Source organism: Furipterus horrens, unplaced genomic scaffold (assembly GCF_987537825.1).
Source record: "Furipterus horrens unplaced genomic scaffold, mFurHor1.1.pri manual_scaffold_3, whole genome shotgun sequence".
In the NCBI taxonomy this organism is placed as follows: domain Eukaryota; kingdom Metazoa; phylum Chordata; class Mammalia; order Chiroptera; family Furipteridae; genus Furipterus; species Furipterus horrens.
The window spans coordinates 111200647-111489004 of record NW_028327173.1 but is presented as its reverse complement, the minus strand read 5'-3'; the positions used below and the strand labels follow the sequence as shown (position 1 = coordinate 111489004).

The window sequence follows — 288358 nt, the reverse complement described above, 5'->3', positions numbered from 1 at the left end:
CACTGCACAAATTGGAGCATTTCTGGGAGAGGGTAGAGAGAATGTGCTGTTGTTGTTATAAAGCATCCCTCTTTGAGGTAAAAATTGTCACTGGACTCAAGTTTGCATTTCTCCTTCACCTGGATTCCATTTATCCAGTGTTTATAAACAGACACCATGTGTTTCCAGCACCCACAGGAGGCACAGTTCCTGCCCTGGCCATCAGAGGAGGGTTGTTGCAATAAAATAAAAATAAAAGAATGGAGATAAAAGATCACCAAGAAAATAGGCTCACCAATCATATGTGTACATGTGTCTTGTTCCCATGTTATCTATTACAAGTGGGAAACTGCAGGGGCTGGCCTTCATTTCTACGATATTTTTACATGCTCACAGAGAATAAACAACCGAAGCAAACACTAGCACAGGCTAAGAGTGTTAAGATCAGTAATAAATCTGCACTGGCTGAGAATGAACCCTGATTCATCCTTGATTCATTTCTTATATACTTGTTGATACAAAATAGGAAAACACAAGCAGCTCAAACAAAATAAAGCAAAATAGTCCAGAGGACAGGAATGCAATGATGTCTTATACTGTGGAAGTCTTGTGGCTTATCAGGGTCTCATCTTTTACAGCCTCCCAGCACCCTTCATGTAACGCACTCTGAATCCTTCTTGTCTACCCTCTTTTGCACATTCTGTTCTCTTGATCTGAAATACTACCTTCTTACCCCTTCTTTTTTGCCTACTCGTCTTTCTGGCCTTTTTCTCCAGGAAGTTCTCTCTAACACTATAAAGTTAAGCTAGATGCTCATCCCATGCACCCATTTTCCTATATTAAATCTCCCAGTGTGCTCACCTATAGAATCCACAAGACTGCAAAAATCTTGAAGGTTGTTACTGTGTTTCATTGTCCTCCTGTCCCCAACATCTATAGCATACCTGGCACTAGTAAGTGCTCAACAAATACTAGTCAATGAATGGTATGGGCCACTCTCTTGGCCTAATTATCAACAGCTTACAATAGAGTCTGCCAAACCACTCCTGTTTCTTTGTCCAAGATAAAAATAAAATTAGCTGAAAAGCAAAACAACACTTTTGGCAAGAAGTTCTCTTCTCCTTGACTAATAGCACAGGTAAAGGGCCCAGAGTCACACCTGGCATAAACCAGACCCTTAAAAATGTCCTTCTTTCCCTTTTGCCCTTTCACTTCATCCTACTATACCCCCTTCCTCATATCCTTATTTATCAAGTGTAGACTTTAAGTATCTCTCATAGACCAGAGGTTGTTCAAAACATACAAAGCTCATTGAGAGAACCAAGGATAAAGATGGTATCATTCATAAAAATAATTTTGGTCAAAGCAATAAAAGTCCATCAGAGGAGAGGAAGACTGAACAGTATCATCAAAATATGTCCAGAATCTGACCATTTCTCACCAACCCTACTGCCCCCACTGATCCTTGGCCCCTGCATGACCATAGCAGCTTCCTAAGTGACCTCTTGCTTCTACCCTGCCCCATATCAAGGGAAGATCTCATTTCAAAACAGTTGTCACTTGGTCCTTCCAAAATAATATTGTCAGATCACTTCACTCTTCTGCTCAGACTCTCCCATGGACTTCCCAATTCACTCAGAGGGAAGACCAGTTCCTTACATTGACTAAAGACCTTATGATCTGCCTCCACCTGAACCCCATCACTCCATACTTCTGTCCATCTTCACTCAAATAGCACCTTCTCAGTGAAGCCATCCCTGGCCACCCTATCTAAAACAGAAACAATTTTTTAACATCCTTCTATATCCCCCTTTGCTGCTTTATTTTTAGCTTTAACACTCTCATTAACATCGTCTGTGTTTTCTAATTTTTCTTGTTTACTTTCTGTCCTCTTTAATTAAAATGTAAGCTCCACAAAAGCTCTCTTTTCTATTTGGACCTCTCCTGTATTTCCCACCCTTATCACCTGACACAGAATAGGTATGCAATAAATATTTATTAAATGAATGAACTAATTAACAAAAATAAAACTTGTTGCTGTAATACTTGGATATATAATGACTTAAATTTAACTAAATATCTGCCACCAAGTTGATATTTATATTAATCAGCAAATAATGCTAAAAGAGTCAACTCTGGTTTTTGCCAGCGTGTTACAAGTATCAGGAGAGAAAACATTCAAGTCATAGTGATATAGACAAATCTTTTCTGTTAATTGTAGTTGACAGAGGAGAAAAAACAGCCTAAACGTGATGGATTTCCAGTGGTTTCAGTTCTCAGCTGACACTCCATCTTACTGGCTAGGCCATTTATGAAAATCATGCCCATGTTCTATTCTTGATAGCCTGATATTCTAAATTCTTAACATATTCCTAAAGATTTCTACCCCAATCCTCATTTACAGAGAAGAGAAGCCATTGGTATCTTTCTTTTCCATTTTCAAATATATTGTAACAAAGAGGAAAAAGGGTCACAGTTGTTCATAGCTCCCTGTATCTACATCCCTTTGCAATATGAATTTCAAGCTGATCCCATCAAGAGGAACAGTCTATTTCTCTATCCCCATTAATCTGGGTTAATCTTGTGACTTTATTTGTTTACTTATTTAAATTGCAGCAGAAATAATGCAGTGCAAATTCTGCTTCTAGGCCTCAGTAAATAAAGCACACTTCTGCTCACTCTTTTGGCTAGCCTACTGGAGGTTTGGATATCACATGGAGCAGAGATAAGTCATCCTAGCCAAGGCCATCCTAGATCAGCCATTTCCCAGCCACCTGGAAGCAATGGCAGCTAAATAAGTGAGCCCAGCAAAGACCACGAGAAATCACCCATCTGAATCCAGCCCAAATTGGTGGCTTACAGAATTATGAGGATGGTGTGTTACATGGCAAAAGCTAAATAATAAACTTTTCTAAATGTTTTCCTATGTTTATTACCCACCTTTTTTTTCTCAAGTAGTGATGACTCAGGTTTTCCAGCCTTCCTTTGCCTGAGCACATTGTGTTCTTCCTCCTAGGATATGTTCCCAAACTGGTCTATCTGGGAAACTCATACCAAGACTGAGCTCATTACCACTCAATAATTTCTTCCACAAACTGCCACCCACCCTCCTCTTGGAGCTCATAGCATAGCATAGTATATACATATCTCCATAATAGCACTTATTTTTGTGTCTGTCTACCCCAGAAGACTACAAATTCCTCAGAGAGGTTGACATTAGGTTTTATTCATCTCTATAATCCAGTAGTCAACCTAGTAATATAGGAGATGCTAAATAAGTACTAGTTAAATATACATAAGTGGACACACAGGAGACTTCTGGCCAAGATGGAGGCCTAGACTGACACGCTCCATCTTCCTCCACAACTAAGAAGGAATACAACTACCACAAAACCAGAAATAACCAGAAGTTCCAGAAAATAAATGGAAGTCCAACATATGAGGTTGTAAAGCAGTGGTGCTCATCTGGATGGGTAGGAGGGGCGAAACCAGGGCGGAGAAGTCAAGCTGTGCTGGCAGCAGCAGCAGCAGTGGTGATGGTGGCAGGACAGTGGTAAGCACAGACACCCATATTTATGGGGAGGCGATAAGCACCTGGAGAGCACTCCCAGCTGCAGATAAGACTTGTCAACTTGCTATTCCAACACTGGGAAGGCAGACCCCCATTGTCTCGGGCTTTGAGGGCCAGAGGACATGGGGTCAGAGGAGGAGGTTCCTGGTCTCTCAGCAGAGAGTAAATGGCAGGAATTCACCATGGACCCCCACCCCCACAGAAAACACGACAGCATGGTGAGAAGGGTCACCCGGTAGTGATGAGTGCACAGGGGTCTGCCCCCTATAGTGTAGGAGGTGTGAAAGCCCTGCCCAGGAAGCAAAGGTAAACACAAAACTGTCAGGATGGCACAGATCATGATAGAGATCGTGGTGACACAGCTTACCAGCCAGCAAATATCTAATCTAATGAAGCAGCAGATAGGAAATCTTTCTGAGGCTCAGTTCAGAGCTTTGGTTATAAAAATGCTTACAGACCTAACAGCAGATCTTAAACAAGACGGGGAAGGAATGAAGGCTAGTCCTGCTGAAATGAACAAAAGCACATACGAAATTAGTGGTGAGGGCAAGAAAACCAGGTATCAAATCAACAAATCAGAACATAGGGAAGAAACAGACAGTCAACCAGTGCAGAAAGAGGAAATAAAAAGTCAGGAAAATGAGAAGAGGCTCAGAAATCTATGGGGCAACTATAAGCGGGCCAATATTCAAATCATAGGGTTGCCAGAAGGTGAAGAAGAAGAACTAGAAATTGAAAAAATTGTATGTATAAATAATGAAGCAGAACTTCCCTAACTTGGCGGAGGAAATAGATTTATAGGTCCAGGAAGCACAGAGAGTTCCAAATAAACTGGACCCAGGGAGAACCACACCAAGACACATTATAATCAAAATCTCAAAAATTAAGGATAAAGAGAGAATCTTAAAAGCAGCAAGATAGAAGAAGAGAATTACATACAAAGGTGTCCCAATAAGACTATCAGTGGATTTCTCTAAAGAAACTCTGTAGGCAAAAAGGGACTGGTAAGAAGTATTCAAAAGAATGAAAAGCAAAAACCTACAACCATGATTACTATATCCAGAGAAGCTGTCATTCAGAATAGAAGGGTAGAGAAAGTGCTTCCAGGACAAAGTAAAACTAAAGGAGTTAATCAGATCCAAACCACTGTTATATGAAATGTCAAAGGGACTTGTTTAGGAGAAAGAGGATCAAAACTATGAAAACTGTATCACAACAACCAACAACAGAAGCTAAGGAACCGAAACGAAGACAAACTAAGTAGGCAATGAGAATGGGAAAATAATTATAGGTATGGGGAACATTTGGAATGGAGGTCAGCAGGGAGGGGGAAGGGGGGAAGGGAGGGAGATGGTACAGGAACTAAGAAGCATAGTAGGAAGGAGTGAAGTAGACAGGAAGATGTTGAGAAGAACTATATGCACAACCAATGGGCGTGGACTAAGGGGGAAACAACTGGAGGGAGGGAGGTCACTGGGTGGAGGGGAACAAAGGGAAAAGAAATTGGGACAACTGTAACAGCATAATTAATAAAGCATATTAAAAATAAATAAATAAATATTCATAAGTGCTTTGACATCTCTTATTTCTGTCTCCTCTTCTTCATATCCTACTACCTCTGCCTTCATGACAGCTTTTATCAAAACTGACCTGGCTCATTAAACAGACACCTTCCTTGTTCCCCAGCCTCCAGTCTTGCCAAGTACTCCCATGGCACATTGTAAACACCTTCAATCATCATTTTTTATACAGTTCTTCCCTTGAGACTTTTAGCTTTTTTAAGGCAGAAACCATATGTCATCCTTCATTTTTGTATATCTAACACCCAGCCTAGTAACTTATTAATAATAGGTGGTTAATTGATGGTGAATCTAATTTTAACTGTAAAAAATACTCTGTTTTGGAAAAACTTTAATTCCACCAAGCTGACTTTCTAATAAGGTGTTGGTCATAGTCAATACAATCAAGAGTCCTATCTAGACTGAGTGATGGCCAGGAAGAGAAGGGAGCAACTCACCTTGTAAGGGGTTTTCTGGAGCAATGACTGCTGTCCTATATTGTCCCCCTCACAGCTCTAAGTGAAATCTCCTCTATCAACTCATCTACTGAAGCTTTCAATACACAAAAAATTCAGGGACATGCGTATGAGAGAAATCACTCCATTAACTGTCTTCAAGAGTTATCAATTAGTGAACTAATACCAAATCTGTTCAAAAATTTTGCCCTTGATATTTAATATCATATCAACAGCTAGTTAGAAGACACAGGAAGTAGGTTTATTAAATTCTTAGATGGCCCAAAGCTGGAATGAAGACCTACTACCTCAAATTCATTCATTCCTTCAGCAAGTATTTATTGCATATTTACCTACTATGTGCCAGGACACTATTTTAGGCATCAAGGTAGGGCAGAGAGCAAAATATACAAAATCTTTTCTTTCATAGAGTTTTCATTCTAAAGACAAGATAAACATTAAACAGATAAACCAGTACATATAATAAATAAGCAAAACTAGCATCTTGTCCTGCCACCGTTGTGACCAGCACACCATATACTACAGTCAGCATGGGGGCAAAGCACTTTATCATCCTGAGAAAAACTTTAAAAACAGGAATAGCCTGATTTTTCAGAGACTTCCAGCCAAGATGGAGGCCTAGACAGATATGCTGCATCTTCCTCCACAACTGAGAATGAATACAACTACCTTAAAACTAGAGACAACCAGAAGTTCCATAAAATTGAGCTGTATGGAAGTCCAACGAACAAAGATATAAAGAAGAAATATTCATCCAGACAGGTAGGAGGGGCGGAGCCAGGGCGGAGAGTATGCAGTGTGTTGGCAACAGCAGCGGTGGCAGTGGCAGGCTGGCAGAAAACGTGGTCATATATTTTAAAAAGTAGGGAGGAAAACCTGGGGAGCACTCCCAGCACCAGACCAGACTGCACAGCTCACTGTCCCACCACTGGGGAAAATCAAGCCTCATTGCTTCTGACTGTGCAAACAAGTGGGGGTTGGGGTAGAGGAAGAAACTGCCAGTCTCTCAGCAGAATCTGCTTGTTTGAAAGGCGTCCACAGTCCTAGAACATCCGCAGACCCATCCACTCTGGGAACAATGGCCAGTGCAACAGCTGGAGGGGCACCAGTCCCATACAGAAATGAGAGAGGTGCCTGGAAAAGGGGCAAGTGCTGAGGAGGTGGCATTGTTCCCTCTCGAACCTCTCCCGCACATACAGCGCCACAACATGGTGAAACGGGTCGCTCTAAACTGATGAATACCTTAGGCTCTGCCCCTTACGATGTAACAGATGCAACAGCTCTACCTAAGACACAGAGGCAAACAAACACAGGATCCTGTCAAGATGAGGAGACAGAGAAGTATGGCCCAAAAGAGGGAATGGATCAAGGTTCCAGTGGGAGAACAAAGCGACGAGGAGATAGCCAACCTAACAGATGTAGAGTTCAAAGCACTGGTGATAAAGATGTTCACAGGCTTGACTGATATGCTTAAGTGTGGCAAATGCATAAGGGAAGAAATGAAGACTATGCTAAATAAATGAAGGAAAGTCCACAAAGAATCAATGGTGAAGGGAAGGAAACTGGGGTTCAAATCAGTGGTTTGGAACACAAGGAAGAAATGAACAGTCAACCAGTACAGAATGAAGAAATAAGAACTGAGAAAAGTGAGGAGAGGCTTAAGAACCTCTGAGACAACTTTAAATATGCCAACATCCGGAAGAAGAGGAAGAGCAAGAAATTGAAAGCTTATCTTAAAAAATGAGGAAAAACTTCCCAAATTTGGCAAAGGAAATAGACATACAAGTCCAGAAAGCACAGAATCCAAACAAGCTAGACCCAAGGAAGGCCACACTAAGACACATCATAATTAAAATGCCAAAGTTTCAAGATAAAGAGAGAATCTTAAAAGCAGCAAGAGAAAAGCAGAGAGTTAACTACAAAGGGGTGCCTATAAGACTGTCAGCTGATTTCTCAAAATAAACTTTGCAGACAAAAATGGATGGGCAAGAAATATTCAATGTGATGAAAAGCAAGGACCTACAACCAAAATTATTCTATCCAGTAAAGCTATCATTTAGAATGGGAGGGCAGATGAAGTGCTTCCCAGACAAGGTAAAGCTAAAGGAGTTCATCATCACCAAGTCATCATTATATGTGATGTCAAAGGGACTTACTTAAGAAAAAGAAGATCAAAATTATGAACATTAAAATGACAACAAACATGCAACTATCAACAACTGAATCTAAAAAATAAAAACAAAATCCAACTAAGCATTGTGGGTTATGTTGCATAAATTAACATCTGTTTTCTTTTTTCAAAGGGCATAAGCCTATGATCTCATTACCTGAGTGATTGTCTGTATATATAGGCCTCATTTAATCCTGTCTGCATCACTGCCTCCTGAGACTCAATGGTTTGGCTGAACTAAGTGCCTTTGTTGGTGAAGAATGGGGTGGTCTGTGGGCTTCACTTTAAAACTGGTTTCTCTTTTCTGTCCTAATGACTTAGACAGAAAGGGCCCCGAGGTGTGAGAGGGGGGGAAACCTAAAATATTCCCCTCAGCCCAAACTAAGTATAGTGGGCAAAAGAGCCTTGGGCAAGTGTGACATGCCTTGTACACCTTCCTCAAAGAAGCCCTTTTTTTCCCTAATGTGGGACATCGAAAAATTAATTCCTGCCTTTTGTCATCTAGTGGTTATGGATTGAATGATGCCTTTTAACCCTGTTGCCAAATCTGTTGTTCCCAGAATACAAAAAGGATGCCAGCCTGTTAAATCAAGCATGCCATTGTCCGGGAACAGCCAACTGACCTGGAGTCTGTACAATCCTTCCCCATGTGGGAAGGCCACTCTCCCTTCCACACCGCCACTCTTTTAGGGACTTCTGGACCCAAGGGTAGGTAGGACGATGACCATGTCCAGCTTGAAGCAGCTAGAGGAGCTCTAGACCTTTGCCCATTGTCCTTTATAAGATTATAAAGGGTCTTAAGTCTGAGAGGCGGGGGATTTTTATTTTTTATTGTTAAAAAAATTAATGAATTAATTTTTTTAAAAGAATAATATAGGAAAGGGTGAAGCCAGAGAACTTGTATGTATGACCCATGGGCATGGACTGGGTGGGGGTGGGATTGCTGGGGGAGGCGTGGTGCTGGGCAGAGGGGAGCAAAGGGGAAAAAATTGGAACTATTGTAACAATATAATCAATAAAATATACTTTAAAAAAAAATCCAACTAAACAAATCAGAATAGGAACAGAATCATAGGTATGGGATTATTTGGAGGGTTATCAGCTGGGAGAGGGAAGGGGGAAAAATGGAGAAATGATGCAGGGATTAAGAAGCATAATTGGTAGAAACAAAATAGACAGGGGGAAGTTGAGAATAATATAGGAAAGGGTAAAGCCAAAGAACTTACATGCATGACCCATGGACATGAACTAAGGAGGCTGGGATTGCTGGAGGGAAGTGGGGTACTGGGCAGAGGGGAGCAAAGGGGAAAAAATTGGGACTACTTTAATACATAATCAATAAAATATACTTTAAAAAAAAAGGAATATCCTGGCTAATCTTAGTCTTCAGAATAAATGAAACCTTGAGCCCTTTCCCCAAAATTGCTAACTCAAGAGTGAATATGTGTATCCCTGATTTTTGCAATTCTAGCATCTGCAGGTATTTGATGATTGTACAAATGTAATAATTAAGTGAGAAAACTGCCATTTCTCCCATCATGAACTAATGGTAACCTTGATATCTCTGCCTTGATATCTCTGCCCGATGTGATATCCAATGGAGAGAGAGGGGGACAGAGAGAGGAAGGGAGAGAGAAAGAGAGTTTCAGAAGCAATGTAAACACAAGAGCAGTCAACCAAATCAAAAGACTTAAATTCTGAGTGAATCTCAGGCTTCAACTTTCCACACAACTTCAGGCAAGTGTCCTGCCCCGCATTTCAGTGTCCTAAGTTATAATGGAGCAAATAATGGCAGCCTCCTGCCTACTGAAAAGAGAGTCTCTCAAGACGAATGGGATGTCCTACAATCAGCAGCCACCTATGGAGCAGTAATGGAGCACAGACAGTATAATTAAGCCCTTAGGAGAAAAAATGTGCTCTGAGCTCTCCAGAGACAAAAAGGCAAGAGGAAAAGTAAATGAGAAAGTGAAAAAGGACACTGGGCAGGAACAAAAGTTCCTCCCTTGGAGCTAGTTTAAGAAGTGTATTTCTCCAGAAACCTCCATCTAAGGTACCTGAGCTTTTAAACACGCCAGCCGGTAATGGAGTGCAAGAGAGGTCACCGCCAAGAAGAATGCGGTATTCGTCCAAGAGTGAAACCTGTGGTTTGTGTGACAAGAACAGATGGCTCTGCCAGGGCAGTCTCTCCTATTCATCCCGCCACGTTAATGCTGCGTGTAACGTCATGGGACATAGATCAAAGGAAGACATGACAAGCTCTTGGGTAGCACATAAAAACCATTAGATCAGGAAAAAAAAATACATGAAGTGGCTTCAGGTAAATCAGTGTTAATTTTCAGTTATCCTGACTCCCATTATGGACCATTCCAAAGGACATACCACTGACTGAAAAACACTTTCTTTTATCTTTTTCCTTCAGCCTGTGGGCATTTAATTTCCACATAAGAAGAAAGAACCTTAATACATAAGAACCCAGAAAACTAAAACCACTGTTCCTTTTAAGCAATTTCAAGTTAGATCTAATAACACCTATTTGGTCCACTAGTTTTATACTGAAAGGTTTGGCTGCCTGAAAACTATACTATTTCACAATTAAAAGGAACACAAGAATTCAGAAATCGGGCAGAACATAAGGTCTCTACATTTCCATTTTAAAACAACATTACTTTTTCTTAAGATGGATATTTTATTTCTAAATGACTGGACATGGCCTTTACAAGTGTGTGGTTTCTGTCTACAACTAAAAAAAAAAAAATGCCATTTCTGCTTCTCATTATCTTGTTTCTATTAATTAACTTTTTCTCTTACAAAATACATAATCAATAGGGACGTGTCCATTACCCTTCTAGCTGATTTCTGCTATTCTTCATTACAGCCTTTGTTCAAATTCCCTGCTTCCCACTGGGTATTAAATATTTAGACAGTGAGTCTAAACTGTCCTATCCCTCCACTGTCAGGGTGGCTGTCCCATAGTTGTGTAATCAATTAGCCTGGCATCGGATCTCTGTTTCAAATGTCTTCTTGGAGGAAGTTTAATTATGATGAATATCTTTTCAGGACTTTGAAATTATATAAGCATAATTCCTGATTCAGTCATGCTTGTTAAAAAGCATAAGTTAATTGATTTTATTCCCTCTAGATGTGAGGAGACCTTTCTAATTCTGGCTGGATTTTAACAATGTAAAAAGTCCAGTAGCCATTTGATGAATATGCTTTTTTTCTTTCTCTGGGAAACACTTTTGGTAAGATATGCATGGATGGGAGACTTGGGGAGGTTTCAAAGCAAGCCATACAAATACAATTTGAAGAAAGCATTCCATAATTATAACTTAAAGAAAGATATCTTCACACAAGAAAAACATTTGGATTGCAAGCACACTACTTCATGCAAGAGATGTAGTTCTGGAAAACTGCAGTAAATCAAATTTTTATACATCAAATTTTAAATAAATTCAGAAGAGTGGTTATAATACAATCCTTTAAAAAGGTGGAAAATCCTTCTGTGAAGTACAGAAGTCATTTCTAATAAAAATATATACATTTCCATATAATGGTTTTAAATTTGGATTTTGGTGCTCAGTTTTCCAAGAGTGGGGAGCCCTTATATATGAGCTTTTGAAAGTACTTGGAATATCTGTTCTGTCTTATCAAGCACTTTTCATGATCCTCAACCTTCACCCTGCTACCTGCACACTTATTCCAATAGCAGACACCCATATCTATTCCTGTAGGACATACCCATTGTTAAGGAGACTTTTCCAAAACTTGGAAATAAGGCAAAAAAGTGACTTCCTGTCCTTTCACTCTCATAACTAAAGCAGCTGCCATCAACCTCTAAATTTCTTATGTGAGAATAACTTCGATTTGTTCAAGCCACTGTAAATCAGGTTTTCTTTTGCATTCAACCAAACATATTATTAGCTGATACAGTTCCTTAGCCTCTTCTGTGCTCCTCATTTTGTAAGGTAGCATGTTTTCAACCAGAAAAGCAAGTTCCACTCAGCCTAAAACTGGAACTACAAAAGAGCATACATTTCAAAGAGATCATGGAGAAGACTTACCAATGCTTTACAATAGTTTCTAAAAACAAATTGATATTGTCTCCATATGTGACGAAAATAAGTAATGAGCTGACTCAAACATTCACTCCTCACCCCACCCACCCACCCACCACCTCCCCACACCCCCTGCCAAACACCAAAGTTGTTGAATCATAAGCAAATGAGGCTGCTTCCTTCCAAGGTAATTTTTTCCTAAGGGTCTAAAAACTGGAGGAGTTTCATGGTACAAGGACAGAAAATAGGAGTGGCCCACAGTGGCCCCACAAGCCTGGGGCTCATTCCCTTCCATCCAAAGCCCCTCTCCAGCACTGACCTGGACTGAGACCTGCCCAGCCTCTTCCCTAGTTCATGTCAGTAGGCACTGAAGCCTGAGGGGAACACGAGCTAACAAGCAAAACTAACTCTAGTCATTTGGTACCCTGAGGAGTACTAAATGCATAACTAAACTCAACTCAAACCTGTTGACCTAATCTTTGCATTCCTCTTGCACTCAGATGCCTGAACAATTTTTTTTTTCCATAGCTGCTGGTTGTGTGCTCAAGGCTTATTCCTGGCTTCTCAACAAAAGAAGAGTGCCACCCTGGCTGGTGTGGCTCAGTGGATTGAGCACCAACCTGCAAACCAAAGGGTCGTTGGCTTAATTCCCAGCCAGGGCACATGCCTGGGTTGCAGGCCAGGTCCCCAGGTAGGAGTGTGCAAGAGGCCACCACACTTTGATGTTTCTCTCCCTCTGTTTCTCCTTCCCTTCACCTCTCTCTAAAAATAAAATCTTTTAAAAAAAAGATTGCCAATTCCTTTTCACGTATCTCTTTTTAATAAGGAACATTTGCTTTATATGTATTCAATAAAAAGTCTTAGTTGGCCTACAGATAGAAGATCTGAGCCAGTCTGCTCTCTGCCATGTGTCAAAGGAGGAAGAAAGAGAGAAAGAGAGAAAGGAAGAAAGAAAGAGAAAGGGGAGGAAGATAGAAAGCAAGCAGAATGAATTCCTAGGTTGGAAGAGGAAAGAAACACACATTCATACACCTATTTTCTTATTCTTTTAGTAACCTCATTCTTAAAAAAAGAAAAAGAAAAAATGCCAGCTCTTCTCAACATAAAAACTCCATATTTGGAAAAAGAAAATGACCTATAAAATCTGCCGATCTTTTCAGATTTCCCTGAAGATTCTGAGGACCTCAATAATCCCGAGACAGCTCCTGTGAAACTCTCAGGAGGCAACATAAGCCTCTCACATGAACTTCTAGCATTCCTTTATCTCTGAAAATGATTGTGATTGCATCTTCTTTCTTTTCTCTTTTCTTCCCTTTTTTTCTTTTTGACTCGAAGGTCTGTATGGTCACTGCCATTCTATTACACTTCCGGTACCCCATTCCCTCCACCCTTTTTTCTTAACTTTCTATCTTCCTACTCTTCCTATCAGATGTGTAGAAAATCTAAGTGAAAAAGAGTGGGTGGATGGGAGCAAGTGGGAAAAGAAAATGACATAAAACAGTAGAGAAGTGATAATGTAATAATATGGAAGTTGCCCAAGAAGAGCCTTCAGAGTCTTCAGGCAGTCAGATCATCTGTAACTTGAGAGAAGGTTCACTTGAAGTCTCGTCAGTGTGGCTTTGGAACCTGGACAGCCCAAGCTGGCCACCACAGCGACCCCGTGAGAAACGCGCCTCACAATGCTCTCATCTTTTCCAGTCAGGTTATTGCCCCAAACTGGGTCTCATAAGTCACATGGCCACTTTTTAATTGTCTTCTGAACTAACTAAACCCATGGATGGACTTAATGGGATCTTTTCTTAATTGATTGAGGAGAAAAGCTAAAAGTTACCTTTGCAACCAAAACAACCATTCTTTTGCTCCAGAAAAAAGCAAGAGCATAAAGGGCTGCAGCTTTTCTGATGAGGTCACTTCTCTGACAGTCATTCAGTTATTCCTCAGAATGGAAGCATGCAGTCAAGGAGCATCTGGTGCCTAGGAGAATTTGAGTCAAGTAGCCAGATTTCCTGCTCCTCCCAACATAGATCTTTAAAGGCTCCAACTTAAGGGGCACAAGAACATCAGACACGTTTTCTCAAAAGTGAAAACAGGGATTTACAATTCTCTTTTGTGAGTTTCTTCATTGTTCTTTTCTATATTTATGAGTTTTTTATAGGGATTTACCATTTTTACCTAAATAAAATATTTATTCTAAAAGTGACTACAAAATATCTCCCGGAGCTTAAAGGAACTGCAGCCTGGGTTTTCTGCCATTGTGACTGTTCATGCTTCTGAACCCTCCATCAGGCAGATAAATGAACTCAAGGCTACTTGTGACAGTGACCCTGACCCTGACCCTCTCAAGGCTTCTTATTCTTTTAGGAACATGTAGGGTTTTGAAAAAAATTGATTATGTTGAAGCAAAAAGCAAACCCCTCTTATGAGGATAATTATTTTGTCCAGCTCTCGTTTTGCACAAGTCTTTCTCAGAACTGACATTTCCCTGAGAGTGCCAAAGTCTTCAGCTCAATGTCAAGTGTGGCGAAGCCTTCTATTTTCCTTAAAGCAAAAAGGTTTCAAATGTATTTTATCATCCTGACAGCAGTGACAAATGGGACTTTAACTCAAATGAATTACAGATGGGCTTTCTGAACCACATAAAACTTCATGCAAATAGAGAACTATCAACCTTTTTTTTTTTATTTAAATGTCAGACATACTCACGGGGGGGGGGGGGTTACATGTTTTTCAAAAGCAAAAAACAATGGCCAGCTCCCCTTTCTTCATTACCTTTTCATTGACTAATGGGAAAAAACAAATTCAGGAAAACAAGAGGCTCCTTGACCAGATGGTGGAGCCAAAACTACAGAATGGTCAGCAAGCAAATGCCTCAGACTTGCTGCTAGGCTGAGGGGTGAATAAACAGTGGGCAGTAAACATTTTCTGCAAAGAGCCAGATGAAAAATATTTCAGGCTTTGTGGGCAATGGAGCCTCAGCTGCAAAGGCTCAATTCTGCCTTTGCGTTGTGAAGGCAACCATAACACTGTAAATGATGGGCGTGGCTCTGCCTGGTAAAACCCTTTTACAAAAATAGGGAGATGGCTGGATTTGCCCTACAGGCCCAATTTGCAAACGCCTGGATTATGACGTGACTGGCATTTGAAAAATAGTGCTTAGCAAGGCAAGGGTGGGGGTTCACAAAATGTCATTCCCCAGAAGCTTCTGTGGCAGTGCAGCTGCAGCAGGCTGGGAGGCCTCCTGTGGCACCAGGTATTAACACTTTCACTATTGGATGTAGGGAGAGGGAGCTTTCAGGGAAGGGGCTGGAAGGGTTATCAGGAGCTAAGGGAACGAACTAACTCCAACCAGTATAAAAAGTTTACCAACATTTTAACAGCTGACAGGGCCACGAAGGATGCTGGCAGGTAACAGCTAAGAACAGCCTGTGCACAGCCTGGATTCCCATGGTAAGGTACCACTCCAAGGAAAAGATTAAGAAAAAAATGTAGTCTTTCATAGGTGTGAGATTTTGTTTTACTTCCTCCAAAAGAGGTTCCAAACAAAAATAACTGATACATTTACAATCAAGAAAGATGAAAAGCCATAAGAAGACTATCAGCCCTGGCCAGGTGGCTCAGTTAGTTGGCGCATCATCCTGTAACCAAAAGGTTGTGGCTTCAATTTTCAGTCAGGGCACATACTTGGGTAGTGGGTTCAGTCCCCAGTCAGAGGCAACCAATCGATGTTTCTCTCTCTCAAATCAATAAACATATCCTTGGGTGATTATAAGAAGGAGAAGTGGGAGGAAAGGGGGAGAGGAAGAGGAGGAGGAGAAGGAGGAGAAACAATTAGTAAGTCCAGGGTCATTTTAGAGTAGGAAGAAAGAGTAAGTGCAGGGAAATGCTTCCATTTGATCTCTAATTACTTTGCTACTCAGCTCAATGAATTCAGGAAGATCACAATGACTAATGACCTTGGCAGGAGGGGATGCTGCAGAAAGAGTGCTCTGAGGAAAACCTCAACAGAGGAAGATAATTGTCTCCGAGCAACACCCTCTCCCAACCCAGATGCTCATCTTCTCCCACTCCCCCAACACACACACGTACACATACACACCAACCAACTTACAACTTTCCTCTCTCCCTGCAAGCCCTCATCTATGATTTAGAAAGTTATTAGCCCCACTAATTCAAGCTACAGTGTTAAAGAATAGCTGCATGTCATTCATTGGGTTGACCAAAAAGTCTGTTACATTTTTTCCATACAATGGCTCTAGTAGTGCTTAGTTGTCTTACCTTCATTCAAAACTATTTTGGTAGATTGTATTGCAACAGCTGTCATATCAGCATGCATTTGAAAACAATGTATCAAAATTGGTAAATTTTTGTGCAACATTTTCAGCATATTATGCTTTATAATTTCAAGAAAGGTAAAAACACAACTGAAACACACACAAAAAGATTTGTTCAGTGTATGGAGAAGGTGCTGTGACTGATCAAACACATCAAAAATGGTTTGTGAAGTTTCTTGGCACTATTGGCATTTTAGCTAAATAATTATTTGCTTTAGGGCTGCTTTATGCATTGGAAAATGTTTTAGCAGCACCCCTGGCCTATACCTACTAGAAGCCAATAGTGGGATATGGCCAACATACTCAAAATACCAAATCAATAAAGTTATTAGTGAAAATGAACAGTGTGTCTTTTATTTTATGGAAAAAATATATAATGGACTTTTTGGCCAACCTAATATTTCTCAAAGGTTTAAGAATTTTTAAGAAGAAGATCTGGAGTGAGCAATTCCTTTACCCAAATGAAAAATTCTATAATAGGGAAAAGGATAAGCAGATATACTTAGAAATTTTTAGTCAGGAAGTCTCCTTCTAAAAACATGCTACCTTGATGACTCCCAAACCTTTCCTTGAAAAAGGAGACCCTAACTATATATAGCACAGGATGACAGAAATTCTGAGTTTTTCACTGAAGGCCTTGTCCTAGTATCCAGATATCCAGAACATCAAGAAATTGAGAACAAATTATGTCCTGCCTGCAGGTCCTGAACGTCTACTTACTTTTTGGAAAGAACTGTATGTTAAGGTAATACAGGACTGTGTGGGGTGTAGGGTATGTGGAAACTTGTTACAGGACTGGGATTGTGCCACTTGGAGGCACAGAGGGAAAGAGAAAGCTTTCTCATTGTCCCTGGCCCGTTGGGGAGAGCCCTCAGGGAGCCCTGCTGGCCCTATGGGTCCCTATCATCTCTGGTACAGAGAGGATGCATCTCTGGATGTTAAGTTGCCGTTTGCAGAATTCAGCTTGAGCCAACAGACAACTAGGCAGTTTCTTTGCAACAACAGTGTCCGTAATCCAAAATTGAAAAAAAAAGCAACAACAAAAAAAGGACAAAGAAAAAAAAAGTCAAAGCCATTGCACATGGCCTATAAGTCACAAAGGCAAGATTGAGGCAGGATCTGTGCCTGCCAGTTCCCAGAACCACAGACACTATACTCTACCCTGCTCAGCCCATCCTTTAGACATACAAGCTGTATTTCCTAAAAATGTGTAGCCTTCAGCTGACCACATTTGTTCAGAAGAAGGAATTCCAAGCCCCTGACTCCACATACTTCAATAGCATGACCTCAGAGGCACCTGGAGAGGATGTGCTTCTGGGGCCCTATTTCCTGGTAAATACAATGAAAGTCTCAAAGTTTGGACTAATAAAATCCTCACTAAAAACTCTCTCTCTGACCTTACCTGAAGTGCTGTGGAGTGGTTTTAAAGCCTTGTGCAAAGGCTTTTCACAGAGCCATTAAGTTTAGCTGAAGGGGTGGAGGTGGGGAGAGGTGCTTTTCCATTTCAAACCGTGGGAAAACAGTAAGGAAGCTGCTGTCAGCAATGGGAATTAGATTTCTGGCTTCTCTGCCCAAGCACTGAAAATGTGGAGCAGACTGAGGTCAAGGCTGTGCCCCTTGATAAAGCATGATAATCACCACCATAGGCAAGAGGATCATTTTCTAATTAAACTCTCCTTTACCTTCTGAGAGAAGTCCTGCCCAGTCAAGAGCCCCAGGACCAAATGAGTCACACAGCTGTGGGAGATAGAATTGCAAAGAATTGCAAAGGAGCTTTTGCTCCTTGGAGGGAATCGAATGTGAAATGCCTCCAGGTGGAAAGCCCTCCCTGAGGCGCAGCAGGTCTGCTGTGAGAGAGGCGCCCACACCAGAGGGACCTCTGCAGGCCCAGTGGCGGCCTTGCCCAGCCTCCACTCTGTCGCAGCTTCCAAATGTGAGGTGGTGTACACAATGCATTTCAAAGTCCTAAAGAACTCTGCTATTGCTGGAATTCAAGGGAGGAAACAAAATGAGTCTGAGGTTCATGGGGAACATGAGCCTGGAAGGGAATCCCGAGGCCTGAGCTGTAGGCTGAGCAATTGAGTGGCCAGGCCCTGGCCAGAAGCGGGCCAGAGCATCTCTGAGACAGAACCAGGCAGCCTGTGCGGCAGAGAGGATTTGTTTTGACCCCAGTCCACCTCTCTGTCAGGGATTACTGTACCCTCTCCATGACTCAGGCCCTCTTTGTGCAGTTTTCTTCTGAGCCTGTCTTCTTCCTAAGCAAGATCTCAAGCCTAGAAGATGCTCCACTTCTCTGTCAGAACATAGTCTCTGAAGGTGTATTTCTTCCAGGACCTTATCTCTCTGTCAGCAAGTTTTTCTGATCAGCTAACCTGTTAACAGGTGAAAATGAGGATAACGTTCTCCTGTTCAATATTTGCATGCCCACAGGGCCTTCCAAAATCAATGCTTAAACCAAAAACTGTGGCTCCAGTGCTCAAACTGCCAGAACCTACTCAGACTGAGGAGAGAATGGGTACAGTTGCCTACTGGAACCAAAACATAGAGGTTAGGCATGAAACTGGGGCACATCTTTTGTCACATGAACATTACTGAGCCTCACTTTCTCTTAGTAGTTAAAGAACAGCAAAACTTCATGGAAGCTTGCAATTAAAATTTGGTGAGCTAAGCGTGGGTGGAGTCAGTGCATTTCAGAAGCAACGACCAGAAGCAAGGAAGCAACCCCATTTGCTGCAATCCCATCTTGTCTTCCAAGTCACACTTCTACTAAGAAAGCATGGAAACTCCCACAGCTTCAAATCTAGCACAGGATGACAGGAGAGAGGACGCGGGACAAGGTACTCTGGACCCCTTCTACCCTCCCCAACTAGAAAAGAGTAGAAATGTGGCCAATGAGTTCTGATGCTAATTTTACAAATTCTGAAATTATTCTTTACAATTCATGCATTTCTATATTTTTTCCTGCTTTATTTTATTTTAGTCCTGGAAAGGTGAGTCTTCTGTGTCTCTCGGTGGTTAACTTGGTGAGGACAGGACTACAGTACTTAGAAAGTAGACTACAGAGTTAAAATGAGAAAGTTAGGAATCCTGCTTGGATTCAAAACTACCTCACCTGGAGCAGTGATTACATAAGGTACTAAGACACATTTACGAACTGAGAGAAAGGAGCCAGGGTGAGGGAGATGGGTGGATACGTGGGTGGATGATGATGGATAGAAAACAAACACTGAGGGTAAAAAATAGACCCAGTATCCTCAACAGAGTACCTAGACTGTGGAGAGGGTGAGCAGATAAGGATAGAAAATGCCATCCAACACCAAGACAAATTCTTTCTTAATATCAAAATATCTACACCTAAACTACTACGTGAGACCTAATATAGCAACATTTTTTTTTTAAACTGAAAAGTAGTTTGATTACTTCGGTAAGATTTCCCCTTACCCTCACCTCTTTAGAATATGTAACAATTTTTCCATGGCCATTAATAAAAATCAAAAAAGCAAAAGTCTATCCCTTTACACTGCAGAAGACAGAGTCTGAGGTACCTCTGAGAGGCAGGCAGAAGAGTGAGAGGGAGGAGCAACCAGTGGGGAAGGAGCAATGGGAGGAAATTTGAAAGGACGTCTCTCTCTTCTGCGTGCAGGCACACGGGCAAGATCCCTGGGACACACAGCTCAGTGTGTGTGCTGGGGCAAGGACCAGGTCTGAGTACCAATGGGTACTCTTCAGTAGACAGCGATCAGTTATTCAGAAACTAGAAGGTGCTGATGAAGTGCGTGGAGGTGAAAATGAAGAGTCCCAAACTGCATTGCTAGGTGCTCTCTCTCCCACTGTTTCTTCATTTATCGCATCAAAACAGCATCAGTTGACTTTGGAAGCACAACTGAAAGCAAAAAAAGTAATTTATCTATGTACAAGGGCTTATCTTAAAGTATTCAAAATAGGATTGAGAACCACCTGCTCCCACCAACATACTTGATGATTTCTTGTTTTCTGGGCCCACTCCACAAAATAGGGAGCCCTATTAAGTCCTACATTCATAGAATTTTCAGATTGATCCTTGTAATGTCTCTTTTAGAGTATCTGAATAAATCATTTCTTCTCCATTTCTCGTGCTTAGCAGCTTGAATATCTTCCTGCTAAATGAGAGAATCAACTTAGAATGACTGCACTTTACCAGTAAAACCCAGACTTATTTTTAGTAGGGAAGCCTGAGTTTGCCTTACAAGAGTGTCGCCTAGTGTCTATCTGTTGAACTGCACCTAATTTTTCTTCAATAGCTTTAGGATATACAGTAATATTATTTGTTGGGGTATAGAAAAGCCTTTCTTGGAGATCCAAGATGGTGGAGGAGTAAATGGAAGCTACACTAACCTCCTCCCAGGAACAGTCTGGACTTACAACTTAATTGTGGAGAAATCATCTGGAATAACCAACCGAACAGTAGCTGGAGAGCAGTCTTATAACCACAGAGAGACGGAAAAGGCCGCTTCATCACAACATGACCAGTAGGAAGTGAGGAGATGTGAAAGGGCTGCCTGGGTTCCCACGGGTGGCAGTTGAAGGGACTGAGAAACAGCTCAGCAGCATGGAGTTCCCCCTGAGAAGGGCAGGGTCTAAACCCCCAGCTGGGTATCCCAGCCGATAGCCACAGAGCTGAAAGTAAAATAGTATCCAACTGGGAAAAGCAAAAAGCCGGAGGATTTCTTGCTGGCTTGAGAGAAACAGCTGGAGAAAAAGAGCTCTTAAGGGGATCACGTATGAAAATATTTTGGCACCCGCTTACCCTGGGCTCAAGTACAGGGAGGGCAGAGAGGACTAGAGATGCTTGGGGAGAATTTCGGGTGGTGGCTTTGAGGGGAGAACTGGGGGAGCAGCTGAACAGGTCCCAGGGCTGACTCATTTCCCATACTGCAGGCAAACCATTCCCCTCCAAGTGGCATCAGCCTGAAGGGAAGAAAAAGCCCCGCCTACAGGAATTAATCTGACCCTCCCTTGGTCCTTAAACCTGAAGGCTGATAACAGATTAAATAGATTAATAACTAAAGGAGACAAACAAAGGCAGTAGATCTCTGGTAGTCTCCGACAGGCTGCCTAGGCCCAGATTGGTACACAATCTGATGCCACCAGGGGCAGATTCAGGAAGTGCAGATCAATCTAAGAAGCAACAACAAATAAGAAGAGTCACAAAAATGGGGAGACAGAGAAACAACACCCCATCAAAAGGAAAGGAAGAATCCCCAGAAAGAGTGCTAAATGAAACAGAGGGAAGCAAAATATCAGACATGGAATTCAAATGATAGATGATAGGGACACTCAATGAGCTCAGCGAGCTCAAAGAAAACTACAAAGAACTCCAGAAAAACTACAAGAACTCCAGGGAAACTACAAGGAACTTACTGAGAATTACACCAGCATGAAAAAGGATATAGAAGCTATCAATAAGGGCCAGGAGGAAATGAAGAATACAACTTCTGAATTGAAGAACACAGTAGAAGAAATTAAAAGTAGGCTAGAGGAAGCAGAAGATCGGATCAGTGAGCTGGAGGACAACATAGAAAAAAATTTCCAGACAGTGCAACAAAATGAAAAAAGACTGAAAAAGAATGAAGAGCTTTTAAGAGAGCTGCAGAGCAACATGAAATGTAATACATAATATCCGAATCATAGGAATTCCAGAAGAGGAGCAAGGGATAGAAAACCTGTTTGAAAAACTAATAACGGAAAACTTCCTTAACTTGATGAGAGAAGGAGTCATGCAAGTACAAGAAGCACAGAGGGTCCCAATGAAGATGAATCCCAACAGGCCCACTTCAAGACATATCATAATTAAAATGGCAACATTCAAAGACAAAGAGAGGATCCTAAAAGCGGCAAGAGAGAAACAACTAATAACATACAAGGGAGCTCCAATAAGGCTATCATCAGATTTCTCAACAGAAACACTAGAAGCCAGAAGGGAATGGCGAAAAATATTCCAAGCAATGAAAAACAAAGGCCTACAACCAAGACTACTATACCCAGCAAGGCTCTCATTCAAAATGGAAGGTGAAATAAGGAGTTTCCAAGACAAAAGAAGGCTAAAAGAATACATCTCCACCAAACCAGCATTGCAAGAGATGCTAAAGGGTCTGCTTTAAGGAGATGAAGAAACAGAGAAAGACAGAAAGGAACACAAGTCCAAAGGGGGAAAATGAAAATGAATAAGTACCTATCAATAAAAACCTTAAATGTAAGTGGATTAAATGCACATATGGTAGCTGAAGGGATTAGAAACCATGACCCACATATATGCTGTCTATAAGAGACCCACCTCAGAATAAAAGATCTACAGAGACTGAAAGTGAAGGGATGAAAAAAAGTATTTCAAACAAATGGACATGAAAAAAGGCTGGGGTAGCAATACTCATATCAGACAAAACAGATTTCACAGCAAAGGCCATAAAAAGAGACAAAGGAAGACATTTCATAATACTTAAGGGAAAAATCCATCAAGAAGATATAATCCTTGTAAACATATATGCACCCAATATAGGAGCACCCATGTATGTAAGAAAATTTTTGAAAGACTTCAGGAAGAATATAGACAGCAACACACTCATAGTAGGGGACTTTAACATCCTATTGCCAACAATGGACAGATTTTCTAAGCAAAGAAATACCAAAGCTATTGAGGCATTGAAAACACAAATGAACCTAGTTGATATATATAGAACTTTTCATCCCAAAGAAGCAAAATATACATTCTTTTCAAGTGCACGTGGGACATTTTCAATAAAAGACCACATGGTAGGACACAAAACAAGCCTCAACAAATTCAAAAAATATTGAAATTATATCAAGCATCTTCTCAGATCACAATGGCTTAAAAATGGAAATCAACCTCAAGGAAAAAACTCAAAAACATTCAAACTCATGGAGAATGAATAACATGCTATTAAATAATGAATGGGTTAACAATGACATCAAGGAAGAAATCAAAAAGTTTCTGGAAACTAATGATAATGAACACACAACAACCCAAAACATATGGAATACAGCAAAAGCAGTCCTGAAAGGAAAGTTTGTAGCAATACAGGCCTACATAAAAAGGATAGAAGAATCTCTAATAAAAAATTTAACCCTACAGCTACAAGAACTAGAGGAACGACAACAAACAAAGTGCAGATCAAGTAGAAGGAAGGAAATCATCAAGATCCAAGCAGAATTAAATGACATAGAGACTAAACAAAAAATTCAAAAGATCAACAAAAGTAGGAGCTTGTTCTTTGAAAAGATAAACAAAATTGACAAGTCTTTAACCAGGCTCATCAAGAAAAAAAGAGAAGGCCTTGACTGCTGTGGCTCAGTGGATTGAGCATCGGACTGCAAGCCAACTGTCGCTGGTTCGATTCCCAGTCAGGGCACGTTACTAGGTTGCACGTCAGGTCCCCAGTTGGGGCATGAGTGAGAGGCAACCACACAGTGATGTTTCTCTCCCTCTCTTTCCCTTTCCCCTCTCTCTAAAAAATAAAATAAACAAACCAACTAATTAATTAATTAATTTTAAAAAAAGATAAAAAGAGAGACTTCTGGCCAAGATGGAGGCATAGGCAGACACGCTGCATCTCCCGCCACAACTAAGAAGGAATATAACTACCTCAAAACTAGAAACAACTAGAAGTTTCAGAAAATCAAACTACATGGAAGTCCAGCAAACAAAAATATAAAGAAGAAATACACATCCATATAGGTAGGAAAGGTGGGGCCGGGGTGGAGAGGACCTGGTGTGGTGGCAGCGGCAGCGGTGGCAGCAGTTGCAGGCCAGAAGAAAGTGCAGTCACACGTTTCTAAAAGGAGGGACACATGGAGAGCATTCCCAGTCCTTACCTGATATCGCAGCTCAATGTCCCAGCACCAATGAAAATCAGACCTCATTGCTTCTGATTGTGCAGACAAGTCGAAGGTGGGGTGGAGGCAGAAAATGCCAGTCTCAGCAGAGTCCACTTGTTTTAAGGGCCCCCACAGTCCTAGAACATCTGCAGACCCACCCACTCTGGGAACAACAGCCAGAGCAGCAGCTAGAGGGGCGCCAGTCTGGTGTGGAAGCGGGAGAGGTGCCTGGAAAAGGGGCGAGTGCCGGGCAGGTGGCATTGTTTCCTCTCGGACCCCTCCCCCACATACAGCACCACAACGCAGTGAAACAGGTTGCCCTGTACTGACGAATCCTTAAGGCTCCTCCCCTTACAACATAAGAGGAACAAGAGCTCTACCTGGAATGTGGAGACAAACAAACACAGGACCCTGTAAGAATGAGGAGACAGAGAAGTATGGCCCAAAAGGGGGAATGAATCAAGGTTCCAGTGGGAGAACTAAGCGACGAGGAGATAGCCAACCTAACAGATGAGGAAATACACAATGTAAGAGATGCAGAATTCAAAATACTGGTGATAAAGATGCTCACAGGCTTGACAGATATGCTTCAGTATGACAAACGCATAAGAGAAGAAGTGAAGGCTATGCTAAGTGAAACAAAAAAAAAAATACACATAAAACCAATGGTTAAGGAAAGGAAACCGGGGTTGAAATCAATGATTTGGAATATAAGGAAGGAAAAAACACTCAACCAGTGCAGAATGAGGAAGAAAGAATTGAAAGAAAATGAGGAAAACTTCCCAAATTTTGTGAAGGAGACGGACATACAGGTCCTGGAAGCACAGAGGGTCCCAGGTGAGCTGGACCCAGGGGGATCACACCAGGATGCACCATGATTGAGATGCCAAAGGTGAAAGATAAAGACAGAGCCCTGGGGGCAACAAGAGAGAGGTGGAGAGTTGCCTACAAGGGGGTGCCTATAGGACTATCAGCTGATTTCTCAGAGGACACTTTGCAGGCAGGGAGGGACTGACAAGCAGCATTCAATGTGATGAAAAGCAACCTACAACGAAGATTACTCTATCCAGCAAAGCTATCATTTGAAATGGAAGGGCAGATGAAGTGCTTCCCAGGCAAGGTAAAGTTAAAGGAGTCCATCATCACCAAGCTATTATTATATGAAATGTCAAAGGGATTTTCTTAAGAAAAAGAAGATCAAAACTACGAACACTAAAATGACAACAAACTCACAACTATCAACAACTGAATCTAAAAAATAAAAACAATATCCAATTAAGCAAACCAGAATAAGAACAGAATCATAGGTATAGGGATTATTTGGAGGGTTATCAGCTGGGATGGGGTACGGGGAGAAATGGGGAAATGGTGCAGAAATTAAGAAGCATAATCAGTTGGTACAAAATAGACAGGGGGAAGTTAAGAATAATATAGGAAAGGGTGAAGCCAAGGAATTTATATGCATGAGCCATGGACATGAACTAAGTGGGGTGAGATTGCTGGAGGGAAAGGTGGTAGTGGGCAGATGGGAGAAAAGGTGAAATAATTGGAACTACTGTAACAACAGAAGCAATAAAATATACTTTTTTTAAAAAGAAGAAAAGAGAGACGACCCAAATAAATTATAAATGAAAGAAGAGAAATCACAACCGATACCACAGAAATACAAAGGATTGTAAGAAATTATTACGAACAACTGTATCACAAGAAATCTGAGAACCTAGATGAAATGGACAAATTTCTGGAAACATATAATCTTCCAAAACTAAATCAAGAAGAAGCAGAAAGCCTGAACAGACCAATAACAACTAGTGAAATTGAAGCAGTAATCAAAAGACTCTCGAGAGATCCAAGATGACGGAGGAGTAAGTGGAAGCTACACTAACCTCCTCCCAGGAACAGTCTGGATTTACAACTTAATTTTGGAGAAATCATCTGGAATAACCAACCGAACACTAGCTGGAAAGAAGTCTTATAACCACGGGGAGACAGAAAAGGCCGCTACATCACAACTTGACTGGTAGGGAGTGAGGAGACGCAGAAGGGCTGGCTGGGCTCACGCGGGTGGCATCTGAAGGGACTGAGAAACAGCTCAGCAGCTGGGGATTCCCCCTGAGAAGGGCAGAGTCTAAACCCCCAGCTAGGCTTCCCAGCCTACAGCAACAGAGCGGAAAGTAAAATAGTATCAGCTGCGAAAAGTGAAAAGCCACAGGGTTTCTTGCTAGCCAGAGAAAAACAGGAGAAAAAGAGCTCTTAAGTGGATCACATACGAAAATATTTAGGCCACCACTTACCCAGGGCTCAAGCAGAGGAAAGGCAGAGAGGACTGGAGACACTTGGGGAGAGTTTGGCATGGTGGCTTTGAGGGGAGAACTGGAGGAGCAGCCAACCGGGTCTCAGTGCTGACTCATCCCCACTGCTGCAGGTAGGTCATTCCCCTCCAAGTGGTGTCAGCCTGAGGGGAAGCAAAAGCCCTAACTACAGGATTTAAGCTGCCACACCCACGGTCCTTAAGCCTGACAGCTAATCACAGATTGAATAGATTAACAATTAAAGAAGACAGACAATGGCAGTAGATCCCTGGAAGTCTCCAACAGGCTGCCTAGGGCCAGACTGGTACATGATTTGACGCCACCAGAGGCAGATCCAGGAAGTGCAGATCATTCTAAGAAGCACCAAAAAACAATAGGAGTCACAAAAATGGGGAGACAGAGAAACAACCTCCCATCAAAAGGAAAGGTAGAATCCCCTGAAAGAGTGCTAAATGAAACAGAGGGGAGCGAACTATCAGATATGAAATTCAAAACATGGATTATGGAGAAGCTGAATTAGCTCAGCGGAAACTACAAAGAAATCCAGGGAAACTACAAGGAACTCCAGAAAAACTACAAGGAACTCACAGAGAATTACACGAGCATGAAAAAGGACATAGAAGCTATCAATAAGAGCCAGGAGGAAGTGAAGAATACAATCTCTGAATTGAAGAACACAGTAGAAGGAATTAAAAGCAGGCTAGAGGAAGCAGAAGATCGGATCAGCGAGCTGGAGGAAAACGTACACAAAAACACCCAGACAATGCAACAAAATGAAAAAAGACTGAACAAGACTGAAAAGGTTCTAAGACAGCTGCAGGACAACATGAAACGTAATAATATCCATATCATAGGAATTCCAGAAGGAGAAGAAGAGGAGCAAGGGACAGAAAACCTCTTTGAGAAACTAATGACAGAAAACTTCCCTCACACGAGGAGAGAAAGAGTCACGCAAGTCAGGAAGCACAGAGGATCCCAATGAAGATGAACCCCAACAGGTCCACCTCAAGACACATCATAATTAAAATGGCAACATTCAAAGACAAAGAGAGGATCCTAAAAGCAGCAAGAGAGAAACAACTAATAACATACAAGGGAGCTCCAATAAGGCTATCATCAGATTTCTCAGCAGAAACACTACAAGCCAGAAGGAAATGGCAAAAAATATTCCAAGCAATGAAAAACAAAGGCCTACAACCTAGAATACTATACCCAGCAAAGCTCTCATTCAAAATGGAGGGTGAAATAAGGAGTTTCCAAGACAAAAGAAGGCTAAAAGAATACATCTCCACCAAACCAGCAATGCAAGAGATGCTAAAGGATCTGCTCTAAGAAGATAAAGAAACAGAGAGAGACAGAGAAGAACACGAGTACAAAGGGGAAAAATGACAATGAATAAGTACTTATCGGTAATAACCTTAAATGTAAATGAATTAAACGCTCCAATTAAAAGACATAGGGTAGCTGAGTGGATTAGAAAGAATGACCCACATATATGCTGTCTACAAGAGACTCACCTCAGAACAAAAGATCTACACAGACTGAAAGTAAAGGGATGGAAAAAAGTATTTCAAGCAAATGGACATTAAAAAAAAGCCGGGGTAGCAATACTTATATCAGACAAAACAGATTTCACAGCAAAGTCCATGAAAAGAGACAAAGAAGGGCATTTCATAATACTTAAGGGAAAAATCCATCAAGAAGATATAACCCTTATAAATATATATGCACCCAACTTAGGAGCACCCAAATATATAAAGAAAATTTTGAAAGACTCCAAGAAAGATATAGACAGCAACACACTCATAGTAGGGGACTTTAACACCCCATTGTCAACAATGGACAGATCTTCGAAGCAAAGAAACATCAAAGATATTGAGGCACTGAACAACACTCTAGATCAAATGGACTTAGTCGATATATATAGAAGTTTTCACCCCAAAGAAGCAAAATATACATACTTCTCAAGTGCACATGGAACATTTTCAAATATAGACCATATGGTAGGACACAAAACAAGCCTCAACAAATTCAAAAAAAAATTGAAATTATATCAAGCATCTTCTCAGGTCACAATGGCTTAAAATTGAAATCAAACTCAAGGAAAAAACTCAAAAACATTCAAACTCATGGAGAATGAATAACATGCTATTAAATAATGAATGGGTTAACAATGACATCAAGGAAGAAATCAAAAAGTTTCTGGAAACTAATGATAATGAACATACAACAACCCAAAACCTATGGGATACAGTGAAAGCAGTCCTGAGAGGAAAGTTCATAGCAATACAGGCCTACCTAAAAAAGCTAGAAGAATCTCTAATAAAAAATTTAACCCTACAGCTACAAGAACTAGAGGAAGAACAACAAGCAAAGCCCAGATCAAGTAGAAGGAAGGAAATCATCAAGATCAGAACACAATTAAATGACATAGAGTCTAAACTAACAATTCAAAAGATCAACAAAAGTAGGAGCTGGTTCTTTGAAAAGATAAACAAAATTGACAAGCCTTTAACCAGGCTCATCAAGAAAAAAAGAGAGAGAACCCAAATAAGTAAAATCAGAAATGAAAGAGGAGAAATCACAACTGATACCACAGAAATACAAAGGATTATAAGAAATTATTACGAACAACTGTATGGCAAGAGAATTGACAACCTAGAGGAAATGGACAAATTCCTGGAAACCTATAGTCTTCCCAAACTGAATCAAGAAGAAGTAGAAAGTCTGAATAGCCCAATAACAGCTAGTGAAATTGAAGCAGTAATAAAAAAACTCTAGCACACAAAAGCCCTGGACCAGATGGCTTCACAAGTGAATTCTACAAAACATTTAGGAAAGAACTAACTCCTATCCTCCTCAGACTATTCCAAAAGATGCAAGAAGAGGGAAGATTGCCAAACTCATTCTATGAAGCCAGTATAACCCTAATTCCAAAACCAGGTCAAGACACAACAAAGAAAGAAAACTACAGGCCAATCGCAGATGAAGATAGATGCTAAAATCCTCAACAAAATATTGGCAAACCGGATCCTGCAACACATTAGAAAGATCATACACCACGATCAAATGGGATTCATCCCAGGGATGCAAGGATGGTTTAATATTCTCAAATCAATAAACGTAATGCACCACATAAACAAAATGAAAGACAAAAACCACATGATCATATCAATAGATGCAAAAAAAGCATATGATAAAGTACAACACCCATTTATGATAAAAACTCTCAGTAAAATGGGAATAGAGGGAGCATACCTCAATATAATAAAGGCCATATATGAGAAACCTGAAGCCAACATCATACTCAATGGGCAAAAACTGAGAGCATTCCCCCTGAGATCAGGAACAAGACAAGGATGTCCGCTCTGTCCACTCCTATTCAACATAGTCTTGGAAGTTCTACCCACAGCAATCAGACAAGAAACAGAAATAAAAGACATCCAAATTGGAAAAGAGGAAGTAAAACTGTCATTATTTGCAGATGACATGATAGTGTACATAGAAAACCCTATAGACTCCACAAAAAACTACTCAACCTAATAAGTGAATTCAGCAAAATAGCAGGATACAAAGTCAATATTAAGAAATCAAAGCCATTTTTGTACACCAACAAAAAAACTCAGAGATAGAAACCGAAAGAAAAATTCAATTTACCATAGTAACAAGAAAAATAAAATATCTAGGAATGAACTTAACCAAGGAGGTAAAAGACCTGTACTCAGAAAACTACATAACACTGAAGAAAGAAATTAAAGATGATACAAATAAAGGGAAGCATATACCATGCTCATAGATGGGAAGATTCAACATCATTAAAATGTCCATACTACCCAAAGCAATTTATAGATTCAATGCAATCCCTATTAAAATACCAGCAACATATTTCACAGACCTAGAACAAATACTTCAAAAATTTATATGGAACCAAAAAAGAGCCCAAATAGCCACAGCAATTTTGAGGAAGAACACAGTAGGAGGAATCACAATACCTGATATCAAACTATCCTACAAGGCCACGGTAATCAAAACAGCCTGGTCCTGGCATAAGAACAGACATAGAGATTAATGGAACAGAGTAGAGAGCCCAGAAATAAACCCGGGTCTATATGGTCAACTAATATTTGACAAAGGGGGAAGAAACATTAAAAAGAGTGAAAAGAGCCTCTTCAACAAATGGTGTTGGGATAACTGGACTGGGACATGCAAAAAATGTAACTAGACCACCAATTTACACAATACACCAGAACAAACTCAAGATGGATCAAAGATTTAAATGTAAGCCATGGCAACATAAAAGTCCTAGAGGAAAACATAGGAAGGAAAATTTCATATATCCCACGTAGCAACATTTTCACTGATATATCTCCTAAGGTAAGGGAAATGAAGGAAAGAATAAACAAATGGGGCTACATCAAAATAAAGAGTTTCTGATCAGCAAAAGAAAACATCAGCAAAATGAAAAGGGAACCAACCATATGGGAAAATATATTTTCCAATGATACCTCAGACAAGGGATTGATCTCCAAAATGTATAAAGAACTTATATGACTCAACACCAAGAAGACAGACAACCCAATTTTAAAAATGGGCAAAGGACACGAACAAACACTTCTGCAAAGAGGACATACAGAGGGTCCATAGGCATATGAAAGAATGCTCAATATCACTAGCCATCAGAGATGCAAATAAAAACCATAATGAGATACCACCTCAAACCAGTAAGAATGGCCCTCATCAACAAATCAACAAACAACATGTGCTGCTGAGGATGTGAAGAAAAGAGAAGCCTGGTGAACTGCTGGTGGGAATGCAGACTGGTGCAGCTACTAGGGAAAACAGTATGCAATTTCCTCAAAAAACTAAAAATGGAATTGCCTTTGAACCAGCAATTCCATTGCTAGGATTATATCCGAAGAATCCTGAAACACCAATTCAAAAGAACCTATGCGCCCCTGTGTTCATATCAGCACTATTTACAATAGCCAAGTACTGGAAACAGCCTAAGTGCCCATCTGTAGATGAGTGGATCAAAAACTGTGGTACATTTGCACAATGAAGTACTATGTAGCAGAAGGAAAGAAGGAACTTCTACCATTTGCAACAACATAGATGGATCTAGAGAGAATTATGTTTAGCGAAATAAGCCAGGCAACAAAAGGAAAATACCTTATGCTATCATTTATTACAGGAGACTAATTAACAACACAAACAAACAAGCAAAATTGAACCAGAGGCAAGAAGAATGTCAAATGCCTTGCAACTGGATCTCTTTCCAGTAAAAGAGTCTCGCAGATATAGAGAATGAATACAACAAGGATGTCAGCCTGTTAAATCAAGCATCCCGTAGTCCGGGGACAGCCAACCGTCCTGGAGTCTGCACGATCCTTCCCCATGTGGGAAGGCCACCCTCCCCTCCACACCCCCACTCTTATTAGAGATTTCTGGACCCAAGTGTGGGTAGGACGACGACCATGTGCAGCTTGAAGCAGCTAAAGGATCACGAGACATTTGACCATTGTCCTTTATGAGATTATAAAGGGTCTTAAGTCTGAGAGGGGGGAATTGTTATTTTTTATTGTTATAAAAAATTAATTAATTAGTTTTTTTAAAAGAAGAATATAGGAGAGTGTTAAGCCAGAGAACTTGTATGCACGACCCATGGACATGAACTAAGGGAACTCGGATTGCTCGGGAAAGGGGGGTACTGGGTGGAGGGAAGCAAAGGGGGAAAAAATTGGAACTATTGTAACAACATAATCAATAAAATATACAAAAAAAAAGAAAAGAAAAGCCTTTCTTCATGCAATGCTGAAGTGTATACCGAGGCATGTTTTTGAAAGTCAAAATAAATTCCCATTGATTTATGTGTATTTCAAATATGTGTTCACCTTGAAATGGTCCCTGAAGCATTATAAAGATCACAGTCTAAATTACAGCAAATCTTTTAAAATTACACATTTACTAAGAAAAATAGTTCCCAACAAAACACTGACAGAACTTTCAATCATTAGCATACTTGCTTAAACTATCAGACACCGTAATGGTTGCTAAAGAATAGTCTCAATTCCATAGAGAAATATTTCTGGATTTTTGTAGGGAGAAAAAAAGTATTTCTAGACTTCTGGCCAAGATGGAGGCCTAGACCAACATGCTGCATCTCCCTCCACAACAAAGAAGGAATACAACTAGTTCAAAATTGGAGACAACCACAAGTTCCAGAAAATCGAGCTGCATGGAAGCCCAACAAGCAAAGATATAAAGAATAAATACTCTTCCAGACGGGTAGGAGAGGCGGAGCCCAGGCAGAGAGGACACGGTGTGGTGGCAGTGGCAGCAGTGGCTGTGGCCAGTTGGCATAAAGTGCAGTCACGCATTTTTTAAAAAATAGGAAGAGACACCTGGGGAGTCCTCTTAGCACCAGATCAGACCCAGCAGTTCATGGTTCCAGCACTGGGGGAAATAAAGCCTCATTGCTTCTGACTGTGAAAATCAGTGAGGATTGGGGTGGAGGAAGAAACTGCCAGTCTCTCAGCAGAATCTATTTGTTTAGATGGCCCCTCAATCCTAGAATGTCCACAGATCCATCCATTTGGGAACTGTAACCAGGGCAACAGCTAGAGAGGTGCCAGTCCCATATGAGAAGTGAGAGAAGTGCCTGAAAAAGGGGCGAGTGCTGAGCAAGTAGCATTGCTCCCTCTCAGACCTCTCCCCCACATACAGCACCACAACGTAGTGAAATGGGTTGCCCCATACCGATGAATACCTAAGGTTCTGTCCCTTACAACGTAACAGGTGCAATAGCTCTACCTAAGATGCAGAGGCAAACATAGGAGCCTGTCAAGTTAAGGATACAGAGAAGTATGGCCCAAAAGAGGGAATAGATCAAGGGTCCCGTAGGAGAACTAAGCAACGAGGAGACAGCCAACCTAACGTATGCAGAGTTCAGAACATTGGTGATAAAGATGCTCACAGACTTGACAGATATGCTTGAGTAGGACAAACACAGAAGAGATGAAGTGAAGGCTATGTTAAGTAAAACTAAGGAAAAATCCACACAAAATCAATGGTGAAGGGAAGGAAACCAGTGTTCAAATCAATGATATGGAACATAAGGAAGAAATAAACAGTCAACCAGTACAAAATCAAGAAGCAAGAATTTTTTTAAAAAAACAAGAAAACAAGGAGAGGCTTAGGAAGCTCTGGGATAACTTTAAACATGCCAACATCTGAATCACAGGGGTGCCAGAAGGAGAAGAGGAAGAGCAAGAAATTAAAAACTTATGTGAGAAAATAATGAAGAAAAACTTCCCTAACTTGTCAAAAAAAATAGACATACAAGTCCAGAAAGTAGAGAATCCCAAAAAAGCTAGACCCAAAGAGGGACACACCAAGACACATCATAATTAAAATGCCAAAGGTTTAAGATAAAGAGAAACCCTTAAAAGCAGTGAGAGAAAAGAAGAAAGTTACCTACAAGGGGTGTCTATAAGACTATCAGTTGATTTCTCAAAAGAAACTTTGCAGGCAAGAAGGGACTGGCAAGAAGTATTCAAAGTGATGAAAAGCAAGGACCTACAACTAAGATTATCCAGTAAAGCTATCATTTAGAATGCAAGGGTAGATAAAGTGCTTCCCAGACAAAGTAAAGCTAAAGGAGGGCATAATCACTAATCCATTATTATACGAAATGTTAAAGGGACTTATTTAAGACAAAGAGGATAAAAACTATGAAATTAAAATGACAACAAACTCACAACTATCAACAACAGAACCTAAAAAAATAAAACAACCAGAATAAGAACAGAATCATAGGTATGGGGATGATTTGGAGGATTATTAGCTGGGAGGGGGTGGGGCAGAATGAAGAAATGGTGCAGGGATTAAGAAGCATAATTAGTAGGTACAAAATAGACAGGGGGGTGTTAAGAATAACATATGCACGACCCATGGACATGAACTAAGGGGGTGGAATTGCTGGACAGAATGAGGGTACTAGGCAGAGGAGAGCAAAGGGAAAAGAAATTGGGACAACTGTAACAGCATAATCAATAAAGTATACTTTTTTTAAAAAATAAAAAGTATTTCTTATACATTACATATGAATAATAATAATGGCATACTAACTACATGCTTGACATTGTATTAAACACATTGCCTACATTATTCCCATTTAATTCACACTTAATATTTAAAAATTGCTTAGAGTAGCAACTGACATATAATAAATGATATGCAAGAGATGTTAAGTAACCCAAATTATCTTGAAGAGTAGGTGTTATTATCCATGTTTACATATAAGAAACCTGAATTTAGAGAGGTTAAGTAACTTGCTCACAATTTTACACTTGTAGATGGTGTACCTAGGACCCAGCCCAGGTACAGCAGACTCCAAAGGCTGTGCACCACACCAAATTGCCTCTCCTGTACACCTCTCTATATAGGGTCCCTGTGATAGTCTTCTAGGTCTGCTATAACAAAGTACCAGAGACTGGGTTGATTAACCAATAGAAATTTATTTTCTCATGATTCTGGAGGCTAGAGGTCTAAGATCCAGGTGTTGGAAGAATTTATGTCTTCTGCAGATTTGCAGATATGTTGGCAAATTACCATAACTATTCCTAGATATTGTTTGTCCTAAACCATAATTGTTGTTCTTCCCCATCTTCTCTTTGTCCCCCTCCCCAAAGCCATAGTTCACTGATAGCCAAAGACAGTCACTCCACCAACTGTACTGGCTTCCTGGCCCTGACACTTTATGCTGAGACCAAACACATCTGATTTATCTCTTATGCACGTATGTCTTCTCATTCATGATAGAGTTGTGTGCTTTTTTTTTTTTTAACAAACACGTAATCTTCAAAGTAGCCTGTTTATGTAGCTATATACTACTTCCAGCAATAGTATATGATGATTCACAAAACATTTTGAAAATTATTTTTTTAAAGAAAGAATTGTTTGTGGTTTTCTATATATACTGACAAAGAACCCTACAGCTTCTTATTTATTTACTTATTTATTTAAAGATTTTTATTTATTTATTTCTAGAGAGAGGGGAATGGAAGGAGAAGGAGAGGGAGAGAAACACGTGCCTGAGAAACATTGATCAGTTGCCTCTCACATACCCCCAGCTGGGGACCTGGCCCACAGCCCAGGCCTGTGCCCTGACCAGGAATAAAACCTACAATCTGGCAGTTTGCAGACCAGTGCTCAATCCACTGAACCACACCAGCCAGGGCAATTTTTTGGAGATTCTTTATTACAATTAACTTCAAGACTTATATTTTTTTTTGTCTATCCTAATTAATGAAAAATTATTTTCTTCAAAGAATTTGATGACTGGAAATAGCTAAATAAAATTCATAGATAAAGTTGCTAAATAATGTGGAGAATGTGCTTGTTACATCTACTTTTTCATCCAAAATGCCCAGAAAGCACTGAGAATGAATTTTTAAACGTATGTGGCTCATAATACTAGTTCTGAAGGCAGAATAAGAATTCCTATTATCTTTCAGGCAACATCAACACTAAAATAAATGTGTACCATTGATCCCATGAGGGTCACTTCAGAAGACAATTGCTTGGATTAACAATTTCTAGTGAATGCATCAGGGGTACAGGACATAACAGAGACTGGAGACTTCCAACTTGCTTCACAGCCCACATACAAATTAACATCCTGCAAACTCAGAAGGGGGCAAAACTTTTGGAATTGCAAGACCTATAATAGAATTGTCAGAACTATATGGAAACAACTCCATAAATTGTAAAATAATCTATAGAGTACTACAAGTTTTTATTTAACACAGAAAATTAAAACAGGTGCCATGAGCCTCTTGCCATCTTGAGGAAAAAAATACCATTCACAACCACTCCACAATTATTTTTTCCATCTATTCCTGAATAGAATATTTATGCAAAAAAATGGGCTTTATACTTTGTAGATATTTCATTCCTAAGATATTTGTAAAGTGCTTGGCATAAGGTAAGTTCTCATAAATGATAGCTGTTATTATTAAGCTTCCTATCACCTTCACTGAGCTGGGGTAAATTTTAATATTATCTTTGTTCTTAAGAGAGACTATGAGCCCTACCTGGTGTGGCTCAGTAGATTGAGTGTCAGCAGATGAATGAAAGGGTACTCTTTCTCCTAAACAAGTCCCTTTAACATTTCATATACCAGTGGTTTGGATTTGATGAACTCCTTCAGTTTTACTTTGTCCTGGAAGCACTTTCTCTGCCCTTCTATTCTCAATGACAGTTTCACTGGATAGGATAATCATGGTTGTAGGTTTTTGCTTTTCATTCCTTTGAATATTTCTTACCAGTCCCTTCTTGCCTGCAGAGTTTCTTTTGAGAAATCCGCTGATAGTCTTATTGGGACCACTTTGTACATAATTCTCTTCTCTCTTGCTGCTTTTAAGATTCTCTCTTTATCCTTAATTTTTGACATTTTGATTATAATGTGTCTTGGTGTGGTTCTCCCTGGGTCCAGTTTATTTGGAACTCTCTGTGTTTCCTGCACCTATAAGACTATTTCCTTCCCCAAGTTAGGGAAGTTCTGCTTCATTATTTTTTTACATAATTTTTCAATTTCTAGTTCTTCTTCACCTTCTGGAGGATCAAAACTATGAACATTAAAATGAAAACTGTATCACAACAACCAAAAACAAAAGCTAGGGAATCAAAACAAAGGCAAACTAAGTAGGCAACAAGAATGGAAAAAGAATTATAGGTATGGGGAACATATTGGGGGAGGTCAGCTGGGAGGGGAAATGGGGGAAAGGGAGGGAGATGGTACAGGAATTAAGAAGCATAGTAGGAGGGAATGGAGTATACAGGAAGATGTTGAGAAGAACTGTATGCACAACCAATGGGCATGGACTAAGGGGTTGGGGCCAACTGGAGGGAGGGAGGTCATTGGGTGGAGGGGAACAAAGGGAAATATATTGGGACATCGTCGTCGTCGTCGTCGGCAGCCGTCCGTCTCGAGAGACGATGGTGTAGCTTCTAAAGAGTCTATCTGCACCGCCGAGAATGGCTGTGCAGTCTGACTCGGGAGTGACACGGTATCTGTCTCCTCCCGTGTTGAATCGACATCTTGCGATGAAGCTACAGAGCCTGGGCAGGGTGATATGGAGGGTCTGCTGTTGCCCATGCAGCAGACCCCCCTCTCTTCGCAGCTGAAGGATCCAAGGGAAAGACAGAGTCAATACAGCTTGGCTTCAGGTGCGCCGCAGGAGTTGCCGGCGTTGACTACAACGTCAAACCGCCTTAGGGACTCCGGCTCCGGATTTTCTGTCGGGGTTTACTCCCTTAGCCTTTCCCCTGAAGAGGTATGCCGCAAGGCAGCGGAGGTTTTTTGGAATCAGAGTTTTCCTTCTCTGATTATTGGGACAACTGTAACAATATAATCAATAAAGCATATTTTAAAAAAAGAAATAAGAAAATAAAAATTGAGAAAAAATTTCAAAAGGAGGAAAAAGAAAAATGAGAAAAAGAAAGAGTAAAGACAAAAGAAAAAAGAAAAGTTAACTGTTTCAACTTTAACAGGGGACCACAGATAAGCTTCCTGAGCTATAAGAACAAAAACATCAGCCAGGACCACATATAGGAGATTTTTGTAATTCCATCATGATGGTACGTTATAAGATCAGAGCAAGATACAAATCAATCATGGCTGGCGATAAACCACAGTGGTTTCCTCAGTTTTTGTTGTCAAGACTCTTACTCTAAAAAAAGAAAAATAAAAGCCCCCAATGAGCTTTTTGTTTATGTGGGATATTAAAGATTGATATTTACTTTATTAGAAATTAAAATCTGGCCTTGGCCAGGTAACTTAATTGATTAGAGGGTCATTCAATAGGCCAACGTTGCAGGTTTGATCCCCAGTCAGGGCACATACAAGAATCAAGCAATGAATGCATAAATAAGTGGAACAACAAAATGTTGGTTCTCTTTCCCTCTTTCTCTCTTTCTCTCTCTTTCTTACCCTTCCCTCCCTCTCTAAAATCAATAAATAAAAAGTTATTTTAAAAACTTAAAATCTGTAGGATACTGAGTGACTTTTTTATTTATAATTTGAAAATCTGTAATAATTCTTCTCTTTTAAAGACGTTATAGTGTCTACACTTAAAATATTCAGTTCTTAGTATTACACACTGTACTTGATCATCCTCAATTATGTCACAAGAAGTAGGAGTAGTGCCACAAACTATAGTCTACAATTCTCGCTGTTTAGAGAGTGTTATTGACATACTGTGTATGCATATTAGCCACATGTACTATAATAAACCTTAAAATTGAAGTATTGGGATTGCTGTAAATATTTTAAAGAACTGGAATTGACTTTTACCTGTTTATTAGAAGATTTTGAATATGGTTAAATTGTTTCAGGAGCAATCTTTTAAATTTCTTTTGACATAAAGCTGAAAATTCAATAACAGGACAAATACTTTTTATTTATTTTTTTTAATTTTATTTTTTGGTTATTCAATTACAGTTGTCCCATTTTTCCCCCATTGCTCCCCCCTCCCAGCCCATCCCTTCTCCCACAATTATATCCCTCCCCGTTGTCCATGTCCATGAGTCATTCATATACGTTCCTTGACTAGACCCTTCCCTTACTTATCCCCCTTCTCTCCCTCCCCCCTCCCCTCTACTGACTACTATTCTAGTCTTTGCCTATTTAGTTCATTTGTTTGTGTTGCTCTTTAGTTTCCTGTATTGGCTGATATCATATGGTATTTTGCTTTCTTTGCCTGGCTTATTTCACTAAGCATAATTCTCTCTAGTTCCATCCATGTTGTTGCAAATGGCAGGAATTCCTTCTTACAAATACTTTTTAACTAGGCTGTCATTTAACTTAAATGTGTTCATCCTGGCTTTCACATGTATAAAATTTTATTATTTGAACTATAGCAATAAAACCTTCTGCTCCTAAGAATTCTTAAGATGATATTCTATATATTCTGTGTTGTTTTATTTTCTGTAAAATTTATAGGTAAATATGTGTATAAAATAAATACTATATATATATATATATTCAGTTCCTTTTCTTAACTTTGGTCTCAATATGATGCTACAACTTGACTGATACTACAATACTATAGGAAAATGTTCTGTTGCATAAAATAAGGTATATTATTAACATCTAGAAAACTGAGAGGAGGTAGCTTCCATCATATTTTTGCCAACAAGATCATGAGCAAATTTCTTATCATAAACCTTGGAGACCAGAGGCTATTGGATCAGCATATTCAAAGGATGAAGGGAAAAAAACTGTCAATCAAGAATTCTATATCTGGAAAAACTATTCAAAAATAAGGGAGACATTAAGACAGTCCCAGATAGACCAAAGCTAAGAGAGTTCTTTACTATAGACGTGCCTGGCATGAAAGGCTTTCTTCAGGTTGGAGTGAAAGGACTCTGGACAGTAACTCAAAGCCTTATGAAGAAATAAAGATATCTGCTAAAAGTAAATGCATGGACAATTATAAAAGCTAGTACCATTGTAACTTCGGTTTGTAGCTATACTTGTGCTCTACTTGATTTAAGAGACTAATGATTGAAGAAACTATTGTTAGTATATGTTTTGGAACACAATGCATAAAGATCTAATTTTGTGCCATCAATAACTAACTGGGTGGGGTTAGAGCCATGTAGGAGCAGAGTGTTTATATGTTCTTGAAGTTAAGCTGATACAAATTCACATGAGTGTTATAACTTCAAGATGTCAGGTATTCAAATAACTAAAACATATTTCTCACATATGAGATCTGTCTGGAAACAGTACAGCCATTGTTAATATAATGAGAACAGTTTGCAAACATTGATGTAACCTGGCAGCCAGGGATAGTTGACTGGAATGTGTATGTGTGAACAATGATGACTTCACTGTACAACTCAGTGGGGGGGGGGGGGCGTAGACAGTGTTAAGTGAGCATGTGTACTGTATGCCATCGCATTCAAAATGACTGAGTAGAGCAATGAATCTGCATCAGATTTTGCATGAAGCTTGAACATTCCTCCATGGAAACTATTCGGATGATTCAGAAAGCCACAGCTATGGGCAACTGTTGATTGGCAGCTTCATCACGACAGTGCGCCCACTCATGCATCACATCTTGTGCAGAGTTTTTTGGCTAAATATCCAATCATCCAGGTGACTCAGCCTCCCTACAGCCCAGATTTGGCAACCTGTGACTTCTGGCTTTTCCTGAAACTAAAAGGGAAGAGATTTCAGACCATCACTGAGATTCAGGAAAATATGACAGGGCAGCTGGTGGCACTTAGGAGAACTGTGTGAGGTCGTAAGGTGCCTACTTTGAAGGGGACTGAGGCATCATTGTCCTATGTACAATGTTTCTTGTATCTTCTTCAATAAATGTCTCTATTTTTCATATTACATGGCTGGATACCTTCTGGACAGACCTTGTGTATTTTGTCTTCATCTGTGGTTCCTGGCTCACAGCTCCTAAAACCCTTGAAATTTTCTGAGTAATAAGAACAGTGGGAGCATCTTTTGTTGTAATATTTGGTCTCTTGCCCTCAGTTCCTGAAATCATAACCATAAAGCTGACGTGAGTTTCTTGTTAGTCATAATAAGCCCCTTTCTACAACAACTGGGTTTATGTTAATAAGAGGACTTTTGGAAATCACCTAAGAATGAAAACAGCTGCTTGCCAGGGAACAAGTCATGAATAGAGGGTTGATACTTTCAGTCCACCCCCTGATTTTCAGAATGGGATAGGGTGAAGGAGATTGAATAAATTACCAATGGCCAATGAGTTAGTCAATCATGACTAATTAATGAGGCTTCCAAGAAACCCAGAAGAAGAGGGTTCAAGGAGCTTCCATGTAGGGAAACCAGAATGTTTCTATATGCAACAATGCCAGGTCCCAAACTCCACAGGGACAGGAGCTCTTTTGTTCGGGACCTCGCCCTGTGTACCTCTTCATCTGGCTATTGATCTGTATTCTTGAATATCCTAAATAATAAACTGGTACTCTAGTAAAAGATAAGATAGAGAAAGAAACTATGTCTAAGATTACCAAATGATAAAATTCTAGCAGTTTTCACAAATTCAGTTATAATATATTTATATTATATATTTCTATATTTTATAATATACTTATTTATATTATATATTATATAATAAATATGTTTATAATATGTTTATGTAATATATATTTTTTAATATAATATATATTTGTAATTTATATATTTGTTTAAAATATATAGCCATATATAATTTATTCTTACATAATATACTTATAATGCTTTATATAACAAATATGTATGTTATATAATATTTTAATATAAATATTATATTAAGATTATTTACAGCTTTCTACAAATGAAATTTACTTGATGCCAATCATTTCTCCTAGTAATTCTCAAAATGCTATGGTAGGAAAGGACTGGAAACCCTGGTGCTCTTTGCAAAACCTGTAAAGGACTAAGAAAAACATAATAAAGGCTCCTCAGTTTCTCCCATAACTTCTATTTCTGTCCCCTTTGCTTTCTATTTTTGGGTAACTAGCCCTTCCCTCCCCCCATACTTCAACTAGGCAAGAAACCATAAGGCTTACAAAAACAGTCTTCAGCCCTGGCTGGTGTGGCTCAGTGGATTGAGTGCCAGCCTGTGAACCAAAGGGTTGCTGGTTCGATTCCCAGTCAGGGCACATTCCTGGGATGCAAGCCATGTCCCTAGTTGGGGGCACACAAGAGGCAACCACACATTGATGTTTCTCTTTTCTCTTTCTCCCTCCCTTCCCCTCTCTCTAAAAATAAGTACTTAGCAACAACAACAACAACAATTAAAAATAAAAAGCTTCATATTATGATGTATTGTTGCAATGGTTATCTGGACCTCAAACAAGGGGCATCTAAACAAGAACAGCCCCCAAATTCTAATGTAATTAACAAAGAAAACCACAGGAACAAAGCTGCACTGACCCTGCCTGATCCAACCCTACCACTGCATAGAGGATCCTGCCTAAGCTCCCTGGTTCAGGTCAGCTGAAGAAAAGCTTCCAGCTCTATTTGACACCATGAAACAAATTTATTCCATCACACAACTTAGGAACATGTATATTAACAAAAAAAAAGAAAAAGTTTGCAATGTAGCAACATTATGAGTCCCTGGGTCCACAGGAAAAATAACTTAAGCCCAATCGGCAGTCTCCCCAGTAGCATTCATCTGCTCCTTGATCAGTCATTTTCTATGTGCTCAAGTGTTCCTGCAATAGAGAACGTCGATGATTTAAGAACTATTTGGGGAAGAACTTAAAACAGACACAATTCTATCCATTTGCTTAGGTATTTTGGCGGTTGTCCTTTGTCAGAGGAGAAGCACCACTGTTCCACAGCAGCATAGCCTGAGAGCAGCTGGTTTTCATACACCATTTCCAATGTCTTTACTGGTTACATTTCCCAAATGGAAACCAACTCCAGAAGGTAGTAAAGCAAAGACCCTAATTAACCCAAAAGGGGTACTCCTGGGTAGATGTAGCCAGCCTCAGAACACAATACATCTCTCCTCCGCCTAATGAATCAAAGGGCATTACCTACATTATAAACATAGCCTCGGGAAGAGATTAAGTGACTTTCCTGGAATTCAGAAGAGATGGAGAACCCCTTAGCTCAGAAAAATATATAAGATTAAGAACTAACACAAGATAAAAAGGGGAATGTATTTTACTACTAACTACAGTATACTTTTTTTGTTAATATACTGAAAATACTCCCTCCCAGTGGTTCCTGTTTGGAAAAGTTAAAGGACAAGAAAATTCCACACACAGAGTTAAGTTGATAAATTTTAATTTAAATGCTAATTGGATACAGGAAAGTTACCTAGGTCTTTAGCACACTCAAAGTTTGGACCTAACTACAGTTCTGACCCTCATTCTAAATGTAAAAACCTTGCCTTGCTTGGCGTCAGCAGTCTAATTAAAGAAACACCAGGGAAGTAAAACCAATAACCTTTGTTAAATTATACCATTTTCCCAAAACCTTATCAATAACAAACAGGATAGCCAAATTCTAAGGGTGGATTGGGGGAAAATACATCCCCAGGGGCTTACAGCAAGCTGTAAGGAGCCTCCCGGAAAGCTTCAAAGCCAAGCCAAACCTTCCTCCTTGCCCTACACAGATCAATACTGAACTAATAGTTACTCTGTGAGGTAGAGCAAGAATCCTGAGCAGTCCGTGTAGTAGTCTCCTCCCCCCTTGGCCTCTAGCAGCAGAACTCCAAGCCTAGCAAAACCTTGAGGAAAAAATGCTTCACTTGATTGTTAGGAAGTAGAAAGAACTTCACACTTATGATTTTTGTGAGGCTTTTTGCAAATAAATAGTGTTCTGCTCTTCCTGAGTCCAGAGCAAAAGCCAAGTCCCAAGACAAGAAAAATACTTCTTTTTATTTACAGGAAAACAGTAAACACGCACACAGCACCCTCAGTGCATGTCTATGGGCCCCGGCAGTTAACCCAGATTCCCAGGTCTGCCATTTCTTGCTAAGGCTACAGGCGGAGATCTCAGGCAATGGGAAAACCAGTGTCTTCAGTTCTCCCTACAAACACAGCAGTGGTCAGGCAGAGTGCTGAGGGACTTCATAGTAACAGAGAGGATCTACCAGCTGGGACAAAGTCCTCTCAAAAAGACAGGCAGCCCAGGACTTCCAGTCAAGATGTTAGTGTAGGCAGACATGGCTCAAAATTACATCTAAAATATAGAATAATCATCATGGGGAACCATCTGAAATCAAGTGGAATGAAAGTCTGACAACTACAGAATTAGAGAAAGCCCATCTATCACAACTGGTAGGAGGGGTACAGACATGAAAAAGGCTGGTCTCTAATCCATGTGTGATGGAAAAAAATTGGGAGAGAGCCCTGGCTGGTATAGCTCAGTGGACTGAGTGTCAGCTTGTGAGCCAAAGGGTCACTGGTTCAATTCCCACTCAGGGCATATGCCTGGGCTGCGGGCCAGATCCCCAGTTGGGGGCCCGTAAGAGACAACCACACATTGAAGTTTCTCTCCCTCTCTTTTCTCTCCCTTCTCCTCTCTCTAAAAATAAATAAATACTTTAAATCTTTTTTTAATTTTGGGAGGGATACCTCAAGAGCAAGGAGTCCCAGCATCACATGAGGACCCCAGCCCAGAGTTCCAATGCCAGGAAGATAAGTCCCCACAACTTCTGACTACAAAAATCAGTGGGGATTGAGGCAATGGAAGAAACTGCTGGAGCTCCAAGCAGTCGCCTACTCAGACTCACTCCCTCTAGGCTGCGGCACTAACCCTAACCCTATCCCTAAACCTAACCCTAACCCTAACCCTAACCCTAACCAGTGGCATACTGGGGGAGACTAAGGTGTCTGGCATTAAGGTGAGCAGAGGCCATGGTCCCTTTTCTAAACCCTCCCCCTACAGAGCCACAGAGCTACAAGCTGGTGCCATATCTGAGACTCCATCAACCTGGCTAACATTGTTTAACCCACCTTGGAGATCCCCAGAGACTCTGCCCCACCCAACTTACAAGCCCACTCAAGCTGATTTTCCATATGAATGGCTGGTCTTGGCTCATGCTTCACAACTTTCTAAACCCTCTCAAACAAGCAACAGCCAGACTCAGTGAGTGAGCCCCAGGCCCAGCACTACCAGCAGCCAGCTTAAATTCACAACTTGGCTTTGCCTGGGAATCTCCAATCTCAGCACAGTAGCAACAATTTCAGATTGTTTTATAGTTCAGGCTTGATGGCCCTGGGCAAAGCACAGGTGGGGGCTGACCTTGGTCACACCTCCTGGGAAACCCCAGGGTAGCTACAGACCATGTTGGAGCACCACCATCCTGTCCCCAGACAGCTGATCCTCCACAGAGGGCAGAGGTTGGTGGTCAGTGGTCACAGCCGGTCCTTGCAGTTGACTGTCTTGGGTAAACCGCACCCTTTAACCTGCCAACAGAAATCAAGGATCAGCTACAAGAGGATGGGGTACTCAGCCCACACTAAGGGCACACCTCAAGTACCCACCTTCGGTGATAGGGGAGGCTGTGCCACTGGACCCTACTACATTAGGCCATGATACCAAAACATGGAGTCAAAGCAGCCCTACTTAATACATAGAAATACACACAGGGAGGCTGCCAAAACAAGGAGGCAAAGAAACAGGGCCCAAATGAAAGAACAGATCAAAACTGCAGAAAAAGAACTAAACAAAATGGAGATAAGCAATCTATTATACTCATAGTTCAAAACAGTGGCTATAAGGATGCTCAAGGAACTTAGTGAGGACAGTAATAGCATTAAAAAGAACCAGTCAGAAATGAAGAAGACACTAATTGAAATAAAGAACAATTCACAGGGAAACAACAGTAGAGTGGATGAAGCCGAGAATCAAATCAATGATTTGGAACATAAGGAAGCAGAAACAACCACACAAAACAAGAAGAAAAAATAATTGAAAATAATGAGGATAGTGAAAGCAGCCTCTGGGACAATTTTAAGAAGTCCAACATTCACATCATATTGGTGCCAGAAGAAGAGAAAGAACAAGAAATTGAAAATCTATTTGAAAAAAATAATGAAAGAAAACTTCTCTAGTTTGATGAAGGAAATACACATGCAAGTCCAGGAAGCACAGAGAGTCCTAAACAAGATGGATGCAAAAAGGCCCACTCTGAGACACATCATAATTAAAATTCCAAAGGTTAAAGATAAAGAGAGAATCTTAAAAACAGCAAGAGTTCCCATAAGACTGTCAGCTGATGTCTCAAAAGTAACTTCGCAAGCTAAAAGGGATTGGCAAAAAATATTCAAAGTCATGAAAAGCAGGGACCTACAGCCAAGATGTTCTACCCAGCAAAGATATCATTTAGAATAAAAGGGCAGATAAAGAGCTTTCCAGATAAGAAAAAACTAAAGGAGTTCATCATCACCAAATCATTATTATATGAAATTTTAAAGGGACTTATTTAACAAAAAGAAGAAGATCAAAACTAGGAACAATAAAATGGCAAAAATACATATCAAAAATTGAATTTAAAAAACAAACTAAGCAAACAAGAACAGAGAATCATGGATGCGGAGAGTGTTTTGATAGTTGCCAGATGGAAAAGTGGTGTGGGGGAATGAGTGAAAAGGTGAGGAAATTAAGAAGTATGAATAGGTAGTTACAGAATAGCTATGGGAATATAAAAGTGCAGTATAGAAAATGGAATAGCCAGAGAACTTATATGGTCCTGGCTGGTGTGGCTCAGTGGATTGAGCATCGGCCTGTGAACCAAAGGGTCACTGGTTGGATTCCCAGTCAAGGCACATGCCTGGGTTGCAGTCCAGGTCCCCAGTTGGAGGTATGTGAGAGGCAACCACACATTGAAGTTTCTCTCCCTCTGTTTCTCCTTCCCTTCCCATCACTCTAAAAATAAATAAATAAAATATTTTTTAAAGATTTTCTTAAAGAAAGAACTTATAGGCATGACCCATGGAAGGAGTGCCTGAGGGGGTAAGGGGTGCTGGGTGGACGGAGGCAAAGGGGGAAAAATCAGGACAACTGTAATAGCATAAACAATAAAATATAATTTAAAAAATAAAAGCAGCCCAGGGTAGAGAGGTCCCCTACACCTGAATGTGGATACATGTCTGTCACACATACTACCTGTGTTGGGCTGAATGATGGCACCCAAAGATGTCACCTCCTAATCCCTGGAACCTGTAAATATCACCTAATAGAATTATAGAAGTAATCAAGTCAAAGTGAGGTCATCACAGAAGGGTGCTAATACAATATGACTGGTGGGTATTTGGATGCAGAGACTGATGCGCACACAGGAAAGATCATGTGAAGACACACAGACAGAACAGTTGTGAGGATGGAGGAGTGTAAGGACATACCTATAAGCCAAAAAACCCAAAGATTTCCAGCAAACTCCCAGAAGCCAGGAGGAGGCAAGGCAGAATGCCCTGAAGGTATCAGAGGAAGCAAGGCCCTGCTGACACCTTGATTTTGGACTTCTGGCCTCTAGAACTCTGAGACAGTAAATGTCTGTTGTTTTAAGCCACACAGTCTGTTGTTACAGCAGCCCTAAGGGACTTGCACAGCCTGCCTTTCCAAATGTATAATGTACACCAAACTTTCCCAGACACAGTCATTGTAACTTTTACACAGTGTTCCAGCAATTCCCACCCCATCTGGACACCCTCACGCCATCTCTCAATGACTCAAGAAAGTAATGGCTCCAGAGGATTAATCCCATTAATTCAAACCATCAAGAACTTCCAAACTTCTTTGTTAAAGAAAGCAAACTCATTCTGTCAATAAAGTGAAAAAGATGTTTCTCCCCCATACTTTTATTTTGATGAAATATTTCTTTTAAACAACATTCTGTTATTGCTGTTGGACAGGTCCCCTTTCAACAAACCTGGCACCAGGAGGAAATAATCGAGTCTATAGAGGTATGCTCTAAAGACAACAACCTGACAGTAGAGCTTGATATGACACTCTTCCTCCTGGACTGCTGGGGAAAAGGTGCCCCACATGGTAGGAATTTTAAATTCAGTTTCTCATAAGACAGACAGACTATGTCAAAGACAAAGAACAAAAGAAGATCTACTAAACAAGAACAAATTTTTATCATGATGCTCAAACATTAACTTTTTGCATAATAAAATAATAAATAATTACATTAAAAATAAGTATAAAAAACAATAAACAAGTATACTTTTCTAAGAATAAACACCTTAGTCCTTGATAAAAAACACAGTTTTGAAGGTTGAAGGTAGAAATCCTTTAGATGATTTGCTCACTCGGGTGGACTTATGTTTGTTCAGTAACTAGAAAAGACTCTGTTAGGGCTCTGGCTGCACACAGTAAAAATAGGAGAGATTCTGTACCAAAGCCTAGCACTGTTTGGAGGGAAAAACAAGATAAAGAATGTACAAGTTCTTTGAAAAAAATGGAAATCTGCATAGAGATATGTGTAAGATATCCTTTTTACTCCCTAAAACCTTCTAGAACTCATTTATTTATTTAACAAAACTTTTCTTTTTTAAGGGAGGCCACTGTTCCATGTGCTGCAGTAAGATACTAGCACCACTCTCAGGAAGGAACTAAGAGGCAACATCACAGGATATATGATGAAAAAATAACTAAAAGATCTATGTTCCTTTCTCTTCCATCTTCTGTGATGGAAATCAGGTGTATTAAGTAATTTTTTTAATCCTCACCCAAGGACATGTTTAAAGAGGGGAAGGGAGGGAGAGGGAGAGGAAGAGAAACATCAATGTGAGAGAGAAACATGTGCCCTGACTAAGGACCAAACCAGCAACCTAGGCATGTGCCCTGCCTGGGAATCGAACCCGTGACCCTTCGGTTTATGGGAACAAAGTTCCAACCAACTGAGCCACACCAGCCAGGGAAGCTGTATTAAGTGGGTTTTTTTATTTTTAATCTAGTTTAACCTGAGAGAGTGTCAATAAGACTACAAAAGGCTACCTACCATGTTACTAAGTCAAATTTAAAAATAAAAATAGGCATACAATCAAAAATCAGTCTAATGTTGTAAAATAAAATTAAGTAAAGTTTGTCTCTAATTACCATAAAGTGTTTAAAAAGAATAGCTTTGTGATGACTTGTTAACTCTGTCTCAAGTGTCATTTATTATTCTTGAGCTACCATCAGTTTCACACTCTCTAGGTGAGTGGTAGTGGATTAGACACCATCATTCTGTTTAAATTATTTTTTAATTATGTATTGATATGCTAATAAGGCAAAGTATGATCCAAAAACTATCAAACTATGAAGAAGTGATAGAGAAGGGGGTAAATCTTACTTTTTATTAGACATAATTTGTACATTATGATCTTTATGAGCATTTAAGTAAAACGACAATAAAGAAAAACATGAGTTGAAATCAAGATATGTATCTTAACCTAAACCTCTAAATCTCCACCTTATCTGAAAACATTTCTTTAGGCATATGGTCAAAATCTCTCTTCTAGCTAAGAAAAAATAAAAGCCTAAGGCAATATTTGGCTAAAGTTTTCTCCTAAAAGAGCTAGTCTCCCTGTCCTCCAGACTTCAGCTACTCAGTCCCGGAAATGGGAGTCAGCAGTGAGTGAAGCAGCACCCCCAAGCAGGGCTACAGAAGCATCATCTTGGCCTCCATCATTAGCCACCTTAATCTGACACGGACAAGCAGGATAGAAGGGTGCACAGGGTGCAGGCCCTTTAGTTGATAATAGTCATGGACTGTGGACAGGAGCAGAGAAAAGCCAAGCAGAAGAGAGGAGAGTAATGGCAGACCTTAGCTTGGCCTCCTGTGTTCACACACATGATCACTCCCACCACCTCCGCCAGCAACAACGAATGAAGAGATACATGGGGACTTGGTTGCCCTCCCAGCAGTCTCACAGTCGTCCCCCTGGAAGAGAAGCAGAATGAGTGGTTTAAAACCAAAGTGGAGGAGAATGGGGAAAAAATTGGATAGAACCCACATATCTCTCCACGCTGATTTATCCCCAGCCCTCCACCAGTGGGGCGTCCTGGGGAGCACAGGCCAGACCCATTTGTATCTGTTCTCAGCTGCCAACCCCATTTATGTTCCTGGCTGACTATAATCCAAATCTCCTAATTTATTTCTTCTTCCTCTTTATCTATTCCACATTCTTTTGATATTTTTTTCCCTTCATTTTTCTCCCATAATGTTATTGCACCTTGAAGAAGTGCTGAAGAAGAGAAAAAGGAAAGAATGATAGAGAAAGAGTAGTGAGGTTTACGGGTTCAAGCAAGCCTCTTCTTATTTTCCAATTTATTTTCCCATTGTGACAAACCTTACCTTGGAAGAGGTATCCCCTTAGCCCCCAAAATTTGAGGCTCATAAAATACAGTGGGTAAGGAGAGGACAGCTAGTTAGGACATCTAGAATTAGCCTTCCAAGCTACCTTCCTGGCAAGCATATGCCTTTTTGTTTCAGACTGGCTCACTCTGTCTTCCCAACATGTTCCCCAACTGCTTCAATAGGGGAGACCAATACAGGGCACTTTTAAGGCTGACACTGAATGGGTGCATATGTTTGGGAAGACAGGGTGCTGAGTGTAACCTGGACAACTGAAACTCCCACCTGATTCACAAGTAATACAATAGTGCTCATTAAGACAACAGCAACAAAGCAATTAGCACCTGCAGGATGAGAGGGAGCCCTGACAGTCCCTCCCAGCCTTGGGACTCAATTATCAAAATCATGGAACCATAAATGAGAGAGCCAAAGAGGGCCTAAAAGTCATCACCCAGCACTCCACCCTCCCCTGGCACCCCACTTCACTGGTGAGAACATGAAGGCTTCCCAACTAGGCCTCCAGACTTTCAGGTGCTCATCTTCCCTTAAGCCAGGTAAGTGCATAGTCGCATCCATCAGTCAGAGAACCAATGAGCCTTTATAGATACCATAAAATTTCCAAATCCAGTCCCTTGGAACCTTCAGTACAGTGAATAAAACTGTGAGGCTCTACATCACTTTGTTTATTGCTTTTTTCACAGCTCATACTGGCATCTGTTCAGCCCAGGATTATTTAAGGCCTAATGTTGATGACGCCGGAGTGTACAGTGAAATAAATGGGGTTTCAGCTAATTAAATGCTGGCACAAAGCTGAGGTGTTTGAAAAATCTCAAAATCCATCTATTTCCAGCCTGTCCCAGAGCCAAGAGCTGCTGCTGTTATATGACACAATAAAAGAGATGCTGTGTAAATTTAAAATATTTTATTGACCATAAATAATTAGAACACCTAACCACTTTCTAAGACAGAAAGATCTAGCAGCAAATGTGCAAAAAGCATTGCAGATGTTCACAAACTACAGAAATGTCAATTTGCTTTTAGGTTCCTTTTAAGCAATTTTTTTACTCTAAAGAAGTAAACATAACTGAATAAATTGTGGTTTGGGCAAATGTTTAGGAATATTCAATAAAGCATCCATATAAATATTCAGTTATGGATCTAATTTAATTTAAATAGATGGTACTTTCAATAAATAAACATTGTTCAACATGAATGAACATTTTAAACAACCAGCAAGCATCAAAACCAGCTGATGTTTCATGCAAATCTTTGGAAAACATTTTATTTAGCAGTTCTTATATCCACCACATATTGTCAGTGATTCTTTCACGCTCTTATTTTCAAAAACTTCTGAATGAAAGCAGCAGCTTTCCTTAAAAGAATTCATCCTTTTACAGCACCACCATTTCATTACTATCTTTTCTTCTTTGCAATCACCATGTGTCACACAGCTGGTGTGTTGTGTAGCATTGTGGTGTCCAAGGTTATGAGCATAACCACAGGAACCACACTGCCTGGACTCAAACTATCTCTGCCATTTACAACTCTGTAACCTTGAGCAGTTTCATCTTGTTTAGCCCCGCTATCTTCATTTTTGAAGTGGAAATCATCATGCCCTCCTCAGAGGGATAATGACTAAATAAGATCATATATGTAAAGTTCCCAGCAAATTCTACAAACTTAACTCCTGTTGCTTTACATGATTTTGTTTAAACTGAACATTCCAACTAAATCATTTAAAACAGATTTTTCACATCCATTGTTTTATCCTGTAACAACTTCTATACATTGTTGATGGGAATGTAAATTGGTGAAATGTTCTTGAAGAGCAATTTGGCAACAGTTATCAAAATTTGAAATACACATTTGCTTTGATCCAACAACTCTACTCCTGGGAATTCACTTATCACTAGCTAGTGAGCAAATATACATCCCAGATGTTCTAGATCTCTGACCCAAGATGCTTACTGCTGCATTTCTGTAAGAACAAAATAAGAGAATAACTGACATGTCCATCAATAATTAAGTAGATTATCATGACCCCCCCCCCACTTATAGGAGTAGTCACAATGGAAGTTTTACCTTTGTATATTTGATTATCATATTATTATTGTGTTTCTTCCCTGTGAGGAGAAAACACTTGTTCCTTCTTCTAAAGTTTCCTTCCATATGAGAGAGCCCCTGTGAGTGAAATACATACCTGACCTCTCTCTCTGTCCATTTATGCACTCAACCCAACTCATGTGATTAGTAAATTCAGGGAGAATAACTGGACATAACAGGGAACAGAAGCTCTATTTTGGTCCTCCTCATTGTTTTACCAGACAGTCGCCCCAAATCTGGATGCCTACTCCAGATCAGCCCTGCCCATGACTAGGTGGGTACAGCCACCCAATTCTGGATGTTGACATTAGGAAGTCCGTGGGGTTTGCACACTATCCTGTATCTTTCAACTTAGCATTTAAAAACAAAAGAGGTAAATAATCTTTGGTCAATCACTGTAAATGTCAATCTTTTATTTTATATTTCAATTTAATTAGAACTTGAGCAAGGAAAAGGGATGCTTTTGAAGAGCCTCATGAAGACCACCACATGCCCTACAAATATAAACTCCATGAAGATAAGAATTATATCTTTTTTGCTCCTCACTATAGCCCTAGAACAGAATCTAGGCCCCCAACAATGAATAAGTGAATAAATGAAAGAACCATACGAATAGTATTATAGTAGTCTCCCGTTTACCTGTGGTTTTGCTTTCCTGGTTTCAGTTACTCAGAGTCAGCTGTGGTACAGAAATATTAAGTGGAAAATTCTAGAAATAAACAATTCATAAGTTTTAAATTGTGTGCCATTCTGAGTTGCACAACCCACTCCATCCCCTCAGGACAGGGATCATCCCCTTATCCAGCATGTCCACACTGTATGTGATACCTGCCTGTTAGTCACTTAGTAACCGTCTAGGTTATCAAACGGACTGTCATGGCATCTCAGTGCCTGTGTTCAAGTCGCCCTCATTTTACTTAGTAACGGCGCCAAAGTACAAGAGTGGTGATGATGACAATTCAAATACTCCGAAAAGAAGCCATAAAATGCTTCCTTAAAGAGAAAAAATGAAAGTTGTCCACTTACTAGGAAAGAAAAAAATTAGATGCTGAGGTTGCTAAGATCTATGGTAAGAACAACTCTTCCATGTGTGAAATTACAAAGAAAAAATAAATGCGTGCTAGTTTTGGTGTCACACCTGAAAGTGCAAAAGTTACGGCCACAGTGCATGATAGTGCTTAGTTAAGATGAAAAAGGCATTAAATTTGTGGATGGAAGAAAGGAACAGAAAACACGTTCTGATTGACAGCGATGTGTTACGCCATAAAGCATTGGGCCTGTACAAGGACTTCAGCAAGGAGTCCCCTGAAATGAGTAACAGCAAGCCTTTCACTGCAAGTAAGGATGGTTACACAGATTCAGGAATACTTTTGGACTAAAAAATATAAAAATCACTAGAGAGGCTAAATCTGATGATGAAGAGGCTGCCTCATCCTGGTAGAGCTGAAGAAATTGATTAAGATTCAGTACTGCCCATGGATTCAGGCATCTGCTGGGGATCTTGAAACATATTCCCTGCAGATAAGGGAGGACTACTATATTTTAAAGTATATGATATGTCTGTGTGTTATGATATAAATGTGGTTTCCCTTAGAGAGAAACTAGGAGAAAAGGCAGCCTTTTCAGTGACTAACCAATGGTACTGTTTGGATTTTTCTAACCGTGTTTATGTATTAAGTATTCAGATAAAGGGGCAGGGTGGAAACTGGCTTCAAAAGGTGATTCGGAAATATAATTATGAACTGTTTTGTGTTCTTTTTATACATTTCTGTATTAAAACAAACAGGAGGAAAACTCATTAGGAAGGAAGGGAGGGAGTAAGGGAGGGAGAAATCTCATAGCAAGTCCTTTTATAGAATGAGAAATTGTCCCTCTACAAGTCATGGTCCTTGATTGAAAAAAAATAGAAACAAATTCTGGCTACATTAAACAGAACAGAAATCCATCTGAAGGCATCAAGTGACTAACAAAGTTGAGGGGAAGGCTGGGAAGCAAGCAGGAAGGATCCAAGGCAGCCCAGGGCACCAGCCTAATGGTACAACTGGAACTCATGATAATGTCCAAGTCACCTAGGATGCTGGCACAGATGAACCACCACCACTGGATGCTGTCTGCGCCACTGACACCTCAACTCTGCCACCACAGTGTCTCATATCTGATGCTCCTGCGCCTTCAGCTCACACCCTCGAGATTCAGGGCGGTAGCAGCCAATTAGCTCACAGGGAGGGTAAACTTCAGTAGGAACATGACACTCCCTCCCTCACTCTCCCTAACAAGATGGTGAACAGATAGCTAGGGTATAGATGCTGATAGGGAGGTGCGTTTGGAAGACAGAGATGAAGGACTTTTTGATGGCTTGCTTCTATTTTCTCAATGAATTATGGCAAAGGACTACCAGCTCAGAGAGAAGGGAGACAGCAGTTTTAAAGATCTAAGGGAGGAAAAGGTGTGAAATAGTGCCTTTGGAGGGTTATGTTCTGGTTATTGACTGCCACCTAATAAACCACCCCCAAACAGTGACTTATAGTAATAATAATCATTTATTTTGCTCATGAATCTGGGGATTGAGTGTACCTAGCCAAGCAGTTCTTGCTCAGGGTCCCTCATAAAGTTGCAGTTATATGGTGGATATATACATGCATATCTACAGAGAGTAAATCCTCATTTCACGTCTATGTAAGTTCTGCTACTTTAAGCAAAACGGCATGGAACAAAACCAATTTTACTGTAGTCTAATTGATATAAACAACCTAATAACAAAATGACTTTGAATGAAACAATGTTATTCAAGGACCTGCTTTGTGAATAAATGTATGTATTATATATACATGTGCAGGGGAGAACCCAAAAACCAGGATTGTCTTCTGGAGGGCAGGCCCCTTGTTGTACAGGCTTCCCCCACTAGGTGAGTATCCTAGGAACCCATCGTATCAGTGTACCAGCTCACATTGTTGTGAGAGCCTACATTTGGCTTCAGTGATTTTTTTTTTTAAGACTCTTTCAACATGTTTGCCCATTTTGTGATGGATGATTTATAAGCACACCTGCCCACACTGCACTGAGTGTTCAGCAGTTTCTGACCAAAACCAGCAGAAACTCCATGCCCCACTCTCCTACACACTCAATCTCGGCCTCAGTGACCTTGTTTTGTTTCCCAGGATGAAAAGGGTCCTCAAAAGGAAACATTTTGCTGATGCAAGAGAGGTGAAACAAACAATGGCGGAAGCACTAAAAAGCATCAAAATCGGCAAGTTCAAAAACTTTTTGAAGTGGAATAAACATCTCAATAAGTATATTACATCAAATGGAGAGTAGGTTGAAGGTGACTGAAGCTTAAATGTGTAAGAAGTACACAATATTTTATAAATAAACTTCAGGGGGTTATTTTTTGGTCGCCCCTTGTAAATAATCTATCCATGTGGTCTTTTCCACATGGTGGCCTCAGGATAACACATAGCAGCTGGATGCTCCCAGTGTCCCATGAGAAACTGGCAGAATCTCCACAGCCTTTTCTAACCTGGCCTCAGAATTCACACAATGTCTCTTCTGCCATGTTCTAGTCATGGAAGCAGTCACAAGTCCCACCCAGACTCAAGGGGAGGGGAAACAGACGCTATCTCTTAGGGGGGAAAATGTCAAAGGATTTGCAGAGATACTTCTAAACTAGCGATTTCAACTGGTGCGTCACAAGAATTTTTAAAATGTGATACCTGACTATTTCATCAGGGGCACTGACCTCTTTTCCCTTAGATTGTCAAATAAAAAAGGACAATGGCCAACACGACAATAGCCATCCAGTGTGAATGCCCTGATTTGAACCATGAATAATAGTAGGTACGTCATATAATAGAGTTGCATCTTACTGGTCATATCACATAATAATGTTGCATCTGATTGGTTAATTCTTGGTAACAGAAATCCTTATATACAAGTATAGGTACCTGAATTTTTTTAAAGTCATTTTGGAACCAGGAGAATAGGTAATTACTATTACATTTTTGTGTTTGTCTTTTTGTTTTTGTTTTTGTTTATTTTTTTTGAGGGCGGGGGGTGTAAATCAATCAAGCACTGGCTGGTTTGGCTCAGTGGATTGAGCGCCAGCCTATGAGCCAAAGGGTCACCAGTTCAATTCCCAGTCAGAGCACAAGACTGGGTTGCAGGCCAGGTCCCCAGTTGGCATTCAAGAGGCAATCACACACTGATGTTTCTCTCCCTCTCTTTTCTTCTCCCTTCCCTTCTATCTAAAAATAAATAAATAAATAAATTTTTTTAATTAATCAAAACTATACCTATTTCTGGTCAGATCAGCAAAAAATACATTTTTGGGTGTGCCACAGAACTTTAGTAATTAGTTTATGTGTTCTATGAGATGAAAAGGGTTAAAAATCACTGATGTAAACCATGACAAGCCATAAAACAAAAATATTAATGAATAACATTGTAGAGCTATTTTGAATGCTATTGTAAGACAGGTAGTCATGAATTAAAGAGAGACCAGCAGGCAGAGTTGTATGTTTTTGTCCACTGACTTTTGGCTACTTAGTTACAGATCGGGGAGGAAGGACAGCTGGGTTTAACATGGATTTTGCCAACCCCTATTATTTCTATGAGAATGTCAGGTCTATGGCGGCAGGGACCTGGCCTGTCTGATTTATGGCTAGATCTCAGAGGTTAGAACTGGGCCTGGTACAAAAGGGTCCTTCAGCATATCTGCATTGGGGTTGACCTGCTTTTCTTCAAAGCTTTCATTCAAGCTATTCTTTCCAATCAGGATGACTCCCTGCCTCCACTGTCACCAACTTCACCACATGACTGGGTAGATCACTTAACTGCATGAAGCTTCAGTCTTCACACCTATAAAATGAAGATTAGATGTTCTTTAAGGTCTCTTCCAGGTATAAAAATCATATCCTACTATCTTAGCCCATTCATCTGATGACTTCCAACAATGATACAAAAATATTTCAGCTCAGCTGAAGCACTAACACAGGTGCCCTCAGGTTTGTATTTTACAACTGATCCACTTAAGACGCAGCCTCTGGAAACACATCGACTCTAAAAGCAAAGCCTCCTACACTCAATAAATTCTTGTTGAATTTCAGCATGAGGCCACAGAGGAAGAAGTATGTGTTGATGCTGGAGCTGTAAAGTACCTAAAATGAGACAGATCTAGCCCATTTTTGCCCTCTTGGGTGTTCATAATCTTTCTTAGCTATCAACCAGCTCAGCCAGATAGATATCTCTGTTTATCTTTCCACATACGTCAATCCCTTTCTTCCATGAATCATTTTTGTTGCTTTTCTCTGAACCTCCTCCATTCTGTCTCTGTCTTTCCAATATTTAATGTCGAAGGCATCCACAGAGTAGGAACTAGGGACACCACAGGAGCAAGAGAGAGGGCAGCCAGCTTACAGACAACCCTTTGTCAGTAAGGCAACTACTGACCGAGCATTCGCCGTGCCCTCCCAGCAGCAGGACCACGTGGAGTCAGATCGGCAGAGGTGGCAACTGCCTACACGGTGGGTTTGAGAGCCTGCTTGAACATGGCTAGCCTGGGTTCAAACCCCAGCTCCATCACTAACTAAGTGTATGTGTGAACTTGGACAAATTATTCCTTAACCATTCCAATCTTCAGTTTCCTCGTCTAAAAATGAAGACAATCATACACCTGACTCCACAGAATTATTGTGAGGATTAAATGAAATAACACACATGAAATGCTTTGAACAGTACCTAGCAAGTAGTAGTGCTCAGTAAATGAGAGCTATTAACTCCACATTTAAAGATTTATTCCTTGGAGTTAAGGAGGGAATCTAGCCTTGCTGTTAGTCCTATTCTATTTCTGTTCCCAGTTTAAGAAGTCGAGGTATACTCCTGCATTATTTTGTGAAGAGTGAGGTTCCTACCCTGGACCCCTGGAACTGTAGCCCTGCCTTCATAATCTGCCCAGTGTCCTATCCCTTTACCACCAACTCCATACCTTTAGTCTCCTTCTTGTGATAAAATCTAGGTCCTGAAATCCAGACCCATTGATGGAGTTCTGCCAGATATGAATTAGCTGGCTAGCTACCTACTGCTGGTCTCCTTGATGCTGACCCAGAATAGCCCCCCATGTGTGCTCTCCACCCACACTCAATGGCTGCCGCTGGCTCCCTGGGCCCTTGCATCACCCTCCATGAGAAAGGAAGTCCAAAATATCTGCCAGACCACTACTCTTTTTCCATTTTCTTTGCTGATGAAGCCAGATCATGAAATCTCTGAGGGCTCACCTCCAGAACACACATTCCATGATCACCTTGCTCCAGAACTCCACCTCTCCAGGGCAGACAACAATGATCCATTGGAAGTATTTATCAGCCTGCACCCAGCTTCCTCCACCTTCTTCACCACTTTCTGCAGCACTCCATGAGCATCCCAGAAAGTGTTTCCTTCATGCTGCCCAGTGCCCAGAATACCTGCCAAGTACAAGAGGAGAGTCAGGAGTATGATAGAGGAGAGCAGCTGCCAACAGCAAAGGGCTCAAACAACAGAGAGTGTAAAATTAGGCTGGAACAGTAGGATGGGGCCAAGTCAGTGAGGGCCTTGAAAGGAGTCAGAAAAGTCTCTGAACTGGAGACCACGTGAGAATAGTGCTTTAGGAGAGGATCATGGTCCATGTACACTTATGAAGAATTTGGAGTTGAGAAGAGAACCAGTAAGGAGATACAGATTCTTTGAAAGTCAGCAGAAAGGTACACCTTTTGCCCAGGAAAATAAACTTATATATAAATATATATACATATCTATATTGAACAATTTGCATAATATTTCAGAGGCTTTAAAGACCATCCATAGGACTCTCCACAGCATCCCTAAACTCTAGATTTAACAGATCTGGAGTAGAATTTTACAACCAGTCAGCACCTGGCAAAGTCATTCAAGTAAGTAGCGTTTTGTTTGTTTGTTAGGAAGAAAGAGGAAGGGAGGGAAAGGGAGAGAGAGAAACATGGATTTGTTGTTCCATTTACTCATGCATTCATTGGTTGCTCCTTTTATGTGCGTTGACCAGAGATCAAACCTGCAATCTTGGCTTATAGGAATGATACTCTAACCCACTGAACTATCTGGCAAGGGCAAAATGAGTAGTCTTTAAGAGAAATAAAAAACCTACTTGATTCCTGATGAGAGAAAATAGAAACCTTAATAAGTATAGTACTAATGGAATGGACAATAGAGAATGAACTCCAGGTCATTTAAGGAGGAGAACAAAAAATATGTTTTTACTTCTTGAATTTGGAAAATGAAGAAAAGGGAAGTTTGAATTAAGTGACAGATGCATGGTAATGTATCCAAACGAGAGAAGGTGGAACTGTTGTTGATTTGTTTTTTCCCACTGCTAGTGGGGAGGAATGTGAAGTTTGATTTGTTCATTCTCCCAGCCTTAATAAAGGGCCTAGGATGTGCTTGACTCTGGGAACACCGAGAGGAAAAGGCAGAGCCCTACTCTCATGAGAAAACAATCAGGCCAAGAACAATAACAATACAGTGGTTGCAGGACGGCAGGGGTGGCCTGCACAAAGTGAGGGGAGTACCGTGGGGCACATAATCTGCCCAGGAACTCAGACGTTTGAGCTGACACTCGAAGAAAGATTAGAGCTTTACCTAATGGACTGGTTGGAAGGCAGGAAGGAGGCAGGGGTTGGTACAGTATTGCAGAGCCCTAAAGTCTCAGCAGGAAGAACAGGTTACAGTCTCCCCAAACCCAACGGCCCACATCTCTTCTTTATGTTCTGGGCTGAGTGTTGCCTATGGGAGATAGGAGGAAAGGAGTCTGATTCAATATAAAGAACGTTCGCACTGACAGTTGAGGGGAGGGTGGGAAGCAGGAAAATATTTGAGAAACTGAAGGGGAAGAAAACAGTAAGGAAGTTGCTTTCATGAGCCTAATTTCCAATTCGTTTCTCCCACTGCTGTGGAGGAACAACAAAGTGTCAAAATGCAGACTAGCGTAGCCAGACTGGCTCCAGGTGGATCTACCTCTGGAGCAAGAATCAGTAAAATCACCTGAAAGGAAGCTGAAGGAGCCTCAGTCCTTAAAATGGGTTCTAACAGCAGTGGAGTCAGATTTTCTGGTCTGCCGTTGTGTTGGCCTCTATGATCTCTGAAAAAGTCAAGCAAGAAATTTTTCCTCAGGTAGACAGGCTCTCATTGCTGGTTTCTTAGGAGCCCTGAATGCTGTGCTTTGGTGGGTGTGTGACTGTCCAGCAGGGATTCCTGGAGGTTTGAGAGGAGACAGAGGCAGGTGACAGAGCTTTAGAATCCCCTTCCCAAGAAGAAAGCATACTTTTTTGTGTACCTTTGGAATATAAAAGAAAAACACATTGAATATACAAGCCTAGAGTTTAGGAGGGTAGTCTAGTCTAGACACAGAGATTTTGAAAATAACAGCAAAGTAATGAGCATAGATGAAACCAACCACAGAGAAGATATAGAATAGAAATGCAGGAGGCTGAGAGGAAGACCCTGGGTGAAACCAGTATTTAAGAACTAAAGAGAGGAGGTTGAGAAGAAAAAAGAGCAAGATTAACCAAGAGAACAGCACCAAGGAAATTAAGGAAAAATGTTCAAAAATGAAGTGGTCGCAAAGGTCAAATGTCCCATAAAGTTCAAATAAAATGTCAACTGGAACGTGTCTATTGGATTTAACTGAGAAACCATTGGTAACCTTTGCAAGAAGAGGGCAGAGAGCACATTACTGAGGGCTGAAGAGTACATGAAAGGGAGGCAGGTGGACAGCTTCTTCGTGAGATGTAACTGTGAAGGGGAGGAGAGAGTCTGGGGTGGGAATGGAGTATGCAGAAGAGGAACTGGGTCATCAGCAAATGTTCTTTTGTTGTCATAGTTTTCTAATTGGAAAGATTTCAAAGTGTTTTCATTCTGCAGGAGAAAAGCCAATGTAGAGGAAGAGAAAAAATATACTACAAGAAATAGAAGGAAAAGTTAAAGAGTAAGTTCACAGAGGAGACTGGAGTGGCAGAACTTCAGCTCATAGATGAGCCTTAGATGGAAGGGGCTCATCATCAAAGGGTGTCACTGAGAGGGAAAGGCTGGTGCTGATGCAGACAAATGTGTACATGGGAGCAATCACTGCCTGCCTTTTTCATGGGGAATATTAAGTCCACAGAAAGTGAGGTAAGTGGAGTGGAGATGGGAGCATGGGAAGAGTTGGAAGGGATTGAAGGATTTTACACTCCATTGACATAGGATGATAAACCTACATCTACACCGGTACCCATGTGTGTTGTGTGACTACATCAGCATCTCTCAGAATCTCAGGTTTGGGAGAAGGAGCACCTCAGATGGAAGATATGAGTTGGGGGGTTGCAGAACAGGTGTAGCAGACAGACGTGGAGACAAAGGAATTCAAGATGTCAGCGAGAAAATGAAGGATGAAACACAGCATGAAATTTCATCTTAAATGATAAAGAAATGAAGCCAGGAAGGAGCTGGCAGACTTGGGAGAAGAAAGAGAGCAAGAGACTGGAGATTCCCACAAAGAGAAAGCAGGTGGGATTTCAAATTCATATTAAAGGAAATGTGAAATGGTAGACCTTACATTTTCGTAATATGGGATGTTACCAAAGTATTCTGATAGAAATTACCCTACCTAGGGAAATGAGGGATGGGGTAAAAGACAGGTATGTTTATGAACTACAAATACTGCTTTTAAGAAGTAAAAGCAACCTTCTCTTTACCTAAAACTGCTAACTTCAAAAGAAATGAATTGTTATATAAAAAGCTAGAGCCAATGAGAAATGAGGTCCTGCTTCTGGTGTGGCAGTCTGAGAAAGACCCATCAATGAGAAGCTAACTCTTGCTTCTGACAATAATTGCAACCCAAATAGCCTCTAGCAAGACTGGTCAAGGACTGTGGCTGCAGAATGTACAGCTAGATTTTTGGGTGGCAGGTTGAAACATTAATCACTTCATAATTTCCTCAGTAATATCCAAAATCATGGTCCAGGAGGAGTGCTCATCACTGCCAGGGTTTGAGTGTAATCTACTTTGAGACTTTATGCTCCTCCCTTCCTCCCATCTCCCACCTGTGACTCTCATTGGCTCAACCCAATGGCCAGACAGAAAGGCCATTGATGCAGAACATACCAGTCAGCCTCCTAGGACAAAAATTAGGAAGAAGAATAAAGAGTGGATCTGGAGGAGAAAACAACTGTCCAGCAGAGTTAACAAGGATTGAGAAAAGCTATAGTGATTCCCCAGGATGTGTCTTTAGCTCAGAGATACTGATCTAAAGAAATGCATGAGACTCAGCATGCAGACTGGGACTAGATCAAAAGCCACAAACTGAACCCACAGGAAATTCTGCGTGTAGACAGCTTTTGTTTGGCCCATAGAACATATGTGTGTATATGTTTTCAAATTAAAGATAGCACATTTCCAAGTGTTTTCAGATCAGGAGATATAACATAAAAACATACATTTCTGACCTTTATTTAAAAATTGGAAGGTCTAGTAACACCAGATGCATTTCCTACAGGGCAAGGCTGAGCTGGAGCTGAGTGACAGCAGTCCCTTTAGACAGGCCACACCTTCTCCAAGTTTTCTCAGGCCAGGCCACCTTCTCTTACATGCCTAACACTGAGGTCAGGGGTGAGTTTTCAGCTTGAAATTGTCAATCAGCATCAGGCTTGCAGGGCCAGAAAAGTATTTCTTACAGCAGAGAAGTACTTTTCTGTATTTATGTCTCTATAAAAATGGGAAAATAAAAGATAGACAAAGACGGCAGAGTTTTTTCCTGAAAAAATGGAAAAGAACCTTATTCTTCTGGAAGAGAAGAGTTTTTCTGCATGTTTTAATATGCACTCAAAGGATTTCTGTATCAAAAGAACATAAGAGATTTTTTTTTTCTTTTATCCAGCCCTCTGTCACCTGTCTGGAGCTATGTAGATACTGCAGCTTGAGATCCTGGACTAGAGCCATGAAGGTGGAAAGCAAAAAAAAAAAGAAAAAATCATCTAAATTTCATGTCACTTACCCACAGTATTCCCTGACACTAATATTAAGTCTCCAAATATCTCCAAGGAGTTCCTCACCATCTTTGTCCTCTATGTAACTTGGAGCATCTAGATCTCAAAGGTTTGCAGCACTACCAGGTAGAGACATCCTCTAGGCAGGTAGAAAAATAGTTCAAGGGACAAGCATGTGTGAGGCAGAGATGATAGTTGAAAGCATGGGAGTAGATGAGCTTGAGTTCACTTAGTTAAAGGAGTATGGAGAGAGAAGTGCAGAGGGCAAGAACTGGTATAAGAGGCACAGGTAATTAAAAATTGAGGAACAGCAATTCAAAAGAGGAAATTTAATACAGGAAATTGGTTACTCAAGTGATGGAAGCATTGAGAAGCTAAATGGACAATGAAGCAACTCAGATTAATGATACAGTTGTCCTTCTTATCTGGGGTTTCACTTTCTATAGTTTCAGTTACTCACAGTCAACCATGGTTCCAATATTAAGTGGAAAATTCCAGAAATAAACAATTCATAAGTTTTAAATTGCATGCCTTGCTGTTACTGAAAAGCAAGTTGGGTTTCTGCTGCCTGCCGACACTCTCTAGGCAAAATTCCAGAGGCAAAGTTTTGATGATAAAGGAAAGGAGTCTTTATTCAAAAGCAGTCACTTAAGTCTATCAAGTCACAGCTTTAATCACTTAAACCTATCAATTAAGAACACCTGGGTTCTCCTAGCATTCCCCTATTTTTAATTACTTTATTTCTATAGGGTTAGTTTACAAACTAAAACAGAAGATACCAAAGCTACACAGTTTTGGAAGAATGGCAGATTTCTGCCTCAGAGGTCATCCCCTCTGCACAAAGAATAATCTTGCTACCCTCTGCAAGACCATTCTGACCCTAGGCTGCACCCAGAGTGCCTTCCCATCCAAAATACTATTCATTGGGAAATGCAGGCAGCTGCAGCATCATCATCCAGGCATCCTTGAGGAAGAGAGAGGGTCCAAGGGCCAGAGCCAGCTGCCAGAGAGTCCTTCTTTTATTTCAAATCTTGCCCATAATTCCATGTGCTCTGGAGGCATTCAGCTTGTAGGCCAATTCCATTCTAGACTACTTTCCATTGCCTAGGCAACCTCCTCCTGCAGCTCCTCCCTACTTCTCTCCAGTGATCTGATCAGATCTCTCTTTATCAATTCTGAGTAGCATAATAAAATTTCTTGCCATCCCATTCCACTCAGACAAAAATCATCCCTTTTTCTAGTATAAGCTTCCAGCTCCTTAGTCCCTTAGTAGCCAACTTAGTTATCAGATTGACTATTGTGGTATCTCAGTGCTTGTGTTCAAGTCACACTTATTTTACTTAATAATGGTCCCAAAGTGTAAAAGTAGTGATGCTACAAATCCAGATATGCCAAAGAGAAGCCTTAAAGTGCTTCCTTTAGTAAAAAGTTGAGTACAGTACAATAAGATATTTTGAAGAAAAGAGAGACCATATTCACATAATTTTTATTATAATATATTGTTTAAAATGTCTTATTTTATTATTAGCTATTGTCATTAATCTCTTACTGTGACTAGTTTATGAACTAATCTTTATCATAGGTATGTACATATAGGACAAAACGTATTATATCTAGGGTCCAGAGCTTTCCACAACTTCAGACATCCACTGGGGGCCTTGAAACATATTCCCCACGGACAAGGAGAAACTATGGTAAGTTTTTGCTACCCCTAGGGCTGATAAAACACAAGAAGAAAATGGTGATACCAGAGCCCAGAATCCAGGAGCCAGTGGGAATTAGAACAGGATGGATACTGACTGCAATGTTGGAAAATTTTAGTTTCAGGTAACAGCTAATAACTTAGTAATCAATGTATGTAAAAAGCTATTGTTTCAGGAACTAAAGGTATGACCCACTTTGATTCCAGGAGACCATAAACAGTCCCACCTTTGTGCCTCAGGAAGACTGCAAGAAATCCAAGAGGGTATCTGAGCCATTATATTCCAGGGTGAGAGGACCACTACTGACCAGGACACAAAGACCACGACCCAGGACACAGATGAAAGAATGCTGCAGCTTTTATCTGATTAACCTTTACTCTGAATTCCAAACCCCTTACCTACACTTTTCTCCTCCTTATAAAAAAGGTCCATTTATAATGGAATTTAAGACAGTCTGTTAGGGTACAAACCTGCTGTCTTCTCAGATTGTTGACCATCTGAATAAAGTGCACATAAAGATTCAATCCCTGCCTCTCTGCTTACTGGGTCTGGTAGATGACAGGCAGCATGAACACTAGCTTCTCCTGTTTCAAAACGAGCTATAACTACAGGAAAAGGGCATGGTTTACAGACCCTGAAAGGACAGAGGGGATTGAGCCACTGCCAGGGAAACCAGCTGGAGCTTCTGCCAGCTCCTCCAATTGGCCAAACCTACTTGGAAATGTAAGTTTGATACAGACAGAACAGGGAAAGAGTAAAAAATAAATCTGAGAGCAACCTCAAATAACTAGGTGGAAATAATATTTTAGAGGATTTAAAAGAAATGGAGGAATAAGAAACAGAAGCAGTAAATGTAGACCATATATTTCAGTCATTTGTGCTGTTGCAGTGTTTCAGTACAAATTCTGTCCTGTTTGCATTCTTATCTTCCTGAGATTTTAGGAAAACTAGTTCCAAAAAGCTGACTCTTAAAAAGCTCCATTTCAAGTTATTTTTCCCCAGATGGAACTGTTTTTTTACCAAGTTTCTCATTCCTCATTTTCTGCTGAAATTTATAGCCTCTTCATTAATTTATAACTTATAATTCCTTTTCTTGATTAATGAGGAACTCAGCAGCAGAATGTTGTTCTTGTTATTAGTTTGCAATTACAAAGCAGTAAATCCATTCATTTGAGAGACAGCCCATCAGTTATTTAAAATAACATCTAGGTGAAAGCTAGGGTCACTTCCCTATTGACAAGATAAGGTTTTCCATTTCTATCATCTAAATAGCTTCAAATATAGATTCTCTATACTCATCAAGTTATACACTCCTAAATCAAATGATTACTGTTTTAATCATATGATCAATAAAACAAACTCTGGTTGATTTAATAGAGCAAGACATTATTGGGAGAAAGAACAGGACCAGGACCTGAATTTTGTTAAAAACCTGGATCTGACCTTTAATTTCCTCATCTGACAAATTAGAATAATAACTGGTGCCCCAACTAGCTTTTGGAAGATCAGATGAGATAAGTAGTTGAGTGTTCCTTATAAAATGCAATATAAATATATATCTACAGATGCTCTGGTTGGTGTGGCTCAGTGGATTGAGTGCCAGCCTATGAACCAAAGGGATGCTGGTTCAATTCCATTTAGGGCACATGCCTGGGTTGTGAGCCAGGTCTCCAGTTGGGGGAGCTCGAGAGGCAACAACACATTGATGTTTCTCTCCCTTTCTCCCTCTTTTCCCCTCCTTCTAAAAATAAATAAATAAATATCTTTAAGAAAAAAAATATATATGTTATATATATGGATATAGATATAGATATAGATATAAGTATATACAGAGCCAGAATGCCTGGGTTCCAAACTCAATCCCACCACTTTCTGGCCATGTGAACTTGAGCAAATTATTCAACTTCTCTGTGCCTTAATGTCCTCATCTGTAAAATGGAAAGAGTAGGAGGACTCTAACCATAGCTTTTATCTAATGACTGGCTGGAGTGGGGAACCAAATCTCTGCTCCCTTCCTCAACAATGAGACAAGATGCAGTTTACACTCCAGAACTCCCAGTGAATCACCTGAATCCCATCCTCATATAGTACCTTTCTCTTTCCTGATTCCGTTTCCCTCTACCCCTCACCAGCTTTTCCTACAAGCATTCTCTTAATAAATCTCATGCACAGAAATCACTAATGCAGACTCTGCTTTTAAGAAACCATAACTAAGTCAGCACTACTCACACAGGGTTGTTAGTACAAGCAGAGCACTTGGAACAGTGCCTGGCATACAGTAATTGTGCAATAAGTCTCAGCAGAAAATGGGCCAGAAAAAGATGGTTATGTGGTGATTGTGATGACGATATTACAAATTCCCCAGCTTGCGGTTAGCATGTAAAGAGGTTGGAAGTTATCCCTCTATCCTAATGGTTAAAAAAAAGCTGAACAGCCCTGGCTGGTGTGCTCAGTGAACTGAGTGCTGACCTGTAAACCAAAAGGCTGGCAGTTTGGTTCCCAGTCAGGACACATGCCTAGGGTCTGGGCCAGGTCCCCAGTCGGGGGCGCGCAAGAGAGCCAACCACACATTGATGTTTCTCTCCCTCTCTTTCTCCCTCCCTTTTCCCTCTATAAAAATAAAAAGAAATAAAATCTTTTTTAAAAACCCAAACTGAAAAATCAACTCTTCTTAGATCTGTCAAAAAAGTGAGGTCATAGGACACTGCTCTCAAAATTGGAGAGACAGCAGACAGATACGAGAATACAACTTATAAGAGCAGAAGCCTAAAACAGAAACCTTCTGGAAACCAGTGTGGGGTAGAAAAACCTGAAAAGTAACTGATGAATTGCTGCAGGTTCATGTGGACAAGTCTGAGAACTCCAGAGGGACCCAGCCAATCAAGGGTGGGATGCGGGGAGAAATTTTATGAGTTTTACCTCCAGGAACTCTACCAGATTCTCAGTGAACACTGGAGGAAGATTCTGCTGGTGCTTCCCACAGAGGGAGGGGAAAAGAAACCATTTGGAAATACACCAGAGCATCCTGTTCATCTTAAAAAAGGTCTGCTTTTAGGGGAAACTAGTTAAACCGGACCTAACCTGCTGGGGTATCATCAGAGCATAACTGATCCGGCAGAAGGGAAATGCTTAACTCCAGCTCCTTCTAGCCATCCTGTCCCACCTAAGGTGGGAGCAGGGGGCAGGGGAAGGTGGGGAGAAAGAGGGTATGGGGCGACTGAGAAGCACTTGTGAAGTTTGCAGTCCAGCAGCACAGGCTCACTAAGACACTCAGACCTAATCACAGAACTACAGAACACCTCCTTCTTCCTCCCCCAACACCTCACCACAACATCAGTTAAGGCCTATTTACCAGAGTTCCTTTACCCAGTGCATCATCATGTCCAGTTTTAACCAAAAAATCACAGCACACTAAAAGGCAAATAACAGTTTGAAGAGACAAAGCAAGCATTAGAAGCAGACTCAGATATGGCAAAGATGTTGGAATGATCAGACCAGGAATTTAAAACAACTATGTTAGGGCTATAAAGGAAAAGTAGACAACATGGCAAGAACAAATGGGTGATGTGAACAGAGAAATGGAAATTCTAAGAAAACATCAAAGGAAATAGTAAACATCAAGAACACTGTGACAGCCCTGGCTGGTGTAGTTCAGTGGATTGAGTGCCAACCTGCACTCAATGGGAGGTCACCATTTCGATTCCCAGTAGGGACACATGCCTGGGTTGCAGGCCAGGTCCCCAGTTAGGAATGCGTGAGAGGCAACCACACATTGATGTTTCCCTCTCTCCCTCCCTACCCTCCTCTCTAAAAATAAATAAATAAAGTCTGTTTTTAAAAAAACACTGTAACAGAAATGAAGAATGCCTGTGATGGGTTCATTAATAGACTGGACACAGCTGAAAAAAGAATCACTAAGTTTGAGAGCATATCAATAGAAATTTCCAATACTGAAAAACAAAAGAGAAAAATAAAAACAGAACATAATATCCAAAAACTATTGGGACAACTATAAAACCTTTGGTTTTCCTAGAACTTTAGACAGAGTTCTAATTTTTTTTATTTTATTTTATTCTTGTTTACTATATTACAGTTGTCCCAGTTGGTCCCCCTTGGCCCTCCTCTGTCCCATGCCATCCCCTGTTCTCACAGTCCATCCCCACCCTGTTGCCCATGTCCATGGGTCGTTCATACATGATCTTTGACTACTCCCTTCCCTTTCTTTCCACCATTCCCCACCAGCCCCTTTCCTCTGGCAGCTGGCAGTCCATTCCCTGTTTCCATGTCTCTGGTTCTGTTTTGCTCATTAGTTTATTTTGTTCATTAGATTCCTCTTATTAGTGATATCATATGGTATTTGTCTTTCACCAACTGGCTTATTTCACTTAGCATAATAGTCTCCAGTTCCATCCATGCTGTTGCAAAGGGTAGGAATTCCTTCTTCTTTCTTTCTGCTACATAGTATTCTATTGTGTAGATAAACCACAGTTTTTTAACCCATCCATATACAGATGGGCACTCAGGCTGTTTCCAACACTTGGCTATGGTAAATAGTGCTGTTCACAGATCTAGAACAAATACTTCAAAATTTTATATAAAACCAAAAAAGCCCCTGAATAGCCATAGCAATCTTGAGAAAGAAGAACAAAGTTGGGGGAATCACAATACTTGATATCAAACTATACCACAAGGCCACTGTAATCAAAACAGTCTGGTACTGGCATAAAAACAGACACATAGATCAATGGAACAAAACAGAAAGCCCAGAAATAAACCCAAGTCTCTATAGTCAATTAATATTTGACAAAGTGAGCACAAACATATAATGGAGTAAAAACAGCCTCTTCAATAAATGGTATTGGGAGAACTAGACTGGTACATGCAAAAAAATGAAACTATACCACCAACTTATACCATACACCAGAATAAACTCAAAATGGGTAAAACACTTAAATATAAGTCATGATACCATAAAAGCCCTAGAGGAAATTGTAGGCAGCAAAATTTCAGATGGCCCATGTAGCAATATGTTCACTGATATATCTCCTAGGGCAAGGGAAATAAAGGAAAAAAATAAACAAATGAGACTACATAAAATTAAAAACCTTCTGCATGGCTAAAGAAACCATCATCAGAATGAAAAGGGAACCGACTGGATGGGAGAACATATTTGCCAATAATACCTCAGACAAAGATTTAATCTCCGAAATATATAAAGAACACACATGACTCCACACCAGGAAGACAAACAGTTCAATCAAAAAAAAAAAAAATGGACAGAAGACCTGAACAGACACTTCCCCAAGGAGGACATACAGAGGGTCCATAGGCATATGAAAGGATGCCCAACATCACTAGGTATCAGAGAGATGCAAATTAAAACCTCAATGAGCTATCACCTCACAGCTGTTATGACAATCATTAACAAATTAACAAATTATAAGTGCTGGCAAGGATGTGGAGAAAAGGGAACCCTAGTGCACACTGCTGGTGGGAATGCAGAGTGGTGGAGCCACTGTGGAAAAGAGTATGAAATTTCCCCCAAAATTAAAAATGGAACTGCTTTATGACCCAGCAATTCCACTTCTGGGAATATACCCTAAGAATCCCAAAATACCAATTCAAAAGAATTTATGCACCCCAAGTTTATAGATTTCTAACTTTTTTAAAAAATGTTCAGTTTTCCTCCAGCCCCTCTGCTTCAGATTGAATGAAAATTTTCAGCTACTGCCCTGGCTGGTGTGGCTCAGTGGATTGAGTGCTGGCCTGCAAACCAAAAGGCCACTGGTTCAATCCTAGTCAGGGCACATAGCTGGGTTGTGAACCAGGTCCCCAGTTGGGCACATGTGAGAGGCAACCAATCAATCTTTCTCTCGCTTTCTCCCTCCCTTCCCCTTGCTCTGAAAATAAATAAATAATTTTTTTTAATTGTTTTCAGCTACTATATCAGGCTACCAGCCACCATTATTAGGGAATTAGAGAAGAGGTGAGTTTCTAAGATTGAGTCTCAGTGCTGTATTCTTGGGACAAAAGAGAGTAGAAAGGACATGAAAAGAATAAAATAGGTGGACTCTAGGCTAAAATTGTCATGAGTTCAGAGACCCTGTTAGAAGCCTAAAGCCAAGCACACTGTCTAGCACAGTAATAATATCATCAATAATTACTTTGTGTGATAGTTTGAAAGCTATGCCCATAAATTCTTTAATACTTCTTCTCTTCCCACCCCACTTAAGAGGTAAAACTTAATTTCCCTCAGATTGAGTATGGACTTACTGAATCAATCAATTGAATAGAATAAGGCAGAAGTGATAGGATGTCACTTCTAAGAATAAGTTAAAAGGCTAGAATTTCTACCCAGGGTGTTCACTCCCACCTTCTTCTCTTGGATCCTTCCTGTGGGGGAAGCCCTATGAAATGGCTTACATGACAAGAACTGAGGCCTCCTATCAACAGTACCATGAGAGATGTCAGAAGTGGACCCTCCAGCCCCTCAGAGGGCTGCTGCCCTGGCCAAGCACTTAATTGCAAACTCATGAGAGACCCTGAGCCAGTGTCTAGATTCCTGACCCACAGAAAGTGAGATAATAAATGTTTGCTGTTTTAAGCTACCAAATCTAGGGTGATTTGTCACATAGCAATAAATAAGTAACAATATGGAAAGACAACAAAATTCCAGACATCAGTGGTTTGATCGAACAGCAAGGGGAAACACCAAGACTAAAGAAGAAAGAATTCTGGCAATGGAGTTAGTTACCTATGTGTGTGAAGGGCATCAGGAGACACAAACTGAAGAATGCAATGTCAGCATGCCAGTGTGGAAAAAGCAGAAATCAATATCACAAACAACAACAGACTCTGGTGAAAGGGGATCCCTAAGCTCACTGAGGTATCTCTGTTACTGCGGGGAGCACTACCTGTACATAGGAGCTCAGTCATTTTAAACAAATGTAAAGTGCTCTTATTAAGGAGAGAGTGAAAAAGAGCAAGGGCAAATAATTAGGCTGTTTTAAAATCAAGAATGAATGCTTTACTCCTCTGCTACTAGAACAAAAGGTATCAAATAGTTCAAGTTGTTCATATTCACAGTTGCTTTTTCTGTTCTCCTGAATTTAAATTAGTAAGATATTTCTGTGGATTCAGTCTTAACTGAAAGGATTCCAAGGAACTTTCCAAACACATTATACATGAATCGAATCCCCAGATATTATCCATGGAGTTCAAATTCTCCAAGGCAGCTCTGTAGCTCCTTTCCCAAACTTTTTATTACTTTGTGCTGACCCTACTGGTCCTCCTGGCAGTAAAAAGAGGCCAAAGGTTAGCAGGGCAAAAACTTGAGTTCTGGACTCAGCTCTACCAGGTCAGAAGACCTCAAAAAAGAACTTTCCCTTTTGAAACTCATTTCCTTATTTGTTATGCAGTATTGATAATGCCATGCTTCCCAGCGCTGATGTCAAAGTAGATTATCGATGAAAAAGTATTTGGCAAACTGTGAAGTACTCACAAATTCCTCTCTCAAACTATCCTTCCCCTGCCCCACATCCACTGCCTCTCCTCATCTCTATTCCCTTCCTTCCTGCAGGTCCCAAGAGCCCCTAGGAGGGCCAACCTCCTCCACAAAGCCATTCTTGCTACACCAGCCTGCAATGTGTCTCCCTCATTAGAACTCTCATAGTCTTTGTCTCTGTCACTCTTCTTTCTTGTGCTGTCTATTAACTAACTTTCTCTCTCTCTCTCTCTCTCTCTCTCTCTCTCTCTCTCTCTCTCTCTCTCTCTCTCTCTCTCTCTCTCTCTCTCTCTCTCTCTCTCTCTCTCTCTCTGGTACCAGTTAGCCCAAGAATGCTTTATTTGCTGACATTATGATTTGTTATAAGTATTTTACCAAAGAGACCTACACTCATGCCCACTAATGTGAACATTGAATTTTAAAACAATATACACAGCTACCAATGAATAACACAGAAAAGAGAAATGTTGGCCACTTTTAGGGTCCAACAGTAGCCTGGTTTTCCTTGCAGCTAACTCCCTTTATACTTTCCAGAGATGTTCCTATTAATGAAGAGCTACACTTCCAACACTTTATCAGTAAGTAATCAGAAAAGGAAAAAACATGAGACACAGACTTGTGTACTAGAAGAGTAGTAAGAGGATTCTAGAGTGAAAAGGTAATTAAAGTCATAGATTCTAATTAAAGTAAGGTCGACTGGCTGGAAATTGCAAAATGTATACCTAGGAGTCTTAATCCTTAAAAAGAGAAAGGTTGGGGTAAAGTTAGTAAAGTTGAAAAAGAAGGCTGGCTATAGAAAGCAAGGAGGGGCAGCCAGGAGACATACGCCCTATCACATAATCCGTGCCAACACAGGGCTTCCCAAGATCCAGGAAGGGATTTCTACCAGCCCTCACAAACTGGGGGTGATCCCTAGAAGGGAGATATATGCCTTTGTCTCTCTTCCTAGTGCTGTGCAAAGAGACTAAATAAGGGGTATCCTTAAGACCAATATTAAAAGTAGGGTAGATTTCAAGGGTCCTATCCAAAGAAATCTCTCCCCCACTAATTTGCTGATTCCTGAAGTCTTTTCTTCTGTAATTAGAGATTGAGGCTTTAAATGTAACTGCCATTCCATACATTGACTGAACAAATGCAGGCATTGCTAAGCCATTCTTTCTGGGTTTATTGGATAGGAAGAAATCAAAAAGACGAGTGAGAGATGAAGCCCCAGAAATGAGTCAACTAACATTGAAGTTCAGATAAAGCAAGAGAATTTGTGTTCCAGAATAGCTTCCTCCAGCCAAGCCTGTATGTTTGCAGACAAGTCTGCTAGTTAGGATATTTTGTGACACTAGTAAAGCTGCAGACCCCTGTGGGCCAGCCCTGGAACTGTGTCAAAGAAGCATATCACTTAATAGTAAAAATGATTTTGAAGAGATTTTCTCTACATTCCTCCATTAGTATAGGAAAAGGTTGTTACAAACTCAATTATGTGGCCCACAAAAGATGTATATGTTAAAGCCCTAACCCCCAATGTAAGGAGCTAGGACTTAAGGAGGTAATTAAGGTTAAATGAGGTTATAGGGTTGGAGCACCAATCTACATGACTGGTACCCCCATAAGAAGAGAAAGAGCCCCATGAGTGCATGTGCACAGAGAAGAGGTTGTGTGAGAACAGAGAAGAAAGGCTTCTCCAAGCCCAGAAGAGAGACCTCACCAGAAATCAACATTGCTGGCAACGTGGCCTGGCCTCCAGAACTGTGAAATAACACATTTCTGTTGTTTAAGCCACCCAGTATTGTGTTATGGCAGCCCAGGCAGACTAATATGGATCTAATTTATAACCAACACACATACACACACACACACACACACACACACACACACATACACGCAAACATCTTCCTGTAGAGAGGATGATAAAGAACCCAGGTACCAGGTAGGCCCTGGCTGTGTGGCTCAGTGGATTGAGCACTGGCCTGTGAACTGAAAGGTCACAGGTTCAATTCTGATTCCCAGTCAGGGCACATACCTGGGTTGTGGGCCAGGTTTATCAATCTTTCTCTCTCTCTTTCTCCCTCCCTTCCCCTCTCTTTAAAAATAAATAAAAATAAAGTCTAAAAAAAAGAAAGAAAGAAAGAATCCAGGTTGGCCACAGATTTATTTTGATAGCCTCTGGAGTGAGGGTTGGGAAATCCACAGATTCTCTCACATTAGTAATTTTTATCCCATTCTAACACATTCATTATAATAGAAAGGTTTTTCCTAGGCTATTAGTACACAGGTCAACAAACACTTATTAGTCACCCACTGTACACACTAGGACAAAGATGAAGTAAATGTCTGCCTTCAAAGATCTTGCAGCAAGCTGACTAGGCCCCATGACTCAGAGCACTGGAAGTACCTTCTCCCTACCTGGTTCCCTCTGCCTACACCATCAAGGAGATGCAGACTGCACACCTGAACTCTGGGTGTGCTGAATCCTATTGGTCCCCAGCTCCCTGGATGGTTTGGGTGTGGGCAACTTTTCCATCTCATCTAGCCTTAAGATGTTTTTACCTCTAGGAGTGTTGATTTGCCTACATTTTACAAAAGATCTCAAGGCTCCTCACTTGCAGTTGGTTGTGTTTTTAGAATGCAGAATGGTGACTGGGAAGAGCCCTGAACACAGAGTTGGGTCTGGATCAGTTCCAGGCTCCACTTCAATGACTCTCACTTGTCCAGTTTCCACTGCAGGTACGTGGAGATGATAATGCTTACCTCACGATGTTGCAGGGATTTAAAGAAATGTGTGTACTTAGCTGCAAAGTTATATAAAGAAAAGTCAGTAGTAATCATAACTATCATGTATTAACTGTTTGAGTTGTACCAGGAATGATGGTCAATCCTCACGATAACCATAACCATAGCAACTCTGCAACATGGGTACTCCTATAATCTCCATCTTTACTAATAAGGAAAGCAAGGCTTAACGAAGCTTTACAACTAGCCGACTTTGAAGTTTGGTGACTCCAGAGTTCTAGGTACTTATTACCCTATTATAGTCTATCATGGTGACATAAACTTTTAATCAATTATCTCAGGTACTTTATAGTCATTGGCATTTGTTACTTAGCACCATAATTTAAGAGTTAAAACACACTTTACAGATGAAGCTATGAGAAGCAGAAAGAAACACAGAGAACAGAAGCTTAGGTAACAAGCTAATCACTAGTGAGCTTAGGAGGCACTCCTCATCCAGGCTCCTACCAAGTCCATGTCTTTGACACAACCCATCACTGTAAAAAACCCTGATTCATGAAGTTGGTTACAATGATCAAATCTCTGGCATACGAGAAATTTTTCTGATTTTTTTAACCTTAAAAATTGTTCTTCCACTTCCAGTAAAGATGGTGACATAGGTAAATGCAGTATTGCATCCATCTTCTCACAGCCACATCAAAATCACAACTAAACTACAGAATAACCATCATCCAGAACTGCCTGAAATCTAGATAAACAGAAGTCCTACAACTAAGGATATAAAAAAGAAGCCACATCGAGACTGGCAGAGAACAGGCTGGTCTCAAATCTATGTGTGGTGGATAAAAACTAGAGGGATATGTCAGCTACAGAGGTCCCCCCTGAGGAACAAGGGGTCCCTGCCCCACCAAAGACCCCCCAGCCCAGGGTTCCAGTTCCAGAAAGAGAAGTTCCCATAATTTCTAGCTATGAAAACCAGCGGGAATTGTGCAGAGTGCTGCCTGAGTCCCAGGCATTCCTCTTAAAGGGCCCAGCACACAGACTTATTCAGACTCACTTGCTCTGAGCTCCAGTGCTGGGGCAGCAGCTCTAAGGCACAAAGGACATATGGGTAGGGATTGAATTATCTGCAGTTAGGGTGAGGGCTGAAGGGGCAGCTTTCACCCAGACAGGAGTGCCAGCAGAGGCCATTATTCCCTGCTGAGCCCTCCCACCAGCAGGAAGATCCCATATCTCCATATCTTAGTCTCCATCAACCTGGCTAACACCATTTGCCTCACCCTGGTCATTTCCTGAGACTCATTCTACCTAACTTGCAGACCCACCCAAGTCATTTCCAGTGGCTTTTTCATATGAACAATCTGTCCTGGCTCATGCTTCAGACTTTCCTAAAATCTCTCTAACAAGCAGCGTCTGTCCTCAATGTGCCTTGTACCTCTCACTAAGGGCCCCAGGCTCAGTACTAGCAGTGCCAAACTTGGTTGGCAGCTTGGCCTCTCCTGGGCACCTGCAAGCCCAGCACAAGTAGCCGCCATCTGAAGATAGCTTTGTAGTTCATGCTGGGTGGCCCTGAGCAGAACACAGGCAGCAGCTGACCTTGGCTTGCACCTCCTGGGATGCTCCAGAGCCAGAGCACCAACTGGGAATCTTCAGACCATGCCAGAACACCACCCAACAACCTCCATGAGAAACATAGTCAAGGGGAAGACTCAGTGAACACCAGAGCCCTGCTGAAGTAAGTCGTGCTCCATGGGGTGGGCCCATGCACAACTGGTCCTCCAAAGTAGTTGCAGCCAGTCCTTGCAGCCCAACAGCCTGGTGGTAAATCTCTCCCATTGATGTGTCAACAGTAATCAAGGCTTAACTATAACAGAAGGGGGCATACAGCACACTGGGGGGGGGGGCACCTGGAGTGCCTAACTCAAGTGAATGGGGAGGGTGTGCCAGTGGGCCTCAAAGGACACCTGCTACATAAGGCCACTCTACCAACACCAAGAGACATAGCAGCTCTACCTAATACATAGGAACAAACACAAGGGGCTGCCAAAATGAGGAGACAAAGAAACATTTCCCAAATAAAAGGACAGAACAAAACTCCAGTAAAAGAGCTAAATACAATGGAGACAAGCAATCTACTAGATAAAGAGTTCAAAACACTGGTTATAAGGATGCTCAATGAACTTAGGGGAAGAGCAGATGAACTTAGTGAGAACTTCAACAAATAGGAAACATAAAAATGAAACCAGAGAACATAAATAAGAACCAGTCAGAAATTAAGAATACATTAACTGTAATGAAGAATACATTACAGAGAATCAACAGTGGAGTAGATGAAGCAGAGGATAAAATCAGAGATTTGGAATATAAAAAAGCAGAAAACCCAAACAGAACAGAAAAAAAAAGAAAAGAATCCCCAAAATGAAGATAGCATAAGAAGCCTCTGGAACAACTTCAAGCATACCAATATTTGCATCATTTGGGTGCCAAAGGGAGAAGAGAGAGAGCAAGGAATTAAAATCCTATTTGAAAAAATAATGACAGAAAACTTTCCTAACCTGGTGAAGAAAATAAACTTACAAGTTCAGGAATTGCAGAAAATCCCAAAAAAGATGAACCCAAACAGGCCCACACTAAGACACATCATAATTAAAATGCAAAAGGTAAAGGAACTAAATAGAACAAAGAGCAGAATAGCAGTCAATAGGGGGGAGGGGAGAGGGAGAGAAGGGGAATAAGTAAGGGAAGGGCTTAATTAAAGAGCCTGTATAAAAGACTCATGGACATGGACAACGGGGAGGGATATGATTGCGGGAGAGGGGGTGGGTTGGGTGGGGGAGAGAAATTAGGGGAAAAGGGGACAACTGTAATTGAAAAACCAAAAAAAAAAAAAAAATGCAAAAGGTTAAAGACAAAGAGAGAATCTTAAAAGCAGCAAGAGAAAGCAGTTAGTTACCCACAAGGAAGTTCCCATAGACTGTCGGCTGACTTCTCAACAGAAACTTCACAGGACAGAAGGGACTGGCAAGAAGTATTCAAAGTGATGAAAAACAAGGACCTACAACCAAGATTACTTTACCTAGCAAAGCTATCATTTAGAATCAAAAGGCAGATAAAGAGCTTCACAGACAAGAAAAAGCTAAAGGAGTTCACTACCATCAAACCGGTATTACATGAAATTTTAGAAGGTCTTCTTTAAAAAGAAAAAATCAAAAATATGAATAATAAAATGGCAATAAATTATATTTGTCTACAATGGAATCTAAAAACCAAAATAAACAAACAAGCAGAACAGAAACAGTCTCATAGGTAAAAAGAATAAATTGATAGTTGCCAGATGGGAGGGGGGTTGGGAGGATGGGTGAAAAAGGTGAAGTAAGTGTTAAAAAGCACAAATTGGTAGTTACAGGATACTAGTGGGGATGTAAAGTACAGCATAGGGAATATAGTAGTATTCTAATAACTAGGTATGGTGTCAGATGGGTACGACATGTATCAGTACGATTACTAGTAAGTTATATAATATCTAACCACTGAGTTGTACACCAGAAACTAATATTGTAATTGAAAAATAAAAAAATTGGACTTCCGGCCAAGATGGAGGCTTAGACGGACACGCTAGGTCTCCCTCTACAACTAGAGAGGAATACAACTACTTCAAAACAAAGGATAACTAGAAATTCCAGAAAATAAAACTACACGGAAGCCCAACATATGAAGTTATAAACCAGCGGTGCCATTTGGGCAGGTAAGAGTTAAAGAGGGCAGCACTGTTTGCGATTGCACCTGGGACAGCGGCGGGGCGGCGAAAAAGCCCGGCGGCAGTCAAGCCCCTGGCAGTGCGCGACCCCAGCACTGGGGAGAGCAGCCACCGCATCGCCTTGAACAGTGAGGCCCAGGGGGGCGGGAGGACGGATCCCGGTCTCCTAGCGGAATAACTGTGTGAATCCATCTTGGACCCCCGCCCCCACAGAAAGCACCACAGGGCTGCGAAATAGGTCGCGGACAGGCGCCGGTCGCTGAATTGTGACGCGTACACAGGCACCGCCCCCTACAGCCGGCCCAAGAAAACAAAACGCATCTGTCAAAATGAGGCAGACAACTATAGAAATCCCGGTGGCACAGCTCACCAGGCAACAGATGGAGAACCTGACAGATGAACAGATAAGAAACCTGTCAGAGGCTCAGTTCTGGGCCATTGTTATCAGGTGGCTTACAGAATTCACAAAAGAGCAGGAAAAAGATAAGAAAGAAGCGAAAAACATTCATAACGAAAGGAACAAAACCACATACGAGACAGATGGTGAGGAAAAAAAATCCAGAGTTCATTTCAACAAACTGGAATATGGAGAAGGAACAAGCAGTCAACCAGTGCAGAGAGAGGAAATGGGAAGCAACAATGAGAGGATCAGAAACCTCTGGGACAGCTATAAAAGGCCCAACATAAGAATCATTGGTTTGCCAGAGAGTGAGGAAGATGAACTAGAACTTGAAAAATTGAGTGAAAATATAATAAAGGAGAACTTCCCAGACTTGGGGAAGGGAATAGACTTGCAGGTCTAGGAAGCAAGGAGAGTTCCCAAGAGACTGGACCCAGGGAGAACCACTCCAAGACACATTATAATCAAAATGTCAAAAATTAAAGATAAAGAGAGAATCTTAAAAGCAGCAAGAGAGAAGAAAAGAATTATGTACAAAGGGGTCCCAATTAGACTATCAGCTGACTTCTCAAGGGAGACCCTGCAGGCAAGAAGGGACTGGCAAGAAATATTCAAAGTAATGAAAATCCAAAACCTACAACCACGAATACTCTATCCAGCGAAATTGTCATTCAGAATAGAAGGACAGAGAAAGTGTTTCCAGGACAAAATAAAACTGAAAGAGTTCATTAGATCCAAACCACTGTTATATGAGATGTTAAAGGGACTGGTTTAAAAAACAGAAGCTAGGGAGATGAAACAAAGGCAAACTAAACAGGCAACGAGAGTGGAAGAGGAACTGTGGGTACGGGAAGCATATTGGGGGGAGGTCAACAGGGAGGGGGAGTGGGGAGAGGGAGGGAGATGATATAGGAATTGGGGATCATGGTAGGAGGGAATGGAATAGACGGAGAGAGATTGGGAGGAACTGTATGCACAACTAATGGACATAATCTAAAAGGGGGGGACAACTGGAGGGAGGGGGGCCACCAGGTGGAGGGGAGCAGAGGGAAGGGAAATTGGCACAAATGTAATATTTTAATCAATAAAACACATTAAATCTGAAAAAAAAACAAAAAAAACAAAAAAAAAAAGAAAAATAAAAAAATTAAAGTCAAAAAAGTTTTTTAATTGTTCCTCTTCAAAACAAAGTAGACTGATGATTTCCAGGAGGTAGGGGTAGGGAACACAGAGCGATATCAGACAAATGGTACGAACTTTTAGTTATAAAATTAGCAAGTTCTGGAAAACTAATTACATCATAGTGATTATAGCTAAGAATATGGCAGCATATACTTGAATGTTGTTAAAAGGGTAGATCATAAATGTTCTCACCATAAAAAAAGAAATGGTAACTATGTGACAGGATGGAATTGGCAATTCTTTTGCAATATATAAAATCAAAACATTGCGAACCTTAAAGTATGCAATGTTATATGTCAAAAAAGCTGAAAAGAAATTGTTACTCTTAATCCATCCAATTAAATAATCTCTTTTCATCCTGACTATTGTGGTTCAGTGTATTGAGCACTGACCTGTGAACCAAGAGTGCTGGTTTGATTCCTGGTCAGAGCACATGCGTGGGTTGTGATCCAGGTCCCTGATTGGGGGTGTGAGAGACGCAACCAACTGATCAATGTTTCTCTCTTGCATTAGTTTCTCCTCCTCTCTCCCTCCCTTCCCCTCTCTCTAAAAATAAATAAAATATTTTTTAATTTTTTTCTCTTTTCTACCATTCAGACAGCTAAGCAGCTGGGCTTAGCTTCTCTCTGCAACTCCATATAAAGCCTTTTAACTGTGTGATTACTCTGCCATCTAGCTTCCTAAGCCTAGATAGCTGTTCATGAGACTCTTCTGCATCATACTAGGGCTAAGCACTGCTTTGGTTCAAAATAAACTGTTTTAGATCACTTAATAACTGTTCAGTGATGCTACACTTGATAATAACAGGAAGTATGATGTCTTCTCCTTGAGAGAAAGAAGTCCTTATTTGAAAGGTCACTCTGCAATGTTGTGAGAGAACCTGAGCTAGTCGAGATTTCTTCTTGTTCAAAAAAAGAAAAAGAATAAAAAGAGAAAGAAAGAAAGAAGAATGTCAATGAAATAGCATTCTTTCTTTTCAAAAAACTGGAATGCATGTTTTGGATTTGTGCTTGCTTCAGCAGCACATATACTAAAATTGGAATGATTTTAGACTTATAGTAAGTGAGTTTAACGTCAAAGACCAACAGACAAAACACTCTTATGTGACTAAATCTCTTGTTTGACTGAATCTTATAAATTTAGTTGAAAAGGAAAATTCCTTCTAATAGTCTGTTTACGCTCTATAACAGCAGTTTCTTAAACCTTGCTAGCCTTAGGTTACCAATAATGCTATCTATTGTAGAAATATTATTGTTTCTAGAAAATGGTAACATACACCACGGAAAATGAGGGAAAATCTCTGCTTTGGCCTGAAACTGGGTTTGAGATCACTTTTAAATGGTGTTCTTTAGTAAAGTCACCAACCTCAGAAAATAAATGTCCTCATTTCCCTGAGGCTAGAGGACCCTGTTGCCATTAGAGTATAAACAGTTGAGTAGAGACAGCCTATTCTCACACAAAACAGGACTTGAATTATTCCTATGAAATTGCTCCTTTGTTATTACTCGGCTACATCTGAGGTCCTCGTGTTCTACTGTGTTTGGCCCCACCACACACACACACACACACACACACAAACTTAAACATATTTCTTCATTTTGAGGCATCCAGTTCTAAAATGTTTTAAGTTTAGAATGAATTGGGGAGAAAGGTACACATCTCATTCCATAATCAACTTTTAATGATTAATTGTAATGAAAGAGATAAGTATAAAATAATCAGAAATGCAATATGCCTGTGAGGAAAAACTGGGGAAGACTTTGAAATGGACCAAAAATACTGTTGGGTGAAAAATATAAGATTGCTGGATGATTTCAATAGAAAATATGTGCTGTTTACAGCACTTCTTTCTAGGTTATCTGAGGCTATGGGGTTTTATTGCCTTTGTTCTATTCATAAATCTGTAAAAAACTGATAGCAGTGCAAAAAATTTCTTGTCTACAGACGTGCAAATCAATCCTGCCTACTGCAAGTACAAAGATTTCCTTCCACCCATGGGAAAAAACAGTTACCGTATTTTTCGCTCCATAAGACGCACTTTTTTCCCCCAAAAGTGGGGGGGAAATGTCTGTGTGTCTTATGGAGCAAATATTGCATCACAGACCATGAAATGTATTGCCTGACCTGTCAGCGGTGGTGACATCTGTTAGAAGAGGAAGCAGTTAGCCCACGTGAAACCCGTGGGGATGCTTAAATGCCTCACTTTACTCAGGGTGTGTGTTCAGTATGAAGATAGTGAAGGAAGTGATGTCAGCAATTGTGAACAACTGAGCTTCATAAATTCTAACACTAGAGATGATGAGTTCTTGGGGTTCCCAGAAAACTAGAAGAGTACTTGAACCTTAAAGTCCCTCCTCATTTGTTAATTACAGTGATGATGGTTCTTAATACCGCTGTTGACTGCTGTTCACTTTACATGGTTGAACTATTATTCTGTTATATTTTATTAAATATTTTAGTACACCATTTGGTTCAGAATTTTTTTTCCCTTGTTTTCCTCCTCTAAACCTAGGTGGGTCTTATGGTCAGGTGTGTCTTACAGTGTGAAAAATATGGTAATTTGCATCCATTCATAAATTTAGTTCATGGCCTATTTGTGCCTCTGCCTTTTGAACTGATTGTAATATTTCACTTGTTCTCTCCTTAATTAATTAGTTATACCTTATAAGAGAATCACGAATTACCTTTTTTAAAGAAAACATTATCCTATAAGAGAACTTAATTTTTTTCCAGGGAGTTTGGGAGAATGGAAATCAGGTGGCAGGAGGAAAAGGGCTATATGTCTCTATGGATTTCTCCAAACTTTGAGACTCAGTCTGAAAAAGAGAGGTAGTAAACTTCCCAGCCAGGGTCTCAGCCTCAGGTCTGAGCCACTCACCTGAATGCCACTGAAGGATATGTAGGCCCAGGGATCTCTTTGATCTAGTTCCCTGATTAAACAAACTAGAATGAATTGTGCCTTTTTCTAGCACGGTCAGCAACCTCAGATACCCCATTACAGCCAAACTGCAAAGCACAGTGATCACTTCTCTTTTCCTTAAATAAGACTATTTCAAAAACATACTCTTTCATAATATAGATGTGGAAATTTGTACAACCAGTTTCCAGAATTTTCCTAAAACTAAGACAACTCTGAGGATCAGGGGTCAGGGGAAGTCTGGGGAAGTAGGGGGGGAAAGCACTCAATTTATTTAACACCCCTTTGTGCTTTGTCTGCAGGGTAGTTTAATTAAGGCGTTAAACTTGGAAGTAAGATAGCCTGAATTCAAATCCCAACTCTACTTCCAGGCAATTGACCTGACTTCTCTGAGTCTTCAATTTCCTTATGTGTAAAGTGGAAAAATAAGCTATTTCCTCACAGAGCTTTTGTGAGGATTTAATAGTCGTTGGCAGAGACAGATGGGTACTAACCTCTTAACAAATAGTACTATTACTATTGCCAAACTGATGATTACTGGGAAGCAAAATCTCACTGGATTGAAAAAATGCTTCAGAGAATGGCAGTTTTGCAGCCTGTTTTATACATTAGACTCAAAGGAAGAGATGTAAGGGTGTTACATGAAATCCATTGGTTATATTCAGTTGGCCAAAAAGGCCATTTAGTTTTTTCCATAAAATAAAAGATATGTTTTTCATTTTCACCAATAACTTTATTGATTTGGTTATTTTAAGTGTGTCAGCTATCTCCCACATGATATAATGTTGACTGTTATCACTTAATATCTTGATTTGGTCGCTATCAACTTCAACTGGTCTACCCTACCTGTGGAGCAGCATCTAGCAAGAAATTTTCAGCATGAAACTTTGCAAACCACTTTTGACACATTCAATCACTCACAGCACCTTCTCCATACATCGCACAAATCTTTTTTTGCATTTCAGTTGTTTTTACCTTTCTTAAAATAATAAAGCTTAATATGCTGAAAATGTTGCATATTTCCTTTCATCTTCAATATTAAAATCGTTACACAAAAATTCACCAATTTTGATAAGTTTTTCTTAAATGCATGCTAATATGGCAGCTGTCACAATACAATCTAACGAAATGGTTTTAAAATGAATTTAAAAATGAGGAAGAGGACTTCCGGCCAAGATGGAGGCTTAGACGGACACGCTAGGTCTCCCTCAACAACTATAGAGGAATACAACTACTTCAAAACAAAGGATAACTAGAAATTCCAGAAAATAAAACTACACGGAAGCCCAACATATGAAGTTATAAACCAGCGGTGCCATTTGGGCAGGTAAGAGTTAAAGAAGGCAAAGCTGTTTGCGGAGCGGCGGGCGGGGCGGCGAAAAATCCAGGAGGCAATCAAGCCCCTGGCGTGCCCGACTCTGGCGCTGGGGAGCAGCCGCAGCATCGCCTTGAACAGTGAGGCCCAGGGGGGCGGGAGGACGGATCCCGGTCTCCTAGCTGAATAACTGTGTGAATCCATCTTGGACCCCCGCCCCCAAAGAAAGCACCACAGGGCTGCGAAATAGGTCGCGGACAGGCAGGCGCCGGCCAGTCGCTGATTTGTGACGCCAAACGGCGCCCGCCGGTCGCTGGGTCATTACGAGTACACAGGCACTGCCCCCGACAGCCGGCCCAAGAAAACAAAACGCATCTGTCAAAATGAGGCAGACAACTATAGAAATCCCGGTGACACAGCTCACCAGGCAGCAGATAGAGAACCTGACAGATGAACAGATAAGAAACCTGTCAGAGGCTCAGTTCTGGGCCATTGTTATCAGGTGGCTTACAGAATTCACAAAAGAGCAGGAAAAAGATATGAAAGAAGCGAAAAACTTTCATAATGAAAGGAACAAAACCACATACGAGACAGATGGTGAGGAATCCAGAGTTCATTTCAACAAACTGGAATATGGAGAAGGAACAAGCAGTCAACCAATGCAGCGAGAGGAAATAGGAAGCAACAAAGAGAGGATCAGAAACCTCTGGGACAGCTATAAAAGGCCCAACATAAGAATCATTGGTTTGCCAGAGAATGAGGAAGATGAACTAGAACTTGAAAAATTGAGTGAAAATATAATAAAGGAGAACTTCCCAGACCTGGGGAAGGGAATAGACATGCAGGTCCAGGAAGCAAGGAGAGTTCCCAAGAGACTGGACCCAGGGAGAACCACTCCAAGACACATTATAATCAAAATGTCAAAAATTAAGGATAAAGAGAGAATCTTAAAAGCAGCAAGAGAGAAGAAAAGAATTATGTACAAAGGGGTCCCAATTAGACTATCAGCTGATTTCTCAAGGGAAACACTACAGGCAAGAAGGGACTGGCAAGAAATATTCAAAGTAATGAAAATCCAAAACCTACAACCACGAATACTCTATCCAGCGAAATTGTCATTCAGAATAGAAGGACAGAGAAAGTGTTTCCAGGACAAAATAAAACTGAAAGAGTTCATTAGATCCAAACCACTGTTATATGAGATGTTAAAGGGACTGGTTTAAAAAACAGAAGCTAGGAAGATGAAACAAAGGCAAACTAAACAGGCAACGAGAGTGGAAGAGGAACTGTGGGTACGGGAAGCATAGTGGGGGGAGGTCAACAGGGAGGGGGAGTGGGGAGAGGGAGGGAGATGATATAGGAATTGGGGATCATGGTAGGAGGGAATGGAATAGACGGAGAGAGATTGGGAGGAACTGTATGCACAACTAATGGACATAATCTAAAAGGGGGGGACAACTGGAGGGAGGGGGGCCACCGGGTGGAGGGGAGCAGAGGGAAGGGAAATTGGCACAAATGTAATATTTTAATCAATAAAACACATTAAATCTGAAAAAAAAAAAAATGAGGAAGAGCTACTAAAGCCATCTTATGGAAAAAAAACAAATGAACCTTTTGGCCAACCCACAGATTAGGGAGGTGGGAAAAAGCAAAGCAGGGAAATCTCTGGGACTAAATAATAAGCAAAATGAAGAAACACATATCTCTTTTACATCAGTGGGTACAGCCCAGTTAACAATTAGCATTTATAGCAATAGAGATAGTATTGGGGAGAGCAAGATGACAAGGAGGGGTTCTGTGGTTTCTGCTCTAGTGCCAGCAGTTATGCCTTGGGGTCTGAAAAGGGAGATTACTCTGACATTTCAAAGGTAAGGTAACTTAGATGTGAAAAAACAATAGACAGGCTCAGTTAAGGTAAAGATTGACCTTTGTCAGGAAGCTACAGGCTAGGACAAGACTACCCATACCCACCATGACCCACTTTTAGTTAGAAATTTTTATGACTTGCTTTTAGTTAGAATTTTTATGTTCAGACTATCTTATGTGGTTACTTTCAGTCTCTGGGTGTGTTGTGCCCCTTTATTGTTATTATTACTATTGTTATTATTATTATTTTCTACATTTCTTTTACATAAAACATGTAACTATAATATCTTACAAAAATAAATAGGGTAAGAATTGAGCCTGAAGATTGTGATCAAAGATGCAAAAAGAAAACTTTTATTGTATTTGCAACCCTCCCCTCTCCCCATCCCTGAAGTCTTCTCCAAGGTCTAAGCATTACTACCTATTGTTGGTATTCTCAAGAGCATTGCTAACTTATTCCCAAGAGCACTGAAAGAAGAAATGAATACCAGAGCTCTTGCTCTGACCAGTGTGGCTCTGTTGGTTGGGCATCATAATGCAAAACAAAAGGTTGCTGGTTTGGTTCCCAATCAGGGCACATGCTTGGGTTGTGGAGGCAACCAATCAATGTTCCCTCTCACATTGAAGTTTTTCGCCCTCTTTTTCTCCCTCCCTTCCTCTTTCTCTAAAAATAAATAGATAAGTTTTTTTTAAGAAAAGAATACCAAGATACTAAATTCACAAGGACTTTGGTTTCCAAATCAACTCTGGAGGAACTGTAAAGGGAAAATGTCAAAATACAGATAATATCTGGAGAAATCTTTGGGAAGTTTATTTAAATGGAGGGATGCTTTGATCTGAAGGTGGGAAGGTGGAAGGAGACATTTTATCTGGGGGAAGAATGTAGTCCTATTCAGCTGTAGGGAGAACAGAGAGAGCACACGGAATTCTAGGAGAAAGAAAAAGAACCCTTCTACACTCCCAAGTTTAATGGCTGGAGGCTGTAAATCAAAATGACAAAAGAGGTATTAACAAAGCAACAGATTTAATTATGTACATCCACACAGTGGTTCACAAAGAAATATGTGGCTCAAGGAAGTGGCCAAAATTTGGGGGCTTATATACCATCTTCAGCTAGACAAAAGAAAATGCATTTTTTCAGCTTTGTGGGGTAGGGAAGGTAAGAGGTTAAGTTATGGGAAGTTGCCAGGAAATGTATGTTAAACAATGTTTTTTAAAGTAAAGTTTGTGTTAAGCAAAAATAAAAATAAAAATAAAAACCCTCACATGACTGAAAGCTTTTCTTAAGGAAAAGGTTTATTGAGCCATGTGCTAGCCAGGAAAAGGACCATGTTCTAGGAAATACAGTAAAACCACCACCAACATGGGTAGATGGAGAAGACAAAAATGTCTGCCGTCCCTGAGTTGACATTCTCTTTTATACCTTCTGTTTTGGGGAATAAAGATGTAAGTTCTTTTGAAAAAATTTACACTGGTTATAAATAAGGTGGTCAGGAAAACGTGAAGCAGTGGTAGTTCTAGGATGGGTGCCTAGTCCATAGGAAGAAATATTAAAGTTACTACTTTTGATTGGTTGTAGGCAAGCGTACAGAAATTTCATGCACAAGCAGGATGCAATGGCTTCTGATGGTGGGCTTTCTTTTTAGATAGTCATGTGGAAGTTGATTCAAAGCTCCAACATACATTCAAGAATGTGAGCAGTTTTTTGTTAATTAGCTCACAGCTATTAACTGGTTATGCTTATCCCTTTCACTGTCTGACTGCAGTAATTTAATTTAGGATGTCTCTGAATTTTTCTCTTGTGATTTGAATGAAGATTTAAGTCAATGCCTGCTCCATTGATGAGCTGTTTAGTCTTCCTCCTCCTTCTGTTACCAGACAGGGGACCTGGCCCTGAGCAGGTCTGCCCAGGGCCAGCTGGTAGTGTGTGGGTTCTTGACTTCATACAGAAAGATCGCACAATATGAGTCCAGGTGATTTTGAGGGTATGTTTTTTAAGCTGGAAACAATAAAACAAGGGAGGACTCAGCATAGAAGAAGCAACAGGAGAGCCTAGGTGGGACTGTTTTGGTTGACTAGAAATGTCATAGGAAACATGAGCCAGAACAGGACTGCTTTAGACCACTGGAAAGTCAGAGAAAGAAAGGACCTTGGGCACAGGTTCAGGGAGTTAGCCTGGGATGCATTGCTGCTGCCCACTGCTCCCCTGGTTGCAAGTCTCGTGAGGTCCCTTAGAGTTTAGGAGATGCCTGCCTGTGGGGGGAAGAGGAGGCAGAATGAAAAGGCACAGCAGTGCTCCCAGGAGGGAGAGTAGCTTGAGCTTGGTCTTTTGTTTTGAGGGTTTTTATCTGTCTCTCTCTCTCTCTTTCTTTCTCTTTCTCTCTCTCTTAGGGGAGGTCTCAGGGGAGGGTTTCAGTAGAATATGCATCATCTTTCCTTTCAGGGTCTTGATCTCTACTGATTAGTCAGCACCAGGACAGGGGTGTCATTAGTCAGTGCAGCTGGTCTTGACATCATCCACATGGTTTTGTTGCCTCTCTGAGCCTGGAGCTGAAATACAACTGAAGCCTAGATGCCGTCTCTAGGGAGAGGAGCTTCTTTATCTGGCTGTGAAATGTTTGGCCAGTTTGTTCAGCTGTCTGTCTCAGCTTCCCCTTTCTATTTGCCAAGGAATTTCCTAGCTTCTTAGTATCCTGCCTCACTTCCCGGTATGGGAAAGGCAGACACCTTTACAAATAGAAATTTTCTTTATAAATGTAAATTTCCTTTACAAGTGAGAAACTTATGCTCTCTTCTTAGAACTTCTCCTATGTCTGTTGTTTCTCAAGATAATCAACTGAAAATAATCCTCATGCCAAAGATGCATATTCTGGGTTGGCATATTCTGGTCTCTTCTGAGTTCTAGTCTTGCTTTTCCCTTCTAATTGTCTCGGGACATTTCATAAATGCTTCTATGGAGTCAGGATTATCTGAGAGAAGGATGCAGATATCCCCAGAATTAGAATCAGGTGGTACAGAAGTCCTGTATAGCTGAGAAAAATAATTATGGAGATTCACCAGCTTTTGTGATTTTGTATATATGTATGTATATTACACATATTACCGAGCAGAGGGTGGCTCATTCCTGTGGCACCTTGGTGTAAGACCCAACAATTAGTGTTGAGAAAAACAGATCTTATTTACAATATTCCAATCTTGGAGGGAGCATGGAGCACTCCTTCTCAGAGCCCTGTTCTCCCACCAGACCCAGCACTTTCCATGGTCCCCAAAAGGCTTTAAGCCAAAACCAAACCAAATAGTTGCCCATTCCTTATCTGTCAGCTCTCTCATTCAGTATCAGGCATATAACGTCTTCAGCCCCTGTATAATAGTCCAGAAAAGCACGTGCCCTGTTACACTGGATCTTGGTGAAGTCCAGGAAAGGCACAAGTCCAAAGAGAATGTCCTCTCCATATGTCCCAAGTTCCAAGAGTCCAGGTCTGCAAGGCAGAGTCCTTGTGGCTTCAGAGTCACCTGGAGCAGACACAATCAAAGCAGCCACATGTCTGCTTTCTTACTAGCCTAGGCCACATGGCCAGATCCTGACTGCAGACCACATAGCTACTTCTTTTCACATGGCTGCTACAACCTGCTGCTTCATCATGCTCTTCTAACATGCTTCTTCCATTGTGCTTCTTCTCATGGTGAACGGGGTCCCTTCTTCCCATCAGACTTCATGGCAGACTGGTGGGGGTCCCTCTACATCCTTTCAAAACTGCATGGCTCTCCTCCTACACACCAGGCCTCATGGCAGGCTAGTGTGGTCCCTCTGCAGTCTTTAAAACTGTGTGGCCCAGCACACCAAATGGCTGCTGCATTTCCTTCTGGGTCTCTCCTTTCCTTCTGGCTCTTCCCTTCAGGAAAAGGTTCAGCTATCTCCTTGTCATTGATATGCAAGGTACCTTAAACAATGTCATCTGCCCTTTTACCCACCCTAGCTACCAGCTTGCCATAGATATGCAAAGTACCTTAAAAGCTGCACTGTCCCCTTCCCCTGTCACCAAAACCATGGGCTGTGGGAACTTTGGGGGACCCTTGTTACACATATACTGTAATATGGTGGTGTGTTAACCACTTAACTCTAATATAAAGGTTAAAGGACAAGAGTATCAAAATAACCATAGATACAAAGATTTGTTAATAAATATGAAACCAGAAAAGTCAGCATTCATGCTGCCTGTCACTACCAGAACCAACAAGTAGAAACAAGGATTGAATCTTTATGGGCACTTTATTCAGATGCCAGAGATCTGAGAAAATGACAGGTTATGTACCCTCAAAAATCAAAATTTTTATAAGGAGAAGGGATAGGTAAAGGGTTTGGAAAGAAGGTTAATTGGATAAGAGTTGCAATGCTGGGGGTGGAGGGAGTGATATTTCTAGTACTTCTTTATCTGTTGATCATCAACTCAGATACCATCTCCATCACTTGCAGACCCCCTGGGGCACAAATGTTGAATTGCTTTTTGACCTCCACAGATTCCACAGGCATTAATCACTTAAGCCTATCAACTGAGGCTAAAATCTTTAACTCTTGAGTTTCCCTATAAATTAAACAATACAAAAAGAGGTAAATTGTGACATCAAAAACATAAAATAGGGAGTAAAAAAGAAGTTTTTGTATGGAACTGTGGTTGTTATCAGCTTAAAGTAGACTGTTATATCTATACTATTCTTAGCGTAGGTAGCTGGATATTAATAAAGAAAGGGAGCAAAGGAAATCAGACATTATTAAGCATAATAAACTAGGGAGCAGAAGCCTACTTGCTTCCCTAAGAAGTTACATTTTCACACCCCAGGGAATCACCATATTCCCTACAGATCCCTGGGGGGAGAGATAGAAAAGGGGGAGGTAAGCAAATGTGCAGTAAGACCCAAAATGGCAACCATAGAGGCCTGTCAGTCTAGCCAGGGAAGGGAATAGATTTGTTAGAAGGTGGACCCATCAGAAGCCCATAAAAGATTGGGAAGTTGATTGGTTATTTTAAAATAGCAGACTGGGCCTTCCCCAGTCTGAGATAATATAATCAGCTTAACTAAAAACAAACTCCTACCGCTCCCTCTCCCCACATCCTCTCTCCCTCTCCCTCTCTCACTCTACCCCTTCCCTTCTCCCTCTCTCTCCCTCTCTCACCACATGCTTTACATGTTCATTCATTCATTCTCTCTGTAGCAGCCATATAGTCTTAGCAGCTGCCTTGGCCCCATGGCAGACTGAGGGAACTCCAAGTGTCGGTCTGGACACAGTGCTAGCTGAGGCACATCCAAAAATATGGACTAAGCTAGCCAGATGGTGATAGAGGCTGGACTGGACTAAGCTTTAGAACCTATGGCACAAAATGTGAGCACAAAAGATCTGGACACTGGCCCTATTTCTGGGCCTGATGAAAGCAAGATTGAACTTCTATGGTGAAATGGACAGAGATGGGACATTGGGTACCCAGGGGAACTCCTTTGAATTTGCATCTGGCACCATAAAATAAATCTTATCAGACTGATGGATGACTCAAATGTTAGGAAATTTTTAGTTTCAGGTAATAGTTAATAAGCTTAGTAATCAATGTATGTTGATTGTTTCTGGAACTGAAGGTATGACCCACCTTGATTCCAGAAGACCATAAACAGTTCCACTTTTGCGCCTCAGGAGGACTGCAAGAAATCCAAGAGGGTATCTGAGCCATTATACTCCAGGGTGAGAGGACTACTACTGACCAGGACACAAAGACCACCACCCAGGACACAGATGAAAATGATACAGCTTTTATCTGATTAACCTTTACCCTGAATTCCAAACCCCTTACCTACACTTTTCTTCTCCTTATAAAAAGGGCCCATTTATAATGGAATTTAAGACTGTCTTTTAGGGTACAAATCCGCCATCTTCTCATATCACTGACCATCTGAATAAAGCGCCCATAAAGATTCAATCCCTGTCTCTGCTAATTGGGTCTGGTAGATGACAGGCAACACAAATGCCCCCTTTTCTCATTTCAAGATCTCATGCTCCCTTGTGGTTTCCTGGAATGCTTTCCTTGCAACACTGCAAGAACCCCACTTCCACCAGAGACACTGTTTTATGTAAGCTTGATGGTAATCACAAAGCAAAACCTTACAGTAAATTCAAAAAAGATAAAGAGAAGGACATCAAAGCATACCACATCACCAATTCACAAGGGAAGGCAGAAATAGAGAGGCTGAGAGGAACAAAGAAACTACAAAACAGGCAGAAACAAGTAAGATAGCTTTAGTAAGTCCTTACTTACAAATAATTACTCTTAGTATAAATGAGACAAGCCAGTAAGCTAGGCAAGTAGGATAGGAAAACTGAGATAGCTGAACAAATTGGCCAAGTAATTTATAGCCAGATAAAGGTCACTTCCCTAGAGAAAACATGTAGGCTTCAGTTGTATTTCAGCTCCAGGCTAAGAGAGGCAGCAAAACCATATGGATGACACCAAGACCAGCTGCACTATTGAGACCCCTGCCCTGGTGCTGACTAATCAGTAGGGACCAGGACCCTGAAAGGGCACACCTGGAAAGCTGATGAATATTCTATTGAAACCCTCCCCTGAGACCTCCCCTAAGATTTTTGCTGACGAGAGAAAGATAAAAACCCTCAAAACAAAAGACCAAGCTCAAGCTACTCTCTCTCCTGGGAGCACTGCTGTGCCTTTTCATTCTGCCTCTTCTTCCCCCCACAGGCAAGCATCTCCTAAACTCTAAGGGACCTCATGCAACCTGCAACCAGGGGAGCAGTGGGCAGTGGTGTTTCAATCCAGGCTTATCCCCTGAACCTGTCTCCAAGTTCCCCTTTATTGTGACTACTCAGTGAGGGAAAGCAGCCTCATCCTGGCTCATTTCTTTCCTATAACATTTCTAGTCAACCAAAGCAGCCCCGCCTAGGCTCTCCTGTTGCTTATTCTATGCTAAGTCCTTCCTTGTTTCATTGTCATTAGATTTAATAAACGACTCTCATAGTCACCGGGACTTGTGTTGTGAAATCTTTTCTACACAAAGTAAAGAACCTAAACACTATTAGCTGGCCCTGGGCAGACATTCTCAGGGCTAGGTCTCCTGTCTGGTAATGTAAATTAATTAACTTCTCTCAAAAAGCATAAAGTGGCTAGTTTTAAAAAGTAAGACCCAGGACTTCCAGCCAAGATGGAGGCCTAGACTGACACACTACATCTCCCTCCACAACTAAGAAGGAATACAACTACCTCAAAACTGGAGACAACCAGAAGTTCCAGAAAATTAAGCTTCATGGAAGTCCAACAAACAAAGATATAAAGAAGAAATAATCATCCAGACAGGTAGGAGGGGCGGACTCAGGGTGGAGAGAACACAGTATGGTGGTGGCAGCAGCGGTGGCAGTGGCAGGCCAGAGGAAAGCGCAGTCACACATTTTAAAAAGTCAGGAGAGACACCTGGGGAGCACTCCCAGCACCAGACCTGACCACACAGCTCACAGTCCCTGCACCGGGGAAAATCAAGCCTCATTGCTTCTGACTGAGCAAACCAGTGGAGGTCGGGGCAAAGGAAGAAATTGCCGATCTCTCAGCAGAGTCTGCTTGTTTAAAGAGCCCCCATGGTCCAGACCCACCCACTCTGGGAATGACAGCCAGGGCAACACCTAGAGAGGCGCCAGTCCCATACAGAAGTGAGAGAAGTGCCTGGAAAAGGAGCGATTGCTGAGCAAGTAGCATTGTTCCCTCTCAGACGCCTCCCCAACATACAGCACCACAACCTGGTGAAACAGGTCGCCCTATACTGATGAATACCTAAGGCTCCTCCCTTAACAATGTAATAGGTGTGACAGCTCTACCTGAGACACATGGGCAAACAAACAGGAGCCTGTCAAGATGAGGAGACAGAGAAATATAGCCCAAAAGGAGAAACAGATCAAGGTTCCAGTGGGAGAACTAAGCAACAAGAAGATAGCCAACCTAACAGATATAGAATTCAAAACACTGGAGATAAAGATGCTCACAGGCTTGACAGATATGCTTAAGTATGGCAAACACATAAGGGAAGAAGTGAAAGCTATGCTAAATGAAACAGAAGAAAATCCACACAAAACCAATGGTGAAGGGAAGGAAACTGGGATTCAGATCAATGATTTGGAACATAAGGAAGAAATAAACAATCAGCCAGTACAGAGCGAGGAAATAAGAATTGAAGAAAATGAGAAGCTTAGGAATCCCTGGGACAACTTTAAACATTCCAAAATCCGAATCACAGAGGTGCCGAAAAGAGAAGAGGAAGAGCAAGAAATTGAAAGCTTATGTGAAAATATAATGGAGGAAAACTTCCCAAATTTGGCAAAGAAAATAGACATACAAGTCCAGGAAGCACAGAGAGTCCCAAACAAGCTAGACCCAAAGAGGACCACACCAAGTAACATCATCATTAAAATGCCAAAGTTTAAAAATAAAGAGAGAATCTTAAAAGCAGCAAGAGAAAAGCAGACAGTTACCTACAAAGGGGTGCCTATAAGACTGTCAGCTGATGTCTCAAAATAAACATTGTAGGCAAGAAGGGACTGGCAGGAAGTATTCAATGTGATGAAAAGCAAGGACCTACAACCAGGACTACTCTATCCAGCAAAACTATCAATTAGAATGGGAGGTCAGATAAAGTGCTTCCCAGACAAGGTAAAGCTAAAGGAGTTCATCACCACCAAGCCATTATTACATGAAATGTTAAAGGGACTTATTTAAGAAAAAGAAGATCAACACTATAAACACTAAAATGACAACAAACTTACAACTATCAACAACTGAATCTAAAAAATAAAAACAAAATCCAACTAAGCAAACCAGAATAGGAATGGAATCATAGGTATGGGGATCATTTGGAGGGTTATCAGCTAGGAGAAAGAAGGGGGAGAAATGGGGAAATGGTGCAGGGACTAAGAAGCATAATTGGTTGGACAAAATAGACAGGGGGAAGTTAAAAATAATATAGGAAAGGATGAAGCCAAAGAACTTATATGCATGACCCATGGGCATGAACTAAGAGGGGTGGGATTGATGGAGGGAAGGGGGTTACTGGGCAGAGGTGAGCAAAGTGGGAAAAATTGGGACCACTGTTACATAATCAATAAAATATACTTTAAAAAAAAGTGAGACCCTGCTTGCTATATGCTGCCTGTAAGAGCTTTAAGGACACACTTAGGCTCAAAGTGAAGAAATGGAAAAAGATATTCCATGCAAGAGAAATCAAAACAGAGCAGGGATATATACTCAGAAAAAATTGACTTTAGGCCAAAATTGGTAATGAGACAAAGAAGGTTTGAATTGAGAGCTCTGTCAGTCCCCAGGTTCCTGTGTGAGCAGTCACTCAGGGCCATGACAATGAACTGGCTTTTTCTTTTCAGCTCTTGTCCTCCTAGACACCCTGCCATTGTGACAACATGGATGGACCTTGAAGGTATTATGCTAAGTTAGGCAGCTCAGACTGAGAAAAACAAATACTGTATGATATCACTTATATGTGGAAAAGAGTTTTTCTATTCCAAAAATATGCCTTTGGGAAGATATTGATTATTTTACACTGGTCATTTACAAGAAAGAAAAGATTCAGAAAAAGCCTTTGAACTTCTCCCTAACTGCCTGAAGAAATTTAGATAGAGTACCTGCTCCAGAAAGGGAAATATCATCATAGATAATAATAGTTTAATATAAACTACTGTGCGATAGACAGGGAGGAGCCTAGCAAAGTCTTTTCTGTCTTCCATTGTTAAAAATGCCTCATCAAACATTTATTTACCAAACACTTATTTGCCATCTCTATGTGAGTTGCCTTCCGCCCCTTTGAAGTCCCAAAAAGAAACTCTGCTCCCTTCTCCTTTGCTCCTTGGGCCGCATATTCTTAGGGAATTCTCATAGGTATATAACATAATAAATTTGGTCTTTTTCTCCTGTTACTCTGTCTCATGTTAATTCGATTATTAGATCAGCCAGATGAACTTAGAAGGGTAAAAGAAAAATTAAATATCTTTTTCCAACCCCACAAAACTAAAAAAGTTAAACTTGTAGAAACGGAAAATAGAATGGTGTTTACCAGGGGCTGGAGGACAGAGGAATTGGGGAGATTTTGGTCAGAGGGTACACACTTGCAGTTAGAAGATGAATAAGTTCCGAGGATCTAATGCACAGCACTGTGATTGTAGTCAACAATATGGTATTATATGAGCTCTGTCCAGAAGGTATCAGCCATGTAATATGAAAAATAGAGACATTTATTGAAGAAGATACAAGATATAAGAAACATTGTAAACAGGACAACAATGTTTCAGTCCCCTTCAAAGTAGGCATCTTGGGACCTCACACAGTTCTCCCAATCACCATCAGCTGCCCTGTCATATTTTCCTGAATCTAATCAACGGTCTGAAATCTCTTCCCTTTCAAAGGTGATTTTAGTTTTGGGAAAAGCCAGAAGTCACAAAGCACCAAATGTGGGCTCTAGGGAGGCTGAGTCACCTGGGTAATTTGATGTTTTTCCCCAAAATTCTGTATGAGATGTGATACATGAGCAGGCATGTTGTCGCAATGAAGCTGCCAATGACTACTTACCCATAGTTGCGGCCTTCTGAACCATCCAGATAGTTTCCACAGAGGAATGTTCAAGTTTAATGCAGACCCATTACTCTACCCAATCAGTCATTTTGAATGCAACAGCCACAGAGTACACATGCTCACTCAAAGGTGTCTACCACCCCCACCGACTAGTAGAGTGAAGCTGTCATTGTTCACACATGCACACTTCCGTCTACTCTCCTTGCTGCCAGGTTACACTGATGTCATGTAAACTGTTACTGTTATATTTCTTAATAAGATTGTATTTATTTTTAGAGACAGTATGAGAAATATAAATGTGTAGTTACCTCTCGCATACCGCCACTGGGGACTTGGCCCACAACCCAGCTATGTGTCCTGACTGGGAATCAAACCAGCGACTCTTTGGTTCGCAGACTGGCACTCAGTCCACTGAGCCACACCAGCCAGAGCTGTTCTCCTTATATTAACAATGGCTGGACTATTTCTGGACAGACCTTGTCTACTTCAAAGTTGTCAAGAAATTAGATCGTAAATATTCTCACCACAAAATGAAATGAGGATTATGTGAAGTACTAATGGTATTAGCTAACGCTCTATGGTAGTAATCATACTGTAATATATAAATGTATCAAATCAACATGTTGTATACCTTATACTTACATAATATTATATGTTGAATATACCTCAAAAAATTTTTTTAAATGTAGAATGAGTTGCTAGGATAAATGTTAAAAGGGAATACATGACAAATACACACACAAAAAAAATCTCGTCAACAGTTCTCTCCATAAATAATGTTTTCAACTGACTCCTTGACCATTTCATTTTCTTCACTTTTGTTTTTCCTCAGTGTGCTTTCCCAAGACTGAGTGGTCAATCATCTCAGTATTTTAGTCTAAGAAATGCTATACTCCTCTATTTGCAGGGATCACACTCCTTGGTTAGGAGCCTGAATGTTGCAAGGACCACTCAAGCAGGAATAAGAGCAATGAAAATTGGACACTGGTCTTCATAAAGAGCATGATTCCTTGAGATGCCCAGGCAATTATTAAATAGTGCATTGAGATTGTGCTCCTTGGGCCCTGGCCCATGTGCCTCAGTTGGTTGGGCATCATTCCACAAAGCAAAAGGTCACCAGTTCAATTCCCAGTCAGGGCACATGCCTTGACTGTGGGCTCATCCCCAGTTAGGGGCACGTGAGAGGCAACCACACATTTATGTTTCTCTTCTGCTCTCTCTCCTTTCCCCTCTCTCTAAAAATAAAGAAATAAAATCTTGAAAAAAAAGATAAAATAATTTTTAAAAAATATATATGTGTGCTCCTATCATGTCTGGCCTCCTCTTGGGTCCTCAGACACCTTGAAATTGAGTCTTTGTTTTTTAAATTTTTGAGTGAGAGAGAAAGGGGACGAGGGGGTTAGAAAGATATAGAGATCAACTTGTTGTTCCACTTATTTATGCATTCATTGCTTGCTTCTTATTTGTACCCTGACCAGAGATCAAACCTGCAACCTTGGCATGAGGATGATGCTCTAACCAATTGAGCTACCAGTCCAGGATGAAGGATGAGTTTTCCATCAAGTCCCCAGCCTTCAAGGCTGGCACGATCCAAAACCACCCGGTCAACTCTCTGTGCAGTTTTACACATTAGCTCATTTGGTACTTAAAACACTTCAGTGAGGTACTATAATCATTATATTTATTTTAATAGATGAAGTTATTGTGTTCTAGAATGATAAACTTTTCATTGATATTTTATTATGAAAACAGCTATCCAATTCATGTGTTTAAATGTAAGAGAGCGAATTTTTCATTAGGACAGAAAGGGTTATTTTGGGTGATTAAATACCAGTGCAAACAAGCTATTCTCCACATACATATAGATCAGAGAAAGAGAAGTTGAGCATCAATATCAAGCAAGGAGAGATTTTGAGGAGTATTCTTTCCTGGAGGTTGCCACGGCTGGATTAGATGCTGATCTATCCTACTTTACAGACACTCAAGAAATGAATTGTACCTTCCGACTCCTTCATCTTCTGGGGGTGGGGTTAGCCCCAGTCTTGCCCAATCAGAGGAATTATATTACCTACTAATTCCAGGCAAGTCTGAGGATTCTTCTCTTGGCTCAGGCACTAACATGGTGCAATTTGGCTTAGGTTAATGCATCAAAACTTAGTGTCCTATGCAATTATAAAAAGGCAGAGACTATGCACTTAAGGGCCTATTTCTCTCAAAAAATTATATAGGTGCTGGCACATTTTCTCGCAGAGCACTGCCTGGAGAGAGGTAGAAAATAAACATTGTCCTGAAGATGACCTGAGGGATCCCAAAGTGTGGCTAGTATAGGATGCAAGGGCAGCCTCATTGTGGACCATGCCCTTTAAATTTGTGGGGTCTGTGCTAACTCCAGAAGTTAATGCCAGAATTGAATTTCAGTATACCAGTTGGTGTCAGAATACTTTCAAATTATTATGACTTTTATAAGGTTTTTTTTTCACTGCTTAATTAGTATATTTTTCCATTTGTGAAAATTACTTGAGTATCTTGTGGTGCAAAGACATGTTATAATTTTTCCCAATAAAATTAATGGAATTTTTCCTTTTATTAACAGCTTTTAACTTAGTGGCAGGGCTTTCAGGAAAAAAAAAAAGTTAAAGTCATTAACAAGGTTTAAGATTATTTAGAAAACCTATCACGAAGAACCCATGTGAGGAGAAGTCATTCCCATTTGTTCCCTTGGTAATAAAGAAGCTAGAATAAGCCCTGGCTGCTGTGGCTCAGTGGATTGAGCATTGGCCTGCGAATGAAGTGTCACTGGTTCGATTCCCAGTCAGGGCACATGACTAGGTTGCACGTCAGGTCCCCAGTTGGGGGCGCAAATGAAAGGCAACCACACAGTGATGTTTCTCTCCCTCTCTTTCTCCTTTCCCCTCTCTCTAAAAATAAATAAAAAAACAAACAAATTATTTAAAAAAAAAAAAAAAGAAGAAGCTAGAGTAATCAGGAATCAGATCACGAAGACTCCCAACCATGTAGAAAACTTTAAAAGAAACTATGTTTGAGGAGATTACCTAGCAAAAAACTCCCAAATATTTCCAAATATGAATTCACTCCCACAAACTCTTTTCTGTTCTGATTCACTGAATCCTGTGCTATATGTGTCCACACTTAATCTTCATGAATGTTAACAGGAGTTAATTAGCACCGAAGGAAGAACAGATGCACAAGTGTCATCATAAAATGGGATTTGTGGGTATGTGAAGAGAACACAAGGTAAGCCAGACTTAGTCTATGAAATTTAACTAGATTGCCAAGAAATAGGTTCCATTTCTCATTTTGTACGTTTATGGAAGGCCTATACTAACACAAATGTTTATCACTCCATCAACTAGTCCTTTAATATATTATTTTTATTTAGGAAGTAAAACCTGCTTTTGCATTAATATTATTATTTGTGGGCAATTGTTAGTTTTAGTAACCTACATATCTGGTTCCCTGGGTGAAGGCTTATAGATTTTTCTAGCCCCTGCTGTTGTTAATGCTTGATGTTTGGCAATAGAAGTTCAGCAAGTCTACACAGGGCAGCTGTGTACACGTTCAGGATTAATTATTATTGGGTTTATAATGTGCATAAGGCTCCTGGTGCTTACACTTTTACAGCTTTATTAAACAAATCTGTTCTGACTTCTGGTCAAGATGGAGGCATAGGTAAACACGCTTCACCTCCTCCCACAACTACAGAAAAAATCACAACTACCCACAAAACAAGTATCACCCAGAACTGTCAGAAAATCGAGCTGTATGGAAGTCCAACAACCAAGGATTTAAAGAAGCCACATTCATCCAGACAGGTAGGAGGAGTGGGCAAATGGAGATGGAGAGGCGCAGAGGCACAGAACCATGTAGTGGCACAGAGAGGCAGCAGAAAGTGGTCCCACACTCTCATATGGTAGATAAAAACTGGAAGGGATACCTCAGGAGTGAGAGATCCCAGCCCCAAACCAGATGACCCAGCAGCCCAGAGTTCCAGCGCCAGGAAGATAAATCCCCATAACTTCTGACTGTAAAAACCAGTGGGGGTTGGGGCAGTGAAATAAACTGCCGGATCCTCAGGAGACTCCTCTTAAAGAGACAGCACAGACTTACAACTTATGCAGACCCAACCCCTCCTGGATTCAGCACTAGGTCAACAGCTGGAGGGGCACAAGTGGCACACAGAGAGAAAGTAAAGTAACTGGAAATAGGGTGAGTGCCAGGAGACAGCTTCCTCCCAGGCAGACCTCCAGAAGCCAGGCAGCAGGATTGTCCCCTCTCTTAGCCCTCCCTCACAGGACCACAACGCAGTGAAACAGGTTTCCTTGCCCTGGCGATCACCTAAGGCTTCACCCCACACAATTTACCAGTATGCTCTTCTACAATAGGCCACACTACTAAGGAAGTCAAAGCAGCTCTACCTAATACACAAAAACAAACACAGGGAGACTACCAAATTGAGGAGACAAAGAAATATGGCCTAAATGGAAGAACAGAGCAAAACTCTAGAAAAAGAACTAAACGAAATGGAAATAACCAACCTATCCCACGTAGAGTTCAAAACACTGATTATCGGGATGCTCAGAGAACTCATTTATATGGCAACAGCATAAAAAAAATCCAAGCAGAAATGAAGGATACATGAAGTGAAACAAAGAAGAATCTAAAGGGGACCAACAATGGAGGGGATGAAGCCAAGAATCAAATCAACAATTTGGAACATGAGAAAAAAAGGATTCAATCAGAACAGCAAGAAGAAAAAAGAATTCAAAAAAGCAAGGATAGACTAAGGAGCCTCTAGAACATCTCCTAATGTACCAACATCCAAACCATAGGGATGTCAGAAGGAGAAGAGGAAGAGGAAGAAACTGAAAACTTAAGTGAAAAAATAATGAAGGAAAACTTCCCTAACTTGGCAAAAGAAATAGACATACAAGTCCAGGATGCACAGAGAGTCCCAAACAAGTTGGACTCAAAGAGGATCACCCAAGACACATCATAATTAAAATGCCAAAGGTTAAAGATAAAGAGAGAATCTTAAAAGCAGCAAGAGAAAAGCAGACAGTTACCTACAAAGGAATTCCCATAAAACTGTGAGCTGATTTCTCAAAAGAAACTTCACAGGCAAGAAGGAACTGGCAAGAAGTATTCAAAAAGTGATGAAAAGCAAGGACCTACAACCAAGATTACTCTATCCACCACAGCTATCATTTAGAGTGGAAGGGCAGATAAGTTCTTCCCAGACAAGGTAAAGCTAAAGGAGTTCATCATCACCAAGCCATTATTACATGAAATGTTAAAGGACTTGTTTAAGAAAAAGATCAAAACTATGAACATGAAAATGGCAACAAATTCAAGGCTATCAACAACTGAATCTAAAAAACAAACAAACTAAGCATACAACCAAAACAAGAACAGAATCATAAATATGGAGACCACTTGGAGGGTTATCAACTGGGTGAGGTAAGAGGGACAATGGGGGAAAGTTGCAGGAATTAAGAAGGATAAATTAGTAGGAACAAAATAGACAGGGGGGTGTGAAGTATAGTATAGGAAATTGGGAAGCCAAAGAACTTATCTGCATGACCCACGAACATGAACTAAGGGGGTGACTGCTGGAGGGAATGGGGGTACCGGGTGTAGGAGGGCAGCATAAATAAAATATATGTATTTTTTAATTTTCCAAATGAATGTTTAAAATCATAAAGAAAACCATGGATCTAAAAACAAACAAAAAACAAAAACAAAAAAACTTCTTCCCTTTCACTGCTACACCTAAAACCAATAATACACCTAGTGATCCTATTCTGAAACCTGGATTATAAAGGCATCCCTTGGATCCATACGTATCTTTCCTAAATAGTGTTCAGATTGATCAGTGGGATCCTGCAGTATTGGCCCCAGAACCACTGTAAGGCATGGTTTTTCTCCTAACACTAGCCTCTCTCCCCTCTTCTCTGATATTTCTTCACTCTCTTCCTTTCCCTCCAGACCTTAGCAATTCTAGTCAGTCTCTTGTCAATGGAAACTCATTCCTCCCGTTCTTCTTTGTTGATTATGTTATATTACTATTTTAAGGTTATCAGAATAAGTGTTTTATAATAAAATAGCTGAGTGGCAGCCTGCTGGGCTGACCAAGTGACCTAAGGACCTCAAGAACACTAGTCAGGAGGAGTCACCCATCAAGAAATGGGAGGGCTTGAGGAAAAGTCTGAAAAAGTGACCAGATGGTATATGTCCTAAGGTGACAGGAATGTTGGTCATTGTGATACAGAGCACAGCTTCCTGAAATGTGTTCTTTGGACTCTTGGGATGAGGTCCACTTGAGGTCCACAGCAGCCACTTTCAGAGCCAGAGACAATTTAGCCCTTGCCCCTAAATCAGTGGTTCTGACTATACAAGCAGCAGAGATCTCTTTGTAAGCAGACAGGTCCAGGGGAAAAAGGGACTAATAGGAACAATGGGGTGGGGAGGTGGTGATGAAGGGATGCGAAGGGTATCGTGGTTCTATAGACCTTCAATACATCTGTGAGGGAATGCTGCATTCTCAAATCAGCTCAAGGTCACCGTTGACATATATAATAGGTTGAATTGAATTTTAATAAAAAAGAAAGCCAGCCCTGACTTTTTAAAATTATTTTCTAATTAACTAAACACTGAGTCCATCTAAATTAAGCTTGTCATTTCCTATCTCAGTTCTTTCAAAGCTCTAACAGATGGGACAGTTAATAATCTGGTCTAATTTTTGGCCCTATATAGTTTAGATCTTACACACAAATATACTCAGTGGTATCAACAAACTGAACCTTTAATTCTCTAGAGTAAACCTCGAGAAACAACTAGTAGCTCAGCCTTCTCTTTCCTCTTTTCAACTCTTGTGGATATTGAGGAAATACACTTTATTACATCCTTCATCATATCACTGCAAGAGCTTTGCTCTGCCCACCTAAAACCCCAACTATTAAAGATAGTATTGTACAAGAACTACCTCCTAGGCAGAAGTTAGGCAAAGCAGGCAGCTTTAAAACTGTCAAGGGCATTAGCCATGTAGACAGCTGTCCAAGGCCAGTCTCTGGTCTTTCCATAATGATGAAAGAGGGCCCACAAAATTGTAGAAGTACCAACACCCAACTAAATTAAAGTCATACCACATCTGCTCATTTATTCATTCAACAAGTCTTTACTGCATCCCTGCCCTGTGAGACGTGCTGTGTCAGGCGCACTAAGGATCCAGATATAGAATTAACTCAGAGGTCACTAAAGATGGCTCTAAATCATATCTTGTGAGGAACAGCTGAAATAATCAGGAATGGTTAGCCTGAAATAAGATTATGAAGAACATGAGAACCCTCGTGCCAACCTTTTTTCTTGTGGAAAAAAAGACTAGACTTGTTTTGCACAGGACCACAGGGAATTAAAATCAATGGGTGGAGATCAGTGGAAGGAAATTAAAGCAACAAGAATGTACTTGCTAACAGAGTGATCTAAGAGCTGTTTGGACAAGAGTATAAACCTAATTAGCAATATTGGTACCTGGGTCACCTTTATAACCATTGCATACCACACCCCTAAATAAATCTTATCTGACAACTTCAGGTTAAATCAACAGTAATTCTATCACTGCTAGGCAATCACTAATACACTAGCATGTTTCCTTTTTTTTTTTTTTTTTCTGTGCAGTCTTTTAACAGTGAAGTTGTACCACAAACACAATTTTCCATTTTTTGAAAATTATTTCTCTATTTTGTAACTGCCAATATTTACCAAAGCTTTTCCAAACTGTTGGACATTTATAGTTTGATGGTATTAGCAGTTCTCAAGACACACTACCTTGTTTCTATTTTACTGATTGTGCTTCCTTGGCAGTTACTCTTTGTGCCTTAGATGCCTCAGTGGTAAAATGTGGGTTATACCTCAGTTGTGCTTAAAAAACTATTCAAGTAAGGCAGTAACAACACTGCCTAGCACAGAGCATGTACTCAAAACTTTTACCAATGTAGGTTAAAAGCCTAAAAAGCTGTAAGGAAAAATTGTGAGACTTAGAAATAAACCAAGATAACCAGGTGTATTTCATGGAAAATATAGCCTTATTTATCACAATCTTGGAGTGGGTGGGGACTCGGAACCTTTGTGTTTAAACTATTTTACAACTTTGAAAGTTGTATATAAATGATTCTTATCCTTAGACACCCAAATTCTGTGTGGTAGATAGTAATCGACTTCCCTCCCATGTTGAAAAACCCAGTTTAATATGTACTTGTAAATTCATTCCCACATCCTTGATTCACCTAAGTGTGATCCTTTGGATTCTCCTTTAAACAAATTGAAACATATAAACTGGTTTCATTAATTAATGAGCTGAATACTCTTGATAATACGTGTCCTTTAACAGGTCTCATTCAGCCCTAACTTAATTCAAGGGTCCCAAGCCTAAGAATGTGCTACAATGGTTGTCTTTACCTCTCATACAATCTACAATATTTTGCCAACAACACTATTGAACTTTTATGAGGCAATTTAATTCAACTCTACAATTCAGGACCTATTATTGATATACATCATGCTGTATTGTAAATTTGGAAAAAAATTCACAGTTCCTGCCTTCATATAATGTTGATCTTTAGGGACAGGAGATGCAGTCTCTTAACCTAATAATGTGTTGTAGGTATTAAGAACATTAGCACAAACATGTATCAGACAGATTTGAGTTCCAGTACAGTTGATTTCCTTCTAACTTGGGGAGACTTTGGGGAAATAATCTCGAAGCCTGTTTCCTCTCCTACATAATAAGACTATCGAAATGTACTATGAAACTTGAAGAAAAAGTTAATACACCTAAATCACTTAGCATAATGTCTGGCACATAAATTTCTTAAGTCTTTATCATCAAGTTACTCAACCTCTAGCAGAAAAACCAGACCACCTCTTCACACCAGTCTTCCCACCCACTACTACCACATACACACAAGGCAAGGAGTTTGCCCCTCCCCATGTTCCCTCAGGTGATACACAATTCCTAACAGCATTTACATAGGGCCATCCTACACCAGCTCATCCAAGACTCTCATGTCCAATCCAAACACAGCTCAAATCCTCCATTACTTAAATCACTGGGTGCGTAAACCTCTCAGAACAAACTTTTACATCCTCTTAGCTAACTAATTAGCTTCTAACCCCATCTGAAAGATCAGCTCCATTCCAATACCAGAAACTTCCCTCCATCTTCCATCTCTTCTCCCAATATTTCTTCCACCTCCTTACCCTGGTTGAACCCTGGCTCTTCCCTACACTTCCCAAGGAGCAATTGCATTTATCACTACCTATTCCTGGGACTCAGGGTAAGGAGCAGAGGTGGATTTACTATGAAGCTTGTAAAACTTTAGCTTCAGTGTCCCTAACTTTCATGAGCTTCTTCTAAGGCCCTAGGAGGTACATTAGCATTGTGCATAATCAGGATTTTGAAAATTTTGCATAGGATTTAGCCACAATCGGTTAAGACATTTTTCCACTCCAGCTTCCCATCGGATGACATTGCAGCGATAAATTATATCACTCAGTATACCACTTCCTGCTTGGCCTGTAGTACAGTAGTCCCTCTCTATATCACAGTTCACTTGTGGCCTCACTGTATTGCGGGATTTTTTAAAATATATTATTGATCGCGGATTTTTCACTGTATCGCGGGATTTTGCAGTAATGTATACGTATGTTACCTAAGTTTAAGAGAGTAGAATATGTTGAAGAAATAAAGTGTTTAAAGTGTGGAAAAGGTTAATACAGGACTGGGAAGGGTTTATAAAGCCTTAAGATATATGTAAATAACATTAAGGTTCCTACTTCGCAGATTTTCACCTATCACGGGGGTGTAGAACATAACACCTGCGGTGAGGGAGTACTGTATTCCACTTCCCTGGTTCTCTTTTGGTCTACTTTGCTTAATCTCACCTATTCTTGGAGTTAACCTAGGAACAATCCTTTTCCATGTTATTTACTCCCTAGACTTTAGGGCTTAATCTCACCCAGTCACAGGATGAGCTCCCAATACCAGACACTACCTCATACTGAGGACAGTTTTATCTCCAGTCCCAAGCTCCCATGGATTCCAGATGTTTATATAAAGGCCTAGTTGAGCTCCATATACATGTCTAAACAAGTTTTGAACTAAATATGCCCCAAGCTGAACTAGTCCCTCTTCCTCAAACCAATTGTTTTAGCTCAATACCAATCTGACCCTTCCCGATGCCAGTCAACCAAACCCTTGGAACCATCCTTTTTCATCTCCCACATCCAACCCTTCAACAAATCCTGCCCATCTCCATCTTCACAAGACACTGTCATGACCACCTCAACCATTTTGTTTTACCCTAGTCCAAGATCACTTGCCTAGACTGTCTCAACAGCTGTTTCCACCCTTGTCCCACTTGCCCACAAGATCTGGTGAACCTTTTCAAAGTTCAATGGAAGCTCATCCCAAATTACCTAACCATAGCCTACAAGCTCAATCAACTCCTAACTTTGAGCTCCTCACTCTATTCCAGCCACAACTTTGCTGTTCTTAGAAGGCTTCAACAGTTCTCCCCCAAAGGACACTTACCTCTAATAAATTCCTAACCTACATATAGGCATGGCTTCTCAGCAAATAGCTTTCTGACTGTACTTTAGTTTTATACACCTCCACCCTCAGCCCTCCAAATGCCGTTACTGCTTTTCTCAGCAATTATACATCTGACACATCTGTATAATCACTGCTCCCTTCTGCATACAAATATTTGAGAAATCTATAAGCTTTCCTGTGTGAATAATCCCAAAAGCTGGACTGACACCTCTGGGCAAATGCCCAAAGATTTTAGTGATAGTCTGTTTCTCAAAATCATTTTTCAAGTTTTACTGTCACTGCCCAAACCCATGAGACAGTTTGTCTCTGGTTATATGCTGGATGTTTCTATATATAGCAAGCACTTTACATAGCAAATGTGTTTCTAAGTATAAAAACAAACCTGGCATTTACCAAAGTGAAGCATGAATACTTTATATAACCAGAGGGCAAGGGGTAAATAAGCCACAAATTTTAAAGATGAATCCACTGAGAATAATTTTTAAAAAGGAGAGTTCTATAATCATGTGACTGTTCCATTTACATTGAAGTGCTCATGATTGAATTTTTAAATTTTATTTTATGTACAAAGAGCTAGCCATTCTGTAGTAGGGTAGATGTCTCGAATGACCCGTTCACAGGAAGTTTACTTAGTCCAACTGGAAAAAAGAAAAGAAAAATTAATTAATTCAAAAGGTTTAAATATTCATTTTTTAAAAATATCCATTTCACTCACAAAAACTGGATTATTAGGATGAACTTTAAATTGGAACTATAACCCACCCAAACCAGCTATGAAGATCTAAATAGTTTTAAAGTATTAACTGAATGCCTACTACAAGCTGTTCCACAAAACTCAGCAATTATACTTTCAACTTGTGAATTTCAGTAGGGTATTCTTACTTCTTCCCTCAAAGAAATTTCCCACTAGAGAAACAATACTATGTAGAATAACCTTTACCAAAAGCTCATGATGGTAATTACACAGCTAATATTTTGGTAGTTGCTGTGTGCCAGACACTATACTAAGAGCTGTTCATCCTAACCTCTGAAAAACTTTAGACATAAAGTGAGGGAGTGCGCCTGAGTTCATTACCTCATCTGTGATATCCTACACCTCCCTGACTTATTTGGAAGTCCACATCAATACCAAGCATATGTTTGTTAAGTATTTGGTCAAGGATAAAAGCCTAAGCATAAGATACTTTGTCTCTGTCACAGAGCTCTCACATTAACAATTTATATTTATTAATTCAGCAACACAAAGACATCTATTTTTAACAAGTGGATTCTACTCTATCCTACACAACTTATGAATCAAGCCAGTGATTGTGTCTCAGAAACAATAAGGAATTAGTTCTCATCTAAAAAAAAAAAAATTAACTCCAAGTTAACTACTAGGAATTAAGGAAGATTTGCATATACATTAACTGTTTTTTGTAACACCCTATCATTCATTTCACAGGTAGAAACCGAGCTTTAAGTGATTTGACCTCTGCCTGAATTGTCCCAAGATTTATCTGGCCTCAAATCTCAAGCTCATTCCAGTATATGACACCATCCAACATTTCAGGGCAGCGGTCAACACATACATATACTATGTGTAGGCACTATTAAAAACATCTACAATTCAATTTTAGTAGTTCTAAAGTGAATTTTATCCAACCTAATACATGGCTTCTTAAATTGGCAAAGCTGAGTAAAAAGGGGTTGGGGCTGTCACCCTCCCTTTTCTATTTACCCGACAGCCAAAACTCGAGTGTCACCCGCTACCCTAACTAAAACAGAGGAAACCGGTGCCAGCCGACTGCTCACAGCAAGGAGCGACCCGCACTTTCCCAGCCCACAGAAACAGGAAGAGCACAGGCCTGCGAACGCGTACCTTAATGAAGCCTATATCCTTCGCGTACTGACGGAAACACTGGCGGCACATATTAAGGCCATACTTCCGGATCAGGCCGTGCCGGTTTGAGCAGACGCGGCTGTAAAAAGAGATGGCATTACGACAGATCGCAGAAATTAAAGGATTCCACACTCAGGGGGCCACCATCTGCACAGCCGACCTTCACGGACCCATTATAAGCCTGTAATGGCGGCAGTCCTGGCTCCGAGTCGGTTTCCCCCCCACGCGCAGCCTGCGAGTTCCTCTACATTAAATTTCGAGCAACGGCGCGCCCCACACACCTTTCCCTAAAACCACATTCTGTTTCTCACCAAGAACGAGAACCCTGGCCGAATTTTCTCGGATGGCTCCAGTAGAGCTGCTGGTGACCCATCTCGCTCTTTCTCCGGCAACGAGGTAAAAGGAAAGAACTAGCGCACGCATGCGTTCTTGAAATTTGGGGGCAGTTTACCCAGAATGCACTGCAGACAAACGACGCATGCGCGATGTGGCTAACAGTTTCAAGTGAATGGAGATCTTAGGATATGTTCTAGGCTGGCCCAGCTGATGACGTAACCAGAGCTCAACCTCGAATACAGTTTCGCGCCACTGGCTGACGCCGGGCGCGGTGGCGCGCGCCTGTAGTCCCAGCTACCCGGGAGGCTGAGGCAGGAGGATCGCTTGAGTCCAGGAGTTCTGGGCTGTAGTGTGCTATGCCGATCGGGTGTCCGCACTAAGTTCGGCATCAATATGGTGACCTCCCGGGAGCGGGGGGCCACCAGGTTGCCTAAGGAGGGGTGAACCGGCCCAGGTCGGAAACGGAGCAGGTCAAAACTCCCGTGCTGATCAGTAGTGGGATCGCGCCTGTGAATAGCCACTGCACTCCAGCCTGGGCAACATAGCGAGACCCCGTCTCTTTTGAACCGTGAACAATCTTTAACCCACAAGAAACAAATGATATAGTGACAAATAATATAATGATATTACTGCCTTTTCGTCGTCAAAGTTAGTTTCCTTTCAATTAACACTACATCTTCTAAAAGGACTTTGCCTCTGCTCAGCACTGACACCTACTGGGACAAATTTAGAAAATAACAAAATCAGCTGTAATGACCAGGACTCAACGGTAGGAGTTTCCATTTTCTTGAGTGTTTTCAAAGTTGTTTTATCTAACCGACGCACTCCTAGAAATGCACATACATCGTTCCAGAAAAATGGTGCGAGACCTAACATGTTTGGTATTTAAATGGAGTTGGTTGAGTTTAAACTAAGAAACAAGTTAACATGCCATGCATGTGGCTTTGACCAGAGAGTTTGGTAACAAAAGAACTAGTGAAAACCAAGTGTTATCTGATAATCTGAAGAAAAAAAAAAGTTATATTTACATGGTCATTTATAATGTCTCTAGATAAACAAAACTCTATTTGGCTCTGAAATCAAAGTTTTGACTAGACCTAGAAAATGTACCATATTGTGTAATAATCCAAGAAATTTTTACACATGAACTGAAATACAACACTTAAAGGTTGTATTTCTTTAGGATTCTGGTGGGATGCCCTTCCCAATCATTAAATTAGGCACTTTATTACACGATAAAGAAGGAGGCAAATCAGAGATTTAAAAACCAAATATGACTTGATTCCTGCCCTTAAAGCTTGCAAATGTGATGGAAACAGGATTGTCTCAAAGCCCTTCCTTCCATTTTCAACTTTTGCGACTCAATGACATCTATAAAGCTAAGTAAGCAAAAACATTCTGCAGTCAATAATGGCTGTGCTCATGGAGTAAAAGAAATGCAAAGAAGAGAGAAGTTAACTCTAGCTCGATGCATTTAAGGGACCTCTGAAGTAAACCTTGAAGAGTGGGATTCCTACAGGCAGTACTTGATGAAGAGAATGCCTAATGAGATGAAGTTTGAGTCAAAGAATGGAGTTGGAAAATGAGGCAGGATAGTAAGAAGCTAGGGAAATTCTTTGACAAGTGGAATAAGGGAAAGTGAGACAGAATGATTACAGAAGGCCAAACAATTTAAGCAATTTGCAGCCAGCTAATGTGTCTCTCCCTCTCTTTCTCCCTCTCTGTCCCCTCCTTCTAGAAAGTAAATAAAATCTTTCTTTGGAAAAAAGAGAAACAAATTTTAAAGAATTTTGACACAGACCTAACCAAGGACACTTAGGAGCAAATGGTTTACACATTCCAGATTGTCCTGGGGCAGACCAGCCTCAGTTGTAGTCCCACTTCAGTAATGTTCTTTAAAAATAGAACTAATCAGAAAAATAACCCTGGTCCCCCTAAACACACATTTTGATGAATCAACATATTGAAGGACACACCTGAAAAGCTAATGAATATTCTGTTAAGACCGTCCCCTGATACTTCCCCTAGGATTCCAGCTGGCCAAAGAAAGATAAGCCTAAAGAAAAAGGATCTATGGTACGCTCTTACTAGAGCACACCCACACCTTACATCTCTTTCTCCTAAATTTTAAGGGACTCCACAAGATTTGCAACCAGGGGAGCAGTGGGCACCAGCAGCTTGTCCCATGCTTACCCCCTGAACCTGTCTCCAAGACTCTGTTTTTCACTGACTTGCTCTCTCCTGTTGCTTCTTCCACCTTAAGCCCTTCCTTTGTTTCACTGTTCCCAGCTTTAATAAACATACTCTCAAAATCACTTCAGCTTGTGTTGTGAAATCTTTCCTACACAAAGTGGGCCCAAGACAGACTAGCTGCAGGCCCAAACCTCATCCAGTAACAGAAAAGACTTGGGAAAGGCGAACAACTTTGCATAACTAGAGTGGAGAATAAAAACAAAAACAAACTAAACTAATGATAGATAAGATTGAAAAGGTATTTTAGTTTAAAGCCTGAGTGTGGAGGGTCCACTGTCAAGCTTCTATAGTTTTCCTGGAATTTATATCAATCATTAATGTATAGTTAACAAAAATCAATGTACCTTTCAAAAGCTAGCCTAACATTTGCTCACCTATATACCCATCTCAGGCCTAACCTAGTGGGCCTCAATAAAAAATTACAATGGTTTATTTATTTAACAAATATTTGTGAAATCCTGCTATGTCTCTAGAATAGAGCAAGCTTACAGACTATAGACAGTATTCAATTAATATTGCTTGTGTTGGAGTAAGTAGCCAACAATTTGGAAGGGAGGGAAGCTTGATTTCTTCCTTACTCCTGCAGACAGTGAAATAAATTTGCGATGGATTCAAGATTAAAAATAAAAAATGAGTCCTGGCTGCTGTGGCTCAGTGGATTGAGCATCAGCCTGCAAACCGAGTGTCGCTGGTTCGATTCCCAGTCAGGGCACATGACTAGATTGCACGTCAGGTCCCCAGTTGGGGGCGCGAGTGTGAAGCAACCACACAGTGATGTTTCTCTCCCTCTCTTTCTCCTTTCCCCTCTCTCTAAAAATAAACAAATAAACAAATTATTTAAAAATAAATAAAAATAAAAAATGAAATTGTTAAAGTACTATAAGAAGCAGAAATTTTAGCCCTGGCTGGTGTGGCTCAGTGGATTGGATGCCAGCCTGCAAACTGAAGGATTGTCAATTTGATTCCCAGTCAGGGCACATGCCTGGGCTTTGGGCCAGGTTTCCCAGTTGGAGGCGTGCAAGAGGCAACTAATCAATGTATCTCTCTCACAGTGATGTTTCTCCCCCTCTCTTTCACCCTCCCTTTCCCCTCTTTCTAGAAAGTAAATAAATAAAATCTTTCTTTTAAAAAAAAAGAGAAACAAATTTTAAAGAATTTTGACACAGACCTAAAAGATATGACAAATTCATAAATTTTCACATATAAAATGTAAATGTTTTACATGGAAGAATATATCAGAAACAAATTAAAGAAATAAGACTCTGCCCTGGCTGGGTAGCTCAGTTGGTTAGAGCATCATCCCGATATGCCAAGATTGTGGGTTCAATCTCCACTCAAGGCACATGAGAAGCAATTGTGCCAAAAGCATCCTTTATTTTAAAGAAAATAAAAGAAGAGAAGAGAATAGAAAAGAAAGGAAAGGAAAGGAAAGAAGGAAAAGAAAAAAAGGAAAGGAAAGAAAGAGGAAAGTGAAAAACAGAAAAAATCTGGGATTGTGTTTATTACTGAACTCAAGGGGTTCTTCTATTCAATAATGAGACATGGTTGTCATTAGGTAGTTTTACTTACTTGCAGCAAGTAAAGGAGACAAGGGATTCACATCTAAAGCTCTGTCTCCTGGAAGGGAGGCTTAGCCATTGCTTATATATACTATTTAGTTAATTACACATTGACTTCTTCGCAGTTGGCTACACTTACCAGGTTGAGGTCCTGTTAAGTTCATCCTCTTTTACAGCTCAGTCTGCAAAATCCTGTGCTACATTTTAATATATAGCAAGAATAGCATTTAGTAAGAACCCACTCAGTCTTTGAGACCCTTGTCCTATCTAACATGGTAAATAAAACAACTGCATAACCAATATTAAGGTCAAAGGGCTTGTTTGTTGCCATGGAAGCATTTATAAATTCATAAGTAAAGATCAGCAACACATTAAGAAAGTGGGTGGAAGATTTAAAGGAGAAATTCACAGATAAAGATACATGGCTGGATTATAAACATAGTGTAGACCAAAAAGGGTCCACATGCTAAACCTTACCAGCTCAGGGGAAACCAGCATGACAGGCCTTACAAGCTCAGAGACTGAAAGTAACCACATAGGATAGTGTGAACATAACCATTCCTAACTAAAAGTAGATCATGATGGATAGTCGCAACCTAAGCCAGTACCTTCCTTGACAAAGGTCAATCTTTACCTTTAGGACACCATAGAACCCCTCATTGTTATCTTGTTGTCCAAATACCATCTCTATGTGCTGTGTTTTGCTAACTACCCTGTACCCATCAATGTAAATGAAGTATATGTCTCTTTGTTTTACTTTTTATCCAATCCCAGAGATAGCTCCCTTTGCTTTCTGCCACCCCCTTAATCTAGCACCAGTGGATTTCATCTAACCCCCTTAACATCTTCTCCTTTCATTCTAATGTATAATACTAGCTGCAAAACTGCCATTCTCCGAAGCATTTTCTCAATCCATTTACAGAGTTTGCTTCTCAGCAATTGTCAGTTCAGCTTGAACAAACTGATAAAAATTCTTTACAGGTTTGGATGTTTCTTACATTGACAATGGGAAAACATGATCTTCATCAAAATTCAAACTAAAACAACAGTTACTATTTTCAGGCTATCAGAAGGACAAATGTAAAAAAGTTTGCTGTTTTACACTGGTGAGGAATTATGGGAAAGCATACTTTCTATGGGCATGAATTTGAATTGTTTCAATTTCTATAGAGGGCAAATTAGTAATATCTAAAAAATTTAAAAACTCATATTCTTAGGCCTAGCAGTTGCATTTCTAGAATTTTATTTTCTAGACATACTTTATTATATTGATAGACTATATAGATGTAGATATAATTTAACTATGAATAAAAAAGTTCACCCAAGGATGTTTCAATTCATCTTTATTCTCTATTTTTGCTACACATTCTCCCATAGTTTTTATACTCTTCTAAGATGCTTTATCATCTCTATATTTATGAAAACATTGGGTATAGCATGTGTCTGTTTATGTAAATGAAAAGAGGTGTAAAAATATATAATTATAAATACAAACACATGTAGATGGACACATTCATACCTATATGTGTCCACATATGTACGTGTATGTATGTAAGTGTATATAGAAACATAAGATATTTTTCAAGCCACCCCCCAAAAGAAAACTGATACATGTTATTCTGGACAGCAAGACTGAAGAAAATAGAGGTCTGGTTTGGAGACTTACTCTTTTGTGTGTGTGTGTGTGTGTGTTTGCACCATTCCCAGAAGTACTACAATACTGGATCAATTAACACAGTGGGTGGAACAAGCTTCTATTCCATCTCCCTGCTCCAAAAATCCATTTAATATATTGTCATTGGATAGAGGATATATCAGATATTAAACTCATAAGAACAGATACTACACTTGATCTTAGCCAAAAGGCTGTGAAGCAATAAAGACTTATTTTTTAAAATATATTTTTGTGAATCACTTCTTGGCCTTTTGGCTAAGATCAAATGTAAAAATATATTTTTGTATGTATGTGTGGTTTACTTAGGAGCATATAGTTAATTAATATATTAATATTTCCTGAAATGTATAGATATACAGACTATTAAACATTGGACTTTTAAAAATATTCAATTAAATCATTAATTCTGATCAACTGGAAAAACTGACTGATGAAACTGAAGTGTTCATATTATTGTAATAGCCAAACATGAAAAATATATACTTTAGACCTTGTTTATGGCAAAACAGGTTTTTAAAAATATTTTTTATTGATTATGTTATTACAGTTGTCCCAATTTTCCTCCCTTTGCCCCATCTTCCTGGTAGCCAAATTCCCTCCAGCAATCCCCCTTACTTCATGTCCATGGGTCATGCAAATAAGTTCTTTGGCCTCTCCATTTCCTATATTATTCTTCACATCCCCCTGTCTATTTTGTACCAACCAATTTATGCTTAATTCCTGCAATTTTCCTTTATCCCCTTACACTTCCCAGCTGATAACCCTCCAAATGATCTCCATATCTATAATTCTGTTCCTGTTCTGGTTGTTTGCCTACTTTGTTTTTTAGATTCAGTTATTGATAGCTCTAAATTTGTTGCTATTTTAATGTTCATAGTTTTGATATTCTTCTTCTTAAATAAATGCCTTTAACATTTCATGTAATAATGGCTTGGTGATGATGAACTCCTTTAGTTTTACCTTGTCTGGGAAGCACTTTATCTGCCCTTCCATTCTAAATGATAGCTTTGCTGGATAGAGTAATCTCGGTTGTAGGTCCTTGCTTTTCATCACTTTGAATACCTCTTGCCAGTCCCTTCTTGCCTGCAAAGTTTCTTTTGAGAAATCAGTTGACAGTCTTATAAGCACCCCTTTGTGGGTAACTCTCCACTTTTCTCTTGCTGCTTTTAAGATTCTCTCTTTATCTTGAACTTTTGGCGTTTTAATTATGACGTGTCTTGGTGTGATCCTTTTTGGGTCTGGCTTGTTTGGGACTCTCTGTGCTTCCTGAATTTGTATGTCTATTTCTTTTGCCAAGTTAAGGAAGTTTACCTGCATTATTTTTTTAAATAAGTTTTCAATTTCTTGCTTTTTCTCTTCTCCTTCTGGCATCCCTATGATTTAGATGATGGTACATTTTGAGATGTCCAAAGGCTCCTTAGTCTATCCTTGGGGGGTTTTTTTTGAATTCTTTTTTCTTCTTGCTGTTCTGATTGAATGCTTTTTTCTTATGTTCCAAATCATTTATTTGATTCTCAGCTCCATCCCCTCTACTGTTGGTACCCTTAATATTTTTCTTTATTTCACTTCATGTAACCTTCATTTCTGCCTGGGTCTTTTTTGTGCTGTTACCATACTCAGTGAGGTCTTTGAGCATCCTGATAATCAGTGTTTTGAACTCTGCATCTGATAGGTTGGTTATCTGCATTTTGTTTAGCTCTTCTTCTGGAGTTTTGTTCTGTTCTTTAATTTGGGCCATATTTCTTTGACTCCTCAATTTGGCAGCCTCCCTGTATTCGTATATTAGGTAGAGCTGCTTTGACTCCCTTAGTAGTGTGGCCTATTGTAGAAGAGCATACCTGTACATTGTGTAGGGCAGAGTCTTAGGTGTTCACCAGGGCCAGGAAACCTGTTTCACTGCTCTGTGGCTCTGTGTGAGGGAGGGCTAAGAGAGGGGACAATGCCAATGCCTGGCTTCTGGAGGTCTTCCCGGGAGAAAGTTGTCTCCCAGCACTTGCCCTGTTTTCAGTCACTTCACTTTCTCCCGGTATACCACTTGTGCCCTTGAAACTATTGACTTGGTGCTGAATCCAGGAGGGGGTGGGTCTGCATAAGTCCTAAGTCTGTGCGGGCCCTTAAATGGGAGCCTCCTGAGAAGCTGGAAGTTTCTTTCACTGCCCCAACCCCCACTGGTTCTTATAGACAAAAGTTATGGGGACTTATCCTCCTGGTGCTGGAACCCTGAGCTGCTGGTTGTCTGGAAGGGGCTGGGATCCCTTGTTCCCGAGGTATGCCCCCCTGATTTTTTTTTTTTTCACCACATGTGAATGTGGGACCACCTGTTCCACTGCCTCTCCGTGTAACTCCATGGTTCTGTGCCTCTTTACACATCTCCACCTCTCCCCGTGTCTCTGCCCCTATTACCCATCTGGATGAATGTGGCTTCTTTAAATCCTTGGTTGTTAGAGTTCTGTACAGCTAGATTTTCTGACGGTTCTTGGTGATATTTGTTTTGTGGTCTAGTTGTAATTTTTTCTGTAGTTGTGCTAAGAGGCAAAGTGTGTTTACCTATGCCTCAATCTTAACTGGAACACTGAAAACAGATTTTTTAAAGTTTAGAAAAAAAGCATTAATCCATTCCTAAAGGTTCTGAAATTGAAGATAATTCAAGAGAGATGCAGGCCTTTAAACTATGAAAATTTGTATGTACAATTCCAAATGATTGTGAAAAGAATTTGAGAATCAAAATAGGAGTTACCTTGCAGAACAACTTACAAGACCAGAAGAAACATTAAAAACTACTTGAATATTAAGATAGGTGAACAGATTGTTCAAGGGTGACTAATTGCTTCTTGTTTGTTCTTTTTCTTTTAAATGAGTTCATATCTCTGAGCCCAAATTATTATATATGAATGTTCAAAATATTTATGGAATTGATCTCAGAACCATTTTATTCACTTTACTCATTCTTTCTACAAATATCCATTGAGCACTTACTAAATGTAAACACTACACTAGGCCTTGAGTATAACAGTAGTGACTCAGAACCTGTCCCCAGGAAGCTTACAGTATAGAGGTAAAGACAGGCATTAAATAAGTAATCATACAGCAATATTTTGGATAAGATTCTTCTTGCCATGAACACTCAAAAGTGCTAGATGAAATACCATATGTTTTAAAATGCAGAGCTAGGCTTTAGGGAATTCTAAGTAGTAGGTGCTAAGCAGGAACTTAAAACCACAGAGACTGCCCTGGGGAGTTTTGTCCAGCTACGTAATAGGACCTGGATTCTAAAGGAATGAGACAAATCTCTGGGCATCAATATTTAATTAAATGGCAAATAGTGGAAATCCATGAAAGTTTTTAGGAAGGATTAAGTACAGCATATGAGACATGAGTTCTAGCGCTATTTGTTCTAACACTATCTATGGGGTCATGAGCAAGTTCCTTTACTCTTTTCAGCCTCTGTTCCCCTTGTGTAAATTGAGAGAATTGAATACCTGTAAACTATGCTTCAGCTCCAAAAGTTTAGAATTCTATCATAGGAGGCCTCTTTAAAAATTTATTTTGGCAGTAGTGTAGGTGTCGGATTATTGCACTGGCTACCTGATAACTCCCTCTGGACTTCCTCCACCTCCAAAGTAAACTCTTCACTGACTACAGTAACCTTTCCTAAACAGGTCTGAGTTTTATCCTCTGCTTGAAGATTTTGATCTCAATGGTGTTCAAAGGCCTTGGTTTAGCAACAAATTCTTTTCATCATCTGGCTACTTTATACTACTCTCATGTCCCCATCTAACATTTTTCTGTTTTTGTATAATTGTTGGTTTACTTGTCTCTCCTAAACACTGTCAACTCATCTTTGCCATCTAAACATCTATCATAGATCCTGTCACATAGCAAGAACACCATAAACATTAAATGAATGAATAAATGCATTGAAATAAGAAGACCTGGTAAGTTGAGGAACAGTTCTGAAGACAAGTAATGCAGCTCTTAACTGACATGGCTGTACCAAGAATGGAAAGCTGGGTATTATTTAGGAAATCATAGTGGAAACACAACCTATAAAACATGATCAAGGAGCGTCAACAGGCTCAAGAAAGCACTATAGAGCTCTAATGCTAGGGTACATATTTGTTAACAATTTTAGTTTTATTTTATATCAAGTTTACCATTAAAAAAACTAACTCCAAGATCTAGTCCCAATGTGGTACAGCCGACATGTTGGCCATATAATGTGTCCATAGATTGTGACCTTGCTTTTTAAGAATATGATATGGGTTCTCTGCTTCTCCAGTTAAACAAACTGCTGTGTCTTCCTGTGCAGTGCCAGCCTCAACCCTGAAACACGACGGTGAAGGCTGGAGTGAACGGATTTGGCTGTATTGGGCGCCTGGTCACCAGGGCTGCTTTTTACCCTGGCAAAGTGGATATTATCCCCAACAATGACCCCTTCATTGACCTCAACTACACGGTCTACATGTTCCAGTATGATTTTACTCATGGCAAGTTCAAAGGCACAGTCAAGTTCATCACCATCTTCCAGGAGCAAGATCCCACCAACACCAAATGGGATGATGCTGGTGCTGAATATGTTGTGGAGTCCACTGGGGTCTTCACTACCATGGAGAAGGCTGGGGCTCACTTGAAGGGTGGAGCCAAGAGGATCATCATCTCTGCCCCTTCTGCCGATGCCCCCATGTTTGTGATGGGTGTAAACCAAGACAAGTATGACAACTCCATGAGGATTGTCAGAAATGCCTCCTGCACCACCAACTGCTCGGCTTCCCTGGCCAAGGTCATCCATGATAACTTTGGTATCGTGGAGGGGCTCATGACCACAGTCCATGCCATCACTACCACCCAGAAGACCATGGATGGCCACTCTGGGAAGCTGCGGCGTGATGGTCAAGGGGCTGCCCAGATCATCCCTGAGCTGAATGGGAAGCTCACTGGTATGGCTTTCCGTGTCCCCACCCCCAATGTGTCGGTTGTGGATCTGACCTGTCGCCTGGAGAAAGCTGCCAAATATGATGACATCAAGAAGGTAGTGAAGCAGGCATCAGAGGGCCCCCCTCAAGTGTATCCTGGGCTATACTGAGGACCAGGTTGTCTCCTGCGACTTTAACAGTGACACCCACTCCTCGCCTTTGATGCTGGGGCTGGCATTGCCCTCAATGACCACTTTGTCAAGCTCATTTCCTGGTATGACAATGAATTTAGCTACAGCAACAGGGTGGTGGACCTTATGGTCCACATGGCCACCAAGGAGTAAGAGCCCCCTGGACCACCAGCCCCAGCAACAGGAAGAGAGGCCCTCAGGTGCTGGGGAATCTTTGCCCCAAACCAATCCACCAACATACCGAGAATCTCCTGACCTCTAGTTGCTATCCTAGACCCCCTAAAGAGGGGAGGGGCTTAGGGAGCCCTATCTTGTCATGCACCATCAATTAAGTTCACCGTACCCGCCAAAAAAAAAAAAGAGTATGATATGACTATAATTTTACTAGCTTAAACCCAAATGAGCCACAAAACCAAGGGAGTAAAGTTTCTTATGAGCACGAATGAAGGAAAAAGCCAGTCAGTTAATTATCTGTTGAATGCCTGGTACACACCGCAAACCTAAAGAAATAAAAAGAATTAAAGGTAATTTTAAGTGCAGTTGGATTTCCCCACTCCAAAAGAGAAGATCAAGGTGTTAAAGAAAGCTTAGTGGAAACTGAACTGGGTTTTGAAAAATTAAAAGGGTTAATTAGCGTGAACAGAACAGGGAAAAGGGAAAGAGGGTAGTATGTTGTCCAGGAAGAACAGGAGCCAATTTGACATGAAAACAAATCTAGATGTTCTTTGGTTCCCTCTGTCAACCCTGTAGCCCAGTTTAATATTCCTTGTGTATTTCCATGTCCAGTCAGTGTGCAGTGCCAGCTAGTGTCAACAGATGGTCCTTGGCTTCAACACCATCAGGAATCCCCAGTTTGAGGTGCTGTGAAAAAGGAAGCTTTATTCAGTGCGAACAGCTCAATTGTGGCACAGCTGGAGTGTAAATAGCACAGCTGTTAGAAATATTCCAGGCGAGGCCCTACGGTGAGGGAGCCCTGGGACCAGGTCCCTCTTAGGGTAGACAGCTCTGTTCTTCTCTGCTTTGCTCTGGTGAGACATCTTGGGTGTGCCAGCCCTGGTAGGGGCAATTCAGTCTTTAGTGGAAAAGGGAAAGTGTGCGCTTGCCCAGCCAGGCAGGAGCTGGCTTATATAGACAGAAGTCCCCATCCTTGGTCTTTGATTGGTCCATCCTTAAGTAAAATAAGGACTCCAATCCTCACAGCTTGATTGGTCCAAAAGGCAATCTGTCCTGTTTGGTCAAAGACAGCCACTCTGATTGGTTGATGAAGATACTGATGGGAAGATAGCAGATCTGATTGGACAGGGTAAGTCTCAGTCCTTTTGACTGAAACAGAATTCCAATAATTCCTCTACAAGGGCTGGCTCAGACAGCAGAAACAATGCAGGCAGGCAGTTCAGTGAAGGCTTCTTTCTTCTCCCTTAAGTGCAGTTTGTGTTAGAGGCTCCTGCAGAGAAATTGCCACTAGACTCTGTTTTTAAGTTTGAGCAGTTAGCCACCAGGAGCCCTTCTTAGTAGGTATCATCTTTCTCAGGTGCCACAGGATAAATTGTCATAGTTGTATTGCAAACCAGCATTTCTGGATGTCATTCACATTTGCAAAGATACAGCTCAGATGAAATGTAAGACTTAATATGAGGCCAGGACAGAGTGTGGAGAGGGAAACACCAAGGGTGCATACTTAAGGAGTAAAGACGATGACCGCTGGGAGTGAGTGCCTCCTTAAAATGCATGTCCCAGGGGCCTCCCTTGCCCACCAAGGTAGGGCTTGGCCCTTCTTTAATAAATGGAATTGAGGCAGGTTAGTAAGAAGCTAAGAAAATTCCCTGGCAAATGGAATGAGGGAAATGGAGACATAAGTTAAAAGAATAGCTGAGCAATTAACAGCCAGCAAACCACAAGACCCTATCCTCCTTAACTAGAGACATTTAGGAGCAGATGGTTTGCATCTCTCCTCCCCAACCAGGGAGTGAGTAGCTTATATCACCCTAGTTAAGCAGACAGATAACAGAGATCCAGTAGTACCATTAGTGCCAGCCAAACCTAAAAACAGATAAAGTTAGAGGAATAAATAACAAAACAAACAAAAAACGGAACAACAAAAAAGCAGAGCCAGACATATCCAAGATAGAGATGAAGCTGACCAGAAAATGATCCCAAACCCTACTCTATGCTTATTGATGCATAATATTGAAAACACACCTGAAAAGCTTATGAATATTCTGCTCAAGTCCTCTCCTAAAAATCCCCACCTACAGAAAATAGATAAAAACCCTCAAGGCAAAGGACCCAGCACAAGCTTTCCCTTGAGCATGCCCATGCCTCCATTTCCCCAGGCATATAATTTTACTGTCTCCTAAACTCTAAGGGCTCATCTGTTGCCTAACTTTTCAGTGAGCCCAAAGCAGCCCCACCTTGGCTCACTAGTGTCATTGTGACTTTTACTTCCCAGTGAGACTAGGCAGCCCAGCCTCACTTCTGTTATCGTGGCTTCCTTTCCTGAGTCTAGGGAGTGTAGCCTAGGCTCACTTTTTTTTTTTTTTCTAAATTGATTTTAGAGGGAAGAAGGGAGAGAAAGAAACATGGACCTATTGATGCACTGACTGATTGATTCTTGTATGTGCCCTGATAAGAGCTGGAACCTGCAACCTTGGCATATGGGAATGAGGCTCTAACCAACTGAGCTACCCACCCAGCGCTAGGCTCACCTGTTACTATGATCTTGCTTCTTCTATCCTAAGCCCTTCCTTTGTTTCACAGTCCCAAGCTTTAATAAACACACTCAAAATCTCCTGGAATCCTGTCTTTAATTCTTTCCTGCAGGAAGTCAAGGGCCTACACATTCCTGTTAGGGCAGACCCGCTTCCACCAGGTCCCTTTCTGGTGCCAAAGTAAGGACTCCGAAGAGCATCTGGGGTGGACTGTCGTTCTTTCCAAGTCTCACACGCATTTAAGCCAGTCAATCCATCCAAATCCCTCACAGTCGCAAAGTGGGAATTTGTTCAATATAAGTTGCAAAGTCAACTGTGTTCTGATGTGACAGGCGTTGCCTTTTTCCTCCGGTGTTAGGGGAGCAAAACAAAATACCAGCCCTACAGGGGCAGGATACGCTGCGCCCTACCTGGCATTGGGCAACTGGTAATGTCCCAAATGCCGAAGCTATGTAAGAAAGGAGACTTCCCCTTTAAAAGAGGAATACCTGCCTTCCCTCGGCAAACTCAGTGGCCCAAACCGTGCGAGTAATGGGTTAGGCGTCAGCACCCGAAATGAGCTCCGCCCTAAACAATAACAACCACTACAGCGCAGCGGCATGCGGTTGGGAGAAAAGACCTTGCGCCCTCACCAATCCCTTGTTTCGGGTGGCGCTAGCTGGGTCCTCAGGCTGTCGGTGTCCGCGCTCTGCCGGCTCGCAGCCACAGTGCAGACTCGACCCTGCGAGGGAGGAGACGGCACCCCCTGCTCTCTCAGGATTCATAGAGCCACTGGACTGAGAAAGCCCGAGATGTTGGCCCAAGGAGCAGACAGGCAGATCCGCGGACAGTCCGCGTGCTCGAGGACCCCGGCGGCGGCGCGGCCCGGCGGGAACCGGGAAGTTTCAAAGCGCAGTTCTGCAGCTTCTTGCCGCCGGCCCGAGGAGATGAAGCTGCACTGCGAGGTCGAGGTGGTCAGTCGGCATTTGCCAGCCTTGGGGCTGAGGAACCGGGGCAAGGGCATCCGCGCGGTGTTGAGCCTCTGTCAGCAGGCTCCCCAGTGTCAGTTGCGGCCTTGGGCCCGGGACGAGCGCGGCGGTCCGAACCCCGCCTGCTTGCTTCTCTCCACCCTGAAGGACAAGCGCGGGACCCGCTATGAGGTACTTGGAGCGAGCGGGCACCGCCTCGGGCCTGGAGCCCCCGGCCGTTCCCGGGGCTGGAGCTCGTCCTGGGGGTTCGTGAGCGCCCGCCCCCCCGAGTCCCACAACCACACCGGTTTTCGGGGCTTTTCCCAAGGGCCCGAAGTTTGGAGAGAGCTTTTGAGAGTGCTCCTGTGCTTAGTTTTCTTGCTTATTCCTGCGACTTCGAATTGACACTAGCCATCCAGTTTGGGGGGACAGTAAAATAACTACTTTTGTTCAGTAAGTTGTGTTTCTCCCACAGAATTTTCGGTAGCTTTTTTTTTTTTTTTTTTTAAGGCTTTAAGGGCTGATGAATAGTATCTAAGGTCACTAGACCAAATTAGTACAGTAGTAAAGCAGTAACGCTTGGGGCTACATCTTGATATTCTATTAAAATTATTGGTTACTGAATCTCCTTTTTTTTTTTTTTTAAATGTGTAATTTCCTAAGACCTGATTTCTTAGATCCACGGCTTTTCTTACTCTTGTAGCAGTGGTAAACTTTAGATGCCGTTGGAAGTTGCGAAAGAATTTTTATTTCTTTAATTGTATTTTTTTCATTTGAAATAGAATTGTTAAAGCACAGGTTTTATGAAGTATTTTCCCCTCATTACCAGGCACTGTTATTCTGTCAAAATGAGTGGACTACTCTGTGTCTATAAATAAAGTTGAGTGGGCACTTTGCCCACCCTTGCATCTGACTCTTGACTGGATTTTATGCAATTTCTGGCATTATTTCCTTCACAATGTTGTACTGCACAGTGAATACAGTACTTAGTTGAGGAAAGGGGGCATTACCATCTCATTCAGAGACACCTAGTGTTTCATGTGAGAGTTGAAAGTCTAAATAGTTTTCCCCTGTTGATGGAATCAACTCATAGTTTTTCAAATTGAAGTCGCCCAGCACTGTAAAGGTTACAAAACTATTAGGCGACAAAAGAAAACTCGTAACTAGAATTGGAGTTACCTTTTCTCCTCTCCTGTCTTCCCAGCAAACCTGTCTCTTTCATGCCCAGCTCAGGTACTGCCTGTTTAAAAAGTCTGTGATGATGTCCCTCTTAAAACTCCTACTGCACCAATAGTCAATTGCAGGTGGTAATGCTAATCAAAATTTTATTGTAACTGCTAGTTGAAGACCTAATTGTGCACAAGGTGCAGTGCTAGAAACTGGGAGATAAACTTGATGTAGTCACTCTCCTGAGGCTAGAAAGGGAGAAACAGAAGCCACTACTTAGAATACAAGAGAGGCTCTGATAAGTGCTGTAATAAAAGTGGAAGTTAAGAAGTATAGTACCAACAACAAGAGGAATTCTGATTACAGGAGCATTAGAAAGTTTTGTAGAAGAGGTGGTGCCACGGGGCTTGGAAAATCGTAGTTGCTTTGTAAACATTTGTTGGATGAATTAAGGTGGTGTTGGTGTTGGTCCTGGGCCTTGAAGAGCAGGAATTAGTGCCAGATATGGAAAGTACCTTGGGCTTCTTTCTTCGCCCTACTTTTATGTCCCATGACTTCAGCTCTCATCTGTCTGATTTCCAAATCTATATCTTTAGCCGGTCTTCTCCCTTTTTTTAATCTCTTACTGTTCCTAATTTAGAATTTAAACTTTTTCATAGATAGGTGTGCATAGGAAAAAACACAGTATGTATAGTTTGCCATTTTCTGTGGTTCCAGGCTTCCACTGGGGGTCTTCCCTTTGGATAAGGGAGAACAACCATATCTTCGAGTTGTATGTGTGATGTTCCATGCCACTGTCACACTTTTTTCATATCTTATTTTTTCACTTTAAAAAATGCTGAACATTTAGCTTTATGTAAATAGTCACGACTCACATCTGACTTTCTATATCTGCATGATATGTTGGTGAAGGGCAGCAGATTGGTGGTCATCAGAGGGAACAGATCTTAGAAGAGCAGTGAGAAACATTTTCCATCTTTTCCAGACAAATGTGTAAATCTCTTAAGTTCTCACTTGAATCTGCTATCTACTGGAAATCTTCACTTGGATGTATTGCAGCATTTCAACTTTAAATACCTAAAAGTTAATTGTCCTTATCACCCCTAAACCTGCTTTTCTGACAGTGTTCTGCAACTTATTAAGTAGTGTTCTGCCCCATCCTGAAACCTTAAAGCCTTTGCCTCTAAGCACCTAATATATTATTGAATTCTTTAAATTTCACCTCCTAGGTATCTTTCAAATTTTCATCTACCCCTGCTGTAGTCTAAACCATCGTTATTCCTTGCCTGGCTAGTTTCCTAAAGGATCTGTCTACCTCTACTGTTGTCCTTCCCCATCCTACTCTCCCCTCCCCCAAAGTCCATTCTTACACTGTGGTTAAAGGAAACTTGGAAAAATGTAGATCTAACTATGTTCCCAGCTTAAAGTCAGGCAGTGGATATCATTGTTCTTAGGATAAAATCCCAAATTCTTAATATGGTTTACGAACTTCCACCATCCAATCTTTGTTTACCTCTTCAGGCTCACTTACCTCTTTTCTCTGGATCCTTCAGTCATAATGAACTTTCAGCTCCTCACAGCTGCCAAGCTCTCTCGCTTTCAAGGCTTCGCACACATTGTTCCCTTTTATTGCTATGCTGTCCTCTCTTGTAGTTCACTTGCCAACATGTCCTAATCCTTTAGTTCTCACCTTTAAGGCCACCTTCATATCCCAAGACCAAATAAGATTTCTTTGCTATACAAGGTTTTATGTCAGCCTGTACTTCTTGTCTTAATAGTTGTTATGCTTATAATTACTTTAATGACTTTCTCATCAGATTGGCAACCGTGTGTGATTACCATGCTGGTCTTACTTACCACCACTATTGTCCCATTCCCCCATCATAGTTAACCTGGTACGTAATGGCTTCTCGATAAATTGTTGTTGAAGTCTAAAGCAGAAGCAACATCAGTCATTAAAATGTTATGTGTCAGTCATTGTTTGGCTCTGGGGGTACAAGAATGAACAGACAAGATTCCTGCTTTCACGGAGTTTGTAATCTTGTGGGAGGCATGCCCACCCCAGGCTAATGGACTGAAATTAAAAAGACAAGTAACTACTATTGGCAACTCACTGCAGCCACATAGAAGAAGAAAATTCTGTTCTCAGAAGTGGAAAGTGTTAACTGGGCAGATAGAAAAATAATATCTACCAGAAGGTACGTAAGAAATGTAGCTAGCTACTCAAGCGCTGAAAACAAACCCAGCCAAACAGAAAACTTGGAAACATAAAACCACAAAACACGCCTTAAGGACTAAAAGACAAACCAAAGCCTGGCAAAGTGACTGACACATTCTATTAAATAATACTTAGTTTTGTTCTTTTTTTGTCCATTGGTTTTAAGCAGCTAAAGGAGAACATCGAGCAATTCTTCACCAAATTTGTGGATGAGGGGAAAGCCACTGTTCGGTTAAAGGAGCCTCCTGTGGATATCTGTCTAAGTAAGGTATGATATTAAAAACATTAGTGGGTAGGTTGGTTGACTGTTTTTTGTTTGTTTTAAATAAGAGGCTATTTGAGCATCCTGATACCCCACATAGCTGAATAGGGACAGACCTGCAGATGTGTTTGAAGAAGTGACGGTAGCTGCCCAGGAGTGTTTGTATAGCTCCAAAAGGGCAGCATCAGCCTTGGTAAAGCTGCCCAAGATGGGGAGGAAAGCTAGGTTTCCTTCTGTGCCCAAAATGGAGCCTTAGGTGTTCTTACACTGGAACTCTTAAGGCAGGTGACACAGATCTGCATTTTGCCAGCAGAATTACATGTTACAAATCTAAGTTTAGTGTAAAAGAAATACAGTGCAATTAGAACCTTGTTTGGGAGTATTTTATTTACTGTAATTATTTTTTAAAATAAACCTTTAGAATAAAAAAAAAGTTTTCTTTGCTCTATCTCTCCTTATTTGTTCTCCCCCTTCCTAGAGAGTAGGAGTACTGTCCTGTTCAACCTTGGATTACCCTTAACCCCAAGCAAAGTGTTTTGCAAACATAAAAGTTTAACAGCTTTTTGAAGTATTTGTATTGAATGGAATAATTTAGTCCTGCCTCCTCCTGGTTTGTGATTTTTTCATTTTTTCTTGATGTTCAGCCTGTCTTTCCACTAACTATTTCCTTCTTCCTAAAATCAAGCTGAGCTCTTACCAATTAAAAAACTGAAAAACATTTCTGGAAAGACAGGCTAAATTCATTGCTTCCACTTTATGATCTCTTTTGACCTTTACTTTCACTGGTGTATTCAAAACACTGCCTGAAAGGTCAGTGATTTCCTTTCTATTTGCCAATCACATTGCCATTTTTTTTCTCATCTTTTTTGAGCTCTGTAGAATTTGACACTGGTGACCACTTCTTAATAAAACTTTCCTTTCTTGGCATCCGTGATTGGGTATTATCCTGATTTACCTTTGGTTTTTGCAGCCATTCCTTTGTCTCCTATCTCTGGCAACCTTTTTTTAAATCCCCCAAATAAAAGGCTTTATTCCAGTTTTCTGCCACACCTGCCTTCCACTCCCATAGCTCAACCCTTGTGTGTAACTCCCTAGGCTGTAAGTTGGTATGCTCTATTGGACCTACTTGATCCAGATCTCCAGATTTTCCTTACTCCACTTCACAGTATGTACTGCTGCCAAAATAATGCTTAGCTCCTATGTAATTCCCATGGTCAAAATTCTTCAGTGATTTCCCACAACCCGATCATTCTATCTTCCTTACCTTGACATCAAGCTCATATATAATCTATCCCCATACTGTATTTCTAATCTTTTACTCTTCAAAGCTCCCACATTCCAACCAAATAGGATCACATACTTCATTTCCCACACTTGATGAAAGTTCACTATTCTTTCACGTGCAAGCTTTAGGAAACTCCTAAAGTATCCTTCCAAGTATTAGTCATTTTTATTGATGACTTACTTCACATACCACTTGATTAGTGATTTCTCCGTTCAGCTGGAAGCAAACTCACTTGCTTTTGATGTTTTCTGGCACTGTTGACAGTGCCATTTAGCCCTACTTTTGACAGGGCCATGGCTTTTCACAATTCCAAATCTTTATGAGTGGCACCCCTGAACATTTTACAGTGCACAAGGCTGTCTCAGCCTATCTCAGAGGCACCGGAGATTTGGGTGAGTTCATGTTAAACCCAAATCTCAGGTGGAATCTTTTCATGCCTTCTTATTTTATACTCTTATGGTTCCTCCTTTGAACAGTTTTATTTAGAATATATCAACATTAAAAAAAAAAAAAAACTTTTAGCCCTTGGATGTGTGGCTGAGTGGATTGAGTGCTGGCCTGCGAACCAAAGGGTCACCAGTTCGATTCCCAGTCAGGGTACATGCCTGGGGTGTGGGCCAGATCCCCAGTTGGAGGTGTGTGAGAGGCAACCACACAGTATGTTTCTCTCCCTCTCTTTCTCCCTTCCCTCCCCTCTCTCTGAAAGTAAATACGCAAATAAAATCTTTAAAAAAAAAAACCTTTTAACATTTTTTGTATCTGTATTGAAATTTAGTCAAATAAAATACTAAATTTATTTTTTACAGTCATTTTCAATAAATGATTATATTATTTGCATATGTAACTCTTTACAGAATTTGTTATAGGATGAATTAGCATGCATACATTATCTAAAATAAAATTTATAATCATACAACTTTTATTTATTCAGGCCAGTTCCAGCAGTTTAAAGAGTTTCCTTTCAGCTGTGAGGCTGGCTCATAGAGGCTGTAATGTTGAGACACCACTTTCATCCCTCGCACCAGTGAAGACTTCAGAATTTGAAAAATTTAAAACTAAGATGGTTATCTTATCCAAAAAGGACTATCCTTTAAGCAAGAACTTCCCGTATTACCTGGAATATCTTCAGGCTTCTTATTGTGGTCTTGTCCGAGTTGATATGCGTATGCTTTGCCTAAAAAACCTTAAGAAATTAGACTTGAGTCACAACCATATAAAAAAGCTTCCAGCTGCAATTGGAGACCTCATCCACCTACAAGAACTTAACCTAAATGACAATCACTTGGAGTCATTTAGTGTAGCATTGTGTCAATCTACACTCCAGAAATCACTTCGGAGTTTGGATCTCAGTAAGAACAAAATAAAGGCACTCCCTGTGCAGTTTTGCCAGCTTCAAGAACTTACAAATTTAAAACTTGATGATAATGAATTGATTCGATTTCCTTTCAAGATAGGACAATTGACAAACCTGCGATTTTTGTCAGCAGCTCGAAATAAGCTTCCATTTTTGCCTTGTGAATTTAAAAATTTATCCCTTGAATATTTGGATCTTTTTGGAAATACTTTTGAACAGCCAGAAGTTCTTCCAGTTATAATGCTACAAACACCATTAACTTTGTTGGAATCTTCTGCACGAACCATATTATATAATAGGTAAGACTTTAATGTCATAAAATGTGGTACTTTTGATAGCATGCTAGTGTTCTCATCCTCAGACTAATAATAAGTCTTTAACGATAGCTTAAGATGCTGTGTGTAATCTGACCCCTTGCTATGGTGTCCTTTTTGCAGCTCCTTACCTCTGGAATGCTTTTCCTCCAGGAAGTCGCATAGCTCACCTTCTGGCTTCATTGAGTTTCCTGCCCAAGAGGCACCCCAGGGAGGTCTTTTCTTAATACCCTCTCTAAAGTTGTATCCCTCACCACCTTATATGGCTTTTTTTGTGTTTTTGTTTTTGTTTTTCTTTTGCTCATAGGATGTATTACCTGGCATTACATTTTTTTCAACATTTTCTGTCAGTTTTCCCCACTAGACTAAGATCTGTGAAGGCATGGACTTTGTCTTATTCTCCACTATTTCCCTGGTGTCTAAGATGTGATACCCCCTGCTCTTGCCATATATCAGGTACCTAATAAATACCTGAATGAAGGAATGGCATTGCTTTTCAAACTCTGGTCTCCTGACGAGCGGCATCAGGGTCACCTAGGAACTTGTAAAGAGATGCAAGTTCTTGAACTCCATCCCAGAGCTACTGAAACAGAAACTCTGAGGGTGAGGACTAGTTATCTGTGTTAGTAAGTCCTTTGGGTAGTTCTAATGCGCTTTACACACTATGCCAGGAGTTCTTTTTAAAGTATGTCTTTGGACTCAGATTTGGATTGGATTCCTGGCTTCCCCCCTTAGTCTGGCTTTAGCAAGTTATTTACTGCTTTGATTCAGTGTTCTCATCTGTGAAACAGGAACAGAGCTGTGAAGATCTTGAGCTAATGTAACACCAAAGCATTTGGCATATAGAAGGACTCAATAGCTGTTGGTTCTCTTCCCTTTGTCTTTGTGCACTAACTGAAGTTGGTTTCAGGAGACACTGAACTCCAGGTATTCGTTTTGTTCATGCTTCTTTCATTATTGAGTGCCTATAAAGTAGTAGCAAGACCATATTTCAAAGAAGAGATTAACCTTTTTTTTTTTTTTTTGGTGGGATAGAGGCTCTTTAAAAATAAAAACAACTGATCAAAATGGTGGACCTAGAAAAATGCACACGAGTACAGACACAGAATTTTGCATGCAACTTTATAATGTTCATGGACCACACTGAAATCCAATCCAATCCTCCCTCTTCATTATCCCTAGCTTAAGTATTTTTATTTTAAAGCGTAGTTCTCATACTTTTACCTCACTTTCGAAATTATCTGAGGGACTGTTAAAAATTCTGATGGCCCTAGCTGGTGTGGATTGAGCACCAGCCTGCGAACCAAGGGTCATGGGTTTGATTCCCAGTGGGTGTATGCCTGGGTTGCGGTTTGGGTCCCCAGTTGCGGGCACACAGAGGCAGCTGATTGGTGTCTCTATTGCACATCAATATTTCTCTCCCTCTCTTCTTCCCTTCCTCCCTCTAAAAAAATAAAAATAAAGCTAAAAAAAAACTGATGATTAGTTCCCACCCTAGACTTACTAAATCAGATTGTCTGAGAGTATGACCCAATATTAAACCCTCAGTGATTCTGTGTACAACTAGCTGTGATTAAGAACCACCACTTCACATCAGTGCTTCTCAAACTTCAATGTGCTTTCAGATTATCTGGGAGTCTTGTTAGCAGATTGTTCAGAGGTCTAGGGTAGAGATCCTGCATTTCAAACAAGCTTTCTGGTGAGGATGAGGCTGCTAATCCTGAATCATACTAAGGCTCTAAAAGTAACTAAGGATTCACTATTGTTCTTAAGACAGTGATTCTTAAAATTTAAGAGTGCATCAGAGTCACACTTATTGAAATAAAGTTATTAAAGCAGATTGCTGGATTCTTATTCACTTAAATTTGGAATGGGGTTGAAAAAATTGCATCTAACAAGTTCTAAGGAGATGCTAATACTGTTGGTCAGGGACCACACTTTGAGAACCACTGCTTTAAGGCATTGATTCTTAATTAGGAATTAAAAATTACTAGCTAAATGATAATACATGGCTTATAATAGGTCTCAATAAGTATTTAACATTTACATATAATAAATACATGTAATTTGCTTTTATCTGGCAATTAAAAATCAGTGTTATCATTAGCTGTGGAGAAGCTTTTAAATAATATAGATGAGAAATATGGGTGCTTAGATCCTACCTCAGACCAACTAGTTCAGAGTTGCCAGAGATGAGCCCCTAATGTGTTACATGTTTTTTAATTTCCAGAGGTGATATTGATGATTCAGGGTTAAGACCACTTATTTGAGGGAACTCTAAATGATATCTTTTGGTAATGAGTTGCTCCTGAGCTCATTCTAGGCTTTCTCTGAGATAATTCAAGTTTGAAAATTATGTCCAAGTGAGAAATATTACAAATGATTTCTAATTTTTTAAAAGACTATAACCAATGCTAGGTGATTAAAAAAAAAAAAAAAATACAGACTGACATCCACCATGGAAAAGTGAAGAATTGGAAGGACAAAATAATCAAAATGTGATGTAGACTTCCTGTCAAGGAGTTCATCATCACCAAACCAGTATTACATGAAATGTTAAAGAGTCTTCTTTAAAAAGAAGAAGATAAAAAATATGAACAATAAAATGGCAATAAATACATAACTATCAATAATTGAATCTAAAAAACAGACAAGCAAAACAGAAGCATAGATACAGAGAACATTTTGATGGTTGTCAGATGGGATGTGGGTAGGAGAGATGGGCAAAAAAAGTGAAGGAATTAAGAAGTACAAATTGGTAGTTACAGAATAGTCATGGGGATGTAAAGTGCACAATAGGGAATAGAGTAGTCAAAAAACATGCAGGACCCATTGACATGGACAACAGTGTGGGGATTGCCTGTGGGAGTTGGGGGATCAAAGGGGAAAAATTGGGACAACTGTAACAGCATAAACAAAATATAATTTTTTAAAAACAGTATGCTGTAATAGGGCAGAAAAATAATTTGTTAGTGCTGAATTATTTAGTATGGTAGGATTTATATTGTTTTTTAAACTTGATCTCTATTAATATTTTTACTAAAATCAATTTTGCATGTTTCACTAACCTTTACTAAAGTATAATTTTTGCAAGTTTTCAGCCTTCTTTTAAAAAGAATATAAACTTAAAGCTATGAGAATAATACCTGTTATATATCTGTTGGTACATTGTTTTAACTGCTAGTCATAAATATAAAGATATGGCCTATTAGAAAAATATATGGAAATTTAAATTATGTCACAGTATTTAAATATTACCTGTTTCCTTAGAGATTAATGTAAATATGTGGTAGACACCTCTGTGTGCAGTTTCTTAAAAATTGTTACTGCCCTGTGGTGTGGCTCAGTGAATTGAGTGCTGACCTGTAAACAGAAAGGTCTCCAGTTCAATTCTGAGTCAGGGCACATGCCTGGGTTGTGGGCCAGGTCCCCAGCTGGGGGCATGCGAGAGGCAACCACGCATTGATGTTTCTCTCACACATAGATGTTTCTTTCCCTTTCACCCTTCCCATCTCTTTAAAAACAAATAAATGTTTTTAAAAACATATTATTTATACAAGTAATGAATTGGTACAAGTAAAAAAATGAAAAATTGCAAACAAGGTCAATTCCAAATCCCTTACAAAAAGTAAACCACTATTTTTGATTTGATGTATATCTTTTCAGACTTTTTAAAAAGGATTTTAAACTCCAGTTTAAATAAGAGTTGGGTTTACTTATTTGTTGAAAAAGATCTAAACACCAATTTTGTGCCAACCTGTGCTAGGGACTATAGAAACAGTTGTATATAGGACACTAAGTGCCTGGAGCGTGGTTGTGTTTAGAGGGAAGGACTTGGGCAGTGGGCAGGCAATCTCAAGAGACTGTCTCTTAGTTTTGTGTAGATGAGGCCAAGTACTTAGACTTGTTTTTAATTGCATTGGACACCAAGTTTTAAGCAGGAAGGTGAATGATTTAAGCAAGGTGAGGGCAGTCTTACTTGCTTAGCGAGTAAAGTAAAACTAATGCCCTAAATTACATATTATAAATTTGTTTTACACAGTTTAAAATTCCCTTTTGAATAATTGATGCCTAGGAGAGTATCTGAATTTATTTAAATGTTTCTTCACAGGTAGAACTCCTTCATTCTCCCATTACCTTCGTGAGAATTATATGACAGAGCTACAGATTTAACTTACCATGTTACACTGGTCATACAGTATAATATAAAGGACACATGACTCATTCTATTCAATGGGTTATACGATTAAGTGGCAAGGCTAAAAGATACTTTATGGAATGTTATGGATCCTCTTCCATTTGCAATAAATCACAGTTTGGAATATCATGTTTTTGGAATATTTTCCCCATTACCCAGTTTGTAAGCTAAAACAATATACTGAGTCATTTAATTAATAATTTTATTTTTTCATGGTTATAATTCAGTGCTCAAAATTCATATCCCAATACATTAAAAAATAGCATTTAAAAAATATTTGTTAACTTTTTTTTTTTCTCCCCAATAGGATTCCATATGGCTCTCATATCATTCCTTTCCATCTTTGCCAAGATTTGGATACTGCAAAAACCTGTGTTTGTGGAAGATTTTGTCTAAGCTCTTTTATTCAGGGAACAACTACCATGAATCTACACTCTGTTGCTCACACTGTGGTCTTAGTAGATAATATGGGAGGCACTGAAGCACCTGTTAACTCTTACTTCTGTTCTCTGTCCTGTTACGTAAATTCCTGTGATATGTTCAAATAACAGATGATACCACAAAAAGAAATTCCATTTACTTACAGATCAGTCTGGGATTCATTTATGGTTTAAGAGTTAAATTGGAGAAAGGGAAGCTTTTTTGTATACATGCTTGAGGGGAAGAATGTGTCACTCTTTTAACATTTGCAATAATTTAACTAAAATCTTAATTTCATTAAACATAATTAATTTTATTGTGGGGTTAACTTTTATCAGTTGATTGTATTTTGTGTTGATTTCAGCTTAGTGTTTCCAGAATGGGTTCTGGGGTTATTTTTTAATGTTAAGCAGATAGTGATCCCAGTCATTTTGGTCATAGAATTTTCTTACAAGCTTTTTTTTTTCATTCAAGTAAAGAAATTGAGTTTATGTATGCAGAACATATTCCTTGGAGAACTAATATGGTCTAAATTATAGTGAAAACTTTTTGGTATGAAATTGCATGTAAGTTTTAGGCATACCACCTTTTGTTTTTTAGGTGTATTATTCTACAGATGGAATTTTACATTCACCAAGCATAAAATAGGAGTTGCTTTGGGAAAGACTATGGCTTTTATTGTTTTATAATGTTAATCACATAGTCTTTCTTGTATTTGAGTTTTGGGGGGGGCATTTGAACAAGGTTTTAGTTGGGTGAGAGGAGCAGAAAATTGTTACATTTTATTGACATTCTGTATTTGCAGGTTTCTTTTTCTCTTTAAGTTTTTTTAATTTAAAAAGTGGTGGCAATACACCAGCTAAGGATGAGAATTTGAACTAGGGCAGAGGAAATAGAAAAGTAACAAACTTGGAAATAATCACATAAAACAGAATCAGTTTCATTCCCACTGCCCTTTAATTAGACTGTCTCCTAGATCATTGTAATAAAACTCATAGCTGGTTTCTCAGAACAAAGGAGGATGAAGAGTAAAAGTTGGAGAAAACCCCTCCAGCATTTATATATTATTGCTGCTTTGGGCTTGGAGTTAGTAGTATAAGGGCAGGTCCCTTGTAGTATGAGCTCCCCCCTCCTGAGGTGAGTATTCTAGGAACAGTATTCTGTTTCAGTGTACCAGCTAGCATCGTGGGAGAGTGCGCCTTGACTTCAGTGAATTTTTTAAACACCCTTTCAACGTTATTTGCCTATTTCACCATGTGTGATTTAGGAGTGCACCTGCCCACACTTAGCTGAGTGTTGAGCAGTTTTTGACCAAAAACAGCATGCCCCACCCTCCCTATTCACTCTTCACCCCAAGCAACTTGTTTCCCCAAATGAAAAAGTCCTCAGAGGGAAACATTTTGCCAGTGTGGAAGAGGTGAAACAACTGCAGCAGCACTAAAAGACATCAAAATCAGCAAGTTCAAAGACCTTTGAGCAGTGGAAAAGTCTCAATAGTAGTTGTTATTGCATAAAATGGAGAGTACTTTGAAGGTTACTGAAGCTTAAACATGTAAGAATAAATACACCATTTTTTATAAATTCCATTTGGGGGGCTGTCTCATATATAAGACTATGTCTAATGACTTAAAGTAACCTCCATTGCTTCCTAAAGTATTTCAGGCATTTAATTTTTCTGAAAATACAATTACTGAGCAGATACTGTTTAAAATTTTTATTAAAACTACGTATATGAACTCCAAAACAGTTTCTTTTCAGAGCTGAGACAAGACATTGGTCCAGAGGAGTTTGCATTGCTGTGATTATCTTCTTGCAAAGTCCTCATTTCTAGTTTTTTATTTTAAAAAAGATTTATAATGCAAACATGCCTTCAATAAAGAGCTGAGATTTATCTGGTACCTACTTTGTTCCAGGTGTTCTATATAAAGTGTTTTACTCAATCCTCACGAAACACCCTATGCGGGGGTTACCATGAACCCAGATCGGATTTTAGGTCCAGGCTTCACACTGCCTTCTAGACTTAATTCACATTAAGCATGCAGTTCTATTTATATTTCAAAAAAACACAAAAGGTATGAGTAATATCATTGCATTTATTTTCATACAGGTAACTTTTCTACTGGTTCAACATTTTGGTTTCAAAAATAAAAGAACAGAAGAATCCCAAAGCTTAGAACTGGATTACTTGGCCCTTTCTCTTCTTATCTCCTCCCAGCTCAAAATGCTTGCATCTTTTAATGGCCAGCATCCTCTTGGATCTGCAGTTGGGCTCAACACATTCAAGCCTCAGCACAATCTTCTTTGTGGTTTTAGCCTTCTTCCGGAATATCGGCTTTGTCTGCCCACCATAGCCACTCTGCTTCCGATCATAGCGCCTTTTCCCCTGGGCGTACAGAGAATCCTTGCCCTTCTTATACTGGGTCACTTTGTGAGGCTGATGCTTTCCACACTTCTTACAGAAGGTCCTTCGGGTTTTAGGCACATTGACCATCTTTGCAGCAAAGCTGTCTACACATAGGAAAATAACAATCAGTAATGTATAAATCCACCAACTACTCATTTTCCATGAGTAAACGCGCATGCATGTGCATTCCTTTTTGGAATGCTTAAATCATTGGAGCATTTCTAGAGTCGAAAACAGCATGAGCGGCAGAGTTCCCTGTACAAAGTGGGGGCTTAATTTAAGGTGGCTGCTCGAAAGAAAAGCGTAGTGATGTTTAATTTTCTTTCGCAGAAAGGGCCAAGGCTAGAGTTTGTTTCGACTCCTCCCCGCACCCTCTTCCTCCATGTTCTAGATCTGGGCATGCCCTGTTCCCTGCGCGATGGAGTAGCTACTCCTACGTCCTGTCCCCGTTTCTTCTGCGAGAACCGCACAAGTCTGGTTTCATTTTTCCCCTCCGAATCACCGTGCACCGTCATTCCTCAGCCGCCCCGAAGGCTGACGTGTCCTTAACATGTGCCTCGCAGCCCAGTAGCGCCATGCCTGAGTCCCTCTGCGGAGGCAGAAGCCCGTTCTCGAACTCTACCCAACCAAAGCGGCGGGTCTCGCCCTCCCTTTCTTACCAGGGCCTACTCCATCCCCGAGTTCTACGCACTGGGGGCTCCCGTGGGTCCCCTACAGTTCCCATCTTAGCTTACCGGGATACTCAGCGTCCACACCGCTCGCCGCGCTCCGCTCGCGCCTAACAGGAAATGGAGGAAAGGAGCGGAAGTAGGAACCGAGCCTTGAGCGACAGGGCCACGGACCAATAGGCAGCGGACAGCGGCGGTCGGGCACCTCAGCACGAGTTGTGGAATCGCCAACCAACGGCCCAAGGGGCGGGCCAGAGGGGTGTGGGCCCGAGGGCCCCGGCGCTCACCGGCCCAGTCGCGGGTAGTCAGAGCGTTCGCCGCCGGAGTGGGGCGAGGCTGCGTCGCTTGGTCTTGGCTGTCTGGGTCCCGCGTAAAGATGAGAGTGCAGAGGATGCAGGGCCGCTGGAGGCGCAGGTAACGAAGCAGGGGTACGGTGGGGCCGCAGCGGAGCTTCTTCCGAGACTCGTGCTGAATGGAGAGGACCGAGGCGACGCCGAGCCCCGGCTCCTAGCGGCGTGGCCGCTGCCCGAGCTGCTGCTGTCGGGCGAAGATGTGTGGCGCCCCGGCGGCACGGTGAAGCTGAGAGCCTTCGGGCCCCAGGAGTCCTGGGGCCCGGGATGAGTTAGCGAGGGCAGCCGTGGGGGCCAGTTCCGACTGCTACAGGCCAAGGCTACGACCGCCGCCCGCCAGCCCCTTCCCTGCAGAAGCCGCTAGTTCCTTTCCGTACCCCGCTGTCCGCGCTCCCTGCCCTGGAGACGATGAGGTTCCGCATCTACAAGCGGAAGGTGCTGATCCTGACGCTCGTGGTGGCCGCCTGCGGCTTCGTTCTCTGGAGCAGCAATGGGCGACAAAGGAAGAACGAGGCCCTCGGCCCGCCGCTGCTGGACGCCGAGCCCGTGCGTACTGCGGGTGGCCGGGGCGGGGACCATCCTCCCGTGTCTGTGGGTATCCGCCGGGTCTCCAACGAGTCGGCAGCCCCGCTGGTCGCGGCGGCTCCGCAGCCCGAGGCGGACAACCTGACGCTGCGGTACAGGTCCCTCGTGTACCAGCTGAACTTTGACCAGACGCTGAGGAATGTAGATAAGGCCGGCTCTTGGGCCCCCCAAGAGCTGGTGCTGGTGGTCCAGGTACATAACCGGCCCGATTACCTCAAACTGCTGCTGGACTCACTTCGAAAAGCCCAGGGCATTGACAACGTCCTCGTCATCTTTAGCCATGACTTCTGGTCTGCTGAGATCAATCAGCTGATCGCTGGGGTGGATTTCTGTCCGGTTCTGCAGGTGTTCTTTCCTTTCAGCATTCAGTTGTATCCCAACGAGTTTCCGGGCAGTGACCCTAGAGATTGCCCCAGAGATATGGAGAAGACCGCAGCTTTGAAGATGGGATGCATTAATGCTGAGTATCCTGACTCCTTTGGTCATTATAGAGAGGCCACGTTCTCCCAAACCAAACACCATTGGTGGTGGAAGCTGCATTTTGTGTGGGAAAGGGTCAAAGTTCTTCGAGACTATGCTGGCCTCATACTCTTCCTAGAGGAGGATCACTACTTAGCCCCAGACTTTTACCATGTCTTCAAAAAGATGTGGAAATTAAAGCAGCAAGAGTGTCCTGAGTGTGATGTTCTTTCCCTGGGAACTTACACTGCCAGTCGAAGTTTCTCTGGCATTGCTGACAAGGTAGATGTGAAAACTTGGAAATCCACAGAGCACAATATGGGTCTAGTCTTGACCCGGGATGCATATCAGAAGCTGATCGACTGCACAGACACTTTCTGTACTTACGATGATTATAACTGGGACTGGACTCTTCAATATTTGACTGTATCTTGTCTTCCAAAATTCTGGAAAGTGCTGGTTCCTCAGGTACCTAGGATTTTTCATGCTGGAGACTGTGGTATGCACCACAAGAAAACCTGTAGACCATCAACCCAGAGTGCCCAAATTGAGTCACTCTTAAATAGTAACAAACAGTACATGTTTCCAGAAACTCTAAGTATCAGTGAGAAGTTCATGGCAGCCATTTCCCCACCTAGGAAAAACGGAGGGTGGGGAGATATTAGAGACCATGAACTCTGTAAAAGTTATAGAAGACTGCAGTGAAAAAAGTCATAATTACAAAAGCAAACGTGACAGTCTTCTATTTTTGATATTTATCCCGACAGGACAGTTGAATAAAAGAGTTTAGGAACTTATTTCTGCTTTAATACAAAAAAAAATCCTTGTAAAAGATGTCCAGTTATAGTAATTTTTTTCCTTTATGTCTGATTAAGATTTAAAACACAAGTTTTCATTTTGGGAGTTGGGTTTTAAAACTTAGTCTGTATCTGCTAAAGGTAATCATTACTGTGGGAGAAGAGAAATTTTATTTAAATTGCATCTGTTAATCTTTATACCTGGAACTTTGTACATGTTTCCACTTTCAAAACTTATTTTAAGTACAGCAAAATTTATTTTAAATTCTTATAGCAGTAAAAAGTATTACAATGAAATTGTTTAGTATTAATGGAACAAGCCCAGTTTCACTCTCCACACAATTAGTAGGAAAGGATTGCTTCACTGGTTTTATAATTCAAATGTTTGTTAAACACCCTGTCAAAGTCAATTTCAGTATTACAGATTCTTATGTTATTGTGTTAAGATTTGCCTGTGCTTTCGAATCTTCATAGAACACACTTTCTTTTGGAATGTATTTGATAAAATTTTAACAGTTTTCACCTCAATGTAGAAATACAGTGGTTTTGTTCTTTTTTTTTTCTTTTAATGCTGCCAAAATAAAATAATCATTTTTGCATAAAGAGGTTCTTAATCATTTTGCAGAATTTTGTTTGCTCTTTACACCAAAATTCAGTAAAGGCATTCTAGAGGTTTTAAAATTAGCATTACACCTTCATATTTACTATTTGTACATTATAGTATATAACTGAGTTTGCAATAAAGAAAACCCAGCTCTTGACAATGCATTCCCTTTGGAAGAAACAGGCTTTCAGATTAGCCAGGCATAGATAATGAACAATAAATAAAAGCTGCTGTGTAAGTGAAATACAGCCAGAAATAATACAGAGTTCAGTCACGTCAAAGTGGAACATGTTCTAGCGCAAGCTTTATTTTAACCAAAGTACTTTTAAAAAGAATAGATAGACACAGTAAATAATAGGAAACGGGCTTAAAATTTATTCCACATTTAACATAAAAGTTTTCCTTAACAGTATATAATTCCATGCAACCAAAATTATGCAGATTAGTTTCTTTATAGATATTACAATTAGTCATTTCAATCAAAGAAAATTATGTAATTAAGTAGAGTTTCAAAATTATTGCAGCAAATTTAAGCATTATGGTTGAAAAATGCATTTGGTCATCTAAGGTGGGGCAAATAGTTCTCTTGTTTTATGAGGTAGCTACATTTATACTGCCCTCAACCCAATGTAGTTCCAGATTTTTTTCAGGATTATAAATGTAAATCAGAATGAATTGACAGGCTTTGTACCAGCTTTTGGTGCTCTGATATGACCTCCCCGATTCAAAGGTAATTTCCAGGTCTAAGGTAAGGCCAAATGTTTGAATTGGTAGCTGTTTTTGGAATAAATACATCAGCCCATGTTGGGGTCAGAGATTAGGTCGACAGATATTTTTCTTTCTATGTTTTATTTCACGCTATCCTAAAATTTCCTGTGAGGAAGAAATCTAGTAGGATATTCTCTGGCCTCGAAATACTATTCCACAAAATTACAGCCACAGATAAATTATCTGCTCCCTTCTTTTAGGTGTTATAAAGGAAATTGATTAGAAAACACTTTGTTGTCTTCATGTAATAACGATGATAATTTTCCTGGGGGAGCAAATTTCCAGATTTTTTTAGTTTTTCTGTCCTAAAATTCAGAAATTATAAAAGCAAGAGGTGCTTTAATATGTAACAGGAACCCCTAAAAAAATATTTTTAAATACTAAATTTTCAAAGTCATTACTAAATAATCTGTATTATGTGTGTGTGCATATATATATATATATATATATACACACATATATATATTTTTTTTTTCTGTGACAAAAGTAAAGTACAGTGTGGAAGAAAAAATACTAAATTTCATTTAGTGTATTTCTATTACAATTGTTTGAATTATTAATATTGGTGAGTAAAGTTCATCTCTTTAGAATATTTCAAGCATAAATACATCCTATTTAGTAAAACAACAGTTTTGAGATTCTGCCCCCCCCCACACTTATATTTCTACAGTCTTAAGAATTACTTTTTGTGACAGACACAACTTAGTGAATATTTTGAAATTTTATTAAAGTAATGGTAAACAAAAGAAGCCAAAAACAACACAAAAGTAAATATATACAGATTGTATTAAAACTAAATGTTTAACTCTCATTGGAAAGACTATACATCTATCAGAGGAATCACAAAACTTATCTCCCTAATTAAGGGAACTACAATTATACATGCCAAAAAAATATATCTCCAGTTTCCCGATTAGAATCAACATTGCAAATTTTAATTTCTTGAATATCTTTGGTTTTAAGATAGTAAACAGAAATAGAATTTATATTGAGTCCAAAACTTTTTTACTCGACTTTTAAATTCTAAAATTATACAGAATTAATCCAAATCATATAGCAAAGAATTCTGAAAACTGAATGCACAGTGAGTCACATGATCTTTAATAATCTGCACATTACCGTCCTGCATATCGGTTTCTTTTATGTTGTCAAAACCAGGTATATTGTGAACTGTTAATTCTTTTTCTTCACTCATTACTGGTTCTTTTAAATTAACTTTCTCTTCATTTGAGTAAACAGCACTTTTTTCTTTTATAAATTCAGGTTTCATTTTTGACTCAGGTTGCTGAGACTTTCCAAGGAGCATTTGGGAAACATCAAGAGACTCTTGTTGCAAATATTCAAGGGAACCACAGCTGTCTATTTCTAGTACTTTAACTGCTAGAGATGAATCAGATTCAGTTGTTGAGGTGGTAAGATGTTCTATATTTTCTTTTTCAGTTAGATGACTTCCTTCATTGACTCTTTCGTCCTTTTCTTGAAGCTGCTCAGAGTTATTACATTCTTGCAACTATGTCAAGAAAAACAACAAATTAGTAATATTTTGAAACAAATAGAAAATTAAATTGTACCATCTGGAAAAAAATTAAGTTGTGAAGGTATAACCAACCCTTGCAGACCTGCAGACAGGTTTCTTCCTCCTCAAAGTCATCCTCCAAATGCTGCCATTTACTGACAATGCAAACCTGGCATTCATTCTCTGATTAAATCCTTTCAATGACTCATTTACCTCAGGGTAAAAAAATTCTGACCTACAAACCCTTTAGCACTATTTACTTATTAATTAATTTATTTATTTATTTATTTATCTGGTCTACAAATTCTTTAGCAGTATTTATTTATCTATGTAAGAGAGGGAAGGCAAGAGAGTGAAAGAAACATTGATTTGTTGTTCCATTTATTTATGCATTCATTGGTTGATTATTATATGTGCCCTCATAGGGGACTGAACCCACAACCTTGCTGTATCTGGACATGCTCTAACCAACTGAGCTAGTGGGCCAGGCCTTAGTCATTTTTTATAAGGGCATCCTCGAATTTCTTTAATTTTCTTGAATCTCTGTGATTCTTCAGAGCTACTCTCTCCCCAATTCATATATGCCAATTGTGCTAAATTATTTCTGCATGCAATAATGAAGACTATATATATAACCAAACTTAAGATTCAACTAGAAAGAATGAACAAACTATATGACATGGTCTGACAGTCAAAAAGACATTTTTGTCCCTGGACTGACTTCCCAAATGTCAGTTTTTCTCTACTCCTCATTCAACAGGTATTTCGGGGTTCAATGATATATGGAAATGAATTGCAGAGTGTTTAGCACATACTAGAATGCATTTTAAAAAGTCAGTATTCCTCTTCCCAGCCATTATGTACATTTAGCTTAAAGTTATGGCATCAAGAATTAAGTTATTGCCCTGGCTGGTGTGGCTCAGTGGATTGAATGCTGGCCTGTGAACCAGAGGGTCTCAGGTTCAATTCCTAGTCGGGGCACATGCCTGGGTTGCGGGTCACGTCCCCAGTTGGGGGCACATGAGATGCAACCACATGTTCATGTTTCTCTCCCTCTCTCCCGCCTTTCCCCTCTTTCTAAAAACAAATAAATAAAATCAATAAAAAATATATTAAAAAAAAAAAAATTCGGTTATTCATTAGGTTTTAACCTTGTCCTAAGTGATTCTATAAAGCCTACCAAAATTCTTACCTTTGCCTGAATTTGAATCTTGCTATCAGTAACCTGAAGAACTTCAATTAAAGGTGGGGTTAGGGGTGTTGTGTGTTGGAATGGAGAGCTCAGGACGTCTTCAAGAAATTCATTAACATTTTCTTCATTTACAAATAACCTTTCCTAAAATTAAAGAAAAAAATATTTTCTGCTTTTTAGGTCATACTTCACAGTTTTATGTAAAAACAGCTCATAAAATTTCTCTCACAGTTCAGGATTACACTTAAAATGTTTCATGTTATTCCTATGCGACTTTGGCAAAAGTAAAGTCTTTACGCTGCAATAAGAGCAGTAAGAGTACATACACATATAGGAGAAGACCGTGTTAAATTTGAGGTATTTTTTTCTCTCCTAAATAATCTTACAAATTATATTTTCTTTTCCTTTTTTCTCTTAATATTTTATAAGAATAACATTACCTCTAGAGCAATACATGCAGTCCCAGCTCTAAAATGTAATTCAATTTCAGAACACTTACTAATGAATCAACTAAGAAATATACATGACAGGATCTATTCAAATTTTGTCTTTTGGTTCTTGGGTAAGAGCCAAGTGCAATATTTTTATTTTTAAAAAAAGTTTTTATTTTTATTTTTAAGCAATGAGACAATCCAGTGTGACCCAGCATATAGCCATTTATAAGAAGGAGGTAGATTTCCAAACCACTAGGAAATGCAAAAATCACATTCACAAATATCCCAAACACAAAGCAATTTGTTCATATTCACGTCAAGTGAATATAGGTATACAGTCAGGGCACTGAAGGAATAACCTTAATCATAAAGTCAGTTCATTGTTGCCCAAAATAAAAGTATTTTCCTTTGTACTTTCATATAAATAAATTTTACAATTACAAATAAAAAGTTCATTATTTAGTCCAAATAGGGGAAGGAAATCATAAAAAGACAAGTTTCAAGTTTTCTTCTATTAAGCAGTGTTTGAACTTGGGAACACCTACCAAACAAGTGAACTTTGGGAACAGAAACATTTTACTTTGGGAGTAATTTGCCTCGCTATTATTTGAAGATCCAGAATAACACTGTATTATAAAAACACAAACAACCATCTAAAGCTTTTCTGTTTCCTGTCTCTGGAAAAGACTTTCACATTAATTGCATAAAAAAATACACCAAATAGTTTAGTTTTTAGTTAAGGAAAAATAATATGTACTTATAATGGAAATGGTTATGATTAAAATACAAACGATTTGCATAAATTTGTCTTCACACTGTAATGACCGATTTTACTATACAGTATTGCCCTGGATCAGTTGTTTGGAGCATCCTCCAGTACACCAAAAGGTTGCGAGTTTGATCCTCAGTCAGGGCACACAGGGGAGGAAACTGATGCATATTTTTCTCTTTCTCCCCCTTACTCTCTAAAATTATTAAAAATATCCTCAGATGAGGATTAAAAAAAAAAAAAGAAGATACTGTGTTCAGTGGTTATGAAGCATCAGAAAAATTCCCAGTGAATATTTAAGGCTTATATAAATATACTTTGTACTTTTGTGTAAAGTAACAATTCTGAACTTTACAGCCACAAATCAGTCTCTTCACATTATAATTATTTTCATATAATGAATATAATAATATAATCATGGTGTATTATCTATTTGCTCACCCACTACTCTTTTGTGATTTTTTAAAAATTTACTTTAATACTTAAATCCTCATCCAGTTACACTGAAATGTAAAGAAACATTATGATTCATCAGCTAAGCTTAGCAAATGTGATAACTAATGAAGAAATATTAAATCTACTTCAGGCTTCAAAGATATAAAACACAGTTGCCATAATCCCATTTTTGTCTGGTTTCTTTACTAAAATGTTAGCATACTAGAAAATCAGATTAAAATATATTCTTTAGTGTTTTCTCTATTGCTTGTCCACAAAGCTTTCTTCGCATATTGTGACAAATTTTCACATTTATTAAGACAATTACAGGAAAACGACTGCCCTTTCCTAAATTTCCCCCTTCTAATGACATAAACAGATACTCAATTTCTTATGATCACAAAGTATGATATTTTACCTAGCCCTGGCTACCTATTTTACTCCTTTTGCAGTCTCTCAGATTAACCACTTCTCACAGAAAATACCACTCATAAAATAAATGTAACTTATTAGCAAATTTCTAGAAAAACAATGGGGAAGAAGTGAAAATTTCTGGAAGGTTAAAGCCCAAGGCCAAAAACTTAATTTTTAATATATAATCTGTGCAATTTGTGTTGTTTCTGGGAATTAAACCCTGTTTTAAAAATTTACATATAACACCCATACAAACCTCAATCAAAACCACGAGTTAATTGTTCATTTATGAGTTTACAAAGTTCTTTAAAACTTCACATTTTAAGTTTTTTTTTCCAGTATTTGCCCACAGTGCTGGAGCATTGAATCTGAAATTCAAGAACCTCAAAAAAAAGTCCTATATGCCCAAAAGAAGTGTAGCGAATGGTGCCGTTCCATTTAAAACACATTTACATTACCCTTTGTTAAATGCCAGCCATTGTGCCAAATACTAGTAGATATGTAGATTTAAACAGAGGCAAAAAGATGTAATTTCAATGTAACAAAACGCCCACCTGAGGACAGCCCCACCAAGATCAAAATGAAGCAGCACTATATGGTCGAAAGGGCAAGGGATTTATTTTGATTGACAGGTGGTTCTGAGTTCGTTTTCCTACTTAAAAAACGTGGCTTAGTGACTTTTGCTCTTCGGAAGTAGATGGCTTACTTTCTATAGTCGGACAATGTTATTTACCAATTTAAAATATGACCCTAACAGAGTGCCTCTCAATCCTATTTGAGTCATCAACCTCTGAGAATGTGACTCAAGTTATAGCCCTTCTCCCAAGAAGAAAGTATCCTCAACTTTTTGCATAAAATTTTACAGGTTTACGGATTCTGGGAATCCATTTATGTCTCCTCAGTCCATGAGCCCATGGGAAACAAATGCATTTTGAACATTTGAAACCCATCCATCAGAGGAGATGCGTGGTGTTTCTGTTTTTTCAATACGCGTTTAACGCGCACTGACATCTCTCATCACTTGTATCACTTAAAGTTATTTCAAGAAAAGTTCCAACGGAAAATACGTCTTTTAGGATAAGCTGAGTGGGTGAAATTTAAAAAGTAAGATGGAATATTTCAAATATTAAGACTGGAGAAAGAACTGTTACCTCCAAAGAATCGTTGTATGAACCATAATACCACTCTCTCCAGTATCCATAGCACACTGCAGATTTGGCCAGTTCTATCACTGCATTGTTTGAAGAAATGCTAACCACTGGTTCCTTGATACTCAACTTATTTTCTGGAGCAAATTGCAAAAAGAAGGAGTAATAAACTAAGTCTTGGGTGGAGAAGCACAATTTGTAACGGAGGGGGCTCACGTCCCCTTTAAGACTTTGCGGCTGGATCCGAGGCACTTGAATTAGCAGCGTCAGGGATTCTTCATCCTGATGACACTGCAAAGGAGGACAGAAAGGTCTCCCGCCGTCTGTCCCGGGACCACCCATCGCTGGATCAGAAAGCTCCCTGCACGTGTCTTCCCGGGCCACGCGGGTCTCGACGCTGAGATCTCCGCACGAACTTCCTCTTCCTGCAGAAGACCCCCTGTCTAGGTCCCCGGCTGAAGTACAAGCGGAGCCTCCGCCACCGTGTCCACGTGAGTTCCCTGTTCCGGGAAGCGGTTTTTTCCCGAAGTAGGTAGTCGACACCGCTTGCCCGCCTAAGTCCCGTTTCCCCAGTTCGGAGACAAGCTCGCCGCCGGCTACCTCTGGAGTAGAGATCCGGGAGTCTGCAGCACTAGCTTGGCAGGCATCGGGGTCCTGGTCCCCTGCGCGACCCCCTGCCGCACCTCCTTGCCCCTCCCGAGCGGAAGTGCTGGCTGCGCCGTCAGTTCCGGATGGGTCGGCGAACTCTTCCGGCCCCGCGGCGGGCTGCCGGCGTACCGCGGACTGTGCCACGGGCAGCGTGACCACCAGCTGTCGCCGGGCTTTGTTGAACTGCGCCTTTCCGTGGCCGTCATCCACCGGGTACGGGAGCGAGAGCCGCAGCTGGTAGTCGGGATTCCTCGAGTCCAGACACAGCAGCTTTCCCGTCACCTCCAGCGCCGCCTGCTCCGCAGAGCGCAGCAGCGGCAGCTTGATGGTGACCACCAGCTCCTGAGGCACGGGGCTGGGGGCCGAGTCCCGGGAACAGCGGTAATCCTGGAGGTCCACGTGGTGGCGCTGCACCACGCTGTAGCGAGGCTCGGTGGGGGCCGGCTGAGGCACTGCCTCTGGAGAGGATGGAGCCTGGGGCTCTGGGCCAGCAGAGTTCCCGGCGGGTGCCGGGCACCGGTAAGGGTAGGGAAAATCGGGGAGAGGGCTCTCCGGCTCCCCTTCGTGCCGGGTCGGGACACCCCCAGGCAGGGGTGTACGCAGCACGGCGGCCTCCGGAGTACCCTTGTATTTGATCTTCAGCGTCTTGGCATTTCTGTGATCCAGCTTCACGCCGAACTGCTTCTCTACGGCCTCCAGGGCCGTGGCGTTCAGCATCTGGAGGAAGCGCTCGTAGCGCCGGGCAAGCACGAGCGCGTCTGGGTGGAAGACCACGTCGTAGACCGTGTAGCGGGTGCCGCGGCGCCCGGCGTACTCGCGGCCGGGCGCCAGGCTATAGGGCAGGGACCACTGACTACCGGCCGCCACGGTCCCGGATCCTGGTCGGCTGGTGGGTGCGCTTACCAGCACGTTGCTGCACACGTTCACGAAGCAGCGCCGCGCCCCGTCAACGCTGGTGCGCAACACGTGGCCAGGCTCGGGGTGCACGAACCGCACCTCCACTCCGCGCTCTCGCTCCAGCGCGGTGATCTCCGCCTCGTAGCGCCGCCGGTTTTCGGGGTCCGTGAGCTCCTCGGCGTACTGGGAAAACATTCTCCGGAACTCCGGGTCCTGAAAGGCGGAGGTGAGCCGCTGCACCTCCTCGCCGCTCAGATCTAAGTCCTCCAGCGGCGAAGAGGCTGCTGCTTTGGCCATGTTGCCGCTCGGCCTTTAGCCCTAAGGTCAAGGGAGATCAATCTGATACCAGGTGGGTGGGATAAGCCTTGGAGTCGCCGGCCCCCGGAGAGAGGCGGCCGAGGTCTCTAACGGCCAAAGAATCTTGCCTTGGGCCGCGCGTGCTTGTTGCCGTGGCGACGCCAACACCCGGGAGGAGGGGCAGGAATTGGAGGAGGGGCAGGAATTGGAGTAGGATGGTGAAAATGACAGAAATAACATCTTAGTTTCTTCAAACCAACCAGCTGTCTGTTTTTTGGATAATTGTGTCATGGCGCAATTACTTTTGAACTAGGATAGTTATTATAAAAGTTGTCATAATTTCCAGCATTTTTGTATGTCACTTCATTGCTCACAACATTTCAAAGTAAAATTGATTCCCATTTCACAGACAAGAAGATGGGACCTGAGACTACCTGACCAGGGTCATACAGCTAGTGTATTCACAAGCTGTGATTCATACCTATGTTTATCTGCTTTTTGCACTTCACTAAACCAATATTTCAGTCTTCTGGATGTTATCATACAGTTTGCCCGTAACAACTCTCATTTGGAGTAAGAGATAGACAGGCTATTAATAAGTGACTAATCAACGAACATATGACTTTATTAATAAAAATGTAAATATAAGATATGACATACCACCTAACAAAATGGCAAAAACTTCTCTTTTTTAATAATTACTATATTTCCGTGGGGTGGTGGTAGAATTTAATAAAACCTTTCTAGAGAGTAGTTTGGTAGCTGTATAGAAATCTTTCAAAATGTTTATACTTTCTTGATTCAGAAATTTCAACTCTTAAGAGCATGCTGAAGGCAACTTTATGATTCTAATGGTTTAGGAGGAATCTTAAGAATTCAACAGTGGTACTAGTTGAGCAGATTTTGGTACAGCCATACAATGGGACTTTGCAGCCAGTCAGAGTGATGTTATAGAAACATATTTATAGACTGTGGTAATTTTTTTCTTTTTTAATATACTTTATTATGTTGTTACAGTTGTCCCAATTTCTTTTCCCTTTGTTTCCCTCCACCCAGTGACCCTCCTTCTTCCAGTTGTCCCCTGCCCCTTAGTCCATGCCCATTGGTTGTGCATATAGTTCTTCTCAACATCTTCCTATCTGCTCCATTCCCTCCTACTATGCTTCTTAATTCCTGTACCATCTCCCTCCCTTTCCCCACTTTCCCCTCCCAGCTGACCTCCCCCCAGTATGTTCTCCATACCTTTAATTGTTCCACCCTCATTGCCTACTTAGTTTGTCTTTGTTTCGATTCCCTAGCATGTTTTTGGTTGTTGTGATACAGTTTTCATTTTAATGTTCATAGTTTTGATCCTCTTTCTTCTAAACAAGTCCCTTTAACATTTCATATAACAGTGGTTTGGATCTGATGAACTCCTTCAGTTTTACTTTGTCCTAGAAGCACTTTCTCTGCCCTTCTATTCTGAATAACAGCTTTGCTGGATAGAGTAATCGTGGTTGTAGGTTTTTGCTTTTCATTCCTTTGAATATTTCTTGCCAGTCCCTTCTTGCCTACAGAGTTTCTTTTGAGAAATCAGCTGATATTCTTATTGGGACCCCTTTGTATGTAATTCTCTTCTTCTCTCTTGCTGCTTTTAAGATTCTTTATCCTTAATTTTTGACATTTTGATTATAACGTGTCTTGGTGTGGTTCTCCCTGGGTCCAGTTTATTTGGAACTCTCTGTGCTTCCTGGACCTATAATTCTATTTCCTTCCCCAAGTTAGGGAAGTTCTACTTCATTATTTTTTCATATAATTTTTAAATTTCTAGTTCTTCTTCACCTTCTGGCAACCCTATGATTCGGATGTTGGCCCACTTATAGCTGTCCCATAGGTTTCTGAGCTTCTCCTCATTTTCCTCACTTTTTGTTTCCTCTTTCTGCACTGGTTGACTGTTTCTTCCCTATGTTCCGATTGTTGATTTGATCCCTGATTTTCTTTCCCTCACCACTTGTTTCATATGTGTTTTCATTCATTTCAGCAGGACTAGCCTTCATTCCTTCCCGGTCTTGTTTAAGATCTGCTGTCAGATCTGTAAGTGTTCTTATAACCAAAGCTCAGAACTGTGCCTCAGAAATATTTCCTATCTTCTGATCCGTTAGATCAGATATTTGCTGGCTGGTCAGCTGCATTACTGGGATCTCTATCATGATCTGTGCCATCCTGACAGTTTTGTGTTTACCTTTGCTTCCTGGGTGGGGCTGTCACACCTCCTATGCTATAAGGGGTGGAGCCCCGTGCACTTGTCACTACCTTCTCACCATGCTGTGGCGTTTTGTGTGGGAGCAGGGGTCCTAGATGGATTCTTGCTATTTACTCTCCACTGAGAGATCGGGAGCTTTCTCTGCTGTCCCCACCCCCTCAGGCCTCCACAGTCTGAGGCAATGGGGGTCTGTCTTTCCCGACATTGGAATTGCGAGCTGATGGGTTTGGTCTGTAGTTGGGGGTGCTCCCCAGGTGTTTCTCAGCTCTTTTTAAATATGGGGATCTGTGCTTACTGCTGTCCCGCCACCGTTGCCACAGCAGCCGCCACCAGCACAGCTTGACCTCTCCGCCCTGGCTTCGCCCCTCCTGCCCATCCAGAAGAGTACCACTTCTTTATAACTTCATACGTTGGACTTCCATGTAGCTTTATTTTCTGGTACTTCTGGTTATTTCTGGTTTTGCAGTAGATGTATTCCTTCTTAGTTGTGGAGGGAGACAGAGCGTATCGGTCTAGGCCTCCATCTTGGCTAGAAGTCGACTGTGGTAATTATTAATTAGCAGTTAAATCCAATGATTATTTTTCTGTTCTCACTTTGTTAAAACTCACCAACATTTAACTTGATGTTGTTGTCACCTTAGTGACAAGGCACTTTCCAGGCTTCTCCTACCTTACTGTACTACATACTACATAGTCTGCTTTGCAGGTGTTTACCTCTGTTTAACTTCTCAGTGGAAATGCCTCAAGGCTAGGTCCCCATCTATTCTCCATTTACACTCTGTCCTTCACCAGTAAATCTACACTCATAAATACCAGACTTACGTATCAGGTTCTAAACTCAAGACTTCTACATCCAGTTGCCCATTTAAGGTCTACACCTGAATATTTAGTGCTTAAGCCCTTCAGACTTGAAATGACCAAAACAGAACTCCTGACTCTTTCCCCATTCTGCCCTATTTTTTTTTATCTCTTGGCAGCATTGTACCTCCTTGAAACACACATCTCTCTCGGTTTGAAGAATTCCATGTGTTACAGGAGAAACCATGGTTCTTCTAACCGATAAGTAAAGAATTACAGATCAGCGAGCCTACTGGTGTGCACGCAAAGTTTATTAGTGAGTGCGAGAGCAAAAGCAAGGGTAGCCAAAGGGTGACCAGCACCTATGTGGCCAGAGCCCAGGAGGCCAGGGGCCTCCTGTGTGGCAAAAGGGCCAAGAGAGAAGTTGCCAGAGGCTGGGGGCTTCCTGTGTGGCCAAGAGAAAAAAGACAGTGAGTCCTTTGTTCTGAGGACGTATATAGTTGGTGGGATGGGGGTGGGGGAGTTACATATTAATTGGCGGGTAAAGATGGTGCCAGCTTTCCTGGGGAGATGTAACTACCCAAACGTAGGCGTAGTGCGGGGGTCTGTTATCCCAGATCCTCATCTTGCTCTAGACTATTTGTTCATTTTGTATATGTGACGGGAGGCAGACAGTTAACCAAAGTTGTTTTAGGGGCTTTTCTTTGGGCACTGTAACTCCCCTCCCCTTCCAGGCCTTGGATGAATATACCTCAAGGTTTTCCTTTTCCCAGCTGTAGAGATGACACACACAGACTTTCAAGGGCTATCCCCGTTCCTGCACTATCACGGTTTACTTGTGTTGCTCAGAATGTCTGGCAGCCTTATCAGACCAGGCTCAGGATTACTGGATCAGTGGGTGAGACACGTCTTCCTTTGCTTCAATGGTGAGGGTCCTGCCTTTTTTCCCCCTCTGGTACTCATTCGACTGTAACACATGGGCTCCCATTTTCTTCCTCCTCTACTTGCTCCTCTTCTGCCAGTCTCTAAATGTAGGCTTATTCATCAACCCTCTTATCTAATCCTATTTCTTCTAAGGTGATCTTATTCAAGCTCAGTTAAATGCCATCTATATTCAGATTCATTCTTTCAACAGAGTTGATTGCACATTCGTTGCACCTACTATATAGGTAGGTAGGTAAGTACGTACGGCACGGCTCTAGGCACTGGAACAAAACAAAGTCATTGTGCACCAATGTGAAGCAACTGGCACTTGTATGGTGAAAGTGCCTATGGGGTTAATCACTTTGGAAAATTACTGTTGAATAAAATGTATTTTTTTTTTTTTTGAGTTCCCCATATCTTTATCTGTTCTTAAGACGGCTGTGCAAACAGTTGTCCATTCTATCTGGGAGGTACATTCGTGGGTTTTAGAATCGCCATCCTCTAGCAGCAGCTCTCTTCTTCAGGATCTGGGGTTCGTTGTCCTCAGCCTACATGTAGTAATTCAGGAATACATGTGTTACACCGGATTATGGTACACTCCCAGGGAGGCACACATCCCAAGAGGGTGACTTCTCTGTATGTCCTGAGTCCCAAGAGTCCAGATGGAGTCCAGATCTGTGAGGCAGCAGGTCAGCATCTCGCAAGGCAGAGTCCTTGGTGGCTTCGGAGTAAGCTAGAGCGGGCATGATCAGAGCAGCAGCTTGCCATACTCTCCCTCTTGGCTGCTGTTTCCTTACCACATCCTGCTGCATGGCGGAAACATGACTACAAACTACATAGCTGCTTTCTCTCTGAGACCTCATGGCCCAATCCCTCATGGCTGCCCCTCCCTCACTACAGCTTGGCATGACTGCTACCTCTCTTTCTGTCTCCCATAGCAGACCAGCTACCTTTCTTACTAGCCGAGGCCACATGGCTGAATCCTCAGAGGAGCAGACGTAGCTCCTCTATTACTACGGCAGTCTAGAATGTATATCGAATCTGTTATTCCCATCCATCAGCTGCTCAAGCTTAACACCTAGTGTAAGCCTTGATTCCCCTTTCCCCCACCCTGCACTGCTATTCAGGTACTTAGTCCTATTGTTTCTTCTTATACACCCCAGATATATCTACTTCTTTCCATTTCTGGTCTGAGTCCCCCTCATCTCCATTGCAGACTTATGCAATAGTTTCCTGATGTCTCTCCTCTTCACCTCTTCCTTTCTTATAATCTCTTCTCCACATAGTAGCCGTAGTGATCGTTAAAACCAGATCTGCTGAATACCTTCTAGTAGACTCACAACCTGATTCCTTACTTGTGTCCACACGGCCCATCAGGTCTTAGATTTACATATGCCTTGAGGCATAAAGATGAATTCTGGGTCTTTAAAGCATGTGAAAGATGTTATTTTTTTGTTATAACCCTGATGTCAGTGAACATACCCAATGATTGATTTCAGCTTGCTTTGTTACCTTTGTAACTTGAAAATTCTAGATAGGTTTCATCTTAATGGTATTTCCAAACATGAACACATCACACTACACACATGACAACTGTTTGGGAATGCAAATGGCCTTCAGTTTCTGAGTCCTCTGGAATTCTATGTGAAATTATAAGTCGGGGTAGGCTCATGCTGATTTTTCTGAGTAGAGGCCCCTTAGTTTTCATTAGATTTCCTAAGAAGAGTTAATGCTCTCCACCTTGCCTAATTTCTTACTGTGGGATAGCCCCTTTTCCATTAGCTCTTTGGGAAAAAGTGTGGAGTTGTGGAAAAGCTCCCATACCCCAAACAAATGATCTTTTGACTAAAATTCATCCCTTGAGGAAAGGCTATCCTTATTAAAATATGAATGCCTTTTGAGGGAGATGGACTGAGTATTAACCCCTTAGTGCAAAACTGCTTTATCTTATCTTGCCACAAATATGATAAATACAGTAGAGGTCCAGAGTAGATGGTCTGAGACCTACTGACAAGAGACGACGTGCTCTAGTTTCCACAGTGCTAGGCACATCCTGTGGTTTCCTTGCATAGGGATCAAGTGTTTCTTTTCTCTTAGAGAAGTCTGATCCATACTTCCTGTGTGATCTCCCTGGCCCCTGCTCTAAGCACCATCATGTGGCAAATGCCTCCTACCTCGATTTCTCCAGTAAGATCAGTCATGCTTCAGCTGATTAAACACCCAGTCAGGGAGCACACTACCTGTTTTTACCCAAAGCAGAAGCCCCGGATATCCTTTCAGTGATGCTCCTCCACTGGCCTATCTTTCAGACCTCTGCTTCCTTTCCATTTCTGGATGATACTGATCCCAACCTCCTTCTAGTTCCTGTCCTACCTCATCCCGAAACTTATTGACTGGTTCTGGCAACTTCTCTGCTCTTAATTAACCTCCTTGCTTCATTTCACTTCACCTTGCTAACCCCTAAGTAACACCTTATCTTTCTACCCATTAACTGTATTCCTAAAAAAGGTCTCAAAAAGCTCATCTTTATTTATGGGAGCAATTACTTATCAAATGAATGAGGGAACATTTTGTGCCCAATTTACACATAACTTTCTACCCATTATCTTTCATATTTAGCTCTATGGTTCTCATAACTGGACCAAAACCTTGCCACATCCATTTCACTACCACTTTCAAGATCCAAAATGTAAATTTTTTGAAACAGTCTAGTAGCTTTTGAACTTATGCTTTGATTTCATCTTTAACTTCAAATTTTCCAGGCTATTTGAAATTAAAGTTAAATCCTGTTCTTCTAATACCAAGCCTCTTCTAACATTCTCCCCATATTTTCCATCCTCAAACCACATCTCAAATTACCATTTCATCTTTAACTATTAGTTCACTTACCACATTCACATTAAATTTTCTCAAGGAATTTCCTTTTAGTATATATATATATATATATATATATATATATATATATATATATTTTTTTTTTTTTTTTTTTAAATCAGAATCCTTTCCCAAAAAAGGTAATTTTCATTGAAAGAAATGTGTTCTGTGCCAGGCTCTTTTAATATTAAGGTTATTCCTAAATTTGAAACACTCTTGTATATCTAACAACTTCCTGTCAATCAGATTCATTTCTGGGCTATTATTGCAACAGCATAAACTAAAAGTAAGGAAATGGTGTTGAGTGATTACAGCCAATATGGCAAAACATGTCTTCTAAATGTAAAAACTATGAGGACTGTGTTTTTAAATGTCCAGTGCCAAAACAATTATGTAATGAATATCAAAGTAATATCTTGTAACAAAGGTTTTCACTGTCATTAGAATAAATTTTGTGACTTGAAATTTAAACAGGTTGAAAATTGTCAAATATACTGTTAGGACTCTTACAGTAATTAAAAACCTAAGTTGGACTAAAATAATGATTCAAAAAGTTTAAATATGTTTTTCTTAAAATGAACATTAGCGTATGAATAGTATAGAAAGAATGAAACTTCACTTAAGTACAAACATAATTAGAGTACATCAGTACATCTTAAAACATATTTCATATTTTTCTTGAGATTAGAAAATATTTTCCCTATAAAATTGTATAAATTATACCCCTTGTTTATTATAACTTAATATCAAACTTTCATAAAATACAAATTTAAACATTCTAAAGTTAATCATAATTTTATTGTAACTTAATATCAAAATTACATAAAATATAAAATTAAGTAAAATAGTGATGAATTTTGTTGCTTCAGGTGGTCTTCAAGAATCTCAAAAACCTTGAAGTTTGCTGAAAGAAAATATTTATAAAATGAAACATTTTGGAAATTAAGTTATTAATATTTAATTTTAGTTAATTGATTTTAAAAACACATGCATATTGTTCCAAATTGACAAGATGGTGGAAAAATATGTCATTTTCACACTGTTTCTGCTTCCTATAAACAACTGTATATCCTTCTAAAGCACATCCTTATAAAGACCATCTAATCATATATATTCATATGTTTGTGGGGGTATATGCTATAAGAACATATACACAAGTAGTAGCATACTATGAATACTATTCTACACCTTTTTTCAATCAGTAATACATTATATTTGCCTTTTTTAACTAATCACTTTCATGCTTTAAAATCTAAATAAATTAGAAAACTTCTGATTAAGTATATACATTTAAATAGATATACATTTAAACCATTTGTTTTGCTAATATAAAAACAATAAAAGCAATTGTACCTATTTTTATGCATAAGCCCAAGTATACCTGTACGATAAATTCCTAGAAATGGAATTTCTCGTATATGCAAGGTAGGTCTCAACAAATCTTGCAAAATTGACTAACTTACTCTACAATATGATTTCACAAATATTCCAACAGAAGATTTATTCTTAGGAGAAACTAAGTAGCAGGAAGACCAAATTATTCCACTATATCTTGAAAATTTTTCTTCTCCCCAAAATAAACATGTATCAACTTGTTTGGCCCAGCACTGAAAAGATTCCTCAAATTACCAATACTAATTACAGTTTGGAAATTATGGTGAAGTTTTCAGTATCTGAGTCCATAGAAAATAAAGAAACCAACTATTTCAACTCAAACTTCAAGAAACTGTTAAGAGGGACAGGCACATAAGTGACTTCTGGCTCAGTGTTAAGAACTATCAGAAATCTATAATGAAGTGCTTAGAACACAAACCAATCCTGCATGGCAATCATGGAACATCACAAAAAAAGGAACCAAAGTGTCTGGGCCTATCATAATAAATCAGGTAATTTCCTATTGTGGGTTATTTGCTTATATCTCAACTCATTAAAAAACACAAAATGGTTTGCAGAGATAGATGTAATAAAAAGATATAAGTAAATGAGGAAGCTCAGGTAAGGCAAAAATACAGGTCAGAAAAGAAGATGAAGCTAGGGCTGCACCCAATGTTTATGCTTGTAATTCCTCTGCAGCTACAGAGGTGGGCTGCACATTTGGCTGTGCATCCTAGCAGCTGAAGGGGAAGGGAGTCTGTTAGAAGACTTAGAGGCTCCCTAAAATAAACCCAAAGAGTTGCTTGGGACAGGCAGATTTCTCTTGTTCTGAGACATGTTCAAAGATCCCAGTACTGGTTTTCATAGCAGGATAAGTTTTATACCAAATCTCAGTTCAGTAAAAGTCAGTGAGAAGGTGGAAAGCCCTCAGAGGTGTCTTAATTCTGGGGTCACAAAATCAAACACCCTCAGGGACATCCCGGTGTTGACAACCAGAAGTGGTAAGACTGGAGTAGATGGCTTCCCTTACCTAAAGGCATTCCAAATCACTTCTTTCTTTAAAATTTTTTATTCATTGATTTGAAAAAGAGAAACATCAATTTGTTGTTACACCCATTTATGCAGTTTTTGGTTGATTCTTGTATGTGCCTTGACCGGGACTGAACCCGCAACCTTGGCATATGGCGACAATGCTCTAACCAACTGAGCTACCTGGCCAGCACCCAAATCAATTACTTTATTTATTTTTGGATTCAAAGTGGGCTAGGTAAAGTTAAACACATGTCAGGCTTATGGGTTAAAGACCTTTATTAGAGTATATGGTTATATTCCAAAAACTAAGCAGTGCTGGATTATATTTAGAATCAAATGGCCCTGGACAGGTGGCTCAGTTGATTGGAGCATGATCCCGTGCACCAAAATGTTGCAGGTTCGATCCCTGGTCAGGGCACATACCTGGGTTGTGTGTTCTGTTCCTGGTTGGGGCATACACGGGAGGCAACCAATCAATGTTTCTCTCTCACATTGATGCTTCTCGCTCTCTACCTTCCTCTCTCTCTAAAATCAATAAATGTATCCTCAGGTGAGGATTAAAAAAAAGAATCAAATATATGTCAAGTAAGTGAATCCAAGAATAAAATTTAGACTGTCTCATAAAGTGAATGGACTTCAATCCTCCCTGAGGACTGAGCAGCAAGAATAATGCATATGTCTTTTTTTAAGATATGTATACAAGAAACTGTTCATCATGGGTTCAGGGTTAGGAAGCAGAGGTATTATTCTTCTGAATTTTATACTTTTAAGCATTGTTTGAAAATTTTTACCATGTAATTGTATTCATTTTTTAATTAATTTGTTAATTACCAAAAAATAAAAGACAGTCTATGTTCAAAGCTATATTCTCCAACAAGAAAATGGAGGGCAGTTATTTGGTTATTCGTTCTTAACATGTAGTGGGAGCTTTTTCAAAATATGTTTGATTGACTGACATTGTATGTTAGGATGTCTGAATCCAAGGAATACAGTGTCAAAACGCATATTTATGGGCCCTAGACCTAGAGAGTGAGCCATTTGCTAAATCTGGGGTGGGGTCCTGGAATTTAAATTTTTAACCAGGACTTCAGAGGATTCTGATGCAGGTGATCTATAGACCACCCTTTGAAAACCTCTACCCACCAGGTGATTATTCTCTCATTTCCTCCATGACCTTCCTCCAACCTCAGCCCCTCCCTGTCACCACACTTGCACCTAGTTCCTTCTTGGCTGCCAATTTAAGGCAGATTACCTACGTTTTGACAGAGAAGGAAAACTCTGACTCCAAAAAACCTCCGCTGCCTTGCGGCATACCTCTTCAGGGGAAAGGCTAAGGGAGTAAACCCCGACAGAAAATCCGGAGCCGGAGTCCCTAAGGCGGTTTGATGTTGTGATCAACACCGGCAACTCCTGCGGCGCACCTGAACCCAAGCTGTATCGACTCCGTCTTTCCCTTGGACCCTTCAGCTGCGAAGAGAGGGGGGGGTCTGCTGCATGGGCAACAGCAGACCCTCCATATTACCCTGCCCAGGCTCTGTAGCTTCAGCGTCATCGCAAGATGTCGATTCAACACGGGAGGAGACAGATACCATGTCACTCCCGAGTCGGACTGCACAGCCATTCTCGGCGGTGCAGATAGACTTAAGAAGCTACACCATCGTCTCTCGAGACGGACGGCTGCCGACGACCTACGTTTTGAGACTCAACCATGTGGAGGGCAGGGCTGACCTCTCAGAAGACAAAAATCATTAGGATTCAGCCTGTGAGAGAACTAGCCCACTTCTGTAGCTGGTACAAGATTTCCCTCAGAAAATAGCACTTGATCTATTTCACCTCAAACATGCCATCAAGTACATACAATTCTGTGTCACATAGCATGACCACAATAACTTCAGCCTAGAACACTGCCAGTGGGTCACTGCAGACACATCTACAGAACATATGATCTTTAGCAACAGAACACCAAGAAATAGCTCTTTCTGTTTCTGTGGACACACTTACCTATCTTCTACTGTCTTATTGGAAGGATAAAAAACTTTGAATGAAAATCCACTTCTTGGAAAAGAGCCCTTTAGGGAGAAAAATGCCCGTAAATGAATACTCAACTTTTAAAGAAGAATTCCTATTTTTAAAATCAAATTTCTTGGTCATGACTTTAAAAATAAAGTTAAAAGATGTGACTATAAAGTGATGGGACAGATTTTTGCTTGATCTTTACAGAAAGAAGATTTTACTATAAAACATCTTCATTTGAAGCAAAAGTCTTTCAAGTTGGCTAGACCAATGCTAGCAGATGTGATTAGAAATATAAGTAGGAGTGGCTCTACTTAGTATAAGAACTAAGCAGTACTGTGCAATGCTAAAGATGCATATAAGACACAGACACCTTTAAGAAACCTTTCCTGCCCCTCTCCCCAGTAAAAATATGGGTTTGTGCCCTCAGAGCCACTGAACACACACACAGCTGTGTCCACGACTTAACTCCAGAGCAGACTCTGTCCCTTCAGTCCCTGGCCCTAACACAATGCCTTGCTCATTGCAGATATTCATTAATGTAAATAAGTATCAAGAAGAGATGAAGAAATGTCAAAGGCAGATTTGGTGCCCACAGGTATAAATAAGGTAAAAAAGATATAATGATGGTGTAGGAAGTGATTTTACCTACAAGATGAAAAGGTGGAAAAAAATCAGAAATAAGATGTTTTCTAAAAAAGCATTAACTATGAGAATACACACACTGTTCAATTTAAATAAGGACATAGCCTCACTGTGAAAGAATACTGGAATGTGAATGAAGTCTACAAAAATCAGGCCACAAATTTCAAACAATCAAATCTGTAGAGTAGTTCTCAACCAAGGACAATTTTTTGTCCTCCCAGGGCACATTTGTCAACTATCCTCAGACATTTTTGATTATTACAATTAGGGGCTGCTACTCTCATCCAGTGGGTGGAAGCCAGAGAATTCTGCTAGACATCTTACAATGCATAGCACAGTGCTCCACAACAAAGATTTGGTCCAAAATGTCAATAGTTCTTTGGTTAAGAAACCCTGTCTTAGAGGAAGCTGGACATAATACATGTGTGTTTGAAGAAGCAGTAAGCAATAGTAAGTCATGGTGTTTCTAGAAATGACCTAGATGAAACAAAAAAGTATTAAGGTATAAAATTCACAAGAATCAATGAAGCACACAGAGTATAAAACCTCTAGTGAAGACATTTTGATTAATTCCCTAAATTTAAAAAGTCAATCATACTTCTATAGAAATTCTGAAGCAACTTCAAGATTCTGAAGTGATTTCAAGATTCTGAAGCAATTTCAAGGTTCTGCATAAAAACAAAGTAATAAAATGTGTCTCAAGAATTTCCACATTTATCAGGTTTAAATTTTGGGGGACTTGGGCAATTTCTAAAAATCAAAAGTCTCCTCAAAGGATAAGTCCCATTAATATGTTTAAAGAGAATGGACAAAGTTTGGTCTGAAAGCAATTCCCAGAAAGGAATCCCAAGGTAAGTTACTTTGAATGGGAAAAAATATTCATTTGGATTTATAAGCTTTGGTGTATATATTTCTTTTTTTAGAAAAAGTCACATTACTTTATAGTCACATGCCATACTAAAAGTTTAAGAACTTTCTGTATATACCAAATTAATTCAGTGTTTCATTAATAGTATATTTTTACTCCAACAGTAATTTTATTAAATGTATATTTTAAAGAAATAAGACTAATCTTGACCAACTATGACTACATAATGTTAACTACATTCTTACTGGGTTTATGCTTACTGGGTTTATGCAGAGGCATTCGGTATTGGTTAAAGTGAATGGATCATATTTGTCTGCGATGACAAGTAGATCAGGCACAGGGTATACTCTCAAAGCAAAGTCATAAGCCCAGTACACTGGGCAGACATAGAGTGGTAGAGGAGTCAGGTGTCCTTGGGATAAGATAGTCTTTACAAACTGAAAAGGATGATACAAAACAAACTTTAGTTCATCTGTAAAAGTTAAAACAGCTAACAAATAATTTGAAACTAAATATTAATTATCAAAAGGAACTAGAAAATATGAGAAACAATTAGGAGAACTTTGAATCACAGAGCTTTGGGAAACACAGATATGAAATGAGATTATGCTGTAGTTTCAGAAAAACTTAACGAGTTCGTTTAATACCACAGATATAAAAGCTACTTCCCCAAGTCATATTGGAGCAGCTGTACTTATAGCAGTATAATAAACTCATACTAATTCTGTTCATCTAAAAATAATTCCATAGCTTGAGTAATGCCAAGAATAGATATTTAACCTATATAAGTTTTAAATATTATAAAATAAATATTAAAAATGCTCTGTATGATCTATTTTCATACTTCTGGAAGGGGGTACATGAAACCAGGTACTGATAATTCTATATCATGGAACCTTGAAGCTACATGATAAACACTACACATCTTCCTGATGTGGACATATCACAATAAATATTTAATAAACATGAATATTTTATTAAAACAAATATATTTTGAAGTACAATATAAGACTTATGAGTTGAAAGCTAAACAGAAGTTTCAATGAAATTTCCTGCTTGTTCTGGGCTTTCCTCCACCCATTAGGGGCACTTCAGTGAGAGTTGAGAAACACTAACTTAGTAACAAATATTAACTTACTGACAAAAGTATGTTCAAATGATTTTGAACCATAAATATAAGAGGGTAAATATCAAGTAGCTTAACAAAATTTTATATAATGCAACATGTAAGACAGTTTCATAAAGACAACTCTGAACTTACATGACTAGGGATATCCAAATTACTACTAGGAAAACGAACACAGTTTCTGCACATTTTATTCACTAAGTCTTCACGAAAGACAATAATTTCTTGTGTACAATACTGAATTCTGAAATGAAAACAGTAGTTGAATTTGACTTCATCAGAAAAGAAAGTGAGGTAGTTTTAAAGGCAAAGTATTTCACAATACAAAACCATTCCCACTCTGCATTGTTTACCACAGCAAAAATTCAACCAGAATTCATTCATTCATTCATTCATTTGATAGTAATTTATTGAGCTCTTCAATGTGTACATCACTATTCTAGGAATGAGTGATCACAACAAAAAGATCCCAGCCCTCATGTAGTTTACATTTTAATGAGAGAAGGGTGGTCAGAGAAAAAAAGCAATAAACATGATAATTATATAGTATGTTGGAAGATGATTATATGTATGGAAAAAATAAAGTTACCTGGGATCATCTGTGGGGAGAGAAGGTCTAGAAGGCTGGAGCATGAAAGAGGATGATCAGAACACGTAGGGCTCATAATGAAGTCTGATTTGAGCACAGACTTGAAGGAGGTGAGAGAGGCAAGCAGAGAAAGAACATCGCAGGCAGAAGGAACAGGTAGAGAGCAGAGGCTCTCAGATGGAGTGTGCCTGCCACATCTGAGGAACAGCAAAAAAAGCTGTAGTAGTGCCTGGACTAACTGAGGAGGAAAAGTAGGAGAGGAGATCAGAGAGGAAATAGGAGGCATATCATGCAGGACTCTGACTTCCATTGCAAGGATACTGGCTGTTATTGAATGACATGAGGAGGGTCCCATCTTTCAGGATCAGTAAGGGGCCTTACATTTTAAAAGATCACTATGACACAGTGTTAAGAACAGACTACAGAAGGGCTAGAGTAGAAGCTAGAGACCAACCAAGAGGCTATAGCAGTAACCCAGGCTAGATGATAGAGGGTAACAGACATAAAAGTGTAGAGAGGCAGCAAGATTGTACATATATTTTGAAGTGTTCCTTAAAATTCTTGAAGGACTTTCTGAAAAACTGCATGTGAGAGAAACCACAAAGTTTTAGGCTTAGGTGACTAAAAGGATCAAGTTCCCATGAACTCTCACGAAGAAGGCTATAGAACAGGTCGGGGGCTGACAGGAGGAGGAAGACCAGAGGTTCAGTCTGGAGCTGTCTATTAAGACACCCAATGGGAAATGATGAGTAGGCAACTGAGTACGTGAGGTTAGAGTTTGGGAGAAGGTTTGAGCTGGATATATAAATGTGGGAGTTGTCAGACATAGATGGTATTTATTTTTTAAAAAGATTTTGTTTATTTTTAGAAAGGGGGGAAGAGAGGGAGAAAGAATGGGAAAGAAGCATCAACATGCTAGAGAAACAATCAGTTGTCTCTCGTACACCCCCAACTGGGGACCTGGCCTGCAACCCAGGCATGTGCCCTGACCTAGAATCAAACCAGGGACCTTTCTGTTTGCAGGCCAGCGCTCAATCCACTGAGCCACACCAGGCAGGGCCATAGATGGTATTTAAAGACATGGGGCAGGAGTGGATGTAGGCAGAAAAGAGGAGAAGCAAGGACTGAGAATATACCCTCAGAAGAGTCTATGATCACAGTACGCAGCACATATAGTAAATGTGTAATCTTTTCATTCTGCCATTGTCACTTTTCTTAAAGGATATGTAATAAGAATATTTTCCTTAAATTTTTTTTAATCTACAATGATCCCTCACTTATCGCGGGTATTACGTTCTAGATCCCTTGCAACAGGTGAAAATCCACAAAGTAGGAACCTTACATTTATTTTAGTATTTACTGTACAGTACCGCGAAATCCTGCAATATAGCAAAAAATATGCAATAAATAATTAAATATAATATTTTTTAAAATCCTGCGACACAGTGAGGCCGCGATAAGTGAACCGCGATATAGAGAGGGACTACTGTATTGATTTTGGAAAGAAAGAAGAAGAGGGGGGAAAAGAGAGAGAGGTTTGTTGTTCCACTTAGTTATACATTCATTGGTTGATTCTTGCATGTGCTCTGACCAGAGATCAAATCCAGAACTTTGGCACATGGGGATGATGCTCTAACCAACTGAGCTACCTGGAAAGGGCCGAGGATATCTACTTTAAAATCTCCATTAGTCAAGCTTCTAAATTCATTATTAATGAATTATTTAAATATAGTTAAAATATTTTCAAAGTTTTGAGAAACCTAAGATAAAGAGAAATTTTGTATTTATCTCCTAACAGTCGAAATTCAGAGACAACAAAACTAGAGACAACCAGGAGTTCAAGAAAATCGAGCTGCATGCAACTCCAATAAACAAAGATATAAAGAAGAAATACTCATCTAGACAGGTAGGAGGGGCAGAGCTGGGGTGGAAAGGATGCAGTGTGGTAGCTGCGGCTGTGGCAGCGGCAGGCCGGCAGGAACCGCAATCAAACATTTTAAAAAATTGAAAGGGACACCTGGGGAGCACTCCCAGCACCAGACCAGACTGCACAATAAAGCCTCATTGCTTCTGACTGTGCAAACCAGTGGGGGTTGGGGCAGAGGAAGAAACTGCCAGTGTCTCAGTAGAGTCTGCTTTTTAAAGGGCCCCCACGGTCCTAGAACTTCCGCAGACCCACCCACTCTCGGAACAACGGCCAGGGCAACAGCTAGAGAGGCACCAGGCCCATATGGAAGTGGGAGAAGTGCCTGGAAAAGGGGCAAGTGCTGAGCAAGTGGCATTGTTCCCTTTCAGACCCCTCCCCCACACACAGTGCTACAATGTGGTGAAACGAGTTGCCCTGTACCGACGAATACCTAAGGCTCCGCCCCTTACAATGTAACAGGTGCGACTGCTCTACCTAAGACTCAGAGGCAAATAAATACAGGATTCTCTCAAGATGAGGAGATAGAGAAATATGGCCCAAAAGAGGGAACGGATCAATGTTTCAGTGGGAGAACTAAGCGATGAGGAGATAGCCAACCTAACAGATACAGAGTTCAAAACACTGGTGATAAAGATGCTCACAGGCTTGACATATATGCTTGAGTATGGCAAACGCATAAGGGAAGAAGTGAAGACTATGCTAAATGAAACGAAGGGAAATTCACACAAAATCAATGGTGAAGAGAAGGAAACCAGGGTTAAAATCAATGATTTGGAATATAAGGAAGAAAAAGTCAACCAGTACAGAATGAGGAAACAAGAACTGAAAAAAAATGAGAGGCTTAGGAACCTTTGGGATAACTTTAAATGTGCCAACATCTGAATCATAGGGGTGCCAGAAGGAGAAGAGAAAGAGCAAGAAATTGAAAGCTTATCTGAAAAATAATGAAGGAAAACTTCCCAAATTTGGCGAAGGAAATAGACATATAAGTCCAGGAAGCACAGAGAGTCCCAAACAAGCTAGATCCAAAGAGGACCACACCAAGTAACATCATCATTAAAATGCCAAAGGTTCAAGATAAAGAGAGAATCTTAAAAGCAGCAACAGAGAAGCAGAGTTATCTACCATGGGGTGACTATAAGACTATCAGATGATTTATCAAAAGAAACTTTGCAGGCAAGAAGGGACCTGCAAGCGGTATTCAATGTGATGAAAAGCAAGGGCCTACAACCAAGATTATTCTATCCAGCAAAGCTATCATTTAGAATGGAAGGGCAGATAAAGTGCTTCCCAGACAAGGTAAAGCTAAAGGAGTTCATCATCACCAAGCCATTGTTATATGAAATGTTAAAGGGACTTATTTAAGTAAAAGAAGATCGACACTATGAATATTAAAATGACAATAAACTCATAACTATCACAACTGAATCTAAAAAATAAAAACAAACTAAGCAAACAACCAGAACAGGAACAGAATCATAGGTGTGGGGATCACTTGCAGGGTTACCAGCTGGGAGGGGAAGGGGTTAGAAATGGGGAATTGGTGTAGGGACTAAGAAGCATAATTTGTTGGTACAAAATAGACAGGGGGAAGTTAATAATACAGGAACAGTGAAGCCAAAGAACTTATATGCATGACCCATGGACATGAAATAAGGGGGTTGGATTGCTGGAAGGAAGGGGGATACTGGGAAGAGGGGAGCAAAGGGAAAAGATATTGGGACAATTGTAACAACATAATCAATAAAATATACTTAAAAAAAATTCAGAGACAAATTTTAAGAATTAATTTTTAAATGAAAGAAACACAAAATTCTAATATTTACCTGCAAGGATTAGTAGTAAAAACCGAAAATGGCACTCTTTTTTTGAATTCATTAGTAATGCTTTCAGCAAGTGGAGGCCTATAAAAACAATATGTAATACAAGTGTATATTTTTAAATTTTACCAAATTTCCTTTATTGGTACAAAAATATCAATAAAACTTACCTTGGTAAGATGCAACCAAATCCAGGATCCTCTGGACCAGGTACAAACACAAAACGACTACTGTAGCAAAATTCAATATAATTCAGTTAAAAAAAATCTTGCAACTCTATCAAATTTTCTAAAAACAAATTATTGCCTTTAATTAAGTAATATATTTAACAGATTTAAAATATTTCATGCATTTTAATAAATGAACTTCTGAAAGTGTCTAAACCACCACTAACCAGTATACCTTTGCAATGATGGGAATGTTCTGTATCTGCACTGTTCGATTACTGAGTGCTTGACCTGTGGCTAGTGCAACTAAATTTTACATTTTATTTAACTTTAAATTTAAAAAGACACAGGTGGCCAGTGACTATCCTATTGAAGAATGCAGCTCTAGACTTGAATAATATCATTGAGAAATTCAAAATATGGTTGAAATTGTCACTCACCCTTTTAATACTTTTTACTATAAATCTGTAGTACAGTGTTACATACATTATCCTGATGTGAGGATAATTTTCTTAGCTGTACTAATTTCTTCAACTTTTTCTATTCCTTTCTTAATAATCACTGATATCATATCTGAGATTCATTTTTTGTTTTTTTAAAACAAAATTGTTTAAATAAAAAATATAGCAGTAGAAATCATTACCTTTGGTGAATATTGGGATATTCACATATTATGTCTGCCAAAGCTTTTAGGGAATCTAAAATTTTAAAGAGATATTACATTTAATTTGCATATAATATAAAAATCAAATTATGTTTCATTAGTTACAACCTTATATCTTTTGAATAAAATTAAAATGTAGATCATTTCTTATTAGTTATATAAATGTTGAAACACTTATTCAATAGTCCCTCAATACCTTTCAAAGCTTGAACTTGATTTTTTCCATATGGTGCAGATGAAAAATTGCCACACAGAATAAAGCAGGTTGGAGGTGCCGGTGAATAACCTAAAAATATGAGAATAAATATGATAATTACTTTTCTAGTCTAGAAGTCAGGTTTAATACCCTTTAAGCATGAGTTGTTAATAATAAAAATATTTTAATAACTTATTATTTAAAAGTAATAATAATAACAGGTTCATGGAACCTAGTCCTGCAGTGGGTTGATTAGTCCTCACAGCATCTCTAGAAGCTGAAAGACATTAAGTAATCTGCCCCTGATATTAGGCTGCAACTTAAGCCCAGTTCTGTCTGTCTCCACAGCCCAAGCTCTTAGCCACTTTTACACTATATTTAGGACTAATTCTTATATACCATGAGTACAGAGACACATACAGAACATGCAGTTATTTTTCAAATGTAAAAATGTAAGTCTTTAAGATGAACGCATTTAAAATATCTCACTGCTGAATCAACATTTTTTAAAAAATAGGCTACTCAAAAAACATATTTTTTTAAGAATTTAGTTTTAAAATATGACCCCTCATAATAGTTCAAAAAAGAATTTTAAAAAATGAAACCTACCAGAAAACATGATGTGAAGTTTTTCCAATACCTCTTCTTGGTCTAACCAAACATCAGATATAAACACAAACATGGCATCTTTATTCTCATCTTCTAGTTGTTTCAGTTTTGTAGAAGTCTTCACAGATGTATTAGAAGGCCCTCCAAAAAAATTAATATTTCCATAGTATGCCCTAGGTAATTATAACATAATTATTATCTTCTATATTCTATTGGGAATATTTTTATAATTTTACAAATTAAGCTTTCTATCTAATAAGGCTTTTCCCCATCAATGTATATGGTACCATGAAAATGTATTATTTGTAGCAAACAAGTTAATTTAAATGTTCTAAAATGAGAAAGTGAACAATACAGAGTAATAAATAAAATTCCTAGTAGGCTATATCTGTGTCTTTTAAACTGACTAAAGCAAATACTAAAATAAATCATAATTTCCTATGTAGTTGCAATAAAAATGGGTACCCAGTTTGAACAATATCTAGTTAAAATGCTCAAAGAGTGCTAACCATTTGACCAAACAATTCCACTTCTAGAAATTTGTTCTAAGGAATTAAGGATGTTTACAAAGGCTAACCTATATCCCAGAACTGGGAAAATTTGGAGGTATACCAGGACGAGCTCTTATGGCTCAGTGCTTAGTACATTGTGAGCACTTGGACACGGCAGCTGTTATTGTTGCCACCAGTTGTATTTGGCATTTTCAAAGGGATGATCTTACAGTTATGATCTTGCAGTTATAAAGGAATGCAGTAAGTTGATACAATTGTATGGTGACTTCAATTAAATATATACCCAAGCATAAACCAGAGTATCACAGAAAGAAATACCTGTTAAACTGATTCTTCAGAAATTAAAGCCCAGAAAAGCCCTGCTAACATCTCTCCACGGTTCATAGAATATAAGGTGCAAATACAGGCCTGACAGTACCCATTTTCCTAAGCTGTCAAATTTGAAGAGAAAGAAATATTCTAGAAATGCTGGGAATTCTAACACCACCTTGGACGCAGAAACACAAGTCACATGCCCTGTACCAGTGAAAGAGTGATCAAGATGGTAATGAAATTGTGGCAAATCTGTATTCTAAAAAATTATATGATAAACTGCAATGGTGGGAAGGCATTAGATTAGTGTAAATCCCTTTGGGTAGGGACCACGTTGTAGACTTATTTGTATTTATTTGTATCCCTAAAACAAACAGTCTTTCACACATAAAAAATACTTAACAAAATATCTGTTGTTGAATCCTCTAACTACCACCAGAATACAGCCCTCTGAATTGTATTTGGAAGGTATTTTAATCCTAATAGGAATAAAATGGTTATTTTATTTTAATGTACTTTATGACACCTCTTCGATGTACTAAACACACACGAAACAGTTCAATTTAGAGAAAATGGCATGATATAAATTGAACATTATTTGGGACATTATAATGACAATCTCTTTGCTAAATTGAAGCAAATGGTAATACTTGTGGCCAGCTTCCTCAGTTATCTCTCTCATTTCCAAGTAGTAATTTTGAATTTTCTATGAAACTAAAACAGCACGACAGCAATTTTGATTGAAATTATTTTGAAGAAGACCGACCATGAAGTAAAAAGCACAAACTAGCATTAAAAACATTCACTTAAAAGTGAGATGGCTTGATGAGGGCTTGTGTTCTTATTAGTGTAACCAGCACTGTCCCCAAATTATTTCAAAGAAAGAGGAGCTGCACTGTCAAGCTTGCCCTGCCTGGGACCCCAGCTGGGAAACATGGCCTCTGCACCTGAACTGATACAGGTATGCGGAACTAAAATCCTAATCCTTACACTTGTTGAAATCTTTACCTTCACAATAGAATCTCAAGTTAGAAAGCAACTTTAATTCCCCCAGAGGTAGCAAACTCAAATGCTTACAGGCTTCAGGAAGGAAACACATATCAAAGCAGCCTTCAGCTGGGGCTGACTAGACATGAGCTGGGTGCACACATAACCTGCCAAAAGTGGGCAGTCACTGCCATAGGGTTGTAGCCAGGTGAGAATCCAGGCACCATGTTCCTTGATCAATAGTTCAAGAGAACTCAAAAATATAGTTTTATGAGAAATGTCCTATTTTTAAATGTTGGAACTAACTCAAAATGTGTTTTAATACCTGAAAGGGGAAAGAAAGAAAAAAAGGTCTATAGACTAAACTCAACCCACAGCCCACCAGCTACAACTTTTATACTATCATTCAGCCTCTGTTCAAATAGCCTGAGTGAGAGGAACTCACTCCTCAGAAAAGGCCCTTATGAAATAGTTCTAATATTATGATACTTCCCCTTATATTAAAGAGCTACAGAACTGCCTCTTGCAACTTTCACTCATTAGTAGAATACAAAAATAAGAACTTTGTATTAACATGGTAATTAAGTTCTCCCAAGTCTTTTCCCATCTCTTATCTCATCAATCATACAGACAAGTAAGACAGGTCAATTGGAAATCTTTCCCAGTTTAAGACAAAAGTACAGAGATGCTTTTGCCACTAATTTAGAGTCAAACCAGTAGTTTTCAGTTACATATAATGCCCAGCCTTCTAAACTCTCATTTTCCATTGCTCTTTGCATGCTATCACAAAACCTGAGACCTTGTAATAACTGAGGTATGATATACTATCTGACATTCATTACTGCCAGTATTACAAAATTCCTACAGAGTTTAAGTCAAACATGCTTGTACCTAGTAGTACTAGAGGGTTCAGTAGGTGGAAATCCAAAGGCACTGACATGAAACACCTGATCTTCAAACCAACCTGAAAAAAACGTTAAGTAACAAATCACTTTCATTTGTCCAATTCTCCTTCTTGTTTGAAAGGACAAAACTACAGAACACAAAGCAGTGATGCCAGGCTATCATCTCATCCCGTCAACTAACTATAGAAGTTGCCAGTCCCACTGAGCTAGGGAACAACTTTAGATCCAGAGACAGTCTCAGTTCTATTAAAAAAACAAACAAACCATGAAATAGAAATAGATTCAGAATTAAAACTTTTCATCTTATTCACAATACATGTCAGTAAAGAGATAAGGTACACAGATTAGGAAATGTTTCATTTTATGACCCTATGTAAAATATATTTTTTCAACTTTATTGAGATATAATTCACATATCATACAATCTACCTTTAAAAGTATATTAATTCAGTGGTTTTTAAATATATCACAAATTGTACAAACATGACTGCTGATTTCAGAATATTTTCATCAACCCCCCCCAAAAACTCATGACAACTAGCAGTCTGAGAGCTATTTAGAGTTGTCAAAAGTATGCTCTCATAATCAATACTCTCCCAATTATACCATGTTAACATATTTTAACCAATGTAGATATGATTTTACTATTGAATGATGAGGACAGAAAAAAAGTAGACTGACTTACCTTCTGCTAAGACAAAGCATGATTCTGTGTATAAACCACTATGAAACTGGTACACACAGTTGAGGAAAATAATTCTATTTCTATGCTTGAGGTAGTGATAAAAGTCAGCATACAGTTTGGGCCCAACAGTTCCACTAAACAATAAATTCAAAGACTTCCCATTTGAAACTGTGAATAGATCATATCTTTAAAAATTTTAGGTTTAAATGTTCCTATATGTGATTCTAGGATGTAACTTGGTAACATTTACTGTATAGATCATTCTTAGCATGTTATAAACTCCCTCAATGATTTGTCTGGATTCTCCAAATAAAAGGGAATTAAAGTTTTTTGTCTCTATTTAGGATTATGTCTCTAAATTCTTATACCACTATCATATGAAAGTTACACTGGGAAACTAAAGAGCTAAATTTGAGAATGATATATAATCAATTTCCCTAATTCACAGATTTAAAAAAGTGAAGGATATAGCTTTACTAAGATCCAGTTGTACTGTTCCCGTTGGATCCTCCAGAAAAAATTTCCCCTAAAAACAAATTAAAAGACATATGTCCATAATTACATAAAAATGAATAGTATGATAAAATAATTAAAACACTGACAATTTTGACAAAATATAGTACAGTATACTTCAAAAAAATAAAAAATTCCTAGTCTATGTTTTTCCATTTACTAGTCTGGTGACTTTAAACTAATCACTTAATTAAGACTCAGAATCCTAGGTACCCAAAGAATGACCACTTAAGATGAAGAGATGGCAAGAGGGACACTTGCTGGCTGCCATAAGGTCCTCACCAGATGCCTTCGCCTAAGAGAGTTAACAGTATCTCCAAGGGACCAGGATGTGGTCTGCAGCTTTGCTTTTTCAGAAACTCAGTACTCTCAGTTCAACCAGAGGTCACTGGGGAACTAATCTCAGACTATGCAATCTGGTGGCCGGTATAAGACACTCCTTCCTGATGTCACCAGGGAACCAAACACAGATGAAAAGGTTACTTAGTGACTGAGGTAAGAGCCTTCAATAAGGACCATGCTCCTCTACCCTCTGTAGAAATGCTATATGTAACTGGCACTTCATCATTCTGAAGGGTGCACATAAAAATTTGATGCTTATTAAATTTAACTTACCTCTTTTAACTGCGTTATCATTCCAAGAACAATTACATCTCCAATTTTGGTTGTACTGCCCAATAGGGTTTCTATTGTCTTAAGCTAAAATAAAACAAAATAAATCCTTAAAGATTAAAAATATATATTCTGGCCCTTGTAGGGTAGCTCAGTTGGTTAGAGCATCATCATAAAGGCCAAGGTTGCGGGTTCGATCCTAGGTCAGGATAAATACCAGAACCCACCAATGAATGCAACAATAAATCAATGTTTTTCTCTCTCTCTAAAATCAAGATACAAAAATTTAAAAAATATATATTTTTTTAAGAAACTAATATTTTTAAAAGTAAATATTTTTAAAGATTATTTATTCATTTGTTTTTAGAGAGAGGGGATGGGAGGTAGAAAGAGAAGGAGAGAAAGAGCAATGTGTGAGAGATACAGCATCAGTTGCCTCTTGTACGTCCCCAACCGGGGACCTGGCCCACAACCCAGGTATGTGCCCTGACTGGGAATCAAACTAGCAACCCATTGGTTCACAGGCCGGCACTCAACCCACTGAGCCATACCAGCCAGGGCTAATTAAATAAATTTTGAGTGCACATTTTAGTATTTATAACTACTTTATAGTAGAAAATCAAATAAAACTTAGAAAACATAATTTCAACCTACAAAAAGCTAAACAGAATTGTTGGATGAATGGGAATATAATTTTTCATTTTTATAGAACTTTCCAGGTAGAGCTTCTTTTATCTTTACCACGTAATTGTTTGTATTACAAAGGACAGATGTTTACTAAAGGAGAGAAAATTTAAATATAGAGAAGAAACAAAGGCATATATAATCCCATCATCCCATAATTACTATTAAATTTCATATTGGAGTTCCTCTTTAAAAACATGAACCTAAAGCAACACAGGAGCTTAATGTACATTTAAAATAGTTTTTAAAAAATGAAATACTCAGGGATAAATCTGAAGAAAAAAATATACCAGACCTGTGTCATAAAAACTGGGTTAGGTAAATTCTTAAAAACAATGCCAAAAATATTATTTTAAAAAATTGTTAGTTGGACTTCAACAAAATTAAGAACTTAGGTCTTCAAAAAGACAGTTAAGACAATAAAAATACAATTTAAAGACTGGGGAAAATGTTGAAATTCACATAAAATCAATCAACCAATAAATCAAGCAAGCAAGCAAGTAACACAGGAGTACAAAACCACAAGAAAAGACTCCCAAGGACACCATTTTTGTAGCTCATAAAGGGAGATCACCATATAATTAGTAGTGGTAGTTCAAGTAGGGAACATACCATCAGGGACACAAAATTAAACAGCTTAGAAAGATTGAAAAGAATAAATTACTTAGTTAAGCCTTAAAGTTACTTTGGCATAGAGGAGAGGAGAAATATTGCTTCCGTACTGTGGGTATCTAAGTTGCCCACACATATATGTATATATATATATATATACACAGTATTCCCTCACTTACCGTGGGTATTATGTTCTAGACACCCCCCCCACACACACACAATAGGTGAAAATCCGCAAAGTAGGAACCTTACATTTATTTTATTATTTATATATTTTTAAGGCTTTATAAACACTTCCCACACACTTATAAACCATTCCCAGTCCCTTATTAACCTTTCCCACTCCCTTATTAACCTTTTCCACACTTTTATAAACACTGCTTACGTTCTTAAACATATTCTATACTCTTAAACCTATGTAACTTTAACAACATACATATACAGTACTGTAAAATTTTATATGGGTACTCACCAGTGAAGTATACTACAACTTGAATAATGAAGATGAATTAGCTGTGCAGTACTGATGATAATGAAGGTGATGAAGATGAGATGAATGTACTGCACAGCAAAGAAGAGCATTACAGCTCTTCTAAAGGCACCACTTCATCAGGTGCTTCTTCAGGTGGTGCAGTAGTATCTCTGGCCTCGTCCGTAACTTCTATTTCCGCTAAAGGCGTAGGCATAATGACCTCTTCCTTCGAGTGATGAACATAGTTATGGGGAGTTGCTGGCACTGCTGCTTCTTCTGATTGAGAATGTTTTTGTAAACTGACATGGCATTGTCGATTGAATTTGCAAACTGCAATGAACAAACCATATGGGAGTCCCATTCTTCAGCCACTCGTAGTTCTTTGGTGATTCTGACCATGGTTGCAAGATGATCAAGTGTTAGGCCAACCTCCTCTTCTTCAACCCATTGTTCATCTTGTTCCTCATCCTCTTCCTCACTTGCTGACTTAGTCAGCTCCTCCAGGTCCTCATTCATCAACTGTTGAGAGTGCACATCGATCAGGGTATTTACATCTTCAGTACTCATGTCACTGAAGCCCTCTCCTCCCAGTGCTTTTGCCAGCTTCACGACCTTATCCACCTCAGAGTGATGGATTTCATCAGGAGAGAATCCCTTGTAATCATGGACCACTTCTGGCCACAATTTTTTCCAGCTGGCATTCAAAGTCTCACTCTTCATCTCCTTTACGGCCTTTTGAATATTTTGGAGACACGATGCAATTGTGTACTCACGCCAGTACACCTTTAGCAAAAAGTCTTCATCTGAGTCCATAGTTTCAATAAGGTATTGCAGGGCATTTTGGGTGCAGAGAGCCTTAAAAGTGCGAATAATGCAATGATCCACTGGCTGAATGAGCGATGTGGTGTTCAGTGGCAAGAAGTCTATCTGGACGCCATCATACGTCAGGTCGACAGCATGGCCTCCAGCACTGCCCATTATCAGAAGCACTTTGAAATCAAGGCGTTTCTCTGCCAGATAAACCTTAACCTCCGGGATAAAACATTGATGAAACCAATCAGTCGTGAGGAGTTTCGTGATCCAAGCCTTAGGGTTGTGCATCCATTACACAGGCAACACATTCTTATTTTTGTTTTTTAGGGCCCTTGGGTTCTTGGACTTATAAATAAGTCCTGGCTTTATCATAAAGTCCGCAGCATTCCCACACATGATTAAAGTTACCCTATCTTTTTGGGCCTTGAAACCAGGGGCTTTTGCTTCTTCCTTCATAATGAAAGTGCGAGACGGCATCCATTTCCAGAATAAGCCCGTTTCATCCATGTTGAAAACTTGTTCAGGCTTATAGTCTCCTTCCTCGATGATGTCTTGAACGTGTTGTTCACATACTCCTTGGCTTCAGCTTTATCCGCAGAGGCGGCCTCTCCGTGCAGAGAAACGCTCTTGAGTCCAAAGCGTTTCTGAAATTTGTCAAACCAGCCCTTGCTGGCCTGAATGGGGTTGGTCTGGTTGCAGAAGCACTCGAAGGTCCTGCTTCAGCGTCGTCATCGTCATCCTCTTCTCATTCTCATCACCATCGTGATCATCCCTTTTTGCTGCTAAATGATCATACAGTTTCTTGGCCTTCATCCGGATGGTGTTTGTATCCAGTGAGATATTCTTTTTTCTGCAATCGTTTATCCAAACAGATAATGCAGACTCCATCTTCACAATGATCTTATTATGGGAAGTAACCACCCTCTTTGCTGTTTTGTTGAAAGTCACTGATGCCGTAGACCTGATATTCTTCTCATCCTTCTTTATATAGCAAACTGTAGACTCGTTGACCCCATAATGGCGGCCAACAGACGCATAGCTTCTCCCTTCCTTCAACATGTCGAGAAGTTCCACCTTCTCTTTTATGGTAAGCATCTTCCTCTGGCGCTGGGATTCACTGCCAGAATCCTTTGAAGATACAGAACGTTTGCGTGGCATCATAGGGCTTGCAATAAATTCAGTCTTTAAGGAATTTCACAAAACACAACACCACAGAGCAAAACTACGCACAGCAATCGGAGGTAGGAGTGAAGTGGACAAGGCAAGATGCTGAACATATCCACACAGTGCGGGATAGCAGACACACTGATGCTACGGTTACTGAGCCAATCAGCACCCAGGATGCATTAAGACAATGCTCTGGTTGGTCGCCTACCATCAATCAGCTAATTGTGTGCCATATACAATCTCACAGAGGCAAACGAGCTCGAGTGTACATCTCGTTTTCAGTGTAATGTATGTGTTCGTCCGCAAAAAAAAAAAATACATACTGTAAACAGTGTGCAGTATTTTATTTTGATTTAATACTCTAATGTTTGAATCATTTATTATATATTTTTATGTTCTTTGAAAAATTTTAGGCAAAAATCATTAAAATCATAAATACTATGCACATAAATAAGTATACAGTACCGCAAAAGCCCACGATCTAGCGAAAAATCCATGATAAATAATTAAATATAATATTTTTAAAAATCCCACAGTACAGTGAGGCCACGATAAGTGAACCGTGATATAGAGAGGGACTACTGTATATATATATATATATATCAGAGAAATATAAGTAATGTCAATTTCCAAAACATACTATATATTTTTCTCTTAATAAAAGTTAAAAACAGAAACTGTCAAATACTGTAAATGTTGTCCTTATGATGTCATCAAACATAATTTGAGCATTATCTGGTATTATTGTTTTAGTATCTATGATTATTTATCATCATGATTTCTGATCTAACTTGGTAGAGAATTTGAACCTTAGAAGAGAGTGGGTCTCGTCAAAACCTATTTGATACCTTGCAGAAATGGTGGGGCCCAGACACAAGTAGCTAAGGACTATCCCCCAGAGGGTTCTGTGTGCTGAAGAGGGGAACAGAGCCACAGATGGACTGACACTGATCAGGTGTGTTGCTGGAACAAAAGCAACACTGCTGGTTGGTAATCACTTTCCGAGGTATAAGAGTATATAAAAGTGGAAGGTGCACACATGAGAAGAACTCTCCTTCTCACCTCTGCACCTTGGGTCCCAAGAGCCCTATGGCTTATCTGTGCTTTCTCGTTTGTTCTATCAATGTTGTTTCTTTAGCGCCCATATAAAGTTATCACTCCAACTGATATAGTCCATTTTAGTTGAACAAGTGTGTAGTGGTCACTAGACGGATGGGCTGAACAAGGACCAGCATTTTGGATTAAGAGTAAGGGCAAAGGGTAATGTTGAGAGTTGGACAGAAGCTAGTGTAGTATATAGCAAATAGACCAGGAGGACTAGGGATCTGTCTTGTGGCCAGAGACTATCTGGGGGTTACCACAGTCTCAGGGCCTGCTCCAAAGAGGGAAATCGTTGCTTTTATTAGAGATTTGTAGGGCCCAGGACACAGGCATGGACTTTGTCAACAGTAGACATGCACAGGTCAGTTAGCTAGTTAAACAGTTACTAGTGGTTCATTTTCATTAAAAATTCAATAAATTAGAATAGGCAATAAATATTAAACTTATATACTTAACCCCCCTAAATAACTAGGATAATGTTCTAACCTGGAATTTGCTTCCACTGTCATCAGGATGAGAGCCTATCACTGGAGGAGTGAACAATTCATGTCTGTGGGTCCTCTATAAGAAAGAAAGATTCACATGAATTACTGAAGCAGACATTTAAAACTAAGATTTATTCAAATAGTACCCTGACAACACACTGTCCTTAATTTTAATGTTACTATTATATACTCTCAACAAAATTGAAAACCCACATAACTTGATGTAGAAGTCTAAAAATATAATTTTTTAAATAAAAATAAAATTATTAAAAAATTTGTAACAGTCTCTTGTGTACCTGGCAGCAGCACACTCTGGCCTGCAGGCATGAAGGCAACAAACCAAGTTGTTATCCTCAGGGAATGGGGGCCAGTGAGACAGAGTACCAACAGGTCACAATACAAAAAAAAAAACCAACAACAAAAAAACAAAGGGGCCATTTAACAAGATTCTAAATGATAAAAAAGATTTTGCTAGTAGGAATCAAAAGGAGGCTGAGACACTTCTGGCAGAGGAAGGGTTGTATCACAAGAAAGTTATAAGAGTAAAGGAGTATTCAGGAACTGTTACAAAGTTTAATACAGTTAGAGCATGAGGTGTGTGAGGCAGAATGTCAGACAAGGCAAGAGATTAGCTGGAGCCTCTGTTTGGAAAACCCTCCATACCCTTGTGGGTCCGTGTACTTTAGGTAGAGTTGATGCCCCTTCCCCCTTCTATAAGCAGGCCACCAACGCCTAATGAATCAAAGTACTCCACGTCTTTGGTCAGTGATTGGTTCAGGACTGAGCAAGGGCCTCAAGCTGCGCCAAAAAGAAAGTGTTGCTAAGGTTACTAGTGGCCATCTCTGTCACCTCAGAACTTGTTAGAATATAAAATGAATGTTAAAAGTTGCTGGGAGATGGAAAGAGGTAGATGTCTCATGATGTTGTGTGAGCACCTGGATCAACCCATGCTTGAAACAGTTGGACCTCCAGACTTCTTTCTGTTTCAGTCCATTTGAGTTTCTGTAACCTCCAATAAAAGAGCCCTGACAGTGCAAGACTTTGCATGCCAAGCAAAGAAGTTTGTCTTATAGACAATGGAAAACAAAGATTTTGAAGTAAAATAACAATAAAATCAGATTTCTTTCAGGAAGACAATTGTGATGAAAATATGAATGGGCTAAAATAAAATGTAACCCTTTTATTTCACAGATGAGAAAAAAATGAGGCTCAGAGGTTAAGTGACATACTCAGAATAATATAAAAGGCTTTAAAACATAATTTTTAAAAAGAGAAATGTATTTACTGAGCATCTTCTCTGTGAAAAGCACTGTGCCAAACGGGGTAGAGGAAACAAACAAGGAGTCTGCAGTTGATAACAGGGATAAGAACCTCAAATGTAAGACAGGGCCAACTCTAGGAAGGGACATAGGGGAACTAATGAGTAGTCAGTGGTTTAAAGCAAGAAGAGACTGCAACAAACTGAAGATCAAGAAGGGCCCCAGAAGAGGAATTTGAGAGGAGTCTTCCAGAATTAGGAGGGTTTCAACAATAGAGAAAAGAGGGAAGAGCTGTCTAGAGAGGGAATAGTCTAAGCAAAGTCACAGAACAGTGGAAAAAAAACAATAATTCCAGTCTTCAGTTTTGGCCCCAGCATGGTATGATTAGAGAAAAAGTAGAGATAAGGCCAAAAATGTGTGACATCTCAAATATTATGTATAATTTGTATTTAATTCAATAGACTTCCTGGAAAGAATTCCGTGCCAAGTCATGACATGATTAGAGCTAGATCTCAGGAAGGTCAACCTGGCAGCATTATGCAGGCAATGGAAGGAAGTCAGAACAGATATCCTGGTGCTCATTCTCCAGCCTTTTCACTGCTATGCCTGTTGCCAGTCCTCTCCTCGAACTTTTTTTTTCCTTTTTTTAAAAGGGTTTATTCCTTGAACATTTTTGCGTCTGCCATATAACACCATCCTAGCCTGGCGCCCAGTTTCTATCCTCTTCCTTTTTCTATTGCCTGTTCCTCTCAGGATCCCACCCCTATTACTGCACGCAGATGTACCCTAAATTTCTCTCTACCAGATGGATTTCTTTGGTCCAGACAAACCTTTTACCTGATACCCACTATAAATTTAAATGTTTAAAACAGAACCTGTCATCATCTTCCTCAAACATTCTCTTATCCCTATTTGTTAACATATTACCATTATTCTACCATTGTACTCTCTCAGATTCAAAACCATAACTATCTTTGAATCTTCACTCTCGCCCTTCTCTTTCACATCCAGCCAGTCACACTGAACTATGGCTTCCAGTGCTGTCCCCTAGTCTACGTCACTTGCCATTTCCTTCATCCTGGCTATCATTTATGCCAGGACTAATACCACAGACTCTTGTGAGTTTTCTCTCACACTCTAGCTCACCCAAAAATATTCTGGTAGAAGTGCTAAAAAAGAACAAAAACAAAAAATAACCCCACCCAGCTGTGATTGAGTCTCTCTGGTATTACAAGGCTCCTTATACCAAGAGAACAGAGTCCCAACTCCCAAGAATGCCATCCAAGGCACACCCACAATTTAGCTCTCACTTGCCTTTCCAAGTTATCCCATAATGCTTCTCTTCAAGAGCCTTCCTCTCCACACAAAGTGGACTGATTATTCATTATATCCTGAACAGAGTCCACATTTTCCTTTTGCTGTGTCTGTGTTCACATCACATTTCCCCACTGCCTCAAGAGCAAAGCAATCAATGCCCATGTCGAGTGTCATCATTTCCATGAAGACTTCCCTGATATTTCCACTGAGTGAGTTCTGTTTGTAACTCTTGTACAGTATGTGTAAAATTCTACTTTATATTTTATTCGTGCAAATGTCTTTAATTTCATAGACAATAAGCTGCCTGAAAGTAGTCTAGAGTTGTAGGCAAAAATTGAGCTTCAGAGTCAGACAGACTGGATTAAAACCCTGTCTCTACTTACTACGATCTTTGGGCAAGTTACTAAACTTCTCTAGATTTCAGTTTCCTCATCTGTAAAATGGGAATAATAGCATTTATACATACATTGATATTATGATGATTAAATAATGTCCATAAAGTGATAAACAGTGCCTGGCATATCAAAAGCATGTAATAAATGTTAGCTACTATTTTTATCATTATCATGATTGCTAAGGGGAAAGTATCTCTTTTATTTCCGAATCCCTTACAAGGTCTCAAACATAGAGAGCTCAGTAACAGCCTATTGAATGAAAAACTTTATAGATTACAAAATTCCATCCCTTAGTTATCTCCAAGTCTTACCTAAACTGAAATGGTCTCTTCCTGCCCCACCCCCGACAACTTACCTGGTGCAAAATGGTGTATCGTTCACGAAATAGCTCTGCTTTATCTCTTGCTGTTCCAAATAAATTCGGTGCAGGGTGGTTGGTCATTAATAGACTACAAGAAAGGAATACCTATTTATGACTATCAGAATACACAAAGTAGGACAAATGAAATATGAGACTACATACCTTCTGAAAAAATGTACACTTGGAAATTAGCTTAAAATCAATAGATGGAATACTTACGGAAGAAATTTTTTTCTTTCTGAATTGTACACAAAGCGTGGAATGTCAAATGCTCCTATGATATTGAAAATATGTTCTCTGAAAAACATCCCACAAAAACATAGACCTCATTTACTAAAACATGCGTATTCTAGATGAACATGAAAACTTGCATTATAACCTTATGTCACACACAGATACTTTTTTTACAGGTCATGTACACAATTTCTCATAGCATCAAAAATAATATGACCCTGGCTTCTGTGGCTCAGTGGATTGAGCGTCGGCCTGCGAACCAAGTGTTGCTGGTTCGATTCCCAGTCAGGGTACATGACTAGGTTACACGTCAGGTCCCCAGTTGGGGGTGCGAGTGAGAGGCAACCACACAGTGATGTTTCTCTCCCTCTCTTTCTCCTTTCCCCCCTCTCTAAAAATAAAATAAACAAACAAATAAATAAATAATATAAAAAAAAAATAATAATATGGGAGTCAAAGGTTTAGCCTGTGTTTTCTTCTCTGCCAGTATTCCAAGCAAACAAAAAAATTAACAAGTTAACTTCTAATTAAGAACATCATGTGTTGAAAAAGAACATTTACGTATAAAAAGTCATAGTTGAAAAAAATCTTTCCCCATATGTAGTACTTTTATGAGTTACAATATTATTAAAGGATAAGATTAATTTTTCAACAATTTTTATTCCAAAATATTGTGCAAAAAGTCTTAGAAAACAGTGTAAAATAGAAAAAGAAGCCCTCCCCAAATTTTGGTCACATCCTTGACACTTACAGTTAAAGAAGCCAAACCAAGAAGATAATTTTACTTTCAATACTGTTAATAACATACCCATATTGGTCCATAAAATTTTATCTCTTTATCTCTGAAACTGAAAATGGTCCAAAATGTTCCTACTACCCTGGTGGTAGCGTTAGGTATAGAGTAGTAGAGAATCCTGGACTTGAAGAAAACCTAGAATGCATGCACAGCTCCTCCATTTTCTAGCAAGTTATTGAACTCATTATGGTATTTCTTCATCTATAAAAATGAGAGCTTCTCTCATACTATAATACGACTTTTTGACAGATGAAGTTGTAAAGATTGTTTACCATTCAGTCCCTACTGGATCTCTACATTGGCTGACTGGAACATATAAATAGATATCAATAGCTGGACAGAAACAACTGATAACTTTAATGTCTATTTTATAACTATCATCTTTACACTTTGATATAATTATTTTGAATTTTTACTGATGGCTGTAAGGGCACATCACTATACTCTAGTATCTTAAATACCAAGTTTCCAATGATAAAGTTAAAATTTCACACTTTCTCTATTGTTTTAGCAGCTCTTAATTCTGACAGGGAACTAAAACTACTGACCAAAATGAGAGTAATGACTCCTTTCAGTTATCTCCATTGCCCTAAATAGGGAACAAATTTTCCCAGATATTTTTCTCCCAGTTAAACCCTGTGACTTTGCAAAGAAGTGTCATATTCAAAAAGGAGGAAAGAAGGGGGACACTTAAAGAACTACAACCCAGGAAAATGATTGCCATGTAAACTCCTAAGCTCTAATAGCACGAAGTGGAGGAAAGTCATAAAACTAAGGTTCTATCTCATTTGCCATTCACCATGTGACCCAAGTTAAGTCTCTGAACTTCTCTGGGTTCAGCACTTTCCTAAGAGCAAAAGTGAATTATATTTCTGAATATTCAATTCAATTCATTTATAACCTACAGAATATAATGTTGGATAAGAGGTAAAAAGTAGTCATGGTACAAAATACACAATGATCTCAAATCCTAGGAAAAAAGAGTAAAGATGAGTCATTTAATAATGAGGTTTCTAATGCAGGCTATCACTTTAAAGGAAACACTAGGAAGTAACCACTATAGAAATGCTGTAATTTCCCCATGAAAATAATTTAAAATAAGCACTCAATAACAGCTCCAACATGGGGGGAAAGCTCATTTTTTCCACATACATGGTTTCATCTACTGACTGACTGCATTCCTGGACCGCGGCTTCCACTACACATCGTTCAATCATGTTGGATGACACTGAAAAGAGAATTTCAAAGTCAAATTTTAAAAACAGGTGTAAAAATTAGTTCTTCCCACAGATAGCTTTTTTTCCTACAAATAATCTGCAGATACTAACCTGGGGGTTCTCATTACATAGTTTTTAGAAGGAAAAAAATATTAGAACTTTAACAAAAGCCAAACCTCAAATGCCTTAATTTTCCACACTCAAATACGTACACTTGTAGTACCTTAATATAGTCATATGCCCTACAGTTCTAAATATTGTTTAGTAACATTGTAAGCTCCTAAGTTTAATAAGTTTACATTTGTGTAAGTTTTTATCACGTGCCATGATAGTAACAATACTAACAGTAACAGCTACTATCTATTAAGCCCTTAGTAAATGTGTGTGTGGCACTGTGCTCAGTACTTTACCAGCATTCTCCCATTAGAGACACTCTATGATTGATGTTCATATGCCCATATCTTACAGATGGGGAAAGTGCAACTTTGGGAGGTTGAACTACCTGACCGAGAACATAGCCAAAAGGACTGAAGAGCAACACAGACCCAAACCTGATTCCAAAGTGGGCACCCTTAACCACTTTGGTATGTTCTCAGGCAAAATATGTGCCATCTTAATTTTACAAATACTAATTTTCTAAATTTAATCATTTCCTAAATTTTCAACTATAAAGGAATTTTTGAAAGCAAAGTTCTATTTAAAATTCTGCCTTTAGAAATGAAAATGAAATATAATAGCAAATTTTCCTGTATCATAAAACAGGTCTCTTTCTATATAATAGAAGAAACTGACATCTATCTACCATATGCAAGCAAGCTGCACCCACTTCTCTCCTTCAGTGCTCTAGAAACAGTGGACATTTTTTTTTTAGAAGGGCATTCCTCCTTTGTAAGCCCAAAATTGTGGCAAAAGGCTAAGTACTTAACAAAAAGATCCCTGAAGAAAGGCTGAAGCAAGAAGGGAGTTAGCCCTGCTCACTTACCCCACCCCCCATTTTAAGAGTACCTAAGTTAAGTAAGCCAAAGTTATATGCATGCAGCAAGACAAAAGTGACCATAAAGGACCAGATCAAAATCAGAAGGTAAGTGCAGAAACGTGGTGGGGACAGCTCCATGATGGGGAAGAACTGTAAAAGCGTCTCTAAGGAATGTACTGAGGTTCCAAAGGAACTAGAAGTTACCCCTTGGGAAGAAGTACTTCCAGGGGTGTGTTCCATAAGACTGGGATATCTTAATACTCAATCTTCGCCCAAACCCATGTGGCTTGGTTGGTTGGACATCGTCTCACAAAGAGAAAGGTTGCAGTTCGATTTCAGGTCAGGGTGCACACCTGGATTGCTGTTTGATCCCAGGTCAGGGTGTGTGCAAGACACAATCAATCGATGTTTCTCTCCCTCTCTTTCTCCCTCCCTTGCCCTCTCTCTAAAAATAAATAAATAAACAAATCTCTAAAAAAAATACTGACTCCTCAACTTCCACTTAAATCTATAAATCTATAAGTTCTATACGGCTAAAGAAGTAATTAACAACTTAAGAGCCAACAGAATGTTACTTACGGGGTTGCTTTTCAACTGCATCGATGATTTTTTCCAGTGCATCTTCAAGCTCTACTTCACTGACAGACTGAAGAGCTTCTGTGAGGTATTTAATAGCTTCACTGATAAGAGAGAGCAAGAAAAGATGAGGCAGGTGATTGGTAATTAAGGTTAAAAGATTTATGACAAAAACCGGCAAACACTCATCATTCTGGCATTGAAATCAAGATCCTCTCACTCCTCCCTGCAAGCAGTAGCTACCTTTCTAGCACTGAACAAATTCTTCCTTCTGTGCCCTGTCAACCCAACCATTCTTAAAGCCCCAAATCACATCCTTCTTTTAAGAAGCCTTACTAGACCAGCTCTACCTGCTGCAATCTCCCCTTCCATCTTGAAATTGTTAAAAATCTCACTTTTATATACCTTAGAACTGATACATTATATTAGCCTCATGCAATTTATTACCTTACATTCAAGGCAAACCTTCATCTGCTTCAGTGTCCTGAACATAACAAGCATTTAAGCAACACTCATTAAATTATATGAATCTCCCCAACCAAAAAAAAAAAGAACCTCAATAAAGCTGAAGTTTAAAAAATTACTACATGAATCCCTGATTTAAATACCAATAGTGCTCAGAATGAGCACTGTGTTAAACAATTAGCTAATTACATGCCATTCTATACTTGGCAGCACACAACTTTATACTTTATGTCAATACTATTATATTCATCACACTAATTGTTTTGTATCTCAGGTTGCTTGTTGATTGTTTCATGTGTGGGTGTCACGTATCTCCGACTTATTATATCAATAAATGATACTCCTTGAGAAATGGAACTGTGTCATCCCTTGGCAGAGTGCTAAGCACACCATAAGAATTTCATGTTGAGTCCCTAAAATCACATACATTTTGGGTGACTCTTGGGATAGCTCTTAGGATAGACCAAAGGCCATAAAGCTATACAGGATGTGGTCCTGCCTACTCTCTTTAGACTCATCCAGTATCTGAAATTTTCTGGTACTCTCCTGCCTCAGGGTCTTAAAATGGTCATTTCCCTCCCACTCTTTTCCTCACCTAGTCAAATCTTGCTCATCCTTTAAAACTCAGCTCAAACCAATCTTCAATAAAGCCCCAATGACTCCACAGCATTTATACACCCAAGTATACACTATACTAGCACTTCTTTCCTCAAATACTTTTCACAATTGAAATTCAATAATTGTGAATTATTTAATATCCATGGTAGACAGACTTCTAAGATAACCTCTGATAATCCATGCCTCCTGGTTCACATCCATGTGCAATCCCCTCCCCTTGAATGTAAGCTGAACCTAGTGACTTGGGATAATAATTTACTGTATTGTGATTTTAAAACTAAAATTTTATGAGTGACAGTATGTCACTTCAATGATTAGGTTACAAAAGACTGTGACTTCCATCTTGCGAGCAGGCTCTCTCTTACTGGGTTTGATAAAGCAAGCTGCCATGCTGGGGAGGCCCAAACGGCAAGGAACTAAGGGTGGGCTCCAACCAACAGCCAGCAAGGACTGAGGCCCAGCCCAACAGTCCGGGAGGAACTGAATACTACCAAGCACTGAAAAACTTGAAAGTGAATTCTACCCAATTGACATCTGAGATGATCCCAACCCAACCACAGCCTTGTGAGACCTGGAAGCAGAGGACCCAGCTAAGCCTGCTTATGACTGACCCACGGGAAATGTGAGAAAATATAAGTGTGTGCTGTTTGAAACTTTTAAGTTTTGGTATAATTTGTTATGCAGCAATAAATAACGAATGCACTAGCTGCCTCCGAAGCTCCACAGTGTCTTACTTTCTTTACTCTCTTACCACAGTACAGTGCTCTTCAGCTAATAGATTTCAGTGTATTTCTGACAATTAGGTAATTAATGAATGATAGCTTAACATTAGGTCAAATTCTAAGTGAAAAGAGAGAAAAACTGATCAGTTGCTCATATTTTCAAAATGTCAGGGATCAAGTGAATAAAATTCATTATTTTCTCCCAGAGCATATCCACTTTTGCCCTTGTTAACCACTAACCCAAAGGCAAAGTTGAAAGTCCCATAAAACTCATCATTACAAAAACAACGAAACAAAACTCTTCACACACAACAAGAGTAATGAAAATTTGGTACAGAAAAGTATATCCCATCTGGCAGGTATTTGAAGATGTATTTTTTTTTAAAGCAGATTTAGTAAGAAAGATCGTGGAAAGGTTCATTCTGTAGGTCCTAGAAAACACAGATATGGCCAGGAAACCTATCAGAAAAGTTCTAAATAAAGTCAAGGAAGGAAGGAAGGAAGGAAGGAAGGAAGGAAGGAAGGAAGGAAGGAAGGGTGGGAGGGAGAGGAAGGAAGGGAGGAAGAGAAGGGAAGAAAAAGAAAAATATATCACCCAGGAGGAGAGCTAGATACATGCTTCAAACCTACCCATTTTTTAACTCTCCAGGAACTGTCTCTGGAATAATACCTGATTCAAAACTGAGAAGGTGCCAGGACCTACAATTTCTGCAATAATATAAGTTGACAGCTACTGACGTGCATATGGGCTTTCCCAGGTCTTTCGTTTGATGTCTCCGTAGCACAGCTCTGATCCCCATTTTACAGAGGCAAAGAATTCATGGCTGACAGGTGCCGAACTCACAGTGCTAACAAACCGCTGCTGCGACACAGTTTGGCACCTGCAGGAGGGGAGCCTCGTCCCGCCTGGGAGAAACTTTCCGACTCTGTGCCAACGTCGGAGAAACCTAGGAAGGCATCGCAGCCTGACCACCGTGCCAAAAACACTTAGCTTCTTAGAGCTTTTTAAGGGTCTCTGCCATTTAAGGTCAAATCCTCTCCCGGTGCACGGAAAGTCGCGCTGCCCCGCGCGGTAGCTTGGCCCTGGCTCTCCCCTCCGGTTCCGCAAGCTGCCCGAGCCACTCACCCCCGGAGCAGCAAGCCGCGCAGCTTGAAGGCAGACAACGCCCGGCTCCTCAATCGCTCCGGCGCCATGTTCACGTTTTGGCGCCACCGGCGCGGCCCCGCCCCTTCCCGGGGGCGCTCCGCCCCTGTCCCGGCCGGCCTCCGGCCCGCGAGGATTATGTACTCTGCTTCCCTGGCGCAAAGTACTCCGGCTTCTCGTGCCTGGCGGCTGCAGTCCCTCCCACACTCTGTGGGCTGAAGGAGGACAGGACTCTGAACTCCTTTTTTGCCGTAGACCGAAGGACGTGAGCCTCGTTCCCTGTGTCTGGTTAAAAATGTGCTTACCTCATCCCAGGTGCATCGATGAGCCACTCTCAGCGCTGCCCTAGATCTTACATGATTCTGGTCGAGCTCACCGCGGACCTAGGGTTCCTTGCGTACTTATCACAGGCCCCGAAAGTACTCTGTGTTGCCACCTAGTTTTCCCCGATATTCCCTCAAAATTGCTAAAAATCACTATCATTCCCACCTGCCCTGCTTTTTATTTACACTGAGGGTTTCCTATGCGCCATAAACTTGTCACAAATGCTGTGAATGTATTAATTGCTGTATGGTCATAAATTCTAATGAGTTGTGTGCTATTTTATCAACATCCTTATTTTACAGATGAGAAAACTGAGACACCAAGACGGTAGATGGCTGGATCAAAATGAAAGTTTCAGAAAGTGGTGGAGCTAGGATTTGAACTCAATCTGATACCAGCAAGTAGACTGTTAATCTGCCACACTTCAAAAGGCTTGCTCCAATGAGTTAAATAAAACCATGGAATGTTTGTAGGTGAACACGCAGTCTTATAAAACATGAGGATGATTTTGAGTTGTATGTTAACTTCCAGGCTATATGGTTAACATAAATTTAAAAAAAAAAAGGTATGGTAAAGGAGGGGAAGTGTGTGTGTGTGTGTGTGTGTGTGTGTACATGTACTTGCTTTTGCATTTAGAAAAAAACCTCTGGCCCTGGTCCGTGTGGGTTGGTTGGTTGGAGCATCATCCTATGGACCAAAAGGTCACAGGTTGATTACAGGTAAGGGCACATACTAAGTTTCCAGTTGGATCCCCAGTAGGGCACCTCTGCAAGGCAACCTATGGATGTTTCGCTCTCACATCCATGTTTCTTTCTCTCTCATCAATAAATCTTTCCTAGGGTGAGGATTAAGAAAAAAAAAAAAAAAAACCCGACTGAGATGCCAAAGGTGAAAGATAAAGACAGAGTCCTGGGGGCAGCAAGAGAGAGGTGGAGAGTTGCCTATGGGGGGGGGGGTGCCTATAGGACTATCAACTGATTTCTCAGAGGACATTTTGCAGTCAGAAAGGGACTGGCCAGCAGTATTCAATGTGATGAGAAGCAACCTACAACCAAGATTACTCTTAACCAGCAAAGCTATCATTTGGAATGGAAGGGCAGATGAAGTGCTTTCCAGACAAGGTGAAGTTAAAGGAGTTCATCTTCACTAAGCCATTATTATATGAAATGTCAAAGGGACTTACTTAAGAAAAAGAAGATCAAAACTATGAACACTAAAATGACAACAAACAACTATCAACAACTGAATCTAAAAAATAAAAACACAATCCAACCAAGCAAACCAGAATAGGAACAGAATCATAGCTATGGGGATTATTTGGAGGGTTATCAGCTGGGAGGGGTGTGGGGGAGTAATGGGGAAATGGTGCAGGGACTAAGAAGCATAATCTGTTGGTACAAAATAGACGGGGATGTTAAGAATGATATAGTAAAGGGTGAAGTCAAAGAACTTATATGCACGACCCATGGACATGAAGTAAGGCTGGAGGGAAGGGGGTTACTGGGCAGAGGGGAGCAAAGGGGAAAAAATTTGAACTACTGTAACAACATAATAAAATATACTTTTTAAAAAACCCTCTGGAATATTACACTAGATACTAAAAACATAGTTAACCATAAAGGGCAGGAAGGGATAAGGATGGCAGTGAGAATTTCCTTTGTAGTGAGAGGTTTAACTGTCAACAATGATGTTTAACATTTTCAAAATATATAAAAGAAAAAATAAAGTTAAAAGCATACCCAGACCAAAATACCTTACTGTATATTAAATTGGTAACATAACATCATAGAGAAAAGTGATTTTTGACCCAGTTTTCTGTATATTTTCAGTATAATATAAAGACAAAAAACATCCAAAAATTTCCTAAATTCTATCAAACAACCAACAGCTGGCCACAGTGAGCTCCTGGCCTAGAACTACCATCAGACAACTTAGATTCACAGCTTGGTTTTGCCTGGGAATCTCCAAGCCCAGCACAAGTAGCAGCCATCTCAGTTTGCTTTATAGCTCAGGCAGGGTTCCCCCAGCAAAACACAGGTGGGGGTTGACCTTGGCCTGCACCCACCTGGGAAACTCCAGGGCCTGAGCACCCAGTGGACAGCTACAGACCATGTCAGAGCACAACCGCCCTGCCCCTGCACAGCTGATCCTCCATGGAGGGCGAAGGTTGGTGGTAAGTGGTCACAGTCAATCCTTGAAGCTGAGTGACCTGGGTAAATTCCTCTCATTGACCAGCCAAAAGCAACCAAAGCTCAACTACAAGCGGAGGATGTACTCAGCCCACATGAAGGATGCACCTCCAGTACTCAGCTTGAGTGATAGGGGAGGCTGTGCCACTGAACCCTACAGGACACCTACTATATCAGGCCATGATACCAAGACAGGAGTCATATCAGATCTATATAATACATAGAAACAAACACAGGGAGGCTGCCAAAATGAAGAGACAAAGAAATATAGCCCAAATGAAAAAACAGATCAAAACTTCAGAAAAATAGCTAAACAAAATGGAGATAAGCAATCTATCAGGTACAGAGTTCAAAACACTGGTTATAAGAATGCTCAAGGAACTTAGGACCTCAACACCATAAAAAATAGTCAGAAGTGAAGGATACACTAATTGAAATAAAGAACAATTACAGTGAAACAACAGTAGAGTAAATGAAGCCAAGAATAAAATCAATGATTTAGAACATAAAGAAACAAAGAAACAATCAGAACCACAAGAGAAAAAAAATCTAAAAAAATGAGGATAGTGTGAGCAGCCTGGGGGACAACTTCAAGCATTCCAATATTCGCATCATAGCAGTGCCAGAAGGAGAAGAAAAAGAGCAAGAAATTGGAAATCTATTTGAAAAAAATAATGAAAGAAAACTTTCCTAATTTGTTGAAGGAAATAGACATGCAAGTTCAGGAAGCACAGAGAGTCCAAAACAAGATGGATGCGAAGAGGCCCACTCCAAGACACATCATAATTAAAAGGCCAAAAGTTAAACATAAAGAGAGAATCTTAAAATCAGCAAGAGAAAAGCAGATAATTACTTACAAAGGATTTCCCATAAGACTGTTGACTTATTTCTCACAAGAAACTTTTCAGGCTAGAAGGGACTGGAAAGAAATATTCCAAGTCATGAAGAGTGGGACCTGCAACCAAGATTGCTCTACCCAGCAAAACTATCATTTAGAATCAAAGACAGATAAAGAGCTTCCCAGACAAGAAAAAACTAAAGGAGTTCGTCATCACCAAAGCACTACATATGAAATGTTAATGAGACTTATAAGAAAAAGAAGGTCAAAACTAAGAACAATAAAATGTCAATAAGTACATATCTATCAATAATTCAATCTAAAAAACAAACTAAGGAAACAAGAAGAACAGAGACAGAATCACAGGTACAGAGAGCATTTTGATGGTTGACAGATGCAAGGAAGGAATTAGGGAATGAGTGACGAGGTGAGGAGACTAAGAAGCACAAATAGGTAGTTACAGAATAGCCACGGGGATGTAAAGTACAGTATAGGAAATGGAGTAGCCAAAGAACCTATACGCATGACCCATGGACATGAACAATGGTGTGGGGATTGCCTGAGGGAGCAGGGGTCCTGGGTGGAGGCAAGCAAAGGGGGAAAATTGGGACAACTGTAATAGCATAATAAAATAATTTTTAAAAACTTCTTAAATAAAAAATAAAAATAATAAATGTTGTAGTATGAAACTAAAAAAGGTAAGTAAACTCTCTATGAATGTAGAACTATGCCAAGATAATAAACTGCAAAGTAGTATAAAAATAGATTAACTTAGAGTCAATACTCATTATTCCAGGTAGCTTTATTCTGCATAGTTGTCACCAACATTGATTATGAGTACTCAATCATTGTTCCGAGGTTCCTATGAGCCTATTCTCACAACATTTTCATCAACTCATCAATATACATAAGCTTATTTTACATGTGCTTATGTTTAAAGACATCTTCAATATATATTATCAATTATGAACATTAAACTGAGGGCCCACAGCACTATGATTTGTGCCTGAAAGAAGCTTATCTAACACATCTATTTCCTCCATGAGGCACATCACAGCCTTCCTGTGCCTTGGAACACTAATCAGCCCATGAGCACTATGCTTGGAGGCCACTTTGAACAAAATCACAAAGAGAAATTGAAAAATGTGGATACTGTGGCACTAAATGTACCTCAAAAAGACACTTTAAAAAAAATAGTATAAGAAGGGGTGAATGACAAAGCAGAACATCACCTTGTTCAAATTCACCTGGGAACATGTGATGGGCAACAAATTTTTGAGTGTTCTGCAAATGTTCACAAGTGACTGTGACAGCCCCCAGTATTGATTTGGGTGTTACAAGGAAATTTTAGTAAATAGGTGAATTCGCAAATATAGAACACAAAAATAAAGATTGACTGTATTTTCTTAACCACCAGAAGGATAAACAAGAAACAAATGGTTATTGTGGGCAGAAAAATGGAAGGAATAAGAATACAAAATGCGAAAACTGCCCACCGGCAAGCAGAGGTGCCCTCAGCCCGCCCGCCCAGGCACGTAAACGGCCTGCCCAATGGCGCACAGAGGCATCTGGGGTTTGCCCGCCCTGGCACGCAACCAGTATGCCCACTGCTGCCCCTTGCTGGTGCACAGTAGAGCCTGTGACCCGCCCACCCCTGGCCTGCATGAGGGAGTGCACTCGCCCCTGGCTGAGGCCAAAGGAGGGTGAAGTGAACTAGAGATGCTTTGTAAGAGTTTTGGTTGCTGGGTCTGGAGAAAGAGCTGGGAGAGCAGCAGGCTAGATCCTAGTGCAGAATCATACCCACTGCTACAGGATAAATCTCTTAAGCAGGCTACTCCCCCAAGTGGCATCAGCTGGAGGCAGCAGCTCAACAACTATATATAAGAAGGTCACACCACAAAGGCAGGAAATAAAAGCAGGTCATCTAACAACAGAAACAACAAGAAGAGCCACCCAAAATGGGGAGAAGGAGAAATAACACCCCAACAAAAGGAAAGGAGGAATTCCCAGAAGGAGAGATAGGTGAAATAGAGGCAAGCAAACTATCAGACCTGGAATTCAAAACAATGGTAATGAGAAACCTCAATGAACTCAACAAAATCAGAGAAAACTACAACAAACTCCATGGGAGCTACAAAGAACTCCAGGGAAACTACAAAGAACTCCAGGAGAGCTAGAAGGGACTTACTACACCAGCATGAAAAAGGACATAGAAACTATCAGTAAAAGCCAGGAAGAAATGAAAATACAATTTCTGAACTGTAGAACACAGTAGAAGCAATCAAAAGCAGGCTATATGAAGCAGAGGACAACGTAGAAAAAATTCCCAGACAGTGCAACAAAATGAAAAAAGGCCGAAGAAGAATTAAGAGGGTCTAAGAGAGCTTCAGGACAATTTGAAACACAACAATATCCATATCATTGTGATACCAGGAGAAGAAGAGGAGCAAGGGATAGAAAACCTCTTTGAAAAACTAATGACAGAAAACTTCCTGAACACGAGAAGAGAAAAAGTCTCACAAGTACAGGAAGCACAGAGGGTCCCAATGAAGATGAACCCAAGGAGGCCCACTCCAAGGCACATCATAATTAAAATGACAACATTCAAAGACAAAGAGAGAATCCTAAAAGCAGCAAGAGGAAAACAGCAAATAGCATACAAGGGATGTCTGATAAGGCTATCAGCTGATTTCTCAACAGGAACACTACAAGCCAGAAGGGAATGGCAAGAAATATTCCAAGCAATGAAAAACAAAGGCCTACAACCAAGAATACTCTACCCAGCAAAGCTCTCTTTCAAAATGGAATGTGAAATAAAGAGTTTCCCAGACAAAGGAAGGCTAAAAGAATACATCTTCCCCAAACCAGTATTGCAAGAGATGCTAAAGGGCCTGCTTTAAGAAGAAGAAAAAGAGAGAGGGAGAGGAACACTGGTACAAAAGGAATGAATAAGTACCTGTCAATAATAACCTTAAATGTAAATGGATTAAATACTCCAATTAAAAGGCATAGGGTAGCAGAATGGATATGAAAAGATGACCTACATTTATGCTGTCTACAAGAGACACACCTCAGAAAAAAAAAGAAAGAAAAGATATACACAGACTGAAAGTGAAGGGATGGAAAAAAGTATTTCAAGCAAATGGACATGAAAAAAAAGCTGGGGTAGCAATACTTATATCAGACAAAACAGATTTCACAACAAAGGCCATAAAAAGAGACAAAGAAGGACATTTCATAATACTTAAGGGAAAAATCCATCAGGAAGATGTAATCCTGGTAAACATATGTGCACCCAACATAGGAGCACCCAAATATATGAGGAAAATCTTGGAAGACTACAAGAAAGATGTAGACAGCAACACACTCATAGTAGGGGACTTTAACACCCCATTGTCAACAATGGACAGATCTTCAGAGCAAAGAAACACCAAGGATATTGAGGCATTGAATAACACTCTATATCAAATGGACTTAGTTGATATATATAGAACTTTCACTCCAAAGAAGCAAAGTATACATTCTTTTCAAGTGCAGATGGAACATTTTCAAAGATAGACCACATGATAGGACACAAAACAAGCCTCAACAAATTCAAGAAAATTGAAATTATATCAAGCATCTTCTCAGGTCACAAAACCTTGACGCTGGAAATCAACCTCAAGAAAAAAAACTCAAAGACATTCAAACTCATGGAGAATGAATAACATGCTATTAAATCATGAATGGGTTAACAATGACATCAAGGAAGAAATCAAGAAGTTTCTGGAAACAGATGAATACACAACAGTCCAAACCTATGGGACACAGCAAAAGAAGTCCTGAGAGGAAAGTTTATAGCAGTACAGGCCTACATAAAAAGGATAGAAGAATCAAATAAAAAAATCTAACCGTACAGTTACAAGAACTAGAATAACAACAACAAACAAAGCCCAGAGCTTGTAGAAGGAAGGAAATCCTCAAGATAAGTGCAGAATTAAATGACATAGGGACGAAACAAACAATTCAGAAGATCAATAAAACTAGGAGCTGGTTTTTTGAAAAAATTAACAAAACCAGCAAGCCTTTAACCAGGCTCATGAAGATAAAGTAGAGAGGACCCAACTAAGCAAAATCAGAAATGAAAGAGGAGAAATCACAACAGATATCACAGAAATATAAAGGATTGTAAGAAATTATTACAAACAACTGTATGGCAAGAAACTTGACAACCTAGATGAAATGGACAAATTTATAGAAACATAATCTTCCAGAACTGAACCAAGAAGAAGCAAAAAGCCTGAACAGACCAATAACAAAGAGTGAAATTGAAGCAGTAATCAAAAAATTCCCAGCACACAAAAGCCCTGGACTGGATTGCTTCACAGGCAAATTTTACAAAACATTTAGGGAAGAACTAATGCCTACCATTCTCAAACTATTCCAAAAAATCCAAGAAGAGAGAGGACTCCCAAACTCTTTCTATGAAGCCAGTATTATCCTAAATCCAAAATGAGGTCAAGACACAACAAAGAAAGAAAACTACAGGCTAATATTGCTGATGAACATAGATGCTAAAATTCTCAACCAAATATTTGCAAACACATTAAAAAGATCATACACCGTGGTTAAGTGGGATTCATTCAGGGATGCAAGGATGGTTTAATATTCGCAAATCAATAAACAGAATACACCATGTAAACAAAATGAAAGACAAAAACCACATGATCATATCAATAGATGCGGAAAAAGCATTTGCTAAAGTTCAACACCCATTTATGATGAGAACACTCAGCAAAATGGGAATAGAGGGAGCAAAGCTCAACATAATAAAGGCCATATATGAGAAACCTGAAGCCAACACCATTATAAGTGGACAAAAACTGAAAGCATCTCCCCCTGAGATCAGGAACAAGACAAGAATATCCACTCTCTCCACTCCTATTAAACATTGTCTTGGAAGTTCTAGCCACAGCAATCAGACAAGAAAAAGAATTAAAGGGCATCCAAATTGGAAAAGATGAAGTAAAACTGTCATTATTTGCAGATGACATGATAGTGTACATAGAAAACCCTAAAGACTCCACTAAAAAACTACCTGACATAGTAAGTGAATTTAGCAAAAGAGCAGGGTATAAAGTCAATATTCAGAGATTGAAGGCGTTTCTATACACCAATAATAAAATATCAGAGACAGAAACTAAAAAATATCCCATTTACTATAGCAACAAAAAAAATTAAAGTACCTAGGAATAATCTAAACCAAAGAGATAAAAGACCTATACTCAGAAAACTGTAGAGAAAAATTAAGGAAGATACAAATAAATGGAAGTGTATACCATGTTCATGTCCCTGGCTGGTTTGGCTCCGTGGATTGAGCGTCGGCCTGCGAGCTAAGTGTCGCTGGTTCGATCTTCCAGTCAGGGCACATCAGAGAAGGAAAACTCTGATTCCAAAAAACCTCCGCTGCCTTGCAGCATACCTCTTCAGGGGAAAGGCTAAGGGAGTAAACCCCGACAGAAAATCCGGAGCCGGAGTCCCTAAGGCGGTTTGACGTTGTAGTCAACACCGGCAACTCCTGCGGCGCACCTGAAGCCAAGCTGTATTGACTCCGTCTTTCCCTTGGATCCTTCAGCTGCGAAGAGAGGGGGGGGTCTGCTGCATGGGCAACAGCAGACCCTCCATATCACCCTGCCCAGGCTCTGTAGCTTCAGCTTCACTGGAGTCGATTCAACACGGGAGGAGACAGATACCGTGTCACTCCCGAGTCGGACTGCACAACCATTCTCGGTGGTGCAGATAGACTCTTAAGAAGCTACACCATCATCTCTCGAGACGGACGGCTGCCGATACGATACGATATACCATGTTCATGGATGGGAAGAATCAACATCATTAAAATGTCCATACTACCCAAAGCAATTTACAGATTCAATGCAATCCCTATTAAAATACCAGTGACATATTTCACAGACCTATAACAAATACTTCAAAAATTTATATGGAACCAAAGAAGACACCGAATAGCCAAAGCAATCTTGAGACAGAAGAACACAGTGGGAGGAATCACAGTACCTGACATCAAACTATACTACAAGTCCACTGTAATCAAAACAGTCTGGTCCTGGCATAAGAACAGACATATAGATCAATGGAACAGAGTAGAGAGCCCAGAAATAAACCCGGGTCTATATGGTCAACTAATATTTGACGAAGGGGGAAGGAACATAAAATGGAATGAGAAGAGCCTCTTCAACAAATAGTGCTGGGAGAGCTGGACAGGGATGCACAAAAAAATGAAACTAGACAACCAACTTACACCACACACCAGAATAAACTCAAGATGGATCAAAGACTTAAATGTAAGCCATGACACCATAAAAGTCCTAGAGGAAACATAGGCAGGAAAATTTCAGATATCCCACGTAGCAATATTTTCACTGATATATCTCCTAAGGCAAAGGAAATAAAGGAAAGAATAAACAAATGGGACTAAATCAAAGAAAAGGGTTTCTGCTCAGCAAAAGAAGACTTCAGCAAGATGAAAAGGGAACCAACCATATGGGAAAACATATTTGCCAATGATACCTCAGACAAGGGATTGATTTCCAAAGTATATAAGGAACTTATATGTCTCAACACCAAGAAGACAGACAACCCAATTAAAAAATGGTTAAAGGACCTGAACAAACACTTCTCCAAAGAGTACATACAGAGGGTCCATAGGCATATGAAAGAATGCTCAACATCACTAGCCATCAGAGAGATGCAAATAAAAACTATGAGATACCACTTTACACCAGTCAGAATTGTCATCATCAACAAATCAACAAACAACAAGTGCTAGTGAGGAGGTGCAGTCACTATGGAAAACAGTATGGAATTTCCTCAAAAAACTAACAACGAACTGTCTTTTGATCCAGCAATTTCATTGCTAGGATTATACCCAAAGAATCCTGAAATCTCAATTTAAAAGAACTTTTGCAGCCCCATGTTCATGGCAGCGCTATTTACAACAGCCAAGTGCTGGAAACAGCCTAAGTGCCCATCTGTAGATGAGTGGATCAAAAAACCTTGGTATATTTACACCATGGAATACTATGCAGCAGAAAGAAAAAGGGAACTCCTGCCATTTGCGATAACAAGGATGGAACTAGAGAAAATTATGCCTAGCGAAATAAGCCAGGCAACAAAAGACAAATACATATGATATCACCTAATACACGAAACCAATGAACAACACAAACAAACCCGCGAAACTGAGCCAGAGGCATGTAAACAAGGAACAGACCAGTTACCAGGGGAGAGGGGGAAGGCGAAGGATTTGTAAAGAAACTAGTATAAATAACACATGGGCATGTACCATGAGGTGGGGATTGACTGTGGGAGAAGGGGTGGGTTGGGAGGGGGCGAGAAATGGGGGAAAAAGTGGGACAACTGTAATAGAAAAACAATAAATAAATTTAAAAAAAGATATCAAAACAGAATTAAAAAAAAAGAATATAAAATGCTAAAACCATTAGGTAAAAGGACAGGATATTTGCATGGTTCCAATTAACACCCTAAAGACCAGAAGCAAATAATACACAGGCAAAACTTAATTTTAAAACCAATCTTCAGAGGTTACCACCTTAACCAAGCGTCAAACTTGCCACAAATAGTGGGCTAATTTGACATTGTTACTGTTATAATGCAATATAACATACACAACATCACTTCTGAAGTATTCTTGCCAAAAATTTTAGTCTCAGTTTAATTAAATCTTGATCTAACTTCTGGTTTAAGGAAATTACTTTTAAGTATCTCTCAAACCTATCCACTTCCTCCTTACGTGGGGCCCTTACTAGGACACCAATTTTGCCATCAGAATAAATGTTCTAAAACATAATTCTTATTATATCGATTCCCTACTGAAAATGCTCCAGATCTCCTTATATTAGGATGAAGCGAACAATGCATCTCTTTTTCTCTCTCCTGTTCCATCTGCTAGGAACACTTTCCCCCCTCTTCACCTCAGTTTGCCTAAACAACTTCCATTCATCTTTTAGTTCTTAGCTTACACTCTGCTTTCTCTTGGGAACATCCCCTGTCTTTCCCAAATCTGAGTTGGGGACGCTGTGAATTTCATGTCTAGGGTAATGCTGCAGAGAAGAAAATTAGCATGCTCCATGGGGAGAATATCCATAAATCTGTAAGTGGAATTATTTCTGTAGCAGTAGGAGTTTAAAGCCAAAGGGGACTATGAGATTATAAACCTTCTAAGAATTCACAAAAATCTTGGTGCGGGCTTTGGAATTCCACTGCAGGTGGAAAGAGGATTTCTGGGACAGAGGTTACATATATTAATAACAACGATGACTACTACCACTGCTACTACCATTTACTGAACACCTAGCTGAGTGCTTACACCAGAGCAGTGCTATGTGCTATCTATCTTTCTGCCTTAAGTCCTGACTGCTCAACCATGCAAAGTAAATGTTCTAACAACCGAGTTACATTATTCACTCCCTGCTTAAGATCATTTTGGCCTTATAGTTAATGTTCAGGCTCAGCATGACAAACAAGGCTGTGTGATCCCCTATTCCAACTGTTTCCTTGGCTGCATCCCACATTTTAGAGTTAAAAACAAACAAACAACTCAGGTGTCTCCCTTTGTGAACTTGATAGATCACAACTTTCCTGCCTGTTATTCTGCTGTATTTTTGTCTACTTTTCTACTATACTTCTCATCCCACATAGCATGAATTTCTTTACATATATTTCCCAATATCTGGACTTTAAAGCCTCTATATAACTATGTCAGCCCCTGTAGTAGATCTATGTCTCATGCATTTTAAAATTCACTTTTTCACCATTTATTTAATCAACAAATATTCCAGTCTAAAATAGCCACAGCATGAACTATCTATAGCAAGCAAGCACTTAATAAATGCATAGTGAATAAATGAATGAATTAACTTGTTCTGAGTGGTGGGCAGTCACAACCTCTTCGAAGAGTGGCATTGGACAAGTGCATTTACAGGCACTGGTAGAATTATGACCTTTCCTCCTTGCCTTAGTTTTACTTTGGTAACATCATTTTATAACAAGGGTTAGCCAACTTTTTGTGCAGGGGGCCACAGAGTAATTGTTTTCAGCAGTGTGAGTTGTATGGTCTTGGTTGCACCTCCTCACCTCTGCATACTCAACTCTGTTGTTGTGGCGTAAAAGTAGCCATGGACAATACATAAGAGAATTAGGGTGGCTGTGTGCCAATAAAACTTTATGTAAAGATCTTAAAGTTTGAATTCATATCATTTTCATGAGTTACAAAATATCCTTTAGATTTTTTTTCAAGCATTCAAAAATCTAAAATGTTCTAGATTTGTGAGCCCTACAAAATTAGGTGGTGGACAGGATTTGATCTCCACGCCTCGTTTGATGGTATGCTTTAGAAAATTCCTAATTAAGAAAAAAAGTCTAAGAACACACACACTTTTCTTTTTTAAATTTATTGATTTGAGAGAGAAAGAGAGACAGAGAAACAGAGAAAGAAACATTGATTTGTTGTTACAGTTATTCATTGGCTGCTTCTTGTATATGCCGGGACAAGAGATGGAAGCTGCAACGTTTGGACAATGCTCTAATCGACTGGGCGACCAGGCCAGGGCACGCGCACACACACAAACACGCTTCTTGGGATAACCATCTCTGCTGGGGGTTGAGTGGAAAAGGTCAACACAAAATATTTATTAATACGCTTACTTATGTCACAGCTACATCAGCTCCCATGGACCATAAGTCCATTTACCCAGTGAATACGATACAATTAGGCTGTACTAACAAAGTAACACAATCCCAGTGACATGGAATCAGCTGGTAGCGGGGGTCCGCAGAGCCCAGGCACCCCCCTCACTACTCAGACCCAGGGCATTTCTAACACGCGTCGCCGCATTAGGCGCGGCCCCTCCCGTGGCTGCAGGACAGCGCAGACGCACTGCTTGCGCCTTCCTCCAATCTCGACCCTCGACGCGTTCCGTTCGTGCGTGGAGGAGCCGGGCAGGAGAAGAGGCATCTCCGTGGGCAAGGGCTGCGGCGTGCTGAGCGGCTGGGCCCAGCGGCGGCGCGGATGGAGGACTCGCAGGTGTTCTGCGTGGCCGAGGAACGCAGCGGCCACTGCGCTGTGGTGGACGGAAACTTCCTCTACGTGTGGGGGGGCTACGTGGTAAGGGAAGAGGCGGGACGGGGCGGACTAGTGCCGGGAGCCCGCCCGGCCTCTCGCCCGCCCACACGCGGCCCCTGCGCTGTAGGCCGCTCTCCCGGCCGCGCCGAGGCTGGAAGGCACCCCGCTGTTGCTTCCGCTATGAAAGCCTTCAAAGCAGGTTCCGGGGCCCTTCCCATTCCCAGTTTTCCTGCCCACCTCGCTGCTGCCCCGTAACCGGGCTTGCCCAACACTAAATCAGTTACTGCGGGATTAGTGATCTTTAAATGCTTACGAAGACTCAAAAGTACACCAAGGACGCCGTGCTATATTATTTTGTAAATAGTTCTTTATCGCCACGGCGCAATTGGAAATAAAAAAAAACTGGACATCACCGAAGCATTTAAATATTCCTAAGCAATTTTTAGTGGCATTCATTTACCAAGGACACGTACACTCTACTAGGGCATATACATATACCAAGGAATGGAATGCTATGTCACTTGGTACACACATCTTCAAATTTACTTGGAAATTTCATTGTTGCCAAATGGGTAATTAGAAATTTTTTTTTCAAATATCAGAATAGACCCATTTATTTAGCAACAATGTATTAAAGAATATGCTTAAAATTTCTTATTACAATAGAGGATGGAATGTATTTGTTTTGTTTCTATAGCCATTGGATTATAGAATCAAGGATTCTAAAGCTGGAAAACAGTTCAGGAACATATGCCAGCCCTTTACAGATTTTTTTTTTTTCTTTTTAAAGCGAGCCATTTGGAAGTTCTACTGGAAGTAGAACCTACATTTTCTGTCTTCATACTATTATGTGACAGATGTAACATGACTGACTCACTCACCGAAATAAAGTACATACTATCTACGTTAAATGATTCTCAGATCCAAGTTGGTTTTTGCTTTTTTTGTTTGTGTGTTTATTTTTAATTTGGTGCAGTATCAGGATAAGAAAATTAGAACCAGTCCTTGAGTGACTACTATGCCTGGTATGTACTAGGAACTCTCATATCCCTAATCATATGTAAGGTAAGTAATACTCCATTTAAAAAATAATAATGATGAGTCAAAGAGAATGAATAACTTGAATGGCCATTTGACCTCAAGGGTAGCAAATTCCAACTAGATATATTGAATTCCCACAGGCTATTTTCTTCCATGATAAGCTAACATAAATTAGGTTACTATGTGTTTTTAATGTCTAATATTTCCACCATTTGTTCTTGATAAAAAAGTAGTCTAGACATAATGGTGGTTTTATGCAAAGAAATATTTTGATTGTTTTTGCTCTTTGCCATTTGAAGGTCTGGAGGTGTCAATCTTCATCTGCTCTTGATTCTTAATATTTGTAAAAAGTTAAGTGAAAATTCACTTAAAATAATAGTGTTTATTATCTTATATCTGGTGACAGTATAGATTTCTTTTAGGCCCATAAATGAAATGTCTGAATTTTTTATATGTCATTTTAATCTTGAAAATTGTATAATTGATAAAATTCCAGGTCTTTTGGTGTCAGTCAGTGAATAAAAATACTTCTTTTCCTGCTACTTACTGATCCAATGAGTAGTGTGCTGTAAGAACCACCCTGGAAAGTACTACCCAGATTCAGACTGAGAATATTACTTTTTAAATTCCAGTGATTACCAGTAGTTAAAATCTCTCTAAAGCATAAGTGCAAGGAAAGAGAAAGTGGGAGGCCAAAAAGAAGGTACAACATATCATGGGAAAAAGAATTCTTCCAAAAAATTGTTTTATTCAGATCCTTTTGAACAGAAGATAGCTAAAAGGACCTGGAATCTGAAAGTAACCCAAACCAGTAGTCAGTTGTTATGAATAATGATCAGGTGATTCCAGATTGTATATTTCAATCACAATTCTTCATATTTGTTAAAATTGGCATATATTCTAAAACTTCTGAATGGCTAAATTACTTATTACTCTATTGTCAAACATATTCTGTAGGACATTGTATCTCACAACAGCCCTAATTTGAAAGGTAAGAGTGCCAATGTTGGAAAAAGTAAGTAGTACATTTTAATCAGTGCCAGAATATTCTTTACTCTTAGTTTTCCCATATCCTTTCCACATTACTGAAACTCATACAAACTTTAGTGATGCTACTAGGAACATTTAAAAATTGTGACTAGTTTTCCCAAATTTTGGAGGAAAAGCCATGTTTTAGCATGTTTGTAGATGACATGCTTTGCTCTTAAGGCTTAATCATGAACAGTTTTATATCTGCAGTACAATTGACATTAATACATTTTGCTGTAAATACTTTTACAGTAAATATCTGCATAAATATGCTTTAATAATATTTTTGTTTTGGATATGGACTTAAAGGCAAGATGGATCAATTCAGGAAATATTTGACAAGAATGCAAGTGGGAGGCTTACAGTGCCAGATATTAAAACGTATCACAATACTATAATAATAATTAAATCAGCAGTCCTGATGCAGGTTGAGAGAACATGAGGGAATGGAAAAGAAATTACATTAGCAGCCAAGCATACAGACTATTTTGTATTTAAAAGGTAGCATTTCAAATCTGGAAAAACAATCACTTATTCAATAAATGGTCCAGGAATAGCTGGAGGAAAATGATAGTAGAGCCTTAGTATTGAAGAATTAAATGTAGAAAAATTAAACTATACTAAAGCAGAAGAAAAGATGTGATGCTTGTAAAAACCTTGAGTTGGAAAAAGAAAAATTGAATTGGGGAGAACTATAAAAAACATTGGTAGATCAAACTTAATAAAAAGTATACTGTATTTTTTAAATAGTAACTTTTTTTTTTTTTTAAGATTTTATTTATTTTTAGAGAGAGGTGAAGGGAGAGAGAAAGAGAGAGAGAAACATCAATGTGTGGTTGCCTCCTGCGCATCCCCAACTAGGGACCTGGCCTGAAACTCAGTCATGTGCCCTGACTGGGAATCAAACCTGTGACCCTTTGGCTCTCAGGCCGGCACTCAATCCACTGAGCCACACCAGCCAGGGCTAAATAGTAACTTTTGAATTCAGTAACTCTCACTATAAAGTGAGAAGGCAAATGACAAACTGGGGAAAGTATTTGCAACATATATGGTAAAGTTCCAGTGAAAATAAAGATTAATATCTCCATTGAAAAGTGAGCAATGAATATGCATAATTTACACAAGAAAGAATACAAATATAATGTGAATCAAAGAAACCCAGTTGAAAATAGCAAATATTTTTCTTCTCCAATTTGCAAATATTAAAAAGAATTTTTGAAAGAGCATGGGGAAATGAATTCCTCATACACTGGTAACAAGAGTATAAATTTGTGTAACTTTTTTAAGGAGAAATTTAGCAAGGTATAGTAAAAGCTTTGAGTGTGTATTCTCTTTAATGGTTCCATTTTATATATTCATAGATGGTCACATAAACCATCCATGTCATGTGGAAGACATTTATTCTCTTTAGATGCCTAGTATTTGAACCTCCTTCCTCTATTTGTACTATCTCCCACTGAGTGAGTCTTGTTGGGGTATTCATTTCAGTTGTCTGACTACCTCCTACCTACCCCCGTAGGGTGTAAATTCTATAAAGATAGGAATTTTGTTCCCTGTTGTAACCGTAGTGTCTAGAATGGGGTATAGTAGGTGCCCAATTAAAAGAACCCAAGTGCCAGTTATTTGCTTTTCTAACCTCACTTGCACCTAGGTTGTGGGCATGTGGCTTGGACTCTTGCTAGATGAATCTAATAAATTTGGACTCAGGAGTAAAGATATAAAAGTCAGGACCTGAAGAGTATTCTTACCCAGCAATAGCTTGTAGGATGTTCAAGGTCCCAGGCCTAAAAGGTGTTGCTGCAAACTGCAGTGTGGTGCTCACCAGACCTGTATTTTGGCATGGTTTCAGAACTTGCTCCTCCTTACATAGATCAGAGGCTGCTTCTCCAGCCTCCCTGATTCTGTGAGTGCTTTAATATTCATTTCTTAAGATTTTATTTTCTTAATTTTAAAATTTGAAGTATACGTACAAAAGAATTTGTAAAATGAGTATCATTTAAAGGTAAACATGTTTAACTTCCAGATTAAGAAATGGACTAGTCAGTACCTTAGAAGATTCCTGTTTCTCTTTTCTGATTACAATGCTCCTCCCACCCTACAGGATACCATTATCTTGTTTTCTTGTTAATCTCTCTTTTCTTTATAGTTTTATCACATATGCATCTATTTCTAAACAATTTATTATTTGGTTTTGGAATCATAGCATGTGTTTTCTTTGATGACTCAATTCTTTTAGTCTGCATTGTATGTGCTAGATTCAGATGTTGCTGTATTCATTGGGGTGCACTTCCACGGCTGTACCTGTTTTTATTATCTGGTTGGTCAGTGTCTGTGCTGCCCAGTTATTACATATTTTGAAAATCATCGCTGGATTCATTCATTTCATAAATGTCCTGTATAATATTCTTTAAAAATTTTTATTTATTTATTTATTTTTAGAGAGAGGGGAAGAGAGAGAGAAAGAGAACCTCCAACTGGAGACCTGGCCTGCAGCCCAGGCATGTGCCCTGACTGGGAATGAAACCCATGACCCTTTGGTTTGCAGGCTGGTTGGCACTCAACCCACTTAGCCTATATAATATTCTATTGTCCTATATAATATTCTATTGTGTGAATTTACTGCAATTTATCCATTCCATTATTGATGAATATTTCTATGTTTTTTTAGTATTATAAGGAAAGCTACACTGAGCATTATAACATGTCTCTTATTATACATGCACAAGGGAGCATATACCCTCTAGGGCATACACCAAGGAATGGAATACTTGTCACTAGGTACACACATCTCCAAACGTACTTGGCAATGTCACTGTTGCCAAAATATTTGCATCAATTTACACTTCCACCACCATCGTCTTTGCTCTCATTTGGTACCATCTGGCATATTTCATTGTGGGTTTTGTTTGCCTTTCCCTGATTACTAATAAAATTGAGTGTCTTTTCATAACTTTATGGACTATTTGTGTTAGCTGTAAAAATGCTGGTTTATACCTTTTGCTCATTTGTCTATTGGGTTGTCTTTTCTTACCAATTTATAGGTATTGTTTAAATATATAGTTGTATGCGTTCAATATGTCTTCTCAGTTTGTAGTTTTGTTTTTGTACTTTTGATGATTGTCTTTTGCCCAGTGGAAGTTGTTAATTTTAATGTAATTTCAACCTTTTCCTTAATGCTTTGTGCTTTCCTTATCATAAGAAATTTTTCCAATGTGGAGATCATGAAGTCTTTTATATTGTCTTCTAAACAATTTTTAGTTTTGCCTTTGATTTTTAAATCTTTTTTTTATCTGAATTTTTTGTTGGTTTGGTTTGAGATTGGGATCCAGTTTTATTATATTTTTGATAAAGATAACCAGTTCTTATGTTATCTTGATCGGTTGCCTCTTGTATGTGCCCCAATCAGGAACTGAACCTGCAACCCAAGGATGTGCCCTGACCAGGAATCAAACTAGCAACCTTTTGCTTTGTTGGTTGCTTAGCAACCAACAGCCACACCAGTCAGGGCTCTTTGTGTTTATTCTTGTGACAGAATCGCATTATCTAAATTCCAACAGTTTTATTTGAAGTCTAAATATTGAGTAGTAAAAGCCGTATTCGCACTCTACCCTGTTCTTCAGGAATATTTTGGTTGTTCAGGATCTTTTGTTCTTTTGTATACATTTTCTTTACTATTTTTATTGTAGTAAAATAATATAGAACATATAATTTGCTGTTTTAACCATAGTGTAGTGTGCAATTTAGTGGCACTAATTACATTTGCAATGTTGTGCAATATTACCACTAGCTGGTTGCAAAACTCATTACTCCAAACAGACACTCTGTGTCCATTATGCAATAATAACTCTCCCTCCTTCCTTTTCCAGTTCCTGGTAACTTCTAATTTCTTTGTCTTTATGAATTTGCCTTTTTCTAGATATTTCATATAAATGAAATATTTGCTTCTTAAAAGTCTGCCTTATTTTACTTATCGTAATATTTTCAAAGTTTACCTATGTTGTAGTATGTATCAAAACTTCATATTTTTTTATGGCTGAATAGGATTACATTGTACAAAGGTGGTATATGTATACCACCTTTTGTTTATTAAACACTTGGGTTGTTGCCACTTTTGTGTATTGTGTATAATGCTGCTCTGCAGACTGGCATACAAGCATCTGAGTCCCTTTCAATTCTTTTGGGTACCTAGGAGTGGAATTGTTAGGTCAGATGGTTATTCTACATTTAACTTTTAGAGGAATTGCCAATTATTTTCCATAGTGCTTCCTTATTTGTATATACTTTAGAATCAGATTGTCAAATAAAATAACCCTAGTGGGTTTTATATTCCTGTATTCAATCTTTAGATGATTTGAGGGAGATAGACCTGTTATGATATTGAGTCTTTTAATACAAATATGTAGTATAATTCTCTACTCAGGACTTTTTTATATCTTTCCAAAAAGTTTAATAGTGTCTTCATGGGGATCTTGTACATTTTTGGTTGCGTTTATTCTTTGTTTATATTTTTATATTTCTGTTGTTACTTTTTTTTAAAAACTAAATTTCCTGATTGTTGCTGGTGTTTTGAAATACAATAGACTTTTGAATACTTTTGAGTCTGGCAAGCTTTCTCAATTTACATTCTCATAATTCATACGTTAATTTTCTTTTATTTGCTGTATAGTTAGCAATATAACCTTCAAGTGATGACAGTTTTGTTTCTTACATCCTAATCTTTATTCCTTTTTATTTCCCTTTCTTTACTGTACAGGTGGAACTTAATTAAGTACAATGTTTAATATAAGCCATTTTTTTTGTTCCTAATATCAGAAGGATTGTTTTCAACTATTAACCATTAAATATTATATTTGCTTTAGGGTTTTGTTTGTTTGTAGATGGCCTTTTCTTAAATTAAGGAAGTTCCTTTCTATCTGATTTTCAATAAATGAATGTTGAATTTTGGAGATTTTTCTACATTACGTTGAGATAATAATGTTTTTTCTCTTTTAATCCCTTAATGTGATGATTTATACTAATATGTATTATTAAACCAATGTTGCTTTCCTTGAATTAAACACAAGTTAGTGTAACATATTCCACTTTTTGTGCATTACTGGATCCTGTCTGCTAATTTTTTTTAAAGATTTTTTTACATCTATTAAGTGGATTGGGTAATGAACCTTTTTATATTCTGGAATAGTTTTTGTAAGATTGAATTATTTGTTCTTTGAATGTTTGAAAGAACTCATCTATAAAGCTATTTGGGCCTGGTATTTACTTGGTGGGATTTTAAATCTCCGATTAAATCTATTTAAAGCTATAGAACGGCTCAATTTTGTCTTAAGTCAGGCTTGATAAGTATTTCTCATTCCTGCCTCCACCCCAAGAATCTATCCAATTTCATTTAGGCTTTTAAATTTATTGGCATAAACTTAAATTGCTCATAATCTTCTCTATTTAATTTCTGTAAGTATGTTCCCTTTCCATTTCTAAAATTATTTAATGACTCCTTCCTGTTGTTTCTTTTTTTCTTGAATAATCTTATCAGAGGTAGATTAGCCTTCTGAAACACCAACATTTTTTTTTCAATTAGGATTTATTTAGGTTTTTTTTTTTTTTAATGTGTAATTTTGTTTTCCAAAAATTTTATATATTTATTTTTAGAGAGAGGGAGAGAAACATCAATGTGTGGTTGCCTCTTGCACACCCCCAACTGGGGACCTGACCCACAACCCAGGCATATGCTCTGACTGGGAATTAAACCCGTGGCACTTTGGTTTGCAGGCCAGTGCTCAATCCACTGAGACACACCAGCCAGGGCTGAAACACCAACTTTTGATTTACTTGATATTTTCTACTGTATTTTAAGATTTAATTAATATCTAATTCTTTTTATTTCTCCCTACTTTCTTTGAGTTTTATTATGCTGTTATTTCTTGAACTTCTGAAGTTGGATGCTGAGCTCATTCTTTTTGAGACTTAAAAATTTTTTAATTAAGTATCTTAGGCTATAAGTTTTCTTCCTAATATCTCTTTAGTTGTATTCTTCAAGTTTTGGCAAGAAGTATTAATATTTTGTCATTTTAAAGTTCTGGTATTTTGTATTTTCCATTATTATTTATTTGACCCATAGGTTGTTTAGGAAATTATTTTAAATTTCTAAACATATGCTATTTTTATAGTTAGCTTTCTGTTATTAATTTCTAACATGATTGTGTTGTACTTGGAGAATGTGGTCTATATGTATTTGATAATATGTTGAGGCTCGCTTTAAAGACTAAGCATGTGGTCAATAATCATAAACATACACTTTGTTTTTTTATTGGATGAAATATTTATATATGTTCATTTTATCAAACTTGCTAATTGTGTTAAGTCTCCTATATCCTTTTTGATTATTTTATTTCCTGTTCTATCAATTACTGTGACAGGTTTAAAAACTCCTGCTCTGATGCAGGTTTATTCGTGTCTCCGTATGGTCCTGTCAGTTTTTGCTTTATATGTATTTTTTAAGCTACCTTTTTGGGTAGATATGAATTCAGATCTTTCTGGTTAATTGAACATTTTAGTATCTTGTAATGATCCTCTTTATATGTAGTAATGTTGTTTGCCTTAAAATCTGTTTGCCAATATTAACACAGCTACACCATCTTTCTTTTGGCTGGTATTTGCATGGCATATCTTGTTCTGCCTCCTAATGGGAACTTTGTATATCTTTATATCTTAGATGTGGCTTATAACCTGAAAATGGTTGGATCTTATTTTTATCCAGTCTGACATGTGTATTTTATCTGAAGAGTTAAGTTTATATGCACTTCATGTAATTCTAACATATCTTTTTGTCCCTATTTCACTTCCTCCTGATTTTGAGGATTGCTTATATTTTTTATTCTCTTTGTATAGAAATTATATGATTAATTTCTAGCCATCTAGTAGTTTATTTATTTAAATATTAGTACTTAACAAAGTTCAAAGTTAATAATTTTCCTTCTTCCCACAGAGTTCAAGTACTTCAGAAAGTTTTAAGTATGGTCACCCCTTTCCCTAGTTAGTCCTATCCTGTTCCACCCCTCCCCCATCCCAGTTACACACCCCCCCCAAAAAAAATTTAACTCTTTTTTTCATGTTCATGTTCGCTGCATTTCAGATCATTTTCTTTTGCCTGGAGTTATACAGCTATTAGACTTTGTTTAATAAAGGTCTGTTACTGGCCAACTGTCTCAGCTCTAATTTGTTGAAAATTTATTTATTTCACCTTGGTTTTTAAAAGATATTTTCACTGATTGTAGAATTTGGGTCAGCAGTTGCTTTTGTTAAACACAATTGTTAATATTACTTGGTCTTATATTCTACTAATGAGAATTCAGTCATTAGTTGCCATTCATTTGAAGGTGATTCGTCTTATCTCTGGCAAGTTTGAAGAATATTTTTTCTTTGATGTTCTGTAGTTTTACTATGATGTTTCTAGTTATGGATTTCTAGGACTTCATAGATTCTAAGGAATAATGACTTACAACAATTTTGAAAAACTGTCTCTTCTAATAGTGCCTAACTCTCATTCTCTCTGTTACATCCTCATATAATGCTGATTAGACATAGTTTTTCTCTTTTTCTGTGTCTTTTAGCTTCTTTTCTATATACTGCATCCATCTGGGCTATATTTCTGGGTAAATCAGTTAACTAAGACTTTATTTTAGGAAAACCTTGACAAGAGCAATTTTAGTGGAGTGATAGGCTCAGAAGCTAGATAAATTGGAAGTGATGAGAGGACGAGAGGTAAAACATCCACCACAGTTAACTCAGTATGGAAGCTTTTTCTGAAGGAAGCAGAGAAATAGAAGTAGTTAAGAGAGAATTGGGATTCTTTTTAAATATAGAAAAGAGGGTGTTATCAAGGTATTTTTGGATATCCATAAGATGATCTAATAGAGAAGGAAAACGGTGTAGAAAAGAAGAGACAATTTTGGAGTGAAATCTCTGAGAAAGTGGGAAGGAAGTAGGTACAATTTTTTCTGTTCTGAGCTTCATTTGTGTTATTGTACTGCCCTTTTTAAAATTTGGTTTGGGTTTTATTATTTTTTAAATGTTTTATTGTTAATGGTATTACAGTTATTCAGTTTTCCTTCTTTGCCTCCCTCCATCCAGCTAGTCCCCCGTTTCCATAATCAATCCCCACACCATTGTCCATGTCTATAGATCCTTCTGTTCTTTGACTAATCCCTTCACCTTCTTTCAAACAGGCCCCACCTCCCTCCTCCCTGTTACAGATGTCGGTCTGTTCTATGATTCTATTGTCTCTGGTTCTGTTTTGCTCATTATTTATTTTGTTTATTAGATTCCTCTCATAAGTGAGATCATGTGTTATTTGTCTTTCACCAGCTGATTTATTTCACTTAACATAATAGTATCCAGTTCCATCCATGCTGTTGCAAAAGGTAGGAATTCCTTCTTTTTTGTTCTGCTGCATAGTATTCCACTGTGTAAATGTACCACAGTTTTTTAATTCACTCATCTACTGATGGGCACTTAGGCACTGTTTCCAAATCTTGACTATTGTAAATAACGTTGTTATGAACATAGGAGTACATAAGTTCTTTTCAATTGGTGTTTTGGGATTCTTAGGGTATATTCCCAGCAGTGGAATTGCTGGGTCAAAAATCAGTTGCATTTTTAATTTTTTGATTCCATACTGTTTTCCACAGTAGCTGCACCAGTCCCACGAACAGTGTACTACGGTTCCCTATTCTCCACATCCTCATTAACACTTGTCGTTTGTTGATTTATCAATGATAGCCATTTTGGCAGGTATGAGGTGATATCTTATTGAAGTTTTAATTTACATCTCTCTGATGGCTAGTGATGTTGAGCATCTTTTCATATGGCCCCCTTGGAGAAGTATCTGTTCAGGTCCTCTGCCCATTTATTACTTTGGATTGTTTGTCTTTCTAGTGTTAAGTCACATGAGTTCTTTATATATTTTGTAGACTAGACCCTTGTCTGAGGTATCATTGGCAACTACATTCTCCTGTACAGTTGGTTCTGTTCTCATTTTGATGATGGGTTCTGTGCAGAAATTTTTTAACTTGATGTAGTCACATTTGTTTATTTTTTTCCTTTATTTTCCTTGCCTTGCGAGATATATCATCAAAAATATTGCTATGTGGGATATCTGAAATTTTACTGCCTGTGTTTTCTGCTAGGATTTTTATGGTATCATGACTTATATTTAAGTCTTTTATCCATTTTTAGTTTATCCTGGTGTGTGGTGTAAGTTGGTGGTCTAGTTTCATTTTTTTATTTTTTGCATGTATCCATCCAGTTCTCTCCACACCATTTAATGAAGAGACTCTTTACTACATTGAATGCTCGTGCCCCCTTTGTCAAATATTAGTTGACCATAGAGACCTGGGTTTATTTCTGTGCTCTCTATTCTGTTCCATTGACCTATATGTCTGTTCTTTCCAGTATCAGACTGTTTGTACCACACCTTTTAGAGGTTAGTGAAAGGGACTTCTCTTTATAATCAGGACATGTAGTCAGTTTAACTAAACAGGCATCATTCACTTACCCATTCACTCACTTGATCAATAAATATTCCATTTGCCTTTATGTGTCAGACACTGTGCTAGGCTCTAGGAACCAAATTATAACAATGTAAACATGACCCGTGCACTCATGAATCTCACAGATTAGCAGTGGTGGTGGGTGGATGTGATTCAGACAAATGACTTCGGAGGGGAAGTACGGGACTGTATGAGAGCATTTAATGGGGAACTTAGTTTTTTAATCCTATTTTGAGATAGCAGAGAAGGGACATTTAAGATGTTCCCAAAGAATGAATTAGTTAGCCAGACAATTCTGGGAAGCATTCCAAGAGAGAAGAGCATAGTTGAAGATCCTATTGTAGCAAGGAACTTACAGAGGCTTAGGAATTGAAAGAAGATCAGAGCATAATGAATGAAAGAAAAGATGAACTTTGGAGGTATAGCAGGTACCAAATAGTACAGAATCATAAGAATTTTAGACTATCCTGAGAGTACCAGGAAAGTATTGAAGGGACTTAAGCAGAGTAACGACAGAATCCATTTTTGGAATATTTTTATTATAAAGGTGTACACACAAAGCTAGAGCCTGATGTGGTTAAACTTTAGACTCATATAATTAACTTTCTTTTTTCAAATTATTTTTTTACTTAGCCATCAGATATGGCTTCCTCAGTGAGACACAAACCAAAGTTGCCTTGTAATTAATAAAATGGTTTTCTGCTGTGTGTGTGTGTGTGTGTGTGTGTGTGTGTGTGTGTGAGAGAGAGAGAGAGAGAGAGAGAGAGAGAGAGAGAGAGAGAGAGAGAGAGAGAGAGAGGGAGAGAGGGAGAGAGAGAGAGAGAGAGAGAGAGAGAGAGAGAGAGAGAGAGAGAGAGAGAGATGGATGGATGTAATGGGAGTGGGCAGGAGAGATACCTAGTAATGAAGATACTATTTCTAAAATTTAACATAGCAATGAAAAATTAGCTAAATCTACTTAGAATGTCAATAATTTATGCATTAAACAATGTTAGGAATTCTTAAACTGTTATCTTTTACATTTGGCTACTTTTGAATTATCCTAAGAAATTATGACAGATTTATGTAAGGATTTGTTTCAACCCCTAAATTCTTTACTTAATATAAGTGAAATTGTTAGTCTGTTCTCTCTCATCATAAATGTCAGAATGCACTATTCTCTTTATGTTATCAGCTTCTTTAGAGATTGTTCAGAGTTATCATATGGACTAGTTAAATTTATCTTGAGCCTTAAAGTCTATATGTATTATTGGGTTGGCCAAAAAGTTCATTTAGTTTTTTCCATAAAATACACATTTTTTATTTTCACCAATAAATTTATTGATTTGGATATTTTGAGTATGTAGGCTCTCTCCTGTGTGGTATAACATTAACTGTTCTCAATGTCTTTTTTTTTTTAATTGTTTTTCTGTTACAGTTGTCCCACTTTTTCCCCCATTGTCTACCCCCCACCCAGCCCACCCATTTTCCCACAGTCAATCCCCACTTCATTGTACATGCCCATGGTTTATTTATTTATACCAGTTCCTCTACTAAACCCTTCCCCTACTTACCTCCTTTTCCTCCCTCCCCGCCCCTGTAACTGTTAGTCTGTCCCTTGTTTATACGCCTCTGGTTCTATATTGCTCATTTGTTTGTTTTTTCATTAGTCTCCTGTATTAGGTGATATCATATGGTATTTGTTTTTTGTTGCCTGGCTTATTTAGCTAAGCATAATTCTCTCTATTCCATTTATGTTATCGCAAATGGCAGGAGTTCCTTCTTTCTTTGCTGCATAGTATTCCATTGTGTAAATGTACCACAGTTTTTTGATCCACTCATCTACAGGTGGGCACTTAGGCTGTTTCCAGCACTTGGCTATTGTAAATAGCACTTCTGTGAACATAGGGCTGCAAAAGTTCTTCTAAACTGAGATTTCAGGATTCTTTGGGTATAATCCTAGCAATGGAATTGCTGGTTCAAAAGGCAGTTCCATTTTTGTTTTTTGAGGAAATTCCATAGTGTTTTCCATAGTGGCTGCACCAGTCTGTATTCCCACCAACTGTGTACTAGGGTTTCCTTTTCTCCACATCCTCGCCAGCACTTGGTGTTCGTTGATTTGTTGATGATTTGCATCTCTCTGATAGCTAGTGATGTTGAGCATTCTTTCATATGCCTATGGACCCTCTGTATGTCCTCTTTGGAGAAGTGTTTGTTCAGGTCTTTTGCCCATTTTTTAATTGGGCTGTCTGTCTTCTTGGTGTTGAGATGTGTAAGTTCTTTATATATTTTGGAGATCAATCTCTTGTCTGAGGTATCATTGGCAAATATGTTTTCCCTTATGGTTGGTTCCCTTTTCATCTTGCTGATGTTTTCTCTTGCTGAGCAGAAACTCTTTTGTTTGATGTAGTCCCATTTGTTTATTCTTTCCTTTATTTCCTTTGCCTTAGGAAATATATCAGTGAAAATATTGCTACGTGGGATATCTGAAATGTTCCTGCCTATGTTTTCCTCTAGGACTTTTATGGTGTCATGGCTTACATTTAAGTCTTTGATCCATCTTGAATTTATTCTGGTGTGTGGTGTAAGTTGGTTGTCTAGTTTCATTTTTTTGTGCATCACTGTCCAGCTCTCCCAGCACTATTTGTTGAAGAGGCTCTTCTCATTCCATTTTATGTTCCTTCCTCCTTTGTTGAATATTAATTGTCCATATAGACCTGGGTTTATTTCTGGGCTCTCTGTTCTGTTCCATTGATCTATATGTCTGTTCTTATGCAAGGACCAGACTATTTTGATTACAGTGACCTTGTAGTATAGTTTAGTATCAGGTATTGTGATTCCTCTTACTGTGTTCTTCTGTCTCAAGATCGCAGTGGCTATTTGGGGTCTTTTTTTGGTTCCATATAAATTTTTGAAGTATTTGTTCTAGGTCTGTGAAATATGTCACTGGTATTTTAGTAGGAATTGCATTGAATCTGTAAATTGCTTTGGGTAGTATGGACATTTTAATGATGTTGTTTCCTCCCATTCATGAACATGGTATATGCTTCCATTTATTTGTATCTTCCTTAATTTCTCTCTTCAGTGTTATGTAGTTTTCTGAGTACAGATCTTTTATCTCTTTGATTAAGTTTATCCCTAGGTACTTTATTTTTCTTGTTGCTATAGTAAATGGGATTTTTTTTCTAGTTCCTGTCTCTGATATTTTATTGTTGATGTACAAAAATGCCTTCAATTTCTGGATATTAACTTTGTACTCTGCTATTTTTCCAAATTCACTTATGTTGAGTAGTTTTTTTTTTTTTTTATCAATTTATGTCTTGATTTGATCACTGTTAACTTCAACTGGTCTACCCAACCATGGAGCATCGTTCAGTGAGAAATCTCCAGCACAAAACTTCGGAAACCAATTTTGATTCATTTAATCACTCACAGCACCTTCTCCATACACTGCACAGATCTTTTTTTGCATTCCAGTATGTTTTTACCTTTCTTGAAATAATAAAGCGTAATATGCTGAAAATACTTATTTTCTTTCATCTTCAATACTAAAAAGGCTACACAAAAATTCACCAATTTAGATAAGTGTTTTTTAAAATGCCCATTGATATGACAGCTGTCACAATACAATCTAACAAAATTGTTTCAAAATGAAGTTAAAGACAATTAAATGCTACTAGAGCCATCTTACAGAAAAAAAATAACAAACTTTTTGGCCAACCCAATAATAAACACCTAACGCTATGCCTGTGAATCAATACATCTGATAGTTATCTTTTTAAAATTTTATTTTTCAATTACGGTTCCTAATATTTTTTTACTAGTTTATGGGTGCAGCATAGTGGTTAGACAATCATATGCTTTTGAAAGTGTTCCCCAATATTTTCAGTACCCACCCAGCACCATACATAGTTATAGAATACTATGACTATATTCCCTATGCTTTACTTTACATCCCCGTTACTATAACTACCAATTTGTATTACTTAATTCCTTCACTTTTTTCACTTAGTCTCCCAATTCCCCTTCCTCTGGCAGCCATCAGTCTGTTCTTTGTATTTTTAATTTTGTTTGTTCATTAATTTTGTTCTTTAGATTCCATATATAAGTGAAATCATACGGTATAAGTCTTTGTCTGACTTATTTCACTTAGCATAATAACTTTAAATTCATCCATGCTGTCGCAAATGGTAAGATTTCATTCTTTTTCTGATACAGTGCTGTTAATTACACCTTATAAAAATTTCCTTCCTTAATTCCTTCCCTTCACACAAAGTGTATTGCCCTTGTTTAATATTCATTTTCTTCTTGGCTTGATAATCTTCAGTGTTCTACACTGAATATGATTTTTCTGTTTTCCCTTACTCAAAATCCTTTTTTAAGGTTTAATTGTCCTGAGACTCTTTCTTGAGATTCATATACTTGCTGTTTTGTATTCTAAATCTTTGTTTGCCCATTTGCTCTTAGAAAACGTCTGTTTTCTTTTTCTCTTTTGATCTAACTTAATTTATATTAAAAAAACATTTGAGCCTGTTTATGATGGTTTTGTGTTTTGCAGTATTTTAATTGCAGTTTTCCCATCCCAAGGAACTATTGAATTGTTACTATATTTGATAAACATAATTTTATGTATTCTATGTTTTTAGTCTATTGAAGACAATGAAGTATATTTGCCTAATGATGAAATTTGGACCTATGATATTGATAGTGGGTTGTGGTAAGTAATTTTAAGTTGCAGAATGTCTAGACTTAATATGTGTTATAAACGTTTTCATAGACTCAGGGATTTACGAGCCCACTTATAACATACAGCAACATTTATTATTTCCTTTCATTTTCTTTCAATGCTTTATTCTCTCTGGCTCTTTCTCTCCCCTACTCCTTTCCTCTCTCCACCATGTGTCCTTTACCATTCCTCACAATTATAAGGCTATCTCTGAAGGTTTTGTTCTGGTAATTAATTCCCAATTCTAGTGACACGTGAAGATTTTGTAATTTTCTGGTAAGTTGAAAAACCTTTATTGTAGATCTTCTTAGAGTTTTTACAGTATTGGCTACCATTATATTTTAATTATAATTGTCAGTGAAAATTTTCACTTAAAAAGGACTCATGGAGTTCAAAGGGAATTTTAATTTGCCTTTCTGGAAAGTTATGAAATTCCATGTTATTCTTGCTGCAGGACAATGCACCTCATGGAAGGAGAACTCCCTACCTCCATGTCAGGAAGTTGCGGTGCTTGCATTAATGGAAAGCTCTACATTTTTGGAGGATATGATGACAAAGGATACAGCAATCGAGTAATATTTTCTTTCAATTCAGGAGTGCAGCAAAACGTGTAATATTTAGTGTATCACTTCATCTCACAAGTTTACAAATATTTTAAAAAGAAGATATATGTAGAAAATCTTGTGTTTATGATTGTAAGGTTTTAGAGTGAAAATGCAGTAGTTGTACTTCTCTTCCATGTCTTTCTATTACAGAAGTAACTACGTACCAAATTGATACTTATAGGGCAAGAGGTTTATGGGAAAAGATCAATTTCATTATATTTATATATAATTTTTGCTTCTAACACATAGTTTCAAGAGGTTGATGGGAAAAGATCTACTTCAGTATGTTTTATCTATCATTTTTGTTTCTAACACAGTTTCATTTTCATTAACTCCATAGTTTAAAGTATTACCTGTTAAAAGAAAAAAATAATATTAATTTTGGATCACATAATTGTCAGATATAGATTTAATTTTTAAGTGCCCTGTCTATTAATGCTGTTCTCCTTTTTTAAAAGCTTTATTTTGTTAATTTGAGAACCAGAGATGGAACCTACATTTGGGAAAAAATGACCAACTTTGAAGGAAAACCACCCACACCACGTGATAAACTTTCTTGCTGGGTATATAAAGACAGGTAATGCAGCAAAATCATCTCATTAACTACACTTCCATGGGCCCCAAATCAAGAAAACTTGAGAGTCTGATTTTTTTCAACATATAATTACAAGCTTTTTTTTTGAAATTCTCACCTGAGGTCCTGGCTGGTGTGGCTCAATAGGTTGAGTGCTGGCCTGTGAACTGAAAGCTCACTGGGTCCATTCCTGGTCAGGGCACATGCCTGGGTTGTGGGCCAGGTCCCTGATGGAGGGCCTGTGAGAAGCAGCCAACTGATGTTTTTCTCACATCGGTGTTTCTCTCCCTCTCTTTCTCCCTCCCTTTCCCCTCTCTGTAGATAAATAAATAAAATCTTAAAAAATAAATCAAATCCTCACTCGAGGATGTGCTGTTTTATTGCCTTAGTGAGTGAAAGGGGACAGGGCTGTGGAGAGAGAGAGAGAGACAAAGAGATAGAGAGAGAGAAAGACACTGATGTGAGAGAAAAACATTGGTTGGCTGCCCCTAAAGCACTGATTGGCTGTCTTCTGTAGGCCCGCCAACCTACTCAACCTGCAGCCTAGGTATGTGCCCTGACCAGAATAAAACCTGCAACCTTTTAGTGTCCAAACTTGTTTTGATGCTAATAATAATAGCAGTTTTAAACCCTGGAAAAGCTAAGTAATAATAATAATAAAAAACATGTGGAAGCAACTATTTGTTTTTTTTTAATTAACTAATTAATTAAAATTTGAATAATTAATACATTCACATGATTCAAACCATATTTAAAAATACTGCAGTGAAAGCTTTGACTCCCACTCCTATCCCTGCTACCCCATGCACAAATAGTTCTTTCTCTTGGTATTTTTTGTATTCTTATGGCAGTGGTTTTTAAAATTGTCTGCCATTGGAATCACCTGGGGATTTTTAAAAAATTCCAAAGCCCAGGTGATACCCTAGACTAATTAAATTATAGTCTCTGGGAATATGATTTTTTGAAGTGCCTCAGGTGATTGCAAGGTGCAGACAAGTTTGGAAACCACTGCCATCAGTGTTCATTTATGCAAGTAAAAGCAAATATGTGTGTGTATGCTTTTTGCCGCTCCTTCTCACAAAAATATCAGTGTACTCTCTGTTCACTGTTCTACACCCTGCTACTTCTTTTAGTTAAAAGTATATTACATGGAAATTTTTCATCTTTCTGTATCTCTAGTTAGAAAGCTTGTTCTTGATGGGTTTATTTTTGCACTTGCATAGTATTCTCTGTGAATATAAATACCATTGTTTGTTTAACTTTTACCATGTAGATTGTTTCAACTCCTTTACTATTACAACTATGCTTTAATGGATATCTTTGTGTGTGTGTGTATGTGTGTGTGTGTGTGTGTGTACATATCAAATAGGTCTATTGAATAAAATTCCAGAATTAGATGGATGGGTCAAAAAGTAATGCCTTTATAATTTTGTAGATGCTTAGTTTGCTAAGACTGCTGTAATGAAGAACCATAAATCGAGTGGCTTAAATAACAGATATGTATTGTCTGACAGTTCTGGAGGCTAGAAATCTGAGATCAAAGTGTCAGCAGAGTTGATTCCTTTTCTGGGTTTTGTGGAAGAATCTATTCCATGCCTCTCTCCTAATTTCTGGTGATTATTGGCAATTTTTGGTGTTTCTTGGCATGTAGAACACTACACCTGTCTCTGCTTCACTTTCACAATAGCATTCTCCCTGTGTGTGCTTGTCTGTCCCATCTTAACTTTATTAAAAGTATATTTTATTGGTTATGCTATAACAGTTCCAATTTTTTCCCTTTGTCCCCCTTCTGTCCAGTACCCTCCTTCCCTCCAGCAATCCTCTCTCACCTTAGTTCATGTCCATGGGTCATGCATATAAGTTCTTTGGCTTCACCCTTTCCTATACTATTCTTAGCATCCCCCTGTCTATTTTGTTCCTACCGATTATGCTTCTTGATCCCTGCACCATTTCCCCCTTCTCCACCTCCTCCCAGCTGATAACCCTCCAAATGATCCCCATACCTATGATTCTGTTTCTGTTCTGGTTGTTTGCTTAGTTTGTTTTTGTTTTCTAGATTCAGTTGTTGATAGTTGTGAGTTTGTTGCCATTTTACTATTCAGTTTTGGTCTTCTTTTTCTTAAATAAGTCCCTTTGACATTTCATGTAATAATGGCTTGGTGATGATGCACTCCTTTAGCTTTACCTTGTCTGGGAAGCACTTTATCTGCCTTTCCATTCTAAACGATAGCTTTGCTGGATAGAGTAATCTTGGTTGTAGGTCCTTGCTTTTCAACACTTTGAATACTTGTTGCCAGTCCCTTCTTGCCTGCAAAGTTTCGTTTGAGAAATCAGCTGATAGTCTTATGGGAACTCCTTTGTAGATAACTCTCTGCTTTTCTCTTGCTGCTTTTAAGATTCTCTTTTTATCTTTAATGTTTGGCATTTTAATTTTGATGTGTCTTGGTGTGGTTCTCTTTGGGTCCAGCTTGTTTGGGACTCTGTGCTTCCTGGACTCATATGTCTATTTCCTTTGCCAAATTAGGGAAGTTTTCTTTTATTATTTTTTCAACTAAGTTTTCAATTTCTTGCTCTTCCTCTTCTCCTTCTGGCACCCTGTGATTCAGATGTTAGTATGTTTCAAGTTGTCCCAGAGGTTTCTAAGCTTCTCCTTTTTTTTTTCTATTCTTATTTCTTTTTTCTGTTCTGGTGAATGTTTGTTTCTTCCTTTTGTTCCAAATAGTTTATTTGAATCCTGACTTCCTACCCATCACTGTTGGTTCCCTGTATATTTTTCTTTATTTCACTTTGTATAACCTTCACTTTTTCCTTCATTTTCTGGCTATATTCAATCATTTCTCTGAGCATCCTGAATACCAATGTTTTGAACTCTGCATCTGATAAGTTGGTTATCTCTCTTTGGTTTAGTTCTTTTTCTGGTGTTCTGTTCTCTTTCATTTGAGCCATATTTCTTTGCCTTCTCAATTTGGCAGTTTCCTGTGTTTGTTTCTGTGTTTTGGGTAGAACTGCTTTACTCTGTGTTTTGGCAGTATGGTCTAATGTAGTAAGTATCCTGTAGGATCCAGTGGCACAGCCTCCCCTATCACCCACGCTGGGTACTTGAGGTACGCTCTTCATGTGGGCTGAGAACAGTCTCCTCTTATAGATGAGCCATGGTTACTGTTTGTTTCATCTTAACTTGATTGCCTCTGTAAAGACCTTATTTTCAAATAAGGTCACATTTTGAGATATTGGGGATTAGGACTTCAATATATGAATTTTGGGAACACACAATTCAACCCATAATAATAAGTTTTGTCAATTTTTCCTCCGTAGAAATTGTGCTGTTTTCATTTCAGCAATGTGCTTCTCCACAGTCTTGCCAAGAGTTTGTGGACAAATTTAGATTTTTTTGTTGTTGTTGTTAATTGAAAAGTGGTGTATCAGTCTTGTTTTGATTTTCATTAAAAACATGTTTTTGTGAGTTTGAATGCATTTTTATATGTTTAGTGGAAGTTTTAATTTCTTTTTCTTTGACTGTTTGGTCATGTTCTTCACTAATTATTCTCTATTGTTGGCATTTATAATCTCAGTTTCTAGGAGTATTTGTATTTATGTATTAAAGTGATTAGTGTTTGTATGATATGAAATTTTTTCCCATTTTGTCACTGTCTTTTGACTTTGCTTAAAAGTGTGTTCTGCATACATTAAACAGCTTTTCAAAACTGTGATTTAGATAAATTTACCAATAATTTGTTTTGTGGCTTCCTGATTTTGAGTCTTTATTTCAAAGCCTTTTCCAATATAAGGTTATAATCTAATTATCCTAAATTTTCTTTTAGTGTTTTTAAATTTAACTTTTACATTTAAGCCATTAATTCATTTTGGGACTTATACTGTAAATGGTGTAAGATACAGATATAGGTTTATCTTTTTTGGATGACTATCTTGTCTCTCAGTTATTTCAGATGCCACTTTTGTTATGTATTTACTAACTTTTTTTTTGGTATTTGGATCTGTGTTTAGGTTTTATTGTATTTTGTTGATATTCTCTCTGTTAATGCTTCATTAGTTTAGAGATTGAAGCATTACACATCATTCTTATAGGGCTAATACAAATCGTAAGTGTATACCTTAAATAATTATCACAAAGTGAGCACACTTATATAATTACTACCTAAATAAAGAAACAGAATATTATCAACACTGTAGAAACCTTCATTATGTCCATTCTTAACCACTATGCTCAGATTCCTGTCTAAAGGAAATCATTATCCTGATGTCTATCATCCTAAATTATTTATTCTTTTTATTTTTTGTATCATATATGGAATCCTATAGAGGGTATTCTTTTACTCATATTATATTTTTGAGATTCATCCATGATGTTTTATCTACCTATAGTTTGAATTCTTTCCTATGTGTTATGCTCTTAAATATAATACTACAAGTATATTTATTCATTCTACTATTGACAGACATTTAGGTCATTTTCACTTTTTAACTCTTTGGAGTAATATGAATATTCTTCTATGTTTTTTTGTATATAAAGGTATACATCTCTGTTGGGTATATAGCTCTTCATTCTCTTAATGGTCTAATCTTAATATAGTATAATTTACCAATATTTTCTTTATGATTAGTGCTTTTGTGTCCTAACTTTTCATTCCCCAAGGTCCTGAAGATATTCTTTTAAGTTATCTTTTAAATAGTTGTTATTTTATTTTACCCATTCCTATCCACAGTCCACCTGGAATTGGTTTTTGTGTGTGATATGAAGTAAAGGTCAGGTTCTTTTAAATCCTCACCGGAGGATATGTTTATTGATTTTAGAGCGCAAGGAGGTGGGCGGGGGTGTGAGGAGGAGAGAGACATAGATCAGTCGCTGCCTGTATGCACCCTTACTGGGATCAAACCCACAACCTCGGTATGTGCCCTGACTGGCAATTGAACCTCCACATTTTTGGTGTATGGTCTGACACTCCAAGTGGCTGAGCCACCCGGCCAAGGGAAGGGTCAGATTTTATTTTTCCATTTGGATAACCAGTTGATCCAGCAAGGTTGGTTGCCATGATTGTACTTTCTCCTTGGTGCTGCAGTACCACTTTCACCACAAACTAAGTATCCAATATGGAAGGGTATGTTTCTGAAGTCTCTTCTCTGTTCTTTTGAACAGTTCGTTTGTCCCTTGTCGTCGTCGTCGGCAGCCGTCCGTCTCGAGAGACGATGGTGTAGCTTCTTAAGAGTCTATCTGCACCACCGAGAATGGCTGTGCAGTCCGACTCGGGAGTGACACGGGATCTGTCTCCTCCTGTGTTGAATCAACATCTTGCGATGACGCTGGAGTGTCCTCTCCAGTGAAGCAGAAGCTACAGAGCCTGGGCAGGGTGATATGGAGGGTCTGCTGTTGCCCAAGCAGCAGACCCCCCCTCTCTTCGCAGCTGAAGGGTCCAAGGGAAAGACGGAGTCAATACAGCTTGGTTTCAGGTGCGCCGCAGGAGTTGCCGGTGTTGACTACAACGTCAAACCGCCTTAGGGACTCCGGCTCCGGATTTTCTGTCGGGGTTTACTCCCTTAGCCTTTCCCCTGAAGAGGTATGCCGCAAGGCAGAGGAGGTTTTTTGGAGTCAGAGATTTCCTTCTCTGATGTGCCCTGACTGGAAGATCGAACCAGCGACACTTAGCTCGCAGGCCGACGCTCAATCCGCTGAGCCAAACCAGCCAGGGGATTGTCCCTTTACCAGTACTATATTGTCTTAATTTTATATTTTTATAATAAGCCTGGAGAGTCAATAATCTTATTCTGTTCTCAATTTGTTCTCATGCAAGTATGTCTTGGCTCTTCTAAGCCCTTTGCATTTCAGCATAAGTTTTGAATTAGTTTGTTAATTTCCTCAAAGCTTACTGGAATTTTAAGTGGACTTGCATTGAATCTAGAGTTCAAGTTAAGAACTGACATATTCACAGTAGTGAGACTTCAAGCCCATGAATATGGAATCCCTCTATGTCCCTCTATTTATTCGGATCCAAAATCCTTTTTTTCAGTAATGTTTACAGTGTTTATGTATAAGTCATACACACTTTTCATTAGATTTTTCCTAGATATTTGATCCTTTTTGATGCTATTTTCAATGGTATCTTTTAAATGTGTTCATTTTCTGTTTGCTGCTAGTATATGGAAACGGAGTTGACTTTTAAATATCTATTGGCCTGGTATTCAGCACCCTACTAAGTCCTTTTATTAATTCTAATAATTTAGCAATATATTTTTTGGATTTTTTACATAATCAGAATATCTGTGAATAATGTCATTTTTTCCCTTTCCAATCCTTATACATTTCTTTCTTTCTTTCTTCTTTCTTTCCTTCCTTCCTTCCTTCCTTTCTTTCTTTTCTCTTTCCTTTCCTTTTCTCTCTTTTTTTTGTTTTATTGCATTGTGTAGAACCTTCAGTAGTTCTAGTGTTCATACTTTAGTATTTTTAGTTTTCCTTTTTCTTTAAACAATATTTCTTATTTCTCTACTCTAAGTTCAATAAAATTAGATTGTAGTCCCGTCTTTCCTTTTTCTCTCCCTTTAATTTAACACCAGTCACTGAGACCTGGCCTGCGAACCAGCCATGTGGCCCAACCTGGAATCAAACCAGCAACCTTTCAGTTTCACAGGCTGGTGCTCAATCCTCTGAGCCACAGCAGCCAGGCCTGTTTTCTTTTTTAATTTATTTTTTTGTAATCATGTAATATTTTATATAGTTTCAAGGTCAAAAATTTAAATGTTTTGATTTTTTACTTCCTTTGAAACATATTTGTATAAATACTATGAGTTTAGCTGTGTATTTTCTCCAGTCAATTATTAATTATTCTATCATTATTTATTAAATAATTCAAATGTTTCCAAGTGATTTGAAATACCATGTTAATATACACTTAACTTCCATATAGATAAACACACACACATATATAGACATATTATTCCATTCCTACATTTTTAAACATGGATGTTTATGGGCAAAGAATATTGATTTGTATTAAATAATTTTTTTTCTCTTAGGTGATCAGAGGTTTTTTTCCTAATTTAAATACTGCTGTCATATATTTTCCAATTTGTATATATTTTAATTTGTATTTTTAATGTATCGATTTGAGAGAGATAGATAGAGACAGAGAGAGATGGAGAGAGAAACAATTGATTTGTTCCACTTATTTATGCATTCATTGATTGCTTCTTGTATGTACCCTGACCGGAGACCAACCAACAACCTTGGTATATCAGGACAATGCCCTAACCTACTCAATTTCTGACAGTTCTGGCTGATAGTCATTCTATATTTTAGTTGTAATTTTGATGTGGTTATGAGAAGATGCAAGCCATGTCAGCCTATGCCACCATCTTCCAGGCTGTATCTCACCCATTTTTTAATTGGATTGTTTGTCTTCCTGGTGTTGAGTTATGTGAGTTCTTTATATATTTTGGAGATTAAACCATGTCTGATGTATCATTGGCAAATATGTCCTCCCATACAGTCGCTCTTCTTTTCATTTTAATGATAGGTTCTTTAGCCGTGCAGAAACTTTTTAATTTGATATAGTCCCATTGTTTATTTTCTCCTTTATTTCCCTTGTCCTGGGAGATATATCATCAAAAATATTGCTACATGGGATATCTGAAATTTTACTGCCTATGTTTTCCTTTAGGACTTTTATGGTGTCTTGACTTATAGTTAAGTCTTTTATCCATTTTGAGTTTATTCTGGTGTGTGGTGTAAGTTGGTGGTCTAGTTTCATTGTTTTGCATGTATCATTCCAGTTCTCCCCACACCATTTGTTGAAGAGGCTCTTTTCACTCCATTTGATGTTCCTTTCCCCTTTGTCAAATATTAGTTGACCATATAGACCTGGGTTTATTTCTGGCCTCTCTGTTCTGTTCCATTGACCTATATGTCTGTTCTTATGCCAGTACCAGACTGTTTTGATTACCGTGGCCTTGTAGTATAGTTTGATATCAGGTATTTTGATTCCTCCTACTGTGCTCTTCTTCCTCAAGATTGCTTTGGCTATTTGGGCTCTTTTTTGGTTCCATATGAATTTTTGAAGTATTTGTTGTAAGTCTGTGAAAATGTCATTGGTATTTTAATAGGGATTGCATTGAATGTATAAATTGCTTTGGATGGTATGGACATTTAGTGATGTTGATTCTTCCCATCCATGAGCATGGTATATGCTTCCATTTATTTGTATCTTCTTTAATTTCTTTCTTCAGTCTTATGTAGTTTTCTGAGTACAGGTTTTTTACCTCCTTGCTTAAGTTTATTCCTAGGTACTTAATTTTCTTGTTGCTATAGTAAATGGGATTTTGTTTCTAGCTTCTATCTCTGAGATTTTATTGTTGGTGTACAGAAATGCCTTCAATTTCTGAATATTGACTTTGTACCCTGCTCTTTTGCCGAATTCACTTATTAGTTTGAGTAGTTTTTTTGTGGAGTCTATAGTGTTTTCTATGTACACTATCATGTCATCTGCAAATAATGACAAGTTTACTTCCTCTTTTCCAATTTGGATGCCTTTTATTTCTCTTTCTTGTCTGATTGCTGTGGCTAGAACTTCCAAGACTATGTTGAATAGGAGTGGAGAGAGTGGACATCCTTGTCTTGATCCTGACCTCAGCGGGAATGCTCTCAGTTTTTGCCCATTGAGTATGATGTTGGCTTCAGGTTTCTCATATATGGCCTTTATTATGTTGAGGTATGCTCCCTCTATTCCCATTTTGCTGAGAGTTTTCATCATAAATGGGTGTTGTACTTTATCAAATGCTTTTTCTGCATCTATTGATATGATCATGTTGTTTTTGTCTTTCATTTTGTTTATGTGGTGTATTACGTTTATTGATCTGCAAATATTAAACCATCCTTGCATCTCTGGGATGAATCCCACTTGATCATGGTGTATGATCTTTCTAATGTGTTGCTGGGTCCGGTTTTCCAATATTTTGTTGAGGGTTTTAGCATCTATGTTCATCAGCAATATTGGCTGTAGTTTTCTTTCTTTGTTGTGTCTTGACCTGGTTTTGGAATTAGGGTAATACTGGCTTCATAGAACGAGTTTGGGAGTCTTCCCTGTTCTTGAATCTTTTGGAATAGTCTGAGGAGGATAGGAGTTAGTTCTCTCCTAAATGTTTTGTAGAATTCACCTGTGAAGCCATCCAGTCCAGGGCTTTTGTGTGCTGGGAGTTTTTTGATCACTGCTTCAATTTCACTAGTTGTTATTGGTCTATTCAGGCTTTCTGCTTCTTCTTGATTCAGTTTTGGAAGACTATATGTTTCCAGGAATTTGTCCATTTCCTCTAGGTTGTCAAATTTCTTGCCATACAGTTGTTCATAATAATTTCTTACAATCCTTTGTATTTCTGTAGTATCGATTGTGATTTCTCCTCTTTCGTTTCTCATATCGTTTATTTGGGTCCTCTCTCTTTTTTTCTTGATGAGCCTCGTTAAAGGCTTGTCAATTTTGTTTATCTTTTCAAAGAATTAACTCCTACTTATGTTGATCTTTTGAATTGTTAGTTTAGTCTCTATGTCATTTAATTGTGCTCTGATCTTGATGATTTTCTTCCTTCTACTTGATCTGGGCTTTGCTTGTTGTTCTTCCTCTAGTTCTTTTAGCTGCAGGGTTAAATTTTTTATTAGAGATTCTTCTAGCTTTTTTAGGTAGGCCTGTATTGCTATGAACTTTCCTCTCAGGACTGCTTTCGCTGTATCCCATAGGTTTTGGGTTGTTATGTGTTCATTATCATTAGTTTTCAGAAACTTTTTGATTTTTTCCGTGATGTCGTTGTTAACCCATTCATTATTTAATAGTGTGTTATTCATTCTCCATGAGTTTGAATGTTTTTGAGTTTTTTCCTTGAGGTTGATTTCCAATTTTAAGCCATTGTGATCTGAGAAGATGCTTGATATAATTTCAATTTTCTTGAATTTGTTAAGACTTGTTTTGTGTCCTACCATGTGGTCTATCTTTGAAAATGTTCCATGTGCACTTGAGAAGAATGTATATTTTGCTTCTTTGGGGTGAAACGTTCTATATATATCGACTCAGTCCATTTGATCTAGAGAGTTGTTCAATGCCTCAATAACTTTGGTGTTTCTTTGCTTCGAAGATCTGTCCATTGTTGACAATGGAGTTTTAAAGTCCCCTACTATGAGTGTGTTGCTGTCTATATCTTTCTTGGAGTCTTTCAAAATTTTCCTTACATATTTGGGTGCTCCTAAGTTGGGTGCATATATATTTATAAGGGTTATATCTTCTTGGTGGATTTTTCCCTTAAGTATTATGAAATGCCCTTCTTTGTCTCTTTTTATGGCCCTTGCTGTGAAATCTGTTTTGTCTGATATAAGTATTGCTACCCCAGCTTTTTGTTCATGTCCATTTGCTTGAAATGCTTTTTTCCATCCCTTCACTTTCAGTCTGTGTAGATCATTTGTTCTAAGGTGGGTCTCTTGTAGACAGCATATATGTGGGTCATTCTTTCTAATCCATTCAGCTACCCTATGTCTTTTGATTGGAGCATTTAATCCATTTACATTTAAGGTTATTACCGATAAGTACTTATTCATTGTCATTTTTCCCCTTTGTACTCGTGTTCTTCTCTGTCTCTCTCTGTTTCTTCATCTTCTTAAAGCAGACCCTTTACCATCTCTTGCAATGCTGGTTGGTGGAGATGTATTCTTTTAGCCTTCTTTTGTCTTGGAAACTCCTTATTTCATCTTCCATTTTGAATGAGAGCCTTGCTGGGTTTCTTCATCTTCTTAAAGCAGACCCTTTACCATCTCTTGCAATGCTGGTTGGTGGAGATGTATTCTTTTAGCCTTCTTTTGTCTTGGAAACTCCTTATTTCATCTTCCATTTTGAATGAGAGCCTTGCTGGGTAGAGTAATCTTGGTAGTAGACCTTTGTTTTTCATTGCTTGGAATATTTTTTGCCATTCCCTTCTGGCTTGTAGTGTTTCTGCTGAGAAATCTAATGATAGCCTTATTGGAGCTCCCTTATATGTTATTAGTTGTTTCTCTCTTGCTGCTTTTAGGATTTTCTCTTTGTCTTACAATATTGCCATTTTAATTATGTGTCTTAGAGTAGGCCTGTTGGGGTTCATCTTCATTGGGACCCTCTGTGCTTCCTGGACTTGCGTGACTCTTTCTCTCCTCATGTTAGGGAAGTTTTCTGTCATTAGTTTTTCAAAGAGGTTTTCTATCCCTTGCTCTTCTTCTTCTCCTTCTGGAATTCCTATGATACGGATATTATTACGTTTCATGTTGTCCTGCAGCTGTCTTAGAACCTTTTCAGTCTTGTTCAGTCTTTTTTCATTTTGTTGCACTGTCTGGGAGTTTTTGTCTACATTGTCCTCCAGCTCGCTGATCCGATCTTCTGCTTCCTCTAGCCTGCTTTTAATTCCTTCTACTGTGTTCTTCAATTCAGAGATTGTATTCTTCATTTCCTCCTGGCTCTTATTCATAGCTTCTGTGTCCTTTTACATGCTGGTGTAATTCTCAGTAAGTTTCTTGTAGTTTTTCTGGCGTTCCTTGTAGTTTCCCTGGAGTTCTTTGTAGTTTCTGCTGAGCTCATTCAGCTTCTTCATAATTCATGTTTTGAATTCCATATCTGATAGTTTGCTCCCCTCTATTTCATTTAGTACTCTTTCTGGGGATTCTACCTTTCCTTTCGATTGGGGGTTGTTTCTCTGTCTCCCCATTTTTGTGACTCCTATTGTTTGTTGGTGCTTTGAGAATGATCTGCACTTCCTGGATCTGCCTCAGGTGGCATCAGATCATGTACCAGTCTGGCCCTAGGCAGCCTGTTGGAGACTTCCAGGGATCTACTGCCTTTGTCTGTCTTCTTTAATTGTTAATCTATTCAATCTGTGATTAGCGGTCAGGCTTAAGGATCGTGGGTGTGGCAGCTTAATTTCTGTAGGCAGGGCTTTTGCTTCTCCTCAGGCTGATGCCATTTGGAGGGGAATGGTCTGCATGCAGCAGTGGGGATGAGTCAGCACTGGGACCCAGTCGGCTGCTCCCCCACTTCTCCCCTCAAACCACCGCACCAAACTCTCCCCAAGTGTCTCCAGTCCTCTCTGCCTTCCCTCCGCTTGAGCCCAGGGTAAGTGGGGGCCAAAATATTTTCGTATGTGTTCCACTTAAGAGCTCTTTTTCTCCAGCTGTTTCTCTCAAGCCAGCAAGAAATCCTGCGGCTTTTTGCTTTTCCCAGTTGGATACTATTTTACTTTCAGCTCTGTGGCTATCGGCTGGGATGCCCAGCTGGGGGTTTAGACCCTGCCCTTCTCAGGGGGAATCCCCGACTGCTGAGCTGTTTCTCAGTCCCTTCAGCTGCCACCCGTGGGAACCCAGCCAGCCCTTCCATATCTCCGCACTTCCTACTGGTCATGTTGTGATGAAGCGGCCTTTTCCGTCTCTCCGTGGTTATAAGACTGCTCTCCAGCTAGTGTTCGGTTGGTTATTCCAGATGATTTCTCGACAATTAAGTTGTAAATCCAGACTGGTCCTGGGAGGAGGTTAGTGTAGCTTCCACTTACTCCTCCGCCATCTTGGATCCTTCCCCTTGACTCTGTCTTGTGGAGTCATCTTGTGTGTTAGGATTCCTGTGGGAACCAGTGGTGCAGACTTCCTGATATCCTGATCTGGATGTCTAGAGATGATCTCTGTGTGGGTACATAGACTCTCCTGTTGTATTTGTGTCCTGATTATTACTGGCTTCTTTATTGGTTGGAGTCCCCTCTGGCTGGCTGGCTAAGAGGCTCAACCCCCAACACGTGTTGTATGCTGTTGTATAGGTTCTGGAAAAACAAAGCAAAATAACACCAAAACAAGCAATCCCCCTGCCCACTACAGCAGTATTAACAACAAGAGAGCAAAGAATGATAAAAGTGAAGAGAGAAATGGAATAGTAGGGAAAGGGGAAAGGGAAAAAGAATATGAGAAGACCAAAGGAAAGAAAAGTGATTATGTGAGGAGAAAGGGGAAAAGAACTACTACTCGTAATGACTTGAAAGAGGAAAGAGGGAAAAGGAACACAGTAAAGGTAACAAAAATAGTAAATGTTTTATTATATTTTAATTTCTTTCAAGGTAATTTTTAACTTTTCCTGTGTTTTTTTTTCCACCCATTGGGGTAACAGCCTATATTATATTTTTCCTTTTAGCACTTTAAAGATTTTGTTACATTGCCCTTTGGCCCTCATTATTCTAGTGAGAAATTCACTCTCATTTGTTTTCGTTTTTCTTTTTTTCCCCTTGTATGTTTTTTTTTTCTCTGACTTTTCTTTATCTGTTCTCTATTTTTGCTCTTTATTGACTTGATTAAAGTGTGCCTATGTGTACTTCCCTTTGTATTTATCCTGCTTGGAGTGTGTTGAGCTTTTGGAGTTGGTGGGTTTGTATCTTTCATCAGTTTTAGGAAGTTCTTAGTAATTATCAAATATTTCTTCTACACATTTACTTGTCTCTTCTCCTTTTGGGATTCCTATTATATGTACATTAGACCATTTGATTCTGTTCCAAGAGCTTGGGCTCCCTCTCCCCTGCCCCTGTTCTTTTTTTCTCTTTGATTTAATTTCGATATTTTCTTATTGACCTATTGACCTGTCATAATGTTCACTGATATTTTTCATTGCTATGTCCACTTTGCTGTTAAGCCTACCTAGTGAACTCTTTTTTCTGACATCTTATTTTCCATTTTCTATTGAGTTCTTTTTCATGGTTCTATGTCTCTGCTGAAATTACTGAGTTCTTCCTGCATGTTGTCCACCTTTTACAAAGTAGGTTTTTAAGCATTTTTATCATAATTATTTTAAAGGCCATGTCTGATTCCAATATCTGGGGCACCTTGGGATCAGCTTATCTTGATTCTTTCCTCTCTTGATCATGAGTCATTTTTGTGTTTGTGTCTTTTTGTGTATCTTGTAATTTTTTTTCACCATGTGCCAGACATTCTCTGTGAAGGAATAGTAAATATTGGAATTTGTAAATGGTATTTATCACCAAAAAAGGACATGCACTTCTCTTTTTAGGTTCCTAGAATGGAAGCTGATTCAGTATAATCTGTAATTGGCTTGTGTTTGGACTATATTGCAGCTTTAGTTTGATTCAATCTTACCATTAGTTTCAAATGCTTTTGAGGCAGAATCAAGGTGGCATATTTGAGCACTAGAGATTGCCCTGCCCTGGCTGGTTTAGCTCAGTGGATTGAGCGTCGGCCTGCGAGCTAAGTGTCGCTGGTTCAATCTTCCAGTCAGGGTACATCAGAGAAGGAAAACTCCGACTCCAAAAAACCTCCGCTGCCTTGCGGCATACCTCTTCAGGGGAAAGGCTAAGGGAGTAAACCCCGACAGAAAATCCGGAGCCGGAGTCCCTAAGGCGGTTTGACGTTGTAGTCAACACCGGCAACTCCTGCGGCGCACCTGAAGCCAAGCTGTATTGACTCCGTCTTTCCCTTGGACCCTTCAGCTGCGAAGAGAGGGGGGGTCTGCTGCATGGGCAACAGCAGACCCTCCATATTACCCTGCCCAGGCTCTGTAGCTTCAGCGTCATCACAAGATGTCGATTCAACACGGGAGGAGACAGATACCATGTCACTCCCGAGTCGGACTGCACAGCCATTCTCGGCGGTGCAGATAGACTCTTAAGAAGCTACACCATCGTCTCTCGAGACGGACGGCTGCCGACGACGACGAGAGATTGCCCAGAATTGAGCTTCACAACTGAGTTCCCACCTCTCTGAACTGTGGGAGATCTTTCTTTGTTGAATAGCCTAATTGGTAGATCTTTGAGTCACTAGGGAGTTCTCTTTGCACCTCCTCCTCTGACCTTTAGGGGGCAGTCGCCGTATATATAATAATGGATTGGCATGCTTCTAAGGTGTTTCCTTCCGATCTGCCCTGATCCCACACTTCGGTAGTCAAAAGCTCAGATTGCTTCAAGAACGTTTACTCAGTTCTTCTTTGCTTCCAACTGTTGGTGACTAACCCTGAGCCCTCTCTGAAAACTATGCGGAAGAGTTGTTGAGTGGGCTCAAACTTGCTTTATGCCTGAGTTTCTAATTTGCCATGCCAGCCTACAAGTGGATGTTAAAATATTGCATTGTCTGTTTTACAAACCCTATCTGTGCTGGATTCTTCCTCCTCTTGTTGTTACCCCAGAGATGAAAGGAGCCATGGGTCTCTTCTTGCCTATTGAGAGCTTGTCACTTCCTGGAATTAGTTCATTTAGGTCTCTTTGTTTCATTTGCACTTTGACTTTTTTGAACTATGGTTTTGTAATTTACAGTCACGCACTGATTAATTAATGATGGGAATACATTCTGAGAAATATGTTGTTAGGCAATCCTGTCATTGTACAAACATCATAGAGTGTATTTATGCACACCTAGATCATATAGCCTACTACACACTTCGGCTATATGACATAGCCTACTGCTCCTAGGCTCCAAGCTTGTATTGCATGTTTCTATACAAAAAAACATGAGATTAAATTAAGCACATAAGGAGATGATGCAATTAACTGAGTAGGTAAACACAAGATATATGAAGCTGCTGCTGGCACAAATCAGCAAACCATTTTATAGCAAACTTATTTTTAGTAATTAGAGTACATTATAAAATAATTACAGATAGTATAGTACATACATAAACCATTAACTTGGTTGTTTATTGTCATGATCAAATATTATGTGCTATACTTATCAAGTATTACGGACTATAATTATATTTGCTATACTTTTGTACCCCTGGCAGCACAGTAGCTTTGTTTACCACAAACGTGAGTAATGCGTTGCACAGCAACTTTATGATGGCTGTGACATCACTAGGTGATAGAAATTTTTTCGGCTCCATTATAATCTTATGGGACTACTGTCATATATGCAGTTCATCATTGACTGAACCATCTTTATACAGTGCACGACTATATTTGGCTTGTTTAGGTGATTATGGTGAGAGAAATTATCTCATTCAACTTTCTACGAACAAAGTGGAAGCAGAACTTCTAAAGTGAGTTCTTTTGTATTTATTTTTCAGATTAATATATTTTGGTGGCTATGGGTGTAGGAGACACAATGAACTCCAAGACTGTTTTGATGTTCATGATGCTTCTTGGGTAAGAGAGTAATCACTGTTAACATTTTCCTCTAATTTATTACCTTAAAGATTTTAGAAGTAATTAGTCCACTCTTTCTCATTTTAATTTGCTGAAATGACACTATGAAAAAGTGTGTTTTCTCTCTTTCGAATTTGGATTCAATTGGAAGAGGTTTTCTCACCTTCATGGCTATTGAAAGAGTAATTTCTTTTCTTAAATAGTTAATCACTTTTACCTGCTTCTGTTAGACAAGTAGAGGCTTTAGCACAACTTAGAAAAGTCATAGGTAACCAGAATGGTTATTGCAGACATACACCTGCCTTTAGATATGTTTACTAGAACTACTTATAGCTCTGATGGGCTTACACAGGAGTAGTTGAGAGTGATATTACCTTTCCTACTTATTCTTTTTGTTTTTTAATTATTTATTTGTTTGTTTATTTATTTTATTTTTAGAGAGAGGGGAAAGGAGAAAGGGAGAGAAACATCACTGTGTGGTTGCCTCTCGTGCCCCCAACTGGGGGCCTGACACGCAACCTAGTAATGTGCCCTGACTGGGAATCGAACCAGCGACACTTGGCTCGCAGGCCGACGCTCAATCCACTGAGCCCCTACTTATTCTTACTTGTTATAGAATAAACTATTATTAATGAAAGAAGTCATAACTTATAAAATGAAATCCTTTTTAATATTAAAACTTTATTGTATTTCAAATCATTAGAACTTAAATTCTGGCCTCTATGCTCAGTTTTGGAATAAGGAGCTGCAAGGAGTTAGGATTAGTCTACACATTTAGAGGAATGAGTCAGCTAGGGACTAAAGTAAAAGTCAGCTGCAGTTAATAGTTGGAAAAACCCGTTCAGAACTGAACTGGTCCTTGGTTGTCAGCAGTCACCCCTTTTTAATCAGGAGCAATACCAGCAACAGGATCAATGATCTGGAGAGTGGATCACAGGACTGACCAGCCCAGAGGCTGGAAACCTGGCTGGCAACTCAAGCCACTTCCAGGATCTGAAGGAAGAACAGAGGGCTGGAAATGTCTAGAGGCAGAATGGTTATTTCACTCCTTAAATCACCTTTTCCTAGACCTCTTGGATACTCTCCTTTAACTGATAAAAATGAAATCTTTTAAAGATAAGTTTAAAAATCATTGATCCACCACCAAGATACACAGTAACTCTTTGAGTTTTACCGTTTTCTAGCATACATTATTATTGTACATTATTAATGTATATGGACATTTTGTATATATCCCTCTGTATATGGGCATTTTTAAAATTCTCCCTGTATCTACATGTTTTTTTAGATTTTAATATAAAATATCTTTAAAGCTTTACTACTTACAGTAAGTATTACTGTTAATTTTCAGAAATATAACTTCCCGTTGTTTATATTTATTTTTACTCATCAGTGAAATCTCTTTTTTTTCTCTCCTAATACAGTTAGGCTAATGATCATATTGTGAAACTTTTGGTGTACAGTGGATTTTTATTGTTTAGATTCTTAACTAAGTAATTAGTTTGACAAGTCTTGACAAAAACGATGTATTTCTGACATAAAACATAAATCTGGCACAGAGGTAAGCTGCGATAGAGGATTCTAACAATCTGGATGGTGCTAAATCTTTGCCTTGCCGACAATTTTGTCTCTTGGAAGACAAAGAAGAAAGTTAGTATAAGTTTGACCTGTAAAAGCAAATTGCTTGGTTAAGTAGAAGTGATGGAAACTTTTTTGAAAAAGGAACCATAGTCCCCTAAAATTTATAAGAGCAAAGATTAGCGTTTTGGAGCATGTACTTTAGAAAAACAGATTTCAAAATGTAAATATCGTTCTGTCCTCTGAAATTTTAAAAGAGGCAATCTTTTGAGGGAATTGGGAAATTGTTAACAAGCAAATTATGACATACTACAAGCAATACTATGAGAAGAAAAGTTGCCAGGTGATGCTGCTCTGTTCTGGGAACCACGTTTTGTGACCCACTGGTCCATGCATTAACTTTATTAATATGATAACATTTTTGTGAATGTGCCTATTATTTCATCAGTAAATATTCAATGAAATTATAATAGTGATATAAAAGTTATAAATTCTTGCAAATATTTTTAAAAACTTTGTTTTAGGAAGAGCAGATATTCTGGGGATGGCATAATGATGTTCATGTATTTGACACAAAGACAAAGAGTTGGTTTCAACCAGAAATTGAAGTAAGTATTGTAAATCAATACTTTATATTTACATATTTATTGATACATTTAAAATATTTTTTTACTATGTTATTTGGGTTTTAATAAATGAGTTTGTTTTTGCATACAGAGGGGTTCTCTTGAGTACTGTAACTAATACTATTTTTTTTAATCATATTTTTCTCCAGGTTAGCTAAGGATATTCTAGAGAAATCTTGTAAAAAGGTGCCATCATTATCGTTTACCCACTAGTATGATGCCCTGATTTAAGGAAGGTTCTTAAGGAACTAAATAGAACAAAGAGCAGAATAGCAGTCAATAGAGGGGAGGGGAGAGGGAGAGAAGGGGGATAAGTAAGGGAAGGGTTTAGTCAAAGAACCTGTATAAATGACTCATGGACATGGACAATGGGGAGGGATATGATTGTGGGAGAGGGGGGTGGGTTGGGTGGGGGAGAGAAATTGGGGGAAAAGGGGACAACTGTAATTGAAAAACAAAAAATAAAAATAAAAGTAAAAAATAAAAAAAGGAAGGTTCTTTTAAAAAATTCTTTTATAGTCAAATTCAGGATTTTTAAAAGCCCATGTTTGAGAAACCCTTGAGATCAGGACTACATGCAATTGTAGCACGGTAAAAATATATTATTAATACTCTTTCATGTGCTCGTGAGCAAAGAGAAATCAGATTAGTTTAAGCAGTGGTGAATTCTCACATAGCTGGGAAGTGTATTGTGGAGGTCCTTACACAGTGGAAGGAAGAGCTGCAGGGACCAGGAACTCAGGAACTAAAGCAAGTTAACTCAACACCATCACTTTGTGTCTCACTTTGCCTGCTTCTCTCTGTTTCTCATGGTGTACTAGCTTCATTCTGTGTGCTACAGACTGAATGGCTCATTTAGGAGGGAATATGGTCCTGGCTACACAAGCAGTTCTTTCTGTTGGTGCTGTATTCTCTCAGTGCATATATATTGGTTCTAGAAAAGGAGTCTGGGTCTACATGGCATTTTCTCACTCTTCACATCAGTTCCCATTGCAAAGGGGATGATCAGCGAGGCCTACCCCTTGGGGAGCAGGGTACTGTGACTGATAAACTCACCCAAACTGTGCAGAACTGAGTGCTGCTGAACAGGCAAAACCAAAATTGTCTGCTATTGTGCACACATGAATAAAGCTCCTTGTGGTCCAACTTCTGCTGATGGAAGTAATAGGAGGTTCTCTGCAAACCAGTAAGTGTAAGTTACAATGTAAGACCCTTCTCAGCCTCCTCTTATTCCAAGCCATGAATTTCAGGTTTCCAGTGCTCTTCTGTTCTCTTCACCCGATTTCTAATTTTAGAACTGATCAACTGTCAGTCATTTATATTTGTTGATTAAATTTTCCTTCAGTCAGCATTTGAATTTTAAGATTTGTGTCTTTTATTAATGAAATAAAAGCATTTTATTAATAATGTTAAAATAATTTCATGTCAGCACGCAGGTGGAGAGAAATATTATTGACACTAGATCTACTCAAATTTGTCCTGGATCTCTTTCAGACCTCTTAACCCTCTACTTCCTTAGAAAATAAGGAACTACTAAAGACATATTTTTAGATTGTATTCCTGCAGCTAAGGCTGCTGAGGTTGCTTATAATTCTTTGGACCTCAGGTCTTTCTCTGACTCCTCTGACTCCTCTCTCTCTTTACCATAATCCATACCCGCCCCCACCCCCCCACCCCCTTCTGCTCTAACAAAGCTCATGACTTCTGCACAGGACATCTGCAGATGATGCGATTTTAGTTAGTCCTTGACAATATTTTCACTATAATTTCCCTGATGGTGTCTTCAAACAAATTCTTATATTATTTATATTATACCTGAAAGTTTTTCTGACATGGTTAGAGCTGGAATCTGTTCTCTTTGTTTTTTAGAGACATTCTTAAATTACTTCATTATTCCCAAATATCTGCATCAGAAGGACAAGCAACATAGCGGAGGGTAATAGTTATCAATGTTGAAGCTGAAAAAACTGAATTTGCATTCTACTGTGTCATGAAAGACCAGTGTGCTTTAGACAAGCCATTTAGTTTGTCATCTGTAAAATGGAAGGTTGGCAGTGTTTTCCTACATGAGATATTTACCTCTGTAAGAGCAATATAGTACCAACAGGGATCTTTGCGTTACTTTCATTATTTCAAACGACCTAATAAACATTGAGTGTTACTTAATGCAGTTAGGCACACAGACTAATGCAAATTCCATTTTTTGCTTTTGTTTGAAAATGTATGAACGCAGTTTATTCCAAAGCATTGGCGGGCTATTAAATATATTTTATAAGTTAAAAGGAGAAATTTGATATTTATTTCATAATAAATGTGTTCGTAGTAGCATTATTCCAAATTTAAGATCAGAGATGGGGTAATAACGAAAATCTTGTTTTTATGGAAAGACTGGGAACCACAACTTAAATAGTTCTCTCTCATTTATTTAAGTGTTATATAGGTAATATCTGAATCATTTCTCACCATGTAGACTTCAGCACAGTTACTCAAGTAAACCTGAGAAGTCTAGGGAATTATGATATTGGATATAGAGCTTAAGTTTCCTGTGCCCATATTTAAGAGCCAATGAGCTGAAAATGTTGCGTTCTTTCAGAACTTGGAGTGAAATATATACACAAATATATACCCACCATGAACACATGGAAATTAAGCAGAAAAATTTTCCTTCAGATTGTATTCATTCATCTACTCATTATACTCTCTTTTCCCTCCAATCCAATACCTCTCTGAAGAAAAGATCTGTTATATTTATTCAAAATAAAGTATAGAGAAGTGTTATCAGTTAATGTGAAGAGTTTTAGTAAGAGATAAAGTATTATTATGCTTAAGCCAAAAATGAAGTTCTTATTGTAGAATTTGAAACACCAAGAGTTCTGCAGAACAGATTTATTGTTTTAAAGTCTCTGAAATCATCATACTGTGTTCTTCTCACTTACAGTATTACCTCTGTGAGTGTGTGTGTGTACGAGAGAAGGGGGGAGGGAGAAAGAGAATCTTTTAAAATGTCATTTTTAAGTCTTTATATTTTAAGCTAAAATTTATGCAAAATCTTATTTTGCTAAATAGTGTCAAGCATTTAAGAAAAATGCTTAAAAGTAAAGACCTGGATGACTGAATTTCATCCTTCAAGCATATACCTCAGAGATAATGCAAGCATGGTTTTAGACCTCTGCAATAAAGTGAATATCACAATAAAGCAAGTCACACAAATTTTTTTTGTTTTCTGGAGCATATAACATTATGTTTACACTGTACTGTAGTGTATTAAGTGTGCAATAACATTATGTCTAAAAATACTTTATCTAAAAATATCTTGATTAAAAAATTCTTTATTGCTAAAAAATGCTAACCTCATGTGAGCCTTCAGCAGGTGTAGCCTGCATGTTGATGACTACTGACTGATCAGGATAATGGTTGCTGTAGGTTGAGTGGCTGTGGTAGTTTCTTCAAATAAGGTAACAGTGAAGTTTACCACATCAATTGACTCTTCCTTTTATGAACACTTTCTCTGTAGCATGGGATGCTGTTTGATTTCATTTTACCCGGAGTAGAACTTCTTTCAAAATTTGAGTCAGTTCTCTCAAAGCTTGCTACTCTTTATCAAATAAGTTTATATAATATTCTAAATCCTTTGTTGTCATTTCAACAGTCTTCACAGTGTCTTCACCAGGAGTAGATTCCGTCTCAAGAAACCACTTTATTTGCTCATCCATAAGAAACAACTTCTCATCTATTACAGTTTTATCATGGGATTGGAACAATTCAGTCCCATCTTTGGGCTCCACTTCTAATTCTTGTTCTCTTGCTGTTTCTACCACAGCTTTAGTTATTTCCGCCACAAAAGTCTTAAACCCCTCAAATTCGTTCATGAGTGTAGAATCAAATTCCTCTAAACTGTTAATGTTGATATTTTCGCCTCTTCTCATAAATTACAAAGGTTCTTAATGGGATCTAAATGGTGAATCCTTTCCAAAAGGTTTTTAATTTACTTTGTCCAGTTCCATCAGAGAAATAACAATCTCTGGCAGCTATAGATTAATGAAATGTATTTCTTAAGTAATTATTCCTTGATTCCTGGGATGCAGAGTGCATGCTGTGCTATCAAGGATGAAAATGACATTAATTTCACTGTACATCTCCATCAGAGCTCTTGGGTGACCAGGTGCAGTGTCAATGAGCAGTAATATTTTGAAAGGGCTCTTTTTTACTGAACAGTAGGTCTCAACAGTAAAATTAGGCTTAAAGTATTCAGTGAACAATATTGTAAACATATGTGCTGTCATCCAGGCTTTGTTCCATGTATAGGGCACAGATAGAGTAGACTGAGCATAATTCTTAAGGGTCTTAGGATTTTCAGATAGTAAGTGAGCATTGGTTTCAAAAAGTCCCTGACAGCATTAGCCCCTAACAAGAGAATTAGCCCCTCTTTTAAAGCTTTGACACCAGGCATTAATTTCTCTCTAGCTAGGAAAGTCTTAGATGGCATCTCCTTTCAATCTAAGACTTTTGTCTACATTGAAAATCTGTTGTTTAGTGTAGACACCTTCATTAATTCTGTTAGCTAGCTCTTCTGGATAACTTGCTGCAACTTCTACATCAGCATTTACTGCTACACCTTGCACTTTTATGTTTTCCTTAAACCTCATGAACCAACCACTACTAGCTTCAAACTTTCTTTTGTAGTTTCCTCACTTCTCTCAGCCTTTATAGAATTGAAGAGAGTTGGGGCCATCCTCTGGAGTACACTTTGTCTTAAGGAGCGGTCTGATTTAATCTATCCAGACCATTAAAAGTTCTTGCATATTAGCAATTAGAATGTTTCACTTTCTTATCATTGGTGTATTTACTGGAGTAGCTCTTTTAATTTTCTTCAAGAACTTTTTCTTTGCATTCACATCTTGGTTAATTGTTTGGTGCAAGAAGCCTAGCTTTTTTTTTTTTTAAAGTATATGTTATTGATTATATTGTTACAATAGTTCCAATTTTTTCCCCTTTGCTCCCCTCTGCCCAGCAACCCCCTCCCCCAGCAATCCCCCCCAAGTCCATGCCCATGGGTCGTAAATACAAGCTCTCCCACTTCACCCTTTCATATCTTCTTCTTATTTTTTTTAAATAAATGATTAATTATTTTAACAATAAAAAATAACAATCTCAGACTTAAGACACTTTATAATCTTATAAAGAACAATGGGCAAAGGTCTCGAGCTCCTCTAGCTGCTTCAAGCTGGACATGGTCGTCATCCTACCTACCCTTGGGTCCAGAAATCACTAATAAGAGTGGGGGTGTGGAGGGCAGGGTGGCCTTCCCACACGGGGAAAGATCTTGCGGACTCCAGGTCAGTTGGCTGTCCCCGGACAATGGCATGCTTAGTTTAACAGGCTGGCATCTTTGTTGTATTCTGGGGGCAACAGATTTGGCAACAGGGTTAAAAGACATCATTCAATCCATAATCATGAGATGATAAAAGGCAGGTATTAATTTTTCAATGTCCCACATTAGGGAAAAAAAGGGCTTATTTGGGGGAAGGTGTGCAAGGCACATCTCACCTATCCAAAACCCTTTTGCCCATTATATTTAGTTTGGGCTGAGGGAAAGAGTTTAGGTTTCCCTCCTCTCAGACCTCTGGGCCCTTTCTGTCCAAGCCATTAGGATAAGAAAGAAACCGGTTTTGTAAAGTGAAGCCCACAGACCACCCCATACTTCACCAATCCAGCCACTTAGTTCAGTTAAACTGTTGAGTCTCAGGAGGCAGCGCTGCAGACAGGATTAAGTGAGGCCTGTATGTACAGACAGTCACTCAGGTAATGAGATCATAGGCTTATGCCCTTTGAAAACAGAAAACACATGTTAATTTCTGTAACATAACCCACAAACAAGTCTCTAAATCTGTAAGACTGTCTTATTGGGAAGACATCCAGTTGCAAGGCATTTGACATTCTTCTTGCCTGTAAATTAAACATCTTTGATGATACCACAGACATAGTTTAACTTTCAAATGAAAACAAATTTTAAATGAAAAGAAACTTTAAAGACGGTTAGCTGCACTACTTTATAGTCTGCCACTGATCATTGTGCTTTTCCTTGAATAACGATTTTTCTCCCTAAGATTACCCTCCTTGTCATTAAAGGAACTGCATTCAGTGCATTTTTAAATTTATCCTGTTCATTTGCATAAACACAACAAGAGCAACAAATGATCACTTATGATCTTTAGTTCTGCTCTGCTGGAACTTACGCAAGGAACATTTATGGTGACCTTCAGTCTGCCCTTCAGGGCACGGAAGCTGAGCCACATACCTGGCATTCAGCCTTGCCTGTACATACCTGTCTTTTCCAAGTCCTTCTGATTTTCAATTGTGCCTTAAGGTCCCTTCTGGACATATTTCAGGAAAACAACCTTCATTCCTTTCCTGGAAAGATTGCTGTGGACCGCACAACCAACCAAGGTACCAGGCCTTTTATCTCATGGGCTTTTATTACCTTTGAAAGTCATTCCCAGTTACTCAGGGCTTTTTGGTAACAACCAGAGCTCAAGCATGTCTCCTTTAGGCATGACATTCCAGTCAAAGTCTTGGTCAAAAAAAAAAAACCTCTATTAACAACTGGTCTTATTAGTTTTATGCAAAGAAACTTATGTCATTACTTATTTGTTTAGAATGCAAAACTCTGGAGGGATCAGATAAGGAGAAAAATATACAGTGTGAAGGAAAATCCTTGTCCTTCTAATATTCACTGAACTGGTATTTCCATTCTTAATATTTTCATTTTTCCCCCACTAAAATTTTGTTTGTTTGTTTTTCCATTACAGTTGTCCCACTTTTTTCCCCCTCTTGCTTCCCTGCACCCTGTCCCCCCTTCTCCCACATTCAGTCCCCACTCAGTTGTCTATGCCCGTGGGTCATTTATACATGTTCTTTGACTAGACCTTTCCCCTTCTTACCGCCTCCTCTCCCTCCCGCCTCCCCCCTTGTTACTGTTAGTCTACTCCTTGTTTACATACCTCTGGTTCAATTTTGCTCATTTGTTTGTGTTGTTCATTAGTTTCCTGTAATAGGTGACAGCATAAGATATTTTTCTTTCGTTGCCTGGCTTATTTCGCTAAGCATAATTCTCTCTAGTTCCATCCATGTTGTTGCAAATGATAGAAGTTCCTTCTTTCTTTCTGCTACATAGTACTCCATTGTGTAAATGTACCACAGTTTTTTGATCCACTCATCTACAGTTGGGCACTTAGGTGTTTCCAGCACTTGGCTATTGTAAATAGTGCTGATATGAACATAGGGGTGCATAGGTTCTTTTGAATTGGTGTTTCACGATTTTTTGGATATAATCCTAGCAATGGAATCGCTGGTTCAAAAGGCAGCTCCATTTTTAGTTTTTTGAGGAAATTCCAAACTGTTTTCCATAGTGGCTGCAGCAGTCTACATTCCCACCAGCAGTGCACTAGGGTTCCTTTTTCTCCGCATCCTCGCCAGCACAAGTTATTTGTTGATTTGTTGATGATGGGCATTCTGACTGGTGTGAGGTGGTATCTCATTGTGGTTTTTATTTGCATCTCTCTGATGGCTAGTGATGTTGAGCATTCTTTCATATGTCTATGGACCCTCTGTATGTCCTCTTTGGAGAAGTGTTTGTTCAGGTCCTTTGCCCATTTTTTAATTGGGTTGGCTGTCTTCTTGGTGTTGAGTCGTATGAGTTCTTTATATATTTTGGAGATCAATCCCTTGTCTGAGATATCATTGGCAAATATATTTTCCCATATGGTTGGTTTCCTTTTCATCTTGCTGATGTTTTCTTTAGCTGAGAGAAACATTTTAGTTAGATGTAGTCCCATTTGTTTATTCTGTCCTTTATTTCCCTTGCCTTAGGAGATGTATCGGTGAAAATGTTGCTACATGGGATATCTGAAAATTTTGTGCCTATTTTTTTCTCTAGGACTTTTATGGTGTCACGGCTTACATTTAAGTTTTTGATCTATTTTGAGTTTATTCTGGTGTATGGTGTAAGTTGGTAATCTAGTTTCATTTTTTGCATGTCCCTGTCCAGGTCTCCCAACACCATTTGTTGAAGAGGCTCTTTTCACTCCATTTGATGTTCCTTCACTCTTTGTCAAATATTAGTTGACCATATAGACCTGGGTTTATTTCTGGCCTCTCTGTTCTGTTCCATTGATCTATATGTCTGTTCTTATGCCAGTACCAGACTGTTTTGATTACCGTGGCCTGGTAGTATAGTTTGATATCAGGTATTGTGATTCCTCCTACTATGTTCTTCTTCCTCAAAATTGCTGTGGCTATTCGGGCTCTTTTTTGGTTCCATATAAATTTTTGACGTATTTTTTTCTAGGTCTGTGAAAAATGTCTGATTGCTGTGGCTAGAACTTCCAAGACTATGTTGAATAGGAGTGGAGAGAGTGGACATCCTTGTCTTGATCCTGACCTCAGGGGGAATGCTCTCAGTTTTTGCCCATTGAGTATGATGTTGGCTTCAGGTTTCTCATATATGGCCTTTATTATGTTGAGGTATGCTCCCTCTATTCCCATTTTGCAGAGAGTTTTCATCATAAATGGGTGTTGTACTTTATCAAATGCTTTTTCTGCATCTATTGATATGATCATGTGGCTTTTGTCTTTCATTTTGTTTATGTGGTGTAGTACGTTTATTGATCCGTGAATATTAAATCATCCTTGCATCCCTGGGATGAATCCCACTTGATCGTGATGTATGATCTTTCTAATGTGTTGCTGGGTCCGGTTTTCCAATATTTTGTTGAGGATTTTAGCATCTATGTTCATCAGTGATATTGGCTGTAGTTTTCTTTCTTTGTTGTGTCTTGACCTGGTTTTGGAATTAGGATAATACTGGCTTCACAGAACGAGTTTGGGAGTCTTCACTCTTCTTGAATCTTTTGGAATAGTCTGAAGAGGATAGGAGTTAGTTCTTTCCTAAATGTTTTGTAGAATTCACCTGTGAAGCCATCTGGTCCAGGGCTTTGTGTGCTGGGAGTTTTTTGATTACTGCTTCAGTTTCAGTAGTTGTTATTGGTCTATTCAGGCTTTCTGCTTCTTCTTGATTCAGTTTTGGAAGACTGTATGTTTCCAGGAATTTGTCCATTTCCTCCAGGTTGTCAAATTTCTTTCCATACAGTTGTTCGTAATAATTTCTTACAATCCTTTGTATTTCTGTGGTATCGATTGTGATTTCTCTTCTTTCATTTCTCATTTTGTTTATTTGGGTCCTCTCTCTTTTTTTCTTGATGAGCCTGGTTAAAGGCTTCTCAATTTTGTTTATCTTTTCAAGGAACCAGCTCCTACTTATGTTGATCTTTTGAATTGTTAGTTTAGTCTCTATGTCATTTAATTGTGCTCTGATCTTGATGATTTTCTTCCTTCTACTTGATCTGGGCTTTGCTTGTTGTTCTTTCTCTAGTTCTTGTAGCGGTCACGTTGTGATGTAACGTCCTTTTCTGTCTCTCTGTGGTTATAAGACTTCTCTCCAGCTAGTGTTCGGTTGGTTATTCCAGATGATTTCTCCAAAATTAAGTTGTAAATTCAGACTGGTCCTGTGGGGAGGTTAGTGTAATTTCCACTTACTCCTCTGCCATCTTGGATCCAAGAAGCCTAGGTTTTATCTTCCCTCTACTTTTCATATGTTTCAGCTTTTGACATGCTTTCGTCACTAAGCTGAATCATTTCAAGCCTTTTATTTAAAGTGAGAGTATGATTCTTCCTTTCACTTGAACAATTTGAGACCATTGTGTGGTTATTAATTGGCATAATTTCAATATTGTTTGCCTTAGAGAATAGGGAGGCCTCAGGAGAGGGACAAAGGTGGGGGAATGGTTGGTGGAACAGTCAGAACATAAGTTTGCTATCTAATGTGGGTGCATTTCATGTCACCCCCAAAACAATTACAAGAGTAACATCAAAGATCACTGACCACAGATCACCATACCAAATATAATAATAATGAAAGAGTTTGAAATATTGTGAGACTTAATAAAATGTGACACAGACACAGAGTGAACAAATGCTGTTGGACAAATGGCACTGATAGACTTGCTTGATGCAAGGTTGCTACAAACCTTCAGTTTGTAAAAAAGTGCAACATCTGCAAAGTACAATAAAGTGAAACAATAAAATGAGGTATGCCTGCAGTATTTGTCTGTAATTGTCACTAGAGCAGTGATATTCAACCTTTTTCATCTCATAGCACACACAAACTAATTACTAAAATTTTGCAGCATCCCAAAAAATGTTATATTTTTGCCTAGCTGACAAAAAAATATAGGTATAATTTTGATTTATTCACACCAGATGGCTATTGCTGTGTTGGCTGTTGTCAGCTTTTTATTTCACAATCTAAAGGAAAAGAAGTCAGTGCCCCTGACTAAATAGTCAGGTATTGCATGTTTTAAAAATTCTTGAGGCACACAGATTGATTATTGCTTATTTAGAGTGAACTTTTACATTAGTCTTTCTAATGGAATTACATAGACAATAATAATTTAGCAGTCATGTGTTTCTCATACTAAGCATAAGAATGTGACATCATTTCACATGTTTCAAGTCTTTGTACTCTGTTGTCTAATCTCTGCTTGCAGGGTGGAGTTCCACCACAGCCACGAGCCGCGCATACCTGTGCAGTTCTTGGAAATAAGGGCTATATCTTTGGTGGACGTGTTTTGGTTAGTATTTTCAATGGAAATAACCTTTTATGTGTGATGCTTCTTATAAAATGTATCCTCTGAATTTATAGAACAACTGAACATTCAAATAATCTAGAGATTATGGTGCTATTCAATAACTTTTTTCTTCTCTTCCCAAACACACCATACATAAATAATCACAGATGATTATAAATCATATTTAATGAAGAGAGTCCTTCACTTTAGTGTGTTATCAGAGAAATTTAATTTGTTATCATCTAAATCCATTTCCGTGTTTCCCCCTCAATACATTTAATTTGGTAGCTCTATGCTAATTTTATTAATGCTTAGCATTGTTCCCCAATGTATAAACTTATGATTTTAAGTAAAAGAGATAATCTATTTTTAATATGAACTTATTTTAAACAAAATTTTAACTTGTGAAAGATGTAAAACACTGACCATTTAAACACACTTTTATTTTAGCAAACTAGGATGAATGATTTGCACTATCTAAACTTAGATACCTGGACTTGGTCTGGAAGGTAAGTGTGAAATTTGTTTTTACCTATAGGCATTTCTATGTGTATGTGTGTGCACTATAGTTCAAATTTTGGTCTCTAAAACTGAACTATTATTTTTCCCCTTCAGATTATATATCTAAGCAAGGAATATATAGATTTAAATAGAGTTTGTTCTTTAACCAAACAATATAAAACATGAGAATACTAGCTGTTGAAAATTGATTATGTAAAAGTACTGGTTTTATACTATGTATTCTTGAAGACTACCCCTGGCTGGTTTGGCTCAGTGGATTGAGCGTCGGCCTGCGAGCTAAGTGTCGCTGGTTCGATCTTCCAGTCAGGGCACATCAGAGAAGGAAAACTCTGACTCCAAAAAACCTCCGCTGCCTTGCGGCATACTTCTTCAGGGGAAAGGCTAAGGGAGTAAACCCCGACAGAAAATCCGGGGCCGGAGTCCCTAAGGCGGTTTGACGTTGTAGTCAACACCGGCAACTCCTGCGGCGCACCTGAAGCCAAGCTGTATTGACTCCGTCTTTCCCTTGGACCCTTCAGCTGCGAAGAGAGGCGGGGTCTGCTGCATGGGCAACAGCAGACCCTCCATATCACCCTGCCCAGGCTCTGTAGCTTCAGCTTCACTGGAGAGGACACTCCAGTGTCATCACAAGATGTCGATTCAACACGGGAGGAGACAGATACCGTGTCACTCCCGAGTCGGACTGCACAGCCATTCTCGGCGGTGCAGATAGACTCTTAAGAAGCTACACCATCGTCTCTCGAGACGGACGGCTGCCGACGATTCTTGAAGACTAGTCAGTAAAAGAAACGAAGTAACTGTTTAATGGGGTCATCACAAGTGATCAGACATGGAGTGGATAAAAGTCAGATTTTATTTATTGTTCATAATTTATGAGTATATTTAGCAGTAGAATAAATATATTTAGCTATCAGTTCAGCTGTTCATGTAATGAGATAAACTCAGAGCTATATATTATAAAGTGCAAGAAGAAAATTTAGCAGATTATCTTTAAAATATTGGCATGGAGAAGGCTTTTCTAAAAATGGTTTATATCAAAAATTCATAAATTAAAAGATCGGTTGATAAAACTACTTAAGAATTACCGTATTTTTTGCACTATAAGATGCACCTGACCATAAGACACACCTAGGTTTAGAGGAGGAAAACAAGGAAAAATATATTCTGAACCAAATGGTATACTAAAATATTTACTAAAATATAATAGAATAATATTTCAACCATGTGAAGTGAACAGCAGTCAAAAGCGGTATTAAGAACCATCATCACTGTAATTAACAAATTAGGAGAGACTTTAAGGTTCAAGTATTCTTCCAGTTTTCTGGGAACCCCAAGAACTCATCATCACTAGTGTCAGAATTTATGAAGCTCAGTTGCTCACAATCACTGATATCACTTTCTTCGCTATCTTCATACTGACCAGACGCCCTGAGATTCAACAGTAAAGTGGGACATTTAAGTATACCAGGGGTTTTGCATGGGCCCACTGCTTTCTCTTCTAACAGCTGTCACCACCGCTGACAGGTCAGGTAATAGACATCAATGTCTGTGACACAATATTTGCTCCATAAGACGCGCAGACATTTCCCCTCACTTTTGGGGAAAAAAAAGTGTGTCTTATGGAGCGGAAAATATGGTAATTGTTTCTATGTGGAAGAATATACCACAAAAAGTGAAAAGACAAGTTGGGAAATGCAAACAAAATATACAAACAAGAAGTAGTATTTATAGTATTTCTTTTTTTATGTTTGTTTGACCTACACAGTATTTTTAAATTTTATTTTGAATTTTTCTTAATTTTTTCATTTTTAAATTACAGTTTACATTTACTATTATTTTGTATTAGTTTCAGGGGTTCAACATAGTGGTTAGACAATATTTATAGTATTTACACAATATTTATAGTATTTCTAACAAAAAGGGTTAAAAATCCACAAGAAGTAAGTTGGTAGGAAAAAAACAAATAATCCAATAAGAAAGTGGACAAAGAACATGAATGAGCAACTCATAGAAGAAATACAAATAGGCAAATTTATTTTTAAAAGATGTTCAACTTTGTAGATTATTAAAGAAGTGGAAATAAAACTCATTTTCACTTATCAGATAAAAGTAATAGCAAATTACCAGTGCTTGCTAGGTTGTAACAACATAATTAGTGGAAGTATAAATTGCTACACATTTTCTGGAAGGTATTCTGGTATATTGGTACAAATTTTCTGGAAGGTATTCGGGGTTTGGGGACCCCTGTTTTAAGGAATAGAGCAGTATTTGTTTAGAATTTTTAGAGGGTCCCCCCACCCCTGCCCCGGATCTGGAATGGCTTGTATTCTTTTATTTTGAAGCTGGAGTAGCTAACATTTTCAGATGAAGATAATGTTCTGGGAAATTCTAGAACAAATAGACCAAAGAAGAAACAACAGCAGAATCCCATAATATCATTAAGAAAACCCACTAAAAACACAAAATTAAAAATGAAAGAACAGCTAAGAGTTATAGACATGAAAATAGTTATGTTGAAAAACTTTTAAGTTTTATTGATTAACCAACAAGAATGATGCTGAGTATGCATTATGAATTAACTGGGAATTAATTTTAATCTGTGTTCTGTGAGCAGGTAGAACAATAGACAGTGAGAGGAAAGATTGTTTAAACTCAACTAAGAATTTAAGAATGTTTTAAAATTTTTATGTAGGTGGGATTAGTAAAATCATATAACTACAGGAAATTTTAAACTAGTGAGAGCAATTTTCCCCTTTAAGAACTGAGGTGATGAAAACCTTTTATTTTAACTAACACAGGACCTAGATTTTTATATTTTTCCCTTGCCACAGGATTCCTATTAATGGAGAAAACCCTAAACATCGATCATGGCATACTTTAACACCAATAGCCGATGATAAGCTTTTCCTATTTGGTGGACTAAGTGCAGATAATATTCCATTAAGTAAGTGAATTCATATTCAGCCTATAATTATTATCTCACTTTTTCCTTTTTAAAACTTTTTTCAAAATAGTATTCTTTATTATTTCTTCATTTATTTTTAATTGACTTTATTGGGGTGACATTGGTTCACAAAACCATACAGGTTTTAAGTGTACAACTTAATAAAACATCGTCTGCACACTGCCTCATCTGCCCATGCCCCCAAGCAAAGTCTCTTTCCTTCCTCATTTTCCTCCTCTTTTCCCACCTAAACCTAGCCTAACATTGCCTTTTCCTCTGGTTGTCACCACATTGTTGTCTGTGTCTATGTGTTATGTATATATGTTTTTGGCTAATCCTTTCATCTTCTTTTATCCAGTCTCCCAACACCCCTCCCATCTAACGACTGTCATTCTGTTCCATGTATCCATGCCTCTGTTTCTATTTTGTTTGCCAGTTTATTTCATTTATTAGATTTCACATATAAGAGAGATCACATGGTACTGTATTTGTCTTTCTCTCACTGGCTTATTTCATTTAGCATAATACTCTCCAGGTCCATCCATGCTGTTGCAAATAGTAAGATTTCCTTCCTTTTTATGGATGTGTAGTATTCACTTGTGTAAATGTACCATGGCTTTTATATTCACACATCTATTGATGGGCACCTGGGCTGTTTCCAGATCTTGGCTATTGTTAACAATGCTGCAGTGAATGTAGAGGTGCATATATTCTTTTGAATTAGTGTTTTCAGATTCTTAGGTTATATTTCTATAAGTGGGAATTGCTGGGTCAAAAGGCAGTTTTGTTTTTTAATTTTTGAGGAAACTCCATACTGTTTTCCACAGTGGTTACACCAATCTACATTCCCACCAACACTGCAAAAGAGTTTCCTTTTCTCCTCATCTGCACCAGTACTTGTTTGTTGATTTTTTTTATGATAGACATTTTGGCGGGTGTGAAATGATATCTCATTGTGGTTTAATTTGTATCTCTCTGATGATTAGTGATGTTGAGTATTTTGTCATGCATCTATTGGCCATCTGTATATCTTGTTTGGAGAAATGCCTATTTTTAATTGGGTTGTTTGTCTTCCTGGTGTTGAGTTGTGTAAGTTCTTTATATATTTTGGAAATTAACTCCTTATCAGATATATCATACGCAAATATGTTCTTCCATTCAGTGGGTTCCTGTTTCATTTCATTGATGTTTTCTTTTGCTATGCAAAATATTTTTTGTTTGATGTAGTCCCATTTGTTTATTTTCCTTTGTCTCCCTTGCCCAAAGAGATATATCAGCAAAACTATTGCTCTAAGAAATGTCTGAGATTTTACTGTCTATGTCTTATTCTAGGATTTTTATGGTTTTGCGATTTACATTTAAGTCTTTTTTTTTTAATGTGTTTTATTGATTATAATGTTACATTTGTCCCAATTTCCCTTCCCTCTTCTCCCCTCCACCCAGTGGCCCCTCTCCCTCCAGTTGTCCCCGCCTTTTTGACCGTGTCCATTAGTTGTGCATATAGTTCTTCTCAACCTCTCTCTGTCTGTTCCATTCCCTCCTACCATGATCCTTAATTCCTATATCATCTCCCTCCCTCTCCCCCTTCCCCCTCCCTGTTGACCTCCCCCCAATATGCTCCCCATACCTATAGTTCTTTTTCCACTCTCATTGCCTATTTAGTTTGCCTTTGTTTCAATTCCCTAGCTTCTGTTGTTGGTTCTTGTGATGCAGTGTTCATTTTAGTGTTCATAGTTTTGATCCTCCTTTTTCTAAACCAGTCCCTTTAACATCTCATATAACAGTGGTTTGGATCTAATGAACTTTTTCAGTTTTATTTTGTCCTGGAAACACTTTCTCTGCCCTTCTATTCTCAATGACAATTTCGCTGGATAGAGTATTCGTGGTTGTAGGTTTTGGATTTTCATTACTTTGAATATTTCTTGCCAGTCTCTTCTTGCTTGCAGGGTCTCCCTTGAGAAGTCAGCTGATAGTCTAATTGGGACCCCTTTGTACATGATTCTTTTCTTCTCTCTTGCTGCTTTTAAGATTCTCTCTTTATCTTTAACTTTTGACATTTTGATTATAATGTGTCTTGTCGTGGTTCTCCCTGGGTCCAGTTTTTTTGGAACTCTCTGTGCTTCCTGGACCTGTAAGTCTGTTTCCTTCCCCAAGTTTGGGAAGTTCTGCTCTATTATATTTTCACTTAATTTTTCAATTTCTAGTTCATCTTCTTCGCCCTCTGGCAAACCAATGATTCTTATGTTGGGCCTTTTATAGCTGTCCCAGAGGTTTCTGATCCTCTCATCATTTTCCTTGCTTCCGTTTTTTCTCTCTGCACTGGTTGACTGTTCTTTCTTTGTGTTCTGATTTGTTGATTTGAACTCTGGATTTTATTTCCTCACCATCTGTCTCGTATGTGGTTTTGTTCCTTTCAGTATGAGTGTTTTTCGATTCTTTTTCATCTTTTTCCAGATCTTTTGTTAATTCTGTTAGCCACCTGATAACAATGGCCCTGAACTGAGCCTCTGACAGGTTTCTTATTTGTTCATCTGTCAGATTCTTCATCTGTTGCCTGGTGAGCTGCACCACCGGGATTTCTATAGTTGTCTGCCTCATTTTGACAGATGCGTTTTGTTTTCTTGGGCCGGCTATAGGGGGCAGTGCCTGTGTACTCGTCACAACCCAGCGACCGGCGCCGATCTGCAACCTTTCTCGCCAGCGCTTTGTCATCACTGCCCAGCTACCAGAGGCGATCCACAACCTATTTCACAGCCCTGTGGCGCTTTGTGTGGGGGCGGGGGTCCAAGATGGATTCACACAGTTATTCCGCTAGGAGGCCGGGATCCGTCCTCCCACCCTCTGGGCCTCACTGTTTGAGGTGATGTGGTGACTGCTTCTCCCAGCGTTGGGGTCGCGAGCCGCCGGGGTTTGACTGCAGCCAGGATTGTTCTCCCTGCCGCTGGGATTGTCCTCCCTGCCGCTGTCCCTGGTGCGACCGCAAACAGCACCGTCCCCTTTCGCTCTTACCTGCCCAAAGAGCGCCGCTGGTTTATAACTTCATATGTTGGGCTTCCATGTATTTTTATTTTCTGGAATTTCTAGTTATCTTTTGTTTTGAAGTAGTTGTATTCCTCTCTAGTTGTAGAGGGAGACCGAGCATGTCCGTCTAAGCCTCCAAATTGGCTGGAACCTGGACTCCATCTCACATTTAAGTCTTTTATCCATTTTGAGTTTATTCTTGTGTTTGGTGTAAATTGGTGGTCTAGTTTCATTTTTCTTTTCATTTACTGTCCAATTTTCCCAAACCATTTACTGAAGAGACTGTCTACCCTCCATTGTATGCTCTTGCCTCTTCTGTCAAATATTAATTTACCATAAAGGTATGGGTTTATTTCTGGGCTCTCTGTTCTGTTCCACTAATCTATAGGCCTGTTTTTATAGCAGTTCTGTGCTGCTTTGATTTCTGTGGCCTTGTTATATAGTTTGTTATCAGGTAATTTGATTCTTCCAACTTTGCTTTTCTTTCTCAAGATTGCTGAGGTAACTCATGGTCTCTTTTGGTTCCATAGAAATTTTGGGGCTATTTGTTCTAGTTCTGTGAAATATGCCATTGGTATTTTAATAGGAATTGCATTGAATCTATAGATTGCTTTGGGTAGTATGGACATTTTAATGATGTTAATTCTTCCTGTCCATGAACATAATATATGCTTCCACTTATTTGCATCTTTCTTATTTTTTTCTTCAATGTCTTATAATTTCCCAAGTACAGGTCTTTTACCTCCTTGGTTAAATTTATTCCTAGGCACTTTATTTTTTGTTGTAATAATTAATGGGATTGATTTCTTAAGTTCTCTTTCTGATAGTTCATTATTAGTATATAAAAATGCCACCAGTTTCTGAATATTAATTTTGTGTCCTGCTACTTTGTCAAGTTTATTTATTAGATCTAGTAGTTTTTGGTGAAGTTTTCAAAGTTTTCCATGTATAATATGTCATCTGTGAATAATGACAATTTTACTTCTTCCTTTCCAATTTGTATGCCTTTTATTTCTTCTTTTTTTTTTTTTTGTCTAATTGCTGTAGCTAGTACTTCCAGTACTATGTTGAATAAGAGAGGTTAACACAGGTATCCCTGTCTTGTTTCTTATCTTCAGGGAAGCACATTTATTTTTGCCCATTGAGTATGGCATTGGCTGAGGATTTACATACATGGTCTCTGTTATGTTGAGGTATGATCCCTCTATTCCCTCTATGCTGAGAGTTTTTATTATAAATGGGTGCTGGATTTTATCGAATGCTTTTCTGCATCTTTGTATATGATCATGTGATTTTGATCCTTCATTTTGTTTATGTGACATATCACACTTATTGACTTGTAATATTGTACCAACCTTGCACCTCTGGAATAAATCCCTCTTGATCATGGTGTATGATCTTTTTAAAGTATTGTTGGGTCCAGTTTGTTAAAATTCTGTTTATATTTTTAGCATCTATGTTCATCAGGGATGTTGGCCTATAATTTTCTTTTTTTTTTTTTAAGTATATTTTATTGATTATATTGTTACAATAGTTCCAATTATTTTTCCCCTTTGCTCCCCTCCGCCCAGCACCCCCGCCTCCCCAACAATCCCCTCTCAAAGTCCATGCCCATGGGTCGTACATACAAGCTCTCCCGCCTCACCCTTTCATATATTCTTCTTCTTCTTTTTTAAAAATAATTAATTAATTAGTTAAATATTTTAACAATAAAAAATAACAATCCCTCCCTCTCAGACTTAAGACCCTTTACAATCTCATAAAGGACAATGGACGAAGGTCTCGAGCTCCTCTAGCTGCTTCAAGCTGGACAAGGTCGTCGTCCTACCTACCCGTGGGTCAAGAAATCCCTAATAAGAGTGGGGGTGTGGAGGGGAGGGTGGCCTTCCCACATGGGGAAGGATCGTGCAGACTCCAGGTTGGTTGGCTGTCTCTGGACAACAGCATGCTTGGTTTAATAGGCTGGCATCCTTGTATTCTGGGGGCAACAGGGTTAAAGGATATCATTCAATCTGTAACCACTAGATGACAAAAGACAGGTATTAATTTTTCAATGTCCCACATTAGGGAAAATAAGGGCTTCTTTGGAGGAAGGTATGCCAGGTACATCTCACCTGTCCAAAACCCTTTTGCCCATTATACTTAGTTTGGACTGAGGGAAATATTTTAGGTTTCCCCCCTCTCAGGCCTCTGGGCTCTTTCTGTCCAAGCCATTAGGATAGAAAAGAGAAACCAGTTTTAAAGTGAAGCCCACAGACCACCCCGTTCTTCACCAACCCAGCCACTTAGTTCAGCCAAACCATTGAGTCTCAGGAGGCAGCAATGCAGACAGCATTAAGTGAGGCCTATATGTACAGACAATCACTCAGGTAATGAGATCGTAGGCTTATGCCCTTTGAAAACAGAAAATACATGTTAATTTATGTAACATAACCCACATACATGTCTCTAAATCTGTAGGACTGTCTTATCGGAAGGAAAATCCTTGTCCTCCTAATATTCACTGAACTTGCATTTCCATTCTTTATATTTTCACTTTTTCCCCCCACTAAAAAATTTTTTGTTTGTTTTTCCATTACAGTTGTCTCACTTTTTTTCCCCCTCCTGCTTCCCTGTACCCTGCCCCCCCCCACATCCAGTCTCCACCCAGTTGTCCATGTCCATGGGTCATCCACACATGTTCTTTGACTAGACCCTTCCCCTTCTAACCCCTTCTCTCCCTCCCATCTCCCCCGCTGTCACCGTTAGTCTACTCCTTGTTCACATACCTCTGGTTCAATTTCGCTCATTTGTTTGTGTTGTTCATCAGTTTCCTGCAACAGGTGATAGCATAAGGTAATTTTCTTTTGTTGCCTGGCTCATTTCGCCAAGCACAATTCTCTCCAGTTCCAATCATGTTGTTGCAAATGGTAGAAGTTCCTTCTTTCTTTCAGTACTTATTCATTGTAATTTTCCCCCTTTGTACTCGTGTTCCTCTCTGTCTCTCTCTGTTTCTTCATCTTCTTAAAGCAGACCCTTTAGCATCTCTTGCAATGCTGGTTTGGTGGAGATGTATTCTTTTAGCCTTCTTTTGTCTTGGACACTCCTTATTTCACCTTCCATTTTGAATGAGAGCCTTGCTGGGTAGAGTATTCTTGGTTGTAGGCCTTTGTTTTTCATTGCTTGAAATATTTTTTGCCATTCCCTTCTGGCTTGTAGTGTTTCTGCTGAGTAATCTGATGATAGCCTTATTGGAGCTCCCTTGTATGTTATTAGTTGTTTCTCTCTTGCTGTTTTTAGGATTCTCTCTTTGTCTTTGAATGTTGGCATTTTAATTATGATGTGTCTTGGAGTGGGCCTCTTTGGGTTCATCTTCATTGGGACCCTCTGTGCGTCTTGGCTTGTGTGGCTCTTTCTCCCCTCAAGCCAGGGAAGTTTTCTGTCATTACTTTTTTAAACAGGTTTTCTATCTCTTGCTCCCCTTCTTCTCCCACTGGTATTCCTATGATACAGATATTGTTACGTTTCATGTTGTCCTGCAGCTCTCTTAAACCCTCTTTGTTCTTTCGCAGTCTTTTCTCATTTTGTTGCACTGTCTGAGAATTTTTTTCTACGTTGTTCTCCAGCTCACCGATCCCATCCTCTGCTTACTCTAGCCTGCTTTTTGTTTCTTTTACTGTGTTCTTCAGTTCAGAAATTGTTTCTCTGAGTTTGTTGAGTTCATTGAGCTTCCTTATAATTATTCTTCCTTATAACCATATTTGCTTGCCTCTGTTTCATCTAGCACTCTTTCTGGGGATTCCTCTTTTCTTTTCATTGTGGGGTTGTTTCTTTGTCTCTTCATTTTATGTGACTCTTCTTGTTTTTGTTTCTTAGATTTGTCTGCTTTGATTTCCCATGCTGTGGTGTGACCTTCTATAATAGGAGACCTGGGGGACTCAGTGGTGCAGTCTCTTTGAACTCCTGAGTTTGATGCTCTTGGGATGCCCTTTATGCCATTTGTTTAGGCTGTCTGGTTGTATTTCCATTTTGGTTGTTGTTGTATTGCTCTTTGGTGGAACTTTGCCTCTGGCTAGCTGATTGAGAGTCATTCTGCCTACCACATTTTGAATTCTTTTGTGGAGGTGCCTGAGCTCCAGCAGAGGGAGGATTGAGATGACTAGAGTCCTATGAGGAGAAACTGGGCTTTGTGGACAGAGCTGAAGAATCAGCCACTAGGGCCCCTGTGCTGAGCCCTCTACCACACTGCAGATACCCTAAAATTCTCTTTTCTTTTTGATGCTCTGCTTGGGCACTACTGCTATCTTGTCCTTCAGATTGCTGATTCAGTGCTATTTTTCATCTAATGTGCTATTAATTCCTTCTAATGTAGTCTTCATTTTAGATATTGTATTCTTCATTTCTGATTGGTTCTTTTTATGGTTTTATGTCCTTTTTAATGCTTATTATCCTTTTGTTTAAATTCTTTCTGGGATAATCCATTCTGCACATAAGGTTCTTGAACATCCTTAAAACCATTGTTTTATATTCTACATCTGGTATTTTGGTGGCTTCCATTTCATTTAATTCTTCTACTGGGGATTTCTCTTGTTTCATTTGAGTCATATTTCTTTGCCCCTTTGTTTTGTGTCTCTGTGTTAGGTAGATCTCTAAGACTCCCAAACTTGTAATGATAGCTTTATGATGAAGATATCTTGTGGACTCAGTGGCCCGATCTTCTAGATCACCTGAGCTCCATACTCCAGGAATGTTCCTTATGGGTTATGTGTACTTCTTCTTGTTGAGTTTTGAATGCTGTTGGCCCTTTCATGGGTGGAATTAACCCTTCAGTATGGTTTAGTATAACGGTAAAGCTCAATCACCATGTATGAGATGATGTGCAGGGGTTGCTCCCCCAAGGCATAGTTGTTCCCAGCAGAATCTGGTGCCTATTGAAATCTTTTGGGTGTGTTACTTGTGTAGCTAGTGGGGTCAAGCTCTGGTGTGGTCTAGAGTCCATCGCTGGTTGTGTTGTTTCTAGGTCCACTTGGGCATGGTTCAGGGAGGTCAGTGTCAGACATTGTGTGTAACTGGCCTTGGGCTACCTGTCTGGAGGTACCATGCTGTTCACTGTTTATGCCTGCATCTCCTGGTCTTTGGTGTGCATGTGCCAATTTGTGTATAATGGTTGGATTTCTCCAGCTTAGCACTGGGGCCAGTTCTGTAAAAGGACCTAAGCCTCCTGAGGTCTACCTCTACTTGTCAGCTTCTCCACCTCCCCCTGAAACCTTCAGAAGAAAGACTATAGATTAGTCCCAGGCTGGGTGTGATCCACAGAACCTTCCACAGATTGTGAACCCAGCAGGGCAGGGCAACATGGGTCAGGAGGACAGGAATAGCTGGTTCCCTACTTGGGAGTCACATGTTCAGGCACTCAATAAAGGGAAAGTAGCCCAAACCACTCAACCTCTGCCAGAGTCTCCAACTCTGGTTTCCCCACAATGGGCTATAGGTTCATGTTGGATGTAGCCAGCAGTTCTCTCAGCTGGGCAGAGCCACCAGACTCAGGAGGACAGATCAAAAGTCTCTCATTGGGGGTGATACCAGCCCAGCCCACAGAAGAGTGCTAAGCACTTAGTCCTGGTCCCAGACAATAGCCTCCAAGGGACGCACACTCTGACTGTCCCAGCTCTTAGCCACTCTTCCTTCCCCTTCAGGAACTGAGTCCAGTGGGACAGGGTATCCAGGACTTGGCAGGGCTGATCCAAACAGTCTCCTGTTGGGGGTGATACCTGAAAACCTGTAGGAGTAGGGTGGGCACTTCTTCCCCTTCCCAGGGTAGCATGGGCTGAGCTTGCAGGTGAGATAATAGTGGCCCCCACCCCTTGCCATGTAGCTGCACACTCTAGGATCCACCTGGTTCCTGGAGAAAAGCTTCCCTGGGAGACATGCTCTGAAAATCCCAGCTCTGTATGGCGCTCTGAATCCCTTGCTCAGCTGAACTCAGAACAACAGGATCAGTCAAGTGATTGAACAGGAGGGATATGGGCACTGGCTGTGTACTTGAGTTGGAGGAGACAGGCTCTCTTTCCAAAGCCACATAGTTTATTCACTGAGTGTTTGCCAAGAGCCTCCCCAGAAAGAGAGGGCCCAAAAAGTCAGTGCTAGGTGCAGCCTGCACCCACCTCTGCAGAACCCCAGTATGGCTGAGTGGCCTCACCAGCAGTTGGGGACCAGGCAGTGCTATAACAAGAGGAGTGCTTGTCCCTGGGAAGGTGGCATCTAGGTCTCCCAGGCGGACAGAATGCCCCTGCCCCCTGATTTTCACTACCAGATGCTATGTGGGCTCTTCTTGTCTCTGTTGCTCTGGGTTGAGAATCCCTGCATAGGGTTGAAACCCCACACTTCTGGTGGGAAGGAGTTTTGCAGCTGTGATATCCCTCTGGCTTCTCAGCCATTGCACCTGGGTGCAGGGGCTAGTACTTCTCATGTCTCCACCCTTCTTACCAGTCTTGGTGTGGCTTCTGTAAATCTTTGGTTATATTTCAGTTCAGCCAGCTTTCGGTTGGTTATTTGGATTGATTGCTCTGGGAGCAAATGAATGTAGCTTTCACCTACTCTGCTGCCATCTTTAAAGCCTCACTTTTTTTAAAGTTGTATTTTATACTTAAAGTGTCTTCCTTTGTTTTGGTTTTATGGTTTACCTTTATTTTAATCCCAACTATATGCTTGCATTGAAAATTAGAAGTGGAAGGCTCCTTTGCTTCTGTACCCTTTGCTCTCCTTGTTCTTTTATTTCCTAGGTGTAGAGAGAAGGTAGGGTGGTTGAACCTAGGTGAATTAAAGCCCCTTTCAACTATAATGGTCTATGATTCCATGTCCTCCTGATTTTTTATCCAGATGCTTATATTATGGGCTGGAATGGGGATTAGAAGAGCAGCCTTTTCCAGAATGCTCTGGAAATAAAGGTGGGGAAGCCTGTTCCCAAATTATAAAGGAAAGTGCTTAGCTAGAATTTTTAACTCCTGTCACTGCTGACCTCAATGGTTAAAGGTTTTGAAATGCAGTTTTTCTTTCAGCAGTAAAATTATGCCATTAGGATAGACAGATGACCAAGAATATTTGCTTTTTAGTTTGACATACTAAATGTTTTGTGTTTTCTTAACTCAAAAATTTTCTGTTTTCATAAGAGAACTTTTATAGCATTAAAGCCATTTCTGTAATTTTATATAGAATCTGGAAAAAACTTTTTTCCAACAAAAATTTATCGAGCATCAGCTGATATATCTGGCAGCCTGCTGGCCAACAAACTCCAGTTCCTAGTAGGGGATAGTAATTATTGCAGGTTATTATGCTTCTTAAATTTCTGGGAGTTTTAATTAAAAGATTTTTGGAATCTAATAAAAAACTAACGTTTATACATTTCACTACGGGTTATATCTTCATGAGCGCTACTGGTTTTAATTCCTATTTTGCCGATTTTGGTCATTGACCTATGGGGAATTAAGTGTTCTAACTCAAAGTTTTATTTGAATTTCTATTTTTAAATTAACTTATTTTTCTTTTTTTCTTTTTAAGTATATTTTATTGATTATGCTGTTACAGTTGTCCCAATTTTTCCCCTTTTGTCCCCCTCCACCCGGTACCACCATTCCCTCCAGAGTCCCCTACCTTAGTTCATGTCTGTGGGTAGTGCATGTAAATTCTTTGGCTTCTCCCATTCCTATACTGTTAACATTCCCATGTCTATTTTGTTTCTACCAATTATGCTTCTTAATCCCTGCATCATTTCCCCATTTCTCCCCCATCTCCCTCCCAGCTGATAACCCTCCAAAAGATCTCCATATCTATGATTTTGTTTGCTTAGTTTGTTTTAGTTTTAGTTTTTAGATTCTGTTGTTGATAGTTGTGAGTTTCTTGTCATTTTAATATTCATAGTTTTGATCTTCTTTTTCCTAAATAAGTTCCTTTATCATTTCATGTAATAATGACTTGGTGATAATGCACTCCTTTAGCTTTACCTTGTCTGGGAAGCACTATATCTGCCCTTCCGTTCTAAATGATAGCTTTGCTGGATAGAGTAATCTTGGTTGAACCTTGCTTTCCATCACTTTGCTTACTTCTCGCCAGCCCCTTCTTGCCTGCAAAGTTTCTTTTGAGAAATCAGCTGATAGTCTTATGGGAACTCCTTTGTAGATAACTCTCTGCTTTTCTCTTACTGCTTTTAAGATTCTCGTTTTCTCTTTAACTGTTGGCATTTTAATTATTATGTATCTTGGTGTGGTCCTTTTTGGGACCAACTTGTTTGGGACTCTCTGTGCTTCCTGGACTTGTATGTCTGTTTCCTTCACCAAATTAGGGAAGTTTTCTTTTATTGTTTTTTTCAACTAAGTTTTCAATTTCTTGCTCTTCCTCTTCTCCTTCTGGCACCCATATGATATGGATGTTGGTATGTTTTGAGTTGTCCCAGAGTTTCCTAATCCCCTCCTCATTTTTTTTCAATTCTTGTTTCTTCTTTCTGTTCCAGGTGAATATTTATTTTTTCCTTTTATTCCAAATAATTTACTTGAATCCCAGCTTACTTCCCTTCAGTTCTGGTTCCCTGTATATTTTCCTTTATTGCACTTTGTGTAACCTTCACTTCTTCCTTTATTTTGTGGTTGTACTCAATTATTTCTCTGAGTATCCTGATCACCAGTGTTTTGGACTCTGTATTGATAGGTTGGCTATCTCTGTTTGGTTTAGTTCTTTTTCTGGTGTTTTGTTCTGTTCTTTCATTTGGGCCATGTTTTTTAGCCTTCTCAATTTGGCAGCCTTCTTGTGTTTGTTTCTGTGTATTAGGTAGAGCTGCTTTTACACCCTGTCTTAGTAGTGTGACCTCTGTAGCAAAGGCACCTGTAAGTTGTGGGGCAGAGCCTTAGATAATAGCCCGGGTAGGCCACCAGCTTCACTGCTTGTGGTTCTATTTGTGGTGGCAGGGCATGGAGAGGGCACAATGCTGCTGCCTGGCTTCTGGCAATTTGCCCAGCACTCACTGTTTCTAGTCGCTTCACCCACTTCCTGTATGTGCTTGGCGCTCTTCTAGTTGCTTCCCTGGGGTTCGTGTACTTTCTAAGACCATGCAAGCACTTTAAGTGGTGAAAATCTGGTAGTTTCTTCTGCTGCCCTGTGCAGGCCCTTTAAGATATGAAAATCCAGCACTTTTTTCCACCACCCCAACCCCCACTGGTTTTTATGGCCAGAGGTAATGGGGATTTGTCTTTCCGGTGCTGGAACGCTGAGCTGTGCATTCTCGTCTGGGGCTGGGATTGCATGCTCCCAGGGTATCCCTTCCTATTTTCATCCACCACACATGAATGTGGGACTGTCTCTTCTGCTGCTGCAGCTGCTTGTCCAAGCCACACTACCTCTCTGCCCCATCTCCACAACTCCACCCCTTCTACCCATCTGGATGAATGTGGCTTCTTTACATTCTTGGTTGTCAGACTTCCATACAGCTCAATATTCTGATGGTTCTGGTTGTATTTGTTTTTGTGATCTGGTTGTAGGTGTAGGTGAAGCATATCTACCTACACCTCTATCTTGACCAGAAGCCTTAATTAACTTATTTTTCAATTACAGTTGATATACAATATTATATTAGTTTCAGGTGTACAAAAAGTGGTCACCCTAATAAGTTTAGTACCTGTATGCAAATGTCCTAATTTAGTCCAGCAGTTTCTTCCTTTATAAATTCATCTTATGATGTGGTCATATATGTTTTAGATAATACTAAGTAATAATTTTTAGTCTTGTTGACAGTGATAATGGCATTGTAGTTATGTTACAGTGGTGTTGTAGTTATGTAAAAATTTTCCACATTTTTAAGCAGTGCTTACGGAGGTATGTATGGGGAAAATGATAGGAGATACAGGATTTGCTTTAAAATAACTCAGCAACAACAATAATAAAGAGGTAATGTAGCACATGTGACAAAATTTTTATAGTTGTTGAATCTGGGATATGTGTGGGTTCAGTGTCATGTTCACTCTACTTTTGTATATATCTGAAAGTTTTTATGAGAAAATATGTGCACACACAAAAGATTGTTATGTAAATGTAGCATTTAAATTTGGGGAAAATAAAATTTTATCTCAAAGAACTTAATCTTAATTTTTGAACTGTCATAATATTGCAGGTGATGGTTGGATTCATAATGTCATAACAAATTGTTGGAAACAACTGACACATTTACCTAAAACAAGACCCAGGTAAGTCTAGAAGTTGACAAATAATAGTAAAATAGTTAAGAATTTTAAAGTAGTAAAATATAGCACTTAATTTATAGTGTTTGCCATTGAAACCATAAATCACCAGGAAAGATGTTTTTTCAAATAAGCTTGATGTTACCTAAATAATTTAATGATCATTTAAGTGGTATCTGATCGTTAGAAGTGATCTATTCAGTTTCTACTAATATTTGCATATTTTAAACTATTATTCTTTTATGTAAATGCATAATCTTGCCTCCTAAATAGGAAAAGGCTAAGAAATTGATAGTATCATATAATGTTACTATTTCTAATGAGTAGACATGAATGGAATTGGCTTTAATAGTGGCAAGATGTTTATAGAAGAGGATTAGGGCAATTTAATGGGTAAATTGCTTTCATGTTGATCAAGTAGATGGCAGATTATTATTATTTTATTAACTGTATATTGTATTTATGTGAATTAAAAAATACATATTAGTTATTTGTATTTATAGAGTAAATTTTTTACAAAAATTATAGACACAATATCCTATTATTAGGCTACAAAGAAAACCACATTAGTACTGTAAGTCTTATTTTTTCTAATTTGAGTTGTATAATAAAATATATTCATAGGAAATTCATATTCACGTTAAATTATATACTTAGTAATAGATTTAATTTTTTTATGCCATGTATTTTAGATTTTTTATTATAGTTATTTACTGTAATGTCAATCAACTTAATGACATGCATTTCAGTAATCTAATGTATGATAAGTAACTTACTTGAGAAGAAAAACCTGAAAATATTTTTATATATTATTGTGTATATCTATATTAATATTCATAATATATTTAGAGTTTATCATAGTTATATATATGATTCTTATGTTTTCATGTATAAAAATTCATTTGAATATATTATTTTAGTAGTTCTGGATCTTTTGTAATATATATTTTAATTTAAAGAGTTTTATATTAAGATATAGGAGCCCAGAGTTCTAGTCCTTGCTCAGCTACTACTTAGCATTTTGGCTTTGGGAAAGTCACTTATGAAACTGAGCATCATTTTCTTCATCTGCGAAATGAGGAACTTGGACTAGATAAACTCTTCATTCTCTTCCAGTTGTTTGTGTGAATGCATCAATTATAGACCAAAGTAGTAGTAAGAATGTTTAATTTTTACTTGCTATTTTATATTTAAATCCTTAATGATTTAAATCCTTAATGAGTAAGTGAAGCAGCGTAACTGAGCTATGTAAAGAGATTTTTTAAATTCAACTGATGTGTCATGTAAATATGCTTTATTAGAATGTTTAGGTGATAAGTTTAGAGCAGCTGTGAGAGGACATAAACTATCAGTCTGTAGAAAAAACATCAGGTTGCAAGCTAGATGTCACCAAAATCAAGGCAGGAAAGGCTTCCCAATGTTCTTCGATGACGAAGTCCAGGCCAGAGTTTCCATAAGGCAGATAAGACAGAGACAGATCTATCTTCAGGTATGAGGTGAGGAGGAGAACAGGTGGGATACAGTTTAGTGTAAGGAGAACATAAATGTGTGTATATATACTAATTTTCTATGAAATTGAGAATTTACTTAACATCTAAATGGATTTTGTGCAAACTTTTCCAAGCTATAATTTGAAATATAAGCTGCCCAGTTCTCCTCTTGTAATTCTACAGCAGGTATCTCAACCTCGGCACTATGACATTTTGGACCAAATTATTTATTGTGAGGGGCATCCAGTGCATTGGAGGATGTTTAATAACATCCTCTCCTTTACCCACTAGATGCCAGTAATACTTTCCCACCCCAACCTGGAGTTATGACAATCAAAAATATCTCCAGATATTGCCAGATGTCTCCTTGGGCACAAAATCGTCCCTGGTTGAGAACCACTGTTCTTCAGTGTTGCACTCTTTTCTATAGGTCTCACTTAGATAAAACAATGCTTGGTTGTAAAGCTGTCTATATATTCATATCTGATCATCTGTATAGGTGGCTGTCAGCAAAGAACTTTCTTAAATATTTGTAGAAGATGTCAATAAGGTGTTGGTCTGTAGAGTGTAAGGTGCTATTATATCCCATGAGCATTGCCAAGGTTACTTGACCTTCTCTCTAATGTTAAGCTCTTGCTTTGCATGTATGAGGACTCCATCATATTCTATCTCCTCTACCCAACCCCTCTTCCTGTTCCCATCACTAACCCCAAAACATAATCTGGGTGTTGCTGAAGATTTATATCAAATTATGGTCTAACATGCAAGTTGGAGAATTGGGCAGAGTATTTCCCAAAGTTTCTAATGACTCAATTCTATCCTGGGTTCCAAGTGCATTTGTCATTGAATGTGTCATGATTGAGGAAAAGATTTGATTTAGCAAATTGTGCATAATCCCACTTTTTGCACTTGTGGAAGTTAAGTAAAAAAGATTAATATACTAAATAAAAGTTCTGTGGTAATAAAAATAAGTGATAATATATAACTGTGTGAGGAATTTGTTGCGTCAGCAATGTGGTCTGTTAGGAGAAGTAATCAAAGTACTCTCAGAATCAAAGCAATGACTTTGTAAACCCTCAATTTATCTTTTAAAATTGAGGAATTATGTGTACTTTTTTTTCTGATGGTTTGAGCCCCCAGAAATATTGAACTTTTTTAAACCATAAAAGTATTCTTGATAAATAAAGTGAAACTGGAGATGGATATATACTATCAGACCATTTCCCAAAGAATGTTAGGTGAGCTACTTCTTTATGAAATATTTTTTTTACTTATTCACTGAATAAGTTATGCTGGCATTTTGCATTTACTTTTGTTAATCAAAAGTTTCTGGTCATCTACTGGGTACAGAATACCATAATAGGCATTTTTAAAGGGAAGCATAAAATTAGATTACCCAAGTTCCAAAGATGTGCTGTAAACAGTTAACACTGCTCTCCAGGAAAACCAAAACTAAAAAAAGGCCTAATTTGTAGCACTTGCTGATTTCCACCATGGCCAGCTTTAAGCTACCAACATGATGTGACTGAACATGGAGTTGGATGGAGAAGCACAATCTGCTTTAACTGCCCAATAACCTGGTTCCAGCACACTGCTGCGGCAGTATTTTACTGTAAGGGTCTTTTTGTGGGGAGCGAAAGACACAAATATCAAACAATTAAAGAAGTATATAGAGCAGTTTGTCTTCAAATGTAAGTTAGGTTATAAAATGAGCACATATATGATGAAAGGTGCTGGACAGAGAAGATAACGGCCAGTTTGGGGATTTTGAGCCTGGTTTTTTTGTTTTTTTGTTTTGTTTTTTTTAAGGCCCTGAGAGAACAGCTTCTCATTCTAAGACTAAAACAGGGTGAACAAAAGCCTATAGACAGATGTAAGCTTTACTCTTAGGGAAAGCAAATAAATGAAGTTGGCTGAAGTAGAGAGTTCATTTGGGGAGAACAAGAGTTAAGCTTTATGGGAAACAGTAATAGTTATTGGTCTTAAGTATATGATGAGAAAAATGACACAGGTGCTTCTTGATCAGGAAATGTCCCTGGTTAAAAACAATATTTGAAAAATATTATTTACCAGCTACATGTAGCTGAGAGAGATTACAGACAGAAAAATGAGAGGAACATGTGTGGTATTCTGTACCCAGAGTGGTAAGTAGTGTGACATTGTAAATAAAAAGAAAATGCCAAATTGAATTTGTCGGGTGATGGGGGAAGATAGAACAGGAAAGCATCAAAAATGATGAGGACAGTAACATTGCAGATAGTAATAAGAAAAATGGGAAAGATGTCTATTTCTCCTGATCAGTTCTTTTTAAAATTATATTATTTTGTGATAAATTATTTCAGTATCTATGAGATAGAGATTAGAAAAAGTTGGGGGATATAATGGGAAAGATTTATTTGGGTGTTATCTCCTTAACTGAAATGACATGATTTAATGAATTCTAAAATCTAATCTTGTCATGATTCTAGAGGGATCTTTAAAATCTATCCTCTTTGAGGATATGCCAAAGTTTGAAGTTCAATAATGCCTCTTTTGAAATAGGTTACATTTTAGAGTGTGCAATTGAAGATTGATTTATATGTGATATACAGTTTCTTCCTTGGTAGTATTTCACTTTGTTTATACTTTTCAATCATAGGTTATGGCACACAGCCTGTTTGGGAAAAGAAAATGAAATAATGGTATTTGGTGGGAGCAAAGATGACTTACTTTCCTTGGATACAGTAAGAAATTTTTTTTTATTTTTTTTAAATTTGTTTATTGTTTTTCTGTTACAGTTGTCCCACTAAGAAAATTTCTTACCTAAATATTTCCTCTGACTAATTGTGTTATTCAGCCTAAATGGTTATTCAGTAAGAATGTTAATATTCCCACATTGCAAAGTATGGAAGAGCATGAAATGTTACTCTTCAGAGTAGGTGGCTTTTGTGAAGCATTTCAGGATATCTTAGGTTTAAAAATCAAAATAGGTCTATTAACTTCATTTGTCAAGTTATTAAGAAGAGCTTTCAAAGGATAGCTTTTCCTTTTCTCTTTGAGCTTCCCCATAGAATGGATATTTATAATTTCATTGAATTAAAGTATTTTTAAGTAATATTTGATACATAAAAGAATATATATAATGTATATGTAAACTGCTTAGTGTAATATAAGTACTCATGAAATCTGCTACCTAACAAAAACTAGATCATCAATGCTAGCTTTTTTCCTCAAGATGAAAGTATTTTGAAATGCTTATAGTGCATTTTCTTTTTATTATACATCTTTTGTTACTGCTTCATGCCTCTTTTACATTTGCATTGAAAGCATTCCAGTTTTAAAATCTGATAAAAACTAAGGTCCAGGGAATAGAATTTGGAGGATATTGTTCTTTAACTCCTAGCACCTTGGGAAATTCAGAGCAGGGTGGCCACCCTCCCTTTCTGTACATGATGGAAGAAGAGTTCAGGACTGGTTGCTCTGGTTTGCACAGAACTCTTAGGCACAGCAGGACTGAGCCTTCAGAGAGGGGATAGGTACAACAATCCAGGACCAACCAAGGGGGCGCCAGCTCCCTTTCATCTCTTCAGGCATGGTTATCTCCAGAGTTGTTCCTACAGAGTGGTCTGGCAAACCCTGAAACAGGTGGCTTTTCTCTGGGGAACTGGTTTATTTCATAGATCTGAGACCTTGAATTTAAATGTTATATATACTGAAAATTTCAGAACTTTCTTTGGTTTAGAATGCAGTGCTTCAATAAAAGATGAAAACCACAACTTTGCATTTAATTAAAAACCAAATTTAGTGGTTTGTCTCCTTTTTCTGAGTACTAGAAGTCTTTGCTTTGGATGCAAATTTTATTATTAAAGCAGGAATTCTGATTCAAATCATGATCATAAATTATGAAATTCTAAAGACCTATTTGAAAGGATTAGAGACATTTTCTACTGACTTCCACATTAATCTTTAGATGAGAAAATCATATTCAGAAAATCTCCTGGGTTGGTGATTTTCAAATTAAGAATTCCCAGGAAATCCTGGGATCACCTGGAAAAGGGAGACAGGGTAAAGAGAATATTCAAAAAGAAGAGTAATTTGGAAGAAAAAGAGTTCTGCTTAAAAAACAAAAAACCTTGAAAACCACTACATTCTTGCTTTCAACTCACTGTTCTAAGAGAAAAACATGTTTCTGGTTTTTAACCGTTAGGTAAAAATTGGGTCACTGGAAAAATGGTAACCACGTTTCTAAAATTTGTGTGGACATAGACATGTGTATGTATGTGTCGGTTTGTGTGTACATGTGTATATGTTTGTCCATAGCTGAGGAGAGATTTACTTGCTGCTTTATATAATTTCTTTTCATTTATAAAATGAAAATATTAAATTATTAATGCATTGTTATTTTTATCAAAAATGTTGATAATTCCTTTTTATGTTGATTAGGGTCACTGTAATGATTTATTGATATTTCAAACTCAACCTTATTCACTACTCAGGTAAGTAAGTTCACTATTTTTAATATATATGCTATTGATATAATTTCTTTCTGCCTGATTTTTGGGAAGCTCTGTAATATTTTTCATGTAGTTTATGACTTAAGTTTAGAAAAATGTTTAAATCATCCTAAGACTGTTATTAAATTTATAATGATGAACCTTACACCAATGTTATTTTTAAAACAAAATATACAGTACCATCACACTTTTGCTCTGCTTATAAAATTGTATTTAGTTATTGTGAGAATATTAAACATACTGTATTTCCTTGATTCTAACTTTTTTCCTATTTTAAATTTTCTGGAATCAGAGTGTAAATGCATATACATGCATTTAATTTAGTACAGTTTCCTTTTTTATAACCCCAAAGCTGTTATTAAATTGGTGGTGTGACTTATAGAGTCTTAGCTCATATACTCCTGCTTTGGAAAGAGTGTTAGGCATAAGACCTGGGTTCTAGGAATCCAGGCCTGGTTTTAGCAAAGCCCCCACAGTAACTGCTAGTGTCAGGGACTACCGCTGTCCTTCAAAGATATCTTAGTCTGCTGGCAAGAATTTAATAACGTCTCTGTTTTAGTAAGTCTCTCTGCTCTGAGAGCCAACTCCCCCAAAGCCATCATCAGAGTCCCTTCAACTCCCTTCCCCCTTATCCCCTTTAAAAACTCTGCCTTTCTTTTGTTCACTGCTGACACCTTCCTGCCTTCCTGGTCTCAGCCTGCTCATGCAGCTGGCCAGATAAATCTTTTAGACTCATGCATGGCCTGTTCTCCTGTCGTTTCTCCTCTCACTCTTGCCAGACCTAACAAAGAGTATATACAAAGTTTAGTGGGAAGATTGTGGAAGAAGTTCCTGTTTCTTCTGGCGAAAGCTGAAGGAAGGGTTTGAGTGAAGTAGAAGTTGCCCAGTGAAGAAGTGTGGGTATTTTATGCAGTAGGAATAACATGGGTGAAGGCACCAGAGAGAGACAGAGAGACAGAGAAATGTGACAGTGTATGTCAAGGAGTATGCTATAACTTCCAGATGTTCTACAGCTTGAACCACTTGAAAACCAATGGACTAGCTCAAACTGGGCCTTCCTAAAGTCTTTCCTAACTGCTGTTAGCGCAGTGTTTCCTACGCTTCTTGCACATTAGAATCTCATGTGGAACTTCAAAACATACTGATGCCCGTGTTCTATCCCCACAGATTGTGGTTTAATGATTCAGGGTGTAGTGTGGACTTTGGAATTTTTGAAAGCTCCCAAAATAATTCTAATGTGCAGGCAAAGTTTCAAAATTGCTGCTCTAATGATTGATACCGTAGTGTTTTGTTACTTAACTTTTCCTATAAACAGCATAACTGCTTTCCCTAAGTAGAATGCAAGTTCCTGATATCCAAAATATAATATTCAAGTACCCACCATGGGAAGGCATGTTGTTATGAAATTAAAAATCATGACCTGTCCCTTAAATTGCTAATAATATAATTTTAGTGAACAGGTAATTGAATTGCTCCTTAACTGAAGCAAGAATACTTTTAAAATAGTGGGGAAAGAAGGAAGTATAGATATAAAGACAGGCATTCAAACAACTATAGTAGAAAATTTAAAATTGCTTTAAGAGGCACCTATAGACAGTTCATGAGAATACTAGAGAAGGAGGCCCTCTGTCCACATAGTTAAGAATGTGAAGGCTAGGGAAGTCTTTGCAGAAGAAGAGTTTGAGACGAGAATTTGCTATGAACAAGCAATGCAGAGGTGTTAGTACTATATATATGTGATGTGCCCTGGAAGCTGAGTTCTTGAGTATACCTGGGATGTAAGTATGGGGAGGGGGTTGTAAGAAATGAGGTTGGACAAGAAATCAGAAGCCATATGTCACCTAGTGCTTTGGCTCTCATGCAGAGGAGTTTACATGATCTTGTGGGAGAAAAGCATTGAAAAATTGGGAGTAGAGGAATGAGATGATCATATCACAAGTTAGAAAATTCCTCTGGCAACTGTGGGGATGAGAGACTGGAAGGATATGTGACTGATTTAGGAAAGTTAGTAGAGACTGTTGCACTGGTCAGGCACAAAGTGAGGGTCTGGTCTAGAAAATGACACTGGATCTGGAGAAGGGAGAGTGGTGAGGATATTTAGAAGAAAAACATGGGTGTGGCAGTTGAATGGATGCCAAGGAGAAGAGGAGGGAAGGATTAGTGATAGAATAGGGAGAAGGCAGTGGAGTTCAAGGTGGGATCTGGTAGAAATGATAATTTGGTTTCGTACATATTAAGTTTGAAGTCCTTAGGGGACCTCTAAGTGGAACTATCCATTAATATATGGAGAGGGGTCTGGGCTAGACATAATGATTTAAGAATTGTTGTAATATAAATGGTTATGAGTTAGCTTTGCCCAGGAAGAGTTTCCATGACCAGGATGAAGCCAACAACTGAGTATTAAGAACTTATAACGTTTGAGGAGCAGGTAGAGGAAAAGCAGGCACAGAGAGTGACCAGAAACATCAAAGGTGAACAAGGAGATAATAGGAACACAAAACCTGCAGGAGAGAACTCAAGGAGCGACTACTTACTGTAAAGAGGTCACAGAATATCTAGATTGAAAAGTGCCTATGAGGTTTTGGCCTGGTAGCTCAGTCCCAATACACCAAGAGTGTTGTCCTGATAATCCAAGGTTGCGGGTTCAATCCCCAGTCAGGGCACTTACAAAAATAAACCAGTGAATGTATAGATAAGTGGAACAACAGATCTCAATCTCTCTCTCTCTCTCTCTCTCTCTCTCTCTCTCTCTCTCTCTCTCTCTCTCTCTCCCCTCTCCCTCTCTTTTGTAAATCAATGGAAGGAAGGAAGGAAGGAATTTAAAAACTTACCTTGGAGTTTGGTTGTACTAAGAAGTTGTTGGTAAGGTGAAGGTAGAAGCCAGGATAACTTCCAGGGATGAGCACCAAGATGAAGGAAAGAATGTGCATATTTGTTCACATGCTGAGGGGAAGAAACCAATGGGAATAAGTTGTTGGAAACACAAGAAGTGAAGGCAAATTAGCAGAACATGGTCTCAAGGAGGTGGATTTTAGTGAACAGGTAATTGAATAGCCCCATGACTGGAGCAAGAATACTTTTAAAATAGTGGGAAAGAAGGAAGTATAGGTATAAAGACAGATGAATTTGTTGGTTAGGGGCAGAGCTGTGAGGTAGTTTGGGCTGAGAGTGAGGCTGTCTGATAAGAAAAAAAGAAAGGTGAGGAAATGAACTTAAGAAGAGTGGTGAAATTTGAAGTAGCTGCTGAGGTGACTGAGAAGATGCTGCCTTGGGGTCGATGACAGAGCAGTGCTGAGCACTTAGAGGGCACAGCTTGGATAGACTAGAATCAGATGCAGTGAGCTGTGTCAATGGGAACACAGTCTTTTCCAGCAGTACTGAGCAACCAGGGTGCAGGTGCAAAAAGGAGAGAGTTGGCTGAATTTACCCGTGGTTGGAATTTAGCCAGGATGGTGTAACAAGAGGGACAGTGGAGAGGGGAATTTTAATTGTTGGCAAGATAATGAAGTACATATAGCCTAGGCTGGATAGGCAAGAAAGTTAAAACTGGAGGAGTCTTATTATTTGGTGAACCAGGAAGAGTCAAAAGATAAGGGAGTGTAAAAAATAAACGATGTATGAGAAACCTGAAACCAACATCATACTCAATGAACAAAAACCGAAAGCATTCCCCCTAAAATCAGGAACAAGACAAGGATGTCCACTCTCTCCACTCCTATTCAACATAGTGTTGGAAGTCCTAGCCACAGCAATCAGACAAGAAAAAGAAATAAAAGGCATTCAAATTGGGAAAAGAGAAGTAAAACTATCATTATATGCAGATGACATGACAGTATACATAGAAAACCCTATAAACTCCACTAAAAGACTACTTGATATAATAAGTGAATTTGACAAAATAGCAGGGTATAAAATAAATATACAGAAATCTGAGGCATTTCTGTACACCAACAATAAAATATCAGAGACAGAAACAAAAAAGAAAATACCATTTACTATAGCAACAAGAAAAATAAAGTACCTAGGAGTAAACTTAACCAAAGAGATAAAAGACCTGTACTCTGAAAATTACATAACATTGAAGAAAGAAATTAAGGAAGATACAAATAAATGGAAGCAAATACCATGTTCTTGGATGGGAAAAATCAACATCATCAAAACGGCCATACTACCCAAAGCAATTTACAGATTCAATGCAATCCCTATTAAAATACCAATGACATATTTCACAGACCTAGAAAAAAATACTCCAAAAATCCATATGGAACCAAAAAAGACCCTGAATAGCCAAAGCAATCTTGAGACAGAAGAACACAGCAGGAGGAATCACAATACCAGACATCAAACAATACTACAAAGCCACTGTGATCAAAACAGTCTGGTACTGGCATAAGAACAGACATATAAATCAATGGAATAGAATAGAGAGTCCAGAAATAAATCCAGGACTATACGGTCAACTAATATTTGATAAAGGGGGAAGGAACATAAAATGGAGTGAGAAGAGCCTCTTCAACAAATGGTGCTGGGAGAACTGGACAGGGACTTGCAAAAAAATGAAACTAGACCACCAACTTACACCACACACGACAATAAACTCAAGATGGATCAGAGACTTAAATGTAAGCTGTGACACCATAAAAGTCCTAGAGGAAAACATAGGCAGGAAAATTTCAGATCTCCCACGTAGCAACATTTTCACGGATACATCTCCTAAAGCAAGAGAAATAAAGGAAAGAATAAACAAATGGGACTACATCAAACTAAAGAGTTTCTGCTCAGCAAAAGAAAACATCAGAAAGATGAAAAGGAAACCAACCATATGGGAAAATATATTTGCCAATGATAGCTCAGACAGGGGACTGATCTCCAAAACATATAAAGAGCTTATACGACTCAACATCAAGAAAACAGACAACCCAATTAAAAAATGGGCAAAGAAACTGAACAAACATGTCCAGACACATGAAAAAATGCTCAACATCACTAGCCATCAGAGAGATGCAAATAAAAACCACAATGAGATAGCACCTCACACCAGTCAGAATGGCCATCATCAACAAATCAACAAACAACAAGTGCTGGCGAGGATGTGGAGAAACGGGAACCCTACTGCACTGTTGGTGGGAATGCAGACTGGTGCAGCCGCTATGGAAAACAGTATGGAATTACCTCAAAAAACTAAAAATGGAACTGCCTTTTGAATCAGCAATTCCACTGCTAGGATTATACCCGAAAAATCCTAAAACCCTAATTCAAAAGAACTTATGCACCCCTATGTTCATTGCAGCACTGTTTACAATAGCTAAGTGCTGGAAACAGCTTAAGTGCCCATCTGTAGATGAGTGGATCAAAAAACTGTGGTACATTTACACAGTGGAATACTATGCAGCAGAAAGAAAGAAGGAACTTTTACCATTTGTGACAACATGGATGGAACTAGAGAGAATTATGCTTAGTGAAATAAGCCAGGCAAAGAAAGCAAAATACCATATGATATCACCTAATACAGGAAACTAAAGAGCAACACAAACAAATGAACTAAATAGAAACAAGGAGCAGAATAGCAGTCAATAGGGGGTCAGGGGGAGGGAGAGAAGGGGGATAAGTAAGGGAAGGGTTTAGTCAAAGAACGTGTATAAACGACTCATGGACATGGACAACGGGGAGGGATGTGATTGTGGGAGAAGGGGTGGGCTGGGTTGGGGGGAGCAGTGGGGGAACAATGGGACAACTGTAATTGAAAAAACAAACAAACAAAAAAAAGTATGTAAAACGCACTAGCGTACCTAAAAAAAAAAAAAGTAAACGATGCAAGGATTATGGTCCAAGAGGAGAATATGGAAGTTTAAGATTTCAGAGGTCGAACTGTCCTGAGTGAGGTCATAAAGAATAAAAAGATTTTCCACGCAGATGCTAAAATCGGTCAAGAGACAAGATTGTGGTGAGCCAAGATCGAAGTCCTCAACATGGTGGGGGCAGGGAGTGGCATTGAACAGGAGGTGAGTGGGTGGCAACACCTAATGGTGAAATAATAGCAGGCTGGAAACAATATTAACATTAACTCCTGGACTATGAAAGCAGAGATGAGGGAAAATTTGTACTCTTTTCTCAAGAGGGCTACACACAAAGCAATTTTCTTATATTTCAATTAAAGCTAGAACAGAAACTCAGAGGAAGCAGGGGTATTTGTAGATATAACTGGTGTTCCAAAAAGCATGAAGGAGAGATTTGGAAGGGAATATCATTAGTACACATAGACCAGGGAAAGGTCCCAGAACTGAAAATCTTCTCTGTGAGCAGAGGACAGGGAAAGATCGAAGAAAGAGGTTAGTCACTTCAGTTTGGTACTTAATGGAATTTATTGAGAGAAACTTAAATTGGAGGCACATCTTAGGTGGCTGTAAAATAAAACGGATCCCCATACCACTTGGCAGGCACCAAAGAATTATATGGGGTAAAGGGCAGACAGTCGCAGGTACTCAGATGCGGATGCTACCACTTATGGTGAATTGCTGTACACATTTGTCCAGCTCAAGGCAATGGCCTGTTCCAGAAACCAGTAGTGCAAAGCAGGGGAAGGGTCCTGGTCTATGACATAGCAAACATCAATTAAGATCAGTCTCCAAGGGGGGGGCGGGCAGAAGGGTTGCGAGAAACACGCTCCCCATTCTCACTGGTCAGGCAGTGGTCACGTCCTGGAACAGTTTTTCCTCCCCAAAGATAAACAATGGTGAGGAAAGTGAACCAGCGTAGAAATAAGAGAAAGCAAAAGGACACAATGGATGGGCCTGTATTTGAGGCTGGGACTAAGAATGACCATCAGTCAGGCTTCTTGGTAACACCCTCTGTACATAGTACAGTGCTTCTGTGAGTAGGCACAGGCCCTTTGGATGCTAAGCATATCAAAAGTCAAATACATCAGGAGTTTATTAGTATTGACTGTGTGAATCATGTTCACAAATCGTTGTCTACAGTGTAGCAAGTGTGATCACTTTATCTTAAATTCGAAGTCAGAAGGCATTTAGCACTCACTGGAGGGAAACAAAGATGAATAGGACATGGTCCCTTTGTAATAAATCTTATTTCTCTTCTCTGGGGCTTTGTAGGTGTGGTTCCTCTATCTGGAACACCTTAGTTTAACTTGTAGAGACTCTCATAGTCTCAGCATGGACCTGCCATCTGGAATCTTTTCCTGGCTTATGAAGGTTGTCTTGGTTATTCTTCCTGTCTGATTTCCACAGGCCCTACACCTGTCATGAGAATTTCATTTTATCCTAGTCACATTTATTGTTAATTGTTTATATTTTTCACTAAATTGTCATCTTAAAGGTTGAAATAGAGTTCTTCTCAGTGTTGGGTGTCTTACTCCTAAGCCAATACCTAATATGTAGTGCATGCTAATACATATTTGTTGAATCACTGAGTGGAAGGTAATGAAAGAGTCCATCTCCTTGTCTAACTCTTCCCTTCCTCCTTGGTGGAAGGGGCACAGGAGCTATGGTGTCTCCATAAATGTACACCAGATGCAAGACTCATTTCATCTTCTTGTACTCCTTCTGTATTGATGTGGAACATTTTCAGTCTTCTTATTGAACATTTTCAGAGTAGAGATCAAAGACTTCATGAAAGTGTGGAAGAAGTATAAATCATCATAAAATCCTAGAGTGTAAATCCTTGTAAAAATGACAAACCACAGCAGCATCCAATAAATCTATTATTTTTAAAACTTTTTTTTTTTTTTAGGAGTGGAAGGGAGGGAGAATGAGAGGGAGAGAAACATCAATGTGTGAGAGAAACATCAATTGGTTGCCTCTCGCACATCCCCAGCGGGGGAATTGGACTGCAACCCAGGCATGTGCCCTGACCGGAAATCAAACTGGTGGCCTTTTAGTTTACTGGATAACACCCAACCCACTGAGCCACACCAGTCAGGGCTATTTCTACAACTTTTATAAAATATTTACCTTTTTGAATTAAAGTTTATCAGATGAAAGATGCTTTTTTGATGTTCTTAAGTTCCTTTTGGTTTTAAAGTACAAAACCCTCTTACAGGTAACTTAATATAAAAAGAAAATTATATTTGGAAGGACACTGCCTGCTAGTGGAATCGAAGGGAAAAGATGAACACCAGGCCCCAGACTCAGAGAGCCTCCCATGGTCTCTTGGCTCTTTCTGTACTACTGCTCCATTCTTCTCTTAAGACCTGCTATCTCTGGGTCAGCTTAGGTCAAGTGTGCAACCCAGTGCAGACACTGAGAGAGGGGTCTGGAGAGAAACAGGTCTCGTCATGTAAAAAATGGATGTCAGATGCTTCATCTTGGTGTAATGGAAACAAGATGGAAGAGTAAATGGGTATTGGACTGCAAGGCTAGGTGAGAAAGGGTCTGCTACAGACTAATCTGCTTTGAAATTAAGTCTGAAACTTTTCTACTTAAAGAAATTTATAAATGCTAAGTTGTAATTTCTGTTTCTATTGGATTTTGGTCAGATACAGTTTCTGTGTTATAGAAGTACACAATTATTGTGGTGCTCTGGAAAGAACATAGATCCTACCATGTTCCAAACTATACAAAGAAAATACATTATTATGTAAAAACTTTATAAAGATTTTTATTTTTAAGGAACTTACCTATATATACTTTATATTATTACTTAAAAAGAAATCATTCTACTATGTTTTGTTTACAGGTCATGCCTTGACTGCATTGGTAAAAATGCTATAATTTTAGAAAGTCAAATATCTTTATTACCTCCTAAACTTCTGCAACAAGTACTCAAAAAAATCACATTTTGGACTGCAGCTAAGCACCGAGATGAACAAAGAGCCCAAAAAGAAGAAACAGAAAATAAGTATCAGTGGATCAGTAGGAATTAAGTTGTTATATACTCTCTACATTTAGTATGTTTAAACACTTAAATCAGACTCTATATTTACACCCCAAATTGGAGTCTTTCTTTAGAAGATAAAATTTGAAGCAAAAATTTTATGTTAAATTGATTAGATGGCGTGGGATATATGGGAATGAGGTGTTAATGGCAGGTTAATTTATATTTCTAAAATAATTTTCTTATAAGCTGCAGAAAAAAATACTTTCTGAAAGTAAGTACAACTGTAGGAGATTTTAACTCACTGTGTACTCATTACTGAAAATATTATACAAATTTGAGGAGAATAAGAAATTACCCAAGGAGGTTAGAAATCATAATGATATATAAATTGATAATAATGAGATAAAAACACTACGTATCAACTTTTAGAAAGAACAGATTTTCTCAAGTCACTTTAAAATAACCTAAATCTTCTCATTAAATATCTTAGTTATTTAAATAATATCTCTTTAAGTAACTAATATGCTGGTCAAAATTATAAAATAGGCAAACACTAGGGTGGTATTAAACATTAAATACCTACCCTTTTTGCACTCATCTGGTAAACTTCTTAAGCATCATTGCAATTCCCCCTTTTTCTTTTCGTAAGTTTTCCTCAATCTTTATTTGAGTAGGGGAATAAATGTATTAAATTGCTTTCCATTACCCCTAAGTTAGTAGTTTGTCCAATTATATATATAAAGACCATGTTTTAAAGTGTCTCAAAAATGGAGGTTTATTCAGCATACAAGCTTTGAAATATTGAGAAGCAGTATACTTATTAACTTTTGAGACACATTAAAATACATTTTGCCTTGGAAGAGTGCTTCTAAAGTAATTTTCATAAGTAATGAAATGGAATGGTAATATAGTACTTTGCCTTTATTGAAACCTCTCAATTTGACCCACCCCATTCTACAAAGTTGATACTTAAGGACACTGAAAATATGTTACTTTCCCATTTATTTTCAGTATTAACTGCCTATACAGAAACAAAACACTGTATCTTTATGTTCCTTAAAAGAGTACTTTTGCCATAATTAAGAAATTGTACATATTATCAATCATATCCTGCGCCATTGAATAACACTGTATTGCTAAAAGATTTAGTATATAAAGTTACTCTCTACAATACCACCGTGCAAATTATCTCTGAAATTCAAAATGTGAGAGCAAATATGAAATATGTGTAATTTATAATGAAAATTATAGTAGTTTATAGTATCTCATTACTTTTTAGAGATATATTTTATATATATATGTATTTTGGATGTGTAAAGCTTCTATTTATGTATTGAAATATTTTGTTTACATTTTATTTATTATACAAAGTATGTAGATTTACTATTTTTCCAGTTTTGTTAGTGTGAACCAGTCATTAGAACTGATTGTACAAACAATATTTCAGTGTGGGTTTTCATTTTTTTCTTACTATTTTTAGGCTGAATAAGAGATTTAGAAAGTGAGTCTTATAAGTATATCTTACAAGTAATTTTTTATTACAATGAGCTTCAAGTATCAGCATTTCATATTTAAGGGGGAAAATATCAAAACCTCTTGGATCGTGATAGGTGACACTGAGTGGAATGAACACTTTTAAAAGTGCTTCTAGGTTATATGAATGCCTTCTCTAAGGTCTTAGGAAAGCACCTCTGTTTTTAAATGGTTTACTTAGAACATTACAAGTTGGATTAGCGATAGGGTCAGCTGCTGACTGGCTCATTAGCCAGGATCTGCTTGGAAACTGCACTCACAGCATAGGCGCCCTGACCAGCAACATCGGGGAGGGAGTTAGTGAGGTTTGGTGAAACAGTCAGAGGTGCAGGAAGACAGAGGCCAGCCCTGAATGCGAGAGACTGTGTGAATTTTGGAGTGGGGGACAGCACAGAGAGTGGGGCCCACAGGGACTGGGGCTGAAATATGGGGGCCAAATAGAGACTCTTTTAGAAGGAAAACTGAGGTGGGACCTGGGACTTGGTCGGGATCCCAGTGAGGGCACGAGGGCTCTGCTAGACAGAAACGCAGAACAGTGCCGCAGACAGAGCCCCACAGAGAAGAAAGCTGAGGCAGGACCCGAGACTTGGTAGGGACCCCTAGGCTGACAACCCAGCGCGTGCGCATAAGGGCACTGCCAAACAAAAAGTAAACTGGTGTTGCAGTTTGGAAATCATGCAGAGGCTTTTTTGGAAGAAGAGCTGAAACAAGACCCAAGACTTAGGAAGAACTATGGGCGTGCATACCAGCTCGCCGGCACAGTAGTGCTGCTAAACAAAAATGAAGAGGGCTGGAGGGTACAATAGGACCAGTTGGGGCAACCCTACTCAGTGCAGCTCACAGCGGAGAGCTGCACTAGATCTCCTCATGTAGTGGCCAGCAGGACCCCTTAGAACCCCCTAACCAGCTTAGCCTTTAACCTAGTTTGTCTTTGAGCTCTCTTGTGCAGTGTTTCCTGCAGTTGATCGCACCCGGGGTTGCACAACGAATGAATTCTGGCCAGACAAAACCCACATCCTGGAATGTGCTGACCATGTCTTCTGGCTGCAATGGACTTGCTGACTTGCTCCGACTCTCTCCTCACCCCTTCCCCTTTTTCCCTCCAATTTTTGAGTATAAAAACCCTGCCTTAAGCCTCATACGGGGTTGGTGCTTTGTTTGGGACTTGTTTTTAAAAACCTTTTGCTTTCCCTATCCATTGTCTCTGAGTGGTTAATTCTCACTGAATCTGCTGTAACATTTTGGAGGCCTCAGTGAGATATTCCACTCTGGGGTACAGTGCCATCTTCGGTGGACCCCCTGGGGACTTGGTGGACCCTGTGCGGTCCTCCGAACAGCGACAAGACTGTGGCCACACGCTCTGAATTCTGAGCATTTCTCATGTCTTTGTGGGTGGTACAGGGCCACAGTTTCCTCTGGCGGCCCAGCATAGGGGACAGCAATGGTGGATGTCCAGTCTCTATGGACAGGTGAGTAAGGGCATGGGAATAGGTGTCTCTTTGGGACGCCTGTCATCTGTGGGCGAGATGCCCCTTGGCACCTGGACTCAGGGTCGGGTTTAGTTTTTCCCCTGGTAGAAATTTGACTGGTCTGAAACAGGCCATTTAATTATTGAGCTCTCTGGAATTCGGATTTGGCCTGACCACCTGTCAGTTGACATGGAGTGTCCTAGAGTAGAGGTCCAGACCGGGGAGGGAACTGGGGAGGGAATGTGTTAGCCTCTGTGTGTGTGTGTGTGAGTGAAAGTGGGATGCCAATTGATTGCCTCCTGTGCTCCAGTCTGTGGCTCCATGGGCCTGTGCCTACAGAGTCCAAGTGGGCCCTAACCTATGAGTCCTCAGTCTGTCATATGGCATAACAGCTGGATATAACCCGGATCCTATGCGGGTAGCCTTAGCTAAGACAGACCTAAGTCCTTGCGAGAGGAGAAGCTAGGCAGGCATCAGTGTGGCTTCCTCTGTGAAGCATTCTTCCCTTGTCGCCATCATTGGGTGCCCTTCTTGGGCATTCTCGTGTTCCAAAGTTTTTGTGGTGTTGGAGCCATACTCTCAGTCATAATGTGGGGCTGTCAGAGTCAGACCAAACCCACATTCTTGGACTGCATGTTAAAGAATTTCTCCAAGGGTTTCAACTACCATGGAGAGGGCGATGCCCCAATGAACCCAGGCTCCTTGCGGACTCTTTGTGAATTAGAATGGCCAACTTTTAGAGTCAGGTAGCCCTCAGAGGGCACTCTGGACATACCCACCATCAGCCAAGTCCAGTGGGTGATTTTTGGAAACCCTGGGCACCCGGACCAAAGTGACTATATCCTTAGGTAGCTCAAACTTGCAGAGGCACCTCTTCCTTGGCTTCGACAGTGCACCGGGTCCGAGACCCGTTGCGTTCTCCTAACCAGACAAACTCAGAATAAGAAACAGGCCCCCAATAAGGATCAGACTCCTCAACTGACCCCCCCTGCTCTTGGCCCCTGATTATAATGATCACCTCCTTCAGCCTCCCCCTTATGCCACCAACATAGGTGAGGAGGGCCAGCCTTCCCAGCCTTCCCCTTCTGTCCCAGATGTGACTCAGGACTTCCCCTCCCCTCTGGCTTCCTGCCTCAGATCCAGGCAGCTAATATGGGACCCAGCCAGGGGTCCCAGTGAAGCCTAGCCAGTGGTCCCCATCCTCCCATTGTGGGAAGTTGTTAACCTGGGCCCAGGTGGCCCGAGAACCACCTTCGTGTACGTCCCCTTCACTATTAGTGACCTCTATAATTGAAGAGCCCCAAATCCCCCTTTCTCAGAGCAACCCCGCACTCTTACTGGTCTTTTGAATCCATCTGTCGATTGCATCGTCTGACCTGGGATGATTGCCAACAACTTCTCTTGACCCTTTTTTCTGTGGAGGAAAGGGAGCTCATTCTGAAGGCTGCTAGGGAGAATGTGAGAGCCCAAGCAGCAGGGACTGAACAGGAAAAGGAGGTAGCCATTAGGGAAGTTCTGCCTGATCTGCCCCCTAACTGGGACCCTAACACTCAGGCTGGGATGGATGCCCTCGGGCTCATCACCAGGCCCTTCTCCAGGGCATGATCAAGGCATCTAAAAAGCCCACCAACATAAAGTCTCGGAGGTCATCCAGGGCCCGACGGAGAGTCCCACTGCCTTTCTCGAATGACTCTGAGAGGCATATCAGATGTACATTCCCTTTTGACCCTGAGGCCCCCGAGAATGCCCGCCTCATCAACACGACATTTGTCTCCCAGGCTACTGCTGATATCCGAAAGAAATTGCAGAAGTTAGAGGGATTTGGAGGCATGAATATGGCTCAGCTCCTCGAGGTTGCAACCAAGGGCTACCTCAATCAGGATGAGGTCGATAAAAAGATTGCGGGGGGGGAAAAAAAAAAGGCTCGGGTGCTTGCTGCCGCTCTTTGAGAAACCTCGGATTCTTAGCTGTCAGATATAAAGGCAAAAAAAAAAAAAAAAAAAACGGAAACAGACAAAATTTAGCTTCTGACCAGTGTGCATATTGTAAGGAAGGAAGACATTGGAAAAATAAGTGCCCAAAGCAAAAAAAAAGTCCTCCCTGAAAGTTAGGGCCGCAACAGATGTGGATTCGGATTGAGGGGACTGGGGCTCCCTCTTTTTAGGTCCCCTGGAGCCCATGGTCACTCTAAATGTTGGGGGCCGCCCTATGACTTTCTTAATTGATACAGGGGCAGAAATTTTGGTGGTTACCTCTTCAGCCGGACCTGCCACTAACAAATGCACCAAGATTCAAGGGGCTACCAGGAGTATAGCTAAGTACTCTTACTATGCCTCTTGCAAGGTACAGTTAGGAAGAGCCACCACCACTCACTCGTTCTTGCTTGTTCCTGATTGCCCTTTTCCTTTGCTCGGACGGGACCTCCTTTGGAAGCTCAGAGCTCACATCTCCTTCTCTCCAGAAGGCGCTGAGCTACAGCTGCACCCTCGAATGGTCTTAGCAGTCACTCTCCCCATTAAGAAAGAATATTGTCTCCTCAAACCACCTAGGTCACCACGAGAACCTGTTCCAGGGGACCTGGTGCAAGCCTTTCCTGGAGTGTGGGCAGAGAACAATCCACCTGGTCTAGCTGCCCATATACCACTTGTCATGGTCCAGTTGCAGAGCAATGCCATTCCTGTTCATCTCTGGCAATATCCGATCTCCTGGGAAGCTCAGCTAGGAATTAAGCCCCATATAGACCGACTTCTCTGGGAAGGAATCCTCAATGAGTGCCATTCGGCTTGGAATACTCCATTCCTGCCTGTCCGGATGCCGGGGACTAACGATTACAGGCCAGTGCAGGACCTGAGGGGGGTCAATGTCATTGTTGAAACCATCCACCCAATGGTGCCAACCCCCTATACCCCCTTAAGTCTGCTGCCCCCTGACAGGATGTGGTATACTACCCTAGATCTGAAAGACACCTTCTGCATCCCACTGCGCCCTCAGTTTCAGGACATCTTTGCTTTCGAGTGGGAGAATCCAGAGACTAATCGTAAGCAATGGCTTACATAGACCCGACTGCCTCGGGGGTTCAAGAACTCCCCCACGCTGTATGTAGATGATTTGTTACTAGCTGCACAAACTGAGGAAAAGTGCAGAAGGGACAGCCAGCTTGTTAGCCGTACTCCAAGAGAAGGGCTACCGAGTCGCACAGCGCAAGGCCCAAATATGCCAACAAAAGGTGAAGTTTCGTGGATTCATCCTCTCTGAGGGAACCAGGAGGCTGTTGGCAGAACAGAAGGGGGTCATCATGCGAATTCCTGACCCGTAAGACAAAGAAGGAAGTCTGTGAATTTATGGGAACTGCCAGATTCTGTCGCCTCTGGATCCCCAATTTTGCAGCTATTGCTAAGCCCTTCCATGAGGCCACTCAGAACTCCAGCTCTCCGCTGGAGTGAGGAGAAAGGGAAGAGACAGCCTTCCAGAGACTGAAGGAAGAACTGATCCAGGCTCCAGACTTAGCCATGCCAGACATAACTAAACCCTTCAACCTCTGTGTTCATGAGAAAAAGGGAGTGGCAAGAGGGGTTCTCACCCAGACCCTAGGCCCTTGGAGAAGACCAGTTGCATATCTTTCTAAAAGGCTAGATGCAGCCTTTCAGGGGTGGCCTTCGTGTATCCAGGCAATAGCGGCCACTGCCTTACTAGTTAAAGAGGCTGATAAGCTCACATTAGGACAAGACCTTACGGTGAGCGTCCCTCATGCGGTAGAAACTCTTCTTTAGGGAATGGGGGTGGGGAGTGGTTTACAGGCAGTTGCCTCACACATTATCAAGCCACCTTGCTTGAAGACCCCCAACTGCACCTGCAAGCTGTGCGGGCTCTAAATCTGGCCTCTCTGCTTCCAGTTGAAGAAGGGACTCCAGAACATGACTGTGAGGAAACAATAGACCAGGTATGTGCCTCTCGACCTGGCCTAAAAGATGTCCCACTGCAAAATCCTGATAAAGTCTTACGGATGAAAGCAGCTTTGTCAAAGATGGCATTCACTATGCAGGAGCAGCGGTAGTCACCCTAG

General features: G+C 39.4%; 7 protein-coding genes, 2 non-coding genes and 1 pseudogene across 11 annotated transcripts; 5 read left to right on the top strand and 5 right to left on the bottom strand.

Moving 5' to 3' along the window:
- Positions 1-108291: 108291 nt before the first annotated feature.
- On the bottom strand, positions 108292-110226 carry RPS29 (ribosomal protein S29). The gene is made up of 3 exons (XM_090271822.1): positions 110097-110226; positions 109765-109864; positions 108292-108541 (listed from the first exon to the last, which is right to left on the bottom strand). The coding sequence occupies exons 1-3, from the start codon at positions 110156-110158 to the stop codon at positions 108533-108535; spliced, it is 171 nt and encodes a 56-aa protein (XP_090127948.1). The 5' UTR covers positions 110159-110226; the 3' UTR covers positions 108292-108532.
- Positions 110227-110382: 156 nt separating this feature from the next.
- LOC150015758 (signal recognition particle RNA) lies at positions 110383-110682 on the top strand. The gene has a single exon (XR_016510264.1).
- A 4938-nt stretch (positions 110683-115620) lies between these two features.
- LOC150015757 (U2 spliceosomal RNA) lies at positions 115621-115811 on the bottom strand. Its single transcript, XR_016510243.1, has one exon. It is a non-coding gene; the product is annotated as a U2 spliceosomal RNA (small nuclear RNA).
- Positions 115812-120070: 4259 nt separating this feature from the next.
- Positions 120071-120896, top strand: LOC150015756 (glyceraldehyde-3-phosphate dehydrogenase pseudogene; annotated as a pseudogene).
- A 3184-nt stretch (positions 120897-124080) lies between these two features.
- Positions 124081-135919, top strand: LRR1 (leucine rich repeat protein 1). 3 transcript variants are annotated; one of them, XM_090270097.1, is made up of 4 exons: positions 124081-124559; positions 127922-128020; positions 130231-130952; positions 135473-135919. In XM_090270097.1, exons 1-4 carry the CDS (start codon positions 124212-124214, stop codon positions 135711-135713), a joined length of 1410 nt encoding a protein of 469 aa, XP_090126223.1. In that variant the 5' UTR covers positions 124081-124211; the 3' UTR covers positions 135714-135919. The 3 variants fall into 3 exon arrangements, with proteins under 3 accessions (XP_090126223.1, XP_090126222.1, XP_090126224.1); XM_090270096.1 differs by having other exon boundaries at positions 127919-128020; XM_090270098.1 differs by lacking the exon at positions 130231-130952 and having other exon boundaries at positions 124084-124559; positions 135473-135705.
- Positions 135920-137658: 1739 nt separating this feature from the next.
- On the bottom strand, positions 137659-138794 carry LOC150015754 (large ribosomal subunit protein eL42). The gene is made up of 2 exons (XM_090270095.1): positions 138724-138794; positions 137659-138093 (listed from the first exon to the last, which is right to left on the bottom strand). Exon 2 carries the CDS (start codon positions 138074-138076, stop codon positions 137756-137758), a length of 321 nt encoding a protein of 106 aa, XP_090126221.1. The 5' UTR covers positions 138077-138093; positions 138724-138794; the 3' UTR covers positions 137659-137755.
- Positions 138795-138905: 111 nt separating this feature from the next.
- Positions 138906-141437, top strand: MGAT2 (alpha-1,6-mannosyl-glycoprotein 2-beta-N-acetylglucosaminyltransferase). Its single transcript, XM_090270094.1, has one exon. The coding sequence runs from the start codon at positions 139416-139418 to the stop codon at positions 140754-140756; it is 1341 nt and encodes a 446-aa protein (XP_090126220.1). The 5' UTR covers positions 138906-139415; the 3' UTR covers positions 140757-141437.
- Positions 141438-142704: 1267 nt separating this feature from the next.
- On the bottom strand, positions 142705-149985 carry DNAAF2 (dynein axonemal assembly factor 2). The gene is made up of 3 exons (XM_090270093.1): positions 148132-149985; positions 144929-145072; positions 142705-143730 (listed from the first exon to the last, which is right to left on the bottom strand). The coding sequence occupies exons 1-3, from the start codon at positions 149968-149970 to the stop codon at positions 143260-143262; spliced, it is 2454 nt and encodes an 817-aa protein (XP_090126219.1). The 5' UTR covers positions 149971-149985; the 3' UTR covers positions 142705-143259.
- Positions 149986-157653: 7668 nt separating this feature from the next.
- Positions 157654-189848, bottom strand: POLE2 (DNA polymerase epsilon 2, accessory subunit). Its single transcript, XM_090271821.1, has 19 exons — positions 189761-189848; positions 186833-186933; positions 185213-185288; positions 183250-183327; positions 183025-183118; positions 179700-179774; positions 174368-174451; positions 173709-173765; positions 173240-173288; positions 172545-172613; positions 169839-170015; positions 169230-169319; positions 169013-169067; positions 168373-168432; positions 168209-168286; positions 164002-164110; positions 163001-163177; positions 161216-161283; positions 157654-157712 (listed from the first exon to the last, which is right to left on the bottom strand). The coding sequence occupies exons 1-19, from the start codon at positions 189826-189828 to the stop codon at positions 157694-157696; spliced, it is 1584 nt and encodes a 527-aa protein (XP_090127947.1). The 5' UTR covers positions 189829-189848; the 3' UTR covers positions 157654-157693.
- A 13310-nt stretch (positions 189849-203158) lies between these two features.
- On the top strand, positions 203159-282401 carry KLHDC1 (kelch domain containing 1). Its single transcript, XM_090271820.1, has 13 exons — positions 203159-203312; positions 219511-219581; positions 220045-220162; positions 220654-220772; positions 236822-236900; positions 239003-239086; positions 249709-249792; positions 250240-250298; positions 253143-253255; positions 266412-266484; positions 270607-270691; positions 272391-272443; positions 281153-282401. The coding sequence occupies exons 1-13, from the start codon at positions 203217-203219 to the stop codon at positions 281337-281339; spliced, it is 1221 nt and encodes a 406-aa protein (XP_090127946.1). The 5' UTR covers positions 203159-203216; the 3' UTR covers positions 281340-282401.
- The last annotated feature ends 5957 nt before the right edge of the window (positions 282402-288358 follow it).

Bases quoted from the DNA above. Each gene is read 5' to 3' on its own strand.
- RPS29 (XM_090271822.1), bottom strand. From the start codon at position 110,158: ATGGGTCACCAGCAGCTCTACTGGAGCCATCCGAGAAAATTCGGCCAG. The intron at 109,865-110,096 runs GTGAGAAACAGA...CTCTTTTTACAG, and splicing joins GGCCAGGGTTCTCGTTCTTG to CCGCGTCTGCTCAAACCGGC.
- LRR1 (XM_090270096.1), top strand. From the start codon at position 124,212: ATGTTGGCCCAAGGAGCAGACAGGCAGATCCGCGGACAGTCCGCGTGC. The intron at 124,560-127,918 runs GTACTTGGAGCG...ATTGGTTTTAAG, and splicing joins AGCGCGGGACCCGCTATGAG to CAGCTAAAGGAGAACATCGA. The intron at 128,021-130,230 runs GTATGATATTAA...TTATTTATTCAG, and splicing joins TGGATATCTGTCTAAGTAAG to GCCAGTTCCAGCAGTTTAAA.
- LOC150015754 (XM_090270095.1), bottom strand. From the start codon at position 138,076: ATGGTCAATGTGCCTAAAACCCGAAGGACCTTCTGTAAGAAGTGTGGA.
- MGAT2 (XM_090270094.1), top strand. From the start codon at position 139,416: ATGAGGTTCCGCATCTACAAGCGGAAGGTGCTGATCCTGACGCTCGTG.
- DNAAF2 (XM_090270093.1), bottom strand. From the start codon at position 149,970: ATGGCCAAAGCAGCAGCCTCTTCGCCGCTGGAGGACTTAGATCTGAGC. The intron at 145,073-148,131 runs GTAACAGTTCTT...CTTTAATTTTAG, and splicing joins CATACAACGATTCTTTGGAG to GAAAGGTTATTTGTAAATGA. The intron at 143,731-144,928 runs GTAAGAATTTTG...TTCTTGACATAG, and splicing joins AGATTCAAATTCAGGCAAAG to TTGCAAGAATGTAATAACTC.
- POLE2 (XM_090271821.1), bottom strand. From the start codon at position 189,828: ATGGCGCCGGAGCGATTGAGGAGCCGGGCGTTGTCTGCCTTCAAGCTG. The intron at 173,289-173,708 runs ATATCCTTCACT...AACTGTGTGTAC, and splicing joins AACTGGATCTTAGTAAAGCT to CAGTTTCATAGTGGTTTATA. The intron at 170,016-172,544 runs CTAGGTACAAGC...TGTTATAATTAC, and splicing joins TACTGAACCCTCTAGTACTA to CTAGGGCATACTATGGAAAT.
- KLHDC1 (XM_090271820.1), top strand. From the start codon at position 203,217: ATGGAGGACTCGCAGGTGTTCTGCGTGGCCGAGGAACGCAGCGGCCAC. The intron at 239,087-249,708 runs GTAAGTATTGTA...CTCTGCTTGCAG, and splicing joins GGTTTCAACCAGAAATTGAA to GGTGGAGTTCCACCACAGCC. The intron at 270,692-272,390 runs GTAAGAAATTTT...TATGTTGATTAG, and splicing joins ACTTACTTTCCTTGGATACA to GGTCACTGTAATGATTTATT.